The following is a 288358-nucleotide window of genomic DNA, read 5'->3' as shown; positions in this document are numbered from 1 at the left end:
ATAAATTGGATAAATATTTATCTGCTCAGGTGACTAGTTTAAGATACTTTATAATTTCCATTGTAGCATTCTAAATTTGTACTTGTCTCATATAACTGGGTTGAGTGCATTTAAATGTGTAAACTAGTATTAAATGCAACTAAACCTTAATTGTTTAAAGTTACGTAAAATGCAATGTATTTCCTGAATCACCATGCACAGTACTCACTTATATATTTCTGGGCTATTTTTATTTCAAATGAAGCTTTTTAATAGTGCAAAGAATGAATCAGAGTGAGCAGTTTAACTTGGTAGCAGCTACTTGCAGGGAATTCAATCCTAAAGTGACACATAAAACACAATAACATGTTGCAACATGATGGTGGAAATCAGATCAACCCTTCTCTGTTTTGTAAATGTTTGTAGATTTAGTTAAATGCCATTTCCTTAGGCAATGCTCACAGTAAAAACAAGATTTCCCCCTCACCTTATAGTGCTGAATATAATATACTCTTTGATTCTTCTCGATTCCTTTTGAGATTAAGTTGACCTAATTATGCATATCGTATTTTATTTCAGACAAGAAATAACATTAGCACAAGATTATGAATTATTGCCTGATTTTAACACTCGAACAAATTTCAATCTGCGGAGAATAGTGGAAGATCAGGTAATTTACTTTGCCAGTAAAACTCATTGAGGGTAATTATAAGTTACATTGGTATTCATTTTGCTTCTAAGAAGCTGCATATTTTAATTGAATCTTATCAGTTCAGTTTTTAAAAATGTCATTTGTTGGACCAACACAGTGCTGTGCTAATTGCTGCAATGTTATTCTTTGTAAGAAGACCAAAATGTTTGTACCTGAATGATTACAACATCAGCAAATGATTTACACAGATCTTGGAATGAAATGCTCCAAGGTTACTAAGGAAATATTGTACCATGCCATCAATCAACAATTGAGAACAATAAATTGATGAAAGTACATTTATATTGCAATATTTATACTCATGAAAAATTCATGATGCTTTCAATTATTTTCTTTGACATTCTTGACTAACAATAATCTTTCAACATTGAAACTTAAATTGACTCACAATCCGCAACTCTTTTGAGGAATGTGTTCCAGATTTCTCTCTTTCCATGTAATTAACAGTTATTTTGTCAAGTTTAACCTGTCTGCAGTGTGTGACTCAGTTGACTTCACTGCCCTCCTCAGTTGTCTTTCCTCCATTGTCCAGTTTGGTGGGACTGTATGTGCCTGTCCCAATATGATTTAATAATAACAAGGGAATTACTTGCTGTGCAATAGTTTGCTGATGGCACTGACAACATGGGGTCCATTTCTGCACCATAACCTCTTGGATTCCCCAAAATTCTTACTCTCCTCCTATTTCTCAGCTAACCTTGGCAACGTAATCCAAAAATACTTCAGGTTTCATATGGCAACATCCACTTCTGTCTCAGTACCAGTTCTCTCAACCTCATTTAAATCATTTCATTCTAAGTTACCAGGATGCTCGTCTGACATGCTGCACAAAAGCAAAACACTTGGATGATGGAAATCTGAAATAGAATAAGAAAATGCTGGAAATACTTGGTAGGTCTGACAGTATCTGTGTCTAGATTAGAGTGGTGCTAGAAAAGCACAGCAGGTCAGGCAGCATTCGAGGAGCGAGAAAATCGATGTTTCAGGCAAAAGCCCTTCATCAGGAATATCTGTGGAGAGAGGAGCAAAATTAATATTACAGGTTGATGATCTATTGACATGATCCACATGATCTGACAAATGGTCATTGACCTAAAACATTATCCCTTTTTCTCTCTGCATAGACGCTGCCAGATCTGCTGAGCATTTCCAGCATTTTCTGATCTTATATCCAAGAGCCAGCACTAGATAAGCAGAAAATTCCTCCTAGTGAAATTTGGAAAGTCATCAGTCATTGTCTGTGTTCCCTAGTCATTGATTCCATCCGTCTCTGTAAAAACTATCTGTGGCTCAACCAGACAATTGTCAACCTTGGTCCTGTGTTTGATCCCTTCAAAGCACATACCTACACTGTCATGAATGCTACTGATTTCAACTTCCCTAACAGTACCAACACTGCCCTTGCCATAACTGTATGCTGCTGACACCTTCATTCATTCATTACAATAATGAATTTTGTAAGATGTTATATTTTGGGACTTTACCTATTGTTTAGGGTAAAATTAAGGAATTAAGAATGAAAGTAACAGGAGGAGGAATAGATATTCAGCCTATATTTCCACCACCTGAGCGAAAGATAGGGACAGTTAGACCTGCGACTTAAGCAAAAAGATGTTGGTCTCATAGCTGTCCACGCAATACACAAGTGACAATTTACATTTAGGTTGAAGAGACTGAGTTTGTGAGGATTTAAACAAAATTAGAAGATTTGAATGGTTTAATTACAGGGGAGAATCCCCAATTTATCTTTGCTGTGAAATAGTTGTCTCTTGCAGTATCACCTAGAAAGATCTGGTGGTCTTTCTGACTGGTGGGGGAAGAGAGTTAATCATCCCTGAAGGCACCTGTACCAACACACAATACACAGACAACCAAGTCCCTGACCTGCCCCCTAACCAAACATAAATCCATATCATTTTCTCCAAGTTTCCAATTCCAGACTCTCATTTATTCTTCTTGTGACGTAGCTTTTGGAAGTCCATTTAGACAGCAACCAATTTCTTACTCGTGCTTGTAATAATTTCCTTATAAAATTGAATGAGATTAATAAGAAATGACTTGCCCACATAAATCCATACTGATGCTCTTTGATCAGTTAATTCTTGTCCCAATGTTCGATCATTTTGTTGAAGAAAGCTGGAGTTCTATTATTCATAATTTCAAAAGGACATGTAACCTCTCAGTAAAATAAATATTTAATATTGCATTTGATGTTATTTTTAAAAAGGTATCTTCCAAATATCACAAGTGAACTATGATATATAGCCATTCTTCTGAAGTATTTGCAAGTGTCATTTTAAAAAAAACCTTTTCTGATCAACTTATTCAGAGATGTTAATGCATTTCTCTGTAATGTGTGGGGTTTTAGTAATGTACATTTTTAATAATATATATTTTACTTACAGCTAACCAACAACTTACTTTTTTCTCAACACGTACATGTTCTAAAAGCTGCAGATATGAACCAGCAAAGCTAAATAGATAAGTTATAGAGTCATAGAGTCATAGACATGCACAGCATAGAAGCAGACCCTGTGGTCCAACCCATCCATGCCAACCAGATATCCTAACCTAATCCAGTCCCATTTGCCAGAATCTGGCCCATATCCCTCTAAACCCTTCCTTTTCATATACCCATCCAGATACCTTTTAAATGCTGTAATTGTACTAGCCTCTACCACATCCTCTGGCAGCTCATTCTATGTACGCACCACCCTCTGTGTGAAAACGTTGCCCTTTAGGTATCTTTTATATCTTTCCCTGCTCACCCTAAACCTTTGTCCTCTTGTGATGGACTCCCCCACCCCACAGAAAGGACTTTGTCTATTTATCCTATCCATGCCCTTCATGATTTTATAAATCTCTATAAGTTCACCCCTCAGTCTCTGACACTCCAGGGAAAACAATGCCAGCCTATTCAGCCTCTCCCTGTAGCTCAAATCGTCCAACCCGGCAACATCCTTGTAAATCTTTTCTGAACCCTTTCAAGTTTCACAGCATCCTTCTGATAGGAAGAAGACTAGAATTGCACGCAATATTCCAAAAGCAGCCTAAGTAATGTCCTGTACAGCTGCAATGTGACTTCTCAACTCCTGTACTCAATACTCTGACCAATAAAGGAAAGCATACCAAATGCCTTCATCACTATCCTATCTACCTACAACTCTATTTTCAAGGAACTATGAACCTGCACTCCAAAGTCTCTTTGTTCAGCAACACTCCCTAGGACCTTACCATTAAGTGTATAAGTCCTGCTAAGATTTGCTTTTCCAAAATGCAGTACCTCACATTTATCTAAGTTAAACTCCATCTGCCACTCCTCAGCCCGTTGGCCCATCTGATTAAGATCCCGTTGTACACTGAGGTATCCTTCTTTGCTGTCCTCTACACTCCAATTTTGGTGTCATCTGAAAACTTACTGACTATACCTCCTATGTTCAGATCCAAATCATTTATATCAATGACAAAAAGCAATGGACCCAGATTGTAGCACACCGCTGGTCACAGGCCTCCAGTCTGAAAAATAACTCTCCACCACCATCCTCTGTCATCTACTTTGAGCCAGTTCTGTATCCAAATGGCTGTTCTCCCTGTATTCCATGAGATCAAACCTTGCTAACCACTCTTCCATGAGGAACTTTGTTGAACGCCTTACTGAAGTCCATATAGATCGTGTCTACCACTCTGCCTTCATCAATCCTCTTTGATACTTGTTCAAAAAACTCAATCAAGTTCATGAGAAATGAGTTCCCACACACAAAGCCCAATAATATTCCTTTAACATGTTTTATAATCCTTAACTTTGGATTATAACTCATGTTTAGAGTTAGCACTGCTACATCACAGTGCTAGGGACCCAGGTTTGAATCCACCCTTGGACAACTGTCTGTATCGAGTTTGCAAGTTCTCCCGTGTCTATGTGGGTTTCCTCCAGAGACACGGTTACAGGATGGTCTCAACTGGGAGTTAAATATCCAGGGATATCCGACTATTTGAAAGAACAGACAGGAAGGTAACGGAGGTGGTGATTAGACTAGATTAGATTAGATTAGATTAGATTACTTACAATATGGAAACAGGCCCTTTGGCCCAACAAGTCCACACCGACCCTCTGAAGAGCAACCCACCCAGACCATTTACCCCTTCACCTAAAACTACGGGCAATTTAGCATGGCCAATTCACCTAACCTGCACATTTTTGGACTATGGATGGAAACCGGAGCACCTGGAGGAAATCCACGCAGACACAGGGAGAATATGCAAACTCCACACAGACGGTTGCCTGAGGCGGGAATTGAACCGGTCTCTGGCACTGTGAGACAGTAGTGCTGACCACTGTGCCACCCACTATTCAAGGACAACATCAAGGAGGTGCTGAGAGTTGATAGAGGTTCTAAGGACAATAAGGTTGAATCCATTTGGGTGAAAATTAGAAATTCTAAGAAAAAAAGTCAGATAGGTGTAGTCTACAGGACAGCAAATAATAACATCACACGGGGGCGGGCAAGAAACAAAGAAATAACCAATGCCTGTAAAAATGGTATGGCAATTATCATGGGGGATTTTAATCTACATGTCAATCAGTGGGACCAGTTTGGACAGGGTAGTGTTGGGGAGGAGGTTGTTGGGTGTACCCATGCTAGTTTTCTTGAAGATTATGTAATGGCACTGATGAGGGAGCAAGCTATCCTAGATCTTGTCCTGTGTAATGAGACAGGAATACATAATGACCTCATAGTTAGGAATCCTTTTGGAAGGAGCGATCACAGTATGGTTGAATTTAGAATACAGATGGAGAGTGTGAAGATACTGTGCTTAAACAAGGGAGACTACAATAGCTTGAGAAAGGAGTTGGCTAAGGTAAACTGGAAACTAATACTTCACGATGGGACAGTTGACAGGCAGTGGAGGACTTTCAAAGCAATTTTTCAAATTGCTCAGCATAAATATATTCCAGTGAAAAGGAAGGACTGTAAGAAAAGAGGTAATCTGCCATGGGTCTCTAAGGAAATAAGGGAGGCTATTAAATTGAAAGAGAAGGCATACAAAGTGGCCAAACTCAGCAGAAAACTAGAAGATTGGGAAAGCTTTAAAGGTGAACAGAGAGCCACAAAAAAGGCTATAAGAAAAGTAAGATAGAACATGAGAAAAAACTAGCTCAGAATATAAAGATAAATAGCAAAAGTTTCTATAAATATATAAAACGAAAAAGAGTGGCTAAAGTAAACATTGGTTCTTCAGAGGATGAGAAGGGGCATTTAGTCATGGGATATAATGAAATGACCAAGGCATTGAATTTGTTTTTTGTGACGTATCTTCACAGTGGAGGACTTGAATAACATGCCAGTAATTGACAAGGAGACGATGGTAGGTGAGAACCTGAAAACAATCATTATCATGGAAGAGGTAATGTTGGACAAGCTAATGGAGCTAAGGATAGACAAGTCTCCTGGCCCTGATGGAATGCATCTCATGGTACTAAAAGAGATGAAGAGAGAAATAGCAAGTGCACTTGTGGTAATTTTCCAAAACTCGCTGGACTCTGGGGCAGTTCCAGCAGATTGGAAAACAGCAAATGTGACGCCATTGTTTAGAATTAGAAATAGAACCTCTACAGTGTGGAAACAGGCCATTTGGCCCAACAAATCCACACCAACCCTCCGAAGAGTATCCCACCCAGACCCATTACCCTATCCTATTACTTTACATTTCCCTGAATAATGCATCTAACCTACATATCCCTGAAAACTATGGGCAATTTTGATTGGCCAGTTCACCTAACCTGCACATCTTTGGACTGTGGGAGGAAACCGGAGCACCGGGAGGAAACCCACACAGACACTGGGAGAATATGCAAACTCCACACAGCCAGTTGCCCGAGGCTGGAATCAAACCTGGGTCCCTAGTGCTGTGAGGCAGCAGTGCTAAACCTGAGCCACCATGCTGCCCGGTAAAAGGGCAGTAGACAAAAGATGGGGAATTATCCAGTTAGCTTAACTACTGTAGTGGGGAAGATGTTTGAGTCTATTATCAAGGAAGAAATTGCAAGGCATCTAGATAGAAATTGTCCCATTGTGCAGATGCAGCATGGCTTCATGAAGGGCAGGTCATGCTTAACTAATCTTTTGCAATTCTGTGAAGACATTATGAGCACAGTGGACAACGGGGACCCAGTAGATGTGGTGTGCTTACATTTCCAAAAGGCCTTCATCAAGGTGCCACATAAGAGGCTTAATATAAAGATGCATGGTATTAGGGGGAAAGTATTAGCATTGATAGAGGATTTGTTGACTAACAGTAAGCAAAGGGAGGAGATAAATGAGTGCTATTTTGGTTGGCAATCAATGACTAGTGGTGTGCCTCAGGGATCAGTGTTGAGACCACAATCATTCACAGTTTACACAAATGATAAGGACCCCCATGTGTAGTGTGTCAGAGGTTGCAGATGACACTAAGATGAGTGGAAGAGCAAAGTGTGCAGAGGACTGTGAAATCTTGCGCAGGAAGATAGATACTTTAAGTGAGTAGGCAAAGGTCTGGCAGATTGAATACAATGTTAATAAATGTGAAGTCATCCTTTTGGTAGGAGTAACAGTAAAAAGGACTGGTACTTGAATAATAAAAAGTTGCAGCATGCTACTATGCAATGGGGCCTGGGTGTCCTTGTGCATGAATCACAGAAGGTTGGTCTGCAGGTACAACAGGTAATTAGGAAGTCAGATGGAATTTTGTCCTTCATTGCTAAAGGGATTGAGGTTAAAAGCAGGGAGCTGTTGCAGCTGTACAGGGTGCTGGTGAGGCTACACCCGGAGTACTGCGTGCAGTTTTGGTCTCCATATTTGGGAAAAGGTGGAGAAGGGGGTGCAGAGGAAGTTCACTGGGTTGATTCCAGAGTTGAGGGGGTGGCTTCTGAGGGAGACTGAGTAGACTGGGGTTATATTCATTGGAATTTAGAAGAATGAGGGGGAATCTTATAGAAACATATAACATTATGAAATGCACAGATAAGATAGAAGTAGAGAAGGTGTTTCAACTAGGACAACAGGGCATAGCCTCAAAATTAAGGGAAGCAGATTTAGGACTGTTTTGAAAAAGAACTTCTTCACTCAGGGGGTTGTAAATCGATGGGATTCCCTGCTCAGTGAAGTAATATGCTACTTCAGTAAATGTTTTTAAAGCTAAGACAGATTTTCTTTGAACAATAAAGGAATTAAGGTTTACAGTTAGAGGGCAGATAAGTGGAGCTCAGGCCATGATAAGATCAGCCATGATCTTATTGAATGGCAGAGCAGGCTCGAAGGACCAGATGGCCTACTCCTGCTCCTAGTTCTTATGTTTGTTTGTACTCTGGTTTCCTGCCACAGTCCAAAGATTGTGTTCGATGTTAGGTGGATTGGCAATGCTAAATTACCCTACAGTTTCCAAGGATGTGTAGGTTAGCTGCCTTAGCTATGGGAAATGCAGGACTACAGAGATAGGGTAGGGGGATGGGTCTGGGTGGGATGCTCTTCAAAGGGTCAGTGTGGGCTTGTTGGGTTGAATGGCCTGTTTCCACACTGTAAGGATTGTATGATTCTATACTTTTCCTTTCATATGATTACTTCAGAGGTTTCAATTAATTTTAACTTTGATGATAGTGAACTGACCTTTTTTTGCCATGCTCATAGTTACTTTCTGTTTTATTTTATTATGCTGTTGACATTCTGAGACTGTCTTTTCTGGGGGGGAAACAAAAGATTTGGAAGTCTCCTGGCATCGCTGACTTCAAATATTGTTCCAAATTCAGTTAAATTTTCATTAAAAGATAGACTCCAACAGCGCTTGAAATGCCTTCATTGAACATGACATGCTGTTCTTTGGCATTTGTCTTGTGTTTTCAGCCAGAACCCATTGAACAGGTGCAGCATTTTTGACTCTACAGGAATGTCTTTGCTAAAGGGATAGCGCCAGGATTCAAGTGAGTCAGTAAGGCTACTATCAAAATCTTTTTGATATTATCCAAAGTAGGATGGACTGGGTATTTTGCAAGCCCTGCGCAAGTGTAGCTATTAGTCAGTACACTTTTAGTCTAAATTCAATACTGGCTGGTATGTTGTTCAGCTTGAGAGATCTTCTGTTACTAAAATTTCTTTAAAAACACTTTGCATATTTTGGAAATAAAACATAGTGGCTTAGTTTTCCGCTTTGTCCCCAAGCTCTCTGAGTTTCATCCTGAGATACCTTATGAGGAAAGGTTGAAAAGGCTGAACCTGTATTCATTGGGGTAGAAGAATGAAAGGTGACCTTTGTTGGATGAGGATATAAGGGTCTGAAAAAGTTATTGCTGAGGAATACTTTAAATATCACACACAATGATATTGTATGGTGGGAGAACAACTTATGTTTTAAGGGAGTAAGATCTACCATCTAGGTCTTCCTCATAATCTTTGTAATAATATCCATGTAACATGCTACCATGCAGCAGACTACATCTTGTTTAAGACTGGAGCCTCTTCTCACCAGGCTACCAAGTGATTCTCCTCTCCAGCCTGGACCAAGCTGTAGATCCCCATCAGGAAAGTGGATGATGGTAGTGAATCTACCTCATAGCTCCCACAATGTGATTCATCTTACAACATGGTAGCAAGTGGTACAGACTCCATTTAACTGCCTCCTACAATGCTGATAGCATTGGAGATCTGAAGATCTCTTCAGACACAGCTTTAAGAAATCTTCCCATGCAGTCAGCAACTGTAAGGTCAGAACATTCACAGCCCGTAACAAGATTCAACAGGACAGAATGCACAGTCAGTGCCCAAAAAGAATTTCAGATATAAGAGAGCCACAACAGCCAGACTGAATGAGGAATTCAATGACACTGGAGCTCTCGTCACAACAAGGCAGTTACGTCAAGTGCCAGTGACTGTAGGAATGATACCACATCAAGGTTCACATGGAGAGCAAACATCAGTGGCTCTGTGAGTAAAGTTAAAATCCCTGATGGATAAGGGTAAAACTTTAAGAAAATGACACAGTTTACAGGCTGGGAAAACAAGAAATAAGCAGGGTACACATGTAGATCAGATAGAGCATGACCATCGTAGTGAATGTTCACCATGAAGTACAATTGCATTAAAGAAAATCGGAAGCTATAGAAGCACTTTAAAACAAGGTTACAAACACAGGCATGTTGCAAAGCTCCAATTAAAGTGATAAAGGTGAAATCTGTAAAGCTAAGCAGAGGACATCTGATGGAAGAAGAAAATTAAGAGACTATTAAGGCCACAAAAAGACAGGAGATCTGTTACTTAAACCAAGTGGAACTCAACAGGAAAGATCCATGACAGCAACAGGCATTATTATTTAGAGCTGCAGACAGCAAAAATCATACAGAAAAAGCTATTAAAGGACAGGAATTCATCTTATAGAGCTGCAGAGAGTGATATTCATTTGATAAAGCCCTTAAGAGAATGAGTATTGTTATTAAACCCACAGGCAGTGGGATTCATTCAGTAAAACTGTCAAGGAAACTGAGGAATTAATCTAAAGAAACTGTGAAAAAAGTGGACATAACCCATTTTACTCATGAAAAGATGAGAATAATCAATTTTATTCGCAAAATGCAGGAATCTGTTGTGTTGTCCATAAAAATATCAGAAGTTCCTCTGAGAGCATTAACCACTATCAGCATTGCTGTACTGCAAAGTAAAAAAATGCCTTTGAAGCAAGTAAAAAGTAGATTCACCTGAGGAATCCATGACAACAGAAGTAATATTGTCAGGAAGATTTAATTTCAGAAATGGACCAAATAGAACACAGAATTGGATATCTTGGGAAAAAAGCAATTCTTAAGATGCAAGATTTGTTCCATCTTAGATTCTAAATCAGAAGCTGAACAAGTAAATACATTTTTGAATATGTTTAGGAACATAGCTAATGATGTAGCTCACCAATGTATAAAGGAAACTGCATCTTCTTTCAATGAATTCTGAAAGCATTTGACAACTACTTTAACCTTACAACAAATAAAATTCTTGAAAGAACAAGATTTAATAGAATTCAGCAAATAGAAATCCATAAATCATTTAATGAATTATCTCTACAGGTTAGTAGAAAAATGTGACCATGGAGATTCAAAGCAAGAGTTCATAAGAGACAGATTGTTGAAATTGCTGATGGGCATTTGACAGATTTATATATTCAAAAAAAGACTTTACTTTCAAGAAAACAATTCAGATAATGGATGATTCAGGAGTGCGGACCCAGCACAAATAAAACCTAAGATAAAGAGATGAATCATCCCACAGGAGATCAGCAGAGCCTATTCAGTTCTTAAAATACAATGCTCCTCAAGACACATAAGAGAAACCAGTACACCAAATAAGACAGAGACCAGATACTAACAATCATTGACAGTGCTATGGAGCAAAGAAACCTTATAGGCATTAGCAGTGCCCTGCTAATTTAGAAAAAAATACAGTTCATCTGTAAAACAATGAGTCACTTTTAGAAAATGTGCTAAAAGAGAATGTAGTTATAGAGCAACAAGAGGTCCATGTGAAAGTGCAGCTTGCAGTATAAGAAAAGCCAAAGATATTTCTAAGGGAACTAGATTGTGCAGACAAAACATTTTTAATAAGAGTACATTTATGTCACTAATTTCAGTTCACTAATTTTCAGATCAATACAAGGACAAATGTCAGTATGTTGTTACCATGGTTAAAAAAAACAGTTTACGGCATGCAGGAATGCAACTTCATGATCCAGGAACAACAGCATTTAAGGGTATAGAGGGAGCAACTTTGCAGTACAAAGGGTGTCAGATAGTAGAGAACATACATTTACTTCACAGTCAAGAATTCTCATTCTTGAGCATGAATGCATATTTTGGCAGAAGGAATCAAGCTAGTTAAATTTGAGAAATCACTATCAAGGAATAGCTAGTAATGAGACAACTGGTCACGAGGATCAATGCTGAAGAAATTTAAAATTGCAAGAATCAGCAAGATTTCCAATAAACACAATCAGACAGCCAATGAGCAGCATACCCACTTACACATTAACTGAAGAAACCTGAACCGATGAAATTCAAAGCACAACACCCTCATAAACATATGCTAAAGTAACTTGGAAGATAAATAGAACATAGAACATTTTAGTGCAGTACAGGCCCTTTGGCCCTCTGTTGCCACCAACCTGTGAAACCAATCCGAAGCTCATCTAACCTATAGTATTCCATTATCATCCATATGTTTATGCAATGATTTATAATCCATATGTTTATCCAATGAAGGATAAATAAAACATTTCATTTCTTTCTCAGAAAGAGGCTTCAGTATCAATGAAGAGACTGTGCCAAACAGGAAACAACTGTCAAATAGTATGACTATTAATTTCACCAATGCTGAGGGAAAATGAAAGTGTCCAAGCTAAGAAAGCTTTCAGCACAGATTTACTGGTATATCGAAAATAAGAAGCTGCTCACACAGGTTGAAGATGTAATGCATACAACTTCATAGAAGCCACCATTGAGACTGGAAGACCAATTTCCACAAATTCTGGACATAGTTAAGATGATTTCCTGGGTAACAGACCCATGATAGTGTCATAAAGGTAAAAGTGGTACAAACACATCGGATTCTGCAACCGAACGAATGCTTCTTTCAACTGGACAGACAAATGTTCTTTCATTTTAAAGGGACCTACAGACCTCACACTGTCAAGAACAGAAGCATAGTCAATAGGCTTCAATCCAGAGACCTACCAATTTTCCATTAGACCATGAAGACCATTTAAAAAAAAGAGTAGATCATTTGCCATCTTGAGCGTGATCCTCTATTCAACAGGATCATGACTGATCTGACATTCATGCATTTTCATGTGTTTTGCCCGTAACCCATGATTTCTCGACTGATCAAGAATCTATCTCAGTTTTAAATATACATAAGGACTGTACCCCCACTGGTCTCTGTAGCAAGGAGTTCCAAAAACTCTTAACTCTCTGAGAGAAGAAAATCCTCCTCATCTCAGTCTTAAATTAAAATTCCTTTATGCTGAGAAAATGTCTGTAGTCCTAGACTCTCTCCGAGGAGAAACATCTATTCAGCGTTTACTGTCAAACTCCTCAAGAATCCTATATATTTCAATTAGATCATCTCTCATTCTTCTAAACTCCAATGAGTAGTCCCAACCTCTTTAACCTCTGCTCATAAGACAATCCCTCCATACCAGGGATTATCCTAGTGAACCTTCCCTGAACTGCCTTTAATGAAATGATATATTTTCTTAAATAAGGGGATCAAAACTGCACACAGTATTCCAGATGTGGTCACCAGCACCTTATACAGTTATGTTAAGACATCCCTACTCATACTCCAATCTCCTTGAAATAAGGGTCAACATTCCATTAATCTTCTTGGTGCAGCTATACCTGCATGCTAGTTTTCTGTGTTGTGTGCACAAGTACCTCCCAGGTCTTTTTGTGTTACAGCTTTCTGTAGTTTTTCTCCATTTAAATAATATTCTGTCACTGAGTCATAGAGATGTACAACACAGAAACAGACACTTTGGTCCAACTTGCCAATGCCAACCAGAGATCCTAAATGAATCTAGTCCCATTTGCCAGCACTTAGTCCATCCACCTCTAAACCCTTCTGATTCATATACCTATCCAGATGCCTTTTAAATGTTGTAATGTACCAGCCTCCACCACTTTCTCTGTCAGCACACATTCCATACATGCACCTCACCCATTGTGTGAAAAAGTTGCCCTTTAGGTCCCTTTTAAATCTTACCTTAAACCTATGCCCTTTAGTTCTGGACTCGCGTACCCCAGGGAAAAGACCTTGTCTATTTACCCTATGGAAGTCACTCATGATTTTATAAACCTCTACAAGGTCACCCCTCAGCCTCCAACATTCCGGAGAAAACAGCACCAGGCGATTCAGTCTCTTCCTATAACTCAAACTCTCCAACCCAGGCAGCATCATTGTAAGTATTTTATGAAACCTTTCACATTTCATAATATCCTTCCTTCAGGAGGGAGAGCACAATTACACACAATATTCCAAAAGTGGCCTATCCAATGTCCTATACAGCAGCAACATGACCTCCCAAACCCTATACTCAATGCTCTGACCAGTAGAAGAAAGCATACCAAACAGCTTCTTCACTATCCGATCTATCTGTGACTCCACTTTCAAGGAGCAATGAACCTGCACTCCAAATGCTCTTTGTTTAGCAACACTCCCTAGGACATTACCATTAAGTGTATAAGTCCTGCCCTGATTTCCCTTTCCAAAATGAAACACCTTACATTTATCTAAATTAAACTCCATCTGCCACTCCCCAGCCCAATGGCCCATCTGATCAAGATCCTGTTGTACTCTGAGGTAACCTTCTTCGATGTTCACTACGCCTCCAATTTTGGTGTCATCTGCAAACTTACTAGCTATTCCTCTTATGCTCACATTCAAATAATTTATATAAGTGATGAAAAGTAGTGGACCCAGCACCGATCCTTGTGGCACACCACTGGTCACAGGCCTTCAGTCTAAAAAGCAACCCTCCACTACCACCTTCTGTCTTCTACCTTTGAGCCAGCTCTGTATCAAATGGCAAGTTCTCCTTGCATTCAATGTGATCTAACCCTGCTGACCAATCTACCATGAGGAATCTTATCAAAGACCTTACTGAATTTCATATACTGCTGAAAATGTGTTGCTGGAAAAGCACAGCAGGTCAGGCAGCATCCAAGGAACAGGAGAATCGACGTTTCGGGCATCAGCCCTTTTTCAGAATTTCGTATAGACAATGTCGACAGCTCTGCCCTCATCAATCCTCTTTGTTAATTCTTCAAAAGTTCAATTAAGTTGATGAGCCATGTTGACTATCTCTAATCAGTCCTTGCCTTTCCAAATACATGTAAATCCTGTCTGTCAGGATTCTCTCCAACAACTTGCCCACCACTGATGTCAGGCTCACTGGTCTATAGTTCCCTGGCTTTTTCTTACCACCTTTCTTAAATATTAGCACCACATTAGCCAACCTCCAATCTTCTAATACCTCACCTGTGGCTATCAATGATACAAATATCTCAGCAAAGGGCACAGCAATCACTTCCCTAGCTTCCCACAGAGCTCTAGGGTACATCTGATCAGGTCCTGGGGCTTTATCCACCTTTATGCATTTTAAGAAATCCAGCATCTCCTCCTCTGTAATATGGACATTTCTCTATTCCCCCACATTCCATATCTTCCATGTCCTTCTCCACTGTAAATATTGATGCAAAATAATTGTTTAGCATCTCCCCACCTCCTGCAGTTCCATACATAGACTACCTTGTTGATCTTTGAGGGTTCCTGTTTCGTTGCTAGTTACCCTTTTGTCCTTAATGTGTTTATAAAACTTTTTTGGATCCTCCTTAACCCCTATTTGCCAAAACTATTTCCTGTCCCCTTTTTGCCCTCCTAATTTCCCTCTTAAATATACTCCTACTGCCTTGATACTCTTCTAATGATTCCCTCGATTTCTGCTGCCTATACCTGACATTGTTTTTTTTTAACCAAAGCCTTAATTTCTGTAGCTGTCCAGCATTCCCTATACCTACCAGCCTTTCCTTTCACCTTAACAGGAATATACTGTCTTTGGACTCTTGTTATCTCATTTTTGAAGGCTCCCCATTTTCCAGCTATCCCTTTACCTGTGAAGATCTGCCCCCAATCAACTTTTGAAACTTTGAATCATAGAATCCTTACAGTATGGAAACAGGATATTTTGGCCCAACAAGTCCACACCGACCCTCTGAAGAGTAATCCACCCAGACTCCATGCCCTACTCTATTACTCTCATTTACCCCTGACTAATGCACATAACCTACACATCTCTTAACACTGTGGGCAATTTTGCATGGCCAATTCACCTAACCTGCACGTCCTTGGACGGTGGGAGGAAACCGCAGTACTCGGACGAAACACATACAGACATGGGGAAAATATGCAAACTCCACACAGAGAGCTGCCGGAGGCTAGAATTGAACCCGGGTCCCTGGTGCTGTGAGGCAGCAGTGCTAACCACTAAGCCACTGTTCTTGCCTTATACCATCAGAATTGGCCTTCCCCCAATTTAGAATTTTAATTTTAGATCCTGTCTATTCTCTTCCATCACTATTTTAAAACTAATAGAATTATGGTGACTGGCCCCAAAGTGCTCCCCCACTGACACCTCAGTCACTTGCCCTGCCTTATTTCCCAAAAGTAGGTCAAGTTTTCACCCTCTTTAGTCAGTACATCCACTTATTGAATCTGAAAATGTTCTTGTGCACATGTAACAAACTCCTCTCCATCCAAGCCCTTGACACTATGCCAGTCCCAATCTATGTTTGGAAAGTTAAAATCCCCTACCATTGCCAATCTATTATTCCTACAGATAACTGACATCTCCCCTCCAAATTGGTTTCTCAATTTTTCGCTGACTATTGGGGGGGTCTATAGTACAATCGCAATAAGATGATCATCCCTTTCTTATTTCTCAATTCCACCCAAATAACTTCCCTGGATCTATTCCCAGGAATATCCTCCCTGAAGTATAGCCATAATGTTATCCCTTACCAAAAATGCAACTCCCCCTCCTCTGTTGCCCCTCTTTCTATTTTTCTATAGCATTTGTATCCTGGAACATTAAGCTGCCAGTCCTGTCCATCCCTGAGCCAAGACTCTGTAATTGCTAAGATATCCCAGTCCCATGTTTCTAACCGTGCCCTGAGTTCATCTGCCTTCCATGTTAGGCCTCTTGCATTGAAATAAATACAGTTCAACTTTATCAGTCCCATCTCATTTTCTGCTTTGTTTCTGCCTGCCCTGACTGTTTGACTTGCTCATTTTACCAACTGTACCAGTCTCAGACTGGTCTCTTTCCTCACTATCTCCCTGGGTCCCACCCCTCACCTTACTCGTTTAAATCCTCCCGAGCAGCTCTAGCAAATCTCCCTGCCATATATTAGTCACCTTCCAATTCAGATGTAGTTGTCCTTATTATACAGGTCACTTCTACACCAGAAGTGATTCCAATGATCCAAAAATGTGAACCCTTCTCTCCTGCACCAGCCCCTCACTCAAGCATCCTTCTGCTCTATCCTTCTATTCTTACCCTCACTAGCTGTCCTTTTTTTCTACACTTCAAAATGAACAACTTCGCATTTTCTCACATTATACTTAATTTGCCGACTTGTTATCCACTTACTTAACCTATCAATATCTTTCAGGAAACCCCATCTTTCTTACAACTTCCCTTTCCATCTGTGTTGTTATTCCATAGAAAATGTGTTCTGGGAATATAGTAAAAGCTTAAAGCTGCCTGAAATTGTGAATATGGACATGGATGGATAATAGATGGATAATAGCAAAAATAATGATGTACACAGAATGTATAAAAATTCACAACAGAAAAACAAGCTTGTGGGAAATGGGAGGGGTGGGGGAATTGAGATTTCATGCCAAGCCCATGAAAACACTTAAGTTCCTGAGGTGACTTGACAGGGTAGACTGTCAACAGATGTTTCCCCTAATGGGAGAATCTGGAACTAGGGGACACTGTTTAAAAATAAAGGCTGTCTCTTTTTATTTGGAGATGAGAAGAGTTTTTTTTCTCTCTGAAGGCCATCAGTCCATGGAATTCTCTTCCCCTGAGAATATTAGAAAAAGAGTCATTGAATGTTTCTAAAGCAGAGGTAGATAGATTCTTGATCAACAAGGGAATTAAAAGGTAAGAGGGGTAGCAAGAAAGCAGAGTTTGGGCCACAATCAGATCAGGCAAAGATTTGATGAGCGCATAGCCTATATCTGCTCCTTATTTGTGTTTGTATGTAATAGAAATGCATCTCTTCCTTGAGGGCAAAGTTGTTTAAATTCTACCTCCCCAAGACAATATGAAATCCCTTTTGCTCATTTCTTTGTTCTACTGAAAGGTTTTATGATCTCTCAACTGTTCATTTATACCTGGACTTTCCAATGGACAACAACTCACCATGAGAATCTCTTGAACATTTAGTGCAACTCTTCCTTACCATAACAAAGTTTGAGAGGGTAATTTAATGAAGTATGACACTTCCACTCTAGTCCTACAAATGCACTTTGACTCAGAGTAATACGTGAAGATTAAACACAATGGAGAATTCATGAACTAGTCAGATGCATCAGATGGAAAAAGTTCAGCAGATCCATTAAGCCTCTTCTTGACGGTTGTGATGCCTTGTGCATCAGGTCATGTGATTCTTCTACCTCAATGTTAGGTATTTGTGACATATACCCACTTGCTGTCTGGTCTTATTAACAGAGAAAGAGCTGATGTCAGAGTGTGTATGTATGGGTGGATCTACAGTGTATAAACATCTGTTCTTACTTTTTGACTGATCAGTCTGACTTCCTGTTGCTATATTTTGTTTCACATTTCTTATGTAAGCTCCTTTTCCCATTTAGCAATTCCAGTTCTGCAGATAAATTGGCTTTAGCTTCCATAATACAGTATATCATAATTCAGACTGCAAAATTTCACCTCAGGTTCCTGCACATCACTCAAAATGCTTTCAAATGTAATCTGCCCATAAAGGTTTAAACAAATTCAGCAACGTCCATACTCATATTAACTAAATTACCTTTATCAATTTGTTTAAATTTGCATTTCTTCATGCTTAAATAATATCTGCCACTTTTGATGTGTTTATTCATTTGACAGTGGAGAAAAGAGTTGCAAGCAGAAATGAAAAAGAAAGAAAAAGAACGGGAGCTGCAGCTCCACGAGAAACAGAAAATAGAAGCAGAAGATTTTAGTGAGATGATAAAGAGGAAAGAGGAAAAACTTCACAAAAAGTCAATCCTATCTGAAGTTCCATCTTAATGGGAAATTTCAAGGATAACGGCGAGTACCCAAATTATTTATTGCTCCATCAGAGAAACAACATCCCCTGGTGAGGGAGAAGTGTCTTCTATGGAAATACTGTTTTTACTTCCCAATTTTCTCTGTGGTATTGTCAGAATTTGTTAAAAGACAACAGTGGAAGTGCAACTTCTAATTCTTTTAACAGCTATTATTAATGAATACATTTTATGTCCTAATAAAAGATATACTGCTTTACAGTAATTTAAGATCTTTATTAAAGGTTATTCTTGAGTATTTCTATGTCTGTTCTAGATAGCTGTACTAGTGCTAAAAAGATAGATCATCAAGTTATCATTATTCCATTTGCCATTATTTCCAATTTGCTGGCTTATTTATTTTAACACAAGCTGAAAGTTTGCCATTATAAACACGCTTTTTTTAGGTCTTAAATCAATGTTGCACACTGATTTGCATTATTATATTGCTCCTCTATGTTTTTCCTGTGGTCATTAAAAAAATAATTTGTTTGTCCATAGCTATGAAGATGTCTTGCAAAATTCATGTCAAAAGTTCATGACTCATGTCTTCGTTATTTCTAATCCAGCTGTTCTTGGCCAGATTTCTATTTTATATCTTTCATAAATTTGAACTTATCCAAATCTCTGCTGTTTCTTTCCTAACTCACATCAAGTCCCATTCACTAATTACCCCAGTCCTCATTCACCCACATCAGCTCCTGGTTGAGGAATACCACAATTATAAAAATTCCTATTTTGTTTTCAAATCCCTTCATAGCCTTGTTGTTTCTATCTCTATAATTGCCTCTGGCACCACAAGCCTCTGAAACGTTTACACTTTTCCAATTCTGGCCTCTTGAGCACCATTATTTTAATGACTCCAACATTGGTGGCCAGGTTTTCAGCTGCCAAAACCCTAAGCACTGGAATTCTATCTCCAGAATCTCTTCATTTCTCTACCTCTCTTTATTTTTCTCCCTAAAACATATCTCTTTGACCAAGCTTTTGTTCATCTGACGGAATATCTCCTTATAAATCTCAATCTCTCAAATTTTGCTTGCTAATGTATCCTATTTTGAAGCTGTTTTTTAAATGCAAGTTGTTGTTGCTATCGTGAAAGTGTGCATGCACCTTATAAACTCTGCTTTTGATCCTTATGTGATCACATAGTGCTTGACTACACATGCTGGATGTTTCAAATTGACATCAGGTCTTTGCACAACTCGTATTTTTGATGTTTTTATGTTTTTCACCGTATTTAGCAGTCTGTGACAATTCTTACTCTTGTGAGACAGAACCAGAAAGTAAAAGTCATCCAGACACACTCAGTTTGCAATTTAGTGAGACTATAAATCACCCTGGCATAGCGCAAATACATTATCAGAGATGTTAAACTTTTCTTCTACAATTGTCAAAAGTTCAAGATTGTGAAAGGCAATCCTTGGACTGACATCAAGACAACTGTTTTCATGCAAATAACAATTGAATTTAGGGATATTAGCAGCTGCAATACTAACAGCTGGTTTAATTCTTCAGTTGTGGACTTTGTTTTCATAGAATGCCTAAAGTTTGGAAGTAGGCCATTTGGCCCATCAGGTCCTCGCCAACCTTCCAAAGAACACCCAACCTAAACCTACCCTATCATTATATTTCCTCTGGCAAATCCACCTAACCTGCACATCCTTGGAAGGAAACTGGAGTACCTGAAGGAATCCACACAGAAACAGGAAGAACGTGCAAACTACACACAGACAGTTACCTGAGGGTGGAATCGAACCTAGGTTCCTGACACTGTGAGGCAGCAGTGCTAACCACTGAGCCAACCTAATTCATCTGCATTTATCTTTTCATTTTCGACAAGAATGTACAACTATATAGAAACTCTAATATGCAAAACTATTACAGAGATGTAACCATTAAAAACTAGATACTGAAATACAGGAGATACTAGGAGCTGTGACCAAGATCTTGCACAAAGAAGTCAATTTTAAGTTGGGTCTTAAAGGGAGAGAGAACAATAAAAATGTTGAGAAATTTAGGGACGGAATTTCAGAGTTTGGAATCATGACAGGCTGAAAGCATGATGATGAGGGCAGAGTTGAGGGGATTAAGAAAAATGGAGAATTCTGGAGTTTGAGGAGGGGAATTGTTCAGGTTGCATGTCATACAAGACAGGGTTAAAGAGGCCTTGAGGATAACAGAACAAAGAAATCTAAACAGAGGGAGGAGAATTCTATATTTCTGGCATGAAAGGGACCGAGTGCCAATGCAAAGTTCTCAAAGATTTGGAGGGTGAAAAAAAATTATGGAGACATGTCAGTGTGATGGGATCATTCAAGGAGGAAATCGAAAGGGTTTGGAACAAATATTTTTCTACAGGAAATAGCGTGATTTTAAAAAAAATTCTAATGCATTTTGTTACTTTAAACACCAGTGTACACAGATGTCAGATCAATACAGAATCCAAATCTAATCATCTCATGGTACATACAGACAGACATAGAAAATAGAAGCAGAATTGACCACTCAGCCTCTCAAGTCTGCTGTACCATTCAATGAGATCCTGACTGATCTGATTATTTCACATTCTCACCTACCCTGATAACTCTTAACCCCTTGTCTGTCAAGAATGTACCCTTCTCTGCCTAAAAGAAAATTCAAAGAAGCTGCTTCCACCTCCATTTTTGAAAAAGAGTTCCAAATACTGTGTTTCTCCTTGAGTGGAGTTTTCCACTCCTTTAAGCTGTGTGGGCGAAAGCAACAATTTCCAGCATTCTACAAAAATAATTGGTTCACCTGTCTGACATGGACATTGAAGTTGATAGACTTCTTGTGGGCAAGCTGTAGAGGTGAAGACAGCATTGAAGGAGAATGTGATTACAATGTCATCAGCAAGAAAAGCAACTTGCAAAGGGAGGAGCAGCAGGTGAAGATCTTTAATGAAAGTGTAGAACAATGACTTGATCCTATGTGTACTAACCTCACTGTCATTTTGTACAGCTTTGTGCAAGTACAAATGAAGGATTTGCCTGCTCACCATTATCAAACTGTGTCATCCACAGGAATAGGACTTGCCCTCAAATAGACTGGTTAGCTGTCCAATCCTGGTGCCCAACAAGGCATCCAAAGGGAACCTGAGGGGTAACTATTTTACAGAGAGGATGGTACGATATGGATTGAGCTGCCAGCAGAAGTGGTTGATGTGGGCATATTAACAACATTTAAAAGACGTTTGGACAAATACATGGATAGGAAAGGTTTACAGGGATCTGGGCCAAATGAAGGGAAATGGAGTTTGCGCTGATGGACATTTTGGTCAGCATGGTTGAGTTTAGGCCAAAGGGCCTGTCTCTGTGCTCTATGACTCTATAAGGATACAGCTGCCTGGAATTTTTATGGCTCATTTCAAGGAACACTCAGGGGCCTGTGTAACATCTCTCAATTCTCAATTTGCAAATGCTGTTTTATCCAGTTACAATGGACTCTCAGGGAGTTAATGGCCTTGTGGTATTCTCACAGGATGATTAATCCAGAAATCCAAGAATGTTCTGTGGACCACCCTGCCATGGCAGATAGTGGAATTTGAATTCAATAAAAAGAAATCTGGAATTTTGAGTATAATAATGATATGAATCCACTGTTGATCATTGGGAAAAACTGATCTGATTCACTATTGTTCCTTAGGGAAGGAAACTGCAATCCTTACCTAGTCTGGCCTACATGTGATTCCAGTCCCACATCAGTACGATTGACTCTTAACTGCCCTGTAGCTAGTTAGGGATGGGCAATAAATGCTGGCCTAGCCAGTGATACTCTCATCCTATGAATGAATAAAGAAAAAAAAATCCTCTCACAATGAGGACAGTCAAGCAGGCTGGAAACTGAGATCATCCTCCTTCAATAACTTTGCCCTGGTGCAGGCTAACAAGCTTTTTTGGACTCTCTGAGTTTTCTCTCTTTTTTTAATCTCTTTGTGACTCTTGATTATGTTTTATATATTGTCCAATCTTCTGACCTGCCAACTATTTTGGGTAATTAAATGCTTTTTCTTTAACTCTGTTTAGTTATCCATAGGTGGTGGATATTCCCCATGGAAATTCTCTTTCCTGTTATATATCTATTCTCTGTGATCTGAAAAATCCTTATAACTGTTTGCAACTGTTTTGCTGTTGAGCCATTCCTTTGTCTAAATTAGGTAGGGCACATTCATGATGAGATCATTGATCATTCATATCTTGTTAAAGAACATCAGCTCCCTGGACAGTTGTTCTAAAAAAGCTATCTCAAAACCATTCAAGAAACTCCTTTTCTGGGCTACTTATGCCCATCTGTTGTTCAATCCACCATAAATATTCAAATGTCACGCAGCACAATGTCAATCTGTATTTGAGAAGGATAGAGGAACTTGAAATGCTTGTTGATAGATCTTTGAAGGTAGCAGGACAGATAAATAAAGTGGTCAATAAGCCATACAGAATATTTTATATATTAGCTGGGTTCTAGAAAGTAAGAACAAGAAAGTTATCCTTAAACAGTACAAAACACAAGTCAGAATACATCTGGAGTTGTACATATAGATTTCAGTTTTCACATTACTGTAAGGATGTGATTGCTGTAGAAAGTACAGAGCAAATTTATTAGGATGTTGCCAGGAATAGAGAATTTTAGGTGGGAATATTGAATATGTTGTTATTTTTGAACAGAGGAAACTGAGGGTAGATTTCATTGAGGTGTATAATATAATGAAGGGCCAATTTGCCATTAACAGAATAGATTAACAGTAATGGATGTGAGAAAGGATGTGGGTAGTAGAGTTTGAGATTAGCTTGAGTTTATGGAGGATGAATAATAGAGCTAAACCAATAAAACACCGGAACAATTTAATCTGGAAGTAACAGAGATGTAGTTTAGAGTTAACAATAGACTGGATTAGTTTAAGGTGTAGGCTAGACAACATCTGTCAAGAGAGAAACAAAGTTAATATTTCAGGTTGATGATTTTTAATGACAACTATGAAAAGTTAGAGATGTGACAAATTTTAGCAAATACATAGGTAGAGACGGGGGAGCAAGGAGAAGGACAGAGCAAAAGCCAAGGTCTGTTGAGGTGTGGAAAACATAAAAATACAATAATAACAGAGATGATAGTGCAAAGCAATTAAAAAGAATGATGGTGGAACAAGTAGAGAAGCAATGTGTCTAGAATGGGTATAAATCAGAAACAGATGCTGTCCAAGTATAAAATCAAAAAACAAAATAAATTCAAAGGTTATTATCTGAAATTGTTAAATTTAATGTAGAGCCTGGAAGACTCTACAATGCCAAATTGAAAGAGGAGATGCTGTGCTTCAAATATCTGTGAGTTTTAGTGTAGAAGCTCAAGGAATGAGAGATAAGAATGGGAGTGAAATAGAGAATTGAAATGGCAGAATTGAGGGTGGTCCACAGCCCTGGGCTGTATCTGCCTTTCCTTTGACACATTCCTTCCTGAGTTATAGAAGCCTTTCATACCCATTTATGATCATTCATATTGGTCCTCTAGACTCATATTTTTTATTCTATAATTCACATTATAATCTCATTTTGTCATGATTTCAAAGTATTGTAAAACCCCCTCTGTTTATAAGTCATCTCCTTATTAGCATTAACCTAATTTTAAAGCCTTTTCCATTATTGTCATTTATCAGCTTGACATTAAAGGGAAAGGGTAAACAAGTTAAAGCAGCACCGATGACAATAGCACAAGGAAAGAATTGTAAAATATTTTTAAAATTATTTTATTTCCCTGTCATGTATGAATATTTCTGGATATTGCACTTGTCAATCTATTTGACTTAATATGATGTGCCATTAAATACTGTTCAGAACTAGAATGTTTTATCACCAATGAAAAACAACATTTTTTTGTCTTTCCTTGGACTTCCTGGTGCCTTTGCGATGGTGGTAAGGCCAATTTTCAGCGAACATAATTCTTCCCCAATAAGATTGCCAAGTTCAGTTTTCTGAACCTTGACAGTGACCATACTAATTAACCAATATATTGAGAATGTACACAAGCTCCTGAAGCAAAGTTGGAAAAAGTGCTGTTTAAGAAGATAGTTTTTGGAGATCCAAGATGGCGGCGACCCAGCAAGTCTGAGTCTATTGTGCTCCTCCCAAGACTTGGGCAAAGTGGACCGCCCGCCTTCACCACACCTACCAAATCATTTAAAATAGTTTTTATTTAATATAATTATTTGCTCTGTACTAAATTTAAACAGTCTAGTCTCCTGCAAAAATGACTAAAGGGAAAGGTGCCCACAGTTCTCAGCAGGTAGGAACCCCTCCCCCACCTCCCCCTCCCCTCCAGCTGCAGCAGAGGCATCGGCAGCCGCCCCGGGGGACTTACCTACGGTGGCGAGCCTCATGGAAGTAATTTCCAAACTTGACGCGAAGATCAACGCCTTCATCGAAGAGTCCCAGAGCAGATGGAATTTATTCTCGGTCGCACTACAAAAGCACGACCGAGACATTGAGGAAATCGAGCGGCAAGTCGGCGGGGTGGAGCTAAAGGCCGCAACCTCTGAGATTATAGCAGAATCGGCCGTGGGTCGGGTCCGGACTCAACAGTAAGTCCGGACCTTAGAAAATCACATCGATGAGGTCGTTGAAAAAAATATTCGTTTGCTGAGCCTTCCCTAATGGGAAGAGGAAGGCCAGCTTACAGCATTCCTTGAGCAGTGGCTTCCACAGCTGTTAAATCTGGAGGCTGGATCAGGCCAGGTAAGGGTGGAATGGGCCTGCTAGGTTGCAATGCACGGGCCCGGCTCGAACCAGCGCCCCCACCTGGTCCTGTTCCGGCTGCAGAGCTACAAAGAGAGGCAGATGCTCTTAGAAGCTTCCAGAAATCTTGGGAAAGATCCCCAAGTCATGATTTACAAAGGATCCAAGATGATGCTATTCCAGGACTTCTCCCCAGCTTTGGTCCGAAAGAGGAAAGTGTTTGATGAAACGAAGAAGCGTTTAAGTGTCTTAAACGTCCAGTACTCCCTGTGCTACCCAGCGACACTACATTTTAGCCATGAATGGTCCGTGCACAACTTCGGATCACCGGAGAAGGCCAAGGAATTTCTGGACTCTCTTAGATAAATTATAAGAGTTAATTCGAGTTGTGAATAATGTTGTTCTGCCCTCCCCCCACTCTGGTTCATCCCTTTTTGCCTTTTATTACCTTATTGTTTAATATTATGTCTGGGGAGTGGGGAGAGGGGTTTATTTATTTGTTCTTCACTTAGCGAATTTCCCCCTTTTTAAATATGTATATATATATAGGCCAGATGATCTAGTTAATGTACATGGGGGAGGTGGTTACCTTATCATATTTTATCTCTGTCTTTAAGAGCCGGGCTGTTTTCCCCTGTTATTTTGTATTACTATATTTAATTATTATTTGTTGAGACTGTAATTTTATAGTTATATATGTCCATACATGGTATTAACATTACCAAATATATCTAGGTGTTCGTGTGGGTGGGGGGGTAGGATACTCACTGTGAACTCTAGCTCTGTAGTATATTTGAATTTTCTTTATTCTATCGTGGGGTGACTGGGTCAAGGGTGGGGCACTGGTTGGGAGAGGATATGATGGGCTTTCGGAAAGGAAGTGATGCCCCCTGGGAACAAGGGGGAAAATCTCTGTTTAAATATGTTTTATATCTTTTCTATTTAGAAATAGTTTTTTTTATTATATTGATATGAGTGTATTAAAGAACCTCTATTTTTGTGAATTTTATATGTTCTGTGTTCGGGATGTTTTGGATAGGGTTTCTTCTCCTGAGGAGTCTCGGACTTGCCCGGACGATTATGGTTAGTCATTCAGTTAAATGGTGCACGTGGAATGTCAAGGGGAGTAATTTACCAATCAAAAGGAAGAAAATATTATCATACCTCAGGAAAGACGGAGTTGATATAGCTCTCCTACAGGAGACACATTTATTGGATAAAGAACACTTGAAATTATGACAGGGTGGATTGGATCGGGCCTTCTTTTCTTCCTTCAGCTCAAAAAGTAGGGGAGTTGTCATCCTTATTCGGAAGAATCTCCCTTCCAAAATCTTAAATCAGATAAAAGATGAATCTGGACGATACTCTAATTAAAGCCCTTATAAATGGAGAGGAATATGGGATCTTAAATCTGTATTGTCCCCCAGCATATCCTTTTAAATTTATAACAGAAGCCTTCTCCAAATTGATGGCTCTCGGTGCTCGTCATACAATTATAGGGGGTGACTTTAATTGTATTATGGACCAGGAAATAAATAGGATTCCCAAGAGTACTGCAGGAGTATCCACCAGATCCAGACAATTGGTGGATTTGAACAAAGAATTAGGACGAGTAGATGTATGGAGATGCCTTCACTCGCAAGGCAGAGATTTTCCTTTTTACTCCAATCCACATAAATGTCATACCAGAATTGATATGTTTTTTGCCCCCTCGACTTTTTAAAATTCTATATCATCCTGTAAAATAGGTAGTATAACAATTTCTGTTCACGCTGCTGTATATATGGAAATCAAGGCAAGGAACAATGAGACATCCCCCTGGCATTGGCGTATGGATTCCTTCCTGATGAATAGTAAATTTGTAAAGTACTTCACTCAAGAATTTTTGGAAATTAATTCAGGTACGGCTAGCAACCAATCAATGATGTGGGAGACCATCAAAGCTTACGCGCAAGGTTTGATCATTTCATACTCGGCGACCCAGAAAAAAAGGGAGAACAGCAGCATCTACTTAAAACTCACTTAAAAGCAGCTGAAACAGCATATGCTGACAGACCTTCTATTATCAAATTACAAAGGATTACGGCCCTTAGGACAGCTCTGAATACTACGCTTACCCAAACGGCCAAGAGGAAATATTATTTGCAAAACAAAGGTTATATGAATTTGGGATAAACCTGGTAGATATTTAGTATTTCTTGCAAAGAAAAAAAAGGCCCCTCAACTATCACGTCTATCAAGGAAAGTGTGGGTACTCTGATTCATGATCACAAAAGGATTAATGCAATCTTCAGAAAATTTTATTTTGATTTATATAAATCGCAGGATTGTGAAGATAGAACTAGGAGGATGCAATCATTTTTTAAAAACGTGACCTTTCCGGACCTAACCCCAGAACAGGTATCGGTCCTGAATGTTCCCCTAACAATCCAAGAAATACTTGACGTAATCAGGCAACTTCAGAGTGGTAAGGCACCTGGCCCAGATGGCTTTCAAGCTGAAATCTACAAAGAATTTACAGGAATACTGCATGGCCCACTTATAGACATGTATAACTACTCATACAGTCAACGCTGTCTCCCGCCTTCGCTGAAAGAGGCGAATATCTCCCTTATTCTCAAAAAAGGAAAAGACCCAGAAGATTGCGCACCATACAGACCAATATCCTTGCTAAATGAAGATTTTAAAATCCTCTCTAAAATGTTAGCATTGAGGCTAGAAAGGGTATTGCCATACATCATAAAGGAGGATCAGACAGGGTTTATTAAGGGCCATAGATCATCCAATAATGTTAGAAGGGTTTTGAATGTGATTCAAGCCTGCCATCAGGGAAAAATACTGGGAGTAGTAGTCTCACTAGACACGGAAAAGGCATTCGACAGGGTTGAATGGTCATATCTGTTTTACACATTGGAAAGGTGTTTGCCAAATGGGTCTCAACACTGTATAATGATCCCAAAGCAGTTGTGATTATCAATGGACTAGGCTCGGATAGCTTCAGTGTGGGTAGGAGCTGCCATCAAGGATGTCCTTTTTCGCCATTGCTATTTATGCTAATAATCGAGCCACTAGCAGAAGCTATACAGGCTGACCCTAATATAACGGTCCCGAGGATTGGTACAGGTAAACATAAAATTACCCTTTATGCAGATGATGTTCTTCTATTCCTCAATAATCCCCTGATGTCAGTGCCTCGCTTAATCCAAGTTAATTAGTGCATTTTCAGGCTATAAAATTAATTTTTCAAAATTGGAGGCTATGCCAATAGGCGTCCTCGCTAGTATATCCCACCTATCAGACGGATCCCACTTTCCCTTTTGGTAGTCCCTGGAGGGTTTCTTATATTTAGGCATTTTTATCACCCCAGTATTTGGCCAGCTATACAAGGCTAACTTTGTGCATTTACTGGAGAGGATAAGGCAGGACCTCCAGGGATGGGGAGACCTTCCAATTTCCTGGTTAGGCAGAATAGCACTAATTAAAATGAATGTCCTGCCCTGTCTCCAATATCCTATGAGAATGCGTCTGGTGATACTGTATGGCTGGCTGGGTTCCTTCAACTGGAATCATAGACGGCCCCTCATTAAGCTGAGGAAGCTACAGCTTCCACAGGCAAGGGGTAGACTGGATTTTCCAGATTTTAGGAAATATCAGTTAAGTTTCCTATTAAGCTACATAGCCGATTGCGTCTTGTCTGACCTGCGATCAATCTGGCTGGATGTCGAGGCTTCTCAAGTAAAATGCCCACTTATTAACCTCTTATTTTCAGACAAGAGGAAAACCATTACGGACCACTGTAAAAACCCTATAATACTAAAGACAATTAAAGCTTGGAATACAATGCGGCAAAATGAGAGCAATTCACATAAAACATCCCCCTATACTCCGATAGTAGGGGCATGGGGGTTTCAACCGGGGCTTACAGATGCCACATTCAAACTCTGGAGATCCAGGGTTACCTCCTGTTTAGGAGATCAGTTCAAGGAAGGGGTTCTGATGTCTTTTGAACAGCTGCATCAGAAATGTGGAATACCTAATGGTGATCTCTTTCGATACTTCCAAATTCGAGATTATATACAGCAGAAGACTACGCTATTAGATAGTCTTTATAAATCAGACAGAGAACGTAGAGTGTTATGGCCAATGAGGGTACCTTTGGTCAGCACTCTTTATCATTTATTACATGATGAAGTATCGGAAGATATGGACAATCTGCTTAAAACGTGGGATCAGGATTTGGGGCTAGAAATCTCCATAGAAATTTGGAATGACATTTGGGAAAATACCAGAAAAATCTCCATCTGCAATAGAACCCAGGCCATTCAGTTGAAGATACTTCACAGGGCCCATATTGCACCGGAACAATTGGCAAAATTTAAGGCAGGAGCATCTCCAATGTGACCCAAATGTAAAACAGAGGTGGGCACTCTTGTACACTGCTTATGGACTTGTCATAAGATCTGTAAATATTGGACTAAAGTAGCAAATGCCCTGACAGAAATCTTGGGAATGGAAATTAGAGTGCGTCCAGTATCTCTCCTTTTGGGCTTTTCGAGCATGCCTTCCCTGGATGTGCACGGGAAGAGATTATTTTCCATTCTCTCTTTCTGTGCAAAGAAAAGTATTTTGGTAAACTGGGTGGCTGAGGGCCCTCCTGGACTTTCGAATTGGCACAGAATAATCATGGAATATATTCCCCTTGACTTCCTTACAAATATGGTGCACCAAAAAACAGAATTATTCTATAAAATATGGTAGCCCTTCTTGAATTACACATGATACAGATATTTCGGCCATTCGATCAGGTGTTTTTATCTAATTGAGACAACGACCCTGGCTGGTCCGGGGCCCCTTGGGAGAGGAATCCTGCATGAATATGGGTTTTGTTACAATCTGATGTTAACATAGTCCGAGCATGTACTTTACTACTCAATTTCTGTGTTATCTTTCATTTTTTTCTTTTTTTGAGTAATGTAAGAGATTTAATCATACACTCTGGTTAGTTGTAGGTTAGATTAGTAGTTGTCATTTTTTTTCTTTTTGGTATCTCTTGTTTGACAGATTTTGGCTATTATTTATTTAAGATTTAATTGTATATCAATGTTTATAGTTGTTTTTTTTATTTGTAAACTTGTAAAAACATGTTAAATTTTCAATAAAAATATCTATAAAAAAGGTAATTTTTTTTGTCTTGTCCATTATGAAACCGAAAAGTCCAGCTTCAGAACCCAGATATTTTATGTTATGACAGATTATCAGGACATTGGTCTGGGTGGTGTCACCAATGGATCTGTTTGGAGGTACAATATTGGCCAACTTAAGTGCATGGATCAATATCATCTATTAAAATGAAATCAAACTTGTTATGTAAAACATTGTGAACTTGCCATCATAGCTCTTGAAATAATTTTAAAGCAGCTGGAACAGGATACCACATGCAACCAAGAGGAGGATCCTTGTGTCCTAGAGAGCTGCACAAAACTACGAATGAAGATCAGTGACATCAATCACTCAATCAAGCATGGAAGTATGTGAAAGATGCCTTAATGACATTTCCCAGTCAACAAGAAAGTATGTAAAGCGGAATATAACTTCCATCTGTTAAGCAATTGTGGATATATATAATCAATGAGGAGAAAGTGAGGACTGCAGATGTTGGAGATCAGCATCTTCCTGAAAAAGGGCTGATGCCCGAAACGTCGATTCTCCTGTTCCTTGGATGCTGCCTGACCTGCTGCGCTTTTCCAGCAACACATTTTCAGCATATATAATCAATGACATGTATCAAGCTGCAGATTAGAAATATGTAGTTAACTGAGACTGAATTTAGTATAACCAAATTTGGACATGAATCCTATTTATACCATAAGTTCTTTGCAACTATAAAATTGATTTTTTAAAGGTCTTTTTATGATTATTTTGTGGTAGTAAAATTGGTGGCCCAGAAATTCATAGATTGCAATCCCAAGTTTCCGCTCGTCAATGCTCACCAATACTGACTCTTCTTGGGATTTGTAAGACCAGTAGGAAGCATCTTATTGGTTTGGATGAGATGGGGAAATATGATACATCAGGCAACTCCCTGGTGTATACCTGTACCTTGCATCCATAAATGGAGATATCTATCTGCTCATTGATATATACAGGCCAATGTCCTTGACACTGTAATCAGCTTAATCAAAGCATTTTCTTCAAAGCTTCTGAAGTGATCCAAGTTACTTGACAATTCTTGACTTCAATAGTGGAAGCCCCATAAAGTACTATTCAAGTTTCACCTTAATAAGTGAACCAATGATATTACTATATCAGATTCCCGTGCTTAGCCAGGATTTAGGATTACCAGTATACCTTTTATCTTGTAAAATATATAAAAGTTCTGATCCTCATAATATTGATACATAAATTCACAGAGATTGCAAAGACTCGATGGAACATGGTCTACACCTTATTCCCACTACAGCTACAGCAGAGAACCCTTTAGGAGTTTTGAGATCAGCAAATGGGGCGCTGTGGCTTGCTAAGACTTAGATGGTGGAGTAGAGAACCATATATGCAGTTGGTACAAAGATTGTTACACTATAACTAGTGTAGAATGAAACATAACATTACAAAGAGTTAGTGATAAGTAAAAGTTGTGGCAAATAGATTCAGTGTAGGTAAATATGAAATAAAAACAGAAAATATTATAAATGCTCAGTGGGTCTAACAGCATCTGTGGAGAGAAAAAAGAATGAAAATTTCACGTTCGTAAAACATAATGTGTTCTAAATTGAGAAAGCTAGAAGGACTGGTGATGCAAAGACAAATGGAGGTCTCGTTACACATTATTAAACTAAACAGGTACAGGAAATATTAAAAACATTAATGGATACTATTTTTTATGTCAGCACGCAGAATGAAGATCACAAAAAAGTAAAATATTTATTCTTTTTCTCTCCACAGATGCTGCCAGACCCACTGACCAATTCTAATATTTTCTGTTTTTATTTCATATTTCTATCACTCGCAGTATTTGGCCTCTATACTATATCCCTATTCTGCAACAGAAATATTTAACAATACACTGTTGAAGTTAAAGTTATTAATCAAAATTGCCACTCACTAGAAGCTTGCCCCATATTATAAAGGGGACAAATGTTTGTCGCGACAAGACTAAGCAAATATCCACAGTTAGCCTCCAAAACCATTTCCCGGAACAATGATTTAGTAGGGACATTAATAGAAAAACTGCACCCCAAAAACAGATACAGAATTGAGGAGTCCATTACAGGGTTGTTATTTGAGGCTTGACAGTAAATACTGGTTTTCCTGTAATACTGAAAATGACGACCACCTTGAATGCTTTTCCAACTGGATCCTTCTATTGTAGCTCCTGGGGTAGTTTGACATACCAGCACCTATATATTCAGGTACACCTATTCAAGTGAACTGCACAGTTTCCTGCTTTTTGATGGAACATTTCGATCGGGGCATTGTGTGTTTGGGAAGCTAAAACCTCCACATGACAAATGTTTGAAATTCATTAATAGGAAACATTTTCATTCAACAAATGACCAAAACACTTTATCTTCCATATTTGCCTTTTAGAAGTAATACTTTTGGCATGTGACAATTCATCATACCTGTCTTCATAAGCAAGAGTTATGTGTCAGGATTGTTAATTGCTGATCATGGATACTAGAACATGGATCATGCTGCAATTATGACTTATGACTCCAGTAAAGTGTTTGCAGCAAGAAGTGGAGAAAAAGACTGATCAGCCCTCTTCAGCTGTTTGCCGGAGGCAGCTCCAACTCACAGTGCTACAATTTCCATCAAGATTAGGGCAAGGAGACAGATCCTGAAACCATTCCAGCCAGAACAGGAATCAAATCTCACGCTGTTGACACCACTGATACCTACATTGGTTATCCAATCAACTGACACCCCTAATGCTTTGGCCAACATGCACTTGTATAAACATGGTGTAGGCTCAAGTTATAAACAGTATTGATATAGGCTTTAGTTTTCTTTTCATCACATGGCTGTTTAGAAATCTCCATCTGCTCTTGGCATGCTTTGAAAGGATTTTACTGGTTGATAATTGGCCTATTGGTTGAGTTATCAGTGTATACAGTGCCTAAAAATGTGGTAGTGGTAAATTCAATTGAAAGTAGAAAGGCTGGAGGCTGGAAGAACACTGCAAGCCAGGCAGCATTAGGAGGTGGAGAAGTCAACATTTCAGGTATCACCTGAAGTGGGAGATGGCACGAAGCAGGGTGACACTAGGCACACGGACACACAAGATGGCCGCTGAGCCATCAGTTGGCCACTTGACACATAAGATGGCTGCTGGATCACAATATGGAGAGACACAGCATAGCAAATACAGACACGGCCTGGGGCCACCACAATGCCAGCATAATGCACTCACAACCTAGTTGATTAGTTTAAGGCAGATGGGGGAGAGAATACACACACTGTAGTGAGTAATGTACTAGGTAAAAACAAGGACTGCAGACGCTGGAAACCAGAGTCTAGATTAGAGTGGTGCTGGAAAAGCACAGCAGGTCAGGCAGCATCCGAGGATCAGGAAAATCGACATTTCAGGCAAAAGCCCTCCATCAGGAATAGAGGCAGGGTGCCAGCAGAGTGGAGAGATAAATGAGAGGGAATGGGGATGGGGAGAAAGTAGCACAAAGTACAATAGGTGAATGGGGATGGGGATGGAGGTGATAGGTCAGAGAGGAAGGTGGAGTGGATAGGTGGTAAGGAAGATGAGCAGGTAGGACAGGTCATGAGGGTGCTACTGAGCTGGAAGGTTGGAGCTAGTGTGAGGTGGGGGAAGGGGAAATGAGGAAACTGGTGAAATCCACATTGATGCCATAAGGTTGAAGTGTTCCAAGGCGGAAGATGAGATGTTCTTCTTCCAGGCATCGAGTGGTGAGGTAGTGGCGTTGGAGGAGGCCCAGGACCTGCATGTCCTCGGCAGAGTGGGAGGGGGAGGTGAAATGTTGGGCCACAGGGTAGTGGGGCTGATTGGTATGGGTGTCCTGGAGATGTTCCCATAAAGCGGTCTGTGAGGAGGCGTCCAGTCTCCCCAAGGTACAGGAGACCGCATCGGGAGCAACGGATACAATAAATGATATTGGTGGATGTGCAGGTAAAAACTTTGATGGATGTGGAAGGCTCCTCTGGATGGAGGTGAGGGAGGAGGTGTGGGCACAGGTGGGGTCTGTTTGGAGGTGGCGGAAATGTCGTTGGATGATTTGATTTATGTGAAGGTTGGTAGGGTGGAAGGTGAGCATCAGGGGCGTTCTGTCCTTGTTACGGTTGGAGGGGTGGGATTTGAGGGCAGAGGGGCGGGATATGGATGAGATGTGTTGGAGGGCATCTTTAACCATGTGGGAAGGGAAATTGTGGTCTCTAAAGAAGGGGGCCATCTGGTGTGTTCTGTGGTGGAACTGGTACTCCTGGGAGCAGATATCGCAGAGGCAGAGGAATTGGGAGTACAGAATGGAATACGGAGCGGGGGGGGGGCGGGGGGAATAACGTACACTGCCCGCCGAAGTGTCTGGGTCCAGTCAACACCTTTGATAGAAATGCTAACAGCTTGATATGGGCTCAATACAAAGTGCTAATAGCCAGAGCCGCAGTCATCGTCCTTCTCAGGAAGAGCGATTAATGCCCATTATTACAACAATGGACTTCTGCGCAGACATTGAAACTGACAATGTCTGCATTGAAATTAACAAGGCTGCGCTGGAACTGACAATGACTATATCGAAACTATCAACGATTCTGCTACGATTACCACAAACAAATCATATTACAAAGACAGTAATCCCCTCACTGATATATTGTATGACAAGATGTATAAAAGTATCTTGACATGTGCTCTGAGTGGAAAGAAGACTCACAGCTGACCACTGTGCTGTTGGTGTCTTTCTCTCCCCGGAGTTCCGTTATTTCCTGGTATAATAAATTCTGTCATTAAACCCCGACTTTGACTCCGAGACTGGTAATTTTCTCCATAACAAACCCTTCTACAGGAATGGGTATAGAACTAAGGGGAGCTGTAGATAAAGGGGAGAGTGGAGGGCTTTGGGTGGGCAGAGGGGCAGAGTGGTGAGGTAGTGTTAGGTGAACACAGTAGAATGTACGGCCTAGTTGGTCGATGGGAGGAAGGAATCCAGTTGGTGGCTAAAAGAAAGGGTCAGCAAGTGGAATGGAAGGGAGGAGGAGGGGTTGGACAGGGTGTCGGGTGTGGGAAGGGAGGGTATTTGGAATTGGAGAACTCAATGTTGAGTCCTCCAGGCTGTAGGCTGCCCATACAGACGTTAAGATGCTGTTCCTCCAATTTGCGGTCTGATTCACTGTGGCAATGGGAGGTCGAGGATGGTCATTTCAGAGAGGGAATGGGAAGGGGAATTGAAATGGGCGGTGATTGGGAGGTCAGGTCAGCTCCTGCTGGCCTGGCTGAGATGCTCAGTGAAACGTTCCCTTAGTTTACATTTGAGATGTAGAGATGTAGAGAAGACCACATCTCAGGTGCTTAGATTTGATCTGTCGGTTGTGGTTATGATATTTGGCATGGCAAGAAGGCCTGTTGTTGAGTTTCACCAGGTCTGACACCATTTTTTTAGGTATGCCAGCATATCCTCCTACACTCTTTATTGAACCAGGGTTGGTCTCCCTCCTTAATGGTAATAGTAGAGTGAGGATATACTGAACCATGAGGTTATAGATTGTGTTTGAATTCTGCTGATGGTTTACATTGCTTCATGGATGCTCTAGTTTAAGTTGCACAATCTATTTGACCTCAGTCCCATTTAGCAGGATGGTAGTGCCAAACAACAATTTTACTTGAAGGACATATAATATTACCATTAAAAAGAAAAGATTTGTAGAGCATCCAGCATAAGGAGAGTGAGTTGGCATGAAATTAGTTTGATTACCTTTAAGGGCTAAGTCCTTACTGACCCTAATGAGTACTTAACTGTACATGAATTATCTTGCATTATTTTATTACCATTCTTAGATATATCTCATGTTTTCACAATAATTGTAAATAAAATTTTATGTTTAATAATTATAATATGAAGAATGGTAGATGATAGGTAGAAACTTAGAATTTTCATTATAGTTGAGTAGTATTTAGCTTTTTGATTGATAGGCTTTTCTTGATGCTGCCTGGCCGTAAAACCTCTAAAGCTGATAAATTGTTCCATTTATCATGTCAAGTTTACAAAGGGCTGGTTGAATAAACAGTCAAACTTTTGATACATTAATCTTACAATTATTCATTCTTCTCCTTGCTTTAATGCACTTTCTTTTAGATTCTAGACAGTGAACTGATGTAACTGTATTTAGAAATCATTACATTTCTTACGTCCTTTGCATTATTAAATTCTGTCCTAAATTTAATCAATGTCACCATGACACTGCATTTATCATCAAACCCACAGTGCTATAAAACGTGGTTAGTTTTATATTCTGTCATCACAGAGACACTAGAAACAGTTCATTTATGATTTATTATGATTCCAGCTCCTGTTATCACAGGCCACCCAGATCCAAGACTGAAATCCAGCTTGACAGATCATTTTTTGTCTTTTTACTTTGTTTTTTGACAAGGTGGTCTTTCACTGAAGCACAAGCATGTCATGCTGCAGATTTGGTTTTAACAATAAAACAAAAATTCATTATGCAAAGTAAATGAAGATAAAATAGAATAAATCAAACTATGTTTCTATAAAACAAGCTTGAAGATTTAAAACACATGGTAAAAGATGATCCCATTAATCCCAACCACACAACTTTACAGTACTCACACCAAAGAGAATTGCTTTCTCCTCCACATCTATAGGACTTAATTTAGCTGTAGCTGCAATTCCAGTATCTTAGACCATATGACACTAAGACATAGGTACAGAAGTAGGATAATCAGCCCATCAAGACTGCACCACCACTCAAAGACTACATGGCTAATCTAACAATCTTCAACTCCACTTTCTTGCCTTTTCCCATAACCCTTCAAACCCTTACTCATTAAAAATCGGCCTCAACCTTGAATATATTAAATTAACCAACCTTGGAGTCCTCTGCAGTAAAGAATTACATAGATGCACTACCCCTGAGAAAAGAAATTTTTCGTTGGTGCAGGGTGAGCATAATTCCATTTGGAAGGGAGTGCACGGTGGTTGACCGTGTTGGAACGCTGATATAAGTCTATGTCAGGATGGTGAGTGGCTTGGAGGGGAACTTGCACTTGTTGTATTGCCATGTATCTGCTCCCTTGATATTTTAGAAGGCAGTGATCATGGGTTTGGACGATGTTGGCTAAGGAGCGCTGATAACGTACTTAGATTAGTGGTAGTGTCATGAAACTAGTAAAAAAAATCCTCAGGTTAATGCACGGCTTTAGGGGTTTAAATCCCAAAATGGCAGCTGGTGGAATTTAAATTCAGTGAGTAAATCTGGAAGATCAAATTAATCTTGGTAGACATGATCATGAATCAAAAACCAATTGTTGTAATAACCCATCTGGTTCACTAATGTCTTTAGGGAAGGAAATCTGCCATCATTATCTGGTCTGGCCTCCATGTGCCTCCAGACTATTGCAATGTGGTTGACTCTTAACTGCCATCTGAAATGGTGCAACAAACCATATAGTTCAAGAGCCATTAGGATGAGCAATAAATACTGACTTTTCCAACAATTTTCTATATCTCATGAAGAAAAGTATGTGCAATTACAAAGGCAGGCAGGATAAACAACCTGGGCAAGATATAAGTAGAGAGCCTGTGAGAAGTTCCACCTTCAAGGCAGAAAGTGATGGAAGTGTTGCTCTTGTAAATCAAGAATCAGGTAGAGTCATAAGCACAGAAACAGACTCTTTGATCAACTCATCCACACCAACCAAGTTTCCCAAACTAAACTATTCCTATTTGCCTACATTTGGCCGATATCTCTCTCAACCTATTCATGCACCTGTCCAAATAGCTTTTAAATTTTCTAACAGTACTTGTATCTAACACTTCCTTTGGCAGTTCATTCCATGGACCATCCACCCTCTGTGTGAAAATGCTGTCCACCAGATCCCTTTTAAATCTTTCTCCAGTTTGATCTGAGAGTAGGATAAAAGGTCAGCACAACATCGAGGGCCGAAGGGCCTGTACTCTGCTGTCCTCTTCTATGTTCCTCTCACTTCAAAAATATGCCCCCAAGTTTTGAATACCCCCACCCTGGAGAAACGACCTTTGCTGTTCACCATATTTCTGCCCCCTCATAATTTTATAAAACTCTAAAAGGTCACCCCTTAATCCACGTTATGCTCCAGTAAAAGAAGTCCCTGCCTCTTCATGTAACTGAAACTCTCCAGACCAGGTAACATCTGGTAAATCTTTTCTGAAGCCTTTCCAATTTATTAATAACCTCCCTGTAGCAATTTGAAAGCCTGGTTTCAAAGTGAAAGAACAATATATAGCTTTAAGAGACAACTATAATTACTAGCTATAATAGTTGTCCAACTAGTTGCTAACACTGAAATGTATGCCCTGCCAAGGGCTTTCTATAGGAAAATACACTTTCCTGCCAATTCACATGAAGGCATATACTCTACAAAGTTAAAGTTTGAAAACTTTCACAAGACAAAGTCATGAAGAATCAACAATATCTTAGCAGCATCTTGAAGGCAGCAGCAGCACAGCCGAGCAAACCTGGAAGGTGAACAGCTCCAAATTGGGAAGAATTTTGCTTTACTTTTGATTGTGAATTGTTCAGTCAGCTCACATTTGTAACTTGAATAACGTAGTTCCATTTCCTGTTAAATAAGTAAGGTACTTCATTATATGCACTAATTAAGGGCTAGACTGGGTCATCTCTGCAATATTTCTCATCTTGTCTCTATGGCTTACAGAGATGAAATAAAGGTGATGATTACAATTTAATGAACGTTCAAGACCATCTGAAGTCATCAGGGATCTAAACAAAGTAGATAATGATAAACTACTACCATTATTGAACGGATTCAGAATGAAGGGACAAAGGTTTAAAGTACTTGGCAAAATATACAGAAGCATGTGAGAAAAAGCTTTCTTAATAAGCAAGTGGTCTGGACAGCACTGCTTGAGGCTGTGGTAGAGGTAGGAAACATTGAAAATGGAAGCTCAAAAGGAGCAATGTTACAGAGAGATTGGCACAAGGTAACTCATTTGTAAAGTTGAAATAGGCACACAGGGTCACATGGTCTCCTTCCATACTCCAACAGTTCTAATGATTCTGTGAGTTGAAGGTATTGAAAATAGACAAAATCAAGATTGTACAAGTCCTTTCTGCTATCCAGGATTCCAAAACATATAAAGATACTCCTGAATATAAAACTGAAGGTTTGGAAGTTGGTCAGGCTCATTTGTTTATGTGTGAAGATTGTGATTCCCTGTCCACACCTCTTCAGATCAGGGTGCACAATCTGCATATGTCATGTGCCTAACTCACCGGAATTACTATAACATTTGTCTACAAACTCCCACACTGCCTTCTACACCTTAACTCTGACTGTAGCCCATGTATTCAGCAGGAGGGCCCAGCAGTGTTGTAGCTATTTTCAAATCAGCTTGTTCAGAGATGTTGTTACACTCTACTGGAGTAGGTTTGACTTGAATGGGACCTCCTGCCTCACTACTACTGGGGAGGCCATTGACGTAGGATTAGCAATTGACTCTGGAGGGCAATTTCATGGGCCTCCAGTTTCTAATCAGGAGGATCTGCTGAATCCCCAGGAAGGCTACCAGAGATTATCAGGCAAAGACTACATGTAGAGGAATTACTCACTATGAGTAAAATGATACCAGGAACATGAAGAGAGCCTTAGTGACCATGTTATGGACTCAGCTGGTCACTGGGCAAAAGGGCTAAAAAAGTACTATGACAAGGTGAAAGCTACTTTAACCCCCACCTTCACTTATCACTTTACAGCTCCCGTCAACACTTAGCCAATAGCTAGAAAGCTGGCAAAATCTTCAAACAACCACAACACTTGCACTTCAGACTTCTCAATGCAACACACCCCCATTGCAGTTTTCTGTCACTCAGATTTACCATTCCGATACTCCAACTCACCCTCACATGTGTGTTTGAAGCCTCACACATACCTCTAGCTATCCATCCACATCAGACACATTTCACAAACAGAACATTACATACTTAGTGACATTCTACTCTCTCTCTCTCATACAAAAAGAACACCATTTGAAAATATTCTGGTGAACAGTACTTCCAGATACTTTACAATAGAGAAAGTTCCAAAGAATTAAGTGAATGACAATCAAGGTGCCTGGTCCTTTAAATAATATAACCATAGAGCTTATAATGCACTTCACATTTGTTTTATTTTGAGCAGAATATGTAGATCTTAGCATTATAACAGCTAGTGAAGCAGTGTGATTTCAGGTTGGTGCTGATTGAGAGCTTCTTGGCACACACACAGAAAGCTGCACAGGAGCACACATGGATAGAGTTATGCATTTTCCATAAAATGGCCTAACATAGCACAATATCTCACCAGATATGCTCAAGAAGATCATTATTGTTCCTCTAAATAGAAAACTCTAATGAGTTTTAAGAACTTTAGATCATTTTCGACAGTTATAAATGGATAAGTTTTAATTTTATTTTGAATAATAAGAAATACTGGCCCATGTGATCTGGTAGTCTTTCACCTGAAAGCAGTACCACCCAAAGGCAAGCTAAGATTTGGCTGCAGCTTGCCAAGTTTCAAGAAAGTTACAGGAGATGAGAGAACAGAAAAGGTACTTTTGCAATAAGCTTTAATATCTCCACCACCTACAGAACAAGTCTGGCAACCATGTCCTTTACAATTCAGTGCCCTGTCAGCAGTGACGCTACTGAGTAGCTTCTGATGATGGATATTGAAGTGACCAATCAGATTACATGCTGTCCCCTGTACCCCACCTCAGTACTTCCTCTAACTGGTGTTCAATAGGAGGAGAACTGGTACGTCAGCTGATTAGGTATTTAGGATATCTTCATGTTAAATGAAGAATATCAAGAGCATCTGTACATTTTGCAATGGTGGTTACATCTGAGCTGTTTAAAAGTTGTACGTTTGTAAGGTTTAAACCTATTGCAATATTAGGAAGAACTTTCACTAAAGTTTCAAGTTTTTATCATTGCTTCCATAAAAGCAAACAGTACTGAAATAAAACAGAAAATGGAATACTCAGCAGGTAAGTCCACCACCATCCATACCCACACCCAATAAACATTCCAACTTCCACATTATTCCCAATGGAAACAATAATCACCTCTATGCTTTTCCCTTCTCCCATTTTTCCTGAAACTGGCCAGCCTCTCTCTCTCCAGTCAGAATCAAAATAACCTAGGCCTGCACACCGATCACCATTAGAAATGCTTCCTAAGGTTAAAGGATGTTTTGGGTCATTATCTGTTCCTTTGGTTTTTGGTGATATTGATCTGGTGTACCTCGGGTTGTCTAACCAGAGTTTCCAGTCTGAGTAGTTCTTTCTCCACTATCGCCATTGGCAGCTGAGGGGCTTGTGACCCCAAATCCTGTGAATCATTTGGGATTGTAACCCACAGTTGGGAATTGCTGTTGGAGATATTGTGAATTCCGAATAGATCTGAAGAGCATATAGTTATTTAAAAGCATCTTTCAGCATCTTCATCACTGTGTTATTTTCTTCATTTAATGTTTCTCCTCTTTGGTCCATGCTGTTTATTAACAGGAAATTAGCAACATCTACCTTTAATGCTTAATCTTTCCTACTTACTGGCTGAGAAGGTAGAGAAATATTTCTGTTACAGAGGGACTAGATTATGTTGTGAATCATTATACTATTTGGGAAAATTATGATGGCGAAAAAAATAATTAAAGGCACTAGAAAACATTGTAACTATCCTAGGAATATTTGAAATTTATTTTTGAGTTAAAAATTTCAAATACTGTAACCATAATTTTGATGGTTAAGAATACTTTCCCCTTTTGCTTTTTTTTCTAAACGCATCCAAAATATTAGCCAAACTATCTTCCTTTCGGGACAATAGATAAGACAACTTATGGCCTGCACCACAATATTGGAATTGGGAAGCATTTTTGGGACCTTAGAGTAAAAATGATTCTTTCTAAAGTCACTTCTAGAAAAATCACAGAAGGTATTTGACAAAAAATACATAATCCAATTCTCTGTGATCTCGTTATCAGCCCTTCTTTGATCTTTCAAATTGAGTAGGAGTACGTGCAAATCCTGTTATTCTAAACAGAGCATTAGCTCAGTATTAGGACCACAAAATAAGACAGGAGGTGCCATTATATCCTTTCCTGTTTGTTAATTTGTGTCTGTGGTATGATCTAGTGTTCCTTTCCCTTATTCCTTAATGGAGGAAATACTTGGGCAAAAAAATAGGGCAGGAACTCAGCAGTTTGGACATTTAGCCTTTTTGTCTTCGTTGCATATAGGGACTAACACTTTCAACAATGCACAGTAATTAAAAAGTCATTTGTATTGAGTTCAGTGTCACACTTAACTCAATGATCGAGGAAAAGTGTGCAAAACAGGTTTCTGAGTCTTCTTGCGTAATGACATAACTGACTAAGATTTATGTCTAAAGACTCTCAGAATTCTCAATAGGCTGTGCCTTAACAATTGTGCTATTAGATCATCCAACAATTTCTCAAAAACATGTATTGCAAATTATTGGTGACTTGTGTTTCATTCAATTTAGTTTCATTAAGCATGAGTGAAGATAGCTCTCAATGATGAAAAGGAAATATCATTAAAAGCATAAGTTAACTTATCTAGTCACAGTTGTGTTAAAAGGGAGCCAATTCCCATAATGATTGGTTTAATTTCATTTTAAAAGTAATTAATTTCAGTCTGTGATTCTTTGTCACTTAATATTTGGCTACAAATATTTTATAGCTGGCGTTCAAATTAAAAGTGTTCAGGCTCACTTTCTGCACACTACATGTCAACCTGCAGCTGACATTTTCCTAAATAGATCTTTCCCAATACAATTAATAGAGTTGTCAGAAAACTGCTTACACTGGAAACATTATAATGGTGTAAATACAATATGAACTTTATAATGGATTTATTGTTTGCTGCCTGGAAAATCCAGTCATTTACTTTGGAACAATTTTTTCACAACTAAGTGAAAACACACATCAGTCCACTTTGGAACAATGACATTGTTGTAAATGCCATATTATGTCAGGTGCATAGTCTGACTATTAGGAAATAATTAATATTGTTCTCTACATTGAGCCAAGATGGTTCTTGTATAAATTGATGCTAGTACATCTTTACCTGTACAACTAAATTAAGAATATCTATAATTATGTAAATTAAAGATACCTTAGTCAAGAATTTGTGTAGGTAATACTCATGTTAACCCATAAATGAATGGACTATAATCAGTATTACAATCAAAGTGGAATAAGTCAGATTTTTAGTCTTCATAGTTTGGAACTGAGGGTAAAGGAGGACTCTCAGAAATTTGGAGCCAAGGCACAATCAGATCAACTATGACCTTATTGAATGGCAGACTCAAAGGAATATAGGGCTTACTCCATTTCCTATTTTTTATGATCTTAAGACTTTAGAATATAAATGGATTGACAAGTTTTCAGCTTTGTCACATGAATGACTCTCCTACTCTGTCAGCAAGAATCTATGGTTAACATTCCTCACGCAATCTTTTCTTGCATGCAGCATGTACTTTGTCTACCTGATCAATTTGACAATACTAACAACAGGAGAATGAGATTTCACAGACAACATGGCACTTGCTTCAAGGAAACTGAGTTATAGGTGTCAAAAAGGCAGGCTTGGAGTTGTTTCAGTAATCTGCGGAGAAGCTGTAGCAAATATTTGTAGAGTTGTGTAGACATGAAGGCATCATTTAACTTGCTAATTGGATGTTTCATGTTGAAATCTGTGAATCAGAGCTGGATTGGGGTTACAACTGATTTTGCTGAACATAACTAACCATTCAGTCCAATCCACTCATGCTTATCAGTTAAAATTCCTGCCCTCCCCAGCTATTTAATGACTTCATCTGTCATTGGCTAATGTCTGCAGTTATACAAACTCATAGCTGTTGAATTATCTTTCTTTCTTCAGCTTCTTTAAAATAAATATTTGAAAGTCTACATAGTATCACGTCAATAACTGCACTAAACTTTGCTGCCACTGCGGAGATGCTCAACTGGGTAGCCAGTCAGTTGGATGGAGGTATTTTGTGTGAGCTAAAATCTTTTCAATTTTCAATGTCTTTGAGCATTACATCTTTTCCACTCTCAGCAGGGGAAGAGAGAGATCTGGCTTGCTTGCACGCCTTTGGGGCTCTGAGTCAAATTACTTTCTCTCACAATTCTGTCACAGACTGCTATTTAAAACCAAGGAAAAAGCTGCTGCTGGGCATTTTCGTTTTGTTCGCCTCAAAGGCATCTGGTGCCAGTTTCTCTCTCAAAGATACAAATCCAGCTTCAGCAAAAGTTACAATGAATGAATTCCACAGTACCACTTTTATTTTGAATTATATATAAGTCTTGCTCTGCAACAATACAGTCCAATCTTCAATTTTCCACTCTGTATTTCAAAAAGTATATGTAGTCCTTAAAAGAGTTACATTAAATCATGGAATACCATCCAATACACGGGCTTTCAAATGATGACGGGTAAAAGAATATACAGGTACTCAGGAAGTAGTGTTATTTTTATTTCTAATCTGCAACATACATTTCAACTTAAATGATAAAACAAAACAATGTTCAGGTCCTCAAAAGAAACTAAATCTCAACATCTCTTACAACTGTCCCTGAAGATGTAGAAGGCACAGGAGATTGGGCCTAGTACATCATTACCCACCCATTGTAAAGATAATAAATTACGATGGAGGCTGCTATGAATGGAAAGAACAAACAATGGTGCTACAGGAAAATACCTAGGTGTAGGGATGGGAGTAAAGTGATAATTTCCAGTTAGTAGAATATTGGAAATTCCATCTGATACAGAACTCCAGTTGTTAGTCTGCCAAATATTGTTTTACATTGCCCTCATCTTGTCAACCTTCAGTTCCAAACAATATATTTCTTCTCTAGAATGCCCATTCAGAAATACAAGAAATTCCACTTTTTTTTTCCTTTCTTTTTCATAACTGATTTCATTGCTGATTTCTCTTCCCCATCTTTGCTCACAGCTGGTAACATTCTATACAGCCAATTAGGAGAAAGTGAAGACTGCAGATGCTGGAGATCAGAGTTAAAAAGTGTGGCGCTGGAAAAGCACTGCTGGTCAGTCAGCATCAGGAGACTCAATGTTTTCAGCATGAGCTCTTCATTGGCTGAAAAGGTAGAGAATACTTCTGTTGCAGAGGGACTGGATTATGTTGTGAATCATTATACTATTGTCCTGCTCCTCGGATGCTACTGACCAGCTGTGCTTCTCTTTTTGACCCACATTCTGTATAATGATTAGCATTGCACAAAATAAGAAAATGCATCACAGAATATCTCAAACACACCATTTTGTCATTCTTAGAACTGGTGTGCAGAAGCTGGTAGAAGCCACAAGAGACCAAAAAATATGGACTTTTCCAGCTGCAGAATGGTCAGAAAATTCCATGCTTATCCATTTGATACCTGCTTTTTAACTGCAGTCTCTTTTTATAATTAGTTAACAAAGCCTTACCACAAAAGTAGTTAAACTGGACATTGTGTATCCTACATTAACCTCTCTTCTCTGAGACTCCAAAGCAACCTGAAAAAAATATACAAATTTATATCATACTTTCAAAATGTTTTATAAATATGGGGAGTAAGTATTAACCAAGGTAATTTTTACGATCCTCAATTTGGCAAAATGAGATCTTTTGCATCTATTTGACAAGACACAATGAACCTGTTTTATTTTATCTTTCAAAAGATGACACCTCCAAAGATGTAATGTCAGCCTTTGAACTCAAATGTTAGAATGGAACTTGAGCACACAACCTTCTAACTCAGAGGCATGAGTGAAACTAATTGAACCAGAGATTTGGGAGAGGTGAAAACAGAAAGGGAAATACTCAGCAAGACAGGCATATCTGTGGAGAAATGGTTTATTTTGTTATTTCATGAGATGTAAGCATCAGTTGTTGTCCCTTCCTCATTAGGTTGGAAGTGTTAAGCTCCAATGTGGCAAATGGGAAAATACCAGAGGAAATAAATTTCCAAAATATTTTATGCTGGATTTTGCATGGGTCACTATTGTCCATCGCTAGGAAAGTCGTACTGTTCCAATTCGACTTTGATGCTGCCCAAGAACAGGGAAAATTCCTCAGCTAGGTCCATAACATAACGATGTACCCTGGTCAATTACTGATGATCAATCCTGTAATTATCAATAAAATGATGGAAAGATTCATCAATAGTGCAACCAATCACCATCTCACCAGTGGTTCAGGTTGCACTTAAATTATTAGCTTTCAAATTCATCATTGTCTTTATCTAGATATTGATACAAAGGATGAATGGTAGAGAGTGAAAGTAGCTTTGCAGTAAAGCAGTTGAGTGCAGCCAAAAGTGCTTTGTGTATTTAATGTTTCTTAATAGTGTTTTAAAGAGTCTGAGCTAATAACTGAATGATTGGCTTAATTTTGTAACCATGATAACATTGAGTAATGGTGGGAAAATCTAGCTGCAACGAACCAGCCCTCCAGTTACTACTTTACTTGACTTGGCATAAGAAACAGTATATTACAAAATTACCTGCTCAAGCACAAAGTCTTTCACATTGAGCATAGCATATGTTGAATGGGACATTTTCACAAACTGTAATTAACCTTTTAGTTCAAATTAGCAAGAGCAATAAAAGCAATGACTTCATTTCAGTTCCTGTTTAATTTGTCATTTTGTGTACTGTAGGTCATGATTAGGTTGTAGAAATTTAATTCACGTAACAAATACCCTGCAGAAAGTGCAGCTTGTTTGCTATAGCATGAATACTTAACCTACATTCAAATAATTGGCTTTGCTTAGATATCTCATGGCTTATGCTATTCAAAGTGACAACAAATTAGAATTATGTTAACATAACTTCAGCATCAAACAACTTAGACCTTTTCTACATAAGCAAAGTATATGCTTATTTGTATTTCAAGTTTTTCCTGGAACAAATATTCAGAGGCTAAAGCTTGTGGGATGCTATTTTAGCAAGCATGATTGACCAGAAGATGCTTCTATTCTTCTATAAGACAGGTGATGGAAATCTGAAGTAAAATCAGAAACTGCTGAAGAAGCTCAGCAGTTCTAGCAGCATCTATGGAGAGAAACAGAAATAACATTTCAAGACCAGTACAACTTCTCATTGGAACCCGGTTTCTTCTCAGTTACATTCAGGATTATGATTCTTCTGATACTTTATATCTATTCCTCAATTTCTAGCATTCCAGCTTTAGTCACATTTTCTTCACTATGGACATCAACACGTCTTGACGGAGAGTCTGCCGGCTCTTTCTCTGATGCATTGATGTCATCTTTGTTGCTGCTTCCTGCTCTCATCCAAAAAGTTGAGAAATTAATTAATTTGCTTCCAATGTCCACCTTTCTGTCACCTTCGCCTTGTTCATTTCTGACTCCAGTAGACCTGAAACATAGTGCTTTAGTAAGGCTGAACACAAGCTGAAGGAACAAAACCTTATCTTCCGCCTAAGCAGCTTACAGCCTTCAGAACTCAACACTAGGGTTCACAATTCCAGAACACAATCTTCCATGCCAGTTACTTTCCGCTCACACCCTTAAGTCCTGCATTGTATGGGTTGCTCCGTGTACAGCCAACACGTTTTCAACTTACTGTGTTAGTATTCTATATAGCATTTATCTCTCTTGACTCATAATCAGCTATCTTTTTCTTTCCTTCTTTTTCTGGGCTCCATCTCCACATACTCTATTCACTTAACCTCCCCAACCCTACTACGATCAGCATAAATGGCACCTATTCACCTATTCCCAACAATTTCAGTTCTGAGGAAGGGTCACCTAATCAAAATGTTTATTCTAATTTTGTCTCTACAGATACTGCCAGACCCACGGTTTTATTTCAGATTTCCAGCATCTATAGTTCTTTGCATCTAAATTCTCAATCAACCAGCACAGAAGAATCACCAATCCACTGATGGGTTTTAAGATTTGACAGATGCTGGTTTTGAAGTCCACAGGATCATTTCAAATATCTGTGGATTTAAAGGTAGCAATAATTGAAACCTGTTGCTGGTAAAAGGCTGTATCATGGTATCACTGGAGATAAAGGATACAGAGTTCAGACTGTGGCTAACCTACTTAGCTGAAAATGTGTTGCTGGAAAAGTGCAGCAGGTCAGGCAGCATCCAAGGAGCAGGAGAATCGACATTTCGGGCATCAGCCCATCTTCAGGAATGAGGAAAGTGTGCCAAGCAGGCTAAGATAAAAGGTAGGGAGGAGGGACTTGGGGGAGGGGCATTGGAAATGCAATAGGTGGAAGGAGGTTAAGGTGAGGGTGATAGACCGGAATGGGGGTGGGGGCGGAGAGGTCAGGAAGAAGATTGCAGGTTAGGAAGGTAGTGCTGAGTTCGAGGGTTGGGACTGAGACAAGGTGGGGGGAGAGGAAATGAGGAAACTGGAGAAATCGGAGTTCATCCCTTGTGGTTGGAGGGTTCCTAGGCAGAACCCTCCAGCCGTCATGTTGCGATGGTCTGGCGATGGAGGAGTCCAAGGACCTGCATGTCCTTGGTGGAGTGGGAGGGGGAGTTGAAGTGTTGAGCTACGGGGTGGTTTGGTTGGTTGGTTCGGGTGTCCCAAAGGTGTTCTCTGAAACGTTCCGCAAGTAGGTGGCCTGTCTCTCCAATATAGAGGAGGCCACATCAGGTGCAGCGGATGCAGTAAATGATGTGTGTGGAGGTGCAGGTGAATTTGTGGTGAATATGGAAGGATCCCTTGGGGCCTTGGAGGGAAGTAAGGGGGAGGAGTGGGCGCAAGTTTCACATTTCTTGCGGTTGCAGGGGAAGGTGCTGGGAGCGGAGGTTGGGTTGGTGGGGGGTATGGACCTGATGAGGGAGTCACGGAGGGAGTGGTCTTTTCAGAATGCTGACAGGTGAGGGGAGAGAAATATATCCCTGCTGGTGGGGTCCGTTGGAGGTGGCGGAAATGATGACGGATGATACGATGTATAAGGAGGTTGGTGGGGTGGTAGGCAAGGACCAGTGGGGTTCTGTCCTGGTGGTGATTGGAGGGGTGGGGCTCAAGGGGGGAGGAGCGGGAAGTGGAGGAGATGTGGTGGAGAGCATCGTCAATCACGTCTGGGGGGAAATTGCGGTCTTTGAAGAAGGAGGCCATCTGAGTTGTACGGTATTGGAACTGGTCCTCCTGGGAGCAGATGTGGCGGAGACGAAGGAATTGGGAATATGGGATGGCGTTGTTACAGAGGGCAGAGTGGGAGGAAGTGTAGTCTAGATAGCTGTGGGAGTCGGTCGGTTTATAGTAAATGTCCGTGTTGATTCGGTCGCCCGAGATAGAAATGGAGACGTCTAGGAAGGGGAGGGAGGAGTCTGAGACGGTCCAGGTAAATTTGAGGTCGGGGTGGAAGGGGTTGTCTCACCTTTCCCACCTTGTTTCAGTCCCAACCCTCGAACTCAGCACCACCTTCCTAACCTGCAATCTTCTTCCTGACCTCTCCGCCCCCACCCCTACTCCGGCCTATCACCCTCACCTTAACCTCCTTCCACCTATCGCATTTCCAACACCCCTCCCCCAAGTCCCTCCTTCCTACCTTTTATCTTAGCCTTCTTGGCACACTTTCCTCATTCCTGAAGAAGGGCTCATGCCCAAAACGTCGATTCTCCTGCTCCTTGGATGCTGCCTGACCTGCTGCACTTTTCCAGCAACACATTTTCAGCTCTGATCTCCAGCATCTGTAATCCTCACTTTCTCCGCTAACCTATGATAGCTGGGTATGATTTACTGTTTTCTCTGATGACAGTTGACTGACCTTGAAATTCAATTTATTCAGAATTATTTCTTAAATTCTGAATGAAATTGGAAAGACACACTTTTTAAATGTGTCTGCCAACATAAATGATGTGACCACTGTCTTCTGCATGTTATCAATGTTTAAACTTGGTTCAGATCTTACATTAATCAGCAGCTCAAATAAATCATGGATTCAGTTTTAACAAAGAACCAACCAATGTATGCAAACAACAGAATACATTACGATAGCTTTACTTTTCCAGTTCTTCTAGTATTTGAAGATGAAATGATCCTTGGCTTTGTTAGACACAAGGATGTCCAAACAATTATTCTATTCTGTCCACTTTTGCATGAAGACAGACTAATTCCTGGGATGTGTGATGGTGCTGTTATTTTGTCCTTATAAGAGAGGTTGTAAAAGCGGATGAACTGAAGTGTCTGGTTCAGGGGAGTTAAAAACAATGACTGCAGATGCTGGAAACCAGATTCTGGATTAGTGGTGCTGGAAGAGCACAGCAGTTCAGGCAGCATCCAAGTAGCTTCGAAATCGATGTTTTGGGCAAAAGCCCTTCGTCAGGAAGTGGCCAGTTCTCCCAGTTCAGGGTTTTTCTAACTTGGTTTAGCTGTAGCAGTCACAAGCTGCTGCAGCCCAGTAAGGTTCCAAGCTTCAGCAAATGTTTCTTGATTGACTTTCTCTCTGAAATCTCTTTGGAAGTTGTTCCCTCCTGCCTTTAAGAATTGGTGCTTGGATTTACCTTTTTGCCAAGGGCTGTGTTTATTGGTGGTTACTGAATTGGAACAGCTCCTTAGGTAAGTTGCTGTTTCAGGTCGGTTAAGTTTTCCAATAGTTTCTCTAAATTGTTTTCTTTTGTTCATGTTTCAACTGTAGCGTTTAAGTAAATTCTGTTTTGCTTTTGGCTGAGTGGTTTGACCAGCTACATGACACCTGAAATATCCACTTCACATCTGCCTTTAAAATAAGAAAACATTAGGGTCTGGGTTATCTTCTTAAAATAATTTGAGGGGGTCTGGCTTGGTCCACAACAGATGACACAACTGATGTATGAAGAGAGACTGGATCCATTAGGACTACATTCACTGGAGTTTAGAATAATGATGAGTGGAGGGTGGATATCATAGAAACCTACATAATTTGAATAGGGTGAGACAGAGCAAATTTTTTTTTAGATTAGTTACAGTGTGGAAACAAGTCCACACCGCCCCGCCGAAGCACAACCCACCCATACCCCTACATCTACCCCGTTACCTAACATTACGGGCAATTTAGCATGGCCAATTCACCTGACCCGCACATCTTTGGACTGTGGGAGGAAACCGGAGCACCCAGAGGAAACCCACGCAGACACGGGGAGAACGTGCAAACTCCACACAGTCAGTCGCCTGAGGCGCGAATTGAACCCGGGTCTCTGGCGCTGTGAGGCAGCAGTGCTAACCACTGTGCCACCGTGCCGCCCACAATGCAGGAAAGATTCTCCCAATTACCAAGTCAGTCAGAATTGGGGTCACAGTTTAAGGATATAGAATAGGCCATTCAAGGCTGAGATGAGAAAAAATTTCTTCACCTAGAGAGTGATGAGCCTGTGGAATTCTCTAACACAAAAAGTAGTCGTGGTCAAAATACTGAATAGTTCCCAGAAGTGTTTGGATATAGTTCTTAGGACTAAAGGAAGCGAAGGGTTTGGGGAGAAAGCAGCATCAGGGCACTAGTTAGATGTTCAGCCATGACCATATGTTGAATACCAGATCAGGCACAGAGACCCAAATGATCTACACTTCCGCTTCTAGTTTCTATTAAATCAAGTACCGAAACAAAAGATAATTGCTTTTTAAGATTATGTCTTACCAATTTGTTACAATACAAAAGGAGGCTACTTGTTTTATTGCGTCAATACCAGTTCTCCAGCAATTCACTTACTGCCATTCTCCAGCCTTATTCTCCCCTTAACACAGAACATTCTTCCTTTTCAAATAATTGTCTGCTTCTTGAATGAATAGTTTCGAATGAACATAGCTCTACAGCTCAGGCAGTGCATTCCAGATCTTAACTACTTGGTATATGAAAGGACATTTTCTTAAGTTGTTTTTGCTTCTGTTACCTTCTTTAAGTGAGTGTCTTCTTGCTCTCAGTCACTTCATGAGTTGTACACTTGACAATAAAATCACCTCTCAGCCTTGTTTTTCCAATGAAAACAATTCCAACTTCTCTAAAAAATCTTCATAATTGAAGTTCCTGGAATCATTCCTGTGAATCTTTTCTGCACACTTAGAATCAGAGTACAGAATCACCCTACAGTATGAAAGCAGGCCATTCAGCCATAGAGTCCACAGTGACCCTCCAAACAGTGCCCCACCCAGACCCACCACCAAGGATACATGAACACCAACTCGCCACAAAAAGCCATGACCCCGTCTCATTAGTATCCTTACATACGGATGAGGAAGAACACCACTTCGACTGGGACAACACATCCATCCTAGGACAAGCCAAACAAAGACAAGCATGAGAATTCCTAGAAGCATGGCATTCTAACCTGAATTCTATCAACAAACACGTCAAGTTATACCCCATCTACCACACCCTGAGAAAAAGAACAGGAAGTGACTTCACCACAGGAAATGACATCACCAATGCAAAGAAACCCAAACATATAAATAGAAAGTAGGAATCATCAGCAGTGCTTCGCCTGAGGCCCACTGAAGGTGTTACCTAGTAGGGTGATGAAACATCTGGAAATATAACCTTCCAGCTCAGCGAGCAAACCTACATCCAGAACCTCAACCTGAGCTACAAATCTTCTCAAAACTCGCTAGGATATAAAGTGCTCATTTACTACCTCGTGCACACTCCCTGTTCCACATGTAACCCCTTCTTTAGCTCCTAGTTAACCCAAAACCTCTTGCAACTCTTTTGCTATTTGTCTGTCTATAGAATTCCTTTTATGTTGGTTACCAGTCTCTTTTCACACTCCCTCTTTGCTTCTCATTCTGCTTCTTTAAGAGAGTGGATGTGATTCATGGTGAAATAGTGTCGAACTACTAGCCCCAAAGAAGATTCAGTATGTTGATTTAGTGTTGATACAAAACTAAAAACGCAACAATTGTAATGCATTCCTAGCTACCACCACGAAATAGCCTTCAAAGGACCTTGGAAGTTTATTTCTTTAAAATCATAAGATTGCCCATTCAAGATACAAAATAGCTGAATCTATCCGTTGCAGTTAAGTGTTGTCATTTACAGTCAAATCATCAAACAACGAATGATCAACAATAACACTTAGAATGCATAGCAACAGAATTATGGCTTCGTGTGGCAATATTAGACAGACTCATTTTCTTTCTGCATAGCAGTCATTGCAAGGGGTGAAGTACTTTGAATCAATTTGCAATAGTAAGAGGCAATGTAAATTAACACTAAATCTTGTATTAAAAGACAAACACATAAAAGACAGAATTTCATTTTATTTGATAGAACACTTTATTTGATAGAACCTACCAAAAGTTCAAAAAGTTGAATAATAATATGTGCCTTATCACAAAAATGTATAACATGAAATAACTGAATTGTAAATTTTAAACTGACAAGATTTTTAAGATGTAGCAATGTAAATCAGCAAAGCTTTCAATTTAATTTCACCCAATTCCATATCATTTGTAGGATGTATTAAAATTACACTGTCCTCTCAATGACTACACAACCTTTTTGAATAAAATATGTTCACTGTCACAAGTTGATCATGTACCTTTTGAAAACTCAAATTTTGATTGCTATTCATAGCAGAAAATACTCATACTAAACAGTGTATTAAAAAACAAACGTAACAATCACTGTTGATTTTAATGAAACAATTTATGGGATTCCAAAGTACACAGCATTTCAGTTAGGTGAACCTATTCATCCAACCAGACTTGATCAATTAAAAAATGGCAAATAAACTACTTTCCAGAACTATATATAATAAATCATTCATTCTAAGTTAAAAATATTTGCTTTAATTTATAAGTGCTCAACATAATTCGGTATAATTTATAAGTACTCACACAATATTAATGTGCTTAAACAGCACTTCATTCGAAATTCAATTTTTAGTTTGCACCCTCAGGTCAGAGCTTTTGGTGTATTTAGTATAAAAAAACTAAATTTATTCATTGAAAGAAATTACTTTAAATCAATTTAGTCCTTTCACTAGCATGCACTGAAATCCTCATAGTCGTATGAGATTTTGAAGTTTGCTGTTTATTAACAATATTATTTTATTGAATTAAATATGGATCTTTAATAATTCAACTGTATTTTAACAGTTTAAAATAACTGAGAGCTGAAATTATCTTGACAATTTTTTTTAATGCAGTATTGTCCTAAATCTATAGAACGCGGCTGTATTAAAAATTGTTTGAAGTTATGTTGAGATCTGTTTTCACTGAGTTCAAAATTTAGTTTAACCAATATACAATGTCACTGCCAGGCTGATTGTTCATAAACCATTGATTAGTAGATTGTGTTAATCAAAATTATGAAACAATATTTTGAAAATTATCATTGACTTATCTTTAAAAGGTGATATCAATATCTATTATAAAAGAAAAAATGCTATGACTGTGAGAGATAAATTTCATTCACAATTCTAAAATTATATAAAACTCACAAATCAAAACAATGCATCAAAAAACACAACAGAGTAAATGAAATACACATGCAAAAGGAAAGCAAAGAAAAATAACATTCAGAATATTCAATTTCACATGAATAACACAAAGATTAAGCCACATTAAAATGATCAATTTTCTTTCTTTTTCCACACTACTTCTTCAAGCAAAATGGCCAATTACATCAACTTGGGTAGGGACAAAAAACTGCAGATGCTGGAATCCAAAGAAGACATGCATGAGGCTGGAAAAACACAGCAAACCAGGCAGCATCAGAAGTCAATGTTTCTGGTGTAACTCTTTTTCATTAATGGGAATGGGTGTGGTGGGAGCTACAGATAAAGGGGGAAGCGGGGGCAAGGTGGTGAAGTGGGGATAAGTGAAGACAGATAGAGGGTACAACCTAGTTGGTCAATGGGAAGAATGAATCTGATTGGTGGCAGGGAGCACTGGCAGGGAGGGGAAGGGGCTGGTAAGGGAGTCAGGGGATGGGGAATGAGGTTATTTGAATTCTAAAAGGTGCTGTGGGCTAGGGAACTGGAAGTTATTCAAGATATGAAGGGCATGATGTAGGTGGGAAGTGCCTGATGGGGGACAGGATGGAGTCGAGCTTTAAAACACTGTGGGGGGGTGGGGGGGAGAACTGGAATTTTTTATTACACAACATTATACAAACTAGCCATCTTTTATTATTATTTTGGTGCAGAACATAATTACTAGCTCTAACATTAGCAAGTGTTGGTACAGGTAGTTTCAGCGACATACAAATGCAAATATACAACAGCTCCATTTGGGGGAGAAAAGACCATGTACAATCATTGCTTGGTGATGTTAGAGGATCGTTAGATAAGTAACATGAATATAAAAAATTCTTCTGGTATTGCATTAGGCAAGATCATGCAAGTAAAAAAACTCAAAAGGGCCACTCAGTACAATTTCATGCAAAAGTTTCTAATACATGCACTTGCTTTGGCATTACTGAGAATATGATGAATCAATAGCACTTTCTCTTTTCAACCTTATTATTTCACATTAATACATTCAAATGGTCACTGGAAATGGAAAGTAAAAGATGAGAAGATATATCATATAGATAATGATTCATAGTCGAGGGTGTGTTGCTGGGAGAGCACAGCAGGTCAGGTCGCATCCGAGGAGCAGGAGAATCGATGTTGCGGGCATAAGCTGATGATGATTCATAGCTTACTTAAAATGATTTGTACCTGCACTCAGCCAAATTAGATTATGTGATTTATTTTTTAGTATTTTGATTACTGAGATACAAGTTAAATATTCAAGTCTTATTGGTAATGCAGAGATGATACATCCCTAGCATTATTGGATTGTAATGGGGATGACTGGATAAACTAGAATTCTTCTGTCTTCAAAATGGACTGAAAAGATAGCTTTTAGAAGAACGTGAAGTATAAAATAACAGAGGAAGGATTTTAAGGTCGAATCGGTGAAACAAAAATTTAGACTGATTTCAGCAACAAAAGCAGTAAATGGATTTGTAGTTAGGTTGGTTGAACCAGGAGAGGAGATAGTTAAATGCTCATGATAAAAGGGCTTCAAAAGATTTATCGAAAGCTGATGTAACAAGAGTTGAATGACCTTCCACATCTGTACGTACTTTCAACTTTTCTTCTGATGAAACCCAAATTTTAAGGTACAAAACATCCCACTTGGAGACTGGTTTATAAAATATTGGAAAAGAGAACAGTACAACAGATATAATCTGTAATATCATTGTAAGGCACAGATCTCAAGTGACAACTTTTGTACAGATCATCTATTCTGGATAATGTGGCCTGCAGAAAATATATCTTGTACTAACAAACAAATATTCTCGTTGGTTGTTCATGTACAGGTTGTAGTTGGTTTATCATTACAAATGACTGCTGAAGCATTGCACTTACCCCATCCAAATATAAAAGACAGAATTCCGAACAGCTCAAAAAAGTCTGAGTCTCATATTCAAAAACATTCCAGTGTAAATTCCAAACTTTTTTATCATTTCAGGCATTACCTTGGCTTTTATTCATGACCTCATAAATCCAGAATTTCAGATTTTGTGCTTATGAGCTTTCACTTTCTGAACAAATCCAACATCTCACATGTAAGAATGTCCTTTAGACATTGCCTAACTTAAAATACATTAAATTATGGCTTTTTTGGAAGATAAATTATACCTGGAATTACATTGTAAGCAGTTTGTTCCCACTTCATTTTTATTGTTGCCTGAAATATTTTTACGCTTTTAGAACTTTACAAATTTTTCACAAAATTAAATGAAAAAAAAGTTTTCCACCTTCGGCATAAAAATTTCTTTTCATGTTCTTGCAGTTATTGTAATTCAACAACATGTACAATATGATCTTCAAACAGCTCATTAGACAATCTCAGTAGGTTACAAGGTCATCTTAACTTAATTCTGAATGTACTTATCTCCATTGGATTCAGTTCTATATCTCTAGTAGTATTGTCATTTTGTGTTTTGTGCATTAAAGTCAAGGTTGATGGTATTAGGTGTTGAATTCTTAAGTCTCTGAAGAGACTGTGCACACGAATCTGCAAAAGAAAAATTAAATTCAATAAGTTGAATAGAACCCAAGATAAACATTATTACAGATTTTCATCATAATTGCCACAGGAACAAGGATGTGACATGCAACACAAATATTTCAATTGGTGCATTTCTATTTCTTCAATCTGTGGAGGAATAATATTTTTAAAATTTCTTAAATAATGGAAATCTGAATAACATTTAACCTTTCTAATATAGAAACGTAACTGTTTTAACATTACCTTGCCTTGAGTAGTAGAACAAAATAGCCCAGTATTTTTGTTTAAAAATCGACAATCAAAACCCTTTCTGTGGATGATCAAGGCCGCTTCATCTGATGGAATCCCATCAACCTGCAATGATACATCATCTTTTTAATGGATCCCATTTATATTTACATCCTTTTTTGTGTGACAGTGATTAGAATATTTTATATACTGTAAAAATGCTATGTAAATAGATCAGAACATTTCATTTTTTTCTGTATTTACAGTATTCCTGATTTATTTATGTATGTTAATTGAACTTTTACATACAAATAGTTTACTTTCTAAACTTGGGGAATAAAGATTGAGATCATAGAGATATTACTGATTAAACATATTTCATCATCAAAGAGCAGTGGTTTATTTTGAATACATATTATTCACTAATCCAAGAAACTTAATTCAGGAATTTTTTTTCATCTTTCGGACAGATATCATTGAATGCCAAATATTTTTCTGTCTTTGTTAAAGCTCTTTAGAACTTGGGCAATTTAAGAAAAAAAATCACTCCTCCACATACTTGAAAAATCAATTTAGCTTATGAATTCCAATCTTAGAAATTCACAGCAGAAAATTATGGAGACTGATGGATAGCTCTCCCAGAAGAATTTGGTGATAAGACACTCTGCACCACAGCCACCAAACGCCACAGGCAGACTAAATTAGTAGAGTGCAGTCAGTGCCAGAACTTCATGATGAGCTCTAGTGGAACTAAATTGAGGACCATAATGGACACCAGATTGAAACCTGGATCCAGATAAATCATGGGGCTTTGGGTGGGGAGGATTTGCCCACTTAATGATAGATATGAGGGAAGTTAGTTTTAAAGTACTTAAGTAAAGAAATGGAGCTACTATCTACTCTGGTGGACGCTGAGGGATATACTCCGATGGTGCTCTTCGCAAATACAACTGCCCTTCCTATCTGCCATGGAAAGCAGAAATGAGCTGCCTACTCCAGCCTGTCTGTCCATGGCCGCTGTATTAAGTCATGACCATGGTAATATTGGAGTTAATTGAGCTTTAACAACATCTATAACTTTATCCTGGTAAATTAAACTTCAGGAATCAGCCTATTTTTCACAAAACAAACTCTTTAATGCCAGTTGTATAAGTAAATGTTAGTGAAAATATATCCACACTAACAATGCAATTCACCTTATTTTAAACACTATTCTGGGTGCACAATCTCAAACTGAAATAGACAGATGCAACAATCAAATTTCCATTTTTCAATAGTAGACTTTAGATATCACACCATAACCTTTCAGACATCCACAAATTCACACAAACTAAAGTTTCAGCATACTTTCTGATATACTTTCCAGATAGAAAGCAAGCTTGAGAGGGATTTCCCAAGTACAGAAATAATAATAGTATGTCACGCTGACTGAGAGAATGGGTACCTGGCCCATGGCCAGAGAGTAGTCAAGCAGTCACGTGGACGTCAAGTTCTACACAAAACATAATGGCGATGTTGTTGCACTTTGATATTATTGCTCACACATTATCATGTGTCAGGTCTTGATTACACTGATTAAAACAGCCATTATTACTTAAAAGACATCATGTTGAAAAATTTCATAACTCAAGAAGTAAGATTTAATGGGTTGATTAACTAATACCTAGACGGTAAAATTTAGAAATCTAGTTAAGGGCCTACATATGCTCCTATTTCTTATACTTTCTTTTTTACCCAATAAAAATTCAATAATTTTTTTTTACAGTTATTTATTAATGGCAACTTTTTCTTAAAGCTCAGAGCCCATTTGGTATAACCATTAACTGTGCAAAAGGTTATCTCCTGTTGGGCCTGGTATGCAATTTTAAACTTGTTACAGTTCAAGTTCTCATTTCTCATCTGTTCTCATCCTTGAATCACTTCGCCAATACAAAATATTTTTTTCTTCAGAGAGTGAGTAAATTCTTTTAACCAAGAGGTCAATGTCCTGGAATCATATATGCTAAGACCAGGCCAGACCCCCTCAAAACATTTCAAGAAGGAAGCCTAGACCCTAACCTTTCTAGGTGTTACAAGCAGGTGTATAGTGGATATTCCAAGAGTGATGCACCTGGGCAAACCACTAAATTTTAAACAAAACAGAACTTATTTACACACAAACAAAAGAAAACCAAATTTAGAATAACATCACTATTTGAAAACCCAACAGACTCTAAAACACAACTTAAAGAGTTGTTCCAATACATGCAAAAACCCCATAACCTATCCGTTGGTAAAAAGGTAAATTCAAACACTAGTTCATGGGACAGAGATTGCAGACAGAGAAAGAGGGGGGATCAAAATGGAACTGTTTCTCTTCCGAGCTGCTGTTTCTTTAGCATCCCACCTGAAACTAAACCAAACAAATACCCTGAACTGGGAGAACTGGCTACTCCCCTTTCACTGCACAAGTGTCTTTTTAAAAAATACTTAAAAGCTTTCTCAAGTAGAAATTTCCAGACAGCCTTTACGATCCCTCTGAAAAAAAACAAGGACAACATAATCTTGTCAAAACAGCAGCATCATCACACCTCACCCCTTTTAAAACTGTAACTGGACAGTAAAATTTAGACATCCAGTTAAGGGCCTACAACACCCATATATCTTACATTGACTATAAACATGCACTACTACAATGTTTCAGTCAGTTTTACTCCCGCCACCAAATGCCTCTGTTTCTCATTCAAGTCTCAACAATATGTTGGCAATCATATTTTCTCGTCTTGCCACATGCACAATTTTCAAATTGAATAGCTGTAACAAGGAGTTCCATCTAAATAGTCTGGAAGTCTTGTCCTTACATTTCTCCACAAACTTCAATGGGTTATGATCAGTGTATATGATTGTCTCAAATACATTACTGGTAACATAAATGTTGAAATATTGTAACGCCAACACCAAGCTCAGTCTCCATCTCAAATGTTGAATATTTCTGCTGATAAATGTTCAAGTTCCTGGAGAAATATCCGATAGGTCTTTCTATCTTCTCATTGTCTTCCTGCAAGAGCACAGGAAATCACTCTATTCGACAGCCACCTTGAATGACTTTGTGTAATTAGGTTTAGTTAATACTGGGGCAGAGGTTAACATAGCTTTCAGGCTGCCAAATGCCTCTGACAGTCCACTGCTGTCTATTGAAACTTCTTGCCTTTCTATAGTAATTCAGTAAGTGGAGCAGCCATACTGCAAAAACTTGGTACAAATTTCCAATAAAACCCACTCAATTCCAGGAATCGTTGTACTGTTCTTTTTGTAGATGGTATGGGAAACTCCCTAATTACCTTTGTTTTTGATTTCCATGGGGCCATTTGTCTATGTCCAATAATGTGGCCCAGGAAGGTGACTTGGACTTTGGCAAATTCATTTTTAGCCAGGTTTATCACCAAGCTTGCCTTCTGGAGTCAATGGAACAGTTCTGATAAATGTTGGAAATGCTCCTTCCACATGTGATTAAAAATCACTAGGTCATCAATATGAACTACACAATAGGGTAATCTAGAAATTACCCTAGTGGCTAGTCTCTGAAAAGTGTCTGGCGTATTTTTTATGGTATGACTTTAAATTGATAGTCCAATTGGCGTTACGAAAACAGAAACTGTCTTTCCTCTTTTGGAGGAAGGTACTTGCCAGTTATCCTCTAAGCAATTCAACTTAGAAATACAAGTTGCTTGACCCACCTTCTGAACACAGTCATCCAAATGTGGATATGCATCAGTCTTTGTAACTGCACTGACTTTGCAATAGTCCACACATAACTTTTGGGCACCCTCTGGTTTTGGCACTATTACTATGGGTGAGCTCCAGTGACTGTAACTCATTTCAATTTTGTTGTCTTGGAGTACACATACAATCTCCTTTTGAACTTGTACCAATTTGAGGGCTATGCCTATAAGGATGTTGCTTAATCCGAACAGCATTTCCTATATTTACATCATGCATAATTAGGTTAGTACTTCCCAGCTTATTTCCACATATCTCTCCATGTCATTGGAATAACTCTTTCAGGTCATTTTGATTTTCCTTTGGGACGTAACTCAATAATTTATCCCAATCATTGTACGATTAAGTTTGAGGAATGTCCAATTCAGAATCCTCTGCACTTGGTTCTTCACTGTTGTAACAAATAACGTAGTCTCCTTTTGATTTTCTTCCCTGTCAAAATACCTTTTCAGCATATTCACATGACATACTCTAAAATTTCTTTCTGCCTGGAGTCCATATCAAATAGTTCACCTCACTCAATCATCTTCTCACTTGATGGGGTCCATTAAACCTTGCTTTTAAAGGGTTACCTACCACTGGAAGTAACACCAAACACCTTATCTCCGACAGCAAAAATTGCAAGTTTTTGATTTCTTGTCTGCTTCCTGTTTCATTGCATGCTGTGATACTTTCAAATGCTGTCTAGCCAATTCCCCCATTCTATTTAATCATTTCCTAAAATTTGACACATGGTCCAAATACGTGGTCTCTGAATTCTGACTTATCAATTTCTTCTTAATCAATTTTAGTGGTGTTCTCACTTCATGTCCAATTACTTGACATGTATGACAGGTCTGGTAAAATTCAACTACATCCTTGTGCAGTCCAGGCCTGTGTTTTTCTTACCTGCTAAATGATCTCCTACTGGTAGTTCATGTGCTACCCACAACATCACCTTTCTATAACCCACCGGCAACACGACTTGATGAACTTCTGCCCATTTCTCTACGGCCTGAATATATGATGGTCTCCATTTCCTCATTAAGAATCATGGGTAAGATTGTGGCTCTCAGGGATACATTCGGATTCTGTGTATGCTTTTTGATACAACTGCTTCAGGCTTTCATTTTTCTGCTGTAACTGTTAATATTTCTGAGCTAAAGATTTCTACTTTGTCAGTCATTTGCTCCTGTTTCGTCTCAACCATCTGATCAAACAGGGTCTCTACTATATCCACTTCAACTTTCTTATCAGTACTCTTTGATCTCTCCTGTTTCAACTGGTGACTTTGTAACCTCATTATCACATTTCCAGGAAAAATTCCAGGATATGCTTCCTGCAATACCTCAGTTGCCTGAGTTTCCACTGGTTTTTCAACAAAAGTAGACTGGCAGAAGAACGCAGCAAACCAGGCAGCATCAGGTGGTGTAGAAGTCAACGTTTACATGTAACCCATCTTCAGGACTGGGGTAACTCTGGGGGAGCTGCAGATAAAGGGGATGGCGGATGAAGGGTGGTGAACTGGGGATAGATGAAGACAGGCAGAAGGTTGGTCAATGGGGAGGAATTTAATCCTGTCTGTCACTGGGAGGAATGGAAGGGAAGGGGAGGAGGGGTTGGGAAGGGAGTTAGGGTTGGGAAAGTAGGTTATTTGAAATTGGAGAACTCAATGTTGAGTCCTCCGGGGTGTATGCTGTAGGTGGAAGATGAGGTTTTGTTCCTCCAATTTGCGGTTAGGAGGCTAACGAAGTTCATGTCAGAAAGGGATTGGGAAGGGTAATTAAAATTGGCGGTGACTGGGAGGTCCGGTCAGCCCCTGTGGGCCTGGCTGAAATGCTTGGTGAATCATTTCCAAAGTTTGCAATTGGTTTCCTCGATGTAGAAAAGACCACATCAGGAGCTCCTGATGCAGTAAACGAGGTTGGAAGAGAGGCAGATGAACCTCTGTCCCACCTGGAAGGACTGTTTGGGGCCCTGGATGGAGGTGAGGCGGGTGATGTACCGGCAGATTTTGCATCTTTTCAGGTTGCAGTGGAAGGTACCTGGGGGTTCAGGGGGTTAGTGGGGAGAGTGGAGCAAACCAAGGACTGTCAAAGGGACCGGTCCTTCCAGAAGACAGAGACAGGTGGGGAGGGGGAAGATGGTGGTGGGGTCTATTTGGAGTTGGGGAAGTGTTTAAGGAAGATGTGCTGGATGCGCTTTTGGGGGGGGGGGGGGGGGGGGGATGGGGGGGGAGGTGGTGTGGAGTAGGTGGTTTCAACTACAGTAGTCAGCACTGTGAACCACTCAAATTGTTAGCAAGGACAAATTGTATTCTTGGAGCTGACTGTTTATCCAGTACTCCTACCATGATTTCTCCACTCTTCACTGGACACTCTAGTCTCACTCTACGTAATTGAGCACACCTTGTCTCACTGTGAATTCTGGTTACAAGTACTTTTTCTGGCAACACTCTTTCTGAGGTACATATCTCTTCATCTTTCAACAAAGATTGCCAGGATCCTGTCATAGAGTCACAGAGGTGTACAGCACGGGCACAGCCCCTTTGGTCCATGCCAACCAGACATCCCAACCTAATCTGGGTCCACTTGCCAACACCCGGCCCATATACCTCCAAATCCTTTTTCTTCCATGTAAATCATGCTGTTCTTCGGTTCTAAAAATTCCTATTCATATACCCATCCAGATGCCTTTTAAATGTTGCATTTGTACCAGCCTCCGCTACTTCCTCTGGCAGCTCATTCCACACACGTACCACCCTCTGTATGAAAAAGTTGCCCCTTAGGTCTCTTTTATATCTTTCCCCTCTCACCCTAAACCTATGCCCTCTAGTTCTGGACTCCCTTATCCGGGGAAAAGACTTCGTCTATTTATCCTATACATGCCTCTCAGCCTCCGACACTCGAGGGAAAACAGCCCCAGCTCTTCAACTTCTCCCTATAGCTCAAATCCTCCAAACCTGGCAACATACTTGTAAATCTTTTCTGAACCCTTTCAAGTTTCACAACATCTTTCCGATAGGAAGGAGACCTGAATTGCACGCAATATCCCAACTGTGGCCTAACCAACGTCCTGTACAGCTGCAATATGACCTCCCAACTCCTACACTCAATGCTCTGACCAATAAAGGAAAACATACCAAACACCCTCTTCACTATCCTATCTACCTGTGACTCTACTTCCAAGGAGTTATGAACCTGCACTCCAAGGACTCTTTGTTCAGCAACACTCCCAGGACCTTACCATTAAGTGTATAAGACCTGCTAAGATTTGCTTTCTCAAAATGCAACACCTCGTATTTATCTAAATGAAACTCCATCTGCCACTCCTCAGCCCACTGGCTCATCTGATCATGATCCTGTTGTAATCGGAGATAACCTTCTTCACTGTCCACTACACTTCTAATTTTAGTGTCATCTGCAAACCTACCACTATACCTCCTATGTTCACATCCAAATAATTTACATAATGATAAAAAGTAGTGGACCCAGCATCGATCCTTGTAGCACTCCACTGGTCACAGGCCTCCAGTCTAAAAAGCAACCCTCTACCATCACCCTCTACCTTCTACCTTTGAGCCAGTTCTGTATCCAAATGGCTAGTTTGCCCTGTATTCCATGAGATCTAACCTTGTCAAATGCCTAATTGAAGTCCATATAGATCACATCTACCACTCTGCCCTCATCAATCCTCTTTGTTATTTCTTCAAAAAACTTAATCAAGTTTGAGAGTCATGACTTCCCATGCATAAAGCCAAGGTGACTATCCCTAATCAATCCTTGCATTTCCAAATACGAGTAAATCCTATCCCTCAGGATTCCCTCCACAACTTGCCCACTGACGTCAGGCTCTCCAGTCTACTATTCTCTGGCTTGTTCTTACCACTTTTCTTAAATAGTGGTATCACGTTAGCCAACCTTCAGTCTTCTGGCACCTCACCTGTGAGTACTGGCGATACAAATATCTCAGCGAGGGGTGAAGCAATCACTTCCCTCGCTTCCCACAGAGTTCTAGGGTACACTTGATCAGGTCCTGGGTAATTATTCACCTTTATGCATTTTAAGAAATCCAGCACCTGTAATAAGGGCATTTCTCAAGATGTCACCATCTATTCCCCCACCTTCTATATCTTCCATGTCCTTCTCCACAGTAAATATTGATGCAAAATACTCTTAGTGTATCTCCCCCATCTCCTGCAGCTCCACACAAAGGTTGCCTTGCTGATGTTTGAGGGGCCCTGTTCTCTCCATAATTACCCTTTGTCCTTAATGTATTTGTAAAACCCTTTGGATTCTCCTTAACCCTTTTTGCCAAAGCTATCTCATGTCATCGTTTTGCCTTCTTGATTTCCTTTTTAAGTATACTGCCTACTGCCTTTATACTCTTCTAAGGAAATCCTCAATACCTCCAGAAATCCAGCATTCCCTACACCTACCAGCTTTTCTTTTCACCCTAACAGAAATATACTGTCTCTGGACTCTCACTGTCTCATTTCTGAATGCTTTCCATTTCCAGCTGTCTCTTTACCTGTGAACTTCTGCCCCCAGTCAGCTTTTGAAAGTTCTTGCCTGATACCATCAAAGTTAGCCTTCCTCCAATTTCGAATTTCAACTTTTAGATCTGGTCTATCCTTTCCCATCACTATTTGAAAACTAATAAAATTATGGTCGCTGGCCCCAAATTTCTCCCCCACTGATACCTCAGTCACCAGACCTGCCTTATTTCCTAAGAGTAGGTCAGGTTTTACACCGTCTCTAGTAGGTACATCCACATACTGAATCAGAAAATTATCTTATACGCAGTTAACAAATTCCTCTCCATCTAAACCCTTAACACCGTGGCAGTCCCAGTGTATATTTGGAAAGTTAAAATCCCCTACCATAACCACCCTATTATTCTTACAGATAATTGAAATTTCCTTATAAATCTGTTTCTCAATTTCTCTCTAACTATTAGGGGGTCTATAACACAATCCCAATAAGGTGATCATCCCTTTCTTATTTCTCAGTTCCATCCAAATAACTTCCCTGGATGTAGATCCAGGAATATCCTCCCTCAGTACAGCTGTAACGGTATCCCCTATCAAAAACGCCACTCTTCCTCCTCATTTGCCTCCCTTTCTATCCTTCCTGGAACATTAGGCTGTCAGTCCTGCTCATCCCTGAGCCATGTTTCTGTAATTGCTATGATATCCCAGCCCCATGTTCCTAACCATGTCCTGAGTTCATCTGCCTTCCCTGTTAGGGCTCCTGCATTGAAATAAGTGCAGTTTAATTTATCAGTCCTACCTTGTTCTCTGCTTTGTCCCTACCTACCTGACAGTTTGACTTGCTTCTTTTCTCAAGTGTACCAGTTTCAGATTGATCTCTTTTCTCACTATCTCTGTGGGTCCCAAACCCCACCACCACTACTTTACTAGTTTAAATCCTCCCGAGCAGCTCTAGTAAATCACCCTGGCAGCATATTAGTCCCCTTCCAATTCAGGAGCAATCTATCCTTCTTGTACAGGTTACTTCTACCCCAGAAGAGATTCCAATGATCCAAAAATGTGAATCCTTCTCCCTTACACCAGCTCCTCAGCCACACATTCATCCACTCTATCCTCCTATTCCTACCCTCACTACCTCATAGCATCAGGAGTAATCCAGATATTAGTACCCTTGAGGACCTCCTTTTTAAATTCCTGCCGAACTTTCTATATTCTCCCTTCAGAATCGCATCCTTTTCCCTTCCTAAGTTGTTGGTTCCAAGGTGTACAATGACCTCCTGCTGGCCATTCTCCCCTCTCTGAGATATCCTTGATCCTGGCAGCAGGGAGGCCACATACCATTCTGATATTTCACTGTCAGCCACAGAAACCTCTGTCTGTGCCTCTGACAAGAGTCCCCTAACACAATCAATGCTTGGAACTTGACGTACTCATTACATTAGAGCCTGTCTTGATACCAGAAAAGTGGCTGTCCATGGCCACATTCCCCTAAGAATCCATCACCCCCTACATTTCCCAAAACAGCATACTTGTTTGAAATGGGGATAGCCACAGAAGTCTCCTGTGCTACCTGCCTACCCCTCTTATCTTTGCTGGAGTTAACTCATTTATCTGTATCTGCCGCTTTTCTCCCTTCCTATAACTGCCATCCATCACACCACTTTGCTCTTGTAAATTCCACATTGCCTCTAACTGCTGCTCCAACCAATCCATTCGAGCTGATAAGATTCACAAACAATGGCACTTATTGCAGATCTAATCCTTAGTAACACATAATCTCTTCATAAACTCCCACATCTGATAAGAAGATCATATCACTCTACTAAAGGCCATCTTTGCTTCTTCCAATCAACAGACCCAGAAAATAGCACTGTCTTATTCCTCTACAAAACACTACTCCAGAATAACTTAATACTTATGACTTAAGAGACACATCTCAATAAAACATATAATCAAGAACCCACCCTACTCACTATTGTAGATTTTCAGCAAGACAATATTAAAAACTATTCATTTATCTGTATCTATGCTGTGACCTCTCCCAAACAGGTTCCTCCAAGGTCAGTTGCAAATTTCGCTGTTTGTTAAGCTTTCCTAGATGCACTCCGATGTCCAGCGATACATAAGTTCAAACAGCAAAGGCAGTAGTTGCGCAGGTTCTTTCTCTCTCTCTCCTGCACAGACCATGTGCTGCATATTGTCTGTTCTTCTCCCTTTTAAACCGCTGTTGTTTTGACTTTTTTTTCTCCAAAGTTCCAAAACAATGCAACAGCATATTAAATAGTAATTGCTGCTTCTGGAATTTGAGGAAATCTCCTCCAACACCTAAAGTGCCTCAAAAATGGAGCAGCCTGTTACAGCCAGAATATTTTCCCATCCTCCACCTTGAATTGTCCAGAAGTCCTGTATGTCTTAATATTGTAACCTCTTTATCTGCTGCTCCTGGTCTATGCGAGTAAGCCTTGCCTTCGCAGGTATATGGTCTAAGAATATCTGGCACTTCCTCCCTAACCAACCTCTGACCAGATTGTACATTCTGGTGCAGCTTTTTAGGCTCCACTGTGCTTTCCGTTACCACTCCAACAAAATTCATTGGCTTATTCTGTTTTCTTACATCTGTCATCCCACTGCTTTTTCTAGCCCACCAACACTATGATTTCATGTGGCCTACTTTATTGCATTGAAAACACTGGAGCTTTTTAACTTCTCTTTCTCCTTCAAGGGTTTCCTTTTTTACCCTGCAGTAAGTTATCCACGTGAGGATTTCTCTTTTCCCCAATTTCTATCCCTCATGGACTGAAATTGATGTTGGAAGTCAGACTTTGATTTATAAACCAATTCAAAATCATCAGCCATTTCAGATGCTAATCTTCCCATTTTAACTCTCTGCTCTTCCACGAGTTCTCACTACCTCAGGAACTGAATTTTTGAACTTCCCCAAAATAATTTCCCAAAGAACATCATAGGTTTACTCTATTTTTAATGCCCTTACCCACCTATCAAAATTACTTAGTTTGATCCTTTCAAAATCAGTGTAGGTTTTACCAGGGTCTTTCCTGAGATTCTTGAAACACTGTCTGTAGGCTTCCAGCACAAGCTCATATGCACTTAAAATGGCTTTCTTCATTTCCTCACACTCCCCAGATACTTCCTCTGATAGTGATGCCAATATCTCACTCGCTCTACCTACACGTTTTATCTGGATCAACAAATCCCACTTGGCACAGGCCCCTTCATTTGTTTAGCCAACTTTTCAAATGAGATGAAAAAGGCTTCTACATCTTTCTCATCAAATTTGGGCAATGCTGAAATATATTTAAACAGATCCCCACTAGGCCATTAGCTACCATGGGTTTGCATCCTCACTCTCCTTCTCACCAAGCTCACCTTCTGTCTTCATCTCCATTCTTTTAAGCTGACTTTCCTGGCTGAGTGTCAATTTATGAAGTTCAAACTCCCTCTTTGTCTTCCCTTCCTTTCCTCTCCTTTTCTCTCTCTCTTTTTCTTCTGCTAGGACCTTTCATTCTTTTTCTGTTTCCTCTGCTTTTAATCATAATGGAAACAGTTTTATTTTCTTTTGCCTCTAACTCAAGCTGCTTCATTTTCAATTGAATTTTAGCCATCTCTAAAGATTCTGATGGTGTTTCCAGTAAATTTAAATGCTGAAGTATTGCTGTAATTATCTCTCCTTTCCTCACGGAAGGACGCAGCTCCAACTCCAGCTTGACAGCCAATTCTACCAGCTTTTTCTTGTTCACCTTTTATAAAGCCCCCAAAGTCACTTCTTCTACCTCCATAAAACTCTTCATGACTGAAAGAGCCAAGCACTGTTTAAACCAACAGAATTCAACACCCAGAACAAAAGACACTAACACCAACCACTCACTGCCTTCGAGTCCAACAACCCTAATCCCAAATCATAACTATAGAACAAATCCCTCATAGAGTCCCTAATCTGTTGGACCAGGCCAGACCCACTCAAAGCATTTCAAGAAGGTAGCCCAAATCCTAACTTTTTGGGTTGTTTTAAGCAGGTGTAAAGTGGATATTCCAAGAGTGATGTATCTGGCCCAACCCCTCAGTTTTAAACAATAGAATTTGTTTACACAAACAAAAGGAAACCAAATTTAGAGTAACATAACTATTTGAAAACCCAATCATCACAAAAATGCAAGTAAACAAAGAGCTGTTCCAAATACCTAAAAAATCCCATAACCTATCCATTGGCAAAAAGAGAGAGAGAGGGATTGCATAGAGACAGAGAGAGGAAGGATCAGCACGGAATTGTTTCTTTTCCCAGCTGCTTTCTCTCTTGACCCCCAGCCGAAACTAAACCAAACCAAAACTCTGAACAGGCTACTCCCCTTTCATTGTAAAAGTGTCTTTAAAAGAAAACTTTAAAGCTTTCTCAAGTAGATTTTTCCAGACATATCAGAACCTCTAATTTATGACCTCTCTGAAAAGAAAAACAAGGACAACATAACCTTGTCAAAGGAGCAGCATCATCACAATACTGCCCTAAACACTTTGATATTTCTTTATCCCTTTTTAGGTATGGTGCTCAAAACTAAATGCTTATTGCAAATATGGGCTCACTATCTTTCCCCACACAATCAAAATAAATTGCTTCAACTCAACTGAAGATGAGAACTTGAGGGACTAGACTAGAGATCCAGAGGCCCAGATGAATCTTCTGGGACACAAATTCAGATCCCACCACTACAGCTGGTGGAATTCAAGTTTAATTATTCTATTCTGTAAGATAAAGTTAGTGTTAATAGTGGTTATAACTATTATCACTTGTCATACAAATTCATCTGTTCACTAATGTTCTTTTGGGAAGGAAACCTAGTATCTATACATGGTTTGGCTGACGTTATTCCAGAACCACATAAAAATGTGGCTCACTTATAATTCTGACCTCTGAAATGGTCTATGCGGCCATCAACATCTACATCCTCAGAGAATTAAAAGTTAAATATGTTTCATCTGAAATGTACCTGTAGATATTAGTATTTTTATTATAGCCTCCATGAGCTAAACCTCTTGTAGACATGGTAGTAATTTGTAAATATTGCAAATACATAAATATTCTGATAAATAAAATAACTCTATCTAATTTTGAAATGACACATTTTACATCATGTCCTGTCTCACTCAAACATCTTGTGTCATTTTTGAGATGAAATTCTGAAATATTTCCAGAGCTGGAAAGGCAAAGTTACAGTGATCATGGGGGATTTCAATATGCAGGTGGACTGGGAAAATCAGCTTGGTAGTGGATTGCAAAAGGAATTTGTGGAGTGTCTATGAGATGGCTTTTTGAAGCAGTTTGTGGTGGAGCCCACTAAGGATAAGGCAACATTGGATTTACTGTTATGCAATGAGGAGAAAGTGAGGACTGCAGATGCTGGAGATCAGAGCTGAAAAATGTGTTGCTGGAAAAGCGCAGCAGGTCAGGCAGCATCAAAGGAGCAGGAGAATCGACGTTTCAGGCATTAGCCGTTCTTCAGGAACCATGTTATGCAATGAGGCAGACTTGATAAGGGAGCTTAAGGTAAAGGAACCCTTAGGAGGTGGTGATCATAATATGATTGAATTTACTCTGCAATTTGAGAAGGAGAAGGTAGATTTAGAGGTAACGGTGTTACAACTGAATAAATGCAACCAAAGAGGCATGAGGGAGGAGCTGGGTAGAATTGACTGGGAGAGGAGTCTAGCAGGAAAGACAGTGGAACAGCAATGGCAGGAGCTTCTGGGAGTAATTCAGGAGACACAATAGAGATGCAACCCAAGGTAAAAAAAGCATGGTATAGGGAGGATGAGGCAACCATGGCTGACTTGCAAAGTTAGGGATAGCATAAAAACAGAAAAGAAGCATATAATTGGTGAAGGGCGATCGAAAACCAGTGAATTGGGAAGCTTACAAAGACCAACAGAGGGTAACAAAAGAAATAAGGTGGGAGAAGATTAAATATGAGGGTAAGCAAGCCAGCAAAATAAAGGATAAAGAGTAACAGTTTCTTTAGATATATAAAAGGCAAAAGAGAGGTAAAAGTGGACATTGGACCACTGGAAAATGATGCTGGTGAGAAAGTAGTGGGGACCAAGGAAATGGCTGAGGAACTGAATAATTACTTCGTGTCAGTCTTCACAGTGGAAGACATGAGTAACATCCCAAAACTTCAAGGCAGTGAAGGGGCAGAGCTGAGTATGGTGGCTGCCACCAAGGAGAAGTTGCTAGAAAAACTGAATGGCCTGAAAGTGGATAAATCACCTGGACCAGATGGACTTCACCACAGAGTACAAAGGGAGATAACTGAAGAGATAGTGGAGGCGTTAGTGATGGTCTCTCAGGAAATGCTAGAAACAGAGAGGACTGAAAAGTTGCTAATGTACACACCATTGTTTAAAAAGGAAATAAGACAAAAGACAGAAAATTACAGACCGATTAGTCTAACTCTGGCCGTGGGTAAGATACTGGAGTCCATTGTGAAGGATGAGATTTCTAAATACTTGGAAGCGTATGGTAAAATAGGGCAAAGTCAGCATGGTTTCATCAAGGGGAGGTCATGCCTGACAAATCTGCTAGAATTAACAAGCATGTTAGACCGAAGGATGGCCAATGGGAACTACAAGAAGTTCTTTGACAAGGTGCTGCACAGGAGGCTACATGGTGAGAGAGGCAAGGTACTAGTATGGATAGAAGCTTGGCTGACTAGTACAAAGTAGAGAGTGGGGATAAAAGTGTCTTTCTTAGGAAGGCAGGAAGTGACAAACGGTGCTCTGCAAAGAGATGAGGAGGCTGCAGAAAAATCTTCCTTCCCACCTATCCGCTCCATCCTCCTTTCCAACCTGTCACTTTTATCCCTTCCTCCATCCACCTATTGCATTCTCAACTACCTTCTCCCCAACCCCAGCCTCATTCCTGATGAAGGGCTCCTGCCTAAGACATTGATTTTCCTGCTCCTTGGATGCTGCCTGGCCTGTTGTGCTTTCCCAGCACCACTCTAGTCTTGACTGCAGAAGGATTTGAACAGGTTAGGCGAGTTGCCAAACAAGAGGCAGATGGAGTACAACGTGGGAAATTGTGAGGTCATGCACTTTGATAGAAAGAATAGAAACATGGATTTCCTTAAAGGTGAGAAAATTCAAAGTGTGAAGTGCAAAGGGACTTGGGAGTCCTAATCCAGGATTCTCAGGTTGAGTCAGGTGTCACACCACATTCCTGGTGAAAGGCTTATGATAGTCGATTCTCCTGCTCATCAGAAGCTGCCTGACCTGCTGTCCATTTCCAGTGCCACACTTGTTGACTCAGTAATTAGGAAGGCAAATGCAATGAAGCATTTAATTTGAGAGAACTTGAATATAAAAGCAGGGATGTACTTCTGAGGCTCTATGAGGCTCCGGTCAAACCACATTTGGAGTATTTAACGCAATTTTGGATCCCAAATCTCAGGAAGGGTTTACTGGCCCGGGAGCACATTCAGAGGAGGTTCACGAGAAAGGTCCCAGGAATGAACATATGAGGAACATTTGAGAACTATGGGTCCATACTCAATGGAGTTTAGAAGGATAAAAGGGGCGGGGGGGGGGGGGGGGGAATCTAATTGAAACATACAGAATATTGAATGGTCTGGACAGAGTGGATGTTGGGAAAGTGTTTCCATTGGCAGGAGAGATGAAGGTAAAAACAATGACTGCAGATGCTGAAAGTCAAATACTGGATTAGTGGTGCTGGAAGAGCACAGCAGTTCAGGCAGCATCCAACGAGCAGCGAAATCAACGTTTCGGGCAAAAGCCCTTCATCAGGAATAAAGCTTTATTCCTGATGAAGGGCTTTTGCCCGAAACGTTGATTTCGCTGCTCGTTGGATGCTGCCTGAACTGCTGTGCTCTTCCAGCACCACTAATCCAGTAGGAGAGATGAAGACCCAGGGGAAAACCTTCGAGTAAAGGGAAGTCGTTTTAGAACAGAGATAAGGAGAAAAGTCTTCAGCCAGAATCTATGCAATTCATTGCCACAGAAGGCTGCGGAGGCCAGGTCATTGCGTGTATTTAAGACTTAGATAGACGGGTTCTTGATTGTCAAGGGGATCAAGGGTTATGGGGAGAAAGCGGGAGAATGGGGTTAAGAAACTCATCAGCCATAATTGAATATTGGAGCAGTCTCGATGGGCTGAATGGCCTAACTTATGCTCCTATGTCTTATGTTCCAAAAATGACACATACTAGATTTAGGAGTGAATAACTGCGGAAGCTGGCAGGAACAGTTAATTAATTGAGCTGCATTTTCTAAGGAGTGGAAATCTCACTCAGAATGCCACTTTGCTCAAATGAGAGCTCCCCATACTTCTGCCAGAGATTCTAATCAGGGCACCTTCAGAATGCAGAGACATATTTCCATTCTGACAATTCTCATGTTGAAGTACTGTTAGGGGAAGGAAAATCCCATCTTTTTTCACAGCAATCAAATGCTGCACTCTGACAGTTAAAAACCCAAAATCACAGACAACCACTTTGATAACTGATGTTCATCAGCAACTACAGAAGTGTGAGGCTATGGTGCTGGGAGGGTAGAGTATCAGATCAGTATGGTGCCAGTTGCATTAGGACTGGGTTGCCTTTGGAGGGCAATTTGATTTGATTGCCCTCTAACAACAAATCCTAGCATAGGAGCTGGTGATTTGCTGTAGAAAATGAAAATGGACGCAGAGTTGTATCATTCTCCTCCACCCATTCAGAGACCTACACTTGCCACTACTCCGTCTGGAGAAGTGTTGCCAGTAGTTTTTCTTCTCACCAATATTGCTGACAATATTGAAAATACTCCTGCTTTCAATGTTATCTTGTCATTTGAAACAATACCACAAAGACTCCAGCTGAAGCAACGTCCATGTAATATGCTTGAGAGGTTGTGAAATGTTTGTAAATTTCAGAAAGACAAAACTATTTCAATACGAAGAGCGATGGAGTCATGGAGGTCTGATACAGTGGTCCGTGGAGGCTTTGCAATGAAGTTAACTTCATACCTTGGTAAGGAGCTTTGGACTATGCAACCTTAATCAATCAACCACACCGCCCCGTGGCCCAACATTTCAACTCCCCCTCCCACTCTGCCGAGGACATGGAGGTCCTGGGCCTCCTTCACCGCCGCTCCCTCACCACCAGACGCCTGGAGGAAGAACGCCTCATCTTCCGCCTCGGAACACTTCAACCCCAGGGCATCAATGTGGACTTCAACAGCTTCCTCATTTCCCCTTCCCCCACCTCACCCTAGGTTTAAACTTCCAGCTCAGTAACTGTCCCCTTGACTTGCCTGGACTTGTCCTACCTGCCTATCTTCTTTTCCACCTATCCACTCCACCCTCTCCTCTTTGAACTATCACCTTCATCCCCTCCCCCACTCACCCATTGTACTCTATGCTACTTTCTCCCCACCCCCACCCTCCTCTAGCTTATCTCCCCACGCTTCAGGCTCACTGCCTTTATATTCCTGATGAAGGGCTTTTGCCTGAAACATCGATTTCGAAGCTACTTGGATGCTGCCTGAACTGCTGTACTCTTCCAGCACCACTTATCCACAACCTTAATCAAATGTATTGTTACAACACAGAGACAGCATGCCAAATCAAATCAGCTAAACTATCACTGGATTCATAATACAGTGAAATTAAAACATTCAATGATTCTGAAAATTGCTCAATTGTTCCTAACTAGACTTTACAAATAGTAGCTTAAGGACACAAAGTATATAATTTAAACAAAAAATGACATTTTATTATTAATAATGTAACTTTAGATTGACACAGATGAACAACAATCCAATTAATATCTAAGCCCAGTCTTCTTCAAATATAAACCCCTACTCTCACAGACAAACAGAGTAGTTAAATGATAAATTAAAAAAAGAAAATAATAGAATCATAATTTACCAGTTGAGTAACCATTTTAATCATGAATACTAGGCCTTCATGAAATCCTTTGATGTTGGAATGACTTGAATTCGAAAGTCATCGGCCAATGGAGACCTCTAGAGATTTCTACTTATTTCTAACAGACTGGGGTTCTTTCCTGAGAACTTCCAACAATCAGTGTCTGGAGAATTACTTGATAAAGCAAATTACTCTGGCAGCTTCTCTGCCTCTCGCCCAAAAACCACTGAACAATACAAACCATGTCCTTGTATACTTAGAGTTCAGTATGCAAATGCAGCCACTTTGAAGCATTTCTTTTCATTAATGATTATGAAATGTGTTTCAGAAATGCCAAACTTAGGTCACCCTTTTAAGTTAGTATCTTATTACATTTGTTTAGCTAAGGGAGAGTCTCACTGAATAGCTATGGACCCTCCCAGCTGGACCATTATCCACTCCTTTGTCCAACTGTTTCTCTCTCTCCTGAGACTCTATCCCCACCTATTGTTTAATCATTATCCTCTCCCCTGTGGTATACTAACTGCGGTGTACATACCGCCACAAGCAAAGGTTGAGGAAGCTCTGGATGTGCTGTGCTCCACCACGAACACCCTGAAGACAGAACACCCCGAGACACTGTTTATTGTAACTGGTGACTTCAATCAAGCCAATCTAAAGGTGTTGCCAAGTATTACCAGAACATTACGTAATCCAACAGGGGCCCAAACAATTTAGACCACTGCTACACCACTGTGAGAGATGCCAATCGCTCCATCTCCTGCCCTATTTCAGGAACTCTGATCACAATGCTCTTCTCCCAGCTTACAGGCAAAAGCTCAATCAGGAGATGCCCTCGCGGATACAGGTCCAGTGTTGGTCGGAAGAGGCAGAGGATCAACTTCGGTGCTGTCTAGAATTGGTTGATTGGGACATGTTCAAACAGTCCGCAGGTACCTTGCACAAGTACGCCATCGCTGTCACAAACTTTATCAGCAAATGCGTGGAGGACTGCATACCGAGGAAGTCAATCTGGGTGTTCCCGGACAGAAAACCCTGGATGAATCAGGACATAGAATCTGCTATAAACCAGGCATGAGGCCTTCAGATCAGGAGACCAACACAAATATAAGGAATCCAAGTTTGACCTTTGCAGAACCATTGAGACAGCCAAGGACCAATACCGATCCAAACTAGAGACCCAGATAGACACCCGACGACTATGGCAAGGACTGAATGACATCACAGGTTCTAAAAAGAGGCAGTGCAAGATAGCAGACGATGATACATCTCTCTCAGATCGTCTCAATGCCTTCTATGCTCACTTTGAGCAGAGTTTCGTGGAGTCCTGACTTCGTATTCCGACTAGTCCTGATGAACCTATCCCAACAGTCACTGCATCAGAGGTCAGATCAGTTTTCCTTTGTGTGAATCCAAGGAAAGCGATGAGTACCAGGCCGTCCACGCAGAGAAGGTGCAGATCAACTGGCAGACATCTTCTTGGACACCTTCAACCTCTCCCTACAGCAGGCCACTGTCCCTGCCTGTTTCAAGAGGGCCAACATCATCCCTGTGCCTAGGAAGGCTCGTGCAGCATGTCTCAATGACTACCGCCCAGTGGCCCTAACTTCGGTGGTCATGAGGTGCTTTGAAAGGCTGGTCATGGCATTAATCAACTCCTGCCTCCCCACTACTCTTGAATCACTCCAATTTGCCTATCGGACCAACAGATCCACGTCAGACGCCATATCACTTGCCCTTCACTACACCTTAGAACATCTTGACACCAAGAATATCTACATAAGAATCCTACTCATTGGCTACAGTTCAGCCTTCAACACTATTATCCCCTCGAGACTGATCACTAAACTTAGTGATCTTGGATCAAGCCCCACTCTATGCAACTGTATCCTCAGTTTCCTGACCCACAGGCCAGGAACAATGAAGATTGGGGACAATATTTCATCCTCACCAACACTCAATACTGGAGCCTCCCCAGGGGTACGTACTCAGCCTCCTACTGTACTCAGTGTATACCCATGACTGCGTTGCCAAATACCAGACTAATGCCATTTACAAGTTCGCTGATGACACCACCATAGTTAGTTGAATCTCAGATAGTGACGAAACAGACTACAGATGGGAGGTGGGAGGTGGAGGTGGGAAGTGTAAGGACAAAAGGGTAACTGGGGAGAGAATAGGGCCCCTCAAAGATCAGCAAGGCGGCCTTTGTGTGGAGCCACAGAAAATGGGGGAGATACTAAATGAATATTTTGCATCAGTATTTACTGTGGAAAAGGATATGGAAGATATAAACTGTAGGGAAATGGATAGTGACATCTTGCAAAATGTCCAGATTACAGAGGAGGGAGTGATGGATGTCTTGAAACGGTTAAAAGTGGATAAATCCCCAGGACCTAATCAGGTGCACCTGAGAACTCTGCGTGAAGCTAGAGAAGTGATTGCTGGGCCTCTTGCTGAGATATTTGTATCATCGATAGTCACAGGTGAGGTGCCGGAAGACTGGAGGTTGGCAAACATAGTGCCACTGTTTAAGAAGGGCAGTAAAGACAAGCCAGGGAACTATAGACCGGTGAGCCTGATGTCAGTAGTGGGCAAGTAGTTGGAGGGAATCCTGAGGGACAGGATGAACATGTTTTTGGAAAGGCAAGGACTGATTCGGGATAGTCAACATGGCTTTGTGCGTGGGAAATTATGTCTCACAAACTTGATTGAGTTTTTTGAAGAAATAACAAAGATGATTGATGAGGGCAGAGCAGTAGATGTGATCTACATGGATTTCAGTAAGGCGTTCGACAAGGTTCCACATGGGAGATTGATTAGCAAGGTTAGAGCTCATGGAATACAGGGAGAACTAGCCATTTGGATACAGAACTGGCTCAAAGGTAGAAGACAGAGGGTAGTGGTGGAGGAGGGTTGTTTTTCAGACTGGTGGCCTGTGACCAGTGGAGTGCCACAAGGATCAGTGCTGGGCCCTCTACATTTTGTCATTTACATAAATGATTTGGATGCGAGCACAAGAGGTACAGTTAGTAAGTTTGCAGATGACACCAAAATTTGGAGGTGTAGTGGACAGCAAAGAGGATTCCCTCAGATTACAACAGGATCTGGACCAGATGGGCCAATGGGTTGAGAAGTGGTAGGTGCAGTTTAATTCAGATAAATGCGAGGTGGTACATTTTGGGAAAGCAAATCTTAGCAGGACTTATACACTTAATGATAAGGTCCTAGGGAGTGTTGCTGAACAAAGAGGCCTTGGAGTGCAGGTTCACAGCTCCTTGAAAGTGGAGTTGCAGGTAGATAGAATAGTGAAGAAGGCGTTTGGTATGCTTCCCTTTATTGGTCAGAGTATTGAGTACAGGAGTTGGGAGGTCATGTTGCAGCTGTACAGGACATTGGTTAGGCCACTGTTGGAATATTGCATGCAATTCTGGTCTCCTTCCTATCGGAAAGATGTTGTGAAACTTGAAAGGGTTCAGAAAAGATTTACAAGGATGTTGCCAGGGTTGGAGGATCTGAGCTACAGGGAGAGGCTGAACAGGCTGGGGCTGTTTACCCTGGAGCGTTGGAGGCTGAGGGGTGACCTTATAGAGGTTTACAAAATTATGAGGGGCATGGATAGGATAAATAGTCTTTTCCCTGTGGTTGGGGAGTCCAGAACTAGAGGGCATAGGTTTAGGGTGAGAGGGGAAAGATATAAAAGAGACCTAAGGGGCAACTTTTTCACGCAGAGGGTGGTACGTGTATGGAATGAGCTGCCAGAGGATGTGGTGGAGGCTGGTATAATTGCAACATTTAAGAGGCATTTGGATGTGTATATGAATAGGAAGGGTTTGGAGAGATATGGGCCGGGTGCTGTCAGTTGGGACTAGATTGGGTTGGGATATCTGGTCGGCATGGACGGGTTGGACCAAAGGGTCTGTTTCCATGCTGTACATCTCTATGACCTGGAAAAATGGTGCACTGAGAACAACCTAGCTCTCAATGCCAGCAAAACCAAGGCACGCATTATTGACTTTTGGCGGGATGTTACTCATGCCCCCCTACACATTAATAGCACAGAGATGGAATGAGTGGACACTGTCAAGCTCCTGAGAGTGGTCTTTCACAACAAGCTTTCTTGGAATCTTCATATGGGCGCACTGGTTACAAAGGCCCAACAACATCTCTTCTTCCTCAGGCAACTGAGGAAATTTGGTATGACAGCGAATATCCTTGCCAACTTTTATAGGTGCACCATTCAGAGTATTCTGTCTGGATGTTTCACTACCTGGTATGGCAACTGCAGCATTCAAGAGTGGAGACGGTTACAGAGTGGTGACCTCAGCCCTGATAGTCACAAAGGCCCACCTCCCATCTATAGAATCCATCCACCAGGCTCGCTGTCAAGGAAAGGCTGCCAGCATTATCAAAGATCCATCCCACCCTGGCAATGCTTTTCTATAACTTCTACCATCAGGGGGAAGGTACAGAAGCCTGAACACGCACCAGCCGTTTTGAAACTGTTTCTACCCTCCCGTTGTTAGAATACTGAATGGACTCTCAAACTCTTAACATTCGCCTGTATCTATGTTTTTGCTGCTGTTTACCTCTTATTTACTTCTCTATGCTATTTAACTATGCGATCTGCCTGTCTTGCTCGCAAGACAAAGCTTTTCACTGTGCCTCAGTACACATGACAATAAATTCAATTCAATTCAATTCAATTCCCTCACCCTATCTTCCTCATCCAAACCGACATTTTCCTAGATACCATCAGTCTGAGGAAGGGTCAAATGACCCGAAATGCTAACTTTGATTATTCCTCGCAGATACTGACAGATCTGCTGAACTTTTCAGACATTCTGCCTAGAATTAGAATATCCTTTATTCAAGTACAGAAGTTTACAATGTCGCCCCATTTGGCGCCATCTTAAATATAAAGCATCTTGGTACAGATCTTAGATACAAAATACAGAAATATAGGGAAAAAAAGAAAGGAAAAAAATTAAATTACTTCCAGTTGTTCACAATATAAGTTAGAAAAAGGCTGTGAATAAAGTTAAAAAGTAGATCAGTGCACAGGGCTTCCACACATGGCCTGCCTGGACTTGTAAGCCGCTGACCACCTGTATTGGTTTCCAATCCAATAACTGGCCTGATCTACTTGGGCCTCCAGCCTGATAGTCATCCCCGCTTGAGTGTCCAGTCTGCTGGCCATCTTGCATCGCTCGGGCCTTAAGCCTGCCAGCTGTTCCATCACTCAGGCCTCCAGTCTGCTAGCTGTCCCCACTCCGCTCGGGCCACCAGCCCACTCCACTCCAAGCCTCCAGCCTATTCTACCTCGGAGAGAACACCAAGTGGGGGAAAAGGAGGGAAAGAAAGCGAGGAAATAAACAGAAGGAGGGAAAGAAGCTCCGGTTGGAGTGACCTACTCTGCCACCATGTTGACCAGCCCACCAGACAATCGAAAAATACTGCATATGAATTTTGGTGCTATTGTAACATTAGATACTTAGGCCACACATCCCAATAATTGGCTACTTGAATGAAACACATATTCTTTCAGTTCTTTGTAATAGGCAGAGTATAGACAGTACTCAACAAACCCATGCTTGCAAAATCCAAAACATCTACTGTTAGATGTAATTCTGTGATTGGACAGCACTTGACAATCCTAAGTGTACTTAAAGCACAACTCACAATCATTTTAAAAATCAGCAGAGACCATTATGTGGTTCATTTACGCTTGCTAGAAGTGACATACATTCAGATACAGCGACCTGTTCTTTGCAAAGAAATATGTTCAAACCTTGCACATTTTCTGAATTTCCCAGAAGTTTGGGGACCCCATAATTTCCCACTACTTTCTCCATGGCAATGTTTAAAGTTGACTTGCCAACCAATATCAATTGAAATTTGCAATTTTCTGTTTGTCTTGATGACAGCAATATCAAAAGCTTTGGCAATGTTTTAGCAATATTCATGTTTTGACCCATTTCAGTAATACCAATATCTAAGTGCTTCTTCTCCGACTTGAGATAATTTCTCAGGGTTCAGACTATAATTCTTTTCAGCAACAATAAAGTGTTGTATGATCAAGCAACACTTATTGGAAAAATGTTGTGAAACTTGAAAGGGTTCAGAAAAGATTTACAAGGATGTTTTCAGGGTTGGAGGATCTGAGCTACAGGGAGAGGCTGAACAGGCTGGGGCTGTTTTCCCTGGAGCGTCGGAGGCTGAGGGGTGACCTTATAGAAGTTTACAAAATTATGAGGGGCATGGATAGGATAAATAGACAACGTCTTTTCCCTGTGGTTGGGGAGTCCAGAACTAGAGGGCATAGGTTTAGGGTGAGAGGGGAAAGATATAAAAGAGACCTAAGGGGCAACCTTTTCACGCAGAGGGTAGTACGTGTATGGAATGAGCTGCCAGAGGATGTGGTGGAGACTGGTACAATTGCAGCATTTAAGAGGCATTTGGATGTGTATATGAATAGGAAGGGTTTGGAGGGATATGGGCCCGGGTGCTGGCAGGTGGGACTAGATTGGGTTGGGATATCTGGTCAGGATGGACGGGTTGGACCGAAGGGTCTGTTTCCATGCTGTACATCTCTATGACGTTCACATTTTCCTATTATAAATATCCTATATGGCACAAGCCTTGTTGTTGCTGCAATTTCTAATGATGCACTCGAGAAAACAAAAAATATAATATGATTTATCATTCAAATATTATCATATTAAGGATACAAAAAATATCAGACTTACCTTTCCTTCTATAGTTCTTAGGTTAAGTATGCTCATATCACATGGCATGGATAATGTAAGAGGACTGTATAGTTTCAGTAGTGGAGGAACTCCATCAACATTCAGATTCACAACCATTGGAAATATTGGATGATTCAAGTAGGAACATACTTTGTGGCTCAACAACGAACGATAATTCACTGCCTTATTACTTTCATCATGCTTAAAAGAAAATAAATGCATCATATGAAAAAATGAACACCATATATGAGCCACAATCTCAACAAGCAAGAAAAGGAATATCACTGTACTTACATATATGCATGGAACATTTACTTGGGAGTTTGAAGGTAGCCATGATGTGGAGGAGCTGATATTGGACTGGGGTGGACAAAGTTAAAAATCACACAACACCAGGTTAATGTTCAACAGGTTTATTTGGAAGCACTAGCTTTCGGATCAATGTTCCTTCATCAGGTAGTTATGGATCAGGACTATGAGACACAGAATTTATAGCAAAAGATTACAGTGTCATGTAACTGAAATGATATATTGAACAAACCTAGATTGTTGTTAAGTCTTTCATCTTTTCGAATGGATTGCAGGTTTTCGTTCATTAATAAGTAAGTCCCTGAATTCTTTTAAGTCAAATTCTCGAGATAACTTAAGGTTTTATACAAGAGTGATATTTCAGCCTAGACAATGCATTGAAGATGTGAGGTTAGAGTCTGTTTGTATCCCAATCTTGAGTCAGACTGGATCTACTTCCAAAGTGGAATTTACAAAATATTACATGGATTGACGGCCTGAGACACTATGACAATAGATGAATGGACACCGCACAACAATCACCAGACAGGGGCATTCCCTCCCAGTCAGGGATACTCCAGTGGTCAGGGACATACGACCTCAGGATAGGCAACAATGTAAAGTGGCCAAGCAAAGGCTGATAGCCAAGTTCGAATCCCATGAGTATGACCTCACCTGGGACTCTGGGTTCATGTCACACTACAGGTGACCCCACTACACTATACACTGCCTCACACACACATACTCTTACATACTCACACATTCACACAGACCTTCTCTCATATAGACGCTCTCTCTCGCGCACACACATGCAGTTCCCAGACTCTCATAGGCTTATACTCCATCACACTCACACACACACTTTACCAAGCTTGCACATGCAAACACACACTCTCACGTGCACCCTCTACCTCATGCATGCACACATACATATTAGTCTATGGGGTGAATTTGTATTTGCAGGATTACATTTGCTGATGCATTCTATTTTGCTCAAAAAATGCTCAGTCAATGCAGACAATCAATCCATGTAACAATTTTGTAAACTCCACTTTAGAAATAGAACCAGTCTGACTCAAGATTGGGATACAGATAGACTCTAACCTCACACCTTTAATGCATTGTCTGAGCTGTGGTATCACTTTCTTTTTAATAAAACCTTAAGTTATCTCGAAATGTGACTTAAAAGAAGTTCTGAAGTTTACATATTAATGAACTGAAACCTGCTACCCATTCTAAAAGATGAAAGACTTAACAGCAAATACGGAGACATTTGATTGAGGGTGATTTAGTGGTTTGGAATCAGAAATTGGCTAGCAGAAAGATGACAGAGGGTGGTGATTCATGGCAAATATTCATCTTTGAGTTCAGTTACTAGTGGGGTCCTGCAAGGATCTGTTTGGTCCGCTGTTGTTTGTTATTTATATAAATGACCTGGATGAGGGCATAGAAGGATGGGTTAGTAAATTTGCGGATGACACTAAGGCCGGTAGAGTTTTAGTTAGTGATGAAGAATGTTGTAGGTTACAGAGAGACATAGATAAGCTACAGAGCTGGGCTGAGAGTTGGCAAATGGAGTTTAATGCGGAAAAATGTGAGGTGATTCACTTTGAAAGGAGTAATAGGAATGCAGAGTAGCTGGCTAATGGTAAGATTTTTGCTAGTGTAGATGAGCAGAGAGATCTCGGTGTCCAGGTACATAGATCCTTGAAAGTTGCCACCCAGGTTGATAGGGTTGTTAAGAAGGCATATTAGCTTTTATTGGTAGAGGGATTGAGGGTATCTTAAGAATGAAGAATCTTCAATTTCTCTTTAGGGAAGGAAATTTGCCACCCTTACCTGATCTGGCCTACACATGATTCCAAACCCACAATAATGTGGCTGACTCTTAACTGCTCTCTGAAATGTCCTGGCAACTGACTAAAGAATAATTAGGGATGGACAATAAATGCTGGTCTATCCATTTATGCCCCCATATCGTGAACAAAAACAAATTAAATAAAAACTGGCTATGCCAGTTACACTCATATCCCATGAATGAATTGAAAAGAAGCGAAGCTGTGCAAATATCTAAAAATCTATTTATACAATTTTTAAAGATGTTCCATGCATCTGCTGCAAAGGTACTCAGGGAATCAGGAGAGCTCCTCAGAAATTCAAGAGTAAATAAACTGTAGCTACTATCAAAAAGGGTTGCTTTACCATAGCAGAAACCTGCAATTTTTACATATATCCAAGTAAATTAAGAATCCTGCACTATTCTGCTACTTAGTTTGGGTTACATTTTCTTATTTGTAGCACTGTTGTGTGAGGTATTTCAAGAAAATGATTTATTGTGTTAATGGCAAAATAGGTAACTAAATTTAGAGTCAATACAAGAAAAAAGGAAATGCTTTTCAAATTAAATCATGAAATAGCCAAATAGCATCCTAAATTATTTTTCAAAATATAACCTTATTCTTTCAAATTTCATGAAAGGAACTGAGATTGATGTAATGAGTGGAACCGATTGACCGAATTATACTAATTCATATTTTCATCTAAATGTAGCCTAGTAATAGGCACATTAAGCACAAGGCTTTCACCATATGTAAAGATTTCTTCAATACATTTAATTGAAGATATTAAAAATATACACCTTTTACACATGGATAACTGCATGACCTTGATGGAAATCTGCCTGAGGAGTAATGACAACTTCCCCCAAAAGTAGCATTCCCACCTGGCTATACGTTCCTCAACTCTCACCTCCCAGTCTGTTGCAGTGGCAATATGGCACTCATTACCAAATGATATCTTCGCCTGTCCCTACTTTTTCTGGAACTTTTTTGTTTACACTTTTTATTATGTTTCATTCCTCTCATCTCACATTTCAAATCTTCATCTTCTGCCATAAATAACCGAATACCATAATAGTATTTTCAAAATAATATCTTCACTTCTTTTATTCTTTAGCTCTGCACCAAATAATTGCTTATCCTCAGTGATTCAAAACTCCATCACAATTCATTATGCTCTCTCTCTCTCTACAGTTCAAAACCGTTTTATCTTGCTTTAATCTCTTTTTGCCAAACTCCCTATCCATATTCATTGCCACCTCATTCACCTTGACACCTCATGTGATCTTGCTACTCCACCATGTTGATTGTATGAAACTCTCTCTGATCATTTCCATGTATCACTCTGATCGAATTGTGGTCTCAACTCCATACATGCCTGAGTAGACATCCCTGTCTACTCTTGATAATCACGGACTCTCTTGTTAGCCAAGAATATATCTATCTCTGCCTTGAAAGTATTCAATGACTTCAGCTCCACAATTCTGAGGAAGAGAGTTCCAAACATTCACAAACTTCTAAGGGAAAATAATTCCTTCACAGTTTCACCTGAAAGTGGACAGCCTTTATTTTTAAACTGTGCTGATTTCTTCCCTTGCTGAAGCTCAACAGGACAGCAGGTGCAATGGAATGTAACCAACGGCAAATAACACCCCAAGGTATACACCATTCCAACTTGGGGACTATATTATTGTTCCTTTGTGCCCTCCTTACCATTACCTGAAGCACATGGGTTACATGGGTTGAAAAAAAGTGGCTCACTTCCATCGTTTCAAGGGCAAATTGGGGACTGGACAATAAATGCCAGCCTTCTCAGAGACCTAAAAATAGATAGAAATCTATGCCTACCTCTCTCAATTTACTGTCTGAATTCTTTCAAGCAAACTTCTGACTCCCCTCTGTATTAAAAGGTATGATTCGAAAAAATGAATAATATTGTGAGGTGAAAAAGATTGCACGATCACTTATTCTCTTCCATGTGGTCCTCGGAGCTTTGAGCATGTACAACTACCATTTTTTTCCAACTCAATTTCTATGTTGGCTTGCTGAATTGGCTTCTCCTTCAATCCCTCCTGTAATTTACCCATTATAAGATGTACAACCATAACATTCATGAAATTTGACAATTTAAACGCAAGTTGCAGTATCTAATTCTCTTATTTCTAACTGCTTCTAAATAAAAAGATTTTACCGACAATATTTAGTTCTGAGCTTGTCTTACTTAGAAAATAAATACTGGCATTACATAGTTAGTCTTACCACATCTACTCCAACTCGTTTCTCCAACAAAACTCTGAACAAATTGGCTGTGATTTTATTGTCCTTGAGTCCTTGGCCAAGACCACGGTTATCATCTTGCATTAGTCTGCGATCCAATATAACCTCCAGCTGGCCTGTTAAGTAAATTGCATGTTTTAACTTACCATTAGTTGTAATCTTATGATGGATTCTAATAAAACTAATGTATTTAATAACTCTTTGGACATCAAGAGGCTAAAACATATTAATTACTTTGCTCAAATTGTGTTAAATAAAATGTGAAAGTTGGCATAAAAGATGGAATTTAATGAACTGTGTATACTGAATTCTTTAATCACTAACTCTGCAAATTTTTCCAAGTGGATTATTGAAGTAATAGCTACAATGCAGATAGCACTATACATTCACAATATTTACATCTGTCTGAATGAAAACGTGCTGAGTCAACCTCAACCCCGACTCTATTCTCCCCCAACCACAAAAATGATATGTTGAACAGACAAACATATCATAGAAGATGGCTTTCCTGTTTGATAAAGTTGCAACCAACAGGCTCTGGACCAGAGGCCAGTATGCAAGTTTTCATTACATTCTAACTGCTGGCGCCTGGCAATCTAGGAATGGTTTGAAACAGTTCTCCCAATTAGGAATCCATCAATAAACTGAATCTCACATTCCAGCACCCACTTCTACCATATTTAAGGTTCATTCTCCAATCCATCAAATAGATAGCTTATTCCTGCACAGAAACACTACAGCAAAACATCTCCCCTGTGTTGTCAAAACCTAGCAGCCAAGCAGTTTTGTTCGTAAAATTGCATTTTGTTTTATTCACTGAGCAATGCTATGGAAAATGTCCCAGAATTCTAAATAAATTATTTCAACATTACTTCATTGGGCGTGGCCAATGTAAAGTGCACCATCCATTTGTGGTAACTTCACCTAAGTGAGTGAAAAATGGCCCATCACACGTTTCCTTCTGTTTGCACCCATGAAATATTGAATTCCTAATTCAGCACCAGATCCATGTTCAGAAGTTGTTACAGGGATCTTTTAGGACATGACAAAAAATATTTGTGTACATCTTACAAATGTCTGTTCTACATTGGCCCTATCATTCACTTTTAAATATAAAAAACTTAACAGTTGCTATTTCTTGCACTGCAGCAGTTCATTTAAGCCTTGCAAGTTTCAAACCCATAGTTCAGCAATTAACTTATTTTCTGTTACTTAAACTGTGGAGGCCAATTACTGCATTCACAATAGTCTTCTAATATACTTTAATATAAAGTGAAAATCATTTATTCAATAATGAAATCATTACAGCCTGTTCTGATATAATGCAGAAGTTGCATTCATATGTGACCTCGTGTTATAGGAAATCACACAATAGAAATAATAGGGCCTATGAGGAAAACAGGGTTGGGGCGAACCACCAAAAATATCAGGAAAAATAGTTAGTCTAACACAAACGATAGCACAGTCTAAGTAAATGTTAAAATCATATATTTTCATGAAATAATACAATAAATTTAACATTTTAAGTGGTTTCTGAGTTTGCTGAATTATAGTACTGTAATAAGACAGGGGTTGAGGGTTATCATTAGCATCATCATTAATTTCAGGTGCAGTTCTGGGTACAGAGTTACAACAAAAGAAAATATTTAGTCCAGAAGTGGATGGCCATGGGATTGTCCTCAGACTGTTCCTTGGGGGTTGGCTTAAAATACACATCTAGTTTTTGCTGCTTTGCCATCCTTCTCCTTTCATGAAGAAGCTGCTCATAAGCTGCCAGATAAGACTTTATGCCATGAACTGCTATCCTGCTGCACTCTGTATTGTAGTCATTGCTTTCCAATAGCCGCAATTGCTTCTCAACTACCCCTAAGATAGAAGTGGAAAGTTTTCGTGGTGCTGCATCCTGAACTACTTCATCTTCACCTAGAGTTTTAACTTCCCATGTAGCAACAAGTTGCTGTAGATCAGTTTCCACTTCTTCAAATCCAACTTGCTTTGCAAGAGTGACACAACGTTCTTTCATTGCTGGAAGCTCCTCTGACAGTTCAATGCCTTTAAAATCATGAAGAAAATTTGGTGGAAGCTTCCATCAAACTGCATGCAAGCAGTGCTTACTGACATCACCTCAGGCCTAGACAATGATAGCAATAGCATTCTTAATGTTAAAACTCTTCCAATATTGAAGAACACTGTCCTCAGTATCCCCCTCAGTAGCTGCAATCAGCTTCCCAAACATACGCCTTAAATAATAAGCTTTAAAAGCTACTATTGCTAGTCAGTGGGTTGAATGAAAGAGTCTGTTGTTTGAAGGTCGAAATAGCATTTTGGTGTTTTCAGAAAGCTCACCAATGGTGGGAGGCTGGCTTGGAGCATTGTCCACAATGAGGAGAATCTTGAAATCCAAATCTTCACTCCTACAATAATTTCTAAAAACATCCTCAAAAAACATCAACAATAAGGTCAGTCAAAATTTGCCCAGTCATCCGACCTCTTTTGCTTGACTTGAAGTAAACACTCAGAGTGGACTTAAGGTAACTGGGGATTGAATTGCATAATAGCCAATAGGATTTTGCATTTTAAAAAATCATTCCTCAATTCACCAATCACATTACAGCCAAATCGCACTGACAAAATGCAAGAAACTGACCTGTATTGTAAACAAGACAATTGGAAAGATTTCATTACAAATTCAAATTCTCGGTATTCCTTATATCATAGCAATAATCTCACAAACATCAAAATCCCAGTGAAAATTCACCACTGTCTCCAAAGCAAGGTTTCTGACTAAAGCTGGCACAGTGACAGCTGATTTTCTTCCAGTGATTTTCTGTGTGTTCACAGTGCTTCTTGTTCGGCTACTGTCTCTCCAACACATTAAAAATAAACTGCAAATTAACCTCATAATAACATTCATTTCTGAGTAAAAACATTAGTTCCCTAAATTCAATTCCCAGCAGTCTTGTAAGATGTCTCGCGAAAGAGTTTGATATGCCTCTACTTTCTAACATGCGCAGTTACACTGACTAACTACCCTTTGTCTCTGTGTGGCCTAGGTTCACCATTTCTAGGCAACTGATGTAGTTTTTGGGTAAAACACCACTGGCAGCTTGATATGGTATGAGTATTCCTTACATCTTAGCCCTTATTAACCACAAAGACTTGGTTCTTATTTACACAGACATCTTGAAGCTTGAATTTCACACTAGTTTAGCTGTGGCTGAACCAAAGTTTTATCCAGTTCCAACAGAATCTCCCTGCTTTTAAACTCTAAACCTCAGCTAATATGTCTTCCTAATCACAAACGACCTATTCTACTATTGTAAGTGATCAGTATACACGCACACAGATGTAGGCCATTTGGCCCTTGGAGACTGGCAGGAGAATGGCAGGACTACAGTGGTAGGGGATTCAATTATAAGGGGAACAGACAGGAATGCCTGTGGCCTGAAATTCCAGGATGGCATACTGTCTTCCCACTGCCAGGGTCAAGTATGTAACTACTTGCACTACCATAACAAATACAAATTTCAATTTACTAATTTACAGTTTTACTGGGTTCTGTGCTTACTGACTACACAGAGCAAAGATAAAGTAATTGCAATCAGGTGATGACAATTACTACCTTTAGTGCTGCTCCTACTGTTACACCTGACAATGAAGGTGAGGAGGGGTAGCTTTATACTGCAACATTTCAAATAATTTCATCTGTCTTAAAGGTATGATGCTTGTCTGGTCTGGTCTCTATGCAATGATACAACACCTCCCTCTTCCTTTAAAGAATAGAAACCCTATTCCAACAGACACATGCAAGGATGCACATAGATACCTATATATTGGCTATTCTCAATGTAGTAAGAGAATGTCATGGTCAACATATGAAATAACCAGGTCTAGTCATAAATTCAGAGGTCTGCAGCACAGAAAAAGGTCCTTTAGCCTATCAAGTCTATGCCAGTCAAAAACAACCACCTAAGCATTCGAATCCTATTTTCCAGCACTTGGCCAATACCCTTGTATGACTTGGCATCACAAGTACACATTTAAATACTTCTTATATGTTATAAAGGTTAATGCCTCTACCACCCTTACAAGCATTGAGTTCTTGATTCTCAACACCTTCTAAGTGAAAAACATTTTCCTCACATCTCCCCGAATATCCTGCCCCTTATCTATTCCCTCTGGATACTGACACCTCCACCACAGAAATGTTCACTCCTGTTTAACCCTGTCTACGCCCCTTATAATTTTACACATCTTAATCATATCCCCCCCCCCCTCCTTAGTCTCCGCTGCTCCAAGGAAAATAACCTCAGTCTATCCAATTCCCTTTATAACAAAAATTCTCCAGCCTCTACATCTTCTCCAGGTATCACATTGCTCCTATAATATGGATTCTGGAACTTCAAACTAGTTTAGCTGTGGCCTAACCAAAGTCTTGTCTAGTTCCAATAGAACCTCCCTGCATTTAAACTCTAAACCTCAGCTAATATGTCTCCCTAATCACTTGAGCTACCTATTCTACCTGTAAGTGATCGGCATACATGCACATAGATGTAGGCCATTCGGCCCTTGGAGACTGGCAGGACTATAATGGTCTATAATACTGGATTAGTGGTGCTGGAAGAGCACAGCAGTTCAGGCAGCATCCAACGAGCAGCGAAATCAACGTTTCGGGCAAAAGCCCTTCATGGGATTCAATTATAAGGGGAATAACAGGAATTTCTGTGGCCTGAAATTCCAGGATGGCATGCTGCTTTCCTACTGCCAGGGTCAAGGATGTAACTGGATGGCTGCATGGCATCCTGAAGAGGAGGGAAAACAGCATGGCATATTGTCACCAATGACATAGATAGGAAAAGGGTCTTCAAAGCAGAATTTAGGGAGCTAGGAAGTAGATTAAAGAACATGACCCAAAAGATAGTCATCCTTGAATTACTTCCAGTGCCTTCTGCAAGTGAGAATAGGAGGTTAATCCAGATGAATGCATGGTCAGACAGATGGTGCAGGAAGCTGAAAATGTGTTGCTGGAAAAGCGCAGGTCAGGCAGCATCCAAGGAGCAGGAGAATCAACGTTTCGGGCATGAGCCCTTCTTCAGTCTGCATCTGCAGTCCTCACTTTCTCCTCGATGATGGTGCAGGAAGGCAGGGCTTTAGATTTCTGGGACATTGGATCTGTTTTTCAGGATGGTTGGACCTGTACAAGGCAGATGGGTTGCACCTGAGCTGGAATAGGACCAGCAATCTTACGGGTATATTTGCCAGTGTTGTTGGGGAGGGTTTAAACTAACTTAGCAGCTGGGTGGGTTCCAGACAATGCTCAACAGGGGAACATGAATTGCCAAGACGAGAAGTAAAAACAAGTCAGTCAGGAAGGCATAGACATTATAGACCACTTAAGGCATAAGGGGTATGACAAAGTCAGATGATATTTACATTAATGCAAGAAATATGACAAACAAGGCAGACAAATTAAGGGCACAAATTAAAACATGGGCTATGATATCATTGCTGTCACTGAGACATGATTAAGAGGGGGGCAGAATTGGTGGCTCAATATTCCAGATTACAGGGTCTACAGGTGAAATAGGGAAGTTAGCAAATGACAGGGAACTATTGCAACTTATAATCAGGATCAGTTACATCAATAAGGAGACATGACATTTTAGAAGACCCCTCAAATGAAGCCATAAAGGTAGAACTTATAAACCAAAATGGAGCAATCACATTGCTGGGGACATACCACAGGTTACCTAACAGTCTAAGAGAAATAGAAGAGCAGATTTCAGGGAAGTGTAAGTATGGAGTGATATGATGGGACTTCAATTTCTCCAACATTAACTGTGATAGACATTATGTTAAAGGCTTCGAGGGAGCTCAATTCTTAAAATGCATCCAGGAATGCTTATTTTAAGCCAGTACAAAGAAGGCCATACAAGACAGGGGTGGTCCTGCACTTCATTTTAAGAAACAAGGCGGGGCAAGTATCAGTGGGAGAGGTGTTTTGCAGACAGTGATCCCAATAGATTCAAAACTGTTATGGAAAAGGAAATCAAAGTTCTCAACTGAGAGTTGGCTGATTTTAATAAGATCAAATATGATTTAGAGTCATAGAGATGCACAGCACTGAAACTGATTCTACAGTCCAACTCATCCATGCCAACCACATATCCTAAATTGAACTAGCCCCATTTAGCATTTTGCCCATATCCCTCACAAGTCTTTCCTATTCATATACCCAGCCAAATGCCTCTTAAATGTTATAATTGTACCAGCATCCACCACTTCCTCTGGTAGCTCATTCCATACATAGACCATTCCCTGCTTGCACAAGTTGCCCCTTAGGTCCTTTTTAAATCTTCCCCTTCTCAGCTTAAATCTGACCTCTGGTTTTGGACTCCACCACCACAGGGAAAAGACCTTGTCTATTTACCCTACCCATGCCCCTCGATTTTATAAACCTCTATAAGGTCATCCCTCAACCTCTGACGCTCCAGGGAAAATAACCCCAGTCTATTCAGTCTGTCCCTATTGCTCAAAACCTCCAACCCTGGCAACATCTTGTAAATCTTTTCTGAATCCTTTCTTAAACATACTTCCTTGAGTAGGAAGACCAGAATTGCACACAGTATTCCAAAACCGGCCTAACCAATACACTGGACATTCACACCATGACCCCCCAACTCCTATACTCAATGCACTGGCCAATAAAGGCAAGCATAACAAGCGCCTACTTCACTATTCTATTTACCTGTGACTCTAATTTCAAGGAACTATGAACATGCACTCAGAGGTCTTTTTGTTCAGCAACACTCCCCAGGACTTTACTATTAAATGTATAAGGCATGCCATGATTTGCCTTTTCAAAATACAGTACCTCGCATTTATCTAAATTAAACTTTATCTGCCATTCCTCAGCCCATTGGCCCATCAGATCAAGATCCTGTTGTACTCTGAGGTAACCTTCTTTGTTGTCCTTTATGTCTCCAATTTTGGTGTCATCTGCAAAATTATTAACTATACCTCCTAAGTTCACATTCAAATCATTTATATAAATGACAAAAAGCTCTGGACCCAGCACCAATCTTTGTGGTCACAGACTTCCAGTCTGAAAAGCAATCCTCCACCACCCACCCTCTGTCTCCTACCTTCAAGCCAGTTCTGTATGCAAACGGCTAGTTCTCCCTATATTCCACGTAATCTAACCTTGCCACCATGAGGAACCTTGTGGAATGCCTCACTGAGATCCATATAGATCGTATCCACCAATCTGCATTCATCAATCCTCTTCGTTACTTCTTCAAAAAAAACTCAAGTTAATGAGACACTATTTCCCATGCAAAAGCCATGTTGATGATCCCTAATCAGTCCTTGCCTTTCCAAATACATGCAAATCCTGTCCTTCGGGATTCCCTCCAACAACTTGCCAATGTCAGGCTCACTGGTCTTTAGTTCCCTGGCTTTCCAGTATCACCTGTCCTAAATAGTGGCATCACGTTAGCCAACGTCCAGTCTTCTGGAACCTCACCTGTGGCTATCGATGATACAAAATCTCAGCAAGGGGTCTAGCAATCACCTCCCTAGATTCCCATAGAGTTCTAAGGTACACTTGATCAAGTCCTGGGTATTTATCCACCTTTATGCATTTTAGGACGTCTAGCATTTTCCCTTCTGTAATATGGACATTTTTCAAGATGTTGCTATTTATTTTCCCATGTTCTATATCCTACATATCCATCTCAAACAGTAAACACTGGTGCAAATTACTTGTTGAGTATCTCCCTCATGTCCTGCAGTTCCACACATAGGTGGCCTTGCAGTTCTTCAACAGGCCCTATTCTCTCCCTTGTACATTTTTATAAGAGTAACTATCCCTTTGGATTCTCCTTAACCCTATTTGCCAAGGCTATCTCATGTCCCCTTTTTGCCCTCCTGATTTCCCTCTTAAGTCTATATTCCTACAGCCTTTATACTCTTCTAAGGATACACTCAATCTCTTCTGGCTATACCTGCCATTTGCTTCCTTCTTTTTCTTGACCAAAACCTCAATATCTCTAGTCATCCAGCATTCCCTACACCTACCAGCCTTGTCTTTCATCCTAACAGGGACCTACTGTCTCTGGACTCTCAGCCACAGTGGGAGCAGAAAAACTGTCTCAGAACACTGGGATGCATTCAAGCAGGTCACACAGCGTGTACAGGGCAAACATATTTCAATAAAGAAAAAGAGTGGAGCCATCAAATCCCACTCATCCGAGATATCAAAGGAAAAATAGTATTGGATTAAGAGAAAAAGGGAGGCTTATGGCAGATACCAAGGGCTTAAAACAACAGAAGGCCTGGAGAAGTATAGCATGTGCTGGAGGTAATTTAAAAGGGAGATTAGGAAAGCTAAAAGGAAATAAGAAAGGATACTGGCAGGTTATAAAAAAGGAAAATCCTAAATAATTTTACAGGTACATTAAGGGTAAAAGGATAATGAGGCAAAAAGTAGGGCACATTAAGGATCACAATGGAATTTGTACATGGAGCCAGAGGATGTGTGAAGGATTCTAAATGAATATTTTGGGTTATATGCTCACTAGTGAGATTAAAGATATGGGTATAGAAATCCTGAAGAGATCTGCGATGTGACAAAAGAAACTAACATGGACAGAGATGAGGTCTGATAGGCTTAAAAGTTGATAACGCTTCACAGCCAAATGAAATGTATCCTAGGTTGTTGAGTAAAACAAGGGAGTAAATAGCAGTGATGCTTGCAAAAATTTTCATTTTCTCAGGCTACAGGAGAGATGCCAGAGAACTGGAGGACAATCAATGTGGCACTGCTATTCAAAGGAAGCAAGGGATAAACCAGGAAACTATTGGTCAGTCTAACGTCAGTGGTAGAGAAACATGGAAGCAATTTTGAGGGGTAGAATTAATTTGCACTTGGAGAGGCAGAGATTAAATAAGAACTGGCAGCATGGGTTTTGTTAAGGGTAGGTCATGTCTGACCAATATGATTGAACATTTCAAATTGATGACCAGATGTGTAGATGAGGTAATTGCTTTTGATGTAGTCTACATGGACTTCAGCAAGACTTTTGATAAGATGTGCATGGGAGACTGATCGCAAATGTGAAAGCCCATGGGATCAACTAGATTTGGCTAATTGGATTCACAATTGGTTGAGTAGCAGGAAGTGTAGGGTGATAGTTGAGGGGTGCTTTTCTGACTGGAAGTCTGTGCCCAGTGGGGTCACACAGAAATCAGTGTTGGGACCATTGCTGTTTGTAATTTATCGGAGAGTTGATCAGTAAGTTTGTAGACAATTTAAAATTTTGGAGTGGTAAATAATGAGGATTACTTTAGACTACAGGAAAAGACAGATGAGCTGGTCAGATGGGCTAAGCAGTGGCAATCAGAATTCAATTGGTAAATGTGAAGTGAACAGGACAAACAAGATAAGGGAATACATGATGAATGGTTGAACCCTAGCAGGCACCAAAAGATCATAGAGACCATGATGTGCATGTACACTGACTCCTTAAGGTATCAGGACAGATGGATAAAATGGTTAAGGTGGCACATTATAAACTATATACCTCGACTAATAAAGGCAAATATAAAATGTTGGTTAGGCCACAGCTGGAATACTGCTGGCAATTCTAAAATCCACATTATAGGAGAGATGTGATAGTCCTTGAGAGGGTGCAAAGGAGATTTACCAGGATGGTGCCCGGGCTGGACAGCTTTAGTTGTGAAGAGAGATTGCACAGACTTCGTTGTTTTCCTTATAGTAGAAGAGATTGAGAGATGGCATGATTGAGATGTATGAAATTATGAGGGGTATAGATATGGTTGACAAGAAAGAATGTTTCCCCTTGATGAAGGAATAAATGACCAGGGGCCATAAATTTAAGGAAGGCGCTGAAGGTTTAGAGGGGATGTGAAGAAAAACCTTTTAGCCACAGGTGCCTGCAAGGATGGTAGAGACAGAAACCCTCATAACATTTAATAAGTATTTAGATGTGCACTTGCAATGTCAAGGCATACAAGGCCATGGGACAAGTGCTAGTAAATGGAATCAGAATAGTTAATTGTTGTTTTGATCAGTGCAGGCATGATGGGCTGAAAGGCCACTGTTTCTGTTCTGTAGGTCTCTATGACTTGATGCTAACTCATCCTTGAATATGTTTAACAATCAACCTCGACAGACCTCTTCCAAACCTACAACCATTCCCTTCTAGAATGGCAAGGGTAACAGATATATAGGAACATCATACCTTCTAGTTCCCTCTAAGCCACATACGATCCTGACGTGGACACATAATACCTTCAGTGTTGCAAAATCAAAATCATGGACTTCTGTCCCTATCAGTACTGTGGATGTATCTACATTAAGTGGCAACTTATTTCTAACTACTCAAAGGCAATTAGCATGGACAATAAATGCTGGCCCAGCCAGTGTATCCCAATACCCTGAATGAGTTATTTAAAAATCCAAACAATAGTTAATATTTCCACCTTATCTTAGCTTTTCATAACCTTGAATATCTCGAACAAATGCTCTATCAATCTCTTTTATTCCAAGGAGCTCACCCTCACCATTTCTAATCTAACCTTGTAACAAAAACATCCATCCCTAAAACCATTCTGGTACATGTCCTGTGAAACTTCACAAGGGCCTTTGCATCTTTCCTAAAATGTAGTAACCAAAGTTGGGCACAATATGGTATTTGGGCCCTAACTAGAGTTTAATTTAGGTTGAACATAACTTCCCTGATCTTGTACTCTATTTATGAAGCCCAATATTTCATTTGCTTTGCCAACCGCTCTCTCAATATGTTCTGCCACCTTCAAAGATCAATACACATAATCTCCTAGGTCCCTCTGTTCCTGCACACCCATGAGCATCCAAGTAATTCAGAAATAGCAAAAACAGCAGTACTCCTAACACTGACTTGGGAAGTGCCGGTGTCTACTGTACATCAGCTAGACAAAAAAAAGAATCATTTGTCATGATGCCCTCCTTTTTAATTTTTTTTTCAATTGCTTTTCTATTCACGAAGCCATGATTCCTGCCTTTTATGAGCTACTTTGTGAAATTCTTTCTTAAAATCCAAACAGATAGCATCCAGTGTATTCTTTGCATCAACACTCTCTTTTACTTCTTCACAAAGACCAGGTGATTTAACTACTCTATGCATAGTCAGCCTTTTCAGTACCTCCTCCTCCTCAATCTTCACATTGTTCCTTGATAAAATATTGGTGATAGTGGATGTACAGTACATCTTACTTAGTAAACAACAATGCAAAAAACTCACTAACCATTCTAGTCCTGACTTGCACCTCTAAGTATGCATCACATTCTTTTTCCTAATAGGACACCCTCTACCTTATAGTACCCATTCGCTATTTACATGCATAGATTTTTCATTGCCTTTTATTTTGACAACCATTTTATTCTCATGACCTCTTTTTGGTAGTTTTAGATTCCTCCTTATCACCCCTCTCAACCTGATCAACTTGGTTTCCACTTGAACTCACTTGCTTGCATCACAACCCCCCCATCCTTGGAAGCAAGGGTCTGGGGCACATTTAAAATGGTAGAAAGACCCTGAATCCAGAGGACCTGCCCCATATCTGCAGAAACCTTTTGTGTGGGGGAGAGGGGAGGGGGGGGGTGCAAACAGGTGTAAGAGGGATGGGATTTCATGGATTACAACCTTGGTCAGAAGGTGCAAGAATAATTCCATCACCTACAGGTCAATTAGTTGAACATTGGTAATACAAAAACTTTCAGAAATACTCCATGAGACAAAATAAACTGTTATGCAGACAGATTTGGACTAATGAAGGAAAACCTGTGCAGATCTATCAAGGGCAAATCTTGTTTAATGGATCTGCTCGAGTTTTCTGATAGGATAACTGGGAGGGCTGCAGAGGTTAATCCAGTTGATGGACTTATGAAACACTTCTGTCAAAAGTACCATGTAACAAGCTTGCCAGCAAAATTAGAGCCCATAGAACAAAAGGAACAATAACTGTAAGGATACAAAGTTAGCTGAGTCATCAGTGATAAAAAGGGGTAATGCTCCATTTTATGTCAGGTCAAGTGTTTATAGTCAGAATCTCCAGGGGTTGGCATTGAAACGTATTTTTCTTGATATGTATTAGTGACCTAGTCTTGGGTACATACCATAAGAACAAGAGTAAGCTAATCAGTCCATTGCGCTGCTCAACCAATCAATAGGATCATCCCTTATCAGCCATTCCCCATATCACTTTCCTTCATTTTCCTCATAACCCTTGATTTCGCTACAGATCAAAAATCTATCTATCTCAGTCTTAAATATACAGAAGGACTTCGCTTCTCATTGCTCTCTGTGGCAAGGAATTCCAAATACTCTCAATCCTCTGACAGAAGAAATTCCTCCTCACAACAGTCTTAAATTGGTGTCCCTTTATTCTGAAACTTTGCCCTCTGGTCCTGGACCCTTCCATGAGTTGCTACATGAAACTCTCAGCATCAACCCTATCAAGTCCCTTAGAAATCCTTTATGTTTCAAGTAGATCACCTCTCATTCTCCTAAATTCCAGTGAGTTGAGTTCAAGCTGTTTAGCCTTTGTTCCTACCAGGATCATCCTAGTGAACCTCTGAACCATCTCCAATGAAATGGCAGCTTTCCTTAAATAAGAGGACCAAAACTGCTCACAGTACTCCAGATGTGGACACATCAGCACCTTGCACAGACGGAGTAGAACTTCCCTACTTTTATATTGCAAACCCCTTGAAATAAGGGCCAACATTCCACTAGCCTTCCTGATGACCTGTTGCACTGTGTGTTAGCTATCAGTGCTTCATGCGTAAGTATCGCGCCCCCCCCCCCCCCCCGCCAGTCCCTTTATGTTGCAGCTTTCTGTTACTTCTTTCCACTGAAATATTCTGATCTTTTTCTTGTTCTCCCTTACAAAATAAACAGAACAGAGATTTTTTAAAAAATTCCCAATGACATAAACGTGAAAATATCCTAAACTGTAGGAGGAGAGATATGAAGTTAACAGCACTTAGGTAGACTGTTGGAAAGGGTTATAAGTGGCAGATGAAATTCAGTGCAGCTATGTGATGAGAGTCATTTTGTATGATGAGGAAAGAATTATAAATAAACATACCACTCTTTAGACTTGCAATTCCCAAAGACTGAGCTGAGTGCAAAGTCAAACGAACATCATTGTCTTGAATATATGCTGTTGTCGTCAGAGGGTAAAAATTAGCTTGAAGAGGCAATTTGCTTAACGTCTGCCTTGGCTGGATCTGGAATCATAAGGTGAACTCAGTTAGTATTAAGTACTTTTTGAAAAAAATCACTTCATACTTTAAATGAATAATTTATGAGAAATAAGTGCCTGAAGAGATTGTTTTGCAGAAAAAAATTCAAGGACAAAAGTTTGTAGCTATCATAGCAACAGTGAAAACTGTGTTCAAGTGAAAACTGAAATTTAGGGACTGAATGTTTACATCAGTGACAACTTTCTCAAAGTGAAAATTCAGTTCCTGTTCCAGCTGAAATAAAAATAAGGTTCTGATGATTCTTTAGAAACAAGAACAGTATATCCTTTAGAGGAAGACAGTCTGCTGATTCTCCCAAATCAATAAGGGATACTTTCACTTTGAATTTCCTTGTGATTTCTTCTGCTGTAAGTTTAATTGAGATTTGACACAAAATCCAATTAGAAGCTAAGTTAAAATAGCAGTACAGGGTAGGAATTAAACTGAGCAATTTTAAAAGTATTTACACTGTGTTGATTAAGTGTGGGAGACAGAATGTTCAAATTAGCCTGATTGCAATGACTATCATTTCCTCTTCACCATATCAGTGTCCAGCTTAGAGCGGTCAATTACCTTCAGTTAACTTTAACTTGCTTCTCCATAATTTGTTACAACAGTTGGGAAAGTGGGAATAGAAACTGACAAGTTAAGATTTTGGAGTCAATCACTTAGAAAAAGATATCCGTTAGGGATGAAGGATTGGACTACCCCAGCAAATTTGCCTTGATATGACATTTAAGTAACAGGTGTAACTGAAAAAGGAAAAAAAACCTACAGAATGCGTGTAATGGGCACATACTTGATGCAAGATTTCTAATAAACTGGCATTTGCCTGTCACACTGCTCATTCTTTTTTGTAAACATTCTTTTTTGCAATGGCCATTGATTTATAGTGTTAAGTTAAATTCCACATTTTGTAAATAGAAATTTAGAATTTTGGAGAGCAATCTTTGAAACACTGAACATTATTCCATTCAACTTACAAATGTATATTTACCCATTATCATCTTAGAACTCAAGGATACAAATAAATTTGGCATCTAAGAACACTTTGAAGTTAGGTAATTGGTATTTTTGTAGAAGCTTGTAAAATTCATTTTTAGGGTGTAGGTTTGCTTGCTGAGCTGTAGGTTTGATATCCAGACGTTTCATTACCTGGCTAGGTAACATCATCAATGGCAACCTCCAAGTGAAGTGAAGCTGTTATCTCCTGCTTTCTATTTATATCTTTCTCCTGGATGGGGTTCCTGGAGTTTGTGGTGATGTCATTTCCTGTTTGTTTTTTGAGGGTTGATAGATGGCATCTAGATCTATGTGTTTGTTTATAGCGTTGTGGTTGGAGTGGCAGGCCTCTAGGAATTCTCTAGCATGTCTTTGCTTAGCCTGTCCCAGGATAGATGTGTTGTCCCAGTCGAAATGGTGGTTTTTTTTCTTCCATGTGTAGGGCTACGAGGGAGAGAGGGTCATGTTTTTTGTGGCTAGCTGGTGTTAGTGTATCCTGGTGGTTAAGTTTCTTCCTGTTTGTCCTACGTAGTGTTTGTGGCAGTCCTTGCATGGAATTTTGTAGATGACGTTGGTTTTGTCCATGGGTTATACTGGGTCTTTTAAGTTTGTTAGTTTTTGTTTGAGAGTGTTGGTGGGTTTGTGTGCTACTAGGATTCCGAAGGGTCTTAGTAGTCTGGCTGTCATTTCTGAAACTTCTTTGATGTACGGTAAGGTGGTTAGGGTTTCTGGCTGTGTTGGTCTGTGTGTTGTGGTTTGTTCTTGAGGAATCTGTGCACTGTATTTTTTGAGTATCCATTCTTCTAGAATACGTTGTATAGGTGGTTCTCCTCTGTTTTCCGAAGTTCGTCTGTGGTGCATTGTGTGGTGGCTTGTTGGAAAACAGGAAGATGTCAAGGCCACTAATCAGCGTCCCACTTCAATACACATCTTTATCTGCCAAAACTAGGGTATTAACTCTGCTTATATAAAAGGTAAATGAAAGTACAAATTAAGTTAAAAATCACACAACACCAGGTTATAGCCCAACAGGTTTAATTAAACCTGTTGGACTATAACCTGGTGTTGTGATTTTTAACTTTGTACACCCCAGTCCAACACCGGCATCTCCAAATCATTTATATAAGCAAGCAACTTTATATATACTCTTTCTGTTCCCATGTCTTCTTGACTCCCTTCCGCGTAACCAATCTAATTCAAATGTTGACAGCTATTACTTCACTGAAATTTTTGGGTCATAATATTTTGGGTTGAAAACCTATTAAAAGATCTTTATATTGTTATAGAACATACATATTACTGAAGATGTATGAAAATCCTGGTGCACCAACCTATGTGGGAATTGCCAGGACTTTAAATTTCCAGTTGACCTTTCCTCTGCTCTCAGAGATCCTGCGTCAATGTCACCAACTCTAAGCGAGATTCAGAAACTTGAGAATGTTAAACAAATCAAACCAGAATCTACTCTATCTATTCCTTTAAGTAATTTCCAAATTTCTCTGAAACCATCTTTCATTATTCTAAATTCCAGAGAATACAGGCCAGTCTCCTGCATCTCCCTCATATGACAGTTCCACGAATCTAACAATCAATCCAGTATAACTCCATTGTACTTCCTTAGGCGAGGGGGCAGAATTGCACATAATAATAATCCAGGTGCAATTTCACAATTGTGCTATACAAGTGTGGCAGCACTTCTTCACTCCTGTACTCAAAACCTCTCTAACGATGACTAACATATTCTTTGACTTCCAAAATGCTTGCTACATCTGTGTGCTAGTTTTCAGTGATTTATGAACAAAGACATTCAGATCCTTTTGGACGTTACCACTTTCCAATCTTTCACTATTCAAGAAATACTCTGCATCTTCATTCCTCCTACCAAAGTGGATAAACTCATACTTAGAGTCATAGAAGTTTACATTATGAAAACAGGTCTTTTCACTCAACTTGCCCCCGCCAACTTTCCTAACAGCACTGTTATGTCCTTGAATCCCAAGGACTGCAGCAGTTCATGACCACTTTCTCCAGAGGACACATAAGCACTGTGATACCTGTGCCTCATGAACAAATCCTTGAATAATCTCAGCACATTCTTCTATGTTTTTTCCTTGAGTCGTTTATCTAGCTTCTCGTTAAATGGATCTAAAAGTAGATTCCTAAAGAACTTACCTTTGAATTTCATCATGGATGGCATCGTTGTGATAGAGAATCATAATATAACCTCAATATACTCCAGAAAGTAGCAAACTAAACATTTTTGGCAAAAGTAGTGCACTCCTGGTGTGAGCAATTCTGAGTTTAGATTTTAGTTTAAGATTTAATTAATTAGGTATTCTTAGAAGCTTTTTGTAAAAACATATTTTGCTAAAGTTCACAAGGAAAAGAGCCATTTTGTTTGAAAAAGCCATTTTGTACTAACAAGGTGCAAATTTGAAGGTCCTTTAATAACGACATATGGCTCATTACATAATTAGGAACCAGCAAGAAATATAAGATTGACCAATTAATTTACTCAATCACTTTTTAATTGACAAAATGTTAAAAATAATTAAGTAGCTGTTTTAAGGCTGGTTATCTTTTTTAAAGCTTGTAGGTTAAAAGTACGTATTTGCTTCTGTATAATTATACTACTTTCGAAGAACATCAAGTCAGATAAAATATGCATAGCTTAGCTTCATTCTTGCCTTAATATCTCAGTAGTGAAATTGGACAATGAACGGTGGTCAAATTCAAATAGCAAAAGACACAACAGTGAAAATTGTTTATCTGAAAGGACAACATATTCACATACAAAAGCAAAGTACTGCAGATGCTGGAGGTCCAAAATAAAAACAACGTTACAAGATGCTGAAGAAACTCAGAAGGTCTTGTTGCATGTGTGGATAGTTAATATTTCGAGTCCAATATGACTTCTTTAGAATCAACTATCTCTTTCAAAGATCCAAATTAGACATAATGAGATGAACTTCTTGCTCCTGTGTCCCGGAAATCTAGGGCTCTGATTCTGACCCACTATATTCTCACTGCATGTTTTTCATATGTCTTGTCAACAATAGATACCCCATTATTCAATGTAATAAAAATGTTCATGTCAGTCACATCAAAACTATCACATTCACCATGCATCGATATTTCAGGCTGTTTATTCAATTGCATATTACTTTTAGAGTTGTCAACTTATTTGTAGTTCTATCAGCTTCTCTGAAACTGCTCATCAGATTTTCCAAATTTCGAAGTTAAGCATATATAGCCAACTGATTATAATATCAATGTATGACATGTTTACTATGTGATGAAGAAAAAGAATGAGTTTGCTATTCCCTTATTATCACTGCTGCACTTGGGGGTATTGTTAAAATTCACAAAACTGTAACAATGATACTCATGACAAGCATCTATGCAGTAATCTATAAACATTACAACCAGAAATCTCTTAACTGGCATAGGTAATACACATACTCAATTCAATTAAATTATAACAAAAACTCCACCAGTATCCTAATTACAGGCAAAACGAGTGAATGCTGTGAACATTTAAATTAGGACTGCCATGAGATTCCACCATATCAAAATACCATGACTGTCTTGAAAGTGAGCTATGAATGTTAAGTAACATTTAAGATTAACCATTACTGTTGCTTGTTTTTAAAGCTATTTGCACATATTTCAAATGGTGCAAGTACCTGGAAATCATTCAGATCAGTGTAGAATTGATTGTTGCTTTTGACATCTGTGGTCAGCCTCATGACAATTTCTTGATTTATTTCTCTCCTAATATCAACAATATTAGAGATTTCCAACGACAGCCCATCAACTCCTGTATCAGAAAAAAAAAGGTGAATACATATATTTACAAAAGCTATAGCAGTGATTTGACATTGTTATTCTCCAGAGTTGCTCCACATCAAACACAAAATCAGTTAGCAAATGACATCTTACATATAACATTGCTCTGTATTGCTTCAGAGGTGAAAAATGTTACTTTTAACAATTAATAGGCAAACACAGTTTGTTTTCACTTGTTGTGCACAATTTTTCCAAGTACTATAAACTTGCATACAAAGTAGGTTTCAGTATAAAGATTGCCCAAGAATGAACTAACCAAATATGAAAGCTCTTTTAAGTTATAGTATCATACAAATACAAATTGAAGCCATTTTGGTCATCAGTTTTTTTGAACTGTTCTCCTAGCTCCACTCTCCTACTCTTTCTTCACATTCCTGACCTTTATTTCCTCAATTACCTGTAATTTATACATACCATTTATAACATTATATATCGTCTATAGTGTTTCTTCAACAGCATATTCCAAACTTAGGACTTCAAACACATAGAAGAACAAGGGCCACAGGTAAATGTGGCTGCTGTGGTGGAAGTGAGTTTGGATTCCCAATGACATCTGCATCCAATGCAAATTAAGGAGGCAGCGGAGGTGAATTTGGGCCCAGCATGAGTACCAGCAGTGGCTGCGTGGCCGAGTGGGCCGAAAGCAGGCTCATGGCAGCAGAGGAATTGAGTTTGGTCCAGTGTGATACCCAGCAACAATGGTGGGATTTGCACTGACAAGAGCCAGCGAGGACGCATAGTGGTGAGGGCGTCTATGAAACCGTGATGGTGCTGAAGAGTAGCGACTTTCATGCCAGCAGCAGTAGCGCAGCAAAGGAGACACATGCCTGGCCACTAGGCCCATGGTCCATGACAGAGCATTTACCAAGGAGGACTGTAAAATTGGACTGTAAAGTTCCTTCATTGCTTCATTTTTCTGCCATTATATTCTATGTTTTGGTTTATTTTTCTATGTTTTAAGATGGTGAAGGAGAATGGTGATACTATAAAGCACTTTTCACTGTACCTTTGTAGCACTTTAGGTGTACCTACATCAAGAAGGTTGCTCATGATCACCTTCTCAATGGCAATTATAGTGATGGACAATATGTGCTGGCCTTGACTATGATGTCCATGTCCCATAAATGAATAATTCTTTGGTGATTAAAGCTATTTGGATGTATTATTTTGATTGCAGTTACAACAGTGGAGCTATCTTATTGACAGAAGTATACACAGCCATGGATGTGATAAGATATAAAACAATATACAGCAGAACGTTTGGATATCTAATTTTTGTTTACTGTTAAATCTTATCCCTCTGCTTTTTTTCTGGATAACTGAAGTGACCTGTACCTACTAGGAACAAAGGAACAGGAGTAGACCATTCAGTTCCTCAAGCCTGTTAGATTAATTCCCTACAGTGTGGAAACAGGCCCTTCAGCCCAACAAGTCCACACTGACCCTCAGAAGAGTAACCCAACCCTCTATGACTAATGCACCTAACAACCATGGACAATTTAGCATGGCCAATTCACCTGACCTGCACATCTCTGGAATGTGGGAGGAAACTGGAGTACACAGAGGAAGCCCACGCAGACACGGGGAGAATGTGCACACAGACAGTCACCCAAGGCTGGAATCGAACCTGGGACCCTGGCGCTGCGAGGCAGCACTGCTAACCACTGAACCACCATGCTGTCGTGTTCTGCCATTCAATGAGATCATGACTGCTTTGTGACCTAAATCTAGATACTTGTCTTTGGCCCATTTCACTTAATCAAACTTTAATTTAAAATTAACAACTAATCCAGCATCCACTGCATTTTTTGGGGAGAGAGTTCCAAACACCAATACCCTTGTGTTTGCAAAGTACTATCGATACTGGAGACCCGTAATAAAAACAGCGTTGGAGAAATTCAACAGGCTTAACAGCATCTGTGAAGTGAGGAATAGAGTTAATCTTTCGAGTCCAATAATGTTTCTTCGGAAAACAGAATCCAGGCAATCAAGAGAAAGAAAAAAAAATGAAGGCCAAAAGGAAGACAATATTAAAAGAAATTTCAAAGCAATCTCAAACATATTTCCAATATAAAGACGAAAATAGAAACGATTGGACATCAAAGTTATTTATAAAATTTGTTCTCGTGATGTAAGTGATAGGTGACATTTTCTATCATCTCTAGTTCCCCAATCTTGTGGTAAGTTTTGCTTAAGATGATCACTGCTTGGCACTACATTTCATTAAGGTAACCCAGTTTAAATGTATCTCCATGATATAGGATGCCTTTTAGTCAATTTTCTAATGCTCTTCAAACTTATAATTTCATATAACAAACGTTATAACAGCCTCAACTTATACTCTGCACTGGAATGGCTCCCGGATTGAATCTCTGACCATATCGGACGCTGAACCAAGGTATTTGGATGAACAAGTCTAATTATATCTTACCAACTATTTACTACCACTACATCTCAATTGTACCTATGTACAATGAGATTGCAAGCAGTCAAATTCAGATGACATGAAACTCCGGTTTTGATATTTTCAACTATTCATATTGGCAGAACAGAAATAAAATGACGTCTTCGAGAAGCCAAAAACGCTTTACATTAGCTATACCTCTGAGAATCTCACATGAGCAAGTTGCTGAATCACAGCAGAGCTAAGTGGCATAAAGGTGCCAAGTCACAGCTGGGTAAGCCATCAATTATGAGCACCTTATGAAAGGATGTACAAAGTCACTGTACGTGGCTAAACTTGTGAGAAAGTTAAGTGTGGTCAAACAGAAGTGGATGCAAAATCATGACATGAAGCTAAAGGTGGACATTGAAAAGGAATGGGGGATTCACCATCAAGTCTGTCAACCATTCTGAAACACAAGGTGAACATAGAGTAATAGAGATGTGCAGCATGGAAACTGACCCTTCGATTCAACTTGACCATGCTGAGCAGATATCCCAACCTAATCTAGTCCCACCTGCCAGCACCTGCCCCATATCCCTCCAAACCCTTCTTATTCACATAACAATCCAGATGCCTTTTAAATGTTGCAATTATACTAGTCTCCACCACTTCCTCTGGCAGCTCAACCCATACACATTCCACTCTCTGCGTGAAAAGGTTGTCCTTAGATCCCTTTTATATCTTAACCCCCTCACCCTAAACCTATGCCCTCTAGTTCTGGACTCCCCACCCCAGGGAAAAGACTTTGTCTAATTATGCAATCCATGCCCATCATTTTATAAACCTCTGGAAGGTCACCCCTCAGCCTCTGACGCTCCAGGGAAAACAGTCATAGCCTATTTAATGTCTCCCTATAGCTCAAACCTTCCAACCCTGGCAACATCCTTTTAAGTCTTTTCTGAACCCTTTCAAGTTTCACAACATCTTTCCAACAGGAAGGAGACCAGAATTGCACGCAATATTCCAACTGTGGCCTAACCAACGTCCTGTACAACTCAACATGACCTCCCAACTCCTGTACTCAATACGCTGACCAATAAAGGAAAGAGTACTAAACGGTTTCTTCACTATCCTATCTACCTGCGACTCCATTTTCAAGGAGCTATGAACCTGCACTCCAAGGTCTCTTTGTTCAGCAACACTCCCTAGGACCTTACCATTAAGTGTATAAGTACTGCTAAGATTTGCCTTCCCAAACTGCAGCACCTCACATTTACCTAAATTAAACTCCATCTGCCACTTCTCAGCCCATTGACCCATCTGATCACGATCCCGTTGTAATCTGAGATAACCTTCTTCAGTGTCCACTTGGTGTCATCTGTAAATTTACCAACTATACCTCTTATGCTCACATCCAAATCATTTTTATAAGTATGATGAAAAGTAGTGGACCCAGCACCAATCCTTGTGGCACTCCACTGGTCACAGACCTTCAGCCTGAAAAATAACCCTCCATCACCACCTTCTGGTATCCTACCTTTGAGCCAGTTCTGTATCCAAATGGCTAGTTCTCTCTGTATTTCACAAGATCTAACTTTGCTAACCAGTCTCCCATGCGGAACCTTGTCGAATGCTTTACTGAAGTCTATATAGATCACACCTACTGCTCTGCCCTCATCAATCCTCTCTGTTACTTCCTCAAAAAACTCCATCAAATTTGTGAGACATGATTTCCCACGCACAAAGCCATGTTGACTATCCTTAATCAGTCCTTGCCTTTCCAAATATATGTATATCCTGTCCCTCAGGATTCCCTCCAACTACTTGCCCACCACTGACATCAGGCTCACTGGTCTACAGTTCCCTGGCTTGATCTTACCATCTTTCTTAAACCAAGTTAGCCAACCTCCAGTCTTCTGACACCTCACCTGTGACTATCGATTATACACATATCTCAGCAAGAGGCCCAACAATCACTTCCCTAGCTTCTCATAGGGTTTTGGGGTACACCTAATCAAGGTCCTGGGGATTTATCCACTTTTATGCATTTCAAGACATCCAGCACTTCGTCCTCTGTAATTTGGACATTTTTCAAGATGTCACCATCTATTTCCCTACATCTTCAATGTACTTTTCCACAGTAAACACTGATGCAAAACACTCGTTTGGTATCTCCCCCATCTCTTGTGGCTCCACACAAAGGCTGCCATGCTGATCTTTGAGGGGCCTTTTTCTCTCCTAGTTACCCTTTTTCCTTAACGTATTTGTAAAGACCCTTTGGATTCTCCTTTACTCTATTTGCCAAAGCTATCTCATGTCTCCTTTTTGCCCTCCTGATTTCCCTCTTAAGTACACTCCTACTGTCATTACACTCTTCTAAGGATTCATTCGATCTGTCCTGTCTATACCTGACATATGCTTCCTTCTTTTCCTTAATAAAACCCTCAATTTCTTTAGTCATCCAGCATTCCCTTCACCAACCAGCCTTTCCTTTTACCTAACAGGAATATGCTTTCTCTGGACTTTTGTTATCTCATTTCTGAAGGTTCCCCATTCTCCAGCTGTCCCTTTACCTGCGAACATCTGCCCCCAATCAGCTTTTGAAAGTTCTTGCCTGATACCATTAAAATTGGCTTTTCTCCAATTTAGAACTTCAACTTTTAGATCTGGTCTATCCTTTTTCATAACTATTTTAGAACTAATACAATCATGGTCACTGGCCCCAAAATGTCCCCCCCACTGACACCTCAGTCACCTGCCCTGCCTTATTTCCCAAGAGTAGGTCAAATTTTGCACCTTCTCTAGCAGGTACATCCACATACTGAATCAGAAAATTTTCTTGTACTCACTTAACAAATTCCTCTCTATCTAAACCCTTAATAGTATGGCATTCCCAGTCTATGTTTGAAAAGTTAAAACCCCTACAATAACCACCCTATTATTCTTACAGATAACTGAGATCTCCCTACAAATTTGTTTTTCAATTTCCCTCTGACTATTAGGGGGCCTATAATACAATCCCAATGAGATGATCATTCCTTTCTTATTTCTCAGTTCCACTCAAATAACTTCCCTGGATATATTTCCGGAAGATCCTCCCTCAGTATAGCTGTAATGCTATCCCTTATCAAAAACACCACTCACTCGCCTCTCTTACCTTTCTACCCTTCCTGTAGCATTTTCTTCAAACAATTTAACAAGCCAGTCTCTGAGGTGCAATTGGTTAGTACGTTTGACTGTTTACCGAGTGATTAGTGGTTTGAGACCACCCAGGGACGGAACTTTGAACAATGAGACATCAGAATGGTGCAATGCCTCACTCGTGCCAGGATCAAGGAAATATTGGAGTTGGTGCAGAATGTTCTCAAAGGTGAGATGGTCCAGCAGGAGTTTGTTATATAAATTGGAACTAACGACATAGGAAGAGAAAAGGTCGAGATTCTGAGGAGAGGATATAGGAAATTAGGCAGGAATTTAAAAAGGAGGTCCTTTGAGGGTAGTAATATCTGAACTAGCATGAGCTAGCGAGAGTAGGAATAGGAGGATAGAGCAGATGAATGAGAGGCTGAAGAGTTGTTGCAGGGAAGAATTCACATTTTTGGATCATTGGAATCTCTTCTGAGGTAGAAGTGACCAGCATAAGGACAGATTTCACCTGATTTGGAAGGGCACTAATATAATGGGGGGGGGGGGGGGGGGGGGGAAGGGGGGAAAGGGGAATTTGTTACAGCTGTTCAGGAGGATTTAAACAGTGGAGGTGTGTGAGGGGGGTGGGGGATGGGGAACAGCTGTGGAGAAGGTGAGAAAAGAGAACTGTCTTAGACTGATCCAGTTGGGAAAAGGACTGTCTCAAACAGTCAGAGCAAACAGGAACAAAGCAGAGAATGAGCTAGGACTGATAAACTGCATCTATTTCAATACAAGAAGCCCAACAAGTAAGGCAGATGAACTCAGGGCATGGTTGGGAACATGGAACTGGGATACCATAGTGAGTACAGAGAATGCGCTCAGGAATGGGCAGGACTGGCAGCTGAATGTTCCAGGGTATAGATGCTATGGGAAGGATAGAAGGGGGGATGGAGTGGCGTTTTTGATTAGGGAATAACATTAAGACTGTACTTAGGGAGGATATCCCTGGGAATACATCCAAGGAAGTTATCTGGTAGAACTGAGAAATAAGAAATGATGATCACCTCATTAGGATTATACTATAGACCCATCCAATAGCCAGAGGGAAATTGAGAAACAAATTTGTAAGGAGATCGCAGTTATCCATAAGAATAACGGGGTAGGTATGCGACGGGATTTTAATTTTCCAAACATAGACTGGGACTGCCATTGTGCTAAAGGCTTGGATGGAGAGAAATTTGTCATATGTGCAAAACTTTCTGGAATCAGTATGTGGATGTACCTACTAGAGGTGCAAAATGTGACCTACCCTTGGGAAAAAAGAGGTGTCAGTGGGGGAGCACTTTGGGGCCAGGGACCGTAACTCTATTAGATTTAAAATAGTGATGGAAAAGGATAGACCAGATCTAAAAGTTAAAGTTCTAAATTGGAGGAAGGCTAATTTTGATGGTATGAGGCAAAAACTTTCAAAAGTTGAATGGGGGCGGATGTTGAGAGTGTGCTGCTGGAAAAGCACAGCAGGTCAGGCAGCATTCGAGGAGCAGGAAAATCGATGTTTCAGGCCGGAGACCTTCCTGATGAAGGGCTCCAGCCCAAAACATCAATTTTCATGTTCCTCGGATGCTGCCTGATCTGCTGTGCTTTTCCAGCAACACACTCTCGACTCTGATCTCCAACATTTGCAGAGCTCACTTTCTCCTTTGGGCAGATGTTTGCAGGTAAAGGGACTTCTGGCAGGTGGGAACCTTTAAAAACCGAGATAATAAGAGTCCAGAGATAGTATGTTCTTGTTAGAGTGAAGGGCAAGGCTGGTAGGTGTTGGGAATGATGGATGACTAGAGAAATTAAGGTTTTGGTCAAGAAAAAGAAGGAAGCATCTGTGTGTGATACAGACAACAGAGATCAAGTGAATCTCTATAACAGTTTAAAGGCAGTAAGAGTATACTTAAGAGGGAAAGCAAGAGGGCAAAAAAGGGTCATGAAATAGCTTTGCAAGTATGATTAAGGAGAATCCAAAGGGATTCAACAAATACATGAAGGACAAAAGAGTAATAAGGGAGAGAATAGGGCCCCTTAAAGAATTAGCAAGGCCACTTAAGTGTGGAACCACCAGAAATGGAGGAGTATTTTGCATCAGTGTTTACTGTGGAGAAGGATATGGAAGATAGAGAACATGGAGAAATAAATAGCAACATCTTGAAAAATGTACATATTATAGAGGATGACATGCTTGTGTGATTCAAGGAAGACTGAGCCGAATTATCCCCATCTCCGGTTCAATTCTACAACTAAGGGAGAGTTGCATGAGTTAACTGGCAGTGATGGATGGCTGTATTGACTCAAAATCAGGTGTGGCACTGTTTGCACAGCAAGTGGTGAGGATGCAGCAGTAATGACAAAAGGCTCACTCCAAAATGGTCTCACCCACATCCTGAACAATTATGCACCAAGAAACAGCTTTAACATAGTTTAAACAAGTCATTTTTTTCAACTGTCTTCTGTTAAACTGCTCTTTGGGTACGTCCAGCCTTGTGGAAGACTGTTTAAAAATTACAGATCACCTTTCCAGGACAGAGATGAGGAAATACTTTTTCTTTGAGAAGGTTGCACAATATAGGTAGTTCTCATATAAAGCATGTTTTGGCAGCGCAATTTAGCTATAATGCTGCTGAAGAAATTTCGAGGATGTTTACCTCTCGCAATAGCGCAATTCCAGTGGTGATTATTTTGCATGCTTCATTTTGCGTATGTGCTGAAGTCTCTGCACACGCCGATGTCAGCACCAAAGTCTCTGTGCTGTTCTGCCATGTCAGCTTTCACCAGAGCATGTGAGAGGTATAGTACAATACATTGAGCAGCTTCATCTCAAAAATTAAACTAATGAATGCTCATTGCTCTCCCTCTGAGAGAAAGATATTCTTATATAAACCCTGTATAATTCCTGCAGGACTGCATTACTCTTATACACACCATTTGCCTTTCTAAATTGTTCTTGTATCTGCATATCTCAAGATCATGCCCCTCCATTTTTGCAAAAAATAGGATTGTCACATGAATGTTCGCAAAAAGCGTCCTGGTCAATGCAAAAGAAGGGCTGGAAGAGGAGCTAGATGTTACAAAGCATTTTAAGCATAAGGAGAGAATGTATGATATAGCTTGCTTAATAGGAATGAGGGAGCCTACCTTTGCCCCATTAAAGACAACATTGAAAAGACTAAAGCAAGCTGTATCCCTGAAACAAGTCGGACTGCCAGCAAATCTGAGAGGTCCCGGCCAAAGGAACTTAAGGAGATGGAGAGGCTCTAAGTGTCTGGATAGAAGATAAAACAAAAAAGTGATCTGGGACAACCTTTCTCACCATAAAGGAGAAAGCTTTATCCATTTATGAAAATTTAAAGAAAAATGCTCAAAATCCTGCAGACCCGCCTACCTCTAGTGCAAGCAGTGGGTGGTTTGCTGGTTTTAAGAACCACTATGCATGCCAGAATGTAAAGTTGGTGAATCTGCCTGTGCAGACGAGGAGCATGTGCTGGCATTTCCTCCCACAGTAAAAAAAATGAAGAAGGCTACACATTAGACCAAATCTTCAGTTTGGATGAGACAGGTTTATACTGGAAGAGAATGCCAGCAAGAACTTACATTTCTAAGAATGAAGCACATGACAATAGACAATAGACAATAGATGCAGGAGTAGGCCATTCTGCCCTTCGAGCCTGCACCGCCATTCAATATGATCATGGCTGATCATTCCTAATCAGTATCCTGTTCCAGCCTTATCTCCATACCCCTTGACTCCACTATCTTTAAGAGCTCTATCCAATTCTTTCTTAAAAGAATCCAGAGACTGGGCCTCCACTGCCCTCTGGGGCAGAGCATTCCACACAGCCACCACTCTCTGGGTGAAGTAGTTTCTCCTCATCTCTGTCCTAAATGGTCTACCCCGTATTTTTAAGTTGTGTCCTCTGGTTCGGCACTCCCCCATCAACGGAAATATGTTCCCTCCTGCCAGAGTGTCCAGTCCTTTCATAAGCCTATACGTTTCAATCAGATCCCCTCTCAGTCTTCTAAACTCAAGGGTATACAAGCCCAGTCGCTTCAGTCTTTCCGTGTAAGGCAATCCTGCCATTCCAGGAACTGACCTCGTGAACCTACGCTGCACTCCCTCAATAGCCAGAATGTCTTTCCTCAAATTTGGAGACCAGAACTGTACACAGTACTCCAGGTGTGGTCTCACCAGGGCCCTGTACAGCTGCAGAAGCACCTCTTTGCTTCTATACTCAATCCCTCTTGTTATGAAGGCCAGCATGCTATTAGCCTTCTTCACGACCTGCTGTACCTGCATGCTTGCCTTCATTGACTGGTGGACAAGAACACCCAGATCTCTCTGAACAGCCCCTTTACCTAATTTGATACCATTGAGGTAGTAATCTGCCTTCCTGTTCTTGCCACCAAAGTGGATAACCAGACATTTATCCACATTAAACTGCATCTGCCATGCATCTGCCCACTCACCTAACTTGTCCAGGTCACCCTGTAATCCCCTAACATCCTCATCACATTTCACCCTACCACCTAGCTTTGTGTCATCAGCAAATTTGCTAATGTTATTGCTGATACCATCTTCTATATCATTTACATATATTGTAAAAAGCTGCGGTCCCAGCACAGATCCCTGCGGTACCCCACTGGTCACTGCCTGCCATTTCGAAATGGAGCCGTTAATCACTACCCTTTGTTTCCTATTATGCTCCAGGCTTTAAGTGGCAAAGGATTGTATGACCGTGCTGTTGGGTTCCAATGCCAATGCGATTTAAAACTTAAGCCTGTGGTGATGTACCACTCTGCCAACCTGCAAGCCCTGAAGGATTACTTTAAGTCTACTCTAGATATTTACTTCAGGTCAAGCAAAAAAGGTTGGATGACAGGGCAATTTTTTTCTGACCTTATTGATGATGTTTTGGAAGATGTTTTTAGACAGTAGTGCAGGCAAAAAAAGTCCTGCTACCATTGGTGAGCTTTCTGAAAACATCAAAGTGGTATTTCTACCTCTAAACACAGGATTGACCAGGATTCAGTATCAGCTTTTAAAGCGTGTTATTTAAGATGCACATTCAAGAGGGTGATTGCAGCTACTGACAGGGATAATAAGCAGTGTTCTTTAATTTTGGAAGAGCTTTATCATCAAGAATGCTATTGACATTATTGTGGTGATCTGGGGTGATGTCAGTAAGGACTGCTTGCTTGCAGCTTGGCAGCAGCTCTTTTTCAAGATTCTAAAAGATGTGAACTGTCAGAGGAGCTCTGAAAAGGCAAAGAGCATTGTGTTGGAAAAACTCAAATGGCCTCCTTCTTCAAAGACCGCAATTTCCCCTCCGATGTGGTTGACGACGCTCTCCACCGCATCTCCTCCACTTCCAGTACCTCCGCCCTTGAACCCCGCCCCTCCAATCGCCACCAGGACAGAACCCCACTGGTCCTCACCTTCCACCCCACCAATCTCCGGATACATTGTATCAGCCTCCGTCATTTCTGCCACCTCCAGACAGACCCCACCACCAGGGATATATTTCTCTCTCCACCCCCATCAGCATTCAGGAGAGACCACTCCCTTCGCGACTCCCTTGTCAGGTCCATACCCCTCACCAACCCAATCTCCACTCCCAGCACCTTCCCCTGCAACTGCAAGAAGTGCAAAATTTGCGCCCACACCTTCCCCTTCACCTCCCTCCAAGGCCCCAATGGATCCTTCTATATCCGTCGCAAATTCACCTGCACCTCCAGACACATCATTTACTGTATCCACTGCACCCGATGTGGTCTCCTCTACATTGGGGAGACAGGCTGCCTACTTGCGGAATATTTCAGGGAATACCCGCACCAACCAACCCAACTGCCTCCCACTCCGCCAATGACATGCAGGTCCTTGGCCTCCTCCATCGCCAGACCCTGGCCACACGACGCCTGGAGGAAGGGCGCCTCATCTTCTGCCTAGGAACCCTCCAACCACACGGGATGAACGTAGATTTCTCCAGCTTCCTCATTTCACTTCCCCCCCCCACCTTATCTCAGTCCCAACCCTCAGATTCAGCACAGCCCTCTTGACCTGCAATCTTCTTCCCGACATCTCCGCCCCCACCCCCTCTCCAGCCTATCACCTTCGCCCTCACTTCCTTCCACCTATCAGTGCCCCTCCCCCAAATTCCCTCCCCCCCCCAACCTTCTATCTCAGCCCACTTGGCACACCAGCCTCATTCCAGAAGAAGGGCTTATGCCCGAAACGTCAATTCTCCTGCTCCTCGGATGCTGCCTGGCCTGCTGTGTTTTTCCAGCACCACATTTTTCAACTCAAAGAGCACTGTGTTGTCTTTGCAAAGCAGGTTGGCTTAGAAAGAAGTTGAAAGTGAGGACATTGAAGAGCTGCTTGAGTCCCACTATGAAGATTTTTCTACAACAGCTTGTCACAGTGGAAGCTGGAGATGAAAAAGATGAAGTCCAGGATACAGTACCATGAGAGCTTTACAATTCTCTTTTCTCTTCTATCCAGAGGGAAACTGAGAGGTAGTTGCAGCTTTTAGAGGACAACAACTACAATGTAGAATGCAGTAGGGCATCAATTCATTCAATAAGATATCTGGTCCCCTATTAACAGCTTCTTCCAGACAGAAGAAAAAGGGCAAAACCGCAAAAACTGGATGTCTTTTTTAAAGCAACCCCCAAGAAACAGTCAGAAGACAATCAACCACAGCCATCCACTTCTGTAAATACATCTGCACCTGAAGTTGGTAATGATGATGCCCCTCTGTCCTTGCATTAATAATGGTTTCATTAATAAATATGACTTAAACCTTCATTCAGACCGTGCTATACTTTGTGTTAGACTTTTGGGAGATTTTTGAGCGATCATGAGTAATATTTTTTGCTGGTCTGCCCCAATCCCACTTTTCCTATAGGCCCCATTATTTCTTTTAAGCCATTTTCTATTAAGTGAGGTTTCGCTGGAAAGTCACTATGGCATTATAGGAGAATTACCTGTACTAGAACTCTAACTCAGATGGCAGCAGAGGTGTAGACAGCTTCTTACTACTTAAGGTAACCACATATTATCAGGGATAGACAGGAGGGTGGAATTCAGAACGCAAATACATCAACCGTTACTGAATGGTGGAGTACACTTCAAGTGCTGGATAGCTTACTTCTGATCCTAATTAGTACATTGCTATGTTATGGGTATGAACACTGCCCGTTCCTGTGGAAGATTCCTTGTTCCACAGCATTGGCAAGGACCTTTGGTATCTGATCAGTCCTATTAATTTCTTTGTGATTTTATACTTATGAATTGTATAATTTCTTGTGATCTCCTCTGATAAGATTGATCTTTTTAGGAATGATCAGTGCCTCATGGTTTGCTCTAGTGTTGTATTCCTCCATTAATCTGCAGAGATCATTCATCTATTTCTAACTATGCAAATATTAATTCCATTGGATACTGAACTCTTTTGATAAATCTTTCTCTTTCAAGAATTTTATTTGTTCTGATATTAGAACAATTGACAAAGATTTTCAGTAGTTCTTCACAAGCATCTATTTTGTCCTTCATACCTTGACAAGTTATAATGTCCATCAGTTGCCAACAGTAAACAAGAGTATTTAATTGTTTATCTGCTGCTTTAGTATTTGATTTGCTATTCTGTATCTTAAGAATAATCACTTCCAAAATGTCCAAATCAATGTTCTATTTCATCCATCTCTAAAATTGAATTTTTCTGACAATATTGTTTCTGATGTTCGGATGTGATTATTTAGTTCAACAAAAACACTGGCAAGTTCTGATGAAGAGTCACTGGACACAAAATATTAACTTGTTTTCTCTCCACAGATGCTGTCAGACTTGCTGAGTTTCTCCAGAAATTTCTGTTTTTGTTTCCAGCATCTGCAGCTCTTTGTTTTATTTTATGATTTTTACTTTTCTTGCTTAGAGGCTTTTAATTTGTAGTCATAGCAATGTTACCAATAGTGAGTTTTCCTGTGTTTTAGCATACAAATGTCTTTTACAGGTACAATGAAACATGTTTTGCAGTTTCTCCTGATGAATCAAATTATTTGTAGCCTAAATAAATGATTCCTGTTTTCTTAACTGCTTTACTGAATTAATCCCACTGTTTTATGGTTCTAATCATAATGTCTGTTTTAATCACTTTTCTTTTTGGCTGATTTCTGCAATCTGAAGCTCTAATAATAATCGTTGTTTCTCCTGAATGACTATCAATGTCTGCAGTTGGAATAAATGCCTCCCAGCCTGAGCATGGTTTTCAGTAATGGATCTCCCACATTTTCATAAAGACACCTAACTTACTTCCTCCATTAAATATAGTCCATTAGTCTTCAAATATGTCCCTTCATCAGATTAATTCTTGCTTTGTGGTGCCCATAGGCCTGAAACGTTGGTTTAAATTGCTTCTGCAGCCTTTGACTTCTTCTACTGTAGCCACACATCATAATGCCTGCTTGCCAAGGTCATTGCCAAAACATTTGATGTGAGTTGTAAGCACCTTTCAATAATTCTAGCATTTCTAGCTTCTAATATTGAACTTTCTTTTAAAGTTTTTCTCACTTACCAGGGATTTTAAATTGATTCACAAAGCCTCAGATGTCTATATCTCTCTGGCCGAACCCTGACTCTGGGTCGCACGTAATTTGTAACTGTGTTGAGATGACTAAATACTACCTCAGGGAAGCTCTTAACTTTTCTGCTTCAGCACATCTCTTAACACGCTGGAAGTCAGTTTACCATTGTGGTTTATTGAATCTTGCCAGGAAACTTTCTTCAGCAGGGTTCTTAAGAGTTCAGCTTTTCCTGCTGCTGTCAGTGTGAATTGAATTTTTAAAGCTGCGTCTGAAGAAATCTTCAGAATTGAATCACTGCCAGGATGCAGCTAAGACAGCTAAACATTTTTGTATCGCTGTTCACCATCCTATATGGGCAATCTTCACAGTGGCCATTACATTGTTTGTGGCTCACGACTGCTCACCAATCAGCAGGTTTGCTGCCACTATTCTCTTTTTAGATCTACAGAGCCCTGTTGATCTGGTGTGTCAAAGAAAAACACTTACTAGTCTAATGAGAAGAGGTTCTTGTGTTAAAAAAGATGTTGTTGATTATATGTTAGTAGCTGAGTATAAGTTGTACTGATGCGGTAGACATTGTTACAGTGACAATGAAGAGGACTTGGATGGCTCTCCTTTGAGATCCTAAGCTGTCCTCCTACTAAGTCAACAGAGCAACATCATTGTAGGGGAGGTGATGGCCCAGTGGTGTCATTACTAGACTATTAATCCAGAATCTGGGTTCAAATCCCACTAAGTGCACCACGGAATTTGGAATCATAAAAAATCTGGAATTAAGAAGCTACTGATGACTATGAAAGCATTGCCGATAGTCAGAAAAACCCAACTGTCCTTCAGGGAAGGAATCTACCATCCTCACCTGGTCTGATCTACATGTGATTACAGACCCACAGCAATGTGACTGACTTTCAAATGCTCTGAGAAATGGTTGAGCAAGCCATTCAGTTGCAGCAATTACTATGAAGCCTCAAAGAAAGGAAACCTGACGGATCACCTGACATTGGATTCAGAAGTCTTCAGAATTGAATTACTGCCAGGGTGCAGCTAAGACAGCTAAACATTTTTGTATCATGTTCACCATCTTATATATGGGCAATCTTCACAGTGACCATTACATTGTTTGTGCTCACCAATCATTCCTAAAAAAAAATCAATCTTATCAGAGAAGATCAGCTGAAATCACCTGATATTGGATTCTCAAAGAAAGAATTACCTGACATTGACTCAGACACCAGAAAAGACAATGGCTGAAACAGCTCTTTGTAACACCTGGGGTTAGTGCCATAATTGGGAGAGCGGTCTCAGAATAGTCAAGCAACAAACTGACATAATCATATTCACCCGAATCAAACCTTAATTCGGCAATGTCTCAGGCACCACTATAACCTTCTCTGAATATGTCCTGTCCCGGGGCAGGACAGACCCAGCAGAGGTGGTAGCACAGTGGTATACAGTCGAGAGGGAGTTGCCCTGGGAGTCCTCAATGCTGACTGTGGACCTCATGGCTTCAGGTTAAACATGGACATGTAAACCTCCTGCTCACTATCAGGTACTGTCCTCCCTCCGTTGATGAATCAGTATTCCACAATATTGAACAATTGGAGGAAGCATGAGGGCGGCAAGGGTGCAAAATGTGCTTTGGGTGAGAGATTTCAATTATCACCTCTGATGACAGTAACACTACTAATCAAGCTGGTTGGGTGCAAATCTAGAAATCTGCTAGATTGGGTCTGTGGCAGGTGGTGAAGGAACCAACAAGTGGGGAAAAACATACTTCACATCATCGAGACTAATCTGCTATTGTAGATGCTTCTGTCCATGACAATACTGGTAAGACTGACCACTGCACAGTCTTTGTGGAGACAAAGTCCTGCCTTCACACCTCCATTGTGTTATCACCGTGCTAAATGTGATAGACTTTGAGTAGATCTAGCAACTCATGACTGGGAATCCATGAGGCTCTGTGGGCCATCAACAGCCGCAGAATTATACTCCAACACAATTTGCAACCTCAGGGCCCAGTATGTCTCCCATTCATTCATTATAGTCAGCCGGGGGAACCAACCCTGGTTCAAGACAGATTGCAGGAGGGCATGCCAGCAGCAACACCAAAACTATGTAAAAATGAGGTGTCAACCTGTTGAAGTTACCAACCAGTACTACTTGCAAGCCAAACAGCATAAACAGCAAGTGATAGTCTGAGTTAAGCAATCCCACAACCAATGGATCTAATCTAAGCTCTGCAATCCTGCCACATCCAGTCATGAATGGTGATGGACAACTAAACAACTCATTGGAGGAGGAAGCTCCAGAAATATCCACATCCTCAATGATGGAAGTATTTGCAGAAATCTTTTGCCAGAAGTGCCAAGTGGATGATCTATTACAGCCTCCTCCAGTGGTCCTCACCATTTCAGATACCAGTCTTCAGACAATTCAATTCACTCCACAAGAGATGAAGAAATGGAGGCTGCAAAGGTTGTGTGCCCTGAAAATATTCCAATGGATGCATCATCAACTTGGCACTTCTGGTTGAAGATTTGTGCTCCAGAACTTGCCACTCCTCTAGTCAAGCTCTTCTAGTACAGCATTAGCATCTACTGAGCCATTACCTCATCAGTCTATTCTCAATTATCAGTAAAGTGACAGGAGGTGTTACCAACAGTCCCATCAAGCAGCACCTGCTTAGCAAAAACCTGTTTAGTGATGCCCAGTTCAGGTTCCACAAGGGTCACTCAGCTCCTGACCATTACTGTCTAGGTCAAATAAGGACAAAAGAGCTGAATTCCAGAGGTGAGGGGAGAGTGATAGCCCTTGACATCAAGGCCACATTTGACCGAGTTGGTATCAGGAGCCCTTGTAAAACCGAAATCAATGGGTATCAAGGGGACAAGGTCTCTGTTTGTTGGAGTCATACCTAGCACATAATGGTTGTTGGTGGTCAGTCATCTGAGCTACAGGATATCTCTGCAGGTGTTCCTCAGGGTAGTGTCCTAGGCCGAACCATCTTCAGCTGCTTCATCAGTGACCTTCCTTCCTTCCATAAGAAGTGTGAATGCTTGCCAATATTTGCATAATGTTCAGCACCATTCATGACTCTTCTAATACTTAAGTACTACATGTTCAAATGCAACAATTTCTGGATAATATTCAAACTTGTGCTGACAAATGTCATGTAATATTCATGCCATATAAATGCCAGGCATGGACCATCTCCAATAAGAGACAATCTACTCTCCATCCCTTGACATTCAATGGTGTTGCCATCATTGAATCCCCTGCTATCAACATCTTGGGAGTAACCATTAACCAGAAACTCACTGGACTCACCACATAAACACAGTGGCTACAACAGATCAGAGACTAAAGAAAAAAAACTTTGACAAAATTTTTGATATTTTTTGCAACAATGCTGAAATGTTGTATTATGAGGCAATTATTAATAACAGTTTTAGAGTCAAAGAACGAAAAATTTATAATATGAGGCAAAAAATTATCAGAACTGCAGTTGTTCTTACCATGCACATTATTGAGTCGTACTGAGTGTGTGAAGTGTTGGTAGATACATAGTACCTCTGAAAAAAGTCGGCCACGAGCTATTCTCAAGATAGGAGGTTCTGAAGGAATATATGGCTAGAAAAGAAGGTTCAAATAATTCAGATTAGTGAACTCTAAATTACTATGTAGCATTCTAATGCACACTGAAAGTTTCTATGTGTTTTTCAAAGATTTACTATTGCCAAATTAACACACCTGTCCCATTCTTGAGCTTAATAGAAGATTGCAGATAAGAAGAGGACAAATATATTGGAAAAGCTATTCAAGGGCAGGGAAGATCTGTATGGTTAAATATCTGTCAATGATATTTTTGCATAAAACAATTTCCTCCTTCCATGAACTATGTTGACTAAAAAAGAATATATGACAAGTGCTGAGAACCAAAGCTGTCACTTTGATGAAATGAGTGTTTCCAGTTAGTACACTTATATAACAAAAATTTGTACAACTTGTTGCTTTGAAGATTTATAATATAAAAACCTGCATCATTTTGACACCAAAGAAATGAATTGGGAATTTGGGTTTTTGGACTTGGATGATTTTGGGCAGCATGGTGGCACAGTGGTTAGCACTGCTGCCTCACAGCGCCAGAGACCCGGGTTCAATTCCCACCTCAGGCGGCTGACTGTGGAGTTTGCACGTTCTCCCTGTGTCTGCGTGGGTTTCCTCCAGGTGCTCCGGTTTCCTCCCACAGTCCAAAGATGTGCACGTCAGGTGAATTGGCCATGCTAAATTGCCCGTAGTGTTAGCTAAGGGGTAAATGTAGGGATATGGGTGGGTTGCGCTTCAGCGGAGCGGTGTGGACTTGTTGGGCCGAAGGGCCTGTTTCCACGCTGTAAGTAATCTAATCTAAAAGTCCATTCATCCAGAAAACATGTTCTGAAACTATTTTGGAGCTTTAGCTACCAAAGCCAAAATTAACGTAATGCATTTATTAATCTTTGAAGAATTGACAGATACCAATTTTAAATTTCCCTTTCTCTGGTTGATACAGATACCTGAAAATTTATTGGTAGGATTTCATTAGACTTCAGCCATTATTCCAGAAAGACGCCTGCAGACCATCTGTGGCATTTCAGTCCTATTGTCTCTGTCATGTCTTTTACTATATGACCAGTTTATTCTACAAATTAAATAATTGATGAAATATGGTAAATTTCCTGTGCCAATTAATGAACAGTGACATTGTTCCAAGTCAGGATGGTGTTTGGCTTGGAAACAATTGCAGATGGTTGAGGTCACATATGTGGAAAATGCTGTCGAAGGAGTCTTAGTGAGTTGCTGCAATGCATCTTGTAGATGGTACACACTAGTGCCACTGTGCACTTATGGCAGAGAAAGGGAATGTTAATTAGTCAAAACATCAGTTTACAAAAAAGACGAAACTAAATCTGGAAGTAAACACAGATTGTAATTTATATAACAAGGCAATTATGGAGCTGTTAAGAAGAAATAGATCTATTTAATTCTTCTAGCTCTGACTTTGGTTACTTTAAGACTTTAAAACAATTCATAGGTTTGAAGGAGAAAACAATCTTTATACTTTAATTAGGCCCACTCCCTGTGCTCTTTCCCAATAGTTTCCAATGTTTCTTTTCAAGTTTATCTTCACTCACTATCTTCAGCATTCCCTTTCAGCACCATATATTGCTTACTCCTTAGTCACCCTTGAAGAGATGCTCATGAGTTGCCTTCTCAATCCACTGCAATCTTTTTGTTACAGGTAATGTTATTAGGAAGGGAGAACCAACAGAATTATGTTGAAAAACGTCTTTACCCAGCAGCAAGAATTGGACTTGCAGAGCTGCTCTTGTAGAAAGCTCCCATGAACACAACAGGCTATTGGCTGTGTTCTGTACTGTAACCATTTCATGATTCTGTAATCACTTTAATTGTATACTGAAGGTTTTTAAAAATAGCAGTCTGAATTAAGTTACAATAAGAAATATTTCCAAAGATCTTAACAGCTGAAATTACACAAGCCATACAAACATCTATTTCTTATTGAAAGATAACATATAATAAATAAAAATAGGTAGGACAAGCAGCATCTTAAGAGAATGACAGTAAAGAAGCAGGATTTTCATGTGGGGTTTGGAATCCTGATGTTGGGACCAACTGACCCTTCTCTCCCACTCCTCACCAAATGTGTACTTGCCAGGAGATAGACAGACTCTGGAAAGCTTACAAGACAGACTAATAATTAATCATCTTCATATTCACAAACCTATCAGCATGGTTGGTAGGTTCCCAAAGCTGCTTGGCCAGTCAGAGTCGGGATAACTCTGCACCCAACATTTCAGGCTGTCACAGATAAATAGCCAATGAGAAGGCAGTGGAGGGTGGTGGAAGGCAAGACCAAAAATTTAAATTGATACAACACTTCATCTTTCTACCAGACATCTTCTGGAATTAATATTAGGGACACTAATTTCTAGATTTTAATCATTCTCAGAAAGACAATTTAATCATCTAAACCCTGCTTGGCCTATCGTTTCTTCCCATTTGCCTCACATCAGAAATTGCTAAGGGTCACTCGATCCAAAACATTAAATCTGATTTCTCTCCACACTTGCTGTCAGACCTGCTGAGCTGTTGCAGCAATTTCTGCTTTTGTTTCTGATTTACAGTATCCACAGTTCTTTAGGTTTTTATGCCTTACATCATCATATCCTTTGTCATTTAATCAGTCCTGCCAGCCACTGTACCACAGAGAGTTCCTTTTTGTTTGTTATTTAGGTTTGTATTTACTTAATAACAGCATACCTTGACATTTTTCAATGGATCATAGCTAAAGCCATTAAACAATTCCATTTTTCTTTCAAGAAATGCCAAATGGGTGCTGAGCATTTCTAAATACTTTTGCCTTTATTAAATAAAAAAAATTGTTTTACCTTAGCTTCTCCATCAGGCAAGAAGAGATAGGCACCACTCTTATCCCGGTTACTTGTGGTTCCATACCACCAAAACTGAATATTTATCTGATGTTCACTCTGATTCTCCTTGATGTTTATTTTCTAATATGAAAGGAAGGGAATTTGGATATTTGATACACTTAAGTTGTCTTAAAATATAATTTAATATTACTTATCTCCATTTAACTAACATTTTGACTTGTATCTTCATCAAAATATGTACAGTTGTAACAAGTACACAAGTGGACCATGAGAACCCCCATAAAATGTTACACGCCAATTATCAGTAACATGTGAAATAGCTATTTGTCAAATTTTCTCCTTCAAAAGAAACAACACTCAGTATGCATGATTTGCAGATGTACAAGGAACATTCATAATTGAACACATGACTCCTAGAATGAAGCATCATTATACCACAGGTTTAGACGGTCTTACTTCTGTATATGTATTAGAGCAGAAATTGGTTTGGGTTGTTCCATTACGATTCATGGTCCAAAACAAATCCTACGTTGTAGGAGCAGAAGTTGGCCATTTGGCCCCTATTATTCCCAAAAGCATAAATATCTGGGTGGCATGGTAGCACAGTGGTTAGCACTGCTGCCTCACAGCGCCAGAGACCCGGGTTCAATTCCCCCCCTTAGACAACTGTCTGCATGGATTTCCTCTGGGTGCTCCGGTTTCCTCCCACAGTCCAAAAATGTACAGGTTATGTGAATTGGCCATGCTAAATTGCCTGTAGTGTTAGGTGAAAGGGGTAAATGTAGGGGAATGGGAATGGGTCTGGGTGGGTTACTCTTCGGAGGGTCAGTGTGGACTTGTTGGGCTGAAGGGCCTGTTTCCACACTGTAAGTAATCTAATCTATCTAATTTTGGATGAATTGACAAAAAAAGTCCTGCAAGTAATCTGATAAATTTCCAGATTTAACAGAATCATATTACTGCACCAAGAGTATCTTTTTTGTATACTTTCTATTTGTTAACTGATATTCACAATACCTACTTGTCACTCAATGGTCTGGACCTTGTGTGCATCAAGAACTAGCATGCTATGTCTTTCATTTATTCGAAAAAGTATCGTGTAAAAGGCTAGTTAACAAATTTGAGGCTCCTGGAATAGGAGGGTGACTGTTAAATTCGAAAAGAAAATTCGCATAAGAACGGAAAACCGCAATTTATGGGAAACAGTAATTTTTGCAGACCAGAGGATGGTGGACATTGGTGTGCACCAAGAGTCATTGCCAGGACCACTGCTTTTTTGACATATACCGTGGGAAAAAAGACCTTGGCTATTCATCCTATCCATGCCCTTCATGAATTAAAAACCTCTATAATGTTACCCCTCAACCTCCGATGCTCCTGGGAAAATAGCCCCAGCCTATTCAGTCTCTCTCTGTAGATGAAAACCATCAACCGCAGCAATATTGTTTTAAATAATTTTTTTCACCCTTTCAAGTTCAACATCATCTTTCCTGTAGCAGAGACACCAGTATTCCAGAAGTGTCTTAACCAATGTCCTGCACAACTGTAACATGAGATCACAAATGCTATAATCAATACAATGACCAATAAAAGCAAGTGTACCAGATGCATAGAGTACAAAAGTAAGGAGGTGATGGTGTAAGACATTTGTTAGACCTCAACTGAAGTACCATGTACAGTTCAGACACCACCTATAGGAAAGATGTGAACACATTAGAGAGAGTACAGAAGAGATTTACAAGAATGGTTCAGAGAATGAGAAATTTCAGCAATGAGGATAAGTTAAAGAAATTGGGGCTGTTCTCATTGAGGAAGAAGACTGAGAGGAGATCTGAAAGACATCTTTAAAACCAAAGGCCAGTTGGACAGAGTAGATGGGGAGAACAATGAACAAGGAGGACTAAATTTAAAGTTTAAAAGTGATGTGTCAACAAAGCAAGAGAGTGAGAGAATTTCTTTTTCATAAAATGGTTAGGGCATGGAATGCCCTGAATGGAAATGTGGTGAAGGCAGATTCAATTGAGGTACTCAGCACAGCACTGGATGATTAACTGGACAGAAATGGTGTACCTGGATATTGGAAAAAAAGCAGAAGATTGGCAGATAGTTATAGGGCCGAATGGCCTCCTTCTGCACCATAGTAATTCGGTAATTCCGAGAATGTGAAGAAGAACAATTTTACACTGGGCCTGGAACTTGCTACCAACCAGCAATTAATTCAAGCATAAATTGCACGGGAATCTGAAGAGAATAAACTTTGGGGCTGTAGGGACAGAGTGAAGAATAGGTCTACCTGGGTTGCTGGCACAGACTCAATGGCTCTAATGACTTCCTATTGTGTTTTAACTAATTCCAAGAGTGTATCTATTTTTGAATGCCTCTGAGGGATCAAGTTTATATTAGATTGCCATGGTTTGGGTTCATTCAACAATTTCAACTTTTCCCACATTTTTGCACATATCTTTTCCCAGCCTCCTTGTGTCTTCTTCACAACTTATTTTCCCACCAATCTTAGTGTCATCAGCTAAGTTTGCAACTATGCTTCAGCCACTTTGTCCATGTATTTATATCAGTTGTAAACAATTGAGGTTTGCAATAATGTTTCCTGTGGCACATGACCGATTACATCTTGCCAACGAGAAAAAGACCCATTTGTGCTTCCTGTTAGTCCGCCAATCTTCTATCCATGTCAATATGCCACTCCCTACAGAATGAGCCTTTATTTCTTATGATAACCTTTGATGCAGCAAATTATCAAATGAATTCTGGAAATCTAAGCACAGTACATCCATCGATTCTCCTTTATTCCAACATTACTGCCTCAAAATATTCCATTTGGATGATTTAATATAATTTTCATTTTTACAAATCCATGGTAGGTCTTCTCAATTACCTTGAATGTATCTAAGTGCCTTGCTATAACTTCCTTGCATCTATAGATTCATATAGTACAGAAGAGGCCCTTCAGCCTTTAGTCTACATTGACTAAACTATTCTAAATTTACACTAGCCCCACTTTCCAGCACTTGGCCCACAGCCTTGAATATTGTGACATTTCAAGTGTTCATCCAAGTACATTTTAAATGTTGGGAACCTCAACTACACTTCCAGGCAGTGACTTTCAGACTCCCACCACCAATATTTTCCTTTAATTCCTTATAACCTTTTGCCGTTTACCTTAAATTCATGCCCCCTTGTTACTGACTGTTCAACTAAGGGGAGCGGCTGCTTATTCACCCTACATAACCTTATACACCAAAATCAGAATCACACCTCAGCCCTCTATGTTCAAAATAAAACAACCTGAGCTTATTTAGCCTCTCCTCAGAGCTAAAATGTTCCATCCAACGCAACATCCTGGTGAATTTCCTCTGCACCCCCTCCAGTGCCATCACATTCTTCCTATAGTGTAGTGATTAGAACTGAACACAGTACTCCAGCTGTGGCCTCATCAAAGTTTTGTATAGCTCTAACATAACATCCCTGCTCTTACAATCTATTTCTGAAATATCACCTTAAATATCTGCACAGCATCTCTTTAAACCTAGTTTGCCAATTCACTTTAGCCAACTTTGCTTTCATGCCCTCAAAATTAAGAGATGGTGGTGGCAGAATCAAGTTTCTATTTGCACTTCGAGAAACCGATCCTGCAGAATAGTGAGGTAGCTGAAAAAGACATGCGAATCATTAGGAACAACCAACAATACTTCAAGCGTTTTTAAAACAGGGCTTGCATCTATGCTAGTGGCTAGTGAACACAGTAATGGTTGGCCAATACTGAAGACTGCACCAGTGACTGAATGCAAGAATAAAAATAAACTTTGGCAAAGAAAAAATGCGAATCAAATATGTCAAAATTTAAATTGTATTTTAGTTTGGTTTGTTTGCGAATGTGAATCTGACGTGAACAAGAAAAGAAGCATCAGCCAACGAAGTGATCGATTTATTTATAAATACAAGTTTACTGAATGAGTGTGATAGTTCTATACAAACCAACATATTTCTACAATTTTATACCTTTAAGAAACCTTTAGTTCCTGAAAACCAAGCCTTCAAATTTAGATTTTCAATAGTGATGTCACCAGTGTAGCTTTTCAGCGTGTCAATCTTAAAAGGACTCTCCACGCTGGTTTCTTCCCTTCCATTTGGGTATACAGTGTAATCAGTGAGCATAGGTTTGATATCTGAAGCCTCCACTAACTGGTAGAGCCCCAATCCCAGCGCTGATACATGTGCCACAAAGGAAATCTGTTGGAAGAATAAAAAAAGTGGAAATATATCAAATGTAAAGCTTAAATTTTGACCGATTTCACAGATAGACATAATAATCGTAAGGTTCAGTGTACTTCAAATTTAGTCATTCTACCAGGTTGAGCTTCTTAGATCAATCTCTGAAATTTACAATTCCCAGCTGAGAGAATAGAACTACACCACTGATCAAATCGAAACTTAGAATTTTATTCATAAAAGTAATTGATCCAGAATTCTAGGATCCCAGGAGATTACACTAAACCATTGACTTTGAAATGGATTGGGTAGTTTTTGATTATCTTTCAGGACAGCATGAAGTTGTAGCATTGATGTTTTATAACAGAACTGGTCTCCAAAATTGTGCGACAGTATCGGAAGGTACAGCCTTACGTTGAGACAAAATGATTTATGGGGATCCCATACCAGTGAATAAAACTCTCTCTGCAAGTACATTGTTACAAAGATGCTTTATATTTAGCATTTCCTGGAGGATTAAAATTTTGAAAGAGTTAAAAAAAAGGATTCATTGCAAGTTTTGTGAAAATACATAAAGCTGTCTATTTTAAAGGGGTTTTTGAATGTTTACTTTGGATATTGCATTTTTTTTTAAAAACAGGCTTTCTGGAAATAACATAACTGGTGATAACTGTCTGCTTTTCTGTAGACCTCTGTTTGGACTGATAGAAACAGTGATTTGTTTGAAGAAGTCTCTTTTTTATTCTGCTCAGTAAGACACATTTACTTCAAAGAAAGCCTGATTTGAGGGAATCTGAGGTTGAGGGAAGATTGCGAAGAACAAGGTGCCTAGGTGACCCTTCTCATGACTGCAAAGATAACCCTCTGGTTGAGTTTAAGTTGAGACATAGAATCCCTAGTGTGGAAGCAGGTGATTCGCCCAACGAGACCACACCAACCCTCTTAACAATTGACCACCCGGATCCAGCCCCCATCCTATTCCTGTAACCCTGCTTTTCCCATGGGGAACTTACCTAGCCTGCACATCCCTGGACACTATGGGCAACTTAGCCTGGCCAATTAACCTAACCTGCATAGCTTTGGACTCTCAGAGGAAACACACGTAAAAATGGGGAGAATGTGCAAACTCCACACAGATTTATCCCAATGGCTGGGATTGAACCCAGGTTCCTGGCGCTGAGGTAGTAGTGCTAATCGCTGAGCAACTGTGCCACCGCAAACTTATTGTTTGTCTTCATATTATCAAATATTTTAATCAGATCGACAATATAAAACATGTACAAAATACAAGTTTTGAATATTAACCAGGTACAGACTTATTTGTTCTTTTAAAAAATGATTGAAGTAACATTTCAAGATTGTATTTTCTGATCATGCTTTTGTCAGACACCACTGTGCGTGATGAGTGTCTTGATCAGAACATCAGAGCAACAGACTCCAAAGCAGTGTGTACTTTATGTTTTTACCTTCAAGAATGACCTATTGGTCAAACTTTTATTCCAGAAGGTCAATCTCTTCAGAGAACTTGCTTGCTTTCTTCCTGAAGAGAAAGCTGCATGCTTCCATGTGTGTTTAAGGAATAAACATTTATACTTTTATTTTACTTATTGTATGTGTTGACCAATTATTGCATCATTAACAAATAAGCCTCATTTTGATAATAAACCAACCGTTTCATTTATTAAGAAATTTGATCAATAGATCATGTAGGTTTGAAATCTTTTTTTGATAAAGTATTTAACTGGTCATCTTAGTAACTAAAAAAATTTATGCTGGAATAATGGAGTTGTGGAACTGGAATGAGACTAAATTAAAAAAAGATGGTGCACTCCTCCAGCCTCAAATAATACAAAATTATAGAATAACTTGCAACCATAGTAATAACTTTGCATCTAATGCATCAATTTAAGTTGCAACTGGAACAAGGTACAAATCAATGTAATATGGCACTGTTGCCTCACAGTGCCAGAGACATGGTTCAATTCCGTTTTCCCCATATCTGTGTGGTTACCTCAGGGTGCTCCAGTTTCCTGCCACAGTCCAAAGACACGCAGATTAGATAGATTGGCCTTGCTAAACTGTCCATGGTCTCAAGGAATGTGCAGGCTAGGGATTAGCCATGGGAAATGCAGGGTTACAGGAATGGGGTGAATTTGGGTGGCATCGCTTCAGAGGATCAGTGCAGAACCGATGGGCTGAATGGCCTGCTGCAACACTGTAGGGATTCTATGAAATTAAACGCAAACAACGAAGAAAGGAAAGCCACAATTTAAAAAAATTAAATTCTGTTAGATGCAAAAGTCAAGAATGAATCAAAAATTAGAAAAATTAGGCTGAATCTTTGTCAAGTTTTTGAAGGATTTATTTGCTGAGGCCAAGCAAGATCTCTTGCCATAGCTTCCCTCATTGACAACCTGCCCTGTCTCTATGGCACCCCTCTCATCCGATTCTAACCACATTATACCTGTCACCATTCCTGAAAGAACTCATCACTCACTAGATAGCCACCAAAACCTAGCAACTCTGGCACTTATTCTATATATAAAAAGGCCACTATGCACCTATATGAACACTAAATTGTGAAGCTGCGCTATTCGGTGACAGTCAATCAGATCATGTTGAAGGAGGTAAAGATGGTGCCATGATTCTCTGACAGGGATCCAGAGGTCCTGGTAAAGACATGGTTCAGAGGAGCCGTGGCATCATCCCAGATGATTGACAGGAGAGACCATAACTCCAAATTGTGCCAGAGTGGTCTAACATCAACACCTGGATCAGTGCATGGCAGCTGGCTGGAGCAAGGATAAGTGCCACACTCTTTTCTATGATACTTCACATTCACCCTGTCCCAATTCCCACAAAGGTTCATGCTTGACCACTCTCACTATTACAAGCAACATCATTCATTTTTTCAAATTCACTCATGGAATATGGGGCAGCATTTGTTAACCAAACCTAGTTGCCTCAGAGAAGGTGGCAGTCAGCTGGCTTCTTGAACTGCTGTAATCCATGTGGTTGTAGGTAGACCCACAATATCATCAGGGAGCGAGTTTCAGATTTCAACCCAGAAATTTTTTCAGCAGTGTTTCTTTAACACAGAAGAAACAACAATACATTTCCAGATCAAGACAGTATGCAGCTTGGAGGGGAATTTGCTTTCATTCCAGCAACCACAACACTAACCATGCATATCCTGTGCACTGCCTCCTGATTTGCCCACGACACCTCACCAAACCATCTACACTAATGCTGTGCCACCCACTTTTACCTCACTTAGTCCCTCCCTTTCTCCTTCTCAGAGAAGACAGTCCATATAAAGCAGAAAGAGCCCAGATGGGTGCCCAACATCAGGTTCATCACCCATCATGAGGAGAGAATCCTATGCCTTAAAGGAGAAAATTGAGACTGCTCCTGCAGGAATGCTGAGACATCCATGTCTTACCAACTGTGTCAATGCTGCCCCTTTAACAAGGTTATGTTCTCCTTGATTTTTTCAAGAGGGGGTCATAAAAGTTGAGGAGCTGATTTGTTCAGAAGTGATTACTTTGAACAATGGCAGGGAGTGGCCATTCTACCAATTCAGGTTTTCTTCTAGTTTGGTTTATTTCAGCAAGCAAACAGAAAACTGCTAGGGACCTAGCGAAGCAGAGTCAGTGAAAAGAGGTTCCAAGCTTCAACAGAGGTCTTGCCTGGACTTTCTCTCTGAAATCTCTCCTACCTGTAAGATCCTGTGTTTGAATTTACCTTTTGCCAAGGGGTGTGTTTATGGGATGTTGCAGGGATTGGAACAGCTTCATTAAGTTGTGAGTCAGTTGAGTTATCAAGTTATTTATTCTAAATTCGGTTTGCTTTTTGTTCGTGTTTCATTGTACTGTCTCAATAAATTCCGTTTTGTTTAAGGCTGAGTGGTTTGACAAGCTGCATCACTTCTTGAATATCCACTCTACATATGCCTTTACAAAAAAATAGAAGTTAGGGTCTGGGTTACCTTCTTAAAAGGTTTTGAGGGGGTCTGGCCCCCGAGTTAGGTTTTTAAAAAAATTCATTCACAGGATGAGGCGACCACGGCCAGGCCAGTATTTATTGCCCAGCAGACAGTTGACAGGCAACCACATTGCTGTGCATCTGGAGTCACATGAAGGCAGATTTCTTTCCACAAAGGATATCAGTGAACCAAATAAGTTGTTCTGACAATCAGCAACAGTTTCATGGTCAACATTGGACTCTTAATCCCAGACTTTTTATTGAATTCAAATACCACCATCTGCCATAGCAAGATTTCAACCTCGGTCCCTGGAATATTACCTGGCTCTGTGGATTAATAATCTACTGGTAAGGCCATTGGCATCCATTAAAGCACCACTCTTCATTCCACTGAAACTCTCTCATTAACCCTAGTCAGTGTCAATCATTCCATATCAGTTCAAACCTCTGGCCTCAATGCTTTCTTTCTCTTGTATCTCATTATGACATTTCTGTAGTTGGCTGAGGAAGAACCTTCCTAAGATGCTGGCATTCCGTTGACTGTCAGAGATCAGGCATCTGCTCAGCCCAGGCAAGAGAGGACCCTGTGATATTGGCAACCAGGGAAGTTATCCCAATACACAGGGAGGCATGGGAACAGCAGACAGATATGTGGGAGGCAATGATTTTTTTGTTCAGAGGCTACAGGATTGCAGCTAAACTATGGGGATGCAGCTACCTGGTGTATGCAATCTTCTGGCTGCTTCTGAGGACATGTTGGCAAACCTATACTTCATCGCCTTTGCCATTGATCCTCAGGACTGAAGACGTGGGAACAGGGAGTCTGATGCACATTTCAAGATGCCCTTCCTTTCAAGGGGATAGGGTGGTGAGAAGAGGCACATAGCTAAAGGAGCTTCCACACACAGACCCATTAAAAAATTCCTCTCTGGACACTTGAGTGATGGACAGACCCTCCACGTTTACTATGCATGTCCTGTGTCAGCCCTTGGAAGTTTTCACTTGCACCCTGCAGCATATCGGCGCCACCTGGACGCAAATGTCCTTGGGGTCGCCCAGAACCAATGGACTCTGCTGCCAAGCAGGATCTCTCCACCCCCACTGTGGAATCTGGGACAATATCAAGATATAAATGAAAGGGAAATAAATTAGAAAAACAATTTTGAAGGCACCTTAGTCAAACTTTTGTTGACAATGGACTGTATATGTACTATCACACAGAGAAAATGCGATTGACTTTGCACTACACCAATTTGCTTGAGGATATGTGTAGCCCTGATTGCAACTGTGGCTGCGTGATGTCAAACTTTATACCCATACAGGATGTACCACGGATTAATGTCTTTGTTGACAGCCTAATGCAACAAATAGAAGCAAGATGAAAAAGTCACATATAGGGCAATGGGATCTGCTGGAACCATTGCCCCACGTTGTCCAACGTCCCTATTCTGTCCTTAGCCTCTGTGTTCAAACGTGTTAATGTGAAGGTCGCATGGAAGTGTACAGTACTGTGATTAAGATTGTCAGGGAGTAGGAGGCTGCAAATCTGTGTCCTATATGCATGGTGCAATGTCACATTTTGTTGCCCTCCAAAGGGCTTCACATCGGTGGATCTTGGTGCCCCCTTCAGCACAGTTCAAGACACTTATGCCACCCACTCTGGGTGTGGCTGCTGCTGTTTTTTTCACCACTGTGTACTGTAAATTTTCAGTTCAATGAAAGGTGACTCAAAATGCTTTTCAGGTAGTGGTTTCCAGTTTCGATTTCCATGAGGCCCCAAACATCCAGATCACCATCCTAATAGCCCTTCCCAAAAACATCTTGGGCTTCGCACCTCCCCAAGTCTGCATCTAACTCATCTACATGAGCCTACACTAATCAACACTCCCAGTCCCTAGCATACGAGGTGATTATTGCCAGGTGTGCTTAGAGATTGCCAGCCATGAAGCTAGGGAGCTGCTGACTTCTGATAAACACAAGCCCTGCTCTGATCCATAACCTCTTGTTTACTCCAGCCTAAATTAGATTTCTGAGTCTGTTTGTTTTAGCAGCAGCCCACCTTTTCCTCCCTACCCCTTTTGCCCTTTGTTTTTCTGAACAGACCCAATGGACTGATCTTAGCAGATCACCTTGAGTGACTTAATTAGACAGCCTGGGATGAGAAGTGCTCTATTGAAGCTTGTACACATATATCTGGTGATGTAAACCCTAACCCCCAGAATGACCATTATGGAACCACAGGCTTGACCATGCCCCATTCATTAGACTGCAGAAGCCAGAGCCAGATCTCTAACAGAGATGCCTGACTGTTGTCAATCACCAGGATTGGTATCTGAGAACGTCCTTGATTACTGTGCTGGAGCACCTAACTGATGGATGCTTCTATGGACTTCAGTGAGGACTACTCCACTAAGAGTAGGAGACATGGGCAGTTTGCTTGTTGCACATGCTTGGTATCTAGGTTGCAGTTGAAGTGCGAGTAGACATGGGGCATGCTGACACAGGGCGCAGAAGCACAAGATGGCCGGTGAGCCATAAACTGGTCACTTAGCACACAAGATGGCCACTGAGCCATTACAAGGAAAATACAGCAAAGCATACACAGATACTGCCTGAGGCTAACAGGATATCAGCGCAATAGACACAGATGATTATTTTAAGGCGAGTGGGGGAGAGAATACACATCAGTAACATCTACTACTCGCCAAAGTGTCCGAGTCCAGCCACCCTCTTAGATAGAAATGTTAACTACCTGAGACTGCTTGGATACAAGTGTTAATATTTCAGATCTGCAGTAATGGAAAACGATCTGCCTTCTCAAGAAGGACGATCACAACCACTTCAACTGACAATGATTTTGTGATGGTTTCTGTAAACAAACCATGCTGTACAAACGATACTTGAGCTATTGTACCACAAAATGTATAAAATATCATGACATGTGCTCTGAGAGTGAGAGAAAGTTCGCAGCTGACAGTTGGCTAACAAACACCTCTCTCTCTCTCCCTGGAGCTCTGGTTTCTTTGTACAATAAACTCTGTTGTTGAATCCCGATTCTGACTCAGAGACTGGTGATTTTCCCCACAAATCAGTGTAAGGCATTGGCACATGGTGCAGGGTGAAACTGATGTAGCTCACTGCCATACAAAATGCACACCCCCTTGACTGAGGACTACTAACCAGCAGGGCAAGCTCCCTGGTTGTACGACTATGCTATTTGGGATGAAATGGCAAGGCAAGACAGGGATGTTGAGTGTATGCAGGTAGGTGTTAGGTGTATGACAGCTAAAGCAGCATGGAACAATCTTGTTTAATTTGTGAGCTCAGTACTTGTTTATATGTACAAAGTGTCTTTGCAGCAGCCTTTTAATGCAGATCGGTGATTCCTAAACATGTTGTCAGTGGTTTGGAGAGGTGCTATGTGGGGTTGGCAAATATCAGATGCTGATATCCATGGATGAGAGGTGTATGCACTGGGTGTCGATGCACTGTGCCCTGAGGGGCTGTTGCATGTTGAGCAACATGGAGGCTCTTTGTAGCTAGCTGCATGCTGAACTCAGCAGGTACTTGCTCTGACTTGCACATTGCAAATTCTTGGCATTTAGTTTGCTCACGGAAGATGCTCGGGTGAGAAGCTGCATATTAGTTAAGTGAGATGTGCAGTTAGTAAAGTTATTAACATGCAGATATTGCCCTTAATAGGCAACTTGCTGCTCCCTAATGTGAGCCTTTGCTCGGCCCCTGGAACTTGCTTAAAAGGCATAGCAAATTGTTTCTAATGTTGAGACTGGCTTTGCTGGATGTCTTGAGTGCTTCTGCCAAATTTCTCACCATTGCCCATGTTGTTCAGACCCCTGTAAGATTCTGTCCTATGTAACTAAATAGTGTTGTAACTTATCATTCTTGTTCAACTTCAAGCCTGATGTTTTTCACTCAGACCCTGACAGCACATCATTGTTGTTTTATTTTTAAAATGCAATTATATTAAATATGGGCTGTATTTTGTACTGATCATGGAACAGCACGAGCGATTTGTTTGACCTGCACCAGTGATACTAACAGAATTCAACTTCCTACCAGCTCAGAGCACCACAAGGCCTGATTTCTCAATCTCGCCTGTTCCCTGACGCATGTGGGTTTCAGATTAAACTCACGACCAGTCATCAAGCTCTCAAATGGGAGTGCAGCCAATGATCAACAAGGATTATGTTGACTTTCAAATTTTCACTTCTTTGGCTTGGGGACAGAATTAGAATATGTTGAAACTAGCAGTTTCTGTGATAATTGCAAACATAAAAGTCTGGAGTGGAGCAGCTGATACAGAACTATAACAAAAATATGACAGAATAATGATGTAGTTAACCATTGAGTAGTTAATCGACACAGAGAAGGTAGACACTAGGTTGATTTATTAGTCTTTGCTGTGCTCACGGATTACAGATGGGCAGTAAGATGGTGCTACAATTGACTCTGGTTAACAAGGGCTGTCATTCCTGATGGCCCTCTACTGAGGAAGAACCAGCAGAAAACTGCCTCAGGAGCTAAAACTTAACAGGTTTATCTTTGCATTAAACACAACAAACAGACTTCTTTACACCTCGCTGATCTGACTGGATCAGACCTTTTCGTAACTGCATTTGTTGTTGAATGGCCTCATTCATTGTTTAAGTATACTTAAAGGAACAAATAAATGTGAATAATTAAACAAATAAATTATAACCCACCTGGAATAGGTCTTTAGAAATTGTAGTGGATCTGTCCCAGACTGCACTAATTTGGGCTTCCACTGGCTGCCCTGAACCTGTCAGCACTCTTACTTTGTGAGAATTTACTTGCACTGTTACAACAGAAATGCGGTCCTGGTCTGTTGGGTTATAAAGCACAAGGAACCTGAAACATGAACATTTCCATTCCTTAAGATATTGCCATGATTTTTCAAATCATGTTAACAAAATGCACAAATTATTGTTTGAACTAGTATACAGGCACCAAAAACATTTAGTTTGATTAAAAACAACTAAAAGCGCATATACATGTCAAAAGCTGAAATCTTACCCAAATTCCTTTTGAAAAAGTTCAGACTTCTATCAGTAGAAATTGAAAAATGCAAACATCTTCCTCATGTATCAAGTGTTAACCTAGCTCAAAGGAAATTTTTCATCCTTTTCAGACAATTTATAGGTAATGACATTATTTCTTTGATCTCTGTGACCTAACATCATCCATTGATCAGTTGGCAGAACTTTCACATTTGAGTTAGAAGATTGCACATTCAAGTCACACTATTCCATACACATGAGCACAAAAATCTAGGCTGACAGTCCCAGCACAGTGTCAAAAATAGGCGTTGTTTGAATTAAATGTTAAACTAATATTCTATTTACCGTATCAGATGCACATAAAAGATCCAAATGTACTATTTCAAAGATGCTCTGTGCCTGGCCAATATCTTAGTCTAAATCAACTTTAGGTGAGAAACAAACAAACAATGTGGTTGTTACTAAATTGACATTTGTGCAAATTGCAAGTCTTTCGTTTATCTTTCATGCCATGTTAGAAATAGCCACAATTGAACAATAGTATAAAAGTTAATGAAACTACAATGTTCAATGTAACCACTTACAATACGTTTTGAGAACCTGAAAGATTCAGCTGTGAAGGTTAGAGGAATCATCTTGATGCTTATACTTTGGTGAGATGATGCAGAGATGTCAGCATATTCCAGAGGAGAAGGAGCAAAAAGCAAAGAGGGATCTAAGGCAGAAATTCCTTTGTTCAAGAGCCAGTTTGTGAAATCGTGTAAAAAGACAGCCATCATACAAGATCCTGCCTCATCTGTCCAAAAACGTGCCAATATGTTCAGTTACATGAAGACACATGGCAGAAATGTACTAACCAGAGTGGACAATATCCTCAAATCAAGGGACTGCCAACCAAGACAACGAGCAGTGCAAAGCAGGGAGTATGCACTGTCACACTGGGCCAGACGGAATACTGTGAACAGTTTAGATCCACTTATCAAAGGAAAAATATGCTGGCATTGGAGGCAATTTAGGAAGGAATCACTAAGTCCAGTCAAAGATCGTCAGAGGAGTTATAATCTCATTAATAATAAAGCAGACTTGATGGGCCAAATAGTCTGCTTCTGCTCCTACATTTTATGTGAATAAGCTATCTGATATTTCTGTTCTTTTTTTTTCTTTTCTCCCCCACACTACTGCCTAACTACGGTACTGCTTATTTTTTCCCCAGCACCCATGTTGTATGTGTGCAGGTGTGAGACACAGTGAAAGACACAAGGTGCACACATTTTTATTCAGTTTCTAACACCAAGAAGGAAAAAAACACCTAAGTGGTCAGTGACAAGCAGTGCCCTTCACATCAAAGGGCAAAGCGCGTGACCAAACAGTGATGGGGAGGGCAGGGATTAAATCAAAATAGAATTGGACGGGGAAATAATGCACTCCACTCCCTGCTGCGCCCATCTCTCCCTGAACAACTCAAGGGTGTTGGTGGACACCACGTGCTCCTTCTCCAGAGAAACCCGGGCTCTAATGTAACCGCAGAAGAGGGGCAGACAGTCGGCCCTAACGACGCCTTCCACAACCCACTGCCTGGACCTGTTTATGGCCAGTTTGGCCAGGCCCAGGAGCAGACCCACGAGGTGATCCTCAGACCTGCCCTCCCCTCTCCGTACCGGGTGCCTGAAGATCAGGAGCGTGGGACTGAAGTGCAACCAAAAACAGAGGAGGTGGTTTTTGAGGAAATCAAAAAGGGAGTGCAAGCACCCACACCCAATATATACATGGTCCACGGACTCCACAGCACCACAGAACAAACAGTTGGGCTGGGAGTCCGTGAACCACCGCAATCTGCGGTTGCAGGGGACCGCTGTGTGCAGCATCCTCCACCCCAGGTCCCCAAGAGAAAGGGGGAGTACTCCCACATCGAGAGCACACCCACCACCCTGTGGCAACTGGGTACGCCAAGACGTGTCCGGTCAGTGGACAAGGGAGAAGAGATGGACGGTGTGCAGCAGCAGTCGATACAGGGCCCACTGTTTTATGTCCTTAAAAGGATCAAAACTGAAATTCCGGAGGCAGCTTAGGTTGTGGGGCACAAGTTCCCGGGGGAAGTACGGACCTTGGGGCCAATGTAAAATTCCGTCCGGGCAGGGGTAAGCGCAAACAACATTTCTGTTCTTATCTGTCAGCCAGGGCTCCCTGACTGGGGCTGTTAATTTGGACCAATCAGGGAACACACTCTTTGATGTCCACCTGCCTGATCTCGTTACAATCATTACATCACTCCCCCTCTGAGTTTGAGGACATATGCTGGTTCTTGTTCTTGGAGAGCCACCTGATGCATTTTAGCATCAGTCGGGTTCCTCCGACTCGGTGTCCAATATAGGCAGCGTGTAACACACAGGAGCTCACCTCTTGTGCTAGGAGCGCCTCAGGAAGATTAGATTAGATTCCCTACAGTGTGGAAATAGGCCCTTCGGCCCAACAAGTCCATACCGACCCTCCAAAGAGTAACCCCCCCCACCCCCAACTAATGCACATAACAATTATGGACAATTTAGTATGATTCCTAAAGAAGGGCTTATGCCCGAAACGTCGATTCTCCTGTTCCTTGGATGCTGCCTGACCTGCTGCGCTTTTCCAGCAACACATTTTCAGTGACAATTTAGTATGGCCAATTCACCTGACCTGCACATCTTTGGAATGTGGGAGGAAACTGGAGCACCCGAGGAAACCCACGCAGACACGGGGAGAATGTGCAAACTCCACACAGTCGGTCGCCCCAGGCTGGAATCGAACCTGGGACCCTGGCACAGTGAGACAGCAGTGCTAACCACTGAGCCACTGTGCCACCCCTAAATTTCAGTAGACTTTCAATTTCTTCTTTGGAGGGTAAAGGTGTCGAGGTGGCTACATCCATCATGTCCATTTCTAATTCAGAGGACTCATCAATGCTTGGTGGACTGTGTTAACCCATGGGTTCTAGCAGTCTTTCTGATTGTTCAAAAGGGCAGGGCACATTTTGCTCCCAAACTGTTTGCAAATTTGTGGCTTTCATCTGGTCCACATGTTTGTTCCAGACTGTCGTACTTACCCAAACTTTATACATCACTGGTCCTTACCTTGCCTCAAACATGACTCTTACCCGTCCAGGACCATTTCTGGGATTCTTACATTAACTTTGTCCCCATATCAAACTCTCTGTCTCACTTGGCAAAGTCTAGTGTCTGGCATTGGCGTCCCTGAAGCCCTGGTCTGGGAAGATCAGACTTAGCTTGCTGCAAAGTCTTATACCAATTAGCAACTCTGCCAGTTCGATCCCTGTAGGTGAATGTAGAGTGGCCCTATAATCAAATAAGAACCACGACAGTTGCGCATCCAGTAAGGCTGTAGGCTGTTTCTTCTAGCCAGCTTTCAAAGTTTAGACTGCTCTTTTTGCTATCCCATTGGATGATGAGTGGGTATGGAGCTGTCTTTATTTGTCAAATCCCATTCGACCTAAGGTGATACTCAAATTTCCTGCTGGTAAATGATGGCCACCTGTGAACAACACTTTGAGGACTCCACGTATTGAAAAAGAATACATGTAGTTCTCTAAATTTGATGAACGGACTCTATGCACGTCCAATCATTCTGAGTGAAAGGCTACAATGACTAAGAACATTGAGCCCATGAAAGGACCTATACTCGATGTGTAACCGAGTCCAAGGTTTACCTGGCTATTCCTACGGATGTGGGGGAGCTGTTGGCAGTAATTTTTGTCCATGTTGGCACGCTAGGCACTGCCTAGTTACCAGCCATAACATCTCGCCAAAATCTTTTGGAAAATCCTGGATGGTCCTGGGGGATTTCAGCAAGTATTTGGTGTCAATTCTTGCTTGGGACAATTACGCTTCCTCTCTATAACAATATGCTGTCCTCTACTGTGGGCTGATGCCAACAGTCCAAAAAAGTTTCAATATCAGCTGTGACGACCCTTTGGTTTCCCCCCATCACCACCAGTTGTTTCAATTTAGATATGATTGGATTATTCTGCACCCACAGTCTGATTTTGTCAGTTGTGACTGCGAGGGTGTCCAGAAAATAGAGTACCATTACTGAGTCTTCCAATGATGGTACCACTGATGGTATATCAGCTAATGGAAGGCAGTTCAAAGCATCAGTATTCGTTACTCTGTCTCCTGGATAGTGTTCTAACTTGTAATTGTAAGCACTTAGCATTAGAGGTCACTACTGAATACAGCTTGAAGCTATGGGAGGCACTGCCTTGTCCTCTTTAAGCAAACCAAGTACGGGACTTGTGGTCTGTTATTAGTATAAATCTTCATTCGTAAAGGTACTGGTGAAACCAACCTAATTCCAAATATGACCGCCAATTCTTCTTTCTCTATCTGGGAGCATTTACGCTCTTCATTAGGCCAAGTCCTGGATGCATGCACAATTGTGCATTCCTCTCCATTGGACCACCTGTGAGCTAATACCCATTCCGATGTCATACAGGAAGTTACCACGTCAGTACCAGATCTTTCCTGGGAACATAGAGTGCCATCATCTAGAACATAGAACATTACAGCGCAGTACAGGCCCTTCGGCCCTCAATTTTGCGCCGACCTGCGAAACCAGTCTGAAGCTCATCTAACCTACACTATTCCATTATCATCCATATGTTTATCCAATGACCATTTAAATGCCCTTAAAGTTGGCAAATCTACTACTGTTGCAGGCTGGCCATTTCATGCCCTTACTACTCTGAATAAAGAACCTACCTCTGACATCTGTCCTATATCTATCATCCCTCAATTTAAAGCTACGTCCCCTCGTGCTAGCCATCACCATGTAAGGAAAAAGGCTCTGATGTCTACCCTGTCTAATCCTCTGATCATTTATATATCTCTATTAAGTCACCTTCTTCTCAACCTTCTTCTCCCTAAGCTCAGTAAGTTTAGAGGAAGATAGCAGTTTATTTACTTCATTGAAAGCTAGGGTTTGTCTTTGAGACTATTTCCAAAGCTGACCCCTTTTTTAGGGGTTAATACAAGGGTGCCAGGATGAAGGCCAAGTTATGAATGTTTCTTGAGTAATTTACCAGTCTAAGAAATTACCTAAACTCCTGGATTAGATTAGATTAGATTACTTACAGTGTGGAAACAGGCCCTTCGGCCCAACAAGTCCACACCGCCCCGCCGAAGCGTAACCCACCCATACCCCTACATCTACCCCTTACCTAACACTACGGGCAATTTAGCATGGCCAATTTACCTGACCTGCACATCTTTGGACTGTGGGAGGAAACCGGAGCACCCGGAGGAAACCCACGCAGACACGGGGAGAATGTGCAAACTCCACACAGTCAGTCGCCTGAGGCAGGAACTGAACCCAGGTCTCTGGTGCTGTGAGGCAGCAGTGCTAACCACTGTGCCACCGTGCCGCCCTTTGCCACCATGGAGAGACATGGGAACATGAAACACCTTTGACTGTCTTCTTCTAATGGGTGTAATCCAGTTTTATTGACACTATAGCCCAAACAGGTCTCTTGAGGGGCCTGGAACACACATTTTTCCATTTTTAAGTATATACCTGCCTTGAAAAACGTGCCTTAGGTCTACGTCCAAGTTCTCGAAGTGTTCCTTATTATTTTTCCTTGTTATTAGGATGTAATCTAAATAAATGGTGACCTGAGGTAGATCTTGCAAAATGTTCTCCATCCACTGCAAAAAGCAGCTAACCATTTGTTTAAAATCCCCACAAAGACTAACGGAGCCATCAGGCTTCACAATTGGTATGACTGGTGCTGCCCATTCTGCAAACTGGACTGCTTTCTGAATCCTTTGTTTTCCATCCTCTTGATTTCTGCCTCTACTTGGGCTCTTAAGGCAAATACCACTGGATGGGCCTTGCAGAATCATGGAACTACTTCAAAGTTAGTATAAAGGTGGCCGTGGCTCCTCTAATAATCCCTAGACCTTCCAGGAAGACTTCCAAGTATTTAATTAAGACTTCACTCAGGCCGCCATTCTCTATCTGAAAAATGTTGACCTATTCTAGGTGAATCTCTTGCAATCAATTTCCCCCATCTAGCTTGAGCCCAAGCCCACAGACAGTGGTAACTGAACCAGCTGCTTTTCTGAACAGACTCGGACCCAAGTTATACCCTTAATCTGTAAAGATTCCTTGATACAGATTCTCAGCTTAGCCAAGGTCTTGTGCAAAACTAAGCACTGGACTCCAGTAAAAACTGGTCCTATGATTACAGAAATGGTTGTGTTGATATTGATCTCCATTAGAACTGGATGACCCTTTAACCTGATGTTTAGTTGATTAGTTCTGATTTGGATATTGCTAAGCAATTTAACTTCCAATCATACGTAGGTGGACTTTCCAGGGTATTAACTCCCCTGCATACTGCCCTATGAATTATCTTGCTCAATTTAGTTGTAGTAGGATTCTTTAGCACTTTTCAGTCCGCATACTAGCAACCACTACAATGACTTGCCAGCCAGGATCATGAGGACAATTTAACTTTGTAGTCAAGGCTAGTCTTGTTTTGGGGTTTAGGCTGACCTAAGGTCCCTCTGATCAGGATATGTCCTGAGTGAGGCTATGCAATTGCCTAGAGTCAAGCAGTGTTCCCCAAGCTCAGTCAGACTGGTGAGGGTGTCCACTTCTATCAGAATACCCTGCAAGTCATATGTTCCAATTGTAGCGTCTGTTTGAAGTCTTGTTGGGCTTCAGCTAGAAGTTACTTTTGCACAGTTCCATCATTAATCCCACATAACAAACAGTCTTAAAGCATCTCATTAAGGGTTAAATCAAAATCACATTCTTCTTCCAGTCGTCTTTACCTAGTTAAAAAAAAATCCCAATACATATATCCCCAGTTCTTGAATTGTTGAGTAAAAGCGATAGCATCGCAGAACTGGAGGCGGCTTAGGGTCATAGTGTTCTTTAAATATATCTGTCTTGAAAGGTTTTAATATCTAGTGCCTAGGGAAAGTTAGGCTCCTAATAACAGAAAAAGCTGTGGCTCCACAGGCTGTCAGGAAAACTACAAGTTGCTTCTCATTTGCCACAATGTTGTTTGCTGAAAAAACAATGCATTCTTTCATCATACTGGTCCTAGTCCTCAATAGCAGTGTTCAACGAGGCAAGCTTCCCAAACAAAAGCATGATGTATAAAATACTTATCCCAACTCAAAGGTGGCAGTTGCGAGCAAGTTTCTTCAGGAACATGCTTTTCTCTCATTGCCACTGAAATAACTCCACAGGGTACAGTATCCTGTCACCAAGTCATTCTTTTTGACACATGCACAGTCCTTAACATTAGCGCTGCCTCTTCAGAGTCAGCTCGCAGAGTGCCAGAATCTCTGACACTCCTCTTACTGTCAGCCTGGGCTCTGTGCTTGGACCAGATTAACAGCCCCAATCAAGGACCACATATTCTTTGCTGTCCAGCTGGCTGACCTTGTTATAATCACTACACTCTTTAATGATGAAAAATATAAATTCATTCTCATCAGTCATATACTTTACAGTGGACAATCCTTAAAAATAACATAAATCTGAAATAAATTGCCCATTCAACCTTGGAAAAAATGAGAGGAATAAAAGGGTAAAGGTTACATTGCACTCTAATTCACTAGGTGCTTGGATAGCTTTGTTAATGTAATCAGTATTGCAAAAGGCTTCAGGATGTGAAAATATCTGAATGCTAGGCAATAATGACACAAGAATTTTGTGGCAATCAAGGAATGGTGTGAGATGATGCCCTGAACATACAAATCTACACACATGCAAACATACAACAAAGAACAAGAGTAGGCCACTAGGCCATTCAAGCCTGCACTGCCATTTAATAGGATCATGGCTGATCAGACTCTAACCTCAACTCCACAGCCCTGCATATTCCCAATAATCAAGAATCTATCTACTTTTTCTTAAAAAGGATTTTAGAATTCTGTATCCCCTGTTTTGTAAGCAAGGGAGTTCTAAGACTCAACCGTTTGAAAGAAAAAAACTTCCTCATCTCTGTTTTAATTGGGCAGCTCTTTATATTTAAAATTAGACCCTTAGTTCTACATTCCCTCAGAAGAAGAAACACGATTTCAACATCCACCTGGTCACGTCTCCTCAGCATCACATTTTTCAATTAAATCACTGCTGACTCTTCTAAACTCCAGAGGATACAGGCCAAGACTTTCCTCCCACAGCAATCTCCATTTCAATCTGTGTACTGGGCAGGAATAAAATAGTGTATTTAATGACTTGCAATGCTCGCAAAATATTTCATCTCCAGGAGTGGAGGGAGCCTCTGCATCCACACCTACTCCTTGGGCAAAAGCAGCAACATACCAACAATACATATGAAAGATTACATCCTTATGATGGAATAATTTCACAAATTACCCACAGTTCAGTGACTTAGCAACATGAGAAGAACCTTTACTAACACAATGAGGTCAGAAGTCATATGACGACTTCTGATGAAGGAGCAGTGCTCCGAAAGCTTGTGATTTCAAATAAACCTGTTGAACTATAACCTGGTGTGATTTCTGACTTTATCTATCCAGTCCAACACAGGCAACTCCACAGAACACAATGTGTGCTATTTTCAATATTCTTAGACATTATACAGCATAAAAGAGGGCCCACCTTTTCCAAAGATACCCAGATCAGATAATATCTGACAACAGACCATAGTACACTAGCAAACCATTTCAAGATACATGTATGAAATAAGGAGTGATCAATATCACATTATCACCCCACTATCCATGGTCAAATGATCCAATCGAACATATGGCACATACTATCAAATTAATGAACACTAAATGTTGGTCAACAAAGCAACATTTTTACATTGCATTGCTGCATTTTCATGTAGTATTAACCTGGAAGGTATTACCATCCCCAGTATGACTTATGCCTGGGAGGCAAGTGTGAACGACTTTGCCCAGCAACCATTCCTAAACATTCCAAGACACAGTATTCTTCTTCTTAACAGACGGAGGAGAATTCAAGAGATAAATGATAAGAAAACAGATAGAGAACTACCAATACTGTGAATTGAGTGGAAAGTGCAACTTAGAAATTCAAAGATTTTTAAGATATCCAACTAGTCCAGATCATACAAAATCATTGTTGGTCATGATGCTTATGTCACAAAGGAATAAAAGCCAGCATATGAATCATGCAGCATATCAATTATTCATGATTAAAGTGAGGAAGAACACTCTGATGAAGATGATTGTGTGGAATGATAGCAACCAGTAGCAAGACAATCAAGTTGTCAAACAAGTGAAAAGAGAACATTGGGTACTTCACCAAATGGATAGATGATCATGATGAATTGTCAAAGCCCTGAAGCATCACAGTGAACTTTGAACTCTAGCTCTGCTTTACCTATCTGTATAACAATCAAACTGGCAATACGTACCTGGGTACAACCACATATATTTGTTCGGGATTTATTTCAATCTTTAGAAAATTGAAGATTTTTCAGTATGTCTTATGGTCAGTATGCCCTTTTTTTTTTAAAGAGAAACTCATAATATCATTGTGTTCGACCTGAAGATATAAATATCTCACACTCTATGCTACCCTGTGGTCACTGGAATGATGACATGTTACAGGAAGGTGGACTCTCTGTATAATTTAAAAACATAATATCATCATCTAGTAGGGACTGGCAGGGATGCCAGAGACTGACTGGAAATAGAAAACATGATCATTTCATATCTATTAAGGAGTAATTGAGTGAGAACTGGATGTTTACATGGGGAAACTCATGGTGTGTGATTTAGAATAAAACACTGACTAGAAAAATATAAACACTGTGTGACCAACTTTCAACCCCTTAGTGTTGAACAAATTTCAGTCCACAAATTTACTTATATGTGAATGTAATGTTTGTATGTAATAGCTAGCTGCACTAAATATCTGTTGAATTCTTCGATATCACGATATCCATGTCCAGTGTTAAGGAAACAAGGAGTAATATGCGCATTGTTGCATCAGATAAATGACTCTGAGGCAACTATCACCTCCCAACCATTTGTAGGGAGCAGTGGACATGCTGAGCTATTTTTTTCTCACTGAGCCTATTTAGGCTATTATAGGCCACTTAAGCACCACACTATTTTATTTGTTTAGGGAATGAGGGCATCACTGGCTGGGCCAGCATTTATTACTGATCCCTAATTGTCCTTGAAAAATGGAGGTATGCTATGAATTCTTCCGAATATAGTGATTGTGGGTTTGGAAGAAGCATTAGTCAATTTTTGCAAAGTTAAAAATTACACAATACCAGGTTATAGTCCAACAGGTTTATTCGAAAGCACTGGCTTTCGGAGTGTTGCTCCTTCATCAGGTGGTTGTGGGGAATAAGATTATATGACTCAGAATTCATAGCAAAGGTTTACAGTGTGATGTAACTGAAATTTAATATTGAAAAAGACCTGGATTGTTTGTTACGTCTCTCATCTTTTAGAATGACCATGTTGGTTTCAGTTCTTTCATATGTAAATCACAAAACTTTCGTTTAAAAGTTACATTCTCAAGTGAACTTTAACAATTGGTGTCATGTCAGTCCAGATGCTGTATTGAAGGTGTGAGCTTTCCTGTGAGGCTGTCTGTGCCACAATAGTCAGACCGATTCTAATCTACAAAACGGACTTACAGAATCTTACATGGATTCATACAGTTTTTGAGCAAAGTAAAATGTAATTCTGCAAGTATAAATTCACCCCACAAACTTATATGTGTATATGTGCATGTGGGTGTGTGTTAGTGGTGGGCGGGGGGAAATTAATAAGTGTCTGTGAGAGTGTGTGCATATGTGAGTGTAAAGGGGTATAAGAGAGTGTGTGTGGGGGAATGTATGTGTGAGCGTATGAAAAAGGGACTGAGTGAGTGTGCGCGCACGCGTGTGTATGCGTGTGTGCTCACGCGTTGCGTCTTTGTGTATAGTGAAATGGGGTCACCTGTAGTTTGACATGAACTCAAGGTCCTGGTTGAGGCCAACCTCACCAGTACCAAACTTGGCTATCAGTCTCTGCACAGCCACTTTTCGTTGTTGCCTGTCCCAAAGTCCGCCTTGGAGGATGGTCACCCGTCCGAAGTCAAATGCCCCGGACCACTGAAGTGTTCTCTGCCTGGGAGGGAACACTCTTGTCTGTTGATTGTTGTGCGGTGTCCTTTCATCTGTTGCCGTAGCCTCTGCTACAGGACATTCGACCTCGGACCTTCGGGTAACCGTCCTCCAAGGCGGACTTCAGGACAGGCAACAACGAAATGTGACTGAGCAAAGGCTGATAGACAAGTGCAGTACCCATGAGTTGGCCTCAACCGGGACCTTGGGTTCATGTCACAGTACAGGTGACCTCAACACACACACACTCACTCCCTCTCCTACAGACACACACACCCTCACGCAGACCCTCTCTTACATGCTCCCATACACACTCTCTCACAGTCATATATCCCTTTACACTAGCATTCACACACTCTCTTACAGGCACTCATAATTCCCCACATACACACACACACACACACACAAGTTTGTGGGGTGAATTTGTACTTGCAGAATTACATTTTATTTTGCTCAAAAACTGCATGAATCCATGTAAGATTCTGTAAATCGGTTTTATAGATTAGGATCAGTCTGACCATTGTGGCACAGAGAGCCTCACAGGGAAACTCACACGTTCAATACATTATATGGGCCAACATGACATCAATTGTTAAAGTTCACTTGAGAATGTAACTTCCAAACAAAAGTTCTGCGACTTACATATGAAAGAACTGAAACCAACATGGTCATTCTAAAAGATGAGAGACGTAACAAACAATCCAGGTCTTTTCCAATGTATAATTTCAGTTACATCACATTGTAAAAGTTTGCTATAAATTCTGTTTGCTATAACCACCTGATTAAGGAGCAGCGCTCCGACACCCCAGTTCAACACCTGTGTCTCCAAATCAATTTCTGCAGTACAATTTGTGAATGTACATTGCTGCTACAATGCATTAGTTGTGGAGGGAATGAATATTTGTGGATGCGAGGCCAATTAAATAAGAATGCATGTCCTGGATGGGATGAAGCTTCTTGATTATTGTTGTAACTGCACTCAGTCAGGCAAGTGGGAAGTATTCCATCACAATCTTGACACTATCGATGGCAGACAAACTTTGGGAAGTTACCAAGTGAGCTAATTCCTATCTTTAACCTGTTTTTGTAGCCACACTATTTATTTGGTTAATCCAGTTCAGTTTCTGCCCACGTTCATTATTATTTAGCAGGAGAGGCACTTGCTAGGTGGGTAACTCAGCAGCTTTTCTTAGGTCAGCTTGTGCTGAGCAAGTAATGGGAAAAAGGGAAACTACCTTTGAGAATCGCTGGCCCACCTTACAGCCATTCCAGAAGGTCTTTAAAAATATTCAATAAGTAAATTGCAAACCTGGGTGTTACGCTTAATTCAATAGTTGTTCTTTGAGGTAATGAGTCTTGCGAGGCTTGACTATCATCCTGAAATGAAACAGAGAGCATTTGAATGAAATCAAAATATTTTGTTATACCAATTAATCTACTTAAATCAAGAGATATCCTTAACTAAATAAAAACAGAAAATGATGGAGAAACACAGAAGGCTTGGCAGCACGTGCGTTCAGTGAAACAAAGTTAACAGTTTGACTTCCTCTGAATAGAAAATATTAATTTTGTTTCTCTTACCACAAATGTCTCTGGCATTTTCTTCAAATTTCCTACATAGAATCATTGAGATGTACAGCATGGAAACAGACCTTTCGGTCCAACCCGTCCATGCCGACCAGATATCCCAACCCAATCTAGTCCCACCTGCCAGCACCCGGCCCATAACCCTCTAAACCCTTCCTATTCATATACACATCCAAATGTCTCTTAACTGTTGCAATTGTACCAGCCTCCATCACATCCTCTGGCAACTCATTCCATACACGTACCACCCTCTGCGTGAAAACGTTGCCCCTTAGGTCTCTTTTATATCTTTCCCCTCTCAACCTAAACCTATGCCCTCTAGTTCTGGACTCCTCAACCCCAGGGAAAAGACTTTGCCTATGTATCCTATCCATGCCCCTCATAATTTTGTAAACCTCTATAAGGTCACCCCTCAGCCTCCAACGCTCCAGGGAAAACAGCCCCAGCCTGTTCAGCCTCTCCCTATAGCTCAAATCCTCCAGCCCTGGCAACATCCTTGTAAATCTTTTCTGAACCCTTTCAAGTTTCACAACATCTTTCCGATAGGAAGGAGACCAGAATTGCATGCAATATTCCAACAGTGGCCTAACCAATGTCCTATACAGCCGCAACATGACCTCCCAACTCCTGTACTCAATACTCTGACCAATAAAGGAAAGCATACCAAATGTTGTCTTCACTATCCTATCTACCTGCGACTCCACTTTCAAGAAGCTATGAACCTGCACTCCAAGGTGTCTTTGTTCAGCAACACTCCCTAGGACCTTATCATTAAGGTGTCTAAGTCCTGCTAAGATTTGCTTTCCCAAAATGCAACACCTCACATTTATCTGAATTAAACTCCATCTGCCACTTCTCAGCCCATTGGCCCATCTGGTCCAGATCCTGCTGTAATCTGAGGTAACCCTCTTTGCTGTCCAGTACACCTCCAAATTTTGGTGTCATCTGCAAACTTACTAACTGTACCTTTTATGCTCACATCCAAATCATTTATATAAATGACAAAAAGTAGAGGACGCAGCACCGATCCTTGTGGCACTCCACTGGTCACAGGCCTCCAGTCTGAAAAACAACCCTCCACAGCACCCTCTGTCTTCTACTTTTGAGCCAGTTCTGTATCCAAATGGCTAGTTCTCCCTGTATTCCATGAGATCTAACCTTGCTAATCAGTCTCCCATGGGGAACCTTGTCGAAGTCCATATTGATCACATCTACTGCTCTATCCTCATCAATCTTCTTTGTTACTTCTTCAAAAAACTCAATCAAGTTTGAGAGACATGATTTCCCACGCACAAAGCCATGTTGACTATCCCGAATCAGTCCTTGCCTTTCCAAACACATGTACATCCTGCCCCTCAGGATTCCCTCCAACAACTTGCCCACACGGTCAGGCTCACTGGTCTTAGTTCCCTGGCTTGTCTTTATCACTCTTGTTAAACAGTGGCACGTTTGCCAACCTCCAGTCTTCCGCCACCTCACCTGTGACTATCGATGATACAAATATCTCAGCAAGACGCCCAGCAATCACTTCTCTGGCTTCCCACAAAGTTCTCACATCTGCAGTATTTCAGCTTTTAACATTCTGAACTTAATGTTAGTCACACTATAATAACAAATAATGTACATTTGCTTTGCACAGCACACTCAAAACTTGCAACTACTGGATCTGCACATTCCTCAAGATCTGATTCAAAATATTACACAGACCTATGGGCTATGTGCAAGCTTTACACTTTATGATTTACATACCATATATTTCTCTGATTCACTTCCTTCCCAGTCAAGAAGGAATTGTGGAGAGATACAGAAAAAGTGTGGGAAGAAAGGGAATCACGAGACAAACATCAGCACTTTAAACAGTGGAAGAGAAAAAAACTGGACAAATGCAACAGCACCTAAAACAGCAATCGGTGCCAATTTACCTTCAGATCAGACTGATCGTATTTCAGAAAAATCAAGTGTGACAGAGTCATACAGCATGAAAAAAGACGCTTCGGTCCAACCAATCCATGCCGAACATAATCTCAGATTAAACTAGTCCCACCTGCCTGCACTTGGCCCATATCCTTTCAAACATTCCCTATTCCTGTATTTATCCAAGTATCTTTTAAACATTGTAATTGTACCCATATCCTCTACTTCCTCTTGAAGTTCACTCCACACATTCTCCCCGTGTCTGCGTGGGTTTCCTCACACAATCTAAAGATGTGCAGGTGAGGTGAACTGGCCATGCCAAATTGCCCATAGTTCAGGGATGTGTAAGTCAGGCGCATTAGTCAGGGGTAAATACAGAGGAGCCTCAATTATCCAAAGAATATCTAAAGGTACCGATAGAAACATTACAAAGATGTTACCAACACTTATCGCGTCTTTTGTTTACAATGATTAAAAGTGAATTTGGCTTAATAAAATGCTGCCGAGAACAGTCCTGGACATCAATGGGAACTCAGGCACCGTCTCCAAATGACTGCCCTCTCTCTCTCTCTGTCCCCCAACACTTTCCATGGAGTTCTAGACAGGGATGTACCCTAAACCCCTGTCCCCAGATAATCTCTTCAACATTGTCCTGTACAGGGCAGAGTGGGAACTTGTCAAAAAGTTGAGCATTTGGCTGTGTGCGTGTGTGCGCACGCGCCGGGGGGGGGGGGGGGGAGGCGGTGAGGTTGCAGGGCAAGGGGTGTGCTGTTGCCTAGTCTCCTGAATGGGGAGCAGACATAGTAAGTGCTCACTCTGTCAATCCCATTTAAGCGAAGCAGCAGCAGGGAGAGGCTACAGCAATGCTACAGGTCCCTTACATACAAGTGTGTGCCTGCTCAGAAACAAACCCTGAGACAGAGAGAGGGAGCAAGGCAGGCAGAGCGAGGAAAAAGGAAACTTCAGAAAACCCCGAATCCCACAAGGGAGGGGCACTGAATCAGTTATCTGAATAACCATTTATCCAAATGAAATACTGCCTGCCCATCCTGTTCAGACAATTGAGGTTCCTCTGTGTAGGGTAGGGGGAATGGGTCTGGATGTGTTACTTTTTGGAGGGTCAGTGTGGACTTGTTGGGCCAGAAGGCCTGTTTCCACACTAAGGATTCTAAATAAAATATGAACCACCCTCTGTGTAACAAACTTGCCTCACATCTTTTTTAAATCTCTCTCCTCGCACCTTAAAAATGTGCCCCTTCATCTTGAAATCCCCCATCCTAGGGAAAAAAAATCTCCCATCAACTCTATCTATATATCTCAATATTTTATAAACTTCTATCAGGTTGCTTCTCAACCTCCTATACTCCAGTGAAATAAGTCCCAGCCTTTCCTTATATCTCAAACCCTCCATACCTGGCAGCATCCTGGTAAATCTCTTCTGAACACCCTCCAGCTTGATAATATTCTTCCTGTAACTGAGCAACTAGAATTGAATACAGTATTCCAGAAGAGGCTTACCAATATCCTGTACAACTTTAACGTGATTTCCCAACTCCTATACTCAAAGGACTGAGCAATGAAGGCAAGTGTGCCAAACGGTTTTTTTTAACCATCCTGTCTATATGTGATGCAAACTTCAAAGAATTATGTACCTGCACCCCTAGGTCCCTCTGTTCTGCAACACTGCCCAAGGCCCTACCATTAATTCTATCAGCCCTACCCCTGTTTGTTGTACCAAAATGAATACCTCACATTTATCCAGATTGAACTTCATTTTTCAGCCCATGGACCCATTTGATCATCACAGGAAAACAAGTAGATGATCGGTTGGTGAGCATCCTAGTAACTTGCATTTCAAATTCAGGTAGTTCTTTAAATTCATTTGTGAGCGGTGGGTGTCACTGGTTGTGCCATTTATTGCCAATCCCTGGTTGCCCGCCATGTGGTGGTGGTGGCAAGCTGCATTCTTGAACTGCTTCAGTCTATTTGGTATAGGTACACTCATGACACCATCAGGGAGGGACTTCCAAGACTTTGATCCAGAGATTGGAGGTGCGATGATATACTTCCAAGTCAGAATGGTAAGTGACTTGGAGGGGAATTTGCAAGCAGTGGTATTCCCATGTATCTGATGCCCTCATTCTTCGAGATCAATTGTCATGGGTTTGGAAGATACTGTCTCAGGAGTCTTGGTGAATTTCTGCAGTGCATCTTTTGGATAGTAAACACTGCTGCTACGGAGAGTCCTTGGTTGAGGGAGTGAATAATTGTGGATGTTGTGGCAATAATGCGGGACACTTTGCTGTTGATGGTGTCTTGCTTCTTGAGTGCTATTGAAGGTGCATTCATTCAGGCAAGTGGCAACTATTCCATCATATTCTTGACATGTGCCTTGAACATGGTGGACAGGTTTTGGAGAGTAAGGAGGTGAGTTATGTGCTGCAGAATTCCTAACATCTGACCTGCTCTTGTAGCCACCATATTTATATGGATGGTTCCATTTGGTTTCTGGTCTTGTGGGATATAGGTAAAGTAGTGTTACTTCTGCAATCATAATTACTCATGCAAGGTAAATGAGCTCACACCAGTGTATAATTGTTTCAGCCAAGAGCTGATTCAACAAGAATGAAAACTGTGAAAGAAATACATAATTGTTTTTGTATGAGCTAAAATGTGCATGCAAGAATGAAATGTGCCTGCAAACAATGGTAGATGTTACAGACAAATAGATAAGGTGCTGTGAGGGGAGGGGGTTAAGCTAGATATGCCTGTACAAACAGTAGTTATAAGCATCTGTTTCCCGCTTCTGCAAAAACAAAAACAAACCACAATCATGAAGTCATGAGGTCATAAGGTCATAACAAGTAAGGGAGGATATACCTAACAATGGACCGCAGCAGGATGTGGTCAAAGGGCCTTGTGAAGCCAGAAAAGGCCGGATAAGGCAAGAGATAAACAAGAGTAATGGGTCTTAGAGAAGTGGGAGATGTCAACAGGGGAGGAGCAAAGGGATGAAAGAGTAGGAACCAAATTACATAAATGTTGTGTACTAGTTGAATTCAGTGTGTGTGTGTGTCCCTGCCTTGCGGACAGTGGACACCACACCCTCTTGCAAGAGTGAAATAAATGACACTACTGATTCAGATCTTGTCTCGGACTGAAATTATTGAAATGAGTGAGCTTCGTTTCTCACAGTCTCAAGGATGGTAAACCCCAGCATATTGATATTGAGGGATTCAGTGATTGTAATGTTATTACATATCGAGGGACAATGGATACATTCTTTCTTGTTGGAAATTGCTGTTGCCTAGCATTTGTGTACCAGAAATGTTACTTGCTACTTTTCAATCCTGCTGGGACTAAACTGGCTACATCTGGGAAGAATGTTCCCAGATGTTGGGGAAGTCCTGAACTGGGGAGGGGGGTCACAGTCTAAGAATAGGGCTAAGTCATTCAGGATTGTGATAAGGAAGAATATCTTCACTCAAAGAGAGTTGTGAATCTGTGGACGTCTCTACCACTTAAATCTGTTGGGACCAGTTTATTAGATAAACTCAAGAGGAAGCTGGACACGGCCTTTGCAGCTAAAGTGATAAAGGGGTGTGGAGACAAAATGGGATTGGGATACTGAAATGGAATGATAAGCCATGATCATTTTGAATGGTGGTGCAGGCTTGAAGGGCCGAACGGCCTACTCCTGCATTTATTTTGTATATTTCTAGTTTCTATTACTTGCTGCTTATGCTGTTTGGTATGTAAGCAGCCCTGTTTTGCAGCTTCACCAGTTTGATACTTCATTTTCAGATATGCCATGTGCTGCTCCTGGCATGTCCTCCTGTCCTCCTATAATTTTAGTAATAATGAGGTACACTTGTAAGAGTAAAGCTTATTAAATTGGCTGGTAAACATTTCCTATTTTTGTTAACTAGTGAATTTTCACTTGGGATAAGTAGAAAAAAATATTAAATATTAAAAATATAATCACAGGGAGGACTAGATATGTTAAACTAACATTAAATCAGTGAAATAATTAATTAAACACATAAAGTTGGCACTGCAGGTAATGTGTGGGAGCTGCAGAATGTGATAACCTGCAGATACCACTTTAGCCAAATGTACATCTGCAACTGGATGAACTTGAGCTCAGTCACTGAGGTGGAGGATGAGCTGCAGATACTGTGACACACCAAGTGGTGGAAAGTTACCTCAATATTTTGCTCCCGGAGGCAGTCTCATACTTCAAGATAGGGTCAATTGATTTGGCCCATGGTCAAGGGCATAAAGTGCGACTGAGTGTGGCAAATATGTTGCTACAAAAGACAGAAAATGAGGAGCCTCCAACATTAGCAATTGTTGAGCAGGTTTGAATTTCTTGCAGCTTGTGTAGACAAATGCTGCACTGCAGGATTGTTAAGCAAACTCACCTTGAAACTATGGTGCACAAAGCAATTTAAACAGGGGAAGCTAATAGGAATGCAGTGATAGCAGGGGACAGTATAGTTCGGGGGATAAACAGTTCTTTGCAGCTGACAACAACAGTCCAGAAGGCAGTGTTGCCTGTCCAATGTCAGGATGTCGCCTGTCTGCTCTGGACTAGTGTGGATATTGCAATGGGAGGCAAGGGATCCCAGGTGTCATGGTCCATATAGGTACCAGTGACAAATCTAACTCAGGAAAGAGGTTCATATTAGACAGTATGAGCATAGAATCAGAGATGTACAGCATGGAAACAGACCCTTCGGTCCAATCTGTCCATGCCGACCAGATATCCCAACTCAATCTAGTCCCACCTGCCAGCACCCGGCCCATATCCCTCCAAACCCTTCCTATTCATATACCCATCCAAATGCCTCTTAAATGTTGCAATTGTACCAGCCTCCACCACATCCTCTGGCAGCTCATACCATGCACGTACCACCCTCTGCATGAAAAAGTTGCCCCTTAGGTCTCTTTTATATCTTTCCCCTCTCACCCTAAACCTATGCCCTCTAGTTCTGGACTCCCTGAGCAATTGGAGGCTAAACTAAATAGGAGAACCACAAAGGGTATTAACTAAGATTAAAGGTTAGTCACAACAAGGTAGATCAATTTATAGCGAAATAGAAATAAATAGAAATATGATCTAATTATGGGGATGGGGCGGCAGGCTGATCAAGACTGCAAACTGAACATTCCAATAGTATTCAACATTTCAGAAGGACAAGCAAAGAAGAAAAGCAGGTAGGATGGTGCAGTATTAAAGAATGAGATCAGTACATTAGTGAAAGAGGACAAGACGTAGAATAAATTTGAGTGGAGTTAAGAAAGATCAAGAGGCAGCAAACATTGGATGGTGTTTATAGGCCACCAGACAAAACTGGTAATGCAGAGTAAAGCAGCAATCATGGGGAACTTCAATCAACATTCAGGCTCAGTAAACTTTATTTGCACTAATGCCATGCATGACAAAATTGCTGAAATGTGTAAGAGATGATTTTCTAGAACAATGCTGAGGAATCTAGTGCAGTGCATTGAGAACAGGCTAATTAATAATCTCATTGTAAAGGACTGTTCAGGAAACACAAAATTTTAAATGACACAGTTTAATTTGAATCTAAGAATTTATTTTCATTTATGGGAAATAGGCATCACTGGCTGGGCCGCTGGCATTTATTGGCCATCCCTAAATGCCCTTGAGAAGGTAGTGGTGACCGGACTTCCTGAATTGCTTCAATCCATTTATTGTAGATGAACACACAACGCATTTGGAGTTCTAGGATTACTGACCAGTGACACTGAAGCAATGGTGATTTATTTCCAAGTTAGGATGGTGAGTGGATTGGAGGGGAACTTGCTAGTGGTGATATTTCCATTAAGCTGATGCCCTTGTTCTTCTAGATATTAGTGATCGTGGGTTTGGAAGATGTGTATAAGGAGCCTTGATGGAATTTCTGCATGCATTTTGTAGATGATACACACTGAGTGTTAATCGAAAAGGAAGTGATACCAATCAAGCAGGCTGCTTTGTTCTGGACGGTGTCAAGGTTACTGTGGTGCTGGAGCTGCACATATCCAGGTATGTGGGGAGCATTCTATCATCCTCCTGACTTGTGCCTTATACGTGGGGCACAAGCTTTCAAGAGTCAGGAGCTGAGTTATTTGCTACAGTATTCTTAGATTCTGACCTGCTCTTGTAGCCAAAATACTTATATGGCTAGTCCAATTCAAGTTTTGGTCAATGGTTAGATTTTCTCTTGTTGGACATGGTCATTGCCTGGCACTTTTGTTGCATAAATGTTAATCACCAATTGTCAGCCCAAACCTGGATACTGGATTCATCTTTCTCATCTTCCTATTTCTGTACTCACTTGCACCTAGTGCTGGTAGTAAAATGGAGATCACTACTTTAGAGATCCTGTTTGCTCATCTTCTACCTAGCTCCCTAAACACCAATTGCAGGTCCATATTCCTGTTACTATCTGTGTCATTAGTACTAATGGGGATCATGATTGCTGCCTGTTGGCCACCCTTCCCAAAAAGAATGTCCTGCAGCTGTTCCGTGACATCCCTAACCTTAGCAATAAAAAGGCAACAAACTATGTTAGAATAACAATAATAATCATAGAAATGCTGATCTGTTCCCCAAAATGAAGAATCCCCATTAATACTGTTCTTTCCCCTTTTCTTTCTAACCTGCCATACAATGGGCTGCCATCACTGATTACCTGAGCTTAGGTTTTGCTGTACTCCTTCAAGGATTCCTTGCTGTCACCATTATCCAGAATGTGGAGGTGCCGGTGTGAGACTAGAGTGGGCAAAGTTAAAAATCACATGACACAAGTCTTATAACCTGGTATTGTGTAAATTTTAACAATATCCAACATGGGGAACTGGTTCATGTGTAGGACACCTGCAAACCTGCTGGTTTCTCTTGGACTGCCAAGAATCAAAGTTGCATAATTTAAGCAAACCTAGAAAGGCTTCTTTCCACAGATTTCCAAAGGTTTATTTTATTTACATCAATCCATTTTTATGACTAGTGTAAGGATAAAATGAAGCTATTTGAAAAATAACATTTCTTACCATTTGAAGAAAAGGCATTGAAGGGATATGCTTGTAATTTTCTTTGTCTTTTAAAATTAGAAAATGTGCTGAGTCACCTATTACTTTTTTCAAGTTCATTACTGAATGAAATAGTCTGTGAAGAGAAAGATCCAAGAACACAATACTTAAAATGCTTAATCTCACTTTTTTTGTCAGAGCATATGTGGAGATGTTTGCAGACTTCCAACAGCTTCTTCACTCACAGCACTACTCAGCCAGCACTTTTCAACATGTAACAGCACTATATATGCTTGATTCTATCGCAGATAGGCAAATGAGGTGCTCTGATCCAAAAGACAAGTGGTGAAATACAGATCATGAGCCAACCATTACAAAAGTTCCTAAATGAAGGTAGTAAGGTATGAAAATATTTACTTCACATAGTTTACATATTTACACATCACAGGGCCATACTTTTTAATTCAACCAGTTTCAGTCAATTCCTATTTTTAGGAGGACTAGTTATCATTCACCTTTGGCGTATGATTAACTACAATTACAAATTCCCATCTCTCACTAAATAAAAATCAAGACCATAATCTGTACAACTAAAAATTAAAAATAAATTAAGTCAAAGACTTCTATATTCTACACAAAACATTTTTGTTCCCTTTCTTGGATCCCTAACAATTTCTTTGTGTATGTATTTATCTTTGAAAAACAATTCAATTAGTTGATGAATTGCATTCACCATTTAATTGTTGGAATGATGAGCATAAACAAAACTGGTTGTCAAAATGGCCACTTGCGTATGAGCAATGGTGTCAGTTACTGGTGATTGATGCCCCTGAACTAAAATGAATCGGTACATGCATGGCAATATCACGATGTAATCTGTGTAATAAACTAAAATGAATCTGTGCATATTTGGCTGACATCTCTGCATTATCTGTACGCCTAAGGCCCAAGTTTTGGGAGTGGGGACAAAGTCTGGGAGCAGTGGCAGGGGTTGGTAGCAGGTCGGAGGCCAGGATTTCGGAGGCTAGGACTGGCACCAACACCGAAGATCGTGATAATAAAACTGGTCATTAAGCTGAGCAGCTTTTCACGGTGGAGGTGAGAGATTGCACCTCTGAGCTTGATTTGGACATCAAGGCAGGAATGCAGCACTGACAGCACCAAGAAAATGCTCCACCCAGCACTCAGCAGTCACATATTTATAATGTTAGAAGGCTGATGAAATAGATTACACTTTAGCTGGAAATCAACTGCATCTGTCACATCACAGTGATGTAGTACATCCGGTAGGGTTTCTGCACCTCCACACCCACCTGCCTCTCAGAGGGGGCATTCCTACAAACCCAAACCTATTTTAATCCTAGAGTTCTCCTTTCATTCCAGCATTTGCTTCAAGAAAGCAAAAATTAATATATAACTTATTTTCACTCACTTTTCAGCATGTAAATCATCCTATACAAGTAATTAACAACCAATAATATTAAACGAATACACCATCTGCACTGGACCTATTGTCATATAGCTGAAGTGAGATTCTGTACAAAGAGAAACCACAATATGTACCCATCCTACATTCAGGAAATAAAGCGATTAAAATTAATAATTAAATCTAAAATAGAAGAAAATGTTTTCATGAAGTAATAGGTTGAGATATGCACCCTATGGATATTTGGAGTGAATATCTAACATATTTCATTCAACAACTCAATTATCTTCTTTTACACAATTATTTTAATTAGCAATCCTAACTTTAACAATTTAATCTCAAAAACAAAAATACCCAAATTCAAACAGAATTATTATATTTCAGACTTATTGTTTGTAATAAATACATATTTATTTTCTCAGTTAATTAACTTTATTTGTTTATCTTGACTTGGCTCTAGTTTGATTAGATTTCTACTAATCATGCCTACGTTGTAAGGGTCATGCTTAAAATCTTTACGACAAAATCCTGCTTCTATACCTATACATCACTGGTCATTAATACTCTGAATATTTCATAAGTAAAAAGCAAATCTGTAGTAGTATTCCCTACATTTTCAGTGTCAGAGTCAGCATTTTCAAAGTTTATTCAAACATTAACTAACAAAAAACAACATTGGATGTTCTTGCTTTTAGAGCCAAAGTAAAGAGATTTCTGGCTGATCCTATTCAGGTGTTGTACTTTCTGATCTTTCAACAAATATTTTAACTTGCTAAATTCTTTCATGGGGTGAGTGTTGTCCATCTTGACTGCCCTTGAACTGAGTGGACTTTTCAGAGGGAAATTAAAAGTCAACCACAGAGTCATAGGTAAGAAGAGCATATTTTGCCCCATAAAAAATGTTAGCGACCAAGTGGGGATTGTGTTCTTGGAAGAAATTATATATGACACTTATCAGGACAATGAGACATTACAAGCATAAATAACGAAGTACTTGTGAAGCACAATCACTGTTGCACAGAGTGCGGAAGGCATATTGTACACAAGATACTCCAACAAATAGCACTGTAATAACAAACAGCAAACATTTTTTGTAATGAAGCAAACTGTGAATGCTGGAAATCCAGAACCAAAGTAGAAAAAACTGGAGAAACTCAACAGGTCTGGCAGCATCAGTGAAGTGAAAGTAGAGTTAAACATTTTGGCTAAAGAACTTAAGAACTAATAGTAGATAAGAAAATGTGATATTATATGCTGAATACAGGAAATGAAGGCTAAAAAGGAGTAAGCAACATGTGGAGACAAAGCCTGAATGGAGGAAAAAACACAGTCAGCAGACCAAGGCATGGATAGTAAGCTGGGGGAGTTAAAAAAATAATGGGGACTATAAGTAGGTGTAAACGGTCATAATGGTCGCCATTATCGGCTTTTCTTTCCCCCAGTTTACCATTATCCATCCCTTTGGCAGCAACTAGCAGGTCTGACAGCATTTATGTGAGAAAGCAGAATTAATGCTTCAAGTCTGCTGACACTTCATCAGAATCAATCCATGATGGAGCCTCTTTATCCTTCCTTGCATCACCAGCCAAGTGGTTGACAAGACAGGTTACCAGTTACAATGAGTAAGGGATGAGCTTGTTTGAAAGGAAGGTTCAAGAGATGGCCACAGAACCCATCCATATTTAGCATAGACAGGAAAAGTGATGGCAGCAGCATGTGAATGGAGCCTAGATACCCAAGTATGAGGTGTTGGAGCCCTTGAAAGAGCAGCAAAATAGAAGGGGGTGAGATATAGTATAGCCTTCGGTTGGAGTAATAACAGGTTCAATGTCTTCAATGTGACCAAAAGGCAGTGCAAGCAAAGGCTTTGAATATTTACAGGTATGGTGGGAGATATCTATGCTATGTTGAAGACAGACCTCTTGCTTCAAATGTGTGCCCACAAATGGGGCCTTCAACCCCAAGCTAACTACTACCAGAGAATCTGCTCAAGATTTCAGCAACATTTTTCATTCAGCCACACACCAGTACAACATGTCAGTCACTGCTTGATTTGGAAACGTATTACATTCTCTACAGATTTGGAGTCACAGACTCAATAGCAGCAGGGCTCAATTCAATAGATGACTTTTCACAAATCTAAGGTGCAATAGAACATAGAACAATACAGCATACAGCACAGCAACAGGCCCTTCAGCCCACGATGCTGTACCAAACATTAAGCCAAATTAAGTTAATACCTTCTGCCTGTCCTTGGTCCACATCCCTCTGTTCCTTCCATATTCATGTGCTTATCTAAAAATCCCTGAAAGGCTCTTAGATTGCACTGATATCACCATCAAATCACTTTCAGAAGCCACATAGATACCTAAATAGAACATTAGAGTAGTGGTGGGCAACTACATGATGTGACACTGTAAAAAGACGAAGATGCCACTGAGGTGAAGGATGACTAGAGAAGAAATGGTGCTAGAGAATCCAAGACTGGCTTAGTACATGTTACTGGGGAGCACTTATTACGTGGGTGGTTCTTCAACCAACGCTTCAGGATCTGGCAGTACCTTCACCAGCCAGCACCTGGCAAGCCTTTGCCACACATTCCAAGAAAATATATATTCCTCATATATTCCAGGAAAGACTCATTCTCCAATACCAGGTTTAAGTCCACAAATACCCTTGATATAATCTGATCGCAAATTATTGAATTCTGCATCACCAGTAGCCTGCAGCCAATCTAATTGGAACCCAGCAGCTATATTGTGGAGATCTGTATTGTGGAGATCGACTCAGCGCAGACTCACGACAGTGACAAGGTCAATAAAGGCAAGATTATGCTGAAGAATGACAACACGGTTCTGCGACAGCAACATGGCGAACAGACTTGACGCTGGATGAATGCTTCCTGCTGGTAATGGTCTCAGTATTGGGGTGGAAGAGCCCACATCCAGGCTCATGGCTGAGCACTTAAAGATTAGATTAGATTCCCTACAGAATGAAAACAGGCCCTTTGGCCCAACAAGTCCACACCGACCCTCCGGAGAGTCGCTCACCCAGACCCATTCCCCTACCCTCTATTTACCCCTGACTAATGCATCTAACACTATGGGCAATTTAGCATGGCCAATTCACCTGACCTGTACACACCTTTGGATTGTGGAAGGAAACCGGAGCACCTGGAGGAAACCTACACTAAAGAGGACTGTAACATTGAACTTTTAACTTTAATTCTTTACTTTTCTACTTTATTCTTTAAGATTTTGTACTTAGGATCCTCTGTACCTAAGATGGTGCTGGAGAATGGCGACTTTGTACTTTTCGCTATACTCCTGTCTTTGAGCACATGTGACAATAGAATCCAACTCTAACTCTACTTGAGGTTTCGTTTGTCTATAGGACTGTAGCATATATTAGAGTCTCGCAAAGACCTGGAGATTGTCACCTAGTTGTGTAGTAAGATCAGGTCTACATACTGATGAGTGAATACTAATAGGCTTTATCAAACCTAAGAGACCAGACCGCCTGGAGCCCCACAGATCTATGTAATCTGGAGACACTATGACACAACTCTTAATGCATAAACCCTGTTACAAACAATTTCAAGAGTAAAGCTACTGTTAACCCTTTACTTGCCCAACTTCTTTGATTGAACACTTAATAACCAAGAACATTTAACTATTAATATCTAACTTCTCATCCCATGTCCGCTCCCTACAAGTCTCTGTTGATTGAGGTCTTAATCTCCAGTAGTACTCTCATCTCTCCTGGAGGAGATGTAGTAGGTACTGTCTTGGGAAGCATGTGCGTGAATGATATGCTAGTTTCTTACAACAGCTCTTTCCTAGGCTGCATTGCAGTGAAAACTAATCCATGACAAAATGATGGATGACCTTCAGATATTTAACTATCACAAACCCTGCAAGACGAAAATGAAAAACTGAAATTTTGCCTTTCACTTCGATCTGTGGCACACTTTGAGGCAGGGATAAATCTGTTGGTTGAAAAGAAGGATAAACTCTCGACAATGAGAACTTTTACATTACTCCCAGCGTAAGATTTTTACTTTATGTAGATATTGACATTCAACTTCACATTTGCTTCTGTGACGCTTCTCCTCTCTGGGTAAAAACGTTGCCAGAACTCCATCAGTAAGTAGAAGAGCATCATCATCCATAAAGAAATAGACTTCGGTACCACAATCTGTGAGAAATTCAAACATTGCACTGATGATTTCTGCTAACTGGGCTACTATCCACCCAGTCTGAAGCTTCACTACTTATACATCTTTGTTGAAACCTTGAAAACTCATTCTTAAATGACTGGAGATCATTTCATTATCATAAACTTCTCTATTATCGGGACCATTTTGTTGCCTGTATAAAATTCTGAAGCTTTGTTGGTTTAATGGAAGAACTATAAACACCTTCTCAGCCACTTTCCCTTCAAGTGTTATGATCTCGGTCGCTGTTCAGTTCTCTTAATTGAAATGACTTACCTCCATTTGAGTTTCCTAAAACTTTGTCAAAATTAATCTCTAATGACATTGAGGTGCAGCTAACAGCTGGCACTTCAGCATGTTGATGTCTTTCTGCTTCCTTCTAGTGCTTCTACACAAGAGAAGATTTTTTTAATCTAATAGTGGCTGCTGATATTGTTGCTATTGTTGCACATCATTGGTTATTTCGCCATCCAACCAATCTTCCTTCTTAGTTATCCTAGTCACCACAAAGGTGCTTTTCCTAAAAAGAGACAGCAGAATCTTTACAAACTCAGCACCAGAACGCAAGGATAGAGGAAGATCCAGAATTCTGCTTCCACTAAATTAACACCAGGACTGGTAGCTTCATCTAGCGCTTTCTTTAGGATACATTGACAAAGCTCTAGAATGTTGTCTTGTGATTGAAGCTACAAACAGCACCAAAGCTGAAAGTAATCAGTTTTGAAGAAAATGAACATTTCATATTGTCTTCTTGCAGTTCCAGACATCCAGTCTCTGTAGTGAAGACTAATTCAGAGCACAATTAGTCAACTCACTGCCTTCTGCATCTTCTAAAAAAAAGGTGCAATGGTACACAAGCACATTCACTTTATGAAAGTGATAATGCAGAATGACTACTAGAAATCTGTGATCTCTCTTTCCTTGTCGCAATACATAGCTTATACCTGTTCTTTAACTCTGATTTTAATATCTCCTATATCCAAAGGATGAATGGAAAACAGCTGGAGAGTTCTTGACCTCAACTATGGAACTGCTTCTGTAAGAGTGGACACATAGGCTGCTGTATCCATTTACTTGTCATAAATCATAACCTCCACATGCTAGAATTCATCTTGTGGGTCTGCACAATCATGGAAGCTAAAACTGATCAGTGGATTTGTTACAATTGCTAAGAAGAATTCATCCTGCTCCTGTGTCCTCTAATGCTGGGACATCAACCAACTGCTCTCATCTGGGCTTAATTTTCTGTCCTGCTGTTGTAGCTCTGTTATGGTGTGTCTCTTAGCACTCAAGACAGTCTAAAATTTTATATGGGTTGAGCTCTCATCAGTGGAGTTCTTTAATGTAGTTGACATTGCCATGTTTCTTCGCATGCTTTCTAGTATTTTCACAGTGCTCATTTATTCCTGATCCCTGTAAACCCTCTGATCGACTATAATATCTTACCCACCCCACTATGGCCAACTGTTTTTGCATACAGTTCGCCTGGTGTGGGTCTTTGCTTGCTTTTCCAAGACTGATTAGCATTTTCCCTCTTTATGGCCTAATGTTTACATGGGCCTTGAACACCAGCACCTCGCAGCAGTATACACTATGGTCAGATTGCTAAACTGGCCTCACCTTTCACCTACGGCACTGTATAACTACTGGGTTTCGCTCCAGGTGCACCTTGCTGCTTGCCTCTGGTTCCATGGATTTGGCCACTGCCACTACATGTAGTGAGATTACACTAAGGTGAACATTAACCAACTTTATTAAACTTAACTGACCAAAAGAGTTGATAAGAGACATACTTTGAACCCTTCAGATTCAGATTTCGCTTTTTCATGGTCTTTCAACATAATAATATAGGTCCTTGTCCACAAGGTCAGCAGCTATTCTTAAATATATAGTTAACCCTTTACTCCAAGTGCCAAAATGAAGTCTACCCCAATGTTAAGAATGCACTCATGCAGTGCAAGACAGGACTCAGCATTTGCAAATATGGCTGCTGCACCAACAGAAAGGTAACAGAAAGGTAAGACAAAGCCTACGGTGTGATGGGCAACCATTCACTTACTTCAACAATAATGGCAGACTTAAGTTATTTGCCACATTCAGTGCAGTAAATTACCATGTCAGCCCACAGTCTGTAACACATAGAAAGCCAAGGACATGATTTCTATGTTAACTCCCATAAATCCAAATACAATCTTCATTCAATACCATATATAGTCCTGACTTGTGAAGTCACTACTGTACATTCACAGAATATGTACAGAAACAATGTCACCATCAGACCATTCTAAGAACCTATACCAGATAGATTGTCACATCACAATTTTTCAACATTGTCTCCCCAAAAACAACCATGAATGGAGATCATATGGATGAAGGGCCCACAACGTCTACACCATTTGGTACAGCACTAGAAGTATTACTGAAAATCTGACATTCCTATGCAAGACATCCATGGTCACACCCTTCATTGGCATCGTGTAACTGAAAGACGTACAACTGATCACAATCTTCATTTACACTAGTAAGAACATGCAGTTTTATGTTTAACAGATATACACCTAAACATCTCATTGTTTCAATTGTAGAATGTATTTACAGCTAATGAAAATCTCTACTTACAATGAGACAAAACAATGAGAAAAAGGGTCATTGGACACGAAATGTTAACTCTGATTTCTCTTCAGAGATGCTGCCAGACCGGCTGAGCTTTTCCATCTACTTCTGTTTTTGATGCCGATTTTTCAATTCTGGGTAAACTATAAAGGACATACTGATGGAGAATGAAGATACAGAAGGTGCAGTGCAAAAAAGATGGTGAAGAAGATGCAGGTTACCACATAACATCTCTGCCTTTTCCTTATTTCCAGAGAAATTAGGCTATGTTTACTTTCTCCATTTGCTTCATATAGAAATATTTAAAATCTGTTTTTATATTTCTTGCAAATCTACTGTCAAATTCTCTTTTGTCTTTCCTTATCAATATTTTCAGCCTCCTTTGTTGAACTCTAAAATCTTCAAAGTCATCAAGATTGCTACTCTTTCTGACAACATTACAAGACTCTTCCTTGATTTAATGTTATCTTTAACTGATTGTGTTAGCCATAATGGGAATACCTTCATTGTGGACATTTCTGCCTTAAAAGGAATGTTTATTTGTTGCAAATGAGACACAATCTTTTTCAGTACTACTTCCTTATTTGTATTAATGAGTTTATTTTGCTGGAGGTGATCATTACTTGACACTTGTGTGACACAAATGTTACAGGCTTTGGATCAGTGCAAGCCAGTATGTTGTCTGATTTCAGTCCCTTTGGTAGAGACTGTTTGATTATCTGAGGAGCTGCGAATGATAAAATTGCATAGTATGCAGTTTCAATGAAAATCCCCATTTTAGACCTTCTAAAGGAAGGTAACCAATAAACCAGTTAAAAACGGTTCAGTCTAGGACATTTCACATTTATAATTTAGACAACTCTGTTAAATCTCCTTTCAGTATTCTTGAAAATTAGATCTTCTATGAGAACTACAAGCACAGTACAAGCTGATTCCTATTTCAAGAATGGGTGCTGGTAGTTTTAACTATAAGGAAGCATTCAGAGAACCCAAATGCAACTTGCCCTAGCTGCACAGTGGATGTTGTTCAAGCATTCTTTGGAACATGTTTTGCCAATATTTGTTACTGTTTAACATGGGAATGCAAGTAAAAAGAGAAAAACAGAATTAGAACTCTCTGTGCAAGAAGTAAATGAGCCTGAGTCACTTGTGTTTTTGTGAACAAAGACTGTTTTACATTATGTAAAAGAGTATCACTTGCGCTTATGATTTCCAAACACACAGGTGTTGAGGAAAACCAACTGTAAAACTAAGTTCAAAAATCAGATGCACTAAACAGAACTGCATGTAAAAGAAAATTACTTGTTTACCATTCCATTTTAACATATTAAGTAAATCAGTTGCACCGCAGAAAATAGCTGGAGAAATTAATCTCTTTCCATTATATAAAACATAAGCAAACATAGCTGTATGAATTAAATGTGAAAACAATCAGATCAGGACTCAGATGATAAAGCAAGCTGGATTGACTGATCTCCCTCTCTCATATTTTATATTAAAATATAATTTTACAAAATCAAATTCATTTACAAGTTAGTCAAGCACTCATGAAATATTATCACATCACTGTAAAGATAAACTCAAAACCAAATGTAGAGAAAACTAATTCAAAACGAGTCCTACAATATAGTATTTACCTGGTTCCATAATCCATGACGACCCACTCTTTAGCGGTTCCAGTAATTGCGTCATGATGCTGGAAAAGGCCAAGGTTTCGTCTTGCTTCTGTGAGCAGTTTATAATCTTCAGATGAAGGGAACATTGTCATTTTATTGGATTGCTGAGCACCCACCAATGCTAAAGAGTAAAGGATTTCTGCTGCCCTGCAGAGGAAAACAAAATATATAACATTTATTTTTAAGCTAAAAAGGCTCAACAGTTCTTCCTGATGCAGGAAGTGTCAAGTAAATTTTACATTATTAACTTAAAGAAAAATCCATAATCAAGATTTAATATATTTTAAATATAATTCAATATGAAATCATTGTAAACAACTGCATGTAAAAGAAAATTACTGATTCTTCATTCCATTTTAATGTATTAAATGAATTTCTTCACAAATTATAAACTGGATTCCAAGGAATATTTTGCTTCCTTCATAAGTCTCACATTCTTTGGGAAGGAAGGTTCTATTATTCTCCATAGCCCAAACAAAACTGACACTTTTAAACTGTTTCCAAATGAGTTAATCCTTGGTAATATTCAGATATTTGGGTATATTAGTGCAATCCCCACAAAATATGAAAGGACCACTACTTTTTAAACTAACTTTATTAAAATTATTCAATTTAGTCAGATTGAATTTGTCTCATCTCTGAATTCTTCATGTAACAGAGAGACCATGCAAAAAGAAAAAGAGTGAATTGGCTGGTTGGACTGCTGCGTTTTAAACAAACAGAATTTATTCACAAAATTATGGAATGAAACACAACAAAGTGAAAATTGAATACCTGAATAGCTTATCCTATCTGAACCAGACAGGCTATCCCAGCTTAATGATGCTGTTTCAAAATACTTGCAACAGTCTCAATAACAAACCCCTTAGCACTAAGAGTAAAAATGACACAAAAAGTTTACAGGTTATGAAGTCAGAAGGAGGGCAAGTACTAAATTGGACTTGCTCCAGCAGCCTTTCTTCACACAGCCCCTACTGCAACTAACTCTAATCTAAATAAGGCTAGCTGCACAGCTAGCTGGCCATTCCAGTTTGATGATACCAGTTTTTTTAAGACATGAGAACTTTAGGCCTGAGGTATTATCTGTTAGAGGTAAACAAAAAGGGTCCCAATAAACCACTCAAACCCCAGCCTAGTTGGAGCCTGGCCAATTACTCCGTCTCTGAAAAAACCCAAGAATAATCTAACGTTGTCAAAAAGAATAGGTTTGTCACAAGTGCCATGGACTCTTTTCCATTCACCTGAGAGATCAAAGTGCCTTGGGTCAGCAGTACATCTGAAAAATGGAACTCTGCAGCACTCCATCAAGATGGCAGCGCTGGCAAGGTAGGTAGCATTTGGGCTCCTGAGCCCAGCCCTCTAGGTCAGCTCTTCCTCTTCCCTTTCCATCTTTTTTCTTTTTCTTTATCGTCTTATAGTTGGCGATGATGGAGGTGTCATCACAGAAGAGGCTGGAGCAGAACTCATGGCAAAGATAGTGAGGTGGTAGCTGCAACTTTGGCTGCATGGTGAGCCTGAATCAGGACTCCTAGTGATGCCATCGAGGCAGCTGCTGCATCTTTAGCTGCATTTTGGACCCGGCTTGGAATTCTTAGCAATGTTGGCAAGGCAACAGCTGCAGCTTTGAGTGGTGGCACCAGGAATTCCTGGGGCATTGGTGGAACCTGGAACAGGGACTCATTGCAGCGCAGAGATCAGAACAGCTTACAGAAACCCTGGTGACCTTAAGAAAATTGGGAGCTGTGCTTGTTAAAAAGAACTGGAAAGTTGAACATTATTTCTTATTTTTCTGTCTTTCTAAATTTCTGCCAATTGAACATAAGATGATGTAGTTAAGTAATTTATTTCTATTCATTTTGCAATCGAAAATAGCACCAGATTGCAGCAACAAAACACTTTTTACTGTATTTTCCTAAATAAATATGACAATAAAATCATTTATTCATTCTCTGGGTACTCAAATGGAGTGTCAGCATTGATCTTTGCTCTGGACCTTAGAATGTGCTCATCTGCAACACTGAGTTACAGTCAACTCTTTACACTGGAAGAGCAATAGATTTCAGGCTGATCAAGATCATCTTTCACCATGTTGATCGTCCTCCAAATGCAGTCGTTAGTTTGTCGCAGTGTGTCCTCCAGGGAACAGCCCACAGAGCACAGAGTGCCGCATTTCGGAGATTCACAGAGACATCATTCTCCAGATCTTCTTTGCAAAAACATCCTCCGGAAGGAGATGTATGACAGTCTCTTTGCCAGTGCAGCCATTTCAAGTGGCAAACAAGAGACCAGACATGCATTAAGGGTCTAGTGGGTAGAGCCCTTCTCACTACGAGCCAAGCTACATCTTGGTGCTTCAGTAATGAGGCATTCTGCCACGTGACTTTGATGGTCTGCTCAGGGAACCACGCCACAGAACCCACCCTCTCCTTTTCCTGGTCTCGAGGACACTATATATTGACCACTTTCTGATGGCTTTTTTAAAACAATATTTTCCAAAGCACAGGTGATACAGAACTGTCCAACTACCTATAGTGTTCCACAGCAACGAGGCGAGGCCCATACCTTATAACAACAGGAAAGGTAGAACATCAATACATAGTAACACTTGGTGTTTCCGTACCAAGTGTCTACGCATAGCTTGATGTAACCACACACAGAGGTGGTTATCAGGATGAGGGCAACATTGGATATGCCTTTACTTCGCCTTATCCAGAGGTTTGTACATGGTGTCCCTGTGGATCCAGTCCATCTTCAACCTCCAGATGTAGTGGAAGATATCTCGGGTGAATGCAAAAGTGCAATTTCAGGGAATGGACCTGACCTGCAGCACGTGCAGCAACACAGAGTACCTCACATCTGATGACCACATTTTTACCCACAATGGAGGGGAAGCGGTGCTCCCATCTGTCTAGTTGCTGCCTTGTCTTGGCAATACATTCTTCCTGAGTTTTGGAACAAGCCATGATCGCTTTGAACCATATTCCCAGGACCCTCTGGGAATCTGTCCTGACGATTAAGGAGATAAAGGATTGGTCAGCCCAGTTTCCAAAGAGCATGGCCTCACTCTTTCCTCAGTTTACCTTTGCTCACGAGGCCACTTCCAACTGGACACAGATGCTTACAAGTCTACAGTGACAGCTGATCCAAGCAGAAAATGGTGATGTCATCCATGTACAGGGAGGTTTTGACCTGCGGGCTTCCACTGCCTGAAATAGTCATCCCTGTCAGACTTGCATCATTTCTGATGGACTCGGCAAAAGGTTCAATACAACACACAAAAAACAGACAGTAAAGAATTGCATGCCTTGACTGACTCCAGATCTGATTGGGAAACTTTGATTCCCACCCATTGATTGAGAATGCACTAATGATGTTGGTGTCGAGCTGTTGGTTATAATTCTGGAATCTCTCCCCAAAACCCATTTTGGAAAGCACATCCCACACGTAGATGCGTGATAGCATCTCAAAGGCCTTCTGATCAATGTTGACGAGGCAGGTGTCCAAACCCCTGTCCTGCACATAGGCGATTGTATTCCTAACGGGTGCAAGGCTTTCAGAGACCTACCTGCCCATGTATCATCTACATTTAGCAGCGAAACTGATCAACAATTTCTAATTTCCTCTTTCACCCCCTTCCACTTATAGATGAATGTGGTAATACCTTGCATCATGGATTTGTACATGCTACGTGCCAGAAGCATACAGTTGTACAGCTCCAGCAAAATAACAAAATGGCCGACCAACAGAAAGGAGCAGCTTGCTTGAGAATTAAAACACAAGATGTCTGACTGGAGAGAAATAAGACTAATAGTCTATTCCAGCCTTTAATTAAAGAAAATGACAAAATCTTTGAACAAAGTTACACCAAGGCCATGAGTACGCTATTCCAGCAAGCGTTGATAAGGAGTCTTTGAAATAGACAAACAACTAATCCTAGTTGTCATTAATGGAAAAGTAAATGCCCAGATTCTGAAGGGGTACATCAGTGCTGCCTCCTTCAAGCTGTATGTACCTTCCGAGGAAGCCAGAACATCTGCCGCCAAGACAGGAGGGATGTTGTACATATGGACTGTAAAAAAACTGGCACCTCTTGCTGGAAGGTGCCACAGACAGGACAGAGAAGGGACCTTGACCTCCATTCTCATCAAATACTTTCAGGAGACATTTATGTTCCTTCACACTCCGAAAGGTCATGTGGAAATATTCCCACTGGGGAAATCCTGCAGACAGAAACATCCACTGCTTAGAACGCACAGCAGGATCCTCTTTTCAAAGGAAGTCCAATTGATTGCAGTTTCTTCCTAAAACTTCTTCATCGTCATCCTGACTGCATTCTGGACACCCCAGCCTGGGCCTGGGGCCGGGGTATGTTCAGCAGTCATAGCTCGGGTTGGCATTAGGCCGAACTAGCATAAAGATCCACCAATAGAAGCTTCGCTCAACTGAAGATCATCTAACGACCAATTACAATCCAGTGACAATCTCAAAATCCTCTGATGACTCGCAACTTAGAGCTTACACTTAGTCTTGCCAAATTTCCTCCAATGCAATTTTAACCCTCCTTAGAATAAGGAAACCAAAACTATACAGCGTTCCAGGTTTGTTCTCAAGAATGCCCTTTACAGACGTAGCAAGATTTCCATCCTTCTATACCCCACAATCCTTGCAATAAAGACTAACTTTTCATGTACCTTTCTAATTATTTCTGCCACCAAAAGTGAGTAGGGTTGGTCTATTTGTACATTTGTTAACTTGCGTAGACAATACATTTCAAACATTAATGGACAACTTCAATAAAACTCAGAACTCAGTAGTGAGTATGGCTCAAGGAAGAACTCGTTATATTCAAGTTGGAAGCAATCAAGACTGGTAATGGGAATAAGAAAAGTAGTAAGTGAGATTAGAAGAAAGATGAAAAGAAGCATCAGATTGCATCATAATGAAAAATAATGCTTAAAAGGCAGAATTAAATGCACTCTACTTGAATGCAGTCTCTACACAGACTCTTTCTGTGTTGTAAAAACTCTGACACAACATTCACAACAAGGCTAATGAGTTGAAGGCAGATGTTAAGGTAAATGAGCATGATTTAATTGATTCTGATGGCAGGTCATTTAGGACAAAGTATGTCTCAGGCTACCATAATAATCCAACTTTATTGATCAGGAGGTGATTAAATTCTGCAAAGGCAGAAATTACTCATTTTGACTGTGTTCAAGTTTTGAGAAAGACTGTCAGAAGATGTACAATAGTTCAAAAATATCTTAAGGTTTCTGGACAATAACACAGAAGTGCACACATCAGCAGAAACTTGAAAATGTGAAATAACACAGTTCCCCCCAACGGGGAGGTACTACTAGGCATTTGTCCTGAATTTCAATACAGTAGTGGCTTAATTAACAAATTTGTTAAAGAAGAATATAAAATTTACCTGGTCAGGATACTGTCAAATCATCTTTCAGTGGTTGAAAAGCATGTAAATAAATTAAACTGGTTTAGTTGCCCTGAATTTCAAAACACCATTCAAAAGAATGATTGATACCAGTAATGTGGGCATTGGAGCAGTAACAAGAGGTAATTGAGCTGTGCAAGGCCACTTGAGAAACAATGACCATGAGATGACAGCACTCTCCAATGAAAACAGTAGTCTTAATGAAGAGTTGATTCTGAGGGACCAAAATCTAAATAAAACAGACTATGATGCCATGAGGCACAAGCTGGGCAATGATAAATTGGGGACCATTACTGAAACAAAGGACCGAATGGCAAAAACATAATGAGTGGATGGAGGAACCACAGTATTTTATTCCTGTCTGACAAAATAAAATGGGAAAGTTAGATTAGATTAGATTACCTACAGTATGGAATCAGGCCCTTCGGCCCAACAAGTCTACGCTGACCCTTCAAAGGGTAACCCACCCAGACCCATGCCTCTACCTGCATTTACCCCTGACTAATGCAGCTAACACTATGGGCAATTTAGCCTGGCCAATTCACCTAACCTGCACATCTTTGGACTGTGGGAGAAAACCAGAGCACCTGAAGGAAACCCACAGAGACACAGTGAGAATGTGCAAACTCCACACAGTTACCCAAGGCTGGAATTGAACCCAGGTCCCTGGCACTATGAGGCAGCAGTGCTAACCATTGAGCCGTGGTGCTGCCACAAGGACTATGTTCAACAAGGAAAATTAGGGATAGTATTAGATCAAAGGAAGGGGCATACAAATTGGCCAAAAGAAAACAGCAAATCTGAGGAGTCGGAGCAGTATTGATCTCAACAAAGAAGTAGAAAGGGATTGATTAAGAAGAGGGAAATAGAATAAGTGGAAGTGTGCATGGAGCCTACAAACTTATCAAAAAAGCTTCTGTAGATATGTGAAGAGAAAAAGATAGTGAAGGCAAATGACCTTTACAGTCAGAAACAGGGCAAGTCATAATGGGAAACAAAAACCTACAAATACAAATACAAACCTATTACAAATAGGTTTGTAATAAAACCTATTACAAACAGATTTTAGTTATGCCTTCAAAAAGGACACAAACAACATCCCAAAAATGTCTAGTGAGAGGAACAAACTGAAAGAAAATCAGTATTAGTAGTGAAATGATGTCAGGGAAATTGATGGGATTAAACTGGGCATGATAATCTACATCCCAGAGTACTTAGGGAAGTGGCCCTAGAAATGGTGGATGCATTGGTGGTCATCTTTCAAGATTCAATAGACTCTGGAACTGTTCTTATGGATTAGAGGGTAGATATTGTGACGCCACTTTTTAAAAAAAGAATTATAGTCTCACGTGGATAGTTTGGAAAACGCTTGAGCCCATTATAATGGATTGAATAGTACAGCACCTGGAGAATACTGACAAAGTTGGATAGAGTCAGCATAGATTTACAAAAGGGAAGTCATGCTTGATGTAGAGTTGATAAGGGGGAACCCAGCAAATGTGGTTTACTTGGGCTTTCAGAAGGCTTTCGATAAGATCCCACATAAGGGTTTAGCATGTTAAAATTAAATCAGTTGGGATTGGGAGGGTAGTGTACTGACAGGAATAGACAACTGTTTGGTAGAGAGGGAACAGAGTAGGAATAAATGTTTTTTTTCCCAAGTGGCAGGCAGTGACCACTAAGGTGCAACAGGGATTAGTGCTTGGACCCCAGCTATTCACAATGATTTAGATGAGAAACTAATGTAATGCCTCCACTTTTGCAGATGAGACAAACCTGGGTGAGGGGGAACTATGGGAGGATGTAAAGATGCTTCAGTATGATTTGGACAAGTTGAGTCAATGTGCAAATATATAACAGATAAAGAAAATGTGAGGTTATCCACTTTGGTAGCAAAGACCTAAGCAGATTATCATCTGAATGGCAAAAAATTGGGAAAGGGGAATGTGTGCAACAAGAGCTGAGAGCTGCGTATCCTTGTGCATCAGTTGCTGGAACTAAGCATGCAGGTGCAGCAGGATGGTGGAGAAGGGAAATGTTATGTTGGCCTTCATAGCAAGAGAATTTGATTACAGGAGCATGGATGGCTTGCTGCAATTTTATCAGATCTTGGCAAGACCACATCTAGAGTATTGTGTCTCCTTATCTTAACAAAGACATTCTGGACAGAGACCGTGGAACGATCAGTGTGATGCCTGGGATGGCAGAATTGAAGTATGAAGAGACACTGGATCGATTAAAGCTGCCAAATTCTCAGAGGATTAGAGGGCTGCTCTCTCATTAGAGGGAGTTAACTGGTGGTGAATTTAATTTTCCAACATTAAATTCTAATTCCAAACACTGACTGGGACTGCCATAGTGTGAAAGATTTGGATGGTGAAGAATTTATTAAATGTGTTCAAGAAAACTTTCCTAATCAATATGTAAATTTTCCTACTAGGGAAGGAGCAAAACCTAACCTTCTCTTGGATAATAAGGCAGGGAAAGTGACTGAAGCGAGAGGAGGGGAACACTTTGGGTCTAGTGATCATAATTCTATTTGTTTTAAAAGTGTTATGGAAAAGGATAAGCCTACCATAAAAGTTCAAAGCTTTTAATTGGAGTACAGCAAATTTTAACATTATCAGACAAAAAATTTCAAAAGTTGATTCGATTAGACTATTTGCAGGCTAAGTGGGAGGCTTTCAAAGTTAAGCTACGATGTTCCTTTCTTTTAAAAAGAGTGAAAGGTAAGGCAAGTAGGATTAGGGACGAATAGATGAATAAAGATATTGAGGCTCTACATAGAACATAGAACATAGAAGAATACAGCGCAGTACAGGCCTTTCGGCCCTCGATGTTGCGCCGATCAAAGCCCACCTAACCTACACTAACCCACTATCCTCCATATACCTATCCAATGCCCGCTTAAATACCCATAAAGAGGGAGAGTCCACTACTGCTACTGGCAGGGCATTCCATGAACTTACGACTCGCTGAGTGAAGAACCTACCCCTAACATCAGTCCTATATCTACCCCCCCTTAATTTAAAGCTATGCCCCCTTGTAATAGCTGACTCCATACGTGGAAAAAGGTTCTCACTGTCAACCCTATCTAACCTCCTAATCATCTTGTACACCTCTATCAAATCACCCCTAAACCTTTTCTCCAATGAAAACAACCCCAAGTGCCTCAGCCTTTCCTCATAGGATCTTCCTACCATACCAGGCAACATCCTGGTAAACTTCCTCTGCACCCGTTCCAGTGCCTCCACATCCTTCCTATAGTATGGCGACCAAAACTGCACACAATATTCCAGATGCGGCCGCACCAGAGTCTTATACAACTGCAGCATGACCTCAGGACTCCGGAACTCAATTCCTCTACCAATAAAAACCAGTACGCCATATGCCTTCTTCACTGCACTATTTACCTGGGTGGCAACTTTCAGAGATCTGTGTACATGGACACCAAGATCCCTCTGCTCTTCCACACTACCAAGTAGTCTACCATTAGCCCAGTAATCCATCTTTTTATTACTCTTACCAAAGTGAATCACTTCACACTTAGCTACATTGAACTCCATTTGCCACCTTTCTGCCCAGCTCTGCAGCTTCTCTATATCCCGCTGTAACCTGCCATATCCTTCCTCACTGTCTACAACTCCTCCGACTTTCGTATCATCCGCAAACTTGCTCACCCAACCTTCTAACCCTTCCTCCAGGTCATTTATAAAAATGACAAACAGCAATGATCCCAAAACAGATCCTTGCGGAACACCGCTAGTGACGGCACTCCAAGATGAACCTTTGCCATCAACTACTACCCTCTGTCTTCTTCCAGCCAGCCAATTCCTAATCCAAACCTCCAACTCTGCAGTAGCCTACCATGGGGGACCTTATCAAACGCCTTACTAAAATCCATATATACCACATCTACCGCTTTCCCCTCATCTACCTCCTTAGTCACCTTCTCAAAGAATTCAATAAGGTTTGTGAGGCACGATCTGCCCTTCACAAAACCATGCTGACTATCCTTGATCACATTATTCCTATCCAAATGTTCATAAATCCTATCCCTTACAATTCTCTCTAAGACTTTGCCCACAACAGAAGTGAGACTCACTGGCCTATAGTTACTAGGATTATCCCTACTCCCCTTCTTGAACAAGGGAACCACGTTTGCTAGCCTCCAGTCCTCTGGCACTACTCCTGTCGACAAAGAGGACACAAAAATCAAGGCCAATGGCTCTGCAATCTCCTCCCTTGCTTCCCAGAGAATCCTAGGATAAATGCCATCAGGCCCAGGGGACTTATCTATTTTCACCCTTGCCAGAATTTCCAACACCTCTTCTCTACATATCTCAAAGCCATCCATTCTACTTATTCGTGCCTCAGTATTCATATCGACAACAATGTCCTGTTCCTGAGTGAATACTGACGAAAAGTATTCATTCAGCGCCTCCCCAATCTCTTCAGCCTCCACACGCAACTTCCCATTACTATCCTTGATTGGACCTATTCCTTCCCTTGTCATTCTTTTATTCCTAACATACCTATAGAAAGCCTTAGGGTTTTCCCTAATCCTACCAACTAAGGACCTTTCATGTCCCCTCCTTGCTGCTCTTAGCTCTCTCTTCAGGTCCTTCCGGGCTACCTTATAACTCTCAATTGCCCCTATTGAACCTTCACGCCTCATCTTTACAAAGGCCGCCCTCTTCCATTTAACAAGGGATTCCAACTCCTTATAAAACCACGGCTCCCTCACACGACCCTTTCCTCCCTGCCTGATAGGTACGTACTTATCAAGGTCACTCAATAGTTGCTCCTTGAACAAGTTCCACATATCAATTACGCTCTTGCCTTGGAATCTACTTTTCCAATCCACACATCCTAAGTCATGCCTCAACGCATCATAATTTCCCTGCCCCCAGCTATAACTCTTGCCCTGTAGTACACACTTATCCCTCTCCATCACTAGACTAAAAATCACCGAATTGTGGTCACTGTCCCCAAAGTGCTCACCTACCTCTAGTTCTAATACCTGGCCTGGTTCGTTACCCAGAACCAAATCCAGTATGGCCTCACCTCTTGTTGGCTTATCTACATATTGTGTCAGGAAACTCTCCTGCACACATTGCACAAACACTGACCCATCTAACGAACTTGAGCTATAGCTTTCCCAATCAATATCAGGAAAGTTAAAGTCTCCCATAACAATCACCCTATTACTGTCACTCTTCTCCTGAATCATCTTCGCAATCCTTTCTTCAACAATTCTAGGACTATTAGGAGGCCTGTAAAAGACTCCTAACAGGGTGACCTCACCTCTCCTATTCCTAACCTCAACCCAAACTACCTCAGATGGCAAATCTTCATCCATCTTCCTTTCCACCGCTGTAATATTATCTTTGACAAGCAAAGCCACACCCCCCCCCTCTTTTACCCCCACCTCTGACCCTACTAAAACATTTAAACCCTGGAACCTGCAACAGCCAAACCTGTCCCTGATCTAGCCATGTCTCCGTAATAGCCACAACATCGAAGTCCCAGGTACCAACCCACACTGCAAGTTCACCTACCTTATTTCGTATACTTCTGGCATTAAAGTATACACACTTCAAGCCACTCTTCTGTTTACAGGCACCATCCTTTAAGATTGATGCCATATTCCTAACCTCCCTACACTCCAGGTCCTGCACCCTAAAGCTACAGTCTGGGTTCCCATGCCCCTGCAGAGTTAGTTTAAACCCCCCCTCTAATCAAGGATTAAAAAAAAGCATATATCGGATATAGGCAACTTGGTTTAAATGAATCTCTTGAACAGTATAAAGAATGTAGGAGCACTCTCTTAAAGGGGAGATCAAAAAAGCAAAAATAAGGCATGATAAAGCCTTGACAAATAAGATTAAGGATATTCAAAACATTTCCCACAAGTATATTAAAAGCATGACAGCAAATAGAGATCAAGGAGGTCATCTTTGCACTAAACCTCAGGAGATGTATGAGATACCAAATGAATATTTCACATCAGTTTTTACTATAGAGAAAGAAATAGAGGTTGGGGAACTCAGGGAAATAAATATTGACGTTTTCAAAACAATTCACATCACAGAAGAGAAAGCGCCGAAGATCTGAGAAAATATAAAGGTGGAAAAATCTCTGTGACCTAATCAAGTGCATCCCAGGATGTTGTGGGAAGTTAGGTGGAAAATTGTGGGCCCCTTGCGGAGATATTTGTATCATCCGTAACTACGGGTCAGGTGCTAGATGACTGGATATTGGCTAATGCCGTGCTTTTATTTAAGAAGGGATGTCAGCAGAAGCCTGGGAATTATACACCTGTGAGTCTGACTTCGGTGGTGGGTAAGTTGTTAGAGTTTATTATGAAGCATAAGATTTACATGTGTTTGGAGAGGCAAGGAATGATTAGGGATAGTCAGCATGGTTTTGCATGAGGGAAATTATGTGTCACAAACTTCATTGAGTTTTATTTGAGGAAGTAACAAAGAAAACTGATGAGGGCAGAGTGATAGACATTGTTTACTTAGACTTTAATAAAGCATTTAACAAGGATCTATGTGTTAGACTATTTAGTAAAGTTAGATCACATGGTATTCAGGGTAAGCTTGCAATTTGGATACAAAACTGGCTTAACGACAGGAGAGAGATTAGTAATGGTAGATTTTTTTTTGGACTGGAGGCTTGTGACCAGCGGTGGACCACAGGGATTGGTGCTGGGTTGGCTTTTATTTATCATTGATATAGATGACTTAGATGAGAATATAAAGGTATTGTTCGTAAGTTTGCAGATGACCCAAAATTGGTGGTAGAGTGGACAGTAAAGAAGGTTAAGATTACAACGAGGTATTGATCAAATGGGTCAATGGACTGAGTAGCAGCAAATGGAGTTTAATTTGGATAAATGCAAAGTATTACATTTTGGTAAACAAATAAGGACAAGACTTTTCAATTAAAAGTGTCGCCTTGGTTGTGCTGTAAGACCTAGGGGTTCAGGTACACAATTCTTTGAAGTCTACTCAGAGCCAATAAAGTTAACAGCTTGTGAGGCCTTAGTGTTTTTTTTAAAATGTTGGAACAACAGAAGCAGCCAGATGGGTGGGGTCAAGCTCCCACAGAAACCAGGACTTTTAGGTTTCTTTTTTTCAGGAGCAGCGCTGTCTTGAAGCTGGGTTTGGAAGTTGTAGTACATCTGTCACGGCTACTGCTAGAATGTTCTCAATGTCTTTGCTCCTGAACTGAAGAATTGCATGGGAGACAATTTATTTTACTGAATTTGCCTTTGCTAAATGTGTGCTTATGGAATGTTTCTATATTGGAACAGTTACTGTTCAGTAATTGAATATTCTGGCATTCTGTTAAATTTTCCAGTAGAGATAAGTGATTCAAGTTTCTTCTTTCTTCTGTTGCATTTTAACTATAGTGTATGAAAAAAGTGTGTTTTGCTTTAAGACTGGCATTTTGACCAATTGAATTGCATTCGGAATGCAATAACAGGCACTTGTCTTGAAAATTAGAAAAAGTTAGGGTCTAGGCTATTTCCTTAATATATTTTGAGGGATTAGGTCTGATCCATAATAGTGTCAGTCCCCATAGCAAACCAGCTGTCCAGCCAACTGAACTGATTTACGACTATATTCACTCTAGTTTAGAAGAATGAGGGAAACCCATGCCGACCAAGTTTCCCAAACTAAACTTGTCCCACTTGCCTGCGTTTAGCCCTTGTTACTCTAAATCTTTCCTATTCAGGTACCTATCCAGATGTCTTTTAAATGCTGTAACTGTACCTGCATCTACCACTTCCTCTGGCAATTTATTCCACATCTGAACCACCCTGTGTGTGAAAAAGTTGCCCCTCAGGTCCCTTTTAAAGCTTTCTCTTCTCACCTAAAAATATACCCTCTTGTTTTAAACTCTCACAACTTAAGGTGAATAGCAGATGTATTTATCCCACCTATGCCCCTCAATTTTTAAACCTCTGTAAGATCATCTCTCAACCTCTCATGCTCCAGTGAAAAAATTCCCAGCTCATCCAGTCTGTCCTTATAGCGCAAACCCTCCAGTCCCAGCAACATCCTGGTAATTTTTTTCTGAACCCTCTCCAATTTAATAATATCCTTCCCTTAGCATGGCAACCAGAACAGTACTTCTATTGCAAAAAACTGGCCTCAACATGACATCTCAACTCCTATACTCAATGATCTTCTTAACCACACTGTCTATCTAGAAACCTGCAAAATTCTAAAAGGTCTAGACAAGGCAAACGTAAAAAGAATGTTCCCCAGGATGAGGGAGTCCACGACCAGGGATCATAGTCTATGGCTAGAGGGTAGGCATTTCAAGGAGGAGATAGATATAGTTATTGAGCTAAAGGGATCAATGGGTATGGGGTGAGTGTGGGAGCAGGGTACTGAGTTGGTTGATTAGCCATGAATATATTGAATTACTGAGCAAACTTGAAGGGCTGAATAGCCTACTACTGCTCCAATTTTCTATGTCTCTACAATACAACTAACCTCTTAGAAATGTAAAATGACAAGTTAGTTATTTCTTCACAAAATGTTATGCATGACAATGTAAAGGCTCTACAATTGAGGAGGAAACCTTAAGACTTGTTTTGACACTTCAACAACTTGAAATATATGTTTCAAAACAATGAGATATAAATTTAAAATGATCATAATTCATTGAAGGTACTGGACAAGTTCCACATGAAGGATCTTAACTTGGTCAACTGGAACTTGTTGTCAGGAAAAACAATGTAATTGCCAAGGCTCTGTCCAGAGTTTAAAGAAAGTTGGAGGAGTAAATGGAGACGTTCAATTATAACTCTGAAATCCAGCTAATTTTGCTTGCTGCATATGCCTGTTTTTGCAAGCTGACATAGACTTCAGGTTGATTGATGTTTTTTCCCTTCCAGCAGACTGTCTTTTCTGCCATTTGGTTGTTTCTTTTCTCCTTTGCTTTTACCATACTCTCCCTGATTCCTTGTTTCCAGGCCTCTTATCATCAGGACAGATTTCCCATGCATCAGCTTCAATCCCACTAAGTCAAGATGTCCAAACCAAGGACAGCAGGTTCAACAGAGGTGTGCTGTTTTACTTTGGACTGTTGTTGTGAAACCTAAATTGTTTCACACTGCTGTCAACTAGAGATCAGACTATATCCTTGAAAAAGAGAAGCTAACATTCTCTTCAAGGAAGACAGTTTTAGAATCACAGAGATGTACAGCACAGAAACAGACCTTTTGATCCAACTCTTCCATGCCAACCAGATATCCCAAACCAATCTAGCCCTACCTGCCAACACCCAGCCCATATCCCTTCAAATCTTTCCTTTTCATTTACCCATCCAGATGCCTTTTAAATATTGCAATTGTACTAGCCTCCACCACTTCCTCTGGCAGCTCTTTCTATACATGTACCACCCTCGGCATGAAAACTTTGCCCCTTAGGTCTCTTTTATATCTCACCCTAAACCTATGCCCTCTAGTTCTGGACTCCCCGACCCAACGGAAAAGACTTTCTTTATTTATCCTACCCATGCCCCTCATGATTCTATAAACCTCTATAAGGTCACCCCTCAGCCTCCGACGCTCCAGGGGAAAACAGCCCCAACTTATTCAACCTCGCCCTATAACTCTAATCCTGGCAACATCCTTCTAAATCTTTTCTGAACCCTTTCAAGTTTCACAACATCTTTCTGATAGGAAGGAGACCAGAATTGCATGCAATATTCCAACAATGGCCTAACCAATGTCCTGTACAGCCACAACATGACCTCCCAACTCCTGTACTCAATACTCTGACCAATAAAGGAAAGCATGTCAAACCCCATCTTCACTATCCTATCTATCTGCGACTCTACTTTCAAGGAGCTATGAACCTGCATTCCAAGGTCTCTTTGTTCAGCAACACTCCCTAGGATCTTACCATTAAGTGTATAAATCCTGCTAAGATTTGCTTTCCCAAAATGCAACACCTCACATTTATCTAAATTAAACTCCATCTGCCACGTCTCTGCCCACTGGCCCATCAGATTAAGATCCTGTTGTAATCTGAGGTAACCATCTTCACTGTCCACCACACCTCCAATTTTGGTGTCATCTGCAAATTTACTAACTATACCTCTTATGCTCACATCCAAATCATTTGTATAAATGACGAAACGTACTGGACCCAGCATCGATCCTTGTGGCACTCCACTGGTCACAGGCTTCCAGTCTGAAAAACAACCCTCCACCACCGCCCTCTGTCTTCTACCTTTGAGCCAGTTCCGTATCCAAATGGCTAGTTCTCCCTGTATCGTGAGATCTAACCTTGCAACCAGTCTCCCATGGGAAACCTTGTCAAACGCCTTACTGAAGTCCATATTGATCATGTCTATTGATCTGCCCTCATCAATCCTCTTTGTTACTTCTTCAAAAATCTCAATCAAGTTTGTGAGACATGATTTCCCACGCACAAAGCCATGCTGACTATCCCTAATTAGTCCTTACTTTTCCAAATACACGTACATCCTGTCCATCAGGATTCCCTCCAACAACTTGCCCACCACTGATGTCAGGCTCACTGGTCTATAGTTCCCTCGCTTGTTCTTATCACCTTTCTTAAACAGTGGCATCACGTTAGCCAACCTCCAGTCTTTCGGCACCTTACCTGTGACTATCGATGATACAAATTGAAGAACCTTTTAACTTAATTTATTGCAGTGTGAATTGAGCTAATATATGAGGTCTATCTTAGTTGTATCTGCCATTCAATATGTAATTTCTAGTTTATAATCAACCACAATTTGTTTACTTTTTTATGCGATCATTTAAAAGACTACTCAGCATTTTCTTTGTCTTCCTCCTTTGCAGTAAATGTTTATTTTAAAGAATAGAATCTTGTGGCTTCATGAAAGGACCATATACTTTTATTTTTCTTTATTTTGGATTATGGCACTATATCTGTATCCAGGGAATCTTATTGTCAGTGGCTCTATAATTTCTTCTCTCACTCTCTTCAATATGCTTAGATGTATCCCATCCTGGAGTCTTATTAACTGTAAGCAAAATCAGCTTATCCAATACCACCTCATCAATTTCAAGGTTTGTCAAAACTGTCTTCCTTGAAAAGAATTTCAGTTCTCTCTTTCAATGATATAGTTGAAATCTCTAGTCACTGTGTCTCTTGGTATCCAAGAGACCATGTGTCTCTTGGTATGTCACCATGATCCAAGCAGTATCTACCTTGTAGGTAAGGACAGATACAATTTATTCATTTAACACCTCAGCTACGTCTCTTGCCTCTCTATATAAAGCTCCTGTTGGTCCCTTAAAGATGCCTTTTTCTCCTTTTGCCACCTTGTTACTCCTGATGTGCAGAGAGAAGACTTTGGGATTTCCCAGTATGTTAAGCTGGCAGTCTTTTTTAAAGATTGTTTTTTGCTTCTTGTATTTGCTTTTGCACCTCCCATCTGAAACTTACGTTGAACCTGTTTGTCAATTGTTATTGACCACACAACACCTTCATAAACACATTGTTTCTTTAACTTAATTTCTGTCTCCTTTGTCATCCAGGGCCCTTTGGACAGGTGTACTCCCTTTCCCTTTAGAGGAAATAGGCCTTGAATGCACCTGAACCATCTCCACTTTGAAGGTAGCCCATTATCTAATTACTATTTATTGCACTAAATTTTGATTCTTGTATATCCTGCCTAGGTCTGTTCTTGTCCCATTGAAGTCTGGTCACCACCAACTCATTGGGAGTTTTAGTCAGAATTGATGAATGCCATTTCTCATTGCCATTCTAAATCTGATGATACAATGATCATTGACCCTTATGTTCTTCCATTGTCACTTCATTAATGTCACCAATCTCATTCCCAAAAACCAGGTCTAGCAAAGTCTCCTTTCTCATTGGACTTGATATGTGCTGCTGTCGGAAATGGTCTTGAACACAATCAAGAAATACTTATCCTTCACATTTTGTTTCAGTACCACAATCCCAATCCCAATGCACAACTAAAACCACCCCCCCACCCATTATAACTACTCTCTGATGTTTACACTTTGCTGTATTTTCCTTGCAAATCTGTATCTATATCCCTCCCAACACTTAGTGAAGTACAGATTACACTAAGGGATTTAATTATTATATAATAAAGCAAAGAACTGTGAATGTTGAACATTCTGAAAGAAAACCAAAATGTCAATGAAACTCAGCAGGCCTGTAAAGAGTTATCATTTCATGTCCAGTTACTTTTCCACAGAGCTTCAGATGTCTCAGTCCAGTGACCGAACTTGTGATGAAGGGTTACTAGACTTGAAACATTAACTTGGTTTTTCATTCGACATATGCTTGCCAGACCTGCTGAGTTCCTCCAGCATGTTTATTATTCTTGTTCCTTAGCTCTAATTAAAACAATCCTTTCTTTGAACCCTCTTGAATATTCTCTTTCTTCAGTATTCTAATGCTCTCCGAAATTAAAAGCACCACCGCTCCTCCTTTTTCTCCTTTCCTACCTTTACTAAACACCTTGTAGCCAGCAATATTTAATTGTTAAACCTCCACTATCTTAATCCAGATCTTCATTATCATATTATCATATTTCCACAAGACAATCTGTGCCTGTAACTCCTCAATTGTATTAATTACACAAGCTACATTCTTATACATGTAGCGTAACCCTGATTTAGCCTTTAGTACTTTTTCCTTAGTCTGACATCACCTACTAACTTACTATTCTCTGTTTTTGCACTATTGCCTCACCCATCATTTTGTGCACCCTGGTGTTACTTTCTAAACTTCATTCCCGACTCTCATAGCCCTGCTGATTTTGTTAAAACTCTCATCAGTACAACCAAAGGTCCCACAAGAGATGTAGTCCATGCTCTGCTCAGGTGCAGCCCATCCAGTTTGTGCAGATGTCACCTTCGCCAGTACTAGACATAGTGCAAGAGAAAGCATCAGACACTATGTTTCCAGATTCATCTTTCCAAGCTTCTTATTTCTGTACTCACTTGCATAGGGCACCAAGATCAATCTGCAGATTACTACTTTTGCAGTCCTGCTTGATAATATTCTACCTAGCTTCCTGAATTCCAGCTGAAGAATCACATTCCTTCCTGTCTATGTAATTAGTACCATTGTAGACCACTACCCCTAGCTACTTGCCCTCACTTAGAAGAATATCTAGCAGTTGTTCTGTGACACAGTTGACCATGAGCAATATGCCATCCTAGAATCTGGTTGATGATGACAAAAACATCTGTCTTCTCCTTACTGAAGAATCCACTGCTCTTTCACTCTTCTTCCTCCTCTATTGTACAGTTGGTTTACCCATGGTGCTACAGGTTGGTTCTTGTTGCACTCCACCAAAGATCCTTTACCGTCACAAATATCCAGAAAGGAAAACCAGTGAGTGAAGACGACCTTTTGGGATTCCTGTATTACCAGCCCATTTCTCTTAGGCTGCCTGGTGATCACCAACTCCCTAGCAGCCTTCTTGCCCCTATCACATGTAATCACCTCTCTCAATATGTGACCAGTCAGTTCTGGACCTGATGGATGCACCCTAGTGAGTTAAGTGCTGCTAGAGGTCTGATACTGGGAGCTCAATCCTGTGCAGCCAGTGATACTTCCTCACCATGTGCTCATCTGAGTCCAAGGAAGTATCCTTGAGATCCCATAAGCCACAGGACAGTCATTTCACTTGCTCAAGTTGTCCTGTTGTGCCTTAAACCTAAACATATACCATTATTTTAACTTTAGTTGCTTTTGCTTACCCAAATTTACTTGAACTGTGCTTGTATTATTAAACATAAACTGGGATGCAGACAATAGAAATTCTACACTCTTACTGACAAATCAATTCCCTTTCTTTGTGCCAATAAGTTCATTTTCCCTATGCTAGTACAGCAATGTGGTGTTTTTCAAAATTTTTAAGAGTTGAACCATTATCCCTAACAGTAGCTGGTTAACAACCAATTAACATAATACTTTTCTCGTGATATTACTCTTGGACCTGGGCAGCACAGGAAGGATGCTGCTTCATTGGTTTGACTCTTTCTAATACTAAACTAGACACAGTCTAAAAACTATATAATTTGCACATCACTATTCATTAAATTCAAAATTTGTAATGACCAGTGGAGTAGTAGGACCCTTTCAATCTTGGTCACAAGAGAAGCATAAACACTACCCTCTGTAGTGTAGGATTGAGCAAAGAAATCCCACATTCTGAAATACTGGGCCAAAATTCTGGACTTTTTAAATAACTTTTAAAAGTAAAAGAACAAGGTCGATAGTTGGGCGAGGTTGTGGGAAAATAACACAGACACAAAGATAGTTGCTTGGAACCATTGTTCTGCCTGAAAATCCAATTCACACATTCTCTCTAAAAGATCAATCAACTAGGTCCAAACCCCAGCCAATCCAGACAGAATGGAGCCTTGGCAGATCAACTTCAAATCAAAATGCATGCACAAAGGTACCGGACATTCCACTTAATCAAAATACACTTACACCTACTCTTAACTATCAATAAGCCAATTGACCTCAAAAGTGAACACCAGAAAACAATGGCAACACAGATTTGAGATGAAATAACAGGACACAGAGTCTGTATAACTTCTAGTCATGATCTGGGAAAAGATTAAAAATAATACAACACAAGTTTATAGTGAAACAGGTTATTTGTAAGTACAAACTTTTGGAGAGCTGCTCCTTTGTCAGGTAGCTAATGGGGCAGGATCAGAGGACACAGAATTTAAAGTAAAAGATCAAAATGTCAACAGATGCAATGTATTGAGCAAACCTAGATTGCTGCTAGGTCTGGAGGAGAAAGTGAGGTCTGCAGATGCTGGAAATCAGAGTCGAGAGAAAAACACAGCAGGCCAGGCAGCATCTGAGGAGCAGAAGAATTGACGTTTTGGGCATAAGCCCTTCACCAGAATGAAGGGGCCTCTTCCAAGCTAAGAGAACCGTTGACAAGAACCTCAGCAACTGGAAACATTTTAAAACTGTTTTCCTCAGTTGTGAGCTGAAACTCCTAAGAACCCAAAGTTTCCAAACCTAGCAGGAAGGGGAAGGCGGGTGGTGACAGTGCAGGGACCCCAAGGGTTAGAAGCCTGAAGCAAGTGTCTCTGATTAAAACTGTGATTTAGCTTCGAATAGCACTTTAACCTGTTTAATTTGATAGTGTATTTAATTACTGTCCTCTATATAATTGTGTCAATTTCATTCTTTTATTGCATTTGGCTTTTTAAAAAAACTTCTTGTATTAGACTTACCTTTTGTAGTTAAATGAATGCAGAGATTCTTTTGTCCTGAACCATCTATCTACTGCCTTCTTCATTTCACATTCCCTAAATAAATCCAGTGTCAGAACCAGGGATCTGGGGGTGACTTGAGCCACCTAAAAATCTGGAAATTACTGATTACAAACCAGAAACCCTACAGTAGTCAAGATGAGGAGTCCCGAAGGGTGTGGTGCCTACCTGCTGCCAGGGTTATAAGACCCATTGGGCAAGGAGAGGAACTTGGCAGTGGGAACAGAAAGATCCAATTATTACTGCCCATGTGGATACCAAGGTCAGAAGAAGGATTAAGAATATAAACTGCTGAGGGGTCTGAGCAGCTAAGAACTAAATTAATAAGAGTATTCAAAAGGAAGGAGACCGGTCAGCTAAACACCTAACATTGATCATTGGAAAATGCTAGAATCTATCATTAAGTAGTTAAATGTGATCGTAATGCCACTGGACCAATAATCCCGAACCCTGGATTATGTTCCAGGGACAAGGATTGAAATTCTACTTTGGCAAATTATGAAATCTGAATTTCATAGAAATCTAGAATAAAAAGTTGACCTAATGACACCCATGTAACTTAAAGTCAATCTGGTTCACTAATGTCCTTTAGCAATAAAATCTGCAACCTTACCTGGTCAGAGTTGCTTTTACTACAGCACTGTGGTTGATTCTAACTGTCCTCAAGGCAATTCGGGATGGGCAATAAATGCTGGCCTAGTCAGTGGCATACCTCGTGAACAAAAAGTAATTTTTTTTAAAAAAGTATAATTTTACAATAATTAAACATAAATCAGGCAGGAACAAGATGGTTTTGTGTGAGCAAAAGCATGTTTGAAAAATGTATTAGGATACTTTGAAAATATAACAAGCATGGCACATAAAAGGAAGTTAGTAGATGTACTGTATTTGGATGTCCAAAGGCCTTCCGTAAGGTGCCACATGAAAATTACTGCACCAGTTTAGACATCCCTGTGTTGAAGGTGATGTTGAGCCAATCCATGATTCACACTAAATAACATGAAACAGCACGTAAGGATTAATGGATCATTTTCAGATTGTCAAAATGGAACTACAGAAATGCCATATGGATCAGAGTCGTGACCTTGATTGTTTACACTCAAGCTCAATGACCTGAGTGAAGGGACAAATTGCATCGTAGCGAAAAGTGCTGACAATACAAAGGCTGGTCAGAAAGACAGGTTTGAAAAAGATACAAAGATTGTGCAAAGGGATATAGATAGGTTTAATGAATAGGCAAGAAAATTAGCACAAAGAGTATAATGTGGGAAAATGTAAGGTTGTACATTTTGGCAGGAAGAACAGAAAAACATTTAAATGGAGGAAGTCTGCTGACTCATTCGGTACAGGGGCTATACATCAGACAAGGAATGCACTTTGTAAAAATCAATAGTATTGAAATTGTATTGAAGCACCTCAGATTTGGCACACAGAGAAAAGTTTATTTCTATTGTACTTTCTCAGCGCTTTTCAATTTAGAAATATTTGCCCTCAGGCTCTTAAGGAATGTAGGTTACAAATATTCAGATTTTTACAACTATATTAAGGCTTCTCAGAGGAGAACTTGCAGGCAGGAAAATGTCATTAAAGCCACAATCAAATCAGCGATGATCTAAATGAATGACAGAGGAGGCTCAGTTTGCTGAATGGGCTACTCCTTTTCCTATTTCTTGTGATCACACCATACCCGAACCTCAGTAAGGAACAATTTGCAAGAAGCCTGTGTTTATGTAAAGATGGTCTTATTGAAATCTGCCACCTGCTGCAGCTATGCTGCAACCTCAGATGTGGAAAAAGTACATAGGGAAAAGTGATAATGTCACTATACCTCTAATCCAGAGGCCCAGGCTAATGGTCTGGGACTATGAGTTCAATACAAGACAGTTGATTGAAATTGAATTTAAGAAATAAACCGATAATACAACTACCAGTCTCAGTATGGTAATCAAAACAACAAATTCATTGTTATAAAAACCTATCTAGTTCACTAATGTCCTTTAGGAAAGGAAATTTGTCATCCTTCTGTGAAGCCAGACCCGCAACAATACTTGAGTCTTAAAATACTCTCATCTCAAGGGCAAATACTAATGCACAACACCGATATCTACATTGAAGGACACCTGCATCCCACGAAAGAATAAAACGAAACAAAATGTCTGGCTCCAATTTGCATAATGCCATCTCTTCTTGTACAAGATAATTCACGCAGGCTCTCCATTTGTTGACTATAATTTACACTTCATTTTGTCAAGCCTGAAAGCAGCAACGCCAACAAGCAATTAGTTGCCTAGGATGGCACAAAACTGCTGCAATTTTGCATCATCTTTGCATTAGGTTAAGAGCAGAGGAGATGACCTGGAGGGTGCAATGAGAGAGAGACTCACTGAAATCCTTGTATAGGGAGGAAGAGAGCTTCTTCAAGGAAGGCAGGGCAGAGGAGATGGCTTGGATGAGGAGTATAGATACTATTTACGTGCAGAACAGGTGCCCCTTTGTATTGTGGTTACAGAACACTTCTAAAACAACAGATTATAATACTTAATATTTAACTTGCATTATGTTTATTCCTAAAACAGCAGTAATGCATAAAGTTCCACACTTCGTCAATATGCAAAGTTATTAATAGTGATATTGAAAGATAATGTATACAGGATACAAAGGCTCTAACAGTTGTAACAGTACTGTAACTGTTGCTCTAGCAGTAGCGAGTGTCGTAATAGCAATCTACCAAATGGTGAGCTAAGACGACAGAAAGGTAGCTAACAACAAAGATCGTATCTAATAATTCCCTGCTTTACATTTGTATTTTAATCCATTGACAGTGTAAAGGTCTACACACACTGGACATGGAAAAATCACCTGGGGAGCAGTCAAGCTCAAGGAAAGTCTTCCCCTAAGTCAGTGATTTTTTTCTCTTTATTCATTCAGGGGTTAGAGGATCTTTCAGGTGGTGGTGAACCCACCATCAAGTGGAAGTAACTGCTTCAGTTGAAATCAAAGACCACACTGACAGAATGAAGAAATTGCAAAATCATTGGGTAAAACTGAAGATGAAATAATCTTTATCATATTTCAGTGAACATCTGAAAACAAGTTCTAGAAATTCTATTTGCCTCCAAAGTGAGAGTTGAGTGGAGATTAGAAAGATTGACTCAAATTCTGCACAACAAGTGTACCAATTAGTCTCCGATCTTAAATAGCAATTATCTAAATGAGGAGAAAGTTTCAATAACTTTATATAAGTCACATATTTATGAAACCTAGCCATGCAGTTATTTAAAGACCACTATTTATAGTATTTATAGAAGCCATGATTCTTGTAAAAATATGCTTTTCAAATATTTTTCACTATTTCACTGACACTTTCAATGAGGCTAGAGAAAAACAGCAATTAAAATATCTAAGGTATTAGAACTAACACACAAACTCAGTATTTACCTCAGGTGTGATTCTAAAACTCTGTCCATTCGCTTATAGAAGGGTCGGGAGGTAAAATATCCACTCCAGTAATGGTCATCTCTGTCTGCATAGGTAAAGAAGTCCCCACTCAAAATAGGAAACGGTGATGGTGCATTTCCTGATTCAGTAGTTTTATGGAGAGCATCAAAATAATCTGACAATGTTCCAAACTGAGCCTAGAAACAGAATATCAAACTACTAAACATTCAAATATTGATGGTAATATTAGAAGTAAGCTCTCCTTCCTACGTTTCACTACATAGATGAACTATTGCCCATTTCTTGAGTCACAAGTTCTGCTTTATCTTCTCAACTGATTAAATCTTAACATACAAGAAGCAACTATGACATTGTCCCCTGAAACAATATATTTTGTTTCATTGCATATCAGCTAACCACAGGGTAATTTATTTTTAAAGTAAAAAGATGTTAAATAATCAAATATATTTTAGACTTTAGACTCAACAAAGAAAAATGCACAGTAGCTCAGTGGTTAGCACTGCTGCCTCACAACACCAGGGGATTGAGGTTCAATTCCAGCCTCAGCTGACTGTGTGGAGTTTGCACATTCTCTCTATGGCAGCGTGGGTTTCGTCTGGATGCTCCAGTTTCCTTCCACAGTCCAAAGATGTGCAGGTTAGGTGTATTGGCCATATGAAATTGTCCATAGAGTGCAGGAATGTGTAAGTTAGGACAATTAGCCACGAGAAATGAAACATTATACAGGAGAGGGGTGATTTTGGGTGGGATGGTCTTCAGAGAGTCGGTGTGGACTTGGGCCGAATGACCTGCTTCCACACTGGAGGGATTCTATTCAATAGAAAAACTGAAACATCACAAATGCTATAATGCACGACCATTAGTCATACCCATTTTGGAAAACAATTCCTCTAACTTACAAGAAATTTCAAGTAAGTAATCCATTTGGCATTTGCAGATGCTATACAGTTTTATGTAAACCAAGGCAAAAGTAAGAATCAACAATGAATTATTAAATAAAAATAAAAACTGTGAGAGAAACTCAGATCTGATAGCATCAATGAAAAGAGAAACAGACGTTTTGACTCCAATGACTCTTCTTCGGATCAGAAAACATTAACTCTGTTTTGCTCTCCACTGATGCAGTCACACCTGCTGAGTTTCTTCAACACTTTCTGTTTTTATTTCAGATCTCCGACAACCACAACATTTTGTTTTAATTTAGAAAATTAAATTTTGGAAGACAACTGCTAGGTGACATGATTTTCACAGTTACTAACTGAATACTTCAGACTTTTGTCTGGAAATAACAAAATGAAAATTGCAGTCACCTGTAGTGATGTATTTAATTGCCAAACTGTTTTATTTGGAAGTACTAGTTTTTGGAGTGCTGCTCCTTCATCAGGTAGCTGTGGAGCAGAGTCATAAGACACAGAATTTATAGCAAAAGATCACAGTGTCATGCAACTGAAACGATATATTGAACAAACCTAGATTGCTGTTCAAGTCTTTTAGAATGGGTTGCAGGTTTTGGTTCATTCATATGTAAATCCCAAAACTTCTTTTAAGTCACATTCTCAAGATAACTTAAGGTTTTATATTAAAAAAGTAACATCTCAGCTCAGACAATGCATTAAAGGTGTGAGGTTAGAGTCTGTTTGTATCCCAACCTTGAGTCAGACTGGTTCTATTTTCAAAGGAGGAATGTATAAAATGTTACATAGATTAAGTGCCTGCAGAGTGTGTGCTTTTTGAGCAAAATAGAATGTATCGGCAAATACAATCCTGCAAATGCAAGTTCACCCCATAGATTTATGTGTGTGCGTGCGTGCATGCATGATAGACAGAGAGAGAGAGAGAGAGTATGAGAATGCTTGCGTGTGTTCATACTTGCTAGAGTGTGCATGTGATGGAGTATAAGCCTGTGAGAGGGTGTGTTCATGGAGTGTGAATTTGGGGAGTGTGTGTGCACATATATGAAAGAGAGCGTGTGTGTGAGTGTGAGAGTATGTAAGAGAGTGTGTGTGTGTGTGTGTATATATAATATATATATATATATATATATATATATATAGAGTGTAGTGGGTTCACTTGTAGCGTGACATAATCCAAAGGTCCCGGTTGAGGGAATCCTCATGGGTACTGAACTTAGATATCAGCCTCTGCGTTGTTGCATATCCCGATGTCTGCGTTGGAGGATGGTCACCCGAAGATCTGTGGCCTAGCTTTAACCCTATCTCGCACACTCTCTGACAGGCGTACACTTGATCACATGCGCGCGCGCACACACTCTCACACTCTCTCTCTTAAACATGCACGCGTATAAGTCTATGGGGTGAATTTGCATTTGCAGGATTGTGTTTGTAAATGCATTCTATTTTGCTCAAAAAGCACACACATTGCAAGCAGTCAATCAATGTAACATTTAATAAATTCCTTCTTTGGAAACAGAATCAGTCTGACTAAGATTGGGATACAGACACACTCTAACCTCACATCTTTAGTGCATTGTGAGCTGAGATGTCACTTTTCTAAAATAAAACCTTAAATTATCTCAGGAATGTGACATAAAAGAAGTTCTGGGATGTACATATTAATGAACCAAAACCTGTAACCCACTCTAAAAGATGAAAAACTTAACAGCAATCTAGGTTTGTTCAATATTTTGTTTCAGTTGAATGACACGGTGATCTTTTGCTAAAAATTGTGTCTTATGATCCTGCTCTGAAGCTCTTCCAAATAAAAGTGTTGGACTATAATCTGGTATTGTGTGATTTTTAACTTTGTCCACCCCAGTCCAACATTGGCACCTCCACATCATATTTAATTGCAACACATTGTTCAGTGTAATAAGCAATAGTCATCAAGTAAAAACTACTTTCTGAGTACTAGGAAAACTAGAACATTTTTGCACCCCAAAAGCATAATGTAATATTCCTATTGTGACAGAGTGTTAGGAGAACATCATGCATATCATTCTTGAGTTGTATCAAATCCATTAGCAGTAGTAGCATTGAAATGTTAATTGCTTAGAAAAAGGCACCAAGGATCCAAAAGGTACATTCGCTGTCTGTTTCACTTGCAGTTACTCAAAACTTTTAACGCAACATAAACTCAAGATTTCCGCTTCTCCTACTTAAAAGACATAAAGGACTTGAAATGTTAAGTGCCTCTCTTGGCCTTGATACCACCAGATTGTTGAGTTTCTCCAACACTTTCCATTTTTATTCCAATTCTCTACATCATCAGTACTTTTATTTTAGCAATCCCCGGCTGGGTCTAATGATCTGGAACATCCGAGGCACAGGAGAATCAACGTTTCGGACATAAGCCCTTCATTAAATTCCTCAAATATCGATTCTCCTGCTCCTCAGATGCTGCCTGACCTGCTGTGTTTTTCCAGCACCACACACTCAACTCTGATCTCCAGCATGTGCAGTCCTCACTTTCTCCTCCTCTAATAATCTTGAGACATGAGATCAATCTCAACACAGGAGTTGGGGTGAGACAATCTGGCAGTGAAATAAAGATAAAATATAAAAAATACTAACCCACTGAGTTTACTATTGTCATTAAGGGAAGGAAATCTATCATTCTTGCATAGTCTGGTTTATATGTAATTCCACACTCTCAGCAATATTGTTGACACTGCTTAATTAATCCAACCATCCATCATTTAGTTGTGAAGAATGTAGTGCATGACCACTGAGGTCAGTTAGGAATAAGGCAAGAATAACCCACATCCTGCAAGTGTTTTATGGAAAATTTGAACTTTTTTTAAACACAGACATGAACTATAGTATTTTATGCTGGTTATGCATGTAAGTCAACAAATGCAGAGAACACTACATTTAGCATAAGCTTAACTCAATGGAGAAAATCCAGATTTCTCCTACAAAATTTATTTTGGAATAATTTTAAAAAGGAAAATGGTTCTGGCAACTTCTCGTGTCTATCCAAGTGCTTCATCCACTGTGCATAAACCTAGGCAGAATTTCAGCAAACTATTTGACGATGACAGGGGCGTGGATGATGGTAAGGACTCAAACAAAACTAATTCTTCCCCTGAATAAAAGCAGAATAGTGCAGATGCTGGTGATCTGAATTTAAAAAGACAATGTGCCGGAGAATCTCAACAGGTCTGGCAGCATACATGAAGAGAGAGTTTGCCTCTTATTTCTATTTTTATTTCTAATGCCTTTCTTGTCTGGACTCACAATTTGCCATGATAGAAGACAATGGTTAGCAAACAACAGTAAGAATGTTTTGCCTTCTCCTTCAAAGAAGGAATGAATTGTAACTATACGGAGATCAATTAATTTAAAATAATTTGAGACCTTTCAATTGAATGATTTCAGCTGATGCTAATACCAGTAAAGGACAAGTTAGATCTGATAATCAAGCCTAACTTGATATACCATCTACTTAATTTTTGCAGTTGGTTACCCTGTTGATCAGTCACTCAAATATGTTCACATGGAAGTCATTTAAGAGCAGTATACAAGTTTATTGCACGAAAGAAAAAAAACAAAACGACATATGTACATAGAAGACAGTTAGAAAGAAATACATACATCAAAACAAAATTTAAGCCTGTTTCCCAATACTATCTGTTACAGAGAACTCAATCCCAGAGAAGTATTACTTCTAGCTCAGCTTTTTAAATCTTCACTTAACTGATTTTCCTCATTTTTAATTTCTTGAACAACACACACAATTTTGTAATTCCTTTCTGAATCTGCTGGCATGAGCCTCTCACAATTCTGATGGCCTAACCTTTCCTCAGATCTAACAACTTAAACATTTCTATCCAAACTAATCTGTCTTGGACACTCCAGGGGCAAGAAACCACTTCAGCTGAGGTGGGTGGTTCCCCTGAAATGAATTGAAAACTGCCAGGATAAGATGTGTTGTCTTCTGAACTATAACTCCAAACCTTCTATCTGAAGTCAAATTAAATGCCTTAACTTGTTTATTCTGGCACAAAATATTGAAACAAACCCATGCACTTTAACATGGTCACATGCTTTCTTTGAATGACGTAATTAGGTTAATGTTTCAAAATGACTTTCTAGCCTATTGAAAATAAACTTTATCTCTCTGTGAAATCCAAAATGTAATATATAGAAATATATTTCATCACTGATTGTAGTATCATAAAAGGTGCTGCAAATTGCCTATTAAATTATTGGGTGTGATGATGAAAGAATACTGCCAGAGTGAACTGGGAAGTGGAGAAGAAAAATTAAAAACACGTGAACCCCTTCGAGTTTGGGAGAGACAGGGGCAATGTGGGCATGCAAAAAAATAAAATTAAACAGAGATTGGGGAAGGGGACTGCTTGTATTGAACGGGATGGTGAAAGAGAGAGATGTGGAGATACAGAGGAACATCAATTATCCGAATACCAGTAAAGGACAAGAGGGCGGGTGTTTACGGGGATGGGAAGCAGGTGGGGGAGGTGTTGGATGGGGTTGGGGGTGGTATTGCACGGGTTTGGCTCGGTGGAGGGTCAGCATTGCACTGGGTTAGGAGTGGGAGGCTGGTGGGCAGCGTTGCACTGTGTTGGGGGGCAGGACACAGGGTTGGACAGGGGCGGTGTTGCCTGGGGATGGGGGCGGTATAGCACTGGGTTGGGGGGGGGCAGGATTTGACAGGGATTAGGAGCGGGGGCGGGGTTGGACACAGTTGGGGGCAGGGGGTCACCTGAACGGGGAGCAGACTTTAAAAACTCAAAGCCGAGCCCCAGAGGAATGGCATTTAATCGATGAAGCAAATAATCGATTATCCAAATGAAATAGTGCCCACCATCACTTTTGGATAATTGAGGCTCCCCTGTACATGATTTTTATGTGAATTATGTAAAGCAGAAAGGTTGCATATTTGAGAGCTTAAGGTGTAGGAACCCCTAAGGGGCAGTGATCATAATATGATAGAATTCACTGTACAGTTTGAGAGGGAGAAGCTGGAATCAGATGCAACAATATTACAATTGAGTGAAGATAATGGCAAAGACATGAGGGAGGAGCAGGTGTGATGATGATGCCATTTTAAAAAGGTTATTTTGTTCTGGGTGCTTCTGAAGAGAGGTTTTAAAGGCAAAAGTGCTGAAGTGGCTACGGGGGTCTGCCTAGGTCAACAATCAAAGGGAACCTTTGAGGTTTTTTGTTAAAATATAGTTGTAACAATGGAAGGGGAGCGGTCAGTTCTCCAAAGATCAAGCTTTCTAATTTTTTTAAAACTGTAGCAGTCAAAAGCTATTTGCGTCCCAGAAGAATTGGAGTTTCAGCTGTTACATTCTCTGAAGTATCTCCTGACATTGTTGCCTCCTGTATTGGAGAATTGCCTTAAGAATCTGTGTTTGAATTTATCTTTTTGTGTTTATAGGATATTCCTGATTAGATTAGATTAGATTACTTACAGTGTGGAAATAGGCCCTCAGCCCAACAAGTCCACACCGACCCTCCGAACAGCAACCCACCCAAACCCATTTCCCTCTGACGAATGCACCTAACACTATGGGCAATTTAGCATGGCCAATTCACCTAATCTGCACATCTTTGGACTGTGGGAAGAAACCAGAGCACCTGGAGGAAACCCACGCAGACAAGGGGAGAATGTGCAAACTCCACATAGACAGTTGCCTGAGGCGGGAATTGAACCCAGGTCTCTGGCGCTGTGAGGCAGCAGTGCTAACCACTGCGTCACCATGCCGTCCACTATATTGGAATAGTTAATTAGTAATAGGTACTCTATCTATTATAGTCTGTTCTGCTATAACACGCTAATTCCATTCACGTGTGACCCTGTATTATCAGAAAATCACTGAACAACAGCACCATTTAAACTAATAAGGCCAGAATCGCATTGTAACCAATGCGCACTTGAAAAGTTTGCACTTTAGAAACAGTGTCCCCAATTCATCAATCGCCTAACAGTGAATATTGTAACAGTGAATATCGTAACAGTGAAATGCATCATAGCAGAATGACCTGTACTGGGTTAAGTTTTCCAATAGTTAAGCTACTCTAAATTCCTCGTTCTTTTGTTTGTTTTTTAACTAGTGTTTAAATAAATTTGTGTTTTGCTTGATATTGAGTGGTTCAACCTATTGTATCACATCTGAAACATGCATTTCACATCCACCTCTAAAATAAGAAAAAGCTAAGGTCTAGGCTATCTTAAAATATTTTGAGGGGGTCTGGTCTGGTCCACAACACAGGCCAGAATTGATTTAACGGGGAGCCTAGCAGGGAAAATAGTGGAGTATTAATGCCAGGAGTTTCTACAGGTAATCAGGAAGGCACATCAAAAAATTTCCAATCTCGTAGTCCAGGAACCCCGCACCGCCCGGTTCTACCTCCTTCCCATGATCCACAAGCCTGACCACCCCGACCAACTCATTGTCTCAGCATGCTCCTGCCCCACCGAACTCATCTCCACCTACTTCGATACCGCCCTATCCCCCCACAAACGTTCGAGACACCATCCATGCCTTCCACCTCCTCCAAGAATTCCGTTTCCCCAGCCCCCAATGCTTCCTCTTCACCATGGACATCCTATTCCTCGACACCTCCAGTCGCCATGACCAGGGCCTCCAAGCCCTCCGTTTCTTCCTCTTCCGACGTCCCCAACAGTACCCTTCCACTGACACTCTTATTCTTTTGGCTGAACTGGTCCTCAACCTTAACAATTTCTCCTTCAAATCCTCACACTTCCTCCAGACCAAAGGGGTAGCCACAGGTACCGTATGGGCCCCAGCTATGCCTGTCTCTTTGTCGTCTACGTAGAACAATCCATCTTCCATAGTTACACCGGCATCACTCCCCACCTTTTCCTCTGCTACATTGATGACTTCATCGGCACCACCTCAAGCTCCCGCGAGGAAGTTGAGCAGTTCATCAGTTTCACCAACACATTCCACCCCGACCTTAAATTCACCTGGACCATCTCAGACACCTCCTTCCCCTTCCTGGACCTCTCCATCTCCATTAATGACGACCAACTTGACACTGACATTATTTTTAAACAAACCCACCGACTCCCACAGCTACCTGGACCACACGTCTTCCCACCCCACCTCCTGCAAAATGCCATCCCATATTCCCAATTCCTCCGCAGCCACCATATCTGCTCCCAGGGGGACCAGTTCCACCACAGAACACACCAGATGGCTTCCTTCTTCAGAGAACGCAATTTATTTTCCCACATGGTTGAAGATACCCTCCAACACATCTCATCCACATCCTGCTCCTCAGCCCTCAAAACCCACCCCTCCAACTGTAACAAGGACAGAAACCCCCGGTCCTCACCTTCCACCTACCAACCTTCACATAAACTGCATCATCCGCCGACATTTCTGTCACCTCCAAATGGAACCCACCACTAGACATATATTTCCCTCCCCACCCCTTTCCGCTTTCCGCAAAGACCGTTCCCTCCGTGACTACCTGACCAGGTTCATGCCCTCCAACAACCCACCCTCCCATCCTGGCACCTTCCCCTGCCACCGCAACAATTAAAAAAACCCTGCGCACACACCTCCTCCCTCACCTCCATCCAAGGCCCCAAAGGAGCCTTCCACATTCATCAAAGTTTCAGCTGCACATCCACCAATGTCATTTATTGTATCCGTTGCTTCCGATGTGGTCTCCTCTACATCAGGGAGACTGGACGCCTCCTCGCAGAGTGCTTTAGGGAACATCTCCGGGATACCCGCACCAATCAACCTCACATTTCAACTCCCCCTCCTACTCTGCTGAGGACATGCAATCCTGGGCCTTTTCCACCATCACTGCCTCACCACCCGATGCCTGGAGGAAGAACGCCTCATCTTGCGCCTTGGAACACTTCAACCCCAGGGCATCAATGTGGACTTCACCAGTTTCCTCATTTCCCTTCACCCCAACTTACCCCAGTTCCAAACTTCCAGCTCAGCACCATCCTCATGTCCTGTCCTACCTGCCAATCTCCTTTCCCACGTATCCACTCCATCCTCCCCTCTGACCTATCACCACCATCCCCACCCCTATTCACCTACTATACACTTTGTTACCTTCTCCCCAGCAGCCCCCCTCCCCCCCCCCCGTAATTTATCTCTCCACCCTGGAGGCTCCCTGCCTCCACTCCTGATGAAGGGCTTTTGCCCGAAACGTTGATTTCTACCTGCCTGACCTGCTGTGCTTTTCCTGCACCATTCTAATCAAGACTATGGTTTCCAGCATCTGCAGTCCTCACATTTGCCTACATCAGAAAATTATCCCAAGCAAGAAATATATTAAGGAGAGGATGAGGCAAACATAGCTGACAAGAGAAATGAGGGAGAGAACAAAACATGGTAAAGAATATTGGAAGCCAAAGCTTTGGGAAGCCTTTGAAAATAAGCAGAGAACAACTGAAAACCATACAAGGGGGAGAAGATGAAATATGAGGGTAAGCTGACTAATAACATAAAAGATTGCAAGAGATTTTTCAGACATATAAAAGGTAGGAAAGAGTGGACAATGCAATGCTGGGAAATAAAAACAGGCTGGAGTAATAGTAATGGGGAATGAAGAAACCAAGAGGGCAGCACGGTGGCTAAGTGTATGGATGGGTTTTCACTGGGTGTCTGAAGATGGATAATTCACCCAGACTGAATGGATCAAACGCTAGTGTTCTGAAGGAGATAACTGAAGGGATTGTGGAGGCATTGGTAGTGATCTCTTAGGAATCTCTGGAGTCAGGGAAGCTCCCAAAGGATTGGAAAATGACTAATTTAATAACACTGCTAAAGAAGGGAGGGAGGTGAAAAGAGGAGGTTAGAGGTCAGTCAGCCTGACCTTGGTCATGGGTAAGATTTTGTTCTTCATTATTCAAGATGAAATCATGGAGTACTTTGAAGTACATGGTAACTTAGGGTTGAGTCGGTATGACTTCATCAAGGTGAGGTCATGCATGACAAATTTGTTAGAATACTTTGAGGTAGTAATGACCAAATTAGAATAAGGAAAGCCAGTAGACGTTATCTACTTGGATTTCCAGAAGGCCTCTGACAAGGTGCCTCATAGGAGGCTGTTAAAAAAGAGAGCCTATGGTGTTATGGCAAGGTACTGGCATGAAAATGGGATTGGCTGAGTGGCAGAAGACAGCATGAGGATAAAGTGGTCTTTTTCAGGATAGCAGCCAGTGACTAGTGCAGTTGCACAGGGGACTGTCTTGGGACTATACCTATTCACATTAAGCATTAGCGATTGGGTCGAAGGAATCGAGGGCATTGTTGCTAAGTTTACAGATGACAAGAAGACAGCTGGAGAAACAGGTGGTGCTCAGGCAGCTGGGACACTGCAGAGAGTCATAGAGATGTACAGCATGGAAACAGACCCTTCGGTCCAACCTGTCTGCGGCGACCAGATATCCCAACCCAATCTAGTCCCACCTGCCAGAATCTGGCCCATATCCCTCCAAACCCTTCCTATTCATATACCCATCCAAATGCCTCTTAAATGTTGCAATTGTACCAGCCTCCACTACATCCTCTGGCAACTCATTCCATACACGTACCACCCTCTGCGTGAAAAAGTTGCCCCTTAGGTCTCTTTTATATCTTTCCCCTCTCACCCTAAAACTATGCCCTCTAGTTCTGCACTCCCGATCCCAGGAAAAAGACTTTGTCTATTTATCCTATCCATGCCCCTCATCATTTTGTAAACCTCTATAAGGTCACCCCTCAGCCTCCATCGTTCCAGGGAAAACAGCCCCAGCCTGTTCAGCCTCTCCCTATAGCTCAAATCCTCCAATCCTGGCAACATCCTTGTAAATCTTTTCTGAACTCTTTCAAGTTTCACAACATCTTTCCAATAGGAAGGAGACCAGAACTGCACGCAATATTGCAACAGTGGCCTAACCAATGTCCTGTACAGCCACAACATGACCTCCCAACTCCTGTACTCAATACTCTGACCAATAAAGGAAAGCATATCAAACACTGCCTTCACTATCCTATCTATCTGTGACTCCACTTTCAAGGAGCTATGAACCTGCACTCCAAGGTCTCTTTGTTCAGCAACACTCCCCAGGACTTTACCATTAAGTGTATAAGTCCTGCTAAGATTTGCTTTTCCAAAATGCAGCACCTTGCATTTATCTGAATTAAACTCCATCTGCTACTTCTCAGCCCATTGGCCCATCTGGTCCAGATCCTGTCATCATCTGAGGTAATCCTCTTCGCTTTCAACTACACCTCCAATTTTGGTGTCATCTGCAAACTTACTAACTGTACCTCTTATGCTCGCATCCAAATCATTAATGTAAATGATCAAAAGTAGAGGACCCAGCACCGATCCTTGTGGCACTCCACTGGTCATAGGTCTCCAGTCTGAAAAACAACTCTCCACCACCACTACCCTCTGTCTTCTACCTTTGAGCCAGTTCTGTATCCAAATGGCTAGTTCTCCCTTTGTTTCATGAGATCTAACCTTGCTCATCAGTCTCCCATGGAGAACCTTGCCGAACGCCTTACTGAAGTCCATATAGATCACATCTACTGCTCTGACCTCATCAATCTTCTTTGTGACTTCTTCAAAAAATTCAATCAAGTTTGTGAGACATGATTCCCCACGCACAAAACCATGTTGACTATCCCTAACTAGTCCTTGCCTTTCCAAATACATGTACATCCTGTCCCTCAGGATTCCCTCCAACAACTTGCCCACCACTGAGGTCAGGCTCACCGGTCTACAGTTCTCTGGCTTGTCTTTACCGCCTTTCTTAAAACAATGGCATCACGTTTGCCAACTCCAGTCTTCTGGCACCTCACCTGTGACTATCGATGATACTAATATCTCAGCGAGAGGACCAGCAATCACTTCTCTAGCTTTCCACAGAGTTCTTGGGTACACCTGATCAGGTCCTGGGGATTTATACACCTTTAACCGTTTCAAGACATCCAGCACTTCCTCCTCTGTAATATGGACATTTTGCAAGATGTCACCATCTATTTCCCTACAGTTTATATCTTCCATATCCTTTTCCACAGTCAATACTAAATGAATATTTTGCATCAGTATCTCCCCCATTTTCTGTGGCTCCACACAAAGGCCACCTTGCTGATCTTTGAGGGGCCCTATTCTCTCTCTAGTTACCCTTTTGTCCTTAATATATTTGTAAAAACCCTTTGGATTCTCCTTAATTCTATTTTCCAATGCTATCTCATGTCCCCTTTTTCCCCTCCTGATTTCCCTCTTAAGTATACTCCTACTTCCTTTATACTCTTCTAAGGATTCACTCAATCTATCCTGTCTATACCTGACATATGCTTCCTTCTTTTGCTTAACCAAACCTTCAATTTCTTTAGTCAGCCAGTATTCCCTGTACCTACTAGCCTTCCCTTTCACCCTAACACAAATATACTTTCTCTGGGTTCTTGTTATCTCATTTTGTTATCTTGTTATCCCATCTCAAATGGGCTTCCCATTTTCCAGCCGTCCCTTTACCTGCGAACATCTGCCTTCAATCAGCTTTCGAAAGTTCTTGCCTAATACCATCAAAGTTGGCCTTTCTCCAATTTAGAACTTCAACTTTTAGGTCTGGTCTATCCTTTTCTATCACGATTTTAAAACGAATAGAATTACAGTCGCTGGCCCCAAAGTGCTCCGCCACTGACATCTCAGTCACCTGCCCTGCCTTATTTCCCAAGAGTAGGTCACATTTTGCACCATCTCTAGTAGGTACATCCACATACTGAATCAGAAAATTGTCTTGTACGCACTTCAGAAATTCCTCTTCATCTAAACCTTTAACACTATGGCAGTCCCAGTCGATGTTTGGAAAGTTAAAATCCCTGACCATAACTACCCTATTATTCTTACAGACAACGGAGATCTCCTTACAAGTTTGTTTCTCAATTTCTCTCTGACTATTAGGGGGTCTACAATACAATCCCAATAAGGAGATCATCCCTTTCTTATTTCTCAGTTCCATTCAAATAACTTCCCTGGATGTATTTCTGGGAATATCCTCCCTCAGCACAGCTATAATGCTATCCCTTATCAAAAACGCCACTCTCCCTCCTCTCTTGCCTCCCTTTCTATCCTTCCTGTAGCATTTGTATCCTGGAACATTAAGCTGCCAGTCCTGCCCATCCCTGAGCCATGTTTCTGTAATTGCTATTATACCCCAGTCCCATGTCCCTAACCATGCCCTGAGTTCATCTGCCTTCCTTGTTAGGCCCCTTGCATTGAAATAAATGAAGTTTAATTTATTCGTCCTACCTTGTCCCTGCCTGCCCTGACTATTTGAATCACTTCTGTTCTCAACTGTACTAGTCTCAAATTGATCTCTTTTCTCACTATCTCCCAGGGTCCCACACCCCCACCATACTGGTTTAAATCCTCCCAAGCAGTTCTAGCAAATTTCCCTGCCAGTATATTAGTCCCCTTCCAATTTAGGTGCAATCCGCTCTTCTTGTACAGGTCACTTCTACCCAAAAAGAAATTCCAATGATCCAATAATATGAATCCTTCTCTTATACACCAGCTCCTCAGCCATGCATTCATCTGCTCTATCCTCCTATTCCTGCCCTCACTAGCTCGTAGCACTGGGAGTAATCAAGATACTACTACCCTCGAGGACCTCCTTTTTAAATTTCTGCCTAATTCTCTGTAATCTGATGCCTATTTAGAGATGGTGTTGAATCAAACACTAAAGAGGTTCTAATAGCACACTTAGAAAATGCAAGGTAATCTGGAGAAATTGGCATGATTTTCTCAAAGGGAATTCATATTTAACCAACTTATGCGATTTATTTGAAGTAGTAATATGCATTGTAGATAAAAGAGAACTTATAGACATACTGCACTTACACTTCCAAAAGGCATTTGATAAAGGGCTGCAAAAAGATTATTGTGGAAAATAAAAGCTCAAGCTATAGCGGTAATATACTGGCATTGATAAGAAGATTGACTGGCTGGGCAGAAAGCAGTGTGTCCAGTCTTTGTCTGGTTGGCATGATGTGATGAGTATAATCCCATTGTGGTGGGGCCTCAACTACTCACCATTGATAATTACAGAGAAACTAATGCATTGTAGCTAATTATACATATGACACCAAAATTGGTAGGAAACTATGTTATGAGTAAGGCATAAGGAGGTTGCTAATGGATATTTAGAGAATGGGTGAGTGTGCTAAAATGTGAAGTTGTTTACTTTGGCAGGAAAACTGAAAAAAAACATTAAATGGAGAATGACTGCATAGTGTGACATAGAATCATAAAGAAGTACAGCACGAAAGTAGACCATTCAGTCCAATTCGTCCAGGCTGACCAGATATCCTAAACAAATCTAGTCCCATTTACCAGCACTTGGCCCCTCTCCCTCTAAACCCTTCCTATTCATATACCCATCCAGATGACTTTTAAATCTTGTAATTGTACCAGCCTCAATCTACTCCTCTGTTAACTCATTTTATACACGCACCACTCTCTGTGAAAAAGTTGCCCCTCAAGTCCCTTTTAAATCTTTCCCCTCTCACCCTAAATCTATGCCCTCTCCTTCTGGACTCCTCCATCCCAGGGAAAAGACCTTGTTTATTTATCCCATCCATGCCCCTCATGATTTTATAAATATCTATAAGGTCACTCCCCTCAGTCTTCAACACTCCAGGGAAAACAGCCTCAGCCTATTTAGCCTCTCCCTATAGCTCAAACGCTCCAACCCTGGCAACATCTTTGTAAATCTTTTCTCAATCCTTTCAAGTTTTACAACATCCTTCCAATAGGAGGGAGAACAGAATTGCACACAGTATTGCGTAAGTGGCCTGACCAATTAACTGCACAGCTGCAACTTAACCTCCCAAGGTTTGATCAATAAAGAAAAGCATATCAAATGCTTTCTTCATTACCTGATACTCCACTTTCAAGGAACTATGAACCTGTACTCCAAGGTTGTTTTGTTCAACATTTCTCAGGACCTTACCATTAAGTGTATAAGTCCCGCCCTGATTTACTTTTCCAAATTGCAGCACATCATACTTATCTGAATTAAATTCCATCTATCACTCCACAACCCACTGGCCCATCTGAGCAAAGTCCCGTTGTACACTGAGGTAACCTTCTTCACCGTCCACTGCACCTTCAATTTTGGTGTAATCTGCAAACTTACTATCTATACATCCTAGTTCACATCCAAGTCATTTATATAAATGACAAAAAGCAGGGGACCCAGCACTGATCCCTGTGGCACACAACTGGTCACAGGCTTCCAGTCTAAAAGGCAACCCTCCACCACCACCCCACTCTATCTTTTACCTTCAAGTCAATTCTGTATCCAAATGGCTACTTCTCTTTGTATTCCATGTGAGCTAACCTTGCTATAATGAAGACTCTGTAAAGATTGATAGGCAGTACTACAAAGATGGAATACTGGATTAGTGGTGCTGGAAGAGCACAGCAGTTCAGGCAGCATCCAACGAGCAGCGAAATCAACGTTTCGGGCAAAAGCCCTTCATCAGGAATCAGGTACTACAAAGATCTCAAGACTTAGGAACAGAGATACGCCGTTCAGTTATTGAGTCTGCTCTGCCAATCGATGAAATCATGTCTGATCTGATAATCCTCAAGTGCACTTTCCTGTCTTTTCCACATAAGCCTTAATTCCTTACCGATTAAATACCATCTCGGCGCTGTATACTTAATGACCCAGCCTCAACAACCCTCCGCGCTAAAGAAATTTAGAAGTACACTACCCTATGTTAGAAGAAATTCCTCCTCTTTCCTAACTTAAAGGTGAGACCCCTTATTTTTAGATTATGCTTTCTGGCCCCAGATCCTTCTACAGGGGAAATCAAACCTCCCACATCTACACTCTCAAGTCCCCGAAGAATCTTGTGTGTTTCAATAAGATCACCATTCATTCTACTCAAACAAGTTCAAGCTCAATCTACATAACTTGTTCTTATATGATGTTTCTCCATACCTGTCATCAGCCAAGTCAACAAACTGCACTTCTACCTCGACACAGTCCTATCCCCCTTAGTCCAAGAACTCCCCACCTACGTTCGGGACACCACCCACGCCCTCCACCTCCTTCCTGATTTTCGCTTCCCCCGCCCCCAACGCCTTATCTTCACCATGGACATCCAGTCCCTATACACCTCCATCCCCCGTCATGAAGGCCTCAAAGTCCTCCGCTTCTTCCTTTCCCGCCGACCCAACCAGTACCCTTCCACTGACACCCTCCTTCAACTGACTGAACTGGTTCTCACTCTGAACAATTTCTCTTTCCAATCCTCCCACTTCCTCCAAACCAAAGGAGTAGCCATGGGCACCTGCATGGGCCCCAGCTATGCCTGCCTCTTCGTCGGATATGTGGAACAGTCCATCTTCCGCAGCTACACTGGCACCACCCCCCACCTTTTCCTCCGCTACATCAATGACTCTATCGGCGCTACCTCGTGCTCCCACGAGGAGGTTGAACAGTTCATCCACTTCACTAACACCTTCCACCCCGACCTCAAATTTACCTGGACCGTCTCAGACTCCTCCCTCCCCTTCCTAGACCTCTCATTTCTATCTCGGGCGACCGACTCAACACGGACATTTACTATAAAACGCCCACAGCTACCTAGATTACACCTCCTCCCACCTTGCCCCCTGTAAAAACGCTATCCCATATTCCCAATTCCTTCGTTTCCGCCACATCTGCTCCCAGGAGGACCAATTCCAATACCGAACAACCCAGATGGCCTCCTTCTTCAAAGACTGTAATTTCCCCCCAGACGTGATCGACGATGCTCTCCTCCACTTCCCGCTCCTCTGCCCTTGAACCCTGCCCCTCCAATCATCACCAGGACAGAACCCCTGGTCCTCATCTATCACCCGATCAACCTCCAGATATGTCGTATCATCCTTCGTCATTTCCGCCACCTCAAACAGACCCCACCACCAAGGATATATTTCCCTCCCCTCCCCTATCAGCATTCCGGAAAGGTCTCTCCCTCCGCGACTCCCTCGTCAGGTCCACACCCCCCACCAACCCAACCTCCACTCCCGGCACCTTCCCCTGCAACTGTAAGAAATGCAAAACTTGCGCCCACATCTCCCCCTTCACTTCCCTCCAAGGCCCCAAGGGATCCTTCCATATCCGTCACAAGTTCACCTGCACCTCCACACACATCATTTACTGCATCCGCTGCACCCGATGTGGTCTCCTCTACATTGGGGAGACAGGCCGCCTACTTGCGGAACGTTTCAGAGAACACCTCTGGGACACCTGCACCAACCAACCCAACCGCCCCATGGCGGAACACTTTAACTCCCCCTCTCACTCCCACTCCCACTCTGCCAAGGACATGCAGGTCCTTGGCCTCCTCCATCGCCAGACCATGGCAACACGACGCCTGGAGGAAGAGCGCCTCATCTTTCGCCTAGGAACCCTCCAACCACAAGGGATGAATGTAGATTTCTCCAGCTTCCTCATTTCCCCTTCCCCCACCTTATCTCAGTCCCAACCCTCGGACTCAGCACCGCCTTCTTGACCTGCAATCTTCTTCCCAACCTCTCTGCACCCCCCCACCCCCCTCTCCGGCCTATCACCCTCACCTTAACCTCCTTCCACCTAACACATTCCCAACGCCCCTCCCTCAAGTCTCTCCTCCCTACCTTTTATCTTAGCCTGCTTGGCACACGTTCCTCATTCCTGAAGAAGGGTTTATGCCCGAAATGTCGATTCCCCTTGGATGCTGCCTGACCTGCTGCGCTTTTCCAGCAACACATTTTTCAGTTCTGCCTCCAATGTCTGTTTCCCTTTCCTTGGATAAAGGCCAGTCAGCTGTGATCTGGTTAGGATCTTATATAGTTTTAGCAAAATCTCCCTACTTTTATACTCCATTCCCTTTGAAATAAAGGCCAATATCATGCCTATTACCAGCTGAACTTGGAAGTTAGCTTTTTGTAATTCACAGATGAGGACTTCCAAAATTCTTTATTTCATCGCTTTCTGCAGTCTTTCTCCATTTGTGTCATCCAAGACTCACTTTTCTTATCCAAGTCATTTCCATGTATTGGAAATAATAGTGGTTCCAGCACTGATCCAGAGATGGTCTAGGTGGTCATTTCCTATTCGCCACATTTGCATTTTTTATTGTAAAAACCATCACCCTATGCAAAGACATTCTTAAATTGAGAATTTAAAAATGCTTTACAATCTATATATATTACAGAGAACAGAATGATGATAAAATACCTGTACTTTGCCACATTAAAATATATACAAGTGCTTAACATGTACTATGCTCTAGGTTTTAACATACCTTCACATGCAGCTCTGGATGGGTGTTCATATAATCAAAAAGCCTCTGATAATTTTGAAACTGTTGATCCCATTCTGACCACTGGTCATAACGAAAATCATCTCCCAGGGGAATCAAGACCACTTTGGTGCGGTAAAGTTTGGACTTTTTTCTATATTGGTCTAAGATGAGTTTGGCTCTTCAAAAACAAAAACAAAAAGATTTAAAATATTTAATGTACTGAATAAGCAATGATCATTAAACAGGTTTATAATATGTACTTTTAGCAAAGCATAAATGAAAACATAAAAGTAACTTCTATTTACATAGTGTTTATCATCTGCATATTTTCTCATATTTCATATTTATTTTTGAGTTCAAAACACAGAATGGAATCTGAACCTGCAGCTTTCTCACTCCAAACTGGGACTGTAACCAAGTGGGTTAGGTTTTGGCTTGTGTTTTATTTTGTAGGTAAATTAATATATTTTAGCTATTTTCCTAATTTCCAAGTTATGTTATTCTCTCTCAGTTAAATTTTGTGGTGGTCCTAAATGTGAAAAGATAAAACAAATTAGGGTTAAGTATGAAGAAAGTAAATTACATTCTTTTGCACTCTTTTGTTCACCTTTATTTTCCTCCTCCCTCTGAGCATTAGTCAGTTAAAGAGCACACACAAAAAAAATCTGCAACCACTAGGGACACAATAATGAGATTGTCCAAAACAGCTCATACTCATTTACTATCTTAATTATTTCTAAAATTGAACCACTTTTTATATTCTGCCCAACAATAGAGTTACATACTGGGCAAATTAAAGCAACTGAAGAAAACTGGCATATTTTGAAATGTTAACAAATCTGGCCAAGGGAAAAAAAAATGCATGATTGGTAGTTTCTAATATAATCCCAGGCAGAACAATGACACTTGCAGCAGTCTTAACATCAATGTCTGAACCACACCTAAAAATCTCACTGACACTTTTAGAAAATCAATTACTATAATCAGTAATCAAGATCGGCCCTGCTGCTTTGTAGCAACTTAAGTAAACAAAGGCCCCAGATTTCCAGAAATTTGAAAAAGTCCTCTGCCATCAAGCAAAGGCAACTTTCCTTCAACGGCTCAGCTGATTAGAGCATGAAGCAGTTGGGGCACAGTTTCTCTGTTCTATCTATTAAATTAACCTTGGGCAATTTATCAGTAAAGCAATAAAATTGGAACTCAGAACTCAAAGATGAATTATATAAGCTTAACTGCATTTTACATAATATTTTAGTATCAACATCTGAATTATGAGTTACATTTCCAATTTTTAAAACATACTGGAAAATGAATAAAAGCAGTGCAAACCTCCTTTCATGTTTTAAATTGTCTAAATATTATTTAAACATACAGATGACAAACGTGAAAATAAGTTCAGTGTCCTCCTTCCCGTCCAAAATAGACAGAAAGGAGGATACACTACAAAAGGTGTTGGCCCATATTATTAATGTCCACAATATAGTTACATAATCAAAATACCTCAAGGAACTTTTGGTAAGATCATATTTACAGTATTTGTGCAATATAATAATGAATTTAAAAAGTAAACCCAGAAGGGGTGGAGGGCAGCACAGTTGCGCAATAGTTAGCACTGTTGCCTCACAGTGCCAGGGACCCAGGTTCGACTCTGTGTGTGGAGCTTGCATATTCTCCCAGTGGGTTTCTTCCGGGTGCTCCGGTTTCCTCCCACAATCCAAAGATGTGCAGGTCAGGTGAATTGGCCATGCTAAATTGTCCATAGTGTTAGATGCATTAGTCAGAGGTAAATTTGGGGAAGGGAATGGGTCTGGGTGAGTTACTCTTCAGAGGGTCAGTGTGGACTTGTTGGGTCGAAGTGCCTGTCTCCATATTGTAGGGAATCTAATCTAATCAGAACTCAAAGTTTGAAGACAGAGGGTGGTGTTGGAGGGTTGTTTTTCAGACTGGAGGCCTGTGACCATTGGAGTGCCACAAGGATCAGTGCTGGGTCCACTACTTATCAATGATTTGGATGTGAGCATAAGAGGTACAGTTAGTAACTTTACAGATAATACCAAAATTGGTGGTGTAGTGGACATCGAAAAAGGTTACTTCAGATTACAACGGGTTCTTGATCAGTTGGGCCAATGGGCTGAGGAGTGGCAGATGGAGTTTGATAAAGATAAATGCGAGGTGTTGCATTTTGGGAAAGCAAATCTTAGCAGGATTTATACACTTCAAGGCTATACGTGTTACCGTAAGGACAGACTGACTACCAAAGGAATGATATTCAGTACCTTGTGCGGGGGCACCTAGAATCAGGGGATGTAGAGTCAGTATGGACACAGCTGAGAAATTCTAAGGGTAGAAGAAGACCCTAATGGGAATTATCTACAGGCCCCCAAACAGTAGCCTTGATGTCGTGTGTAAGTTGAATAAGGAGCTGAAATTGGCCTGTCGCAAAGATATTAATACAGTTGTTATGGGGATTTCAACATGCAGGTAGACTGGGAGAATCAGGATGGTACTGGACCCCAAGAAAGGGAGTTTGTGGAGTGCCTCCAAGATGGATTCTTAGAACAGCTTGTGCTGGAGCCTACCAGGGAGAAAGCAATTCAGGATCTGGAGTTGTGCAACAAACCGGATTTGATCAGGGACCTCAAAGTAAAGGAGCCATTAGGAGGTAGTGACCACAATACAATAAGCTTTAACCTGCAGTTTGAAAGGGAGGAGGTAGAATCGGAAATGACAATATTTCAGTTGAATAAGGGGAACTATGGAGCTATGAGGGAGGAGCTGGCCAAAGTTCAATGGTGCAATACCCTAGTAGGGATGGCAGTGGAACAACAACGGCAGGTATTTCTGAGTATAATGCAGAAGATGCAGGATCAGTTCATTCCAAAAAGGAATAAAGATCCTAAAGAGAGGCAGGGGTGGACGTGGCTGACAAGGGAAGTTATGGACCATATAAAGACAAAAGAGAAAAAGTATAACATAGCAAAGATGTGTGGGAAATCGGAGGACTGGGAAGCTTTTAAAGAACAGAGGAAACGAAAAAGGAAATACGCAAAGAAAAATAAGGTATGAAGGTAAACTGGCCAAAAATATAAAGGAGGATAGTAAAGGCTTTTTTAGGTATATGAAAAGAAAAAAAATGGTTAAGACTAAAATTGGGCCCTTGAAGACAGAAATGGGTGAATTTATTATGGGGAACAAAGAAATGGCAGAAGAGTTGAATTGGTACTTTAGATCTGTCTTCACTGGGGAAGACACGAGCAATCTTCTAGATGTAATAGTGGCTGAAGGAACTGAACTGAAGGGAATTCATATTAGGCAGGAAATGGTGTTGGAGAGACTGTTAGGTCTGAAGGCTGATAAGTCTCCGGGACCTGATGGTCTGCATCCCAGGGTATTGAAGGAGGTGGCTCCAGAAATCACGGATGCATTAGTGATCATTTTCCAATGTTCTATAGATTCAGGATAAGTTCCTGCGGATTGGAGGGTGGCTAATATTGTCTCACTTTTTAAGAAAGGAGGGAGAGAGAAAACAGCGAATTATAGACCAGTTAGTCTGACTTCAGTGGTGGGGAAAATTCTGGAGTCCATTATAAAGGACGAAATTATGACACATCTGGATAGCAGTAACAGGATAGGTCAGAGTCAGCATGGATTTATGAAGGGGAAATCATGCTTGACTAATCTTCTGGAATTTTTTGAGGATGTAACTCTGAAGATGGACAAGGGATATTCAGTGGATGTAGTATACCTGGACTTTCAGAAAGCCTTTGATAAAGTCCCACATAGGAGATTAGTGAGCAGAATTAGGGCACATGGTATTAGGGGCAAAATACTGACATCGATTGAAAATTGGTTGGCTGACAGGAAACAAAGAGTAGTGATAAACGGCTCCCTTTCGGAATGGCAGGCGGTGACCAGTGGTATGCCGCAGGGATCAGTTCTGGGACCGTAGCTTTTTACAATGTACATTAATGATATAGATGAAGGTATTAAAAGTAATATTAGCAAATTTGCTGATGACACAAAGCTGGGTGGCAGGGTGAAATGTGAGGAGGATGTTAGGAGAATACAGGGTGACCTGGACAGGCTAGGTGAGTGGACGGATGCATGGCAGATGCAATTTAATGTGGATAATGTGTGGTTATCCACTTTGGTGGCAAGAACAGGAAGGCAGATTACTACATAAATGGAGTCAAGTTAGGTAAAGGGGCAGTACAACGAGATCTAGGTGTTCTTGTACATAGGTCAATGCAAGTAAGCATGCAGGTACAGCAGGCAGTGAAGCAAGCTAAGAGCATTCTGGCCTTCATAACAAGAGGAATTGAATATAGAAGCAAAGAGGTCCTTCTGCAGCTGTACAGGGCCCGGATGAGACTGCACCTGGAATATTGTGTGCAGTTTTGGTCTCCAAATTTGAGGAAAGACATTCTGGCTATTGAGGGAGTGCAGCGTAGGTTCACGAGGTCAATTCCCGGAATGGCGGGACTATCTTATGCTGAAAGATTGGAGCAACTGGGCTTGTATACGTTTGAGTTTAGAAGGCTGAGAGGGGATCTGATTGAGACGTATAAGATCGCTAAAGGATTGGACACTCTGGAGGCAGGAAGCATGTTTCCGCTGATGTGAGTCCCGAACCAGAGGACACAGTTTAAAAATAAGGGGTAGGCCACTTAGAACAGAGTTGAGGAGAAACCTCTTCACCCAGAGAGTGGTGGGTGTACGGAATGCTCTGCCCCAGAAGGCTGTGGAGGCCAAGTCTCTGGATACTTTTAAGAAAGAGTTGGATAGACCTCTTAAGGATAGTGGAATCAAGGGTTATGGGGATAAGGCAGGAGCAGGATACTGATTGAGGATGATCAGCCATGATCATAATGAATGGTGGTGCTGGCTCGAAGGGCAGAATGGCCTACTCCTGCACCTATTGTCTAATGGAAAGGTCCTAGGGAGTGTTGCTGAACAAAGAGACCTTGGAGTCAGGTTCATATCTCCTTGAAAGTAGAGCCACAGGTAAATAGGACAGTGAAGAAGGCATTTGGCATGCTTTCTTTTATTGGTTACAGCATTGAGTATAGGAGTTGGGAGGTCAGGTTGCGGCTTTACAGGACATTGGTTAGGCCACTTTTGGAATATTATGCATAATTCTGGTCTCCTTCCTATCGTAAGCATGTTGTGAAACTTGAAAGTGTTCAGAAAAGATTAACAAGGATGCTACCAGGGTAGAAGGATTTGAGTTATAGGGAGAGGTTGAATAGGCTGGGGCTGTTTTCCCCAAATATCAGAGGCTGAGGGTTGACCTTATAGAGGTTTATAAAATCATGAAGGGCATAGATCGGGTAAAAAGACAAAGTCTTTTCTCCGAGGTGGGGGAGTCCAGAACTAGAGGGCAAAGAACCAGAGGGAAAGATTTAAAAGAGTCCTAAGGGGCAACTTTTTCACGCAAAGGATGGTGCGTGCACAGAATGAGCTGCCAGAGAAAGTGGCGGAGGCTGGTACAATTGTAACATTTAAAAGGCACCTGGATGGGAATATTAATAGGAAGCGTTCGGAGGGATATGGGCCAGGTGCTAGCAAGTGGGACTAGATTAGTTTGGGATATCTGGTCGGCATGGACGAGTTGGGCTGAAAGGTCTGTTTCCATGCTGTACATCGCTATGACTCTGAAGAACTAAACAACATATTATTTTCATGTTGGAGACAGTAGAATCAATATGCAGTTAACTCCCTCCCAGTGATCACAAGGTGGCATGCAAATTTGATGGTTGAAGATTTTAAGTAAGTTACCTTTCTTGAACATTGCCATCATGTATTTCAACTGGAGGTATTCTCCAAGGGCAGCTAATTCGGCCACCAGGTAGACGTTTGAAGTCAAACTGACAGCATATTTTAGGATCAGGGCCACATGTATGAGGAACATCGTAGCTGTAAAATGGCATCATGTGACATAAAATGTCGGTGTTTCCATTCTGATCTGAAGTTTAAATAAAAACAGGGTATAAGCAAAAGCACAAAGGCAATATATCAGCAATTGTAATGCCCATTTGCAAAGATATCCATAACAAATGAATTTCATGCAAATAACAGCAAAAGAAAAAGCAACTGTTTACAAAATCTTTCAGAATCAATTATAACAGCAACACAACATTATGTATATTCTGGCCCAATTTTTGCTGTCAACAATACACTTCTTTAAGCAAAAGGTTCTGGCCGTGTTGCACAAATTTAACATGCGAGTAAGTGTTAATGCTGCCAATCAATCTTTGTTGTCCTGAGTCTAAATTATTCAGGTTTGAACATGGAGATTTTCTCTTTTTATTCTTGGCTTTCATCATTTTTGTTCTCCCTCTCAAACAAATCTTTTTCACTGTATTTATTTTCTTATACTTACCTTGAATTTGAATATAGGCATTAAGTTATACTTCCTTCTGAGAACCTGCAGTGTTAATTTCACAGGTAAGGGCACACATACTTGCTTGTTCTGTTCACCCAACTCTTTCATTGTCATTATTAGATTGCATTTCCAACAACTTGCCATGCACATAAAATTTAAAAACAAATGTGCAAGGACAAGCTGAACTAATATCAGACAATATTTAACATCTTGCCATGGCAGATTTTTAATCTATATTCTCCACCTAGAATTAATATCAGTTCTATCCACCGTAAACTTTCTGTAACATCTAACAATTCACAAATTATTTAAACCGGAACAGATAAAACATGACATTGGGTAAATAAAAATGTAAACATTAATTATGTTTCATGTTGGAATGATTAGCCAAAGAAGAATTTCAAATGTAAAACTTTAGTCGAAACAAGTGGCCTTAAAGGAATTGAGAAAGATGAGGAGACAGGAACATTGAGGAGAAAATGGTATTTCAGGACCTAGACAGCAGAAAGTGCAGCTGCCAAAGGTATGGCAACAGCCAAAGTATAAGTCAGAGCTGGAAAAATATAACTTGCAAAGTGTTATAGTGTTGAAGAAGGTTAAGAAGATTGGTAAGGGTTAGGACATATGAAGATTTGAACACAACGATGGCAATTCTAATTGCAAGCACGTCTGGGCCAGGAGCTAATATAGTGCAGGTCTGAAAGGCGAGTGAAACAGCTGTACAGCATAGAAACAGACCCTTCAGTCCAATTCGTCCATGTGTCCAGATATCCTAAATTAATCTATTTCCATTTGCCAGCATTTGACCCAAATCCCTTTAAACTCTTCCTATTCATATCTCATCCAGATGCCTTTTAAGCACTGTAATTGTACCAGCCACCACCACTTCCTCTTACAGCTCATTCACACATGCACCATTCTCTTTGTGAAAAGGTTGCCCCTTAGGTCCTTTTAAATCATTCCCTTCTCACCTTAAACCTATTTCCTCTAGTTTTGGACTCCCCACCCAGGGAAAAGACCTTGTCTATTCACTCTATGTCCCTCATGATTTTATAAACCTCGGTAAGGTCACCCTTCATACTCCAATGCTCCAGGGAAAATAGCCCCAGCCTATTCAATTTCTCCTTATAGCTCAAGCCCTCCAATCCTGGAAACATTCTCAGACATCTTTTTTGAACTCTTTCAAATTTCACAACATCCTGCCTATAGCAGGGAGACCAGAATTGCATGCAGTATGATGAGATAGAATACAGACAGCAGTGTAAAAAATTAACTTAGCCAGGAGACAATCGGAATTAATGAATCTACAGATGAAAAATTTATGAGGAAGGTTTCAGCAGGACATTCATGATGGCATTTTAACTGTCAATCTGGCTAATTGAGGTTGTGGATGAAGTAGCAGTCAAACGTTGGTGGAGCTCAACACTACACCATTCAAGAAGCACTGTTTTATTAGAGGTAAACTGCTATGTTTTGCTCTTTCAATAAGCCAATGAAGGCATGATAGGCTTAATAACATCTCTTTTGTATCATTTAATAATCTGCTGATATGGAACTTCGACCTATTTTTTAGATAATAATACCAGGAGATAGAATACAGAGAATGAGAAGGAGGCAAAAGGTAGAATCTACAATAACTCCAGAGGTAACAATGTAGGTCGAAAAGAGATGCCATTGCTGGAGGTACTCCATTCATAAACAATATGGAGGAGAACCATTGTGTTAAACAACAGACAAAAAGGTACTGGAGGAAGCACGATGTTGTCAACTGTGTCATACCCAGCAGAGAGAGGAAAAATAGAGCACAAATGGTCACAGAAGATGTATTTTTTGGAAAAATAAATGGCGATCTAATTGAGGCATAGAAGATCCTAAAAGGATTGACAAAGTAGGCATAGAGTGGATGTTTCCTCTCGTGCGCAATCTAGAAAGAGAGATCATAGTTTTAGGCTAAGGGGCAGCAGATTTAAACAGAGAAGACAAGGAATTATTTCTCTTGAAGAGTCATGAATTTGTGGAATTCACTATCCTAGAGTCTGAAGGACACCTGGAGACTGAATATGAAGGATATAGACAGATTTTTAATTAGCAATGGATTAAAACGTTATAGGAAGCAGAAAGGAAAGTGGAGTTTTTTTTTAAGACTACATTACAGTGTGGAAACAGGCCCTTCGGCCCAACAAGTCCACACCGACCCGCCGAAGCACAACCCACCCATACATTTACCCCTTACCTAACATTACGGGCAATTTAGCATGGCCAATTCACCTGACCTGCACATCTTTGGACTGTGGGAGGAAACCGGAGCACCTGGAGGAAACCCACGCAGACACAGGGAGAACGTGCAAATCCACACAGTCAGTCACCTGAGTCGGCAATTGAACCCAGGTCTCTGGCGCTGTGAGGCAGCAGTGCTAACCACTGTGTCACCGTGCCGCCCACAAATTGAAACTGAGAGGAGAACAGCCGCAGTCATATTTAGATGGCTAGGCCTGGCTGGCCAAATTGCTTACTCCTGCTCCTGGTTTTATGTTCTTGCAACTTTACTTAGAGCTAACTATGTTCTGAGGAGAAGTAAATTGTGATTTTTTTTTGAGAAGAGGCAGTGAAGATGGTTTTGAAAGGGAGAAGAATAATGCCATAGGAGAAGGAACCATTTATAATTTCAATAAATATGGAAACCAGGGAGAGAAGACAGGTAATCAGTATTATCACTGAGGTGAAGAAGTGAACTGATGCCTTTATTTACCTCACTCTTCCACTGGTCACAACAAAGTTTGAATTTAGAAAGAAAGGCATTCCCAATGAATATGACTACATATAACTGAGCATCAGAAACAAGTCAGCCAACTTTCTTTAATGCCAAATAAACCACAAGTTAATTGAAAACAAAACACTTATGCAACTGAAGATGCAAAAACAATTAGCTAAGGGTTAAAACTGTACAAATATATAAAACCACCTTTTTTCCAAATTTGAAAACAAACATTCAAAAGTACTTTGGTCAAATAACTGTCAAATATCGTGGAAAATAAATAATTCAAAGATTGCCCAAATTTTGATCTGCTGCCAAAGTCACTTTGCATACTAGTTATGAATGTCTGAATTTACTTTTCCTGGAAACTGCAGTGGTATTTTCTGCATTTTCCTTTAAGAATCCTCCAAGTATACAGATGAGACCTTCCACTGGGCTTTCAATTCTCAAACTCTTACAACAGAAGTTTCAGAGAAAAGACAGAATGTAAGGCTCCAGGCAAGTTATCTCCGAGTGTCTGTATTCAAATTAATTAGCTTTATTATACCCACCAACTGTGGGACATTTGACCTCGCTAAAAAAATTCTAGATAGTTACTTCACTCAAGAAACATTATTCACCACTATATCCAGTCTCCTTTCAACGTATTCCTCAGAAAATTCGAAGATAGAAATAGATATCCATTGATATTATGATTTCATAAATTACTACAGGTATCATATCTTCATAACAGCAGCAATTTAATGGAAATCTTGTCAAGGAATACTGATGAAAGTTTCACAGACAAAATGAACCCTGAAATATTATGAGCTGATTGGGGATAACAGATACAGAAAGCCATGGATTTTGGTTTAATGAGGAGAGGTGCATCACGTTATAGCAACTAAATAAATAGTCACAAAGAAGTCCATGAGTTCTTCACACTTGTTTTGGCAAGATAAAGTGGAACAATAATGATGAAGGGTTAACTCAGTATGTAGGTATAGTCAGGTATGTCTTCCTTGACTAATTGTGTTTTAAAAAGAGTTTTACCCAAAGGTACATCTTTTGTTCGTTTTTGCATATCTCATGATCTATTCACTTGATCACTTTCAATCAGCAAGATGATTAAAGAAAAGAATGCATGAGGTGGTTGCCCACTGCTTCCCTTATGCATACTCAAAATGAACACAAGTTCTCTTCCCGAAGGATCGTCTCCTGCAAGTAGCCAGTCTCCCTTGAAGGGGCTGATCATTCAGGACTAAGATATAGAGAAATAACTTCATTCAAAGGGTTGAAAATCTTTGGAATTCTCTTCACAAGAGGGTTGTCAAGTCTCCATTGCTGAATGCATTTAAGGCTCAGATAGACAAATTTGTGTCTGTCTGGAATCAAGGGAGATGGGGATCAGGGTCCACAGGCCATATTATTTGCACCTATTTCTTGCAGAAATTTAATGATTCTGCTCAATGGCCATAACTCTTAACGCTGAGCATGGACCCTTTACATGTGTCTAGGGAAGCCCACAGGTGACAACAGTCAACAAGCCCAAGATTCCAGATCATCCTGCTTCCATAGCACCAATAAATACAGAAGGAAACATAACTTCTGATTAATTTACATTTTCATATGAAACATTTTGAACTTATTTATCATTAGCATATGCCCAGAGCATTATTTATTGTGTGTCATAACAATAGCAGCGTATACGGCAGAGAATATCAAGAATATTGATTTATCATGACTTAAGTCCAATGCCACTTTCATTAAATGCTTTCTAGAGTTATTACTTTGGAGATTGAATTCCATGACTATCATATCGTTATCTGACACTGGGGGTGGCACGTTTAGTCAGTGCTCAGGATCCGGGTTTAATTCGAGCCTTGAGCGAATGCCTGTGTGGAGTGTGCATGCTCTACCTGTGTCTGGGTGGATTTCCTTTGGGTGCTCCAGTTTTCTCCCACAGTCCAAAGATGCACATGTTAGATGGATTGGCCATGCTAAATTGGCCGTAATATCCAGGGATGTGTGGGCGAGGTGAGCTTGCCACAGTAAATGTAAAACAGGATATGGTACGGGGCTGGGTCTGGGTGGGGTGCTCTTCAGAGGGTTGATGCAGACTCTATGGGCTGAATAGCCTTCTTCCATACTACAGGGATTCTATGAATTATGTGTTACCCTCTTGTGGTACTAAACATTGAGTTTTTGCACAATTCATATTCAGTGCCCATCCAATATAAATAATGAGGTCACAGAAATCATTGAACATTTACCACCCCAAAGGAGGCAGTTTGCTAGAATGCAGCAGAGTCTATATGGTTTCATTAACTATGTAATTGGTATGGGCAGCTATTAAAATCCTGACATACATTTCTTATAAATAAAGTTTAAGAACTGTAACCTCGATGTTTTACAACCTGTTACTGCATTAATAAATACAATATATTAATTGCACATACCCCAATTCTGTCTCCAAAAGAATTCCAAGTCCCTTTGTTTAGCCAAGTATTTCTTCACAGAATAGTGGACTCTTTGAATTAGCATATTTGAAATTCCTGTTCGTTTTAACAGGTATGCCATAGTTGGTGTGTGCCCAAACGGATCAATGGCCCATCCTGATCTAGGCTTTATTCCTGCCACAGTGAACAAAAATGCATTGTATTAGTTAATAAACTGGCAATCCAAGGGAAGACGGCAAATGGTTACTTTGTATAGAAGAGGAATAAATATATTTTAACATTATTTCTTCAGAAACAAATGTCAAGCTCAGCTATACAAAGTACTATATCTATTAAGTAACTATGTTTATAAAAGTTTGTAAGTTTGTAAATGGATGCTTAGATCTGGCAATGAATAAAATTTCATGTAGTCACAAAGACATGAATTGTAACATTTCTTAAGCAGACAACTGGCCTAAATTCTAATGGGGTCCTCCAATCTTGGAAAATAATCAAAAGGCTTATCTAATCTTTCATACTGCATGAAACTTCCTCCAATGTAAGATTCATAGGATTGGAGATATCGTTCATTAGCCTCCATTCCAGAAGCCATTTCCTCGTCATCAACATCATCCCTCATTCTGGCAACAGTCTGTGCCTAATTCAATGTATTTGCAACCGCTAAACAAAAAAAAACTGTGGATGCTGGAAATCAGAAATAAGATCAGAACTTGCGGGAAAAACTCAGCAGGTCTGGCAGAAACTGTGGAGAGAAATCAGATTAAAGCTTCAGGTCCAGTGACCCTCAGAATATTCACAACCTCTATCAGATTTGACCCGAGTGAGCTTTTGACAATCTATCCATGCCAACACCAAGATCACCTACTCACTTAACATTGCTGACTTCATCCAGCTCATCTGCTGCCAAACTCTTTCTTTTCTGTGTTATTGCTGAATTGATTCTTCCAACAGACTCTGCCCAAATTCTGCCTCTATAAACTGAGAGTTATCCAAAGGTTTGAGGTCCATATCTTAATTCATTTATTGCTCCTGTGTTTGCTGACCTACACTGACTCCCACTCAATCAATGCAATACCATAAAAATTTTCACCCTTTTTAAAAATTCTTCCATTTCTTCTGTTTTCTCCCCAAAGATGTTGCAAGACCTGCTGAGTTTCTCAAGCTATTTCTGTTTTTGTTTCAGATCTCGAGCATCTCATTTCTTCCTATTTGCTACCTTGTCAAATAGTAAATATTCCAGTTGCTCTAAACTGTTATATTTCATGTAGGGCATTCGAGCTAGAATAAGCTGGATGACCCATTGAGCCTGGTCTGCATTCAATTAGATCATGTTTCATCATGGATTACATGTAAACTCCACACCTTCCACTGCTTGATAAGTCACATTTTTCACTCAGACAATTGCAAATCTTAGAGGAATTTCTACAGTGGAGAGTTGGGCATGCTCAGTAATTAAACATAACCAAGAGTGAGATGCATAGATTATTGGAGACTAAAAGTATTGTGAAATCAGAGGCTGTGGAGATAATTACACTGGGAAAAGATATTAAGGTAAAGGTCAGATCAAGGGACAGAGTTTCTGGGGACTTGTAAACAAGAGAAAAATGCCTGCTTCTATCACCCTGTGCTTTTAAAATGAAATCTGATTTAGATTCTACAAGGCTTGAGACGGCCTTCTTCCAAACGAAAATAATCAAGTCCAAACATCACACTTGTCTCACCATTCAATGGACCTGATATGACAAGCAGGCTCAAACTAGAACACAGACTATAAAGTACTGCCAGACAATGCAATTATCAGTGTCACATAGAAACTTGGATGAGAAGAGGACACAATTAATACTTATATATACTTGGTTTAAGATTTATATAACACTAAAATTAAAAGGGTTTATTTTATTTTCTCTTTGGGTAGATCCTGGGTTGCACATCAACTTCAAAAAGTTAAGCTACAAAACGTTGCATAATGGCATGGAGGTCTATCAGAGGATGGGAATGTAATGCCTCTACAGGGACCTCTGAGGTTTTTCACTTTACTCAGATGCAGATAGCATAGGCCATTTCAACAGACAACGTTGGGAGATTAAAAGTAAAAATAGTAGTGCTGGCGAAACTCAGCAGGTCTGAAAGCATCTATGGAGAAAGAAACAAAGTTAATTTGAAAAATGATTTTGACTCTTCCTTGGAAGACTGTTTTGCTCTTCACAGATACTGCCAAAACTGCTGAATTTCTCCAGTACTCTATTATAGATAGCTCTTCTATAATGCGATGGGTGCCTTCTTGTGCAACCCCACAATATAGATAAATTGTGCTTTAGAAACAGCGCTTAATGTGTTGACGATGTAATTGTTACAGCTAACACATGTTTTAAAAGGTGGCACTTTAGAAAATGTGCTCAATTTGTCAATGGCGTCACAGCGAATTTGGGTAATCGAAATGTGCATTACAGCAGAACAACTTGTAATTCAAATCTCCATTAATCACAGGATTTTTCTTTTAATTTAGAGATTACCTTCATTGCCCCTCCCCCACCCACTCCTGCTCCTCACTCATCCCACCTGCACCCTTCCCCCATGACCCCTGCCCGCACATTATTTAATTCATGCTTTGCTGTGAGAAGGTCAAGATTACCAACCTCAATCTTCACATTCTGTTTGATGGTGCTGGCCATTGTCAATGCCATCAGCTTTCAAGCTCCCCACATTTCCATCCACCCCTTTCATATGACTACAAATATCCAAGATTTTCCCTCTAAGCCTGTGACTTTCTGCAATGCCATTGCCACTATCGAAATTTCCATGAAACCAGATATAATAACTTGCAAACTCTCGCCTCACCCTTCCATATTCATGCTTCCTCCAATGTTTTTCAGATTCCATTCTTATATTTGGAGAGCAGCATTAGCCACTCAGCTGCACAACACAATGCAGCTCACCCCAAGACTCCATTTTCCTACTTTCCCAACAGTCCATGGACTGTTCCCGAAAATACCTATGCTCAGTGCTGTCCAAACCTCCCAGACAGATTATGGCCTATCTCCTGTCCATGTTTGTGAGTACTAAGCATGGCAAAGCACCTAGTCCAAAGTCTCCACAGCTCTCCGACAGATGCATCTGTAATTCCCAAACCGGTTAGATTTCACTTGAAGGTCTGGTTGTGGCTAATCTCCAAGCAGCAAAAACAATGATCCCTGGATAGTAGGATTCCTGGATAGTAGCCCTTCCTGATGAAGGGCTTTTGCCTGAAACGTCGATTTCGAAGCTCCTTGGATGCTGCCTGAACTGTATGCTCCTTGGATGCTGTAATCAAGTTAGTCCCCTGACTGACTGTTATGATACCATGGGCAAACACAATAATAAGGGCTACTTCAATTTGTATATAGAAAGGGTTAATCAAATCAGCACCAACTCTATGGAGGATGAATTTCAGGAATGCACATTAAATGTGTTATGAAGACGTGAGGGTTCTGTACCTTTAAGAGAGTCAAAAGCTAGCAGTGACAGCACCAAGTGTTCTCAATAAGAAACAAACAATGTAACATTTGGTTCAGAACAGATAGCACTTGGCTGGGTTGCTATGAGATTTTTAAAAATTTGAATTCTGACAATTAGTTTAAATTATATCCCGAAAATACCAAATTTCAATCAAGCTTGAATCGAGTATGTTGACAATCTCAAAAGTCAATGATACAATCCGATGCTTTGGGACCAGGGAAAATTGAAACATTGAGAGGAGAACTGCCAAGCTACAAGCAATGTAAAGACTGCCTGAAAAATAAGCTCTCTTAAAATGTACCTTTATTATCAGTAACCTGTGAAGCAGAATACCCAAGAAGATGATGACAGGAATACAGAGAAAACTGAAAGCTGCCTGGTTTTGAGATAAGAAGTTTTGTTTTGTAAATCAATCGGGAGTTTTGTCGGACTAGTATTGTAGAAGAAGGTGGTAAAATATAGGTTAGAGGAAGGAGTTGTTAGTTAATCATTCTCTGTTATACTTTAAGAAATAAAGTTATTAATTTTTACTTTAAAGAGTTCTTGACCTCTTGAATTTTCACAAATTACTGCCCGGGATAAATCTTTTCTGTGTTGCGAGTTTTAAATTTGCAAAGGGGTTTTCCCCATGTCATAACAAATGGATATCTGGAACACTACATTGATAAGCCAACTATGAATAGGACTATTGCTGTGAGATCAGAAACAGATCATTAAGAACCCTGTAAAGGCGACTTTGGGAAATAAGGACAATAAGACCATAAAGATGGAGAAACAGAAATAGGCTATTCCATCCATCAAGTTTGATCAAGCATTCAATAAAATCATGGCTTATCTAATGATCAACTCCAGTTTTCCTGCCTTTTCCCATAACTACTGATTATGGGAATTATGATTACTGCTCACAAGTCTATTTCAGCCATGAATATAACTAACAACCCAGCCTCAACAGGTTTCTGCAACAAAGAGTTCACAGGTTCACTACCCTCTGCGGGAAGCAATTCCTCCCCATCTGGCTTAAATGTGCGACCCCTTATTCTAAGATCTCCCTCGAGGGCCTAGACTGTCCCACAAGGGAAAAAAAATCTCCCTAAGATTGCTGTATGTTTCAATAAGGTCAGTCCTCATTCTTCTAAATTCCAACAAGCATAGGCTCAACCTACTCAATCTCTCGAACATGCCTGGTATAAACCGAGTAAACATTTTCTGAACTGCCTTCAGTATATTTTGCCTTAGATACAGGACCCAAATTGTTCATAGATTGACCAGAACATAATTGTGAAATTCCATGGGTTTGTATGCTACAGAGCCCACTCGAAATCCAGTCTTAAATCTAAACAAGCGTAACCAATGAAGCCATGAGGGGCAAGTTAGCTATGATGGATTGGGAAAATACATTTAAGGATTTGATGAGAGACAGGCTATAAGTAATTCGTAACAAGTTATTACATCTTCAACAACAAATATCCATTCCATCACAAACATCCAAGGAGGGAAAAATAAGTCAACCGGCTTAACAAAACATATTAAGGACTGCATTAGATCAAAGGTTGATGTTTGGAAGCAAATGTGAACCTAGCAAAAGGACCAAGAAACTGATTAAAAAAGAAACCATAATACTAATACATAAGGACAAATTGTAAAAACTTCTTTAGACAAATGAAAGACAAAAGTTTGACAAAGACATATGTGTGCCCATAACCGCTGCGGAGAGGAGAATTTACAGTGGTGAACAGGGAAATGGCAGAGAAACTAAACAGTTATATTCCATTTGTCCTCACAAAAAAAGAACAGATAATCGTCCAGAAATACAAGATGAACAACAGAATTATGAACTTTAAGAACTAAAAGGTTAACAGCAGCAAAGCAGCAGCTCTCGAAAAATCAACCGAGTCAAAGTTTGGTAAATTCCCTGGATCAGGTAGCTTTATTCCAGAGTATTCAAGGAGGTCACTAGTAAGATAGTGGATGCATTAGTTATTATCTTTCAAGATTACATAGATTCTGCAAAGGTTATGGTGAACAGGATTTTTAAAAGGGAGGGAGTAGAGAACTACATACCCTGTTAGCTTGATGTCTAAGCGAAGGAAAATGTTAGAATGTCTTAAAACATGTGACAATACATTTGGTGAAAACATTTTTTTAAGATTAGATTAGATTAGATTAGATTACTTAGTGTGGAAACAGGCCCTTCGGTCCAACAAGTCCACACCGACCTTCCGAAGAACAACGCACCCAGACCCATTCCCCTACATTTACACTTTCAGCTAACACTACAAGCAATTTAGTATGGCCAATTCATCTAACCTGCACATCTTTGGACTGTGGGAGGAAACCGGAGCACCCGGAGGAAACCCACGCAGATATGGGGAGAATGTGCAAACTCCCAATTATAAAATTGGGGACAGTCAACATGGATTTATGAAAGGGAAATCATGTTTGACACACTTTTTTGTAGATATTATTTCCAGCATTGATAAAGAAAAACCAGTAGATGTTGTGTATTTGGATTTTTAGGAGGCTTTTGATGAGATCTCGCATAAGAGGTGAGTAAATAAAATTCGAATGCATATGATTAGGAGCAATATGCTAGTACAGATTGACAATTGGTTAACAGATAGAAAGCAGACAGTAGGACTAAATGGATCATTCTCAGAATGGTAGGCAATTGTTAGTTTGCAAACAAAAGAATCTGTGCTAGGACCATAGCTTTTCATAAGCTGTAAAAATTATTTAGATGTGGAGATAATTTCTAACTTTCCCAACTTTGCTGATGACACTAAACTGGGTGAGAATGCAGGTGGTGAGGAAGCTACAACGAGGCGTCAAGGGGTCTAAAACTTGGTAAATTGAGTATAAATGTGACTGAGTGTGAAGTTATTCACTTTGGATGAAAAAACAGAAAGGCGGAATATTTCTTAAATTGAGAGAAATTGGGAAGTGTGGGTATGAGAAAAACATTTCTCTAGAGGGTGGTGAACCTTTTGTGTTCTTTACTCAAAAAGCCTGTGGAAGCTCCATATTTGATCATATTCAAGTTAGAGATAGATTGATTTCTGGAGAATTACGACATCAAGAAACCTCCTTCTAGCTTCCTCACCACCTGCATTCTCACCCAGTTTAGTGTCATAAGCAAATTTGGGAATGTTAGAATTTATCTCTACATCTAAATAATTTCTACAGCTTGTGAAAAGCTATGATCCTAGCACAGATTCTTTTGTTTGCCCAGTAACAATTGCCTAGTAATGCGGGAAAATTGAATTGTAATAGATGATCTGTCATAATCTCATAGCAGAGCAGGCTATATGGGCTGAATGTCTTAACCCCTGTTTTATATGGGGGTAGCACATGAAAGTGGCACTGAGATAGATTATGGCTGATCATCTAATTGAATTGTTGAGTAGGCTTGATGGATTGAAAGGCCTATTCATGTCCCATGTTCAAATTCTCTGTACCACTGGGAAATTTATTTGGTCTCTCTACGGTATTTGTATTAACAAAGACTACAGTCAAGAATTAAACAGTAACAACATGGCAGTGGCAATTCTCCAACAACAGAATTTTTTAATGCTAATTTTCCCTAAGTTAATATTTGTCTTAAAATTGGAATACAGCTACTCGAAATCATTCAAAAAAGTACGAGGAATCAGGAGGAGAATTATTCATTGCCCTTTTAGGAAAAAAAAGTGAATATAAAAGTAACATCCATATTAAATAATATTGGAACAAACGTATACCATAGGTTTTCCTCCACTACATTTACTGCAATTTTCAACTTTTTTTTATTTATTCACTTGTGGGATACAAATGTCGCTAGCTGGCCAGGATTCATTGCTTATCCCTGATTGCCTTGTGAAAGTAGTGATGAGCTGCCTACTTGAACCACTGCAGTTTATGTGCTGTTGGTGGATCCACAATGCCCTTGGGGAGAGAATTCCAGGATTTTGATGCAATGACAGTGAACAAATGATGGTATATTTCCAAGTCAGGATGGTGAATGGCTTGGAAGGTAACTTGCAGGTGGTGGTGTTCCCACATATCTACTGCCCTTGTTCTTCTAGATGGAAATGGTTGCGGGTTTCCAAGATGCTGCTTCAGGATCGTTGTGAACTTGTGACTTGTATTTTGTAGATAGTACACACTGTAGCTACTGAATGTCAGTGGTGGAGGGAGTAGATGTTTGTGGATGCAGTGCCAATGAAGCAGTTTGCTTTGTCCTGGATGGTGTTAAGATTCTTGAATGTTGTTAGAGCTGCACCCATCCAGGCAAGTGGAAGATTTTCTATCACACTCCTGATTTGTGCCTTGTGGCCAGGTTTCGAGGAATCAGGAGGAGAATTATTCATTGCAGTGTTCTTAAATTCTGAGGTCATGTGACACAAGGTTATAGTCCAACAGGCTTAAATGAAATCACAAGCTTTCGGAGCACTGCTCATTTGTCAGGCGAAGGGAAGGAGTAGCACTCCAAAAGCTTGTGATTTCAAATAAACCTGGTGGACTATAACCTGGTGTCGTGTGAATTTTGACTTTGCCCACCCCTGTCCTACACTGGCACCTCCACATCATTCCTATACTCTGACCTGCTGTTGTAGCCACTGTATTTATCTAGCAAGTCCAGTTGAGTTTTTGGTCAATGGTAACCTCCAAGATGTTGATATTGGAAGGATTTTGAATGCCAAGGGAGATGGTTAGATTGCCACTTCCTGATGATTCTCATTTCTCTGGTGTAACTGTTACTTGCCACTTTTCATCCCAAAGCTAGATAGTGTCCAGATCTTGTTGCATTTGAACATGGACTGCTTCAGTATTTGAAGAGTTGCAAAAACGGTGCTGAGCATTGTGCACTCAGATGCAAACATTCTACTTCTGACTTTATAATGGAGGGAAGGTCATTAATGAAAACAATTGAAAATGGTTTGACCAAGGACACTACCCTGAGGAACTCCTGCAGAGATGTCCTGAGATAACTGATTTTCAACAATCACAACCATCTCCCAATATGCCAGGTATGACCTCAAATTCTTCAGAGTTTGCCACACATTCCCATCGATTCCAGTTTTGCGAGGGCTTCTTGATGGCACACATGGTCGAATGTAGTCTTGATGTCAAGGGCAGGGACTCTCACATTTCCTCTGGAGTTCAGCTCTTCTATCCATGTTTGAACCAAGGCTGTAACATGGTCAGGAGCTGAGTGGTCAGGTTATTACTAAACAATGCTGTTTGACATCTCCCATTACTTTACTGATGATAGAGAGTAGACCGATGAGACGGAAATTGACTAGGTTTGACCTGCTAATTCGGCTGGATTTGACCTGCTTTTTATATACAGGACATACCTGGACAATTTTCCACATTGTTGGGTAGATGCAGTGTTGTATTGGAATATTTTTCATTAAAGAATGGGCCTGGTTGGGTTCTATTTATCATGTCACATTTCATGGCTTTAACCTTTGTGTTAACAGGAATTGGAAATATGTTACATTTAATGTTGTTCAAAATGTGTGCGTGCGATGTGTGTGGTGTGTGCAAATAAGATGGGTAAGGGCACGTGTGCGTACGTGTGAGTGTGATATCTTTGTGTGATTGTGCGCAGGTGTGTGTAGAGATGCACACGCATTTGGGGGTTTGTCTGTGCACTTATGTGTGCACATGTATGGAGGCGCATGTGTCTGCATGTGTTCTGCATTATGTCTACATTCCACAGACTGCACCCTTCACATTGCAAGTTATTTAGATCTATTTCTAAGGATCAAAACTCCAATCATCTGTGGCATGTTTCTCTGGGTTGGCTTTTCAGAGCCAGGAAACTTCTTACTTCTGTGCTCCTGACCTAGAAGCAAAAATCTTGGTAGATAAATCAATTAACTTATTTCAAACCTACTAAGCCAAACTAAAAACAGAAAATGCTGGAAACACTCAACAGCCTTACTCCTGTGAATGTGGGAAAGAATGATAGCTCAAGTTTCAGAGCATTGACCTTCCATCAAAATTGATGAAATAATATGAATTTGAATTAAAGCTCAAAAACTGTGCGCAGAGTACAGAGTTTGCAGTTAGTAATGAAACTAAAGTATTTGTCAGTAATGTATTTTCATTGACTGCCCAAAAGAATCCAACGTTTTAAGTGACATGGATTTTCCCTTTCATATTCCATAATTTGAATCTGGCATCAAGACAAGGATATTCCCAAACAGACAGGTACAATCATGTCTTTGAGTTGGTTAAGTATAAGGAAATACTGTTGCAGACAGAAAAACAGTAATTAAAATGCATTGATTATCATTCACGTCCAATAAAATTTAGCAAAGGACAAAATCAATGTAATGTGATATAGGAGTTATCTGATAAATGCCCAGGATTTAGCTAGAAGTTGAAATATTATAAAATGTTATAAAAAGAATAATGTTGAGGAATATTTTATAAAAATGACGACATCAGATGTTCCACAAATATTCATTTTACAAGGTATGTGGTAGTTCAACTGTAACTACAAAGTTAGGACACTGAGTAAAATATCCAGTGATGCTTTAATCAATGTGGAATAACCTTTTCAAGAGTTTTACAGCCAGACTAGTAACACAAATTTGAGCAAGATTTAATCACTGCTATGATTATTGATTGATCACAGAATGTGGGGGTTTTCAACAATTGGGCTCTATGTAGTAACACAAAATCACTGACAGCAACATCTGGCCTTTTGCAATTACTATACCCAGCTAATTTACAGTTGGGACCAGACACTTAAAGAATTTCAATGGGATTAAGTGCTGCAATGTGTGCTAAATGAGTATTAGTAGAAAAGCAGGAGAAAGTGAGGACTACAGATGCTGGAGATCAGAGTCAAAAAGTGTCAAGGAATCCCGATGAACAGCTTATGCTCGAAATGTCGATTCTCCTGCTCCTTGGATGCTGCCTGACTGGCTGTGCTTTCCTAGTGCCACACTTTGACTCATTAGCACAAAATAAGTCTAGTAGCATTAGTTACAATTAATCGTTTAAATCAGGTAATAACTGGATTCAAGAAGAGGGAAACACTAAAGATGAACAGTCAGAATTAAAAGACGAAACAAGTCAGGAAGGCAGAGACATTATGGACCAGTTAAGGCACAAAGGAGTTTGGCAACATTAGATAGTATTGAGTTCATTGAAAATAGAGTGACAAACAAGACTGACGAATTGATAGCACAAGTTAAAACATGTGTACGATGTAACTTTTGTTTCTGAAAGAAAGTTAAGAGGAGGCCTAGATTAGCAGTTCAATATCCCAGAATTCAGGGTCTTCAGGCAAAATAGTAAAGGAGGTAAAAGAGGAAGACATATCTCAATCTTGATCAGAGTATTTATTACAACAGTAAAGGGGGATGACATTTTAGAAGGTTCATCAAAGGAAACCATTGGATTGAACTTAAAAACCAAAAAGGAGCAAACACATTGCTTGGAGCCAACAGTCCGAAAGTAGAAGAAAAGCAGACACACACAAAAATTTCAGGGAAGTATAAAAGTAATAGCATAGTTACATATGGAATTTCAACTTACTCAACATTAACTGGGGTAGTCATGGTGCGAGAAGAGTTCTTAAATTGCATCCATGACAGCTTTTTAAGCCAGTATGTAGAAGGCCTGACAATGAAGGGGACTTGATTTTAAGTAACAAAGCTGGGCAAGTGGTTAAAGAATCAGTGTGGAAGTATTTTGCAGACAGCGATTGCAACTCCATTAGATTTAAGATTGTTATGTTCAATGATAAGCAAGGGCCTAAAATCAAGATTCTCAACTGGGGGAGGCCAATTTTAATAAGATCAGATAAGATTTGGCCAGTGCTAAATCTGTCTTAAAACAGTGGGTTGGATTCAAGAAAGAAATCTGGAGTGTACAGGGTCAACATGTTCCAAGAAAAAAGGGTGGGACCATCAAATCCTTTGAACCCTGGATATCGAGGGATACATGCATTAAGAGAAGGAGGCAAGCTTATGACAATTACTAAAGGCTTAAAACAGCAGAATATTTCACGGAGTGTCGAATGTGCAGGAGGGAACTTTAAAAAGAGTTTCGGAGAGCTAAAAGGAGATATAAAAGGATACCAGCACACAAAATAAAGTAAAATCCTAAGTCAATTTACAGACATATTATGGGTAAAAGGGTAACGAAGGAAAGAATAGGTGCCATTAAGAACCACAACAGTAACATGTATGTCGAGGCGGAGGACGTAGGTATGGTTATAAATGAGTACTTTGGGATGGTATGTTAGTGAGAGGGAAGATATGGTTATAGAAATCAGGGGGGGTTGTGATACAATTAAAGAAATTAGCATAGACAGAGAGGAGGTTCTGAGTGGTCTGGCAGACTTAGAATTAGATAAATATCCAGGGCTGGATGAAATGTAACCCAGGCTGTTGAGTGAGGCAAGGGAGAAAATAACAGCGGTGCTTAAAAAATTTTCAATTCCTCTCTGATCACAGGGAGATGTACCAGAGGATGGAAGACAGCCAATCCGATACCAGTATTCAAGAAGGGAACATGGAACAAATGAGGAAAATACAGGTTTGTCAATCTAACATCAGTGGTGGGGAAACTATTGGAAGCAATTCTGAGGGTCAGAATTAATCTGTTTTTGGTGAAGCAGGGATTAATCAAGATTGCATCACAGGTAAACAGAGTGGTAAAGAGGGTGTTTGGCAAGCTAGCCATGCTCAGACCACTGAGTACTGGAGTTGATATCATGTTGAGATTGTAAAGGACACTGGTGAGGCCACTTTTGGAGTACAGTGTACAGTTCTGGTCACCCTATTATTAAATGAGACAGTTTCTGTTACAAATAGAGGCAAGATAGGCTGGGACTTTTTCCACTGGATGCAGGAGGTTGAGGGGTGATGTTATACAGATTTATAAAATCATGAGGATCATAGATAAGGTGAATAGCACAGATCTTTCTCAAGGGTCATAGAGCTCAAAACTGAGAGCATATTTTTAAGTTGAGAGGTGAAAGATTTAACAGGGACCGAAGGCGCACCTCTTTCATACAGAGGGTAATTCATACGCGGAATGAACCGCCAGAAGTGGTAGATGCAGGTAGTTACTTCAAAATGTTTTCTGTAACAAAGACAACATTTCTACTTTGAAATATATGAAATTACCTTCTAGCACAAAAATTAACAATGTCATTTTATGACGACTCAATGGGCCGAATGGCCTCTTTCTGCTTTGCAGCAATTCTATGATTCTGATTATACTGACTGTGAATTCAGTGCAACTTCAAAAAATGAGGATGAGACTTGGATCCTATCTAAACAAACAGGACAATAGTTAAATTACATAAAGTTGAAAAATGCAAGAAAAATGTGTGAATGACTCTCACCTAAATTTCTCTCCAGCCATTGATGTCCTTCAAGCAACTGGTCAATCATTGCGTAAATATGCGCATTAGCCTCATCAGTCATGACCCAGCCACCTGTTGTTATTTCAAATTGACCTAGTTCACAAAGTCTAGAAAAAAACAAAGTTGAAAGTTTTAGTATCTCACAGTGAAGACACATTGTGATAAATTAAAATAAAAGCAAAGTTCAGTAGATACTGGAAATCTAAAGTAAAAACAGGAAGTGCCTGAGAAACTCAACAGGTCTAGCAATATCTGTGTATAGGAAACCAAATAAATTTCAAGTCTAATATGGCTCTTGTGAGGAACAACTAGTTAGTTAACTTAGTTAAATGAACAGCTGACTCATGATGCAGAATGAGGCCAACAATGCAGGTTCAATTCCTGAACTGGCTAAAGTTCTCACGAAGGTCCCACTTTCTCAACCTCACCTCTTGCTTTAAGCTTGGTGACCCTCAGGCTAAACCATTATCAGCCATCTCTCTCTAATGTCAGAGCAGCTCTGTGGTTCTCTACGTCTATGGGACTTTCTTTTTAGTGAACAGACAACGCAAAGAACACTGATAGGGAATAGATCGACTGAGAAGTCCATGCAGCTCGCTGGAACTAGGTAGACTTTCAAACCAAATTACCCCAAGTAGATCACCAAACACTGAGCACCCTAAAGACTCAGGATTATTCTTCAATAAGAGTTAAAAATTTCTGAAATAGAATCTCAGTCATTTCTTCAGTCTTCTTGGCAACAAACTGTACTTAAAATATCAATTCAAATGATACAATAGCAGAGATTCATAAATCATTTTTTATATACAAAACAATCTATAACAGAATTAGGTGCGATTATGAGGAAGCTCTGTTAACCTAGTAACCTATTTAAGACTAAAGATATATAACGACAAATGTGACTGGTTCAGAAAATTAAAATCCATCATGAACAAAATAGTTATTAGGACAATGAATGCTGTAAGCGCAAGATAATTGAATCTCACAACACATGCACTTAATTTACTATCACAAATATACAAAATGTCTATGCAACAAAAGCTTAACAATTTTTACCTAATTTGCATATTATGAAAATCCTAATGTATTGCAACAGGAATTGTTTACACAGCTCAATCTAGTGATGGCAGTGCAGTCACACTTCTCATAACGTGGAGGTGCCGGTTGAACTGGGGTGGACAAAGTCAGAAGTCACATGACACCAGGTTGTAGTCCAACAGATTTATCTGAAATCACAAGTTTTTGCAATATTCGAGCACTCTGAAAGCTTGACACTTCTCATAGGGATTTCCTATCAGTGTGACAACCTGGCATGTAGAACCTGACAAATACACCAACCTCTGCACCCCTGAACACTATGGGCAATTTAGCATGGCCAGTTTACGTAACCTACATGTCTTTGGACTGTGGGAGTACACTGCAGCACCTGGAGGAAACCAACACAGACACTGGGAGAATGTGCAAACTCCACACAGTTGCCCGAGGCTGGAATCGAACCCAGGTTCCTGGCGCTGTGAGGCAGCAGTGCTAACTACTGCAGCATATGATTGTTCATTTATTTTAATTATGCTCACCATTTCCAAATTTACAGTTTTAAATGAATTTCAAAGTGAATTTATTTGAAAAGATAAATCATTGTTGGATAGAGTCTCAGCTCTGACAGAAAACCACACTTAGTTAATTTCAAATCTGCACATTGAATTTTTTTTTCCCATCAGGGATGAAGGGCTCCTGCCTAAAACATTGATTTTCCTGCTCCTCGGATGCTGCCTGACCTGCTGTCCTTTTCCAGCACCACTCTAATCTTGACTCTAATCTCCAGCAGCTGCAGTCCTCACTTTCGCCACAGATTTAATGACCCAAGCAGATTAATTGACTGAATTTAGACTTATGTAAAATGAATTTTAAGTAATTGCAACAGCAAGACAAGGGAGATACAAATCTGAACCAAATTCAATTCTCACATTTAAGATGAGTCTGGACAGATGCACGAGTAGGTGGGGAGCAGAGGGATACAAAAGCTTAGGAATTGACCGACAGGTTTAGACAGTACATTTGGATCAGCTCAGGCTTGGAGGGCCGAAGGACCTGTTCCTGTGTTGTAAATTTTCTTTATTCTTTGACTACTACTCACTACAGGTACCAACAATTCAATATTGGATTCCTATGAACACAGAAACCAGTATTCAAACCGAAGGCCATTGAGAGTTTTGAGCCAGGGACTGCTGCATCATATGGTTTCTGAGCTCTCGTCAATTATTACAGATTACCCAGTGTAAAGCATTTAAGGGAACCTAATACTTAAAATTCCATCACATTGAGAGCGTTTAGTTTGAATCTGCCAAGATTACATTCAAATCTAGGTGAAAATATGTGGAAAAAACAGAATAATTTCAAATTACACAAAATTTCTAATTTTTCTGTTCTTTTTCACTCCCTGTTTTGTTAATTGTAGCTATTGTAGACCATTTTCTCTTGGAACAAGAAAAAAAGGAGGTACTTAGTGAGATAAAAGTGGCCGGTATAGCTGTTAGTGCTGGTCCAACTAGAGCAAGATAATGAGATGTCCTAAGTGGTTAGGCAGCACAGAGTTACTATACAGTGTTGGCATGGACAAAAGTGAGGGACGGTGCTGCATGCAACAGTGAAAGTGGTAGACTTTGAGTTTGGTGGGAAGTGGGTGCAGATATAGAAATATATAAGAAAGTGAGGGAAATAGGAAATGATACAGTGTGAAACGGAGAGAAGAATTTTCCCTCACACAGCCATAAAGTCATCGATCTTCTCCAGCACAACTGAGCATTTTTCCAGTAGACATCATACTGAACTTGGTGGTAACTTTGAACCAGCCTGGTGGGTTCTGATGCTATGATCCTCTGTAAGCGGCCTCCAAAGAGACGATAGCCCTTCTCTGCATCATCCCATCTACCAGAACCTCCACATCTCTGTTCACAAGAACCATGCAGAGCAGCTCCAGACTGACAGCGCATGATGTGGTGCATGACAGCAGTTTTAAATATGGCAACAGCATCAGGGATCTTGGAATGCTGGCAGAGCTGAGTATTTTGCTGCTGGCGAGGGGGAAAGTGGCTTGAACTAGGTACCATACAGACATGGTACACAGCTAATGGGGAAAGCCGAGGAGAACTACAGGGGAAAATCCATTAAGGTTCAAAGAGAGAAATCCTCCATGAAAGTGACAAAACTGAAACTTAGCCAATTTCTAGTAAAATTCAGTTCTATAAAACTACTGAATTTAATTAATAATCCATCTGGTTCATTCACGATCCTTAGGGAAGACATGTGACTTTTCATCCACAATGATTGACTCTGAAATGCCCCAACCAATAACTCGGTTGCATCAAGATGCTACAAAGAAGCCAAAAAATAAAACCAGAGCAGCTGCCTGCCACTGGCCTAACTAGACTGAACAAAAGCAAATTGCACACAGGTCAACACCGCAATACCCGAACTAACAAACATCTGGATATTTCTGCTAGAATTGTAAGAAATATATTGTAGTAAAGACTATGATTAGTCATGCAACTATCTTACATAAATATATGTAATTTTTCCCTTCCTCAAGCAATGATGTGAAAGGTGAGAAAACAAGACCACAATGATTGACATTGAGAAACATGTTTCTGATTTTTCCACTTGGGTCTGAAATAGTGACTTCAAAATTTTGTCAGGGAACAGTAATTACCTTATATCCATCCATTTGATGCTCATAACTCCAATGCCTTATTTATACCCCTCTTTAACTGCACATGTCCTTCTCTGAAAAACTAGACTGTGCAAATTCCTGACATTTAAATCACAGCAAATGTCGCGAGGCTACAGCATGGTGAATGCTTGTCCCAGGCATCATCTAACTGCCTCTTCATAGCTACAAGCTTTCTGAACCTTTTGGCTACATCCATTGGCATCAACAAAACACTAGCCTTACAATATCATCATGTCTGCTAATGTTCCAATTCACACTTCAAATCAGCCCTTCAGCTCTTTACTTTGGAGCTCAGGGACACCTTTGGCTAGCATTCGACTGTCAGATCACTTTGCACAAAGGGACACACATGTATCCTCTGCACCTGTACCTGCACATTATGGCCCTTAGACAGCTTTCTTTCTGGCTGGGACCTTCAGTGCTCAGTTACAGACTGCCACCTTGCTGCAGTGGAGAGGCTTGACTGTTTTGTTGATCCTGAGATCAATGCCAACAAGAGTTCTTAACATTTGGTGAGGCTATCCATAATGGTAAGGTCAGAGGAGAGGAACCAAACAAGGCATAATCCAAAACAAGTTCTCATATGACGATTAAGATGAAAGTTATTCTTGTGATATCAATTGGTGCAACGGTGGATGAAGGTTGCAAAAATAAGTAGCTCCCCAGTCATTGAGGTTTCCATGCCAATGAAACTGGATCTACCTTCTGTCAGGGACTTTGTGTCTGATATGCAACACCATTCCCACCTCAAAAGATGTGTACACGGTCTGGAAAATGCTGAAGGCAGCCATCATCTCATGTTGTGAAGAAACCATTGGCTACAAGACCAGGAAACACTAAGACTGTTTTACGAAATGACATATCATCCAAGACCTCATTAACAAGAGGAAATCACTCTATGCCTGTCAAAACACCTGCCAGCTAGGCAAATAGGACAGCAAAGGCAGAATCATAAAGAACAATAAGGGAAATCAGAAACCAGTAGCGAACTGAGAAAGCTAAGAAGCCGCAACTCCTTGCTGACAAGCATAGCACCAATGGCACCTTTAGTATCACCAAGACAATGTAGAGACATAACTTTCTCAGCCTGAAACCGGTGTAGAGTAAGGACGGAATCCTTTGAGAGAAAAAAATAATTATCTTCTGATGGAGAAAATGCTTCAAAAGAACTCCCAAACTGCAATATAATCATCATGTTTGAGGAAACCCTCCAACTTCCCATCAAAGATGATCTTGGGTTCACACCTAATGTGGCAGAAGTTGAAGCCACCAATGGACATGTGAAGAACTGAAAAGCTGCAGGAGTAGACAGCATTCCAGCAAGAGATTTTCAAACTTGAAGGAAGGAAGTGAACTTATGCATCATCTCCAACTATTCCTGAAAATCTGGGACAAAGAAAAAATCCCAACCAATGTTAGGGATGTTGCCATTGCCACTATCTTTAAAGGAGACAAAGTAGATTGTGGGAACTACAAAAGAATCTCCTTGCTCTCCATCGCCAAGAAGATATTCACCTGAAACCTTGCTACACACCCCTTCCTGTATGAGAAAATCCTTCCTAAAAGCTGGTGTGGCTCCTGACCAAACCATGGAATTTTGGACATGATTATCATTGCTCACCAACTCCAAGTGAATCGCCAGGAACAACATCACCCACTCTAAATGGCCCTCATCGATCTGACCAAGGCTTTTGACTCAGCCAATTAGGAAATACTACAGAAAGCCTGTCAAAGGCTAGCTGTCCAGCGAAATTCATCAACCTCCTCTGTCTTCTCCATGAATAGATGTTATTGATGGTCTTCACCAACGGTAATATAACAGAATCTTTCGAGATCAAGATCGGAATCAGGCAAGGATGTTTCATCAGCTCCACCTTTTCCTCATATTCATTGCTAACATTCTTCATCTTGTCAAGATGAAGTTGCCCAGAGGTGTTGCATTGACTAAACATTGGACGGAAAACTTTTCAACCTCAACCTCCTAAAATCCAAGAAGAGGATGCCACCAACCTCACTTGTGGAACTTCAGTATGCAGATGACAATGTCATTTCTGCTCTCTCAGAAAAGAATCTTCAAGCTTCACTTAATAATTTTGCATACTGAAAACTCAAACTCATCAAGACTCAAATCCTTAACCAACACATACCAAGTAAAATTCCAGTTCATCACAGCATAAAGATCAACAGAGAAGTTCTCCCAAATGTGGAACATTTCCGTTATCTAGGAAACCACCTCTCATTAAGGCTGATGTCAGTGTGGAGATTCAATATCTAATCTGCATGTCTCACCTTTGAATGCATAAGGATGACAGTCTTCAATGGCCATGACATCTGTACTGATACTAAGATCCTTGCATATAAGGCAGTCTTCTTTCCAACTCTTCGACATGGCTCCAAAGCTTGGGCTACCTACCTCTAGACCCTGAATGATTAACTTCATGCTGTTTGAGACAGATTCTGCACTTTATTTGGAAGAATAGGTGTATGAAATCACGAAACTGAAGCAGCTAGGAGCACCAGGATTGAAGCCATAATCAACTGGAACCAACTCTGCTGGGCCACCACATACTTAGGATGCCTGAGTTCTGATGTCATAGCAAATCTTCTTCATCCAGATAAAGGAAGACACTCTAATGAGGAGTGGGCAAATAAGTCATTTCAAAGACTCTCTGTAGGCTTCCCTCAACGAATGCAATACTGATGTAAATGCATGGGAGACATTTGTTCGGAAGAAACTGACTTGTAAGGATCTCCTCTTTGAATTCTTTGAGAGCAACCAACCAGCAGGAGGAAATATTGAAAAGGAACAGGAGAAAGGACTGTCAACCATATCAAGGAAGATGACCACCTGCCAAATGTGTGGTTGGTGATGCCATCCGAGGATCAGGCTGATTAGCTGCATGAAGATTCACAGAATCCATAACCAACGACATGGAATTTCCTTGGTGGACAATCATAACCATTAGTAAATTATTGCTGACAATGATGACAGTCTGCCAACTTTATACAGAATAATCTGAACAATCAAAGGGTGCAGCAAATACCGTTTTGAGGCACCATGCTACATCAACGTCACACATGCAGCATATGGTCCATGTTAACCAACATACTTCAAGCAAATGACAACAAGTAAATGTCAAAGGGAAGCAGACCTCATGGGAGGAATGGGAACTTTGGTCAGTTAGAAAGTATCACCTATACATACTGAATACTAACGCATGGAATACATATTAAATATGTGCAATTTTTAAAATAACTGCTTTTACATTCTACATATCATAATGTTTCCCTGTTTATTAATCTTTCATTTATTATTTACTGCATTTTTATATTCTGATCTATCTTCAATTTTTCTTTCCTTTCAGTCTGATGCTATATTTAGTCTTTCTAGTTAACCACAGATGATGGGTTCATCACTTGGAATTTTTCATACTCACTGAAATATGGCAAAAAAGGTAAAACAATTAAAGAGGTATGTATGACACAGTTCAGGCTGTTAATACAAGTGAGAATCAGGTGGGATACAGGAAGTTCATAAGGGAAATGTAATAAAGACAGAATATGTGAATCAGTGATAACAATAAGAGAATTCAATGTGTTCTGCAAGCATATAAATAGCAATAAAACATTAAAAGCTACTATTGAAATAATAATGGTAGAAAAAATTGTGTTTTTCAATTATCTTTTAGCTAGAGCAACTGACTAATGTTTAGAAGCTCCAAAACCAATTATTGTAACTATGTTATAGCATTAAGCTAGTATATTTTCTTAATAATTGTTAACCTTTTGACAGCATCTTTCTTCTGGCTATCTATAGTGCTCCACCACTTTGAAAAGTATGAAATCTCAGACCAGATGAATCTTCTGCGAGCATCCTCTTGTAACTTCACCACCATGTTGTTTAGGATATGCTGGGTCTGATCGCTGTAGTATTCATCAAATGTTTTCAGCCAACCTGGAAATAATCAATAAGATCAATATCTTAAAATGTTATTAATTTCAATTAAACGCCTTTCTAAAGTTTAGCCTATATGCTAATATTCACCAGCAACACCTTTGAAGCTTTATTGCCAGGTTTACAACAAAAAGCAATTAATCAGATGGTGTCTAATGTGCCCAGTTGCACACAAGTAAAACCATTAAGGAACATATTAATAGGATTAGGCCTATGAGTCCTGATTGAACTTCTTAATGCTTTTTAATAACACTATGCCCAGAAATCTTTATGCCATTGGTAATGAGAAATCTATTAATTTCTACCTTCAACATACTCAGAAGACTCAGCAATCACAGAACTCTGTGGTAGCGAACTCCAAAGGTTCACAAATCTCAAGTTTAAAAAGGAACTCCTCATCGTTGACCTAAGTGGCATCCACCTTATTTTTAATTTGTGCCTCCTGGTGCTAGACTCTCCACCAAAAGGGACCATCCTAGCTGCATCGACTCTGTTTAACCTTTTTGAGCCTTTACTAAGGTTCAGTTAGATCATCTCTCAACCTTTGAATCTCTAGAGAATCTTTCAGTCTATCCACAGCAAGCTATTTTACTCTGACTGAAGCATTAGCCTGAATCTTCCATGAGCAGCAAATCACCCCAGAGCTGCTACTAATTGAAATACTCATTCCAGAGCACATGTACATAGATACATTTCAACCTCTTGTTCTCATTCGAATGTCTGGAAGCAAATAACTCTTTAGACAAGAGGGAGCAATTTTCATACACTTTGCCCAAGGTAATTCTTTTATATTTACTGCCACTGGAAGGAAAGACTTGCATTCATATAACACCTAACTGGCAGTTCTACAGCATGCAGTTTTGAACTCCTTCCACTAAAAAGCATATACTTGCATGGAACTAAAACTTGCTAGATTAATTTCTGAGATAAGGCGATTGTGTCATCAGAAAAGATTGAGCAGACTAGGTTTATATTCTCAAGAGTTAAGAAAAGATGAAGCATAGAAACACAGAAAATAGGAGAATGAATAGGCCATTTAGCCCTTTGAACCTGTATCATTGCAGGGTACATAAATTTTGATAGTGATAATACAAACAAATGAATACAAAATATTAGGAACTGATGCATGAACCCAGCATATTACAGTACGAGAAGGACAGGAGACTATTCCACCCATCACGTCCGTGAGAATTCTTTGTAAGAACAGTTCAGCTAATCCTGCACTTCTGTCACTTTCTGCAAACCTGCAGCTTATCTAAACTTAGAAAATAGGTGTAGTATTAGAAGTAGACCATTTGGCCCTTCGAACCTACTCCACCATTTAAAATTATTATGCTTGATCATCCAACTCACTACCCTGTTCCACTTTCTCCCGATATAGTTTGATCCCTTTAGCACTAAGAACTATATCTAACACCTTGCTGAAAACATTCAATGTAATGGCCTCAATCACTTCTGTGGCAGACAATTCCACAGACTCATCAGTTCTACCATCCCATGAGTTGATATCATTGAAAGCATATAAAATTCTTAAAAGGATGGTCAGGATAGGTGCTGGGAGGGCATTTCCCACACAACAGAATCAGGAACTTGAGAATCAGTCACAGAATAACAGGGGAGTTTTTTATGACTTAAAAGAGAAACTTGTTCACTCAAAAGGGATGAAATGCTTAGGAATTACCGTTGCAACTGGTACTGGATTCTCAGTCATTGAATGGATTCATGTCAAAGATTTACAGATTTTAGATACTTTAAAATAAAAAGCTAGGATATGAAGTTATATGAGAAGGTGTATATGATTTGGTAAATCAGCCCTGATATTAATAAATGGCAGAGTAAGCTTGAGGGGCTACTCCTATTGTTTACAACCTCAGGATGTCCACAATGTAGTTTTGAACTTATCCACTTCAGCAGGAAGAATAGAGAATTTAAATATTATTTAAATAAAGACTGCAGAAAACTACAGCACAGGAGGGCTTTTTGGGATTCTTCATGGAGAATTCACAAAATGCTAGCATCCAATAGGAAAGGCAAATGGAATGTTGGCCTTCATGTCAAATGGCATGGAGTACAAAGATACGGCAGTTTTGTTAAACCTATACAAGGCACTGGTTAGACAACAGCTTGAGTATTGTAAGAAAAATTTTGGACCCCTTATCTAAAGAAAGATATATTGGCATTGGCAGCATTCCAGAGTAAGTTTAATCCTGGTTTGGAGTCAATGTCTTAAGTGGACAGGTTGAGTAGGTATGTCATGTAATCATTGGAATTTAAAAGAATGAGAAGTGAGCTAATTAAAAAAAACAAGATTCTTACAGAACTTAACAGGGTAGATGCAAAAAGGTAGTTTCCTCTTGTGGGAAACTCTAGAACTAGAGGCCATGATCTCAGATTATAGTGCTGCTCTTTTAAGGCAGAGATAAAGCAGAAAGTTTTGATTGGGTGTTGAATTTGTGGAATGCTTTACCACAGAGCACTGCTGAGGCTGGATCATTAAGTATATTGAGACAGACAGACAGATTGTTTAACAGTAAGGGAACAGATGGCTGGAGGGATAAGGCAGGAAGGGGACTTAAGGATGGTCAAATCAATCATGATTTCATTGAATGACTGAGTAGATTCAATGGGCTGAAGAGCCTGCTTCTCTTGTATCTTATGGTCTAATAAAATGCAGTCACTGCTGTAACATAAGAACACAAATGTTCATTTGTATACAGAAAGGCCCAAAGCAGCAACATAATAATGACCAAATAATCTGCTTTAGCATTGCTCTTTCAGGGATAAATTAGATACCAGTGATGATCATGTTCTTCTCTGAAATGGTGCAATAGTACATCTGAATATTGATGCCGTCTCCACTGTGAATCCAAGCATAAATTCAGCGACTGTTTATCAAATATATTTCTACTGTCAGCCTCAAAACATGCAACATCTTTGCATCTCCTATTTCCACTCTTCTATTTATACCCATACCTGATGTTTCGATCATCCAACTTACGAGTGGTCATTTAACTGAATTAACATCCAGGAAGCAAATAGTCCTAATAACATTTACCCATTTAATTTCCATATCCCTTCATCTCTATGCTTACTTTTAGCTTAGAATTTTGATCTTGAAAGATTACTTAGTTTCTGTCCCATTCAGCAAAACTGGAAGTCTCAAATTGCTGTGAAAAGGAGCTGTGCCTGACCTCTGTTGTAAATCACTTACTCATAACACGGTATCTACAACCTCATTCCTGATTCCTTAATAACTGAGGACAGTTTATTTCTATTTACCTTGTCCCATTATTTTTATATTGATACAATATTTCTATTATATCTGGAAGGAAACTGCATTGCTGCAACAAGAAAAGCTTTATTATTTCAAGTTTCTCCATATTTGTATTGCCGTAGGAGATGGCACAGGGCAGGATGACACTAGGCACACAGACACACAAGATGGCCACTGAGCCATCAGTTGGTCACTTGACACATAAGATGGCTGCCGGACCACAATATGGAGAGAGACAGCACAGCAAATACAGACACCGCCTGGGGCCACCACAATGCACTCACAACCTAGTTGATTAGTTTAAGGCGGGTGGAGGAGAGAATACACATGAGTAACGTACGCTGCCCGCTGAAGTGCCTGAGTCCAGCCAATTCCTTTGATAGAAATGCTAACAGCTTGATATGGACTCAATACAAAATGCTAATAGCCAGGGCCGCAGTCATCGTTCTTCTCAGGAAGAGCGATTAGCGCCATTACTACAGCAATGGACTTCCACGCAGACAATGAAACTGACAAAGTCTGCACTGAAACTAACAAGAACTGCGCTGAAATTAACAAAGGCAGTGCTGGAGCTGACAATGACTGTATTGAAACGATCAACGATTCTACAATGATTGCCATAAACAAATCATGTTACAAAGACAATAATCTCATCACTGACCTATTGTATCACAAGATTTATAAAAGTATTTTGACATGTGCTTTGGGTAGAGAGAAGAATCACAGCTAAGCACTGTGCTGTTGGTGTCTTTCTCTCCCAGAGTTCCAGTAGTTCCTTGTACAATAAACTGTCATTGAATTCCGACTTTGACTCAGAGGCTGGTGATTTTCCCCATAACAGTACCTTCCATGATTAGCTGACTTATGTGAGGTACTTTATAAATTTGTGTTTTAGTTATTTAATACAGTGTTACAAAGTCTATGTTTTTGTGCATAGACAGGAGTGGCAAGGTATTTGTGCCATTTAGGCTTGCTCAGTAGAAATAATTACTCCTCTTCATTCCTAGCACAATGTTTACAGTCTACAGAAGGTCATTCTTTTGTCATTCTTGTATGTGTTTTGTTATCAGTATGCACACCTTGAGAGAACGTGCTGCAGAGATATGGAAACTTATCCACTGTTGACAGATTCTGGTTACGGACTGAAATCTTGGGCTGAGGAAAAGACCTTCCTGAAGCAGACTGGTAATTGTTTCGCCATGCCCTTAGCAAGACCAAAATTGTTGCTGCATGCATTGGAGAAGAGCTCTATGCTATGTTGCAAGTCATCTCTGAATTGGCAATGTGGAGTCATTGGTGGACAGTAAGTCACAGCCTATGTCCTTGGAGACATGGGCCTTTGCCAAGAGTTGTAACAGATTGAGAAGCTCAGCCCTTGCCATATCTGATTTCAATGTCAGGATCACCATTGTGAGGAAGTCAGAGAGCATGGAAAAGAAAAAAAAATGTTCAAGAGGTTTGATGCTGACAAGCAACTCTTTTTAACATTTTCGCTGACTAGGAATTATAGTCTCATAGGGTGTGCAAACATGCTGCAGTGGAATTGTCAAATTGTTGTGATGAATTTCTCAGTGCATCAGGTTTTTCCTTCCTTCGAAGGGCTCTCACAGTCAACTCCAAAGGTCCTCATCAAATCAACAGATATGGTACCCAGGTCTGTATTTTGTTCCTGACATTTCTTCTCTGCTGTCTTTTACTGTGTATCAGTTGTTCCTTGACCTTTTCTGAATCTGCAGTAGATACTAGTTGTGACTTTACACTAAGCTGTTCAGATGGATTGTGACAAAACATTTACTGGCAAGGGAAAGGTATGACATTCTTCTATCATTTTTGCAGGATTAATAAGTTCCTTTCTGCTTATACATGTGGATAATATAAACATCTTTTCATTTTTGCTGGTTGGTTCCTTGCTCCCACACAGATTGAAACAATTCGATAACCTCCAACTCTGCAGATGTCAGCTAAGGTAGCATTATCTCGCAGAAATGTGCCACAAGAATTTAATGCTTTCATAATGTTGAAGAATGTGTGAAGATCATCAGTACAGCAGTTGATGGCATCCCTGTGACACCCTGATGATTGCTTCTACATTGATGGACGAAGGCAACTAAGGCTATTTTCCTTAAATTGTTCTGCCAATTTCTTTTTAAAGAGTTTGTGCTCTTTCTGTGAATAGTGTGAATATAGCAGCAATGAGGAATGGTGATGAACCCGTAAACTGGTGGAAATCAGAAAAAAAGCCAGTCGAAACAAAAGGCCTCAGGATTGACCACACGAGAGAGTCTGGAAAGGCCATACAAATGGTACAGTTTTAGCAATGCCCTGCATGGTTGGAGACTATTGTAAAACATTCAGAGGCCCAACAGAAGTTTGTTGCAGGTTACAGAATTAAGATATTTCACTAAGAACAGGGAAGTGGAGAAAGGGAGATGTGGCATTGTTAGTCAAAGACTATATTATGGTGGCAGAAAGGACATTTGATGAGGGCTCATCTAATGAGGTAGTATGGGCTGAGGTTAGAAGCAAGAAAGGAGAGGTCACCCATTTGGGAGTTTTCCATAGGACTTCAAAAAATTTCGGAGATGTAGAGGAAAGGATTGCAAAGATGATTCTAGACAGAAGCGAAAATAACAAGGTAGTTTTTATGGAGGACTTCAGCTTTCCAAAGATTGACTGGAAACACTATAGTTTGAGCACTTTAGATGGGTCAGTTTTTGTCCAGTGTGTGCAGAAGGGTTTTCTGACAGTATGTACATAGGCTAGCAAGAGGCAAGGCTACATTGGATTTGGTACTGGGTAATGTATCAGGCCAGGTGTTAGACTTACAGGTAGGTGAGTACTTTGGCGATAGTGACCACAATTCGGTTATGTTTACTTTAGTGATAGAAAGGGACAGGCATGTACCGCAGGGAAAGAGTTATAGCTGGGGGAAAAGCAATTATGATGCAGTTAGGCAAGATTTAGGATGCATAGGATGGGGAAGTAAACTGCATGGATGGGCACAAATGAAATGTAGAGCTTATTCAAGGAAAATCTACGGAGTGTCCTTGATAAATACGTATCTACCAGGCAGGGAGGAAGTGGTTGAGCGAGAAACCGTGATTTACGAAAGAAGTTGAATTTCTTGTGAAGAGGAAGAAGGAGGCTTATGTAAAGATGACTTGAAGGCTCAGTTAGGGCACTTGAGTGTTATATGTTAGCCAGGAATGACCTAAAGAGTGCACTAAGAAGAGCCAGAAGGGGACATGAGAAGTCTTTGACAGGTAGGATCAAGGAAAACCCTAAAGCTATCTATAGGTATGTCAGGAATAAAAGAATGACAAGTGTAAGATTAGGGCTAGTCAAAGACAGTACTGGGAAGTTGTGCATGGAGTCAGATGAGATAGGAGAAGCGCTAAATGAATATTTTTCGTCAGTATTCACATAGGAAAAAGACAATGTTGTTGAGGAGAATACTGAAATACAGGCGACTGGACTAGAAGGGAGTGAAGGTTCCTAAGGAGGGAGTGTTAGCAATTCTGGAAAGTGTGAAAATAGATAAATCTCCTGGGCCAGATGGAATTCATCCTAGGATTCTCTGGGAAGCTAGGGAGGAGATTGCAGAGACTTTGGCTTTGATCTTTATGTCGTCATTGTCTATAGGAATAGTGCCAGAAGACTGGAGGAGAGCAAATGTTGTCCCCTTGTTCAAGAAGAGAAGTAAAGACAACCCTGGTAATTATATACTAACGAGCCTTACTTCGGTTGTGGGCAAAGTGTTGGAAAGGATTATAACAGATAGGATTTATCATTATCTAGAAAAGAATAGTTTGATTAGGGACAGTCAATACGGTTTTGTGAAGGGTAGGTCATGCATTGCAAACTTATTCAGTTCTTTGAGAAGGTGACCAAACAGCAGGATAACAGTAAAGCAGTTGATGTGGTTTATATGGATTTCAATGAAGTGTTTGATAAGGTTCCCCATGGTAGGCTTTTGCAGAAAATAGAGAGACATGGGATTGAGGGTGATTTAGCAGTTTGGATCAGAAATTGGCGAGTTGTAAGAAGACAGAGGGTGGTGATTGATGGGTAATATTCATCCTGGAGTTCAGTTACTAGTGGTGTAGTGCAAGGATCTGATTTGGGGCCACTGCTGTTTGTCATTTTTATAAACGATCTGGATGGAGGGCGTAGAAGGATGGATTAGTAAATTTGCAGATGATACCACGGTCAGTGGAGTTATAGACAGTGTGGAAGGATGTTCAGGTTCCAGAGGGACATAGATAAGCTGCAGAGCTGTACTGACAGGTGTCAAATGGAGTTTAATATGGAAAAGTGTGAGGTGATTCACTTTGAAAGGAGTAACAGGAATAAAGAGTATTGGGCTAACGGTAAAATTCTTGCTACTGTAGATGTGTACTGTATGTGTATTGATCCCCGAAAGTCCCCACCCAGGTTGATAGGGTTGTTAAGAAGGCATATGGGTGTATTAGCTTTTACTGGTTGAGGGATTGAGGTTTGGAGCGTGAGGTCATGTTGCAGCTGCATAAAACTACGGTGCGGCCACACTTGGAGTATTGCGTGCAGTTCTGGTAACCGCATTAAAGAAAGGATGTGGAAGCATTGGAAAGGGTGCAGAGGAGATTTACCAGGATGTTGCCTTGTATAGAGGGAAGGTCCTATGCGGAAAGGCTGAGGAACTTGAGGCTGTTTTCATTCGAGAGAAGGTTGAGAAGTGACTTAATAAAAACATTAAAGATGATCAGAAAATTAGATAGAGTGAACAGTGAGAAACTTTTCCCTCTGATAGCGATAGCTAGAACAAGGGGATATAGCTTTAAATTGAGGGGTGCTAGATATAGGACAGATGACAGAGGTAGACTTTTTACTCAGTTATAAGGGCATGGAATGCCCTGTTTACAACAGTAATGCACTCGCCAACTTTAAGGGCATTTAAATAGTCATTGGATCAACATATCGATGATAATGGAATAGTGTAGGTTAGATGAGCTTCAGACTCGTTTCACATTTCGGCGCAACATTGAGAGCCAAAGGACCTGTACTGCACTGTAATGTTCTATGTTCTAGAAATAAAAGTATTTATGAAGGCTAAGGTGGCTCAGGGAAGTTGCCTAGATTTTAAAAAGGTTTCCAGTCTGTCAGTAAAACTAACAAGGGTTAAGAAGGGCACATAGACAGAAGAGAGACGTCTGCAACAGAAATTATTTTGAATTTGTCTCATATTACTTTTTCTCCCTTATGAAACAGATCATGATGTCACCCCTAACCCTCTGTTTATGAATTCTAAATGATTCAAAATCAATTTTCCTTCAAATAGAATATTCAAGTATCAAATGCTGAGTCAGTTTAGTTAGCATGATCGTTCAAAGCATATAATCAAAACCAGCGTGTGCCACAGCAAATAGTGTTCACATGTGTTGGAAACTATCATAATAAGGTTCTCCCTTTCTTCAGAACAACACAAGATAGACATCTCACCTGCTATTGCCTTGTGATAATTTGAGTGGAGTTTCTGCACAACGCTACATAGCGTAAAATTCAAGGAGAATAATGAGTTAGCATTTGTTTTCCGGAAATGTCTGCAAAGTACGGTCAGTGTTTGCTGCAACCACCATCAACAAGAGAAGAGGAATACTTGCATTCCAACACCACAAGCAGCAAGTGACAGACAGAGGCACAGAATTCCAAACAAACTGATCAGATCTAAGCTCTGCAGTTCTGCTATATCCAGTTACAAATGGTGGTGGAAAAGTAAATAACTCACTGGAGGAAGAGTTTCCACAAATATCCCATCCTCAATTTTTTTTTGGGGGGGGGGGGATGTGTGGAATGGGGAGTGTGGAATGGCCGAAGCCTATCACATTAGTGCTGAAGGTAAGGCTAAAGCATTCGCAACAACCTTCAGTCAGAACATTCCGATGGATTATTCATCTCAGCCGTCTGCAGAGGTTGCTAGTATTGCTGATGCCACATTTTACCCAATTCAGTTCACTTTACCTGATAGCATCAAATGGTTGGAGGCACTGGATACTGATTATGAACACTGACAAGATTCTGACAATCGTACTGATAACACGTGCACCAGAACTTGCTGCACTCTTAACCTAGCTCTTCCAGTACAACTAGAAACTATCCAGTAGTGTGAAAAACTGCACAAGACAAAAAGCAGGACAAATACAACCAGCCAATTAACTATCTCATCAATCTACTCTTGATTATCAGTAAAGTGATGAAAGGTGTCATCAACAGTGCCATCAAGCAGCACCTGCACAGCAATAACATGCCCACTGACACCCAGTTTGAATTCCACCAGGGCCACTGTTCCTGATTTCATTACAATCTTCTTCAACTACAGAAAAGAGCTGAATTCTAGAGGTGAGGTAAGAGAATCTGCCCTTGGCATCAAGGCCAAGTATGACATCAAGGACCTCAAGTAAAACTGGAGTCAATGGGAATCAGAGGAAAACTCTCTGCTTGTTATGGTCATAACTAGCACATAGGAAGATGGTTGTGATTGTAGGTGGCCAGTTATTTCAGCTCCACAAGTTTCTGAGAGTAGTGTCCTCAACCTAACCACCTTCAGCTGCTTCAGCAATAACCCTCCCTCCATTACAAGGTGAAAAGCAGAGATGTTCGCTGATGATTAGACAATGTTTCATGATGTGGACGTGCTGGTGTTGGACTGGGGTGGACAAAGGTAAAAAGATCACACAACACCAGGTTATAGTCCTACGAGTTTATCTGGAAGTACTAGCTATCTGAATAAAGGAACAATGCTCCAAAAGCTAGTACTTCCAAATAAAACTGTGGGACTATAACCTGGTGTTGGGTGATTTTTAACTTTGATAATGTTCAGTACCATTTGCAGGTCCTCAGATAAGAAGCAGGCAATGTCTAAATGAAGTAAGACCTGGAGAATATCCAGGCTTGGCTAAAAAGTGACAAGTAACATTTGCACAACACAAGTGTCAGGCAATTACAATCTCATCATTGTGCCATGCACATTACTATAACTGAAGTCTCCACTATCGATATTCTGGGGGTTACCATTGACCAGAAACGTAACTGAACTAGCAATGTAAATAGAGCGTCTACAAGAGCAGGTCAGAGGCTAGGAGTACTGCAGCAAGTAACTCACCTCCTGACTCCCCAAAGCCCTTTCTACAAAAGGACAAGTCAGGGGTGTGATGGAATAGGTAAGTGCAACTCTAACAACACTCAAGACATTTGACACCATGTAGGACAAAGCAGTCCACTTAACCGACATCACCTCCACTCCCTCTACCACTGACAGTCAGTGTCGTCAATATGTACAATCTACAAGATGTACTACAGAAATTTAGAAAGTAACCTCCAAATACACGACCACTTCCATCAAGGAGGACAAGGCAGCAGATACCTGGGAACATCACTAGTTGCAAAATCTTTTCCATGCTATTCACTGTCCTGATTCAGAAATGTATCATCAGTACTTCAGAGTCGTTTGATCAAAATCATGCAATTCTCTCCCCAACAGCATTGTGGGTCTACATACACTGCATGGATTGCAGCAGGTAAAGAAGGGACCTCATCACCACCTTCTCCATGGCAACTGAAGATGGACAATAAAAGCTGGCCCAAGCAGCGATATTCACATCCATCAGTGAATTTTCGAAAGGTTTGAAAATGAGTTAAGATTTCTTTTCATTCCCAGCAAACATCTTCAAAAAAGCAGTTGGAATGGATAAAATCCTATTCCCCCTCAAAGATCCCTTCTCAAACCTGATGATTTCCACCATTAATTGCACTGGAGACACCAACCATGATCAACTAGTTCGAATTTGGCACAGTAGCATTCAATGAGCAGAGTGTTCATCTTTGACCACATCAGGGTTCATCACAGGAGTGCCACACAAACACTTAGCATTTTTTTCCTTGTGCAAGGGGAGTTTAATTATAATTAAATTATCATTAACATAATGGGGATGGCATGTCAACTTACCAATGGAATAGCTCATGACAGCAAAACATATGCTAGCTTTGCTTTGTTTCCATGCTCACTACAAAAGAATATATCTACCTATGACACTCATAGGTAGATGAATCACATAGAAGGTAGCAATCTTGATAGTTTACTTAGCTAGAGCTCTGTCGATAAGGAAAGTTGTTCTTGCATGACAATTGGCACTGTGACAGTTTACAGGTTGTGCAAATTCCATGTAACAATGGCTTCTGTTGTGTCCTTGACTTTACTGTTTGAGACGGACTTGGGATTATATTAACGGGATCCCTGAAACCTGAGGCCTGTTGTCTCGGGAGATGAAGCAGACAATGTTTAGGACACCTTTTATAGATCCTTGCCTTTACTAAGGAGGGCTGACTGTGGTCCTGAAAAGGAATGCATAATCAGTCAATGGGCTGCCAAATTTCACCCTTTCCACATCCAAAGTTTTACCTGCACATCCACTAATATCATTTATTGTATCCGTTGCTCCCCCGATGCGGTCTCCTCTACATTGGGGAGACTGGGCGCCTCCTAGCAGAGCGCTTTAGGGAACATCTCCGGGACACCCGCACCAATCAACCACACCGCCCCGTAGCCCAACATTTCAACTCCCCCTCCCACTCTACCGAACACATGGAGGTCCTGGGCCCCCTCCACCGCCACTCCCTCACCACCAGACGCCTGGAGGAAGAACGCCTCATCTTCCGCCTCGAAACACTTCAACCCCAGGGCATCAATGTGGACTTCAACAGTTTCCTCATTTCCCCTTCCCGCACCTCACCCTAGTTCCAAACTTCCAGCTCAGCACTGTCCCCATGACTTGTCTGGACTTGTCCTACTTGCCTATCTCCTTTTCCACCTATCCACTCCACCCTCTCCTCCCTGACCGATCACCTTCATCCCCTCCCCCACTCACCTATTGTACTCTATGCTACTTTTTCCCCACCCCCACCCTCCTCTAGCTTATCTCTCCACGCTTCCGTCTCTCTGCCTTTATTCCTGATGAAGGGCTTTTGCCCGAAACGCGATTTCGCTGCTCCTTGGATGCTGCCTGAACTGCTGTGCTCTTCCAGCACCACTAATCCAGAATCTGGTTCCAGCATCTGCAGTCATTGTTTTTACCAAATTTCACCCCTACCTTCACAATGCCCTGAGCTGCCTGTGCACAGGTTCATGGCTACAACTCCAGGTCAAACCATATTTGCTGTCATATAATTGACTCATAGTTATGAGACTTGTGACTGATGATAGATAGAAACATGAAGAACATGACTTACGTGTAAACTGATTTGTAATGAGGGACAGTTATGCACGGTCAGCCTCATTCTTGAGACCTATCTAGGTCCAATGACACGAGGTATCAACACAACGGAGATAGGGCCTGATGCAATAGGTAATCAGGACTACATCGGCATCTTGTTGAGTTTTACATATCCAACAAGGTCACTGGGTTTAGGGTTGTCTCTCCAGAATCTGTCTTCACATGCCAGGACAGACAATGCGCAAAAGTATCTTTTATTTATTCAAAGGAATTAATATATCATTGCCTGGGTCAGAAATTATTGGCCATTCCGAATTGTGCAATCACAAGGGCAGTGAGCTGCCTTTTTTAAAATCCATTTGGTAATAGCAGACCAACACCTGGGGAGGGAATTCCAGAATTCTTACCCAGCAACACTGAAGATATACAGAGGATGGTGAGTTGCATGGAGGGGAGCTAGCAGGTGCTAGTGTTCCAATGTAGTTGCTGCTTTTCTCCTCACTGGTTATTGGTTTGAAAGCTGCTGTGTTTGTGGTGGAGAGATTCAATATTTGTTAATGTGGTTGTCAATCAAGACCATAGAAAGATATAGCAAGAACAGACTCTTCGGCCCACAAGGTTGTGCCAAGGATTATTCCTAATCTAAAATAAAATAACCTAACCTACGTACCCCTCAATTCACTGCTGTCCGTGTACATGTCCAGCAGTTGCTTAAATGTCCCTAATGACTCTGCCTCCACCACCACCGCTGGCAACACATCCCATGTATTCACAACTCTCTGCTTAAAGTACCGACCTCTGATGTCTCCTCTATACCTTCCTTGTAATATCTTAAAACTATGACTGCTTGTGCCAGTCAATCATGCCTGGAGATAAGTGTCTGGCTATTGATTCTATCCATGCCTCTCATTATCTGGTGTACCTCGATCAGGTTACCTCTGTTTCTCCTCTCCAGCGAGGAAGGTCCGAGCTTAGTCAACCTCTCTTTTTAAGGCAAGCCCTCCAGTCCAAGCAGCATCCTGGTAAACCCTCTTTGCACCCTCTCCAAAGCCTCCATATCTTTCCTATAATAGGGCGACCAGAACTGGACACAATATTCCAAATGTGGTCTCACCAAGGTCTCGTAGAGGTGCAGCAAAATCTCACGGTTTATAAACTCAATCCTTCTGTTAATGAAAGCCAAAATAACATATGCTTTCTTAACAAACCCTATCCACTTGGGTGGCAACTTTCAGGGATCTATGCACTTGAACACAAGATCCCTCTGTTCCTCCACACTGCCAAGAATCCTGTCTTTAATCCTATATTCAGCACTCAAGTTCGACCTTCCAAAATGCATCACTTTACATTTATCCAGGTTGAACTCCATTTGCCATTTCTCAGCCCAGCTTTGCATCCTGTCTATGTCACGCTGCAGCCTGCAATAGCCCTCCATACTATCAATAGCACCTCCAACCTTTGTGTCATTGGCAAATCTACTAACCCACCCCTCAACCTCCTAATCCAAGTCATTTATAAAAACTACCAAGAGCAGAGGCCCAAGAACAGAGCCCTGCAGGACACCACTTATCACTGACCTTCAGGCAGAATATCTATAACCACTCTCTGCCTGTCAGCCAACCAATTCTGAATCCAGATAGCCAAATCTCCCTGTGTCCCATATCTCCTGACTTTATGAATGAACCTACCAGGGGGAACCTTATCAAATGTCTTGCTGAAGTCCATATACACCACATCCACTGCTCCACCTTCATCAACCTGTCTCGTCACCTCCTCAAAGAACTCAATCAGATTTGCGAGGCATGACCTGCCCCTCACAAAGCCATGCTGACTGCCTTTAATCACGCTATGCTTTTCCAAATAGTCATAAATCCTATCCCTCAGATTCTTTCCAAAATGTTGCTAACCACAGACATAAGATTGACTGGTCTGTAATTGCCAGGAATTTCCCTATTCCCCTTCTTAAAAAGAGAAGCAACACTCACCTCCCTCCAATTCTCCGGCACGACCCGTGGAGAATCAGGAAGGAAAGACCTTCATCAGCAGCTTAGCAACCTCCTTTCTTGCTTCCTGCAGCAACCTAGGATAAATCTGGTCTGGGGACTTATCAATCTTAATGTTTGCCAAGTAGGAAATCAATTAGGTTGCTTTGTTCTAGATGGTGTCAAGCTTCTCACGTGTTGTTGGGAGCTGCACTCCATAAGACACCGGAGAGATAAGCCTGGCACCATTGAGTATCATCTGCTCAATTTGTCAACAAGATCATGGTTGATCTGATAATTCTCAACTCCACCTTCCAGCCTTTTCCCCAAAAATCATGATTCTCTTATTGATTCAAAATTGGTTTATTACAGCTTTAAACATACTTAAATATACAATTCCACAAAATCCCCACAGCAAGAGAAAAAAAAAGCATTAGCTGTGTTAAATGGGCAACTCTTACTCTATGATATCATGTTCAATGGTCTTAGATCATCCGACAAGGGAAACAAACTCTCTGCATACCTCGTCAAATCCCCTAGGAATCTTTTATATTTCAACAAGGTCTGCTCTAATTCTCCCAAAATCCAATATGTAAAAACCCAATCTATTCAACCTCATAAGACAATCCTTCCATCCCATAACAATGTAACAAGTTTGTCAGGCATGATTTCCCCTCATGAAGCCATGCTGACTTGCCTTGATGATACCAGTTTCTAAATGCTCTGACACATCATCTTTTATAATAATTTGTAATATTTTCTCAACTGCAGATGTTAAGCCAACTGGCCTATAGTTACCTGCTATTTAGTCTCCCACCCTTTTTGAATAAGGGTGTTACATTGGCATTTTTCCTAACCTTCGGACTTTTCCAGAATCTAAGGATTTGTGATAGATCAGTGCCAATGCATCCACGATCACTGAAGCTACGTCCCTTAATACCCTTGGATGTAAATAATCATGTCCAGAAGTGTAAAATTAATAGGGTAGTGATAGTGAGGGATTCCAACTTCCCCAACATTATATGGGGTAGTCATAGAGATATACAGCACAGAAACAGACCCGTCGGTCCAACCCATTCATGCCAACCTAATCTAGTCCCATTTGCCAGCACTTGGCCCAGATCCCCCTAACCCTTTCTATTCATATACCCATCCCGAAGCCTTTTAAATGTTGTAATTGTATCAGCCTCCACCACTTCCTCTGGCAGTTCTTTCCACTCCAGCATCATCCTCTGCGTAAAGACTTTGCCCCTTAGGCCCCTTTTAAATATCTCCCCTCTCTCTTATGGTCTTAAACCTATGCCCTCTAGTTCTAGACTCCTCCACCCTAGGGAAAAGATCTTGCTTATTTACCCTATCCATGCCCCTCAGAATTTTACAAATCTCCATGAGGTCACCTCTTAGCCTCAGACGCTGCAGGGAAAACAGCCCCAGCCTATTCAGTCTCCATGGCAACATCCTTGTAAGTCCTTGTGGTGGCATGGTGGCTCAGTAGTTAGCACTACTGCCTCATAGCGCCAGGGACCAGGTTCGATTCTCACCTCGGGCGACTGTCTGTGTGGAGTTTGTACATTCTCCCAGTGTCTGCGTGTGTTTCCTCCGGGTGCTCTGGTTTCCTCCCACAGTCCAAAGATGTGCAGGTCAGGTGAATTGGCCATGCTAAATTGTCCATAGTGTTAGGTGCATTCGTCAGGGGTATGTGTAGGGGAATGGGTCTGGGTGGGTTAGTCTTTGTAGTATTGGTGTGGACTTGTTGGGTCAAAGGGACTGTTTCCATACTGTAGGGAATCTAATCTAAATCTTTTTTGAACCCTTTCAAGTTTGACAATATCCAGAATTGCACACAACATTCCAAAAGTGGCCTAACCAATGTCCTGTACAGCCACAACTGCTATACTCAATGCTCTGACCAATGAAGGAAAGCATACCAAATGCCTTCTTCACTATCCTATCTGTCTGTGACTCCACTTTCAAGGAACTATGAATCTGCACTCCAAGGTCTCTTTGTTCAGCAACATTCCCCACCTTACCATAGAGTGCAAAAGTCCTGCTCTGACTTGGCTTTCCAAAAGGTAGCATCTCACATTTATCTAAATTAAACTCCAGTGCCACTCCTCAGCCCATTGGCCCATCTCATCAAGATTCCATTGTAATCTGAGCTATCCTTTTTTCACTGTCCACTACACCTCCAATTTTGGTGTCATCTGAAAACTTACTAACTATACCTCTTATGTTCACATCCAAATCATATACATAAATGATGAAAAGAAGTGCAACCAGCTCCAATCCTTGTGGCACATCGCTGGTCACAGGCCTCCAGTCTAAAAACCAATCCTCCATCATTGTTGTCGATATGAATACTGAGGCACGAATAAGTAGAATGGATGGCTTTGAGATACGTAGAGAAGAGGTGTTGGAAATTCTGGCAAGGGTGAAAATAGATAAGTCCCCTGGGCCTGATGGCATTTATCCTAGGATTCTCTGGGAAGCAAGGGAGGAGATTGCAGAGCCATTGGCCTTGATTTTTGTGTCCTCTTTGTCGACAGGAGTAGTGCCAGAGGACTGGAGGCTAGCAAACGTGGTTCCCTTGTTCAAGAAGGGGAGTAGGGATAATCCTAGTAACTATAGGCCAGTGAGTCTCACTTCTGTTGTGGGCAAAGTTTTAGAGAGAATTGTAAGGGATAGGATTTATGAACATTTGGATAGGAATAATGTGATCAAGGATAGTCAGCATGGTTTTGTGAAGGGCAGATCGTGCCTCACAAACCTTATTGAATTCTTTGAGAAGGTGACTAAGGAGGTAGATGAGGGGAAAGCGGTAGATGTGGTATATATGGATTTTAGTAAGGCGTTTGATAAGGTCCCCCATGGTAGGCTACTGCAGAGTTGGAGGTTTGGATTAGGAATTGGCTGGCTGGAAGAAGACAGAGGGTAGTAGTTGATGGCAAAGGTTCATCTTGGAGTGCCGTCACTAGCGGTGTTCCGCAAGGATCTGTTTTGGGATCATTGCTGTTTGTCATTTTTATAAATGACCTGGAGGAAGGGTTAGAAGGTTGGGTGAGCAAGTTTGCGGATGATACAAAAGTCGGAGGAGTTGTAGACAGTGAGGAAGGATATGGCAGGTTACAGCGGGATATAGAGAAGCTGCAGAGCTGGGCAGAAAGGTGGCAAATGGAGTTCAATGTAGCTAAGTGTGAAGTGATTCACTTTGGTAAGAGTAATAAAAAGATGGATTACTGGGCTAATGGTAGACTACTTGGTAGTGTGGAAGAGCAGAGGGATCTTGGTGTCCATGTACACAGATCTCTGAAAGTTGCCACCCAGGTAAATAGTGCAGTGAAGAAGGCATATGGCGTACTGGTTTTTACTGGTAGAGGAATTGAGTTCCGGAGTCCTGAGGTCATGCTGCAGTTGTATAAGACTCTGGTGCGGCCGCATCTGGAATATTGTGTGCAGTTTTGGTCGCCATACTATAGGAAGGATGTGGAGGCACTGGAACGGGTGCAGAGGAAGTTTACCAGGATGTTGCCTGGTATGGTAGGAAGATCCTATGAGGAAAGGCTGAGGCACTTGGGGTTGTTTTCATTGGAGAAAAGGTTTAGGGGTGATTTGATAGAGGTGTACAAGATGATTAGGAGGTTAGATAAGGTTGACAGTGAGAACCTTTTTCCACGTATGGAGTCAGCTATTACAAGGGGGCATAGCTTTAAATTAAGGGGGGGTAGATATAGGACTGATGTTAGGGGTAGGTTCTTCACTCAGCGAGTCGTAAGTTCATGGAATGCCCTGCCAGTAGCAGTAGTGGACTCTCCCTCTTTATGGGTATTTAAGCGGGCATTGGATAGGTATATGGAGGATAGTGGGTTAGTGTAGGTTAGGTGGGCTTTGATCGGCGCAACATCGAGGGCCGAAGGGCCTGTACTGCGCTGTATTCTTCTATGTTCTATGTTCTATCACCTTCAGTCTTCCACCTTTGAGCCAGTCCCATATCCAAATGGCTAGTTCTCCTTATATTCAAAGATCTAACCTTGCTAACAAGTCTACCATAAAGGAAGCTTGTCGAACGCCTTACTGAAGTCTATATAGATCATGTCCACTGCTCTGCACTCATCAATCCTCTTCTTTATTTCTTCAAAAATTTCAATCAAGTTCATGAGACATTATTTCCAACGCACAAAGCCATGTTGACTATCCCTAATCAGTCCTTGCCTTTCTAAATACATGTAAACCCTGTTCCTCAGGATTCCCTCCAACAACTTGCCCACCACCGATGTCAGGCTCACCGGTGCATAGTTCCCTAGTTTTCCTTACCACTTTTCTTAAACAGTGGCACCATGTTAGCCAATCTCCAGTCTTCTGGCACACAGTCATAGTGTGAAACATTTTGAGGGAGCAGATTTCTTAAAACACATCCACAAGAACTTTTCAAGTCAATGCACAGAAGCCCTTACAAGAGAGGGACCTGCTCTAAACTTACTTTTCGGTAATGAAGCTGGGAAAATGGTTAACGTATCAGAGGGACAGCATTTTTCAGACAGCGATCATAATTTTGCTAGATTCAAGGTTGTTAAGGAAAAGGGCAAGAATAGGCTTAAAATTAAAGTTCTAAACAAGGAGGAGGCTGATTTTAATAAGATTCAACATGATTTGGTCAGAATTGTCTGGGACCAGAAACTTTGAGGTAAATCTGCATCAGAACAGTGGGCCGCATTCAAGAAGGAAATACAAAGGTACAGATTTCAACAAAGATAAAAAATGGGACCAACAAATCCCATTCAGGACTTGATGGATAAACGGGATTGAATATAGAGGCAAAGGGAAGCTTATGACAAAACCAGAGGATTATGGAATGTGAAGATTGCAGCAAATGTTTCAGCCTTATCTTCAGCACTGATGTGTTGGCTCTCCAATCATTAAGGATAGGGACATTTCTGGACCCTCTCCTCCTGTGGGCTATTTAATTGTCTACCACCATTCACAGTTGGGTATGTCATGACTGTATCTGATTATTTGGTTATAGAATCACTGAGCACTTTCACTTGATGCTCTGCTATTTGGCATGCCTGATATTGATCCTGACATTTCCTTGTGCGCTCTTCACAGAACCAGTGTTGAGGAGTATGCCAAGTGCTGAGGTTATAGATTGCATTGAAGTTTAATTCTGCTGTTGTTGATGGGTCACAATACTTCATGGATGCCCAGTCTTGAACTATTAGATCTGTTTGAAGTCTAATTCATTTTGCCCAGTGATGAAGAAGGGTAATTTCAATGTGAAGATGAGACTTTAACTTCATAAGGACTGTGCAGTGGTCACGCTGATCAATAAGTCATGGATAGATGCATCTGCAGCAGGCAGATTGGTAAGGGTGGGATGTTTAGTATATTTTTGTCTCATTAGTTACCTCACTACCTGCCACAGAGTTGGTCTAACAGCAATGTTCTTTACAACTCTGTCAGCTCAGTGAGAAATGCTGCTGTCAAGCCAGTGGACAGTGAAATCATCCATTCAGAATACATTCTGTACCCTTGCCATTCTTAGTTCATCCAAGTGGTATAGAACATGGAGTACTACTATTAGCTGAGGGGAGAGGCAAGGGGCGTTACATGGATGCCAGCAGCAGGTTTCCTTGCCATGTTTTGACTTGATACCATGGTACATCATTGGAGTCAACTCCAATTGCAACTCCCTTCTGAATGTATACCACTGTGACACCATCTTTGCTGTATGTGTCCTGGCATAGGACTTTGCAGGGTTGAGTTTTTGCTGTTGACATTTCCTTGTGTCTTATTTGATACCCAAGTTGTCCATCCTGTTGCATTCCTTTTTGAGTTTTCAGCAATTGATATAACTGAATGGCTTTTCAGGCTATTCTAGAAGATAATTAAGCACCAACCTCATTATACTGGATCTGGAGTCACATTTAGGCCAGACCAGTCAGGACTACAGTTTTACTTTCCTAAAAGACATCAGTGGGTTTCATTGTTTTCACAAGTGATAATGTTCATGGTGACCATCAGATTTGAATTCTAGGTTTTTATTAAATTCAAATTCCATTACATGATCTGTTCCGGTGGAATTCAAACTCACATTCCGAGAATATTCTCTGGTTTTCTGGACTACCAGTCCAGTGACAATACCACACAATGACGAGTGAATGAACATGAGGACAAACACAGGTGAGCCATTCCAAAAGGGAAAACAAGCCCCCTTTGAATGGTACTTCCCTTTCACCCCTAGATCAGGTTTATAATAGAACCAAAAAGTTTGACTTTCCATGCTGGTGAAATATGCACATGAAACAATGCTAAGGATGTTTTGAAAACCAACAGAAAACAGTCATCTATTAACTACTTGACACTTTTAAAGAATTCCAGTAGCTTCGTAGGGAATGGATATTCTGTTCTGAAAACATTCTCACAGTACAGTTTGTTCTGGTATGACGCAGGTTTCATAAACGCAAATTGGCAATGACGCGATTGACGAATTATGGACACTGTTTGGATAACATGAATTTTCTGCTGAACGGGTATAGCGATCTTCTACAGCGCAATTTTCTATACTGGTTTCCAATAGCGCGATTTTCTATCGAACGAGGTTGCACAGGAACGCAACTGTCATGTTATAGCAGAACGACCTGTACTCTGAAAAAAATTCATGGTCTATAGATAGCAATTTACATATAGACTATAACCCTGTTTGGAGTCAGATATGTAATCAGATCCATGGTAAAGAGGAGCATGGCAAAATGATCACACAAAAACACCCTAGTGGACTTGAGTGGCAATCTTGACAGCTTCCAAATCAGCATTATAAATACCCATGTTAACTTTCCTGTTCTGCTGAAAAATTAATACAATATAAAATATAACTTATACTAATGATTTCCAGACAGTTTGTTCATTTTATAAAATTATGAAGAAGTTCCAACCCATAAAATGTATTCCTCACCAGGATCATTGTGTGAATGGGGTACAACAAAGACTTGCAGTTTCTCATCATCCCATTCATTTTCATTGTACGTGATATCAAAGCCCTGTTTCCAAACTCCACCATCTGGATTGTCAAAAGGCAGAATGTTGTAGATATCCAACATCTAGAATAAATTAGAAATAAGCTGACACCAATAGATAATTTAATGTTAGTACAGAAAAAGAACACCACAATAAACAAGACCAAAATAGAATCAATATGGATTGCAACAGAAGATAATACAGGATCAAACTAATTGATCTAGATCAAAAAATGGATGCTCTTATGATGATGTAAGCCAATGCTGCAAAAGTATTGTAAATGGTTGTTTCTGACAATAGCATCTAGGAAATCTGACCCAAGTTAAGAATGTAAATAGATATTATTTTGGCTATATGCTGTAAGCACTGATAACAATTACTTAAGCAAACACTAAAAACTGGCTAGCTCCTTCCAGGGACAAAGAAAGAACAAAGAACAACGAAAATTTACAGCCCAGGAACAGGACCTTTGGCCCTCCAAGCCTGAGCCGATGCAAATCCACTGTCTAAACTCATCGCCCAATTCCTAAGGATATGTATCCCTCTGCTCCTCACCTACTCATGCACCTGTCCAGATGCACCTTAAATGAATCTATCGTGCCTGCCTCTACTGGCAACGCATTCCAGGCACCTACCACCCTCTGTGTAAAGTACTTTCTGCGTGTATCTGGCTTAAACTTTTCTCCTCTCACCTTGAATGCGTGACCTCTCATTATTGAATCCTTCACCCTGGGAAAAAACTTATCTCTATCAACCCCGTCTATACCCTTCATAATTTTGTAGACCTCAATCTCTTTTTTTTTAGTAAATACAATTCTAACCTACTCAACCTCCCTTCATAGCCAGCACCTTCCATACCAGACAACACCCTCGTAAACCTTCTCTGCACCTTACCAAGGTCTCCACATCCTTTTGGTAATGTGGCAACCAGAACTTTACACAGTATTCTAAATGCAGCCAAACCAAAGTCTTGTACAATTTTTACATGACTTGCCAGCTCTTATACTCAATACCCCGTCCGACGAATGCAAGCATACCATACGTCTTCTTGACCACTCTATCTACCTGTGCAGCCACCTATAGGGTACAATGGACTGAACTCTCAGATCCCTCTGCTCATCAACTTTTCCCAAGGCTCTTCTGTTTACACTATAGTTCATTCTAGAATTAGACTTCCCAAAATGCATCACCTCACATTTGCCTGGATTGAAGTCCATCTGCCACTTCTCCGCCCAACTCTCCAGTCTATCTATATTCTCCTGTATTCTTTGACAGTCCCCTATGCTTTCTGCTACTCCATCAATTTTCATGTCATCTGCAAACTTACTGATCAGACCAGCAATGCCCTCTTCCAGATAATTTATGATCAAATATCCAGGACATTTCTTTATATTCTGATAGGCGGAGTTTATTCATTATGTCAGCTAACCTTTTAGAGAACAGACGAAGGTGGAGAAAGACATGCAGAAAAATTAGGAATTACATTAAAAATAATTGTGGATTTCAACTGCCCTCATATTGACAGAAATAGTAGTTGTTGAGAAATGGTAACAAGTGGTGAAGAAAATGGAGTTCCTACAGTATATACTGGTGGCCCTTCTGATTCGAAGTGTGAAATAACCAAACAAGACAAGATTTATAAAGTGAAAGCAACTAATGTAGATGTTGAAGAGCTGAAATAAAATTGAAAGTGAACACAGAAACTCAGAAGGTCTGGCAGCATTTGTGGAGACAGAAACAAAGTTAACTCTGAACCAAAATCAGAAATTGCTGCAAAAACTCAGCTTCAGTTCTGAAGAAGGGTCACTGGACCTGAGACGTTAATTCTCCTTTCTCTCCACTGATGCTGCCTGACCTGCTGAGTTTCTGATTTTGCTTCTGATTTATAGCATGCACAGTTCTTTGGTTTTTATGTTAACTCTGAGCCAATATGATTCTTCTTCAGAACCCAAATGGAGATTTGTCATTGGATCAAGTGGTGGGGACTGAACTAGAATAGACAAGATGAGTAAAAGTAAGGGAATTTCTAAGAGTAGAGACGATTATATAATGTGTTTTAGATAACGACATAAGTATTTTAAGAAAGGTAATAGATTGAAGAAAAGCTCATTCTGCATGGCTGAAATTAAAATTTGTGAAACAAAATATTGTCAAACATCGATGCAGTCCTACTGAATTTGTTTGAGAAGTTAACACAGACAGTAGACAATGGTAAGGCGCTAGATATGTCTAACCTAGATTTTCAAAGGATGTTTGATAAAGTGGCATTAATAGACAAATGACTAAGGTCACAGAAACTGGAGCCAGCAAAGTAAAGATTGCCAACTGGTCTCAAGACTGAAAGCTGACAAAGATAATAAAAGGCAGTTGTTCAGAGTGACGGAAGGTGGGAACATCAGTGTTGGGACCATTGCTAACACAATATAATCGGAACAATTTTGATCTTCAAATCAAAAACCAAGTTCTAAATCTGTGGATGATATCAAATATTGAGAAGCAGTATGACTAATGAATAAAGTTGCAGAATGGGCAAATAAGTAGTTGATTGATAATACAGAACTTGAGAATTGCTGAGAACACACATTTTATTGAAGTATTTCACTTTGCAATCTTCACGGCAAGTCAAAAGAGCATCAATTTCAAATGAAAAACCAACATTTATGCTGCATGAGATGACAGCATTGATTGGTTGGCAAATGCACTCTAATTGATAGAGGTACTGCATGGAAAATCTATCAAATAATGCTAATTAAAGAGTAGATTATCCCTAATTCACCCCCAACAGTATCCTGTGAAATAAACCAATGAATGACAGTCACCTATTTGCTAGGCACATGTCCTTGCTGCCTGTAAATATAGCTTCTAGTATGTGTAAGTGTGCCACACTGTGAATGGGCTGAAAATGCTAAATTGACTGAGTGCAACTATTTGGACAGATGTGAATATGTCAGCAAAGAAAACAGCTCTCTCTCCTTCTCCTGGAATGACAAAAAGAAAGATTAAAAGAAAAGATTAACAACAAAATCTTGGGTCTACTGGATCAACTACTGAAGTGAAGAACGGCCATCTTTTTATGGACAACGTAGTGTCACCCCTTCTGAAATCAACAGAACACATGATAGACAATGTAACCACCTTTGAAATTGGATATTTCAGCTTCAGAATTTTGTTTCCTGTTGTTATTCATCTGCACAAATAATGTTTTTCAACCTTCTGTCTGTTCAGCGTCAATGTGTGAAAAACAGTCAGACAAATTTGTCTCCTTGGTTTTCTAGATGGAAGTTTACACATTTTGACATTCCGGAAACATGTCTACCACAGTGTCAGTGGCCAATTATTTTACTCAGTCCATATCCATCAATAATCTTCCCTTCATCACAGGTCGGAGGGGGGGATGATCGCATAATGTTCAGCACCATTCACAACTACTTAAACACTGAAGTAGTCTATGTTCATATGCAGCAAGACTTGAACAAACTCTAAGCTTGGGCTGATAAGTGACAAGTAACATTTGCACCAAGGAGTGTAGCATCAAGGAGTCCTAGGAAATCAACAGTCAATGGGAATCTGGGAAAACTCCTGTTTGGAATCGTACTCAACACAAAGGAAGATAGCTATGGTTGTTAGATGTCAGTGATCTCAACAGGAATGTGTCCCAGGCCTAATCACTTTCTGCTCAAAACACAGGAATAAGATAGGACATTAAGTCATGAACATTCCCAAGAAGAGAGAATCTAATAATTGCCCTTGACATTCAGTGGCACTACCATTTCAAATTCCCCCACTATCACTACTGTGGAGAGTTACAAGTGACCAGAAATATAACTGAACTATCCTCATAAATATTGTGATTACAAGATCAGACCAGAAGCCAGGAACAATGTGGCATGTAACATAGGTTTTGTATCCCCAATGCTTGCGTCTAATCGGTTTGCTGGATTCACTATGGGGAAATGGTTAGTAATTCTTTTGAAATTTGTAAAAGCCAAGCTACTGGTTGAAAACTAATTAGCACTTTGGAATGAAACAGATCTAGCTACTGCACGTCCATAAAACATAATTATTACTTACTTGCAAATTTGACCCTTTTGCATACCCCTTCGAGGCAAACTGACAATCTTCGGCTTCAATTGAAATAATGGAAGAGGAAGATCCAAAGACTTCAGAGAAAAATCCTTTACTTGAATTTGAAGTTTCATGGTCCCCTTGGTTATCTTTCACAGATTCGCTCAAATTAATAACAGAATCCCTGATGTTTGAAATGATTTCATTGTTTTCAGCTAATAGACGCTCTAGATGGTCAATTTTTTCATGCAGAATTGAAAGCTGTGCCTGCAAAATAAAAGGGAAAATGTCACTCAATAGGTTTTATATTTGCTAATCTTGAAAAAGCACCTGTTCAGACGAAGACGAGAACGTAGTATCAACATCAATGTTCCTCTATTTCTCACGAATCAAGTCTCATTTTTCAGAACGTCCCATTTTGCATCTTTATCCAAGATAATCTTATGTTACAAAATGTGAATAAAATGATTCAAATTTCTAATTAGCTCCTAACATAAGTCTGCATTATAATGGTAAGCCTGCAGAACCCTTAGATCTTCACATCAGCTTCCAGCCTCAGTGAATTTATGATCTGCTTTTTTACCAGGCAGAAGTACAATGTTACAATGTTTTGCCAGATCTAAGCTCCTCTAAACTTTAAGCAAACCAGAGGTTCATAGATCTCAATAACTGCATTCATTGAATCACCACTTTTTCAGAACAGATCCCTATTTGAGGCGTAAGCAGTAAACAGTCCCAACTTAGAATGTGGGAATTGGTTTAGCTCAAGCAAGAAATAAAAAACAAAATCTAGTGTTTTGCTCACAGAAAATAAGAAGGAATTATTTGTAAACAGGAACTGAATTTTTCTGGCTGGACCAGCATTTATTGCTTTTCAATAGTTACCTTAGAAAAGGTGGTGATGAGCGGTCTCTTGAATCACGACAGTCCATTTGTTATAGGTACAGTCACATTGCTGTTAAGGAAAAGATTTCTAGGATCTTGATCAAGGAAATTTAAAGGAACAGCAATATGTCTCAAAGCCAGATTGGTGCAGGGGGGAAATCTGACAGATGGTTGTGTTCCCATGTATCTGCTTCTCTTGTCCTTCTAGGCAGTAGTGGTCATGGGTTTAGATGGGACTGGTTTAGGATCCCCAGTAAATTTCTGCATGCCTCTGCTGCTGCAAAATATCAGCGATGGTGGGAATGAATGCTGATGGTGGATGTGGTGCAACTCATGCAGATTGCTTTGTCGCTTCTCGAGTGTTGTTACAGCTGCACTCAGACAGGCAAGTGAGAAGTACTCCTGACTTGAGCCTTGTACATGGTAGACAGACTTTAGGGAGTCAGGCGAGTTACTCACCTTCATGATTCCTAGCCACTCACCTGCTCTTTAAGCTACAGTATTTATAATCGCTATTCCAATTCAGTTTGTGGTCAATGGCATCCCTAAGGAATAGGACTGAGTCCTGAAGAAGGGTCACTAGACCTGAAGTGGTAACTCTGCTTTCTCTCCACAGATGCTGTCTGACCTGTTGAGTTTCTCATGCTATTTCCCATTTTTGTTTCAGATTTCCAGCATCCACAGTACTTTGTTTTTTGTTTGGTAACCTGAAGGATTCAATAATGGCAATGCCATTGAATGTCAAGGGGCAATGGTTAGATTGTCTCTTCCTGGAGATGGTCATTGCCTGGCATTTGTGTGACATAGACATCACTTGTCACTTGTCATCAGAAATTTGGACAGTGCCCAGGTCTTGCTTCACTGTAAAATGGATTACTTCAGTATTTGAGTTGCCGGAAATGGTGCTTAATATTGTGCAATCACCATGGAACATTCCCACTTCGGATTTTATGACAGAGAGAAGGTCATTGATGAAGCAGCTGAAGATGGTTGGGCCTAGGGCACAACCTAGAGGTATGTAGAGCAGATTAACTTTTTTGACTCTATCTATTCAAGTTTCAGCATCCAGCTCAACCAAAGTAAACACTTGTTTACTTCCAGTATTAAAAGGATTTGCAGAGATGTCTCAGACTTTTTTAACTTCCTAGCACCACATGTACCATTTTTCCCAATAAAACAATCATTAAGATGACTGTCAAGGAAGGATCAGTAACACCTGTTCAAATTATGTAAACTGGCATTGTCAGGAGGCATTTGTATTCCACAATGTGTGACCCAAGGAAAGAGAAAGTCTCCTTCAAGAGGTTGGTGTTTTTCCAAAAGGTTTAGCAGTGTGTATCGTGCAAGATAGGGAATGGCATAGCTATGAAGGCAATTTTAAAATTCTCATCCTTCTTTATAATTGAGGGTATGAGGACAGCATTGCCCAATGTCAGGTAACAAACAGGTTTTGGACAAGCAGAACTTGGTGCAGGTTAGCTTCTCATTTATCCACCAGTATATTCTTTAAGACTTCCTGAACCTTCTCTTCCGTAATGTGAACTATTTTTAAAACATCAAAGTTTATTTCTCCGCATTCCCTAGACTATTACTTTCTCCACAGTAAAAGCTGACGCAAAATAAACAGGACCTCCGTGATCTTTAAAGAGATCCTATCCACTCTCTAGTTAGCCCCTTGCTCTTCATGAATTTGTAGAAGCTCTTTGGTTTATCCTTGACCTTATCTGCCAATGGTAAAAATCACACAACACCAGGTTATAGTCCAACAGGGTTTATTTGGAAGCACTAGATTTCGGAGTGCTGCTCCTTCATCAGGTAGCTGTGGAATGAGATCATAAGACACAATTTATAGCAAAAGATTAGAGTCATGCAACTGAAATGATATATTGAACAAATCTAGATTGTTATCATAGAATCATAGAGATGTACAGCAAGGAAACAGACCTTTCGGTCCAAAGCATCCATGCCGACCAGATATCCCAACACAATCTAGTCCAACCTGGCAGCACCCAGCCCATATCCCTCCAAACCCTTCCTATTCATATACCCATCCAAATGTCTTTTAAATGTTGCAATTGTACCAGCCTCCACCACTTCCTCTGGCAGCTTATTACAACAATGTACCATCCTCTGTGTGAAAAAGTTGCCTGTTAGGTCTCTTTTATATCTTTCGCCTCTCACCCTGAACCTATGCCCTCTAGTTCTGGACTCCCCCACCCCAGGGAAAAGACTTTGACGATTTACCCTATCCATGCCCCTCATAATTTTGTAAACCTCTACAAGGTCACCCTCAGCCTCCGACGCTCCGGGGAAAACAGCCCCAGCCTGTTCAGCCTGTCCCTATGGCTCAAATCCTCCAACCCTGGCAACATCCTTGTAAATCTTTTCTGAACCCTTTCAAGTTTCACAACATCTTTCCAATAGGAAGGACGCAATAAGAGTTAAGTCTTTCATCTTTTAGAATGGGTTACAGGTTTTGGTTCATTAATATGAAAATCCCAGAACTTCTTTTAAGTCACTTTCTCAATATAACTTAAGGCTTTATAACAAAAGGTGGCATCTTAGCTCAGACAGTGCATTGAAGATGTGAGGTTAGAGTCTGTCTGTGTCCCAATCTTGAGTTTGACTGGTTCTATTTCCAAAAGAAGGAATTTATAAAATATTAAATGGATTGACTGCTTGAAGATTGTGTGCTTTTTGAGCAAAATACAATGTATCTGCAAATATAATTCTGCAAATGAGAGAGCGCACACCCTGCTTTGTAAAGTGAGAGTGTGTGATGGAGCATAAGCCTGTCAGAGATAGACAGAGAGACGCAGACTGAGTGAGTATGTAAGAGCGTGTGCGTGAGAGAGAGTGTAGAGTGTAGTGGGGTCAACTCAGTATGATATGAACCCAAGGTCCTAGTTGAGGCCATCCTTATGGGTTCCAAACTTGGCTATCAGCTTCTGCTCGGCCACTCTGTGTTGCTGAGTATCAAGTTCGCCTTGAAGGATGGTCACTTGAAGATAGGAGGACAAATGTCCCTGACTGCTGAAGTGTTCCCCGACTGGAAGGGAACACCTCTGTCCGGCAATTGTCATGTGGCGTCCATTCATTGTTATCATAGCATCAGCTTGGTCTGGCCAATGTACTATGCTTTGGGGCATCCTTGCCTGTAAGCGTATGAGGTAGACAACATTGGCCAAGTCACATGAGTACCTGCCGTGAAAATGGTGGGTGGAGTCCCCACATGTAATGGCAGTATCCATATTGACACCCTTATAAATCTTGCAGTGTTGCCATGACAGGGTTGTACAGTGTTGTGATCCATGTTGTCCTGAAGGCTGATCAGTTTGCTGCGAACCATGGTCTGTTTAAGGTTTGGCAATTGTTTAAAAGGGGAGAAGTGGAGGTGTAGGGAAGGTCTTGGCGAGGTGCTCATGCTCATCGATAGTGTGTTGCCGGCTGCGAAGAACATGCTGTATTTTCTCTGCTCCCGGGAAGTATTGGACAATGAAGGGTACCCTATTACGTGGAAACACAGAAAAAATACAGCGCAGTACAGGCCCTTTGGCCCTCGATGTTGCGCCGATCCAAGCCCACCTAACCTACACTAACCCACTATCCTCCATATGCCTATCCAATGCCCGTTTAAATGCCCATACCTTGCGTATGATATCAAAACACTTGCCAACTCAACCACCCATGCTTTGAAACTAGTGAACAAAGAGTTACAGGAGACTCTGATGATGATGCTTCTCAATCAACTAGTGCTAGATTTTCTCCTAGCTAAAGAAGGAGACGGTTGTTCAGTCATTGGCCCGCAATGTTGCACCCACATCGTTGATTTCTTGAAAGACATTTTGGACGATAGATGTTATCAACAAAATGGGTCAAGATGCAGGGAACGTACCTGCCCCACAGTCATCCGATTCATGTGGATGGAGTATTACTTGCTGGCTATGGTCGCTGTATGGATGGATCCCGTGTGAGATGTACTGATAATCCTTGGTCTCATCCTAGGAATATACATTGCCCTCCACTTATGCATAAAATGGACTGTACATTGCTTTTCACCTAAGCCAAAGAGGAATCTGAGTAATCGACCCATGTCTCCCCCTCTACCTCCATGCCCGAACTTCCATGCTGAAATCTAGTATTTTTTAGACTCTGCTCCTCCGGATGATGACTTGCCAGAGGAGGCACTTGACTTATTAAGAATATAAATTGACTGAATGGACTAAGTATACTTGTTTAAGCCAAGTAGTTGTCATGAAATGACAAAACAAGGGAATGAGAAAGTCTATAACCTTAAAACCTGTCTTTAAACATTTAGACTAAAATATAATGCTGAATTATAGAACACATTTACTGCACTAGAAATTAGACAGGCAGGAAGGTTCAGAAAAAAGGGGGATCTCAGGGAATGCAGAAGATAGGGACATCTTGGCTCACCAAATGATAACAGGATGCTGTAGGGCAATTAAGAACATTTGCCTTAGCAGTTGCATCCTGTGGATGTTTCCTGAGGAGGTCATTATGAACACACATATAAGTCTATGGGCTGAATTTTCAGATACGATCTATAGGCAGTCTATCCATACAATATTTTAGGAATTCCTACTTTGGAAATAGAACTAGTCTGACTCAAGATTGGGATACAGACAGACTCCAACCTCACATCTTTAATGCATTTTCTGAGCTGAGATGTCACTTTTTTTTTATAAAACCTTAAGTTAGCTCGTGAATGTGGCTTAAAAGTAGTTCTGGAATTTACATATTAATGATCCAAAACCTGCATTTAAAAGATGCATTTTAAAAGATGAAAGCCTTAACAACAATCTAGGTTTGATCAATGTATCATTTCAGTTGCAAGATACTGTAATCTTTTGCTTTAAATTCTGCGTCTCATGATCCCGTTCCACAGCTACCTGATGAAGGAGCAGTGGTCCAAAACCCAGTGCTTCCAAATAAACCCTGTTGGACTATGTGTGATTTTTACCTTTGTTCACCCCAGTCCAACACCAGCTCCTCCATGTCTTATTTGCCAATACTGTCTCACATTCCCTCTGTGCCTTCCTGATTCCTCTATCAGAATGCCCCGACACTTTTTATATTGATTAAGAGATTCAATTGAACCAAGTTGTCTATATCGAAAGAAATATTCTCTTTTATTCTTGACCAGAACCTCAATATCTGTATTCATCCATTGTTCCTTAATCTTACCCTTCATTCTGACAGGAACAAAATGCCTTTGAACTGTTTCTAATTTACACCTTCCACGATTCTTTCAGTTTTTACACTGATACTAGTCAGTGCTTCTAATACTTCCAGTTGTCACTATCCCACTGCAGTGGTTTCATATTTTCAGCCATCTTTTGGAAGTGCTTCAATGTCCTGACCTTATTTTTCTCCAATAATTTTTTTTTAAGAAAGCTCTGATCAGCACTGAAGCTATGACAATATTCATTACCCATTCAGAGAGTTCAGCTTCCGAGAAACATTAGTCCTCGCCTTTGACATCTAAACAAGAACAAAACACCTTGGCATCTACTAATTCACATTACTAATGAAAATGATTTAATTGATTCTTGTGGCTGTTGTCTGCAAGACATCAGGTGCGAATGGTGAATTCTGAAGTTCACTTTCACAGAACATTGATCTCCCACATGTTCCATACACTAACAGAATCTGTCTGATCCTCCTGAGTCAGGTTCAAAGCACTAATTCTGTGTAATCGTTCCTTTCACCATTTTCTTATCTGGTTATGCAACTGCTAAATCTAAAAAGGGTAGCTCTACTCTTTCTTTAAAAAGCTTCAATATACATGTATTCAAGTCTGCGGTCTTCCAATTTAAGCTGAGAGTTTGGTGGTCACCTTTCTGATGTTCTGTTTTTTAAAATGCTGTTTATTCGAGTGCAACTTATAGCCTTCTACTCACTGGGGAGATTCAACAAAGTAGCTGATCCTTCCCTGTTGCTTTCAGCTGCAGCCGAACTTTTCTCCCCCCTCCATTTTTCGTGCTTTCATTTTTGTCTGGGGAAATCGCACCCGAGGACTTTGGCCCCATTATAGGTCAATCTAAAACTGACTGTGAACACATGAACCACCAATCCAGCCAGCGCACAAAACCTGTGCTCAGTCATTGCTATCTGTACAATGTTTTGGCCTCCTGGGGTTTCAGTGCATGTAGGCTCTGTATCATTTCAAATCTTGTGAGAGACTTTTCATACTTGCATTGTCCAAGCAAATCCACTATTGATCACTATGCTGTGGTTTTGACTTTACTTATGTAAACCTATCAATCACATCAGAACTGGTCAATGGATATGGGCTCTGTTTATTTGAAATATGGCATGGGATTGTTCAGCAGTCAGATATTACAGACGCTCAGCAACAACCTACAGAAAAGCACAGCTACACTACTTCACACTACACACTAAGTTAAATCAGCAGTGGCTGATAGATATTGCGAGGATGTTTGGTACTGTCAGGGGGATTTCAACTGGGGGACATAAGTTAAGAGCGGGACCTCCTTTGAAAGTGGAGATCAGGAGTGGTTGGTTTTTCCTCAGAGGGTCATTAATTTGCAGAATTCTCTTCCTTCGAAAACACTGGAGGCTGTGTCACTGAATTTATTCGAGACTGCATGTGACAGACTTTTAAAAAACAAGGGAGTCATTGATTATAGGAGGCAGATAGGAACATGGAGTTAAGACCACAAACAAATCAACCATGAGCGAGTTCCAGATTCCCACAACCTCTGGATGAACTTCTTTTCCCTCTCATATCCCCTCTAAACCTCCTGTTCCTTACCAATCACTGATCCCTCCCACAAGGGGAAAAGTTCCTTCTGGTCTACCCTGACTGTACCCATCATCATTTTATGTCCTGCCCTCAATCTCCTCTGCTCCAACAGCAATCTCTCTTCATAACTCAAAGTCTCTAGCACAGGCAAGATCTTGCTAAATGCCCTCCACACTCTTTCTAATGATATCACATCCCTTTTGTAATGGGTACAGTTCTGGAACTCACATTGGTTAAGCACAGCCAGAGTAATGTTTTATACACAGTTTCCGCAAGATCTTTTGCTCTAAAACGATATGCCTTGACTAATAAAGGCAAGTATACCATATTCCTTTATAACCACTTTATTCATACAAACGATTTGGAGGTATGGCTAGTAAATTTTGCAGATGACACCAAAATTGGTGGTGTAGTGGACAGCAAAGAAAATACCTCAGAGCACAAAGGGAGCTTTATCAAATAGGACAATGAGTGGCAGATGGGTTTGATTGAGGTAAATGTGAGATGCTGTATTTTGGTAGGGCAAATCAGGATATCACTTATATACTTAACGGTAAGGTTCTGGAGAGTGGTGCTGAGCAAAAAGACCAGGTTCATAGTTTCTTGAAAAGTCGAGTCACAAGGTAGACAGAATAGTGAAGGCAGTGTTCAGTATGCTTGACTTTATTGGTCAGTGCATTGAGTATAGAGGTTGGGATGTCATGCTGTGGATATACAAAACATTGGTTAGGCCACTTTTGGAATATTGCATCCAATTCTGGTCTCCCTGCTACAGGAAAGATGTTGTGAAACTTGAAAAGGTTCAGAAAAGATTTACGAGGATGCTGCCAGGGTTGGAGGGTTTGAGCAATAGGGAGAGGCTGAATAGGCTAGGGCTGTTTTCCCTGGGGCGATGGGCTGAGAGTTGATCTTATAGAGGCTTATAAAATCATGGGGGATATGGACAGGACAAATAGCCACGGTCTTTTCCCTGGGTGGTGAAGTCCAAAACTAGAGGGCATAGGTTTAAGGAGAGAGGAGCAAGATTTAAAAGGCACCTAACGGTCAACTTTTTCACACAGAGGCTGGTACATATATGGAATGAGCTGCCAGAGGAAGTGGTGGATGCTGGTAAAACAATTAAAAGGCATTTGGATGGGTATGAGAATAGGAAGGTTTACAGGGCTATGGACCAGACACTGGCAAAGGGATGAGATGAATTTAGAATATCTGGTCAGCATGGGTGAGTTGGACTGGATAGTCCATTTCCATGCCCTTTGACTGTGACCTTTCCAGATAATTTAAGACACCAGTGTACATACACACCAAGGTCCCTCTGATCTTTGGTGCTTTCCAGAGTCATACAGTTTGTAATCTATTCTCTTGCCTTGTTTGTCCTACCGAAGTACATCCTCTCACATTTATTCAGACTGAATTCTATTTGCCACTGACCAACCCCATCTGACTAGTCTGTCTATATTCTCCTGTAATCTATGACTACCCTCTTCACTATTTACCATCCCACCATCATATCATCCATGAACTTACTGATCAACCCTCCTGCATTCAAGTCCAAATTGTTTAAATATACAACAAACATCAAAGGCCCCAAAACTGAAAGCTTGTGGAACTCCACTGTACACAGGTTACCAGTCATAAAAACTAGTACTACGCCTCAACCGTCATTCTGTTTTCTGCCACTCAGCCAAATCTGGACCTAATTAGCCAAATTTCCTTGGATCCCATGGGTTCTTAACTTTGCTATAAGCCTCCCATATGGGATCTTATTAAAAGCCTTGCCCAAGTCCAAATGGATTACATTAACAACAACCTGGTCAACTCTTTGAAAAGTTCAATTAAGTCGGTCAGACATGACTTCCCCTTACCAAAGTAATGCTGTGGTTGATTAATCCCTGCCTCAGTCAGATTAATTCTGTCCCTCAGAATTGCTTCCTAGTTTCCCCATCACTGAGATTAGACTGACTGGCCTATAGATTCCTATAGATTTTATCTCTTGGTCCCTTTTTGAATAATGCTACATGGACTGTTTTGCAGTCCAGTGGCACGTTTCCTGTGGCCAGTGAAAAATTGAAAATTATTGTTAGCACCCTTGCTATTTACTTACTTCCTTCCTTCCTTCCTTACTCCCTCATTCAACATAAGATATATTTCATCTGGTCCTGGAAATTTATCTATGGTTAAGCTTGTCAGACCCCTCAGAACATCTTGTCTATGCCAATTTTAAAAACTGTATCTTAGTCCTTTTCCCCAAATTTCTACACCCACATTATCCTTCTGACACAAAGTATGCATTAGAACCCTGCCAATGTCATCTGGCTCGACACAAATTATCATTGGCCGTACTCGTTTATTTTATCTGCCGTTATCGTTTCATGCCCCTTTCCACTCTCGTAATATCCATTTTGAAGTGCCCCCTTCCACATTCTGTACTCCTGTAGAAGTTCGGCTGTTGTGAGCCTTTGGTATCAGTCCCGTTTTCTTTATTCATTCCTTGGTAGCGAGGGTTCAGAGGATTTGATGGTCCACCTTTTATTTTTATTGGAACAGGTTGGCCCTGTACTACGCATATTCCCTTCTTGATTGCATCCCAGTGTTCTGATATATCTATCTAAATGTATCTGCTTTCAGTCTACTCTGGCCAAACCATATCTGAGCTTATTAAAGTCACTTTCCACAGCTGAGAGCTTTGATTTCAAGTCCATCCTTGGCCTTTTCTATAACAACTTTGAATTTAACAACTGTGATTGCTGCCTGAAAAACATTTCCCTATTGATACTTCAACCACTTGCCCAGCTTCATTACCGAACATTAAGATTAGATTAGATTCCACCCTACAGTGTGGAAACAGGCCCTTCAGCCCAACCAGTCCATACCGACACTCCAAAGAGTAACCCAACCAGACCATTTCCCTCTGACTAATGCACCTAACACTATGGGCAATTTAGAATGACCAATTCACCTGACCTGCACATCTTTGGATTATGGCAGGAAACTGGAGCACCCAGAGTAAACCCATGCAGACAGGGGAGAATGTGCAAACTCCACACAGACAGAACCTGGGATTCTGATGCTGTGAGGCAGCAGTGCTAACCACTGAGCCACCGTGCTACCAGTCCAGGATTACTCTCTCTCGGAGGGCATTCTACATACTGATTTTAAAATATCTCCTGGAAACATTTTAAGAATTCTGATCCCTATATACTGTGTGGAGTTTGCACATTCTCCCACAGTGTCTGCATGGGTTTCGTCCGGGTGCTCCAGTTTCCTCCCACAGTCCAAAAATGTGCAGGTTAGGTGAATAGGCCATGCTAAATTGCCCGTAGTGTTAAGGCAGGAGTAAAGGTAGGGGAATGGGTCTGGGTGGGTTGCGCTTCGGCAGGTCGGTGTGGACTTGTTGGGCCAAAGGGCCTGTTTCCACACTATAAATAATCTAATCCAATCTAATCTAATCTAAACCGTTCACACAATATTCATATTACTTCTACATTTCCCTAAATTTTGCTGACATATCTGCTCTTCTATTTCTCTCTGGCCACTCCCAACAATGTGTTTGGTCCTCCTTTGTTTTTAAGTTTACCTATATGGCTTCATTTCAAGAGTTTTCTAAGATGTCAAGAAACTTGAAAGGGTTCATAAAAGGTTTACAAGGATATTGCCAGGGTTGGAGGATCTGAGCTACAGGGAGAGGCTGAACAGGCTGGGGGTGTTTTTCCCTGGAGCGTCAGAGGCTGAGGGGTGACCTTATAGAGGTTTACAAAATTATGAGGGGCATAGACAGGATAAATAGACAAAGTCTTTTCCCTGGGGTCAGGAAGTCCAGAACTAGAGGGCATAGGTTTAGGGTGAGAGGGGAAAGATATAAAAGAGACCCAAGGGGCAACTTTTTCACGCAGAGGGTGGTACAGGTAGGGAATGAGCTGCCAGAGGATGTGGTGGAGGCTGGTACAATTGCAACATTTAAGAGGCACTTGGATGGGTATATGAATAGGAAGGGTTTGGAGGGATGTGGGCCAGGTGATGGTAGGCAGGACTAGATTGGGTTGGGATATCTGGTCGGCCTGGACGGGTTGGACCGAAAGGTCTGTTTCCATGCTGTACATCTCTCTGACTATGACATACCTCCTTACCGCTATAATTGATTCCGAGATCAATACTGCAATATCCTTTTCTCTTTTACCTCTTTCCCCACCTTGCCCGAAAACCCTATATTCTGGAATCTTGAGCTAATTCTGCATCTCTCTCAACTGTGTTTCAGTGATAGCAATTGTATCATACCCCCACTTTTAATTTGTGCCTTCAAGTCATCTGCTTTGTTAATCAGACTCCTTGCATTAAAATAAATACCATCTAACCTTGCCAAACTCCTTTGCACCTTAACTAGCCTATAATTTCTATGTCTTCTTGACTCCCTTTTTGTCTCTTTTAATTTTGGCTTTTCATCTCCTCCTGCTGAACCTTCTCTCTGGGTCGCATCCCAATTATTTTAGCTGCTATGGTTGTTTCAGTAAATGCTATTAATGAGGTTAAGTTTCAAGTAATTCTGTTTTCTGTTGAATCTGTCTTGTGATACATGTAAACCCCCAAATCCACTTGTTAAAATGAATAAAGTTGGAGACAATCATTTTAACTATGAATAAATACAAAATGGAAGCAAGAACATTGAACTTTTCATTGATCTTGCTCCACAGTGAATAGTGTTAACTATTGAAAGGGCAAGGTAATTAGCTAGTCTATCCTACTCACCACTGTTGGAATTATGATTCTCAAACAGATCAAAGATTTTAATTTGACTTACCAAGCTTATTTCACTTCTGCAAATGATCCAATTTATTTTTATTCATTTACAGAACATAGTATATTTCCTGTTAGGGTGCTAATACATGGGGCCATTGTGATTGACACAAAGATTGCCAGTACTTTCAACAGTGAAGAGGAAGGTGTTAGGTTACAGGACAACATAAACAGATTAGTCAGATGGGCAGATCTATAGCAGATGGAATATAGCCCTGATAAATGTGAGGTGATGCATTTTGGAAGAAGGAACAAGACAAAGGAATACTTAATGAACAGAAGAACACAAGGAAGCTCAAAGGGTGCGTTTCCACAGATCATTACAGGTGAGGGGACAGGTTAATAGGGTATTTAAGGAATACGGGATGCTAGCCTTTATCAATTGTGACTTAAGATTATAAGGGCAGAGAGATCATGTTGAAGCTGTACAAAGCACTGACCAAGCCTCAGCTGGAGTACTGTGTATAGTTCTAATAGCCACATTATAGGAAAGAAGTGACTGCACTGGGTGGTATGCAAGAGTTAATCAGGATGTTGCCAGTGAGAGTACTTCATAGCTAGAGGCTGGATAAGCTTGGGTTGTTTTCTTTGCAGTAGAGAAGGTTGAAGGGGGACCTGATAGAGGCATATGTGCTTAGGAGTATGGACAGTGCGAATAGAAAGCAGCTGTTCCCCTTAGTCAAACGGTCAAAGACAAGAGGGCATAATTTTGAAGTGAAAGGTGGGAGGTGTAAAGGAAAGTTGAAGAAAAGCTTTTTAACCCAGAGTCTTATGGGAATCTGGAATGCACTGCCGAGAAGGATAGTTGAGGCAGGAAACCTCAATCTTTAAAATACGCTTGAATGAGCACAAAAGTGTCAAAAAATCCAAGGTTATGGGCCTAGTGCGGGAGAGTGGGACTAACATAGGTGGAAGTGTATTTTAATGGCATAGTCTCAATGGGTCTCTTTTGTATGATTCTTTGAATTACAAGTGCAGGCAATTCTGACAGCAGAAAACAATGCAGATTTATTACAGGAGCAGTGAGCATGAGAGAGACAGAATGTGCAAGAAAACACTCCTCCAATCCAGCTCCTCTTTCCCCAGCACTGCTGACCCTCAAAGAACATAATCCATAATTGGAACATAGATGATACAGTGTTAATGTCACTGGACTGTTAACTCAGAGGGCAGGTTAATGCTCTAGTGCTGTACATTAAAATCCTATCGTGGCGCCTGGTGGAACTTCATTCCAATTAGTTTCAATAAAGGCAAGTGCAAAACTATCCTCAATTTTTGTAAAAATCCAACTGGTTCACCAATGTCTTTTAAGAAAAACAATCTGCAATCCTTACCTGGTCCAGCCTAAATGTGAGTCCAGATCCTCCACTGACCTTAAACATACTCAAAGATCATTTTTCATAGCCCTCTGTGGTACAGAATTCCAAAGGAACACAACATTCAGAGTAAAACCAAAAGTCTAATGTTGAACCTAAATGACATCTTCCTTACTATTAGTCTATGTTCCCTAGTTTTAGACTACTGACCAGGAGATATATCTTACCTGCATCTATCCTGTTTATCCTTTTAAGCATTTTGTCGGTTTCAATTAGATCACTTCATTCTTTGAGATTCAAGAATAGAGGCCCAGTTTGCTCATTTTCCCTTTGTGGGACAGTGTCACCACCTCCCCTCTTCCCCTGCCCCCATATGCCACTATTTACTCCTAATTACTCGGCCAAAATGTGTTTGTTCGATTCACACTACAAAATACTGACTCTTTACCCCATTGCTATTTGTGCAACATTCCCTGTGCAAAGTGACTGTTTCCTCCATTATATTTTAAAATCCTTAAAAGTGGCTGTAAAATGTTTTGGCACATTGTGAATGGTGTTGTTCAAATAAAACTCTTCAATGCACCTGTGAAAACGGGACGGTGGGGGAGGGATTTTGAAACGACATAAATTTGCCCTTCCCTCATACCACGATGTATTTTTGAATAAAGACAAAAACAAATAGAACGAAAACCTTGCTCAAATAGTTACATACAAGAGACTTTAATGTCTACCCATAACTTGAAAATAAGTTGTTAATCTGTTAAAGAGAGAAAAGTATTCTACGGCCCACAACAGATTTTATTCGCAGCAACCACAAACGTAATGAACGTACAAGTTATTTATGAACACTTACATTTGGAAATAGCCCTCCTTTCTTCACATTCTTTGGGTGATCGAACGGAACATGGTCGAGCATTAAGTACAAGGAAAATATCACCACGCAGAATATGGCACTTCCAAATAGTGTGAACTGTCTGCTCAGTTTCATTTTTATCTTTTTAACCATTAAATACATAAAAACATTAGCATTTGGATAATAATATTTCAATACTTCTGAATGGTGTAAAAAGTTCCTCCAGAAAGGACACGCAGAGTAAATTGTACCATTAGACGAACCAGCAAACAGGAAGCAAACGTTTTCCTGTCACATGCACCGAGTGGCAGAATCACATAGAAATTCCAATCAGGTTTCAAACGCGCCTCCCACTGAGCTCCACTGCCAAAAAAAACAGCTTTGTTGTATCCCAATGTCACTGCTGTCGTTCTAAATATATAAGTCTTGGTATATATTATCTTCTGAAGTTATTGGGCAAAAGTGGACCTGAGCAAGTTACGTGTAGACATAATGTTGGAAACAAGAGTTGCGAAAAACTGAAGCTTTACTCGGTGCGCAAAAACCTGTTATAATTTTATCGTGTTTCTAAGACAGGCGGTATAGAGACTCCTGGGGCAGCTGCTTATTGTTTCACACGCCCCTTTTCACTCCTCCGTATGCAAACCGGTTTTGTAAATTGCGGTCTTCAGTAAATTGAAAGCTGATATGACTACTATTTTGCCACACGATGTTCATAGTGATTAATCTCGCCGATCTTTACATTTTATTTTCCTGTTGCCCCAGTCTCTCAGGAGTTAATCAGTTTCAGTACATTTCGAATTGTTTGGGTAAATCATTTACCTTGCTGAATGTACAAAATCTACTTTATCGGTGATCTCCTTCGTCGTAGCCTGATGTCACATTCGGTTTTCCCACCTCGCCCCCTAAGTGAAATGAGCAAACGATAACGTTCCCTAAATGTTATTTTATTTTTGTTAGCCGAATGTCATTTTTTCAAATCTGAGCAGATCCGTTCTACTTCCTCCTCGTAAAAGATGTATACCACAAATGGATTTTTCGAAATATAAATATTTAGATACGTATTTAATGACGGTTAGTTCCTTTGTTAACAAACGAATGTTGCTTTTGTCAAACCAAAACATCAGCGATTAACCAATTCCAAGGTACGAAGACGTCGAACCCTGCAGCTTCCTCCACTCGGCACCAACAGCTTTCGTGTTCTCTTTCTTTTCCTTCCAGCCCACATCAAATGCTGGTTCGGGCCATTACCCACCTACTCTCGTGGCTTATAAACATACTTTTAAAAACTCGACGGGTAACTGTAATGTATTTTATTTACATATTATTGTAATGTGTGCGTTGTGAATTATGTTCCGTTCCGCTCTCTCCCTGCCCCGAATTTTCAAAACAATTTTGGCCGTTACTGATTTCCACTCGAACTCCAACCAAACCTCCGTCTCGCGCACACGCTTGGTCACGTGGACTCAGGCCATGGCACGCATGCGGTAATTTCCAGGAGAGGCGTTGAGTTTTGTGATTCAGATGATCAACAATGGAAGAGAAAATATGTCTGCGTGTTCATGTCCTTCGATCTAGAGGTTGACAAAATAAATTGAGAGACGGAGCAGTATCATTGTTAGTTTGGGGGAGGGAAGAGAGGGAAACACAATAGCCGTGTCGTCAATAAACGTGATGAGGAGGTGATGGTGTTGAACTGGGGTGGACAAAAAGTCAGGAGTCACACAACACCAGGTCATAGTCCCAACAGGTTTATTTGAAATCACAAGCTTTCCAACCGCTGCTCCTTCGTACCTGACGAAGGGGCTGTGCTCCAAAAACTTGTGATTTCAAATAAACCTGTTGGCTGTAACCTAGTGTTTTCTGACTTTGTCAATAAATGTGAAATACTGGATAAAGTTTAAACTGAAGTGACAGGAGCAGTGAACATTTCGTTTATGGATGTTATATTGTTGCCTGTTTCTTCCTGGTCTACTTAATTTAGTTCCTTGGTGAAATTGTCTACAAATAGCAGCAGCAATTATATTTTTAATCTGTATGGCATTTTAAAATTGTTTATGGTTCTGTGTTGGAGTGATATCAAAACAAAGTTTGATTTCCAGTTTTGATGAAGAGTCGTCTAGGCTTGAAACGTCGACTGGATTTCTCTCAACAGATGCTGCCTGAATGACTGTGATCTCCAGCACTTTTCGTTTTCAGTTTAAATTCCAGCATCTGTTCCTACAAAATTTCATCAGTTCAGTGATGCGATTAAGGGAGGTGTGTAATTTAGGGAGTAAGAACAGTTTGGTGGTGGGGGGCTGGAATTGGGAATTTCGAGCTCAAGGGTCTGGCAGCTGAAGGTACAGCATACTGGAGCACATAAAATTTTTAAAGCAAAGATATTTCAGAAAGTTGTGCTGTAGGAGATTGTAGAGATAGGGAGGGGTAAAAGCAGTGGAGGAATTTGAAACCAAGGTGCAATTTTTCAAGTAAATGCATTGCCTATCAGCTAAAGCGTTGAGAGTGTGGTACTGGAAAAGCACAGCAGGTCAGACGTCATCCGAGGAGCAGAATAATTGACATTTCGGACAAAAGGACTCCACTCTAATCTCCAGCATCTGCGGTCCTCACTTTCGCCTGTTAGCTAATGGGTGATGGCTGAATGGAACTTGGTGTGAGTTATGACACAAAACCCAAGCATTAGGTAAGCTCACATTTATACAAGATTGGAGGTCAGCTGGAAAAGTTAGTATGGTCACCATCCCCTAATTCAAAATTTTCCATTTTATTTCAAATTAGAGGATGCATTTTAAAACAGGTTTGTTCT

The 288358-nt window shown here is 40.5% G+C and overlaps 2 protein-coding genes and 1 long non-coding RNA gene across 3 annotated transcripts in view; 2 read left to right on the top strand and 1 right to left on the bottom strand.

The window, feature by feature from the left end:
* tmem232 (transmembrane protein 232) overlaps window positions 1-19152 on the top strand; it is a 132857-nt gene extending 113705 nt beyond the window's left edge. The window contains exons 14-15 of the mRNA XM_072583646.1: window positions 559-649; window positions 18401-19152. Coding sequence (XP_072439747.1) covers window positions 559-649; window positions 18401-18562 — 253 coding nt within the window. The 3' untranslated portion in view covers window positions 18563-19152. The remainder of the gene's footprint in view (window positions 1-558; window positions 650-18400) is intronic.
* A 34699-nt stretch (window positions 19153-53851) lies between these two features.
* man2a1 (mannosidase, alpha, class 2A, member 1) lies at window positions 53852-287052 on the bottom strand. The gene is made up of 22 exons (XM_072583645.1): window positions 285550-287052; window positions 270921-271181; window positions 266788-266932; window positions 245166-245337; window positions 237635-237762; window positions 224785-224958; window positions 218985-219171; window positions 213207-213384; window positions 194921-195117; window positions 170676-170861; window positions 160805-160919; window positions 151551-151618; window positions 138796-138961; window positions 129878-130108; window positions 125858-125980; window positions 122924-123038; window positions 105103-105236; window positions 100258-100399; window positions 87085-87218; window positions 82700-82900; window positions 57802-57912; window positions 53852-57564 (listed from the first exon to the last, which is right to left on the bottom strand). Exons 1-22 carry the CDS (start codon window positions 285709-285711, stop codon window positions 57412-57414), a joined length of 3483 nt encoding a protein of 1160 aa, XP_072439746.1. The 5' UTR covers window positions 285712-287052; the 3' UTR covers window positions 53852-57411.
* On the top strand, window positions 137231-244932 carry LOC140485362 (uncharacterized). Its single transcript, XR_011962337.1, has 3 exons — window positions 137231-137334; window positions 236739-236820; window positions 244748-244932. It is a non-coding gene; the product is annotated as an uncharacterized lncRNA (long non-coding RNA).
* Window positions 287053-288358: the final 1306 nt, after the last annotated feature.

Source organism: Chiloscyllium punctatum, chromosome 2 (assembly GCF_047496795.1).
Source record: "Chiloscyllium punctatum isolate Juve2018m chromosome 2, sChiPun1.3, whole genome shotgun sequence".
Taxonomy (NCBI): Eukaryota; Metazoa; Chordata; class Chondrichthyes; order Orectolobiformes; family Hemiscylliidae; genus Chiloscyllium; species Chiloscyllium punctatum.
Note: the sequence above shows the minus strand (reverse complement) of the source record. Positions and strands in the feature narration are given on the sequence as shown.

Excerpts from the sequence above, each read along its gene's own strand:
- man2a1 (XM_072583645.1), bottom strand. The coding sequence starts at position 285,711 with ATGTATTTAATGGTTAAAAAGATAAAAATGAAACTGAGCAGACAGTTC. Across the intron at positions 170,862-194,920 it reads GTTTTAGAATCACACCTGAG|GGCAGCAGAAATCCTTTACT; the intron begins GTAAATACTGAG and ends TTTCCTCTGCAG. Across the intron at positions 123,039-125,857 it reads TGCCTGATGGAGAAGCTAAG|CCATATATTCCTTCAGAACC; the intron begins GTAAAACAATTT and ends CTTCTTTTCTAG.